This window comes from Colletotrichum aenigma (genome assembly GCF_013390185.1).
Source record: "Colletotrichum aenigma strain Cg56 chromosome Unknown KSG_Cg56_contig01, whole genome shotgun sequence".
In the NCBI taxonomy this organism is placed as follows: domain Eukaryota; kingdom Fungi; phylum Ascomycota; class Sordariomycetes; order Glomerellales; family Glomerellaceae; genus Colletotrichum; species Colletotrichum aenigma.
In genome coordinates this window covers 3806415-4028259 of record NW_023500907.1, presented here as the reverse complement: position 1 = coordinate 4028259, position 221845 = coordinate 3806415, and the positions used below count along the sequence as shown (strand labels likewise).

The 221845-nt window shown below is 54.1% G+C and overlaps 53 protein-coding genes across 53 annotated transcripts; 31 read left to right on the top strand and 22 right to left on the bottom strand.

Annotated features, from left to right (window-relative positions):
• Window positions 1-4723: 4723 nt before the first annotated feature.
• On the bottom strand, window positions 4724-5581 carry CGCA056_v001060 (Cell surface Cu-only superoxide dismutase; the record flags this gene model as incomplete). The annotated part of the gene is made up of 3 exons (XM_037316321.1): window positions 4724-5214; window positions 5262-5457; window positions 5510-5581. 3 exons carry the CDS (start codon window positions 5579-5581, stop codon window positions 4724-4726), a joined length of 759 nt encoding a protein of 252 aa, XP_037186005.1.
• Window positions 5582-10328: 4747 nt separating this feature from the next.
• Window positions 10329-10738, top strand: CGCA056_v001059 (Uncharacterized protein; the record flags this gene model as incomplete). Its single annotated transcript, XM_037316320.1, has 3 exons — window positions 10329-10366; window positions 10436-10586; window positions 10664-10738. 3 exons carry the CDS (start codon window positions 10329-10331, stop codon window positions 10736-10738), a joined length of 264 nt encoding a protein of 87 aa, XP_037184872.1.
• Window positions 10739-11642: 904 nt separating this feature from the next.
• On the bottom strand, window positions 11643-12744 carry CGCA056_v001058 (uncharacterized protein; the record flags this gene model as incomplete). The annotated part of the gene is made up of 2 exons (XM_037316319.1): window positions 11643-12161; window positions 12217-12744. 2 exons carry the CDS (start codon window positions 12742-12744, stop codon window positions 11643-11645), a joined length of 1047 nt encoding a protein of 348 aa, XP_037184873.1.
• A 1754-nt stretch (window positions 12745-14498) lies between these two features.
• Window positions 14499-16309, top strand: atnN-13 (Aspercryptin biosynthesis cluster-specific transcription regulator atnN; the record flags this gene model as incomplete). Its single annotated transcript, XM_037316318.1, has 6 exons — window positions 14499-14572; window positions 14626-14648; window positions 14692-14733; window positions 14795-15258; window positions 15323-15478; window positions 15533-16309. The coding sequence occupies 6 exons, from the start codon at window positions 14499-14501 to the stop codon at window positions 16307-16309; spliced, it is 1536 nt and encodes a 511-aa protein (XP_037185542.1).
• Window positions 16310-16937: 628 nt separating this feature from the next.
• Window positions 16938-18914, top strand: CGCA056_v001056 (putative serine esterase; the record flags this gene model as incomplete). Its single annotated transcript, XM_037316317.1, has 1 exon — window positions 16938-18914. The coding sequence occupies one exon, from the start codon at window positions 16938-16940 to the stop codon at window positions 18912-18914; it is 1977 nt and encodes a 658-aa protein (XP_037184863.1).
• A 5323-nt stretch (window positions 18915-24237) lies between these two features.
• ACOT8-1 (Acyl-coenzyme A thioesterase 8) lies at window positions 24238-25333 on the bottom strand (the record flags this gene model as incomplete). The annotated part of the gene is made up of 4 exons (XM_037316316.1): window positions 24238-24288; window positions 24334-25078; window positions 25147-25208; window positions 25280-25333. 4 exons carry the CDS (start codon window positions 25331-25333, stop codon window positions 24238-24240), a joined length of 912 nt encoding a protein of 303 aa, XP_037185546.1.
• A 1042-nt stretch (window positions 25334-26375) lies between these two features.
• On the top strand, window positions 26376-28355 carry CGCA056_v001054 (uncharacterized protein; the record flags this gene model as incomplete). Its single annotated transcript, XM_037316315.1, has 1 exon — window positions 26376-28355. One exon carries the CDS (start codon window positions 26376-26378, stop codon window positions 28353-28355), a length of 1980 nt encoding a protein of 659 aa, XP_037184865.1.
• A 424-nt stretch (window positions 28356-28779) lies between these two features.
• Window positions 28780-29640, top strand: CGCA056_v001053 (uncharacterized protein; the record flags this gene model as incomplete). Its single annotated transcript, XM_037316314.1, has 1 exon — window positions 28780-29640. One exon carries the CDS (start codon window positions 28780-28782, stop codon window positions 29638-29640), a length of 861 nt encoding a protein of 286 aa, XP_037185550.1.
• A 243-nt stretch (window positions 29641-29883) lies between these two features.
• On the top strand, window positions 29884-31737 carry CGCA056_v001052 (uncharacterized protein; the record flags this gene model as incomplete). Its single annotated transcript, XM_037316313.1, has 3 exons — window positions 29884-30216; window positions 30317-31522; window positions 31732-31737. The coding sequence occupies 3 exons, from the start codon at window positions 29884-29886 to the stop codon at window positions 31735-31737; spliced, it is 1545 nt and encodes a 514-aa protein (XP_037184867.1).
• A 7492-nt stretch (window positions 31738-39229) lies between these two features.
• Window positions 39230-41254, top strand: CGCA056_v001051 (Vegetative incompatibility protein HET-E-1; the record flags this gene model as incomplete). Its single annotated transcript, XM_037316312.1, has 3 exons — window positions 39230-39377; window positions 39463-39656; window positions 39728-41254. The coding sequence occupies 3 exons, from the start codon at window positions 39230-39232 to the stop codon at window positions 41252-41254; spliced, it is 1869 nt and encodes a 622-aa protein (XP_037184868.1).
• A 1262-nt stretch (window positions 41255-42516) lies between these two features.
• On the top strand, window positions 42517-44154 carry CGCA056_v001050 (uncharacterized protein; the record flags this gene model as incomplete). Its single annotated transcript, XM_037316311.1, has 1 exon — window positions 42517-44154. One exon carries the CDS (start codon window positions 42517-42519, stop codon window positions 44152-44154), a length of 1638 nt encoding a protein of 545 aa, XP_037184869.1.
• Window positions 44155-44962: 808 nt separating this feature from the next.
• BOA1-3 (Oxidoreductase BOA1) lies at window positions 44963-46104 on the bottom strand (the record flags this gene model as incomplete). Its single annotated transcript, XM_037316310.1, has 4 exons — window positions 44963-45213; window positions 45281-45630; window positions 45698-45942; window positions 46000-46104. 4 exons carry the CDS (start codon window positions 46102-46104, stop codon window positions 44963-44965), a joined length of 951 nt encoding a protein of 316 aa, XP_037185937.1.
• Window positions 46105-47480: 1376 nt separating this feature from the next.
• Window positions 47481-49138, bottom strand: CGCA056_v001048 (Uncharacterized protein; the record flags this gene model as incomplete). Its single annotated transcript, XM_037316309.1, has 2 exons — window positions 47481-48812; window positions 48947-49138. 2 exons carry the CDS (start codon window positions 49136-49138, stop codon window positions 47481-47483), a joined length of 1524 nt encoding a protein of 507 aa, XP_037185936.1.
• Window positions 49139-52422: 3284 nt separating this feature from the next.
• CGCA056_v001047 (putative THOC5 family protein) lies at window positions 52423-53170 on the top strand (the record flags this gene model as incomplete). Its single annotated transcript, XM_037316308.1, has 3 exons — window positions 52423-52775; window positions 52832-53075; window positions 53129-53170. The coding sequence occupies 3 exons, from the start codon at window positions 52423-52425 to the stop codon at window positions 53168-53170; spliced, it is 639 nt and encodes a 212-aa protein (XP_037185929.1).
• A 9079-nt stretch (window positions 53171-62249) lies between these two features.
• On the top strand, window positions 62250-64419 carry CGCA056_v001046 (uncharacterized protein; the record flags this gene model as incomplete). The annotated part of the gene is made up of 3 exons (XM_037316307.1): window positions 62250-62813; window positions 62946-63171; window positions 63272-64419. 3 exons carry the CDS (start codon window positions 62250-62252, stop codon window positions 64417-64419), a joined length of 1938 nt encoding a protein of 645 aa, XP_037185928.1.
• A 1314-nt stretch (window positions 64420-65733) lies between these two features.
• Window positions 65734-66569, top strand: CGCA056_v001045 (uncharacterized protein; the record flags this gene model as incomplete). Its single annotated transcript, XM_037316306.1, has 2 exons — window positions 65734-66139; window positions 66355-66569. 2 exons carry the CDS (start codon window positions 65734-65736, stop codon window positions 66567-66569), a joined length of 621 nt encoding a protein of 206 aa, XP_037185927.1.
• Window positions 66570-67586: 1017 nt separating this feature from the next.
• Window positions 67587-69235, top strand: FPR4 (FK506-binding protein 4; the record flags this gene model as incomplete). The annotated part of the gene is made up of 4 exons (XM_037316305.1): window positions 67587-67670; window positions 67793-68266; window positions 68323-68977; window positions 69030-69235. The coding sequence occupies 4 exons, from the start codon at window positions 67587-67589 to the stop codon at window positions 69233-69235; spliced, it is 1419 nt and encodes a 472-aa protein (XP_037185926.1).
• A 755-nt stretch (window positions 69236-69990) lies between these two features.
• Window positions 69991-70461, top strand: CGCA056_v001043 (uncharacterized protein; the record flags this gene model as incomplete). The annotated part of the gene is made up of 2 exons (XM_037316304.1): window positions 69991-70165; window positions 70220-70461. The coding sequence occupies 2 exons, from the start codon at window positions 69991-69993 to the stop codon at window positions 70459-70461; spliced, it is 417 nt and encodes a 138-aa protein (XP_037185933.1).
• Window positions 70462-70743: 282 nt separating this feature from the next.
• On the top strand, window positions 70744-72599 carry cbk1 (Serine/threonine-protein kinase cbk1; the record flags this gene model as incomplete). The annotated part of the gene is made up of 4 exons (XM_037316303.1): window positions 70744-70940; window positions 71000-71638; window positions 71666-71753; window positions 71802-72599. 4 exons carry the CDS (start codon window positions 70744-70746, stop codon window positions 72597-72599), a joined length of 1722 nt encoding a protein of 573 aa, XP_037185932.1.
• Window positions 72600-72736: 137 nt separating this feature from the next.
• On the bottom strand, window positions 72737-74284 carry css1 (Inositol phosphosphingolipids phospholipase C; the record flags this gene model as incomplete). Its single annotated transcript, XM_037316302.1, has 1 exon — window positions 72737-74284. The coding sequence occupies one exon, from the start codon at window positions 74282-74284 to the stop codon at window positions 72737-72739; it is 1548 nt and encodes a 515-aa protein (XP_037185786.1).
• Window positions 74285-75040: 756 nt separating this feature from the next.
• Wdr5 (WD repeat-containing protein 5) lies at window positions 75041-76698 on the top strand (the record flags this gene model as incomplete). The annotated part of the gene is made up of 2 exons (XM_037316301.1): window positions 75041-76077; window positions 76131-76698. The coding sequence occupies 2 exons, from the start codon at window positions 75041-75043 to the stop codon at window positions 76696-76698; spliced, it is 1605 nt and encodes a 534-aa protein (XP_037185930.1).
• Window positions 76699-77175: 477 nt separating this feature from the next.
• ubr1 (E3 ubiquitin-protein ligase ubr1) lies at window positions 77176-83635 on the bottom strand (the record flags this gene model as incomplete). The annotated part of the gene is made up of 2 exons (XM_037316300.1): window positions 77176-77443; window positions 77502-83635. The coding sequence occupies 2 exons, from the start codon at window positions 83633-83635 to the stop codon at window positions 77176-77178; spliced, it is 6402 nt and encodes a 2133-aa protein (XP_037185093.1).
• A 1773-nt stretch (window positions 83636-85408) lies between these two features.
• Window positions 85409-86614, bottom strand: arc1 (Actin-related protein 2/3 complex subunit 1; the record flags this gene model as incomplete). The annotated part of the gene is made up of 3 exons (XM_037316299.1): window positions 85409-85449; window positions 85506-86333; window positions 86392-86614. 3 exons carry the CDS (start codon window positions 86612-86614, stop codon window positions 85409-85411), a joined length of 1092 nt encoding a protein of 363 aa, XP_037185094.1.
• Window positions 86615-87115: 501 nt separating this feature from the next.
• snrpb2 (U2 small nuclear ribonucleoprotein B'') lies at window positions 87116-87808 on the top strand (the record flags this gene model as incomplete). The annotated part of the gene is made up of 3 exons (XM_037316298.1): window positions 87116-87198; window positions 87247-87463; window positions 87518-87808. The coding sequence occupies 3 exons, from the start codon at window positions 87116-87118 to the stop codon at window positions 87806-87808; spliced, it is 591 nt and encodes a 196-aa protein (XP_037185087.1).
• Window positions 87809-87870: 62 nt separating this feature from the next.
• On the bottom strand, window positions 87871-88717 carry ATG10 (Ubiquitin-like-conjugating enzyme ATG10; the record flags this gene model as incomplete). The annotated part of the gene is made up of 3 exons (XM_037316297.1): window positions 87871-88044; window positions 88130-88348; window positions 88406-88717. The coding sequence occupies 3 exons, from the start codon at window positions 88715-88717 to the stop codon at window positions 87871-87873; spliced, it is 705 nt and encodes a 234-aa protein (XP_037185088.1).
• Window positions 88718-89886: 1169 nt separating this feature from the next.
• On the top strand, window positions 89887-92284 carry MNS1-3 (Mannosyl-oligosaccharide 1,2-alpha-mannosidase; the record flags this gene model as incomplete). Its single annotated transcript, XM_037316296.1, has 3 exons — window positions 89887-90481; window positions 90709-92048; window positions 92102-92284. The coding sequence occupies 3 exons, from the start codon at window positions 89887-89889 to the stop codon at window positions 92282-92284; spliced, it is 2118 nt and encodes a 705-aa protein (XP_037185085.1).
• Window positions 92285-94209: 1925 nt separating this feature from the next.
• On the top strand, window positions 94210-96151 carry GAP2 (General amino-acid permease GAP2; the record flags this gene model as incomplete). The annotated part of the gene is made up of 3 exons (XM_037316295.1): window positions 94210-94766; window positions 94820-95029; window positions 95089-96151. 3 exons carry the CDS (start codon window positions 94210-94212, stop codon window positions 96149-96151), a joined length of 1830 nt encoding a protein of 609 aa, XP_037185086.1.
• Window positions 96152-96821: 670 nt separating this feature from the next.
• Window positions 96822-98626, bottom strand: CGCA056_v001033 (uncharacterized protein; the record flags this gene model as incomplete). Its single annotated transcript, XM_037316294.1, has 2 exons — window positions 96822-98252; window positions 98324-98626. 2 exons carry the CDS (start codon window positions 98624-98626, stop codon window positions 96822-96824), a joined length of 1734 nt encoding a protein of 577 aa, XP_037185091.1.
• A 1823-nt stretch (window positions 98627-100449) lies between these two features.
• Window positions 100450-101446, bottom strand: CGCA056_v001032 (putative oxidoreductase; the record flags this gene model as incomplete). The annotated part of the gene is made up of 3 exons (XM_037316293.1): window positions 100450-100879; window positions 100933-101368; window positions 101419-101446. The coding sequence occupies 3 exons, from the start codon at window positions 101444-101446 to the stop codon at window positions 100450-100452; spliced, it is 894 nt and encodes a 297-aa protein (XP_037185092.1).
• A 343-nt stretch (window positions 101447-101789) lies between these two features.
• Window positions 101790-102094, bottom strand: CGCA056_v001031 (uncharacterized protein; the record flags this gene model as incomplete). The annotated part of the gene is made up of 2 exons (XM_037316292.1): window positions 101790-101873; window positions 101939-102094. 2 exons carry the CDS (start codon window positions 102092-102094, stop codon window positions 101790-101792), a joined length of 240 nt encoding a protein of 79 aa, XP_037185089.1.
• A 1685-nt stretch (window positions 102095-103779) lies between these two features.
• On the top strand, window positions 103780-104291 carry CGCA056_v001030 (uncharacterized protein; the record flags this gene model as incomplete). The annotated part of the gene is made up of 5 exons (XM_037316291.1): window positions 103780-103831; window positions 103884-103904; window positions 103966-103988; window positions 104074-104203; window positions 104257-104291. The coding sequence occupies 5 exons, from the start codon at window positions 103780-103782 to the stop codon at window positions 104289-104291; spliced, it is 261 nt and encodes an 86-aa protein (XP_037185090.1).
• Window positions 104292-105283: 992 nt separating this feature from the next.
• CGCA056_v001029 (uncharacterized protein) lies at window positions 105284-106764 on the top strand (the record flags this gene model as incomplete). Its single annotated transcript, XM_037316290.1, has 4 exons — window positions 105284-105472; window positions 105526-106022; window positions 106075-106152; window positions 106206-106764. The coding sequence occupies 4 exons, from the start codon at window positions 105284-105286 to the stop codon at window positions 106762-106764; spliced, it is 1323 nt and encodes a 440-aa protein (XP_037186127.1).
• Window positions 106765-110195: 3431 nt separating this feature from the next.
• On the bottom strand, window positions 110196-111746 carry BUB2 (Mitotic check point protein BUB2; the record flags this gene model as incomplete). Its single annotated transcript, XM_037316289.1, has 3 exons — window positions 110196-110319; window positions 110370-111184; window positions 111240-111746. The coding sequence occupies 3 exons, from the start codon at window positions 111744-111746 to the stop codon at window positions 110196-110198; spliced, it is 1446 nt and encodes a 481-aa protein (XP_037186126.1).
• Window positions 111747-114847: 3101 nt separating this feature from the next.
• On the top strand, window positions 114848-117396 carry CGCA056_v001027 (Sulfate permease 2; the record flags this gene model as incomplete). Its single annotated transcript, XM_037316288.1, has 2 exons — window positions 114848-115270; window positions 115321-117396. The coding sequence occupies 2 exons, from the start codon at window positions 114848-114850 to the stop codon at window positions 117394-117396; spliced, it is 2499 nt and encodes an 832-aa protein (XP_037186123.1).
• Window positions 117397-119472: 2076 nt separating this feature from the next.
• On the top strand, window positions 119473-119835 carry CGCA056_v001026 (uncharacterized protein; the record flags this gene model as incomplete). Its single annotated transcript, XM_037316287.1, has 3 exons — window positions 119473-119580; window positions 119644-119703; window positions 119767-119835. The coding sequence occupies 3 exons, from the start codon at window positions 119473-119475 to the stop codon at window positions 119833-119835; spliced, it is 237 nt and encodes a 78-aa protein (XP_037186122.1).
• A 4781-nt stretch (window positions 119836-124616) lies between these two features.
• Window positions 124617-126152, top strand: CGCA056_v001025 (uncharacterized protein; the record flags this gene model as incomplete). The annotated part of the gene is made up of 1 exon (XM_037316286.1): window positions 124617-126152. The coding sequence occupies one exon, from the start codon at window positions 124617-124619 to the stop codon at window positions 126150-126152; it is 1536 nt and encodes a 511-aa protein (XP_037186125.1).
• Window positions 126153-126585: 433 nt separating this feature from the next.
• On the bottom strand, window positions 126586-128304 carry CGCA056_v001024 (uncharacterized protein; the record flags this gene model as incomplete). The annotated part of the gene is made up of 1 exon (XM_037316285.1): window positions 126586-128304. One exon carries the CDS (start codon window positions 128302-128304, stop codon window positions 126586-126588), a length of 1719 nt encoding a protein of 572 aa, XP_037186124.1.
• A 3877-nt stretch (window positions 128305-132181) lies between these two features.
• Window positions 132182-132528, top strand: CGCA056_v001023 (uncharacterized protein; the record flags this gene model as incomplete). The annotated part of the gene is made up of 2 exons (XM_037316284.1): window positions 132182-132335; window positions 132389-132528. 2 exons carry the CDS (start codon window positions 132182-132184, stop codon window positions 132526-132528), a joined length of 294 nt encoding a protein of 97 aa, XP_037186119.1.
• A 4183-nt stretch (window positions 132529-136711) lies between these two features.
• SAT20 (Satratoxin biosynthesis SC3 cluster transcription factor SAT20) lies at window positions 136712-139317 on the top strand (the record flags this gene model as incomplete). Its single annotated transcript, XM_037316283.1, has 6 exons — window positions 136712-136934; window positions 136994-137655; window positions 137731-138633; window positions 138729-138771; window positions 138863-139018; window positions 139172-139317. The coding sequence occupies 6 exons, from the start codon at window positions 136712-136714 to the stop codon at window positions 139315-139317; spliced, it is 2133 nt and encodes a 710-aa protein (XP_037186118.1).
• Window positions 139318-145891: 6574 nt separating this feature from the next.
• CGCA056_v001021 (Taurine hydroxylase-like protein SAT17) lies at window positions 145892-147288 on the top strand (the record flags this gene model as incomplete). The annotated part of the gene is made up of 5 exons (XM_037316282.1): window positions 145892-146135; window positions 146196-146426; window positions 146483-146550; window positions 146612-146781; window positions 146844-147288. The coding sequence occupies 5 exons, from the start codon at window positions 145892-145894 to the stop codon at window positions 147286-147288; spliced, it is 1158 nt and encodes a 385-aa protein (XP_037186121.1).
• Window positions 147289-151533: 4245 nt separating this feature from the next.
• Window positions 151534-153648, top strand: phyA (3-phytase A; the record flags this gene model as incomplete). Its single annotated transcript, XM_037316281.1, has 5 exons — window positions 151534-152123; window positions 152172-152256; window positions 152304-152558; window positions 152612-153025; window positions 153082-153648. 5 exons carry the CDS (start codon window positions 151534-151536, stop codon window positions 153646-153648), a joined length of 1911 nt encoding a protein of 636 aa, XP_037186120.1.
• Window positions 153649-154356: 708 nt separating this feature from the next.
• On the top strand, window positions 154357-156181 carry tap-2 (Tripeptidyl aminopeptidase; the record flags this gene model as incomplete). Its single annotated transcript, XM_037316280.1, has 4 exons — window positions 154357-154500; window positions 154560-155824; window positions 155878-155938; window positions 155996-156181. 4 exons carry the CDS (start codon window positions 154357-154359, stop codon window positions 156179-156181), a joined length of 1656 nt encoding a protein of 551 aa, XP_037185011.1.
• A 1128-nt stretch (window positions 156182-157309) lies between these two features.
• Window positions 157310-158361, top strand: CGCA056_v001018 (Diacetyl reductase; the record flags this gene model as incomplete). Its single annotated transcript, XM_037316279.1, has 3 exons — window positions 157310-157364; window positions 157424-157670; window positions 157728-158361. The coding sequence occupies 3 exons, from the start codon at window positions 157310-157312 to the stop codon at window positions 158359-158361; spliced, it is 936 nt and encodes a 311-aa protein (XP_037185012.1).
• A 303-nt stretch (window positions 158362-158664) lies between these two features.
• On the bottom strand, window positions 158665-160938 carry CGCA056_v001017 (uncharacterized protein; the record flags this gene model as incomplete). The annotated part of the gene is made up of 2 exons (XM_037316278.1): window positions 158665-160511; window positions 160605-160938. 2 exons carry the CDS (start codon window positions 160936-160938, stop codon window positions 158665-158667), a joined length of 2181 nt encoding a protein of 726 aa, XP_037185017.1.
• Window positions 160939-168996: 8058 nt separating this feature from the next.
• On the bottom strand, window positions 168997-170657 carry MEP3 (Ammonium transporter MEP3; the record flags this gene model as incomplete). The annotated part of the gene is made up of 3 exons (XM_037316277.1): window positions 168997-169532; window positions 169592-170515; window positions 170588-170657. 3 exons carry the CDS (start codon window positions 170655-170657, stop codon window positions 168997-168999), a joined length of 1530 nt encoding a protein of 509 aa, XP_037185018.1.
• Window positions 170658-180329: 9672 nt separating this feature from the next.
• On the top strand, window positions 180330-180710 carry CGCA056_v001015 (uncharacterized protein; the record flags this gene model as incomplete). The annotated part of the gene is made up of 2 exons (XM_037316276.1): window positions 180330-180380; window positions 180444-180710. The coding sequence occupies 2 exons, from the start codon at window positions 180330-180332 to the stop codon at window positions 180708-180710; spliced, it is 318 nt and encodes a 105-aa protein (XP_037185019.1).
• A 1952-nt stretch (window positions 180711-182662) lies between these two features.
• On the bottom strand, window positions 182663-185199 carry CGCA056_v001014 (uncharacterized protein; the record flags this gene model as incomplete). The annotated part of the gene is made up of 4 exons (XM_037316275.1): window positions 182663-184016; window positions 184069-184769; window positions 184835-185056; window positions 185110-185199. The coding sequence occupies 4 exons, from the start codon at window positions 185197-185199 to the stop codon at window positions 182663-182665; spliced, it is 2367 nt and encodes a 788-aa protein (XP_037185020.1).
• Window positions 185200-186079: 880 nt separating this feature from the next.
• GUN-1 (Endoglucanase) lies at window positions 186080-187630 on the bottom strand (the record flags this gene model as incomplete). The annotated part of the gene is made up of 1 exon (XM_037316274.1): window positions 186080-187630. The coding sequence occupies one exon, from the start codon at window positions 187628-187630 to the stop codon at window positions 186080-186082; it is 1551 nt and encodes a 516-aa protein (XP_037185013.1).
• A 2257-nt stretch (window positions 187631-189887) lies between these two features.
• Window positions 189888-191557, bottom strand: CGCA056_v001012 (uncharacterized protein; the record flags this gene model as incomplete). Its single annotated transcript, XM_037316273.1, has 4 exons — window positions 189888-190304; window positions 190361-191131; window positions 191184-191425; window positions 191476-191557. The coding sequence occupies 4 exons, from the start codon at window positions 191555-191557 to the stop codon at window positions 189888-189890; spliced, it is 1512 nt and encodes a 503-aa protein (XP_037185014.1).
• Window positions 191558-206777: 15220 nt separating this feature from the next.
• CGCA056_v001011 (uncharacterized protein) lies at window positions 206778-208424 on the bottom strand (the record flags this gene model as incomplete). Its single annotated transcript, XM_037316272.1, has 1 exon — window positions 206778-208424. The coding sequence occupies one exon, from the start codon at window positions 208422-208424 to the stop codon at window positions 206778-206780; it is 1647 nt and encodes a 548-aa protein (XP_037185015.1).
• A 6708-nt stretch (window positions 208425-215132) lies between these two features.
• cdcA (Tyrosine-protein phosphatase cdcA) lies at window positions 215133-217271 on the bottom strand (the record flags this gene model as incomplete). Its single annotated transcript, XM_037316271.1, has 3 exons — window positions 215133-216661; window positions 216714-217034; window positions 217244-217271. 3 exons carry the CDS (start codon window positions 217269-217271, stop codon window positions 215133-215135), a joined length of 1878 nt encoding a protein of 625 aa, XP_037185016.1.
• A 1371-nt stretch (window positions 217272-218642) lies between these two features.
• Window positions 218643-219080, top strand: PCC1 (EKC/KEOPS complex subunit PCC1; the record flags this gene model as incomplete). Its single annotated transcript, XM_037316270.1, has 2 exons — window positions 218643-218680; window positions 218807-219080. The coding sequence occupies 2 exons, from the start codon at window positions 218643-218645 to the stop codon at window positions 219078-219080; spliced, it is 312 nt and encodes a 103-aa protein (XP_037186063.1).
• Window positions 219081-219529: 449 nt separating this feature from the next.
• nuc-1 (Phosphorus acquisition-controlling protein) lies at window positions 219530-221631 on the bottom strand (the record flags this gene model as incomplete). Its single annotated transcript, XM_037316269.1, has 2 exons — window positions 219530-221029; window positions 221080-221631. 2 exons carry the CDS (start codon window positions 221629-221631, stop codon window positions 219530-219532), a joined length of 2052 nt encoding a protein of 683 aa, XP_037186062.1.
• Between the last annotated feature and the right edge of the window lie 214 nt (window positions 221632-221845).

Genomic DNA, 221845 nt, shown 5'->3' with positions numbered 1-221845 from the left:
GGCCGTTCCCATCACAGGCTCGCTACTCCAGCCGTTCTCCCTCAGCACCCGCATCGTCCTTGCCTGGGTCAGATATCAAATGCACTTGGCTGCAGTTTATCGTGCAGCAGGGAAGGACGAAGACATCGGCTCGCATTTCCCTTTACCACTCGTGACAGGGTTCAGACGGCACGGCAGGAGCGGGAAGAGCAGGCATGAACAGAGACTACGGTAAGGTGCTCCGATCTCCACGAGGGAAAGAAGGCGCATAATGACAGGCAGGATCCAAGTCAACACCTGCCTTGGGTTCGCAATCCTCGGGTGGCTCTCGGAAGCGCCCGAGAACGAACGCCGTCCCTCGTTCGCGGTGTCAGATATAGTGAATGTCAGATGCCACCCACGGTTGTGCCAGCAGGACCATCGCGACTTGGGATCACGAATGAGACTTGGCACCAAGAGCAAGAATGAACTCTTTGACTTTCTGTTTGCAGTCAGGCAACCCACGAGAGGGCATCTTTGAACGTCTCCCGTGCGTCCGTGGGTTCTAGCTGCATAACAACGGCGGAAGCAGCAGTCTTCGCCGTTGCTCTAGAACCATGGTAGCATCGTCTTCCATGTTTCTCCGCCAATAGTCGCGAGAATAGCGGTACTTGGACGCCAGCAGATGCTTCAGGGCCGGCGAAAGCCTTCCCTTCTGGCTTACTGGCTCAACTGCCCGGTGCCAATTTCCCCTGAACCCGAGATTTACTGTTGCGTGATCTCAACCCACGCGAGCAACGCCTGCAGACCATAAGAGCAATGAAGGCAGCAGGATTCAAGGGCCAGCGGGAGAGGAACGCCGCTGCCGAACTTGATGAGACTTTTGTCATGCTCAGCAGCTACCTAGTACCCGACCCTTGCAATGTGTCTGATCAAGACACGATCCAACTCAGGAAGTCGACTACGTAGAGCACGTGAAGTTGGCAGTGAAATTAATCGTGTCATGCTCTTCCCAGAGACCTTGAAGCCTCTGACTTGAGCTCCTGCTGGAGAGACAGTACAGGGTCTTCCGCCGACTGAAGAACCAACGACAGCCAACAAGACGAGCCAACCGCCAGTATCATATCTGATCGTCATACGACTCGCCGAAATCTAGATTGGAAAAGATACGGCTAGACCAAAACACGGCATGAGCGATGTGGGGTTTGCTGTGAACCGCAAAGTCAGAACCATGGTTCAGTGAGGACATCACATTGATCTTCGGCGTAGCATTATAGCGAGTGCTCACGTCAATCTTAAGAGGGACGGGAAGCATTTTCCGTGATGTTGGGAGCACAGAGAGTGTTCTCCTCTCTATATTCCGCGTCTGGCTCAGCAATAGAGGAGTATGATGGAAACAAGGCGAGGAGGGAGTGCACGAAATCATACCAGAGCTCGTCTTCAACTCCGCACTGACAGCATTTGGCCACGCTCGAATTACGAGCCATGATGTCGTGGATATACATAGAGTATGAAACGGATACGCTCAACCTGCTGTGGTACATCAAGAAAGACACCACGGATGTTGCTTCTCTCAAGAAACTCCCATCCAAGAAGAGCTGGACCGATGTGGGCGCTTGAGAACGACGCCTCACACTCCACTGTGGGGACTTACTCCGCTGGCACCGCATGGCAAAAAACACGCGTGCCGCTCTTGGCAAGGGAAGGGAGGTCAACCGCCATCAAGTTACCTAGTGGAATAACAGTCTCGGTCGGGCGGCTGGCAAGCGTGCAACAGCCCATCTCCGCCTGTACGGCGTGCGTGACCAGAGGCCTCCTTTACAAAAGCCCCTGCTTCAAGGATCTGTTTTGGTACAGCAAAAGGCTCGCTTGTTCGGGGATTGTTCGTCTCACAGCGTATGTAAAGATCTCAAGCGATGTCCGAAGCTGAGCAACTGGCATCCCATGAACCCTGACGAAGGCTACCCTTGAGAGCTGGATTAGCACGTCAACGGTCTTGATTGCGGTAATGGGAAGGTGTATGTGCATAGAAGAGTGGTCTTCAAGCCGCCGTCTCCTTCTAGTCACTGCACCGTAGAACTCCCGAGATGGCAATGGTATGGGCTCTAATCAAGACGTCTTGAGCGCCAACTGCGAGTCAGCAGCGCCGATGAAATGTGACGCGGCGTGACAACTTTGGCACCAACTCAGTCCATAGAAGCCATCTGCTGTCTAACGGCGAGGCATTCTACCAAATGCCGGGCTGAATGGCTTTGTCTGTGCAGAGTAAGCATCATTCCCCATCATACATAGGCCGCATTTCCGGAAAGCCCCGAGATGTGATGCGAGACGTCAGTTGAAAAGCCCTTCACACCTCAGCTGGGTGACTGCAATCATTGATGTTAGCCCCGACCTGCCTACGGCGTTGACTTTGTCAGATCGTCAGTGATTTGACACAGTTACCTTGTAGACTTCCGTTCAGGGGCTTCGAGACGTTGGAGCTGCCCACGACAGAGGACGCTCCAGAAGAAGCAGTAGTTGTTGAACATTCGTGGGGCGACTAAGGCAAGTTAAAGGATAGAATTGGGATGGTCAAACGCCCTGAAAGCCAAGGGACGAGTTTGTGATAGCTTGGTTGATAGTTATGGAGAGAAAGTCCCAGTGAAGATCTGCCTCGCCCATCTAGACGGTCTACAGTCTCAGCCTGGAGGCCTAATCATAATGTGAGTGATGAGATGAACCGTGAGAAGAGAAAGGGGTCGGGCTGGGTTAGTATACATTGATGCTTAAGTCATACGCGAGACACTCAACGCCTGGCGAGAGGCTAAGGGGTAACCAAAATCCCATGGCTATGGAAACTCACCGCTCAGGGACACAGCGATTCAAAAAGCAGGGAGCTAGCTGTTCAAGTAAGTAGCGCTTCGGTGCCTAACCAGCCGGAGGTCAAAAAGCAGCGCATGCGGTGAAGATCAACCAAAACTCTCCTGTTCGCCCCCTGGCCCAGGCCCGGAAACCTATTCAGAAGACTACCTCGGTCTCCGAGGAGGAGTCGAATACACACGGAGAAGCGGCTCATACACTTCGGCCCAAGATTGACGGGCTGGCAGGGAAAGGGCCGGGTGTGTATTCGTTCGACGGGTACCCGGCGGGCGCGACCTGACCTAAGCAACCGGCGCCCAGCGGAGAAGTTCTCCTCGTGCGTGTCAGTTCGCCGGCATTTGAACTCTGAAAGGCTAATCTGGGCTGGTGGGCAGAGCGTCCGAACGGTGATTTTTGGATTTTTCCGTCGGAGGGGGTGGGGCACACGGAGCGAGCGGTGGTCTGGCCGGTGTGCAGGTCAGAGAGATCATGTGTAGGCGGAAATTACAGGAAATCTGCTTCTGCTATTGGAACTCGTAATCCGAGGGCTCGGTGACCGTTCCAATCGCATTCGTTACATTCAACTGCGCATATCCAACATGCGGATGACGATCACGTTCCGCACCACCGCCGACCGGCCGCGCCGCACACGGCCCCACATCTCCGGCCCTCATCCCGCAGCACGACCGGAAATATCATCCAATATCGGCATTCACATGAAACCAAGCCAGCGGTCCAAGCATCGAACGGAAACATTTGACGCAAGACACACAACCCGCGAGTAAGCATACAGACGAACCGTCTGCCCCCTCCCCAGTGAACTGCTGGCCCCCCGGCCTAGGCTGGTTCCGGCGCAGCGGCGCTGGCATCTGTCGATGGAAATGTCGTCCCACACTTGCTTTCTCCTGCATAGGGGACGCAGAGGGCAGACAAGACTGCATGTCCAACAGAGAAACCATCCCCCCACATTCCTCCCGCGGCCATATGCCAAAAGCTCGCAACCGTAGGAAAATCACTTCCATAACCGCGCCTGTGCAGCCCAAAGCAGACGTCTTACCTCGGGGCCCCTCCCCGCCCGACGACGTCACCACCACATAGAACGCAAGCAAACTTCCTCCGAACGCCTTCATCGTCCCCTCTCGCCGTTTCATCAACCACTTGTCATCTCTGGCCCCCAAGACGAAAAAAAAAGCGCGCACAAACCAGGCACTGTCCCTGTTGACGTGGTGCATCCCGTCCAGTCGGCCAACCGGGGCCGTCAGTAATCGAGCGGATGATGTGCCCAGATGGCTGGGATAGCAGCCGCATCTTACTTTGACCCGTCCGAGTCGTCCTTCATGCTCACCAGCGCGCCCTATGCGTGAGTCGCCGCTGCTCGCCCGCCCGGGAGTGTGCGCGCAATCGACGACGAGGGCAGCACACCATCATGGACTGGGAGATACCGACGCCTTGGCTTGACACATTGCGATCGAACGGCAGCCACTGACAAGAGATCCGTGTCCGTGCTGCGCCGTGCTTATCGCGGGGACCTTATCCGAGCGACGTGCACGCATACAGACCGCATACGTAGTACGTAACTCGCTTTCGCGAGTAAGCGGGTTGAGACGGTAGAGTTCACACTAGTCGCTGTGGTTGGACACTCAAAACTATGTTAATGACTGGAAAATCGGCTTTTCAATGGACTACCTATCTAGCCCTGGTATCATCTAAACTCCGACCAAAGGGATGTATGTACAGAAGTGTGAAAGTGCTGTGCCATACTCCGCGCTGGATCAGGCTTTGCTCATTAATGGTGAAGAAGAAAAGTGTAGAACCGAAAGACATCCGCTCTGGTGTCTGTGATACCCGAAAAGCATGTACGCCGTCTAGCCGTGAACAACGATGAATTTCAAAGTCGGCGATAGAATTCAAACGCTCATCCACCTCTTTAAAGCGCAAACATGACGGCAGCAAAGGCCGCGACAATCAGCGAGACGGAGACTCCGCTGGTCGAGGCAGCGCCGGGGAACGGGACCGTGGTGGCCGTGTTGCTGGGCTGCGCGGTGGGAGTGGGCATCACACCGGTTCCGGCGGCGGAGGAGGTGCAGTTGCTGGGGGTGCTGCCGCTGTCCGGCTTGGAGATGAGCTTGAAGTTGGCACAGCTGATGCGGGTCTTGTTGGCGAAGTGGAAGACGAAGCTGCGGTTGCCGAAGAAGGAGCCAGGACCCTCGACGACGGACAGGTACGGGTCGACGTAGGTCTTTTCGTAGCCGTCGACGCCAACGGCGCCGTGCTTGCCGCTCAAGTCGCCCGTCTGGCACGTCTCGGGCTTGCTGGAGTCGCAGGGCGTGGCCTCGCCGCGGATGAAGGGGTCCTGGTGCGCGAGGGTCTTGGTGCAGTTGCCGTCCGCGGGGACGGGGTCGACGTGGATATGGTAGGCTGTATACGTTAGATATGATATGACGAGATGGAGAATGTGAACTCACGGAAGGGACCGCCCTCCTTGGGAAGGTTGGAGAAGTTGACCTTGAACTGGACGCCCTTTCCGTCGGGGGCCGACATGGCGACGATCGAGCCCTTCACGTTGCCCTCCAATGAGCCCTTGAAGAACGGCTGCTCAGGGAGCACAGCCTCGTAAACGTAGCCAGCGGGGTTGCTGACGACAGTGGCATCACCAAGTTCCTGTGAGCAATGTCAGTATCGATGAGCAAGGAAAGGGCAATGCAGAGCATACGCCTGTGGTTTGAGCGGCAACGTGGCCAACAGCCGCGGCTGCAATGACGGAGACGATAGACTGAGCGCGCATTTTGACCTCGTGATGTCTTTGAGTGGTGATAAACAGACTGATGCGGTTGGAATGCAAAATCGGTGTTGATCAAGGGCGGGCTTGTGAGGTGAGCACCGAGAGCAAAGAGCAGAACGGGAGGGGCTGAGTGGTTCTTAAGAAGCAGGGACCGCTGGCACGTCTTGACGAAAACGGAAGTGAGTAGTCGAAAGTGTGGAAAGAGCGGAGGTTGAAGACAGAACTCTAATAGAGGGATCTGCACGAGATGTTGAGCGGCGACTCTTATATGGCCCACACGGCGAGATGTGATGAGGATGGGATTGGCAAAAGGCGTAATATCCCCAGGCTCCCTTGGCACATATGTATGTCAAAGGCAGGGTCGAGAGACACCCTAGCCTGTCCTGCACCACCTCAGGTCTAATCAAAGAAGGGAACGGGAGCCAGAGAAGCAGCCAGAACAACATCGGATGCCATGATCCATCGTGTGTACGACTGGGGCCTAGGGCGAAATGGACGGCACCTAGCCGTCGGCGCGTCCAGGCGAGGAAGCACCGTCTCTCGCAAGGGTACGTATCTTGGCCAGTCTCCAGGGGTTGCCCTTGTGCGCATCCTGTGCGACGGGAGAAGAGATGATGGAGGGGAGGGAAGGCAGAAAGGGTCGACAGGGGAGGGGACGCAAAGAAAAGGTTCGAAGGGGGCGGGGAGTCTGCCGTTGGCGTTGGCGTAGGTGTAAGTGCAAGGTTACTGCGGCACGGCTCACTCACGGCCTCGACGCCCAATGAAGGGAACGGATAAATCGGTTCTGTGTCGACCTGCATGCTGCTGCTGCGGTAAGGCCAAGAGACCAACCTCGGGGGCCATGGGCTGTCCAGATGCAACGGCGAGAGGAGGAAACGCACAGAAGACGCCGAAATCTGCCAGACACGCAACTAAATCTGGCAGACGGAGCGGAAGCACACACACACTTGTGTTGGAGATCTTTTACCAAAGGGAACGGGCGAAGTAACTGGGACAGGGTTATTCGTTGGTCCTCAGTCACTAGACCAGACCCCAGTATTCGCAGAATGTCGGTTGGAGCCTTTGACAAAAAAAACAAACAGACGGCTGGTAGTGTCTGACTTTGTTTCTCGTACCTGGCTTAGCACCGCGCTACGCAGAAACCTGTCCCTGTCCCTGCCAATCGAAATAAGCTAGTGGGCATCATAGAAACATGCCAGCATGGGGCAGGTCTCGGAGTTTAGAGTCAGCACGCAGCAGCAGGCACTGCAGACGAGATGCGATGCGCGCCCCCAGAGCCACAGAGCCACAGAGCCCCAGAACATGCAGATAGTCGCCAAAGAGAACAAGGCTGGCGAGTCAATCGCCCAAGAGGGGACACAGGAAAGACGCCAGGATGCCGCGGCATGCAGCGCTGCTGTGTCAAAAAAGAAGGTAGACCAAACAAACAGCCCAGACTGGCTGCAGTGGTGACTGCCAACCTCTCCAGATGATGACTGCATGCGGAGTGAGTGATTCTCCAGCCTCTCCTCTTCTTTGCCAGAGGTTTCCTCGATTCGCAGGTCCCGTTCGTCGACGTCAGCTTCGGAAGAAAAGGCAATGGCAGGAATGTCGGCTTGGTCGCTTAGGCGCCGTGGCCGCATTGGCGTGTGATGGATAGAGGGCCCTGGTTGGTTGGTGGTGATTGTGAGTTGGACGCCCAACGAGGAACCCGTGGAATGGGAGTCGAGATTAGAGTACGAGTGGAGCCGCCGTGGGATCCCGGGGCCTCGCTACCCTCGCTGCCCTACCTTACGTAGGTAGGTAGGTCACCTTAGGGGCCGCCGTCCGCTTGCGCCCTGAGGTGACCCCCCTGAATTACTTTACCTTGGGTAGTGTTGACAGCGCCCCTCTGCGTGCGCCTGGCCTGCTGGGTTACCCTAGTGCCAGCTGGTTCACGGCCGGGCCAACCGCCCCCAGACCCCAGGGCCACGAGCAAAAGGGCCCCCAAGAACACCCACGAGTGTCCTGACGAAAACATGGTGAACAAACTCACGGAAGAGGACCAACGGCCCAACGCATCCGAGCACATTGCCTCGCTCGCTCGGATCCGTCTTGTCATCTTCCTCCCAGCACACCAATCCCCCCTATGGCGCGTTTTGAATGACAACGTCTTTCTGCAAGGTCCCGTATTCATCTGGCTCCTTGCAGCTTACAGGGGCACTCGGGACCCATGAACCCGGCCACCCACGGCAGCAGCGAAGAAACGGTGGTACGGACGATGGGTTGCGGTAAATCTGGTCCATGGTTGACGCTGGGACACAGACGTTCGCCGCTTTTCCGATCTCCTCGCCAGAGAGAGGCTTCTTTTTCTTTTTCACTGTTTCAGGGCGTTCCCTTGTAGTCGGGGTCTGCGCTTGAGTCGGTCAACGGAACTCTCGCCGGTGATATCCGGACTGTCGTCGGGTCTATTCTTCATGCTGGGTGCCGTTGTTCCCAAGTTTGTTGACATCTCATCTAAGACGGCAAGGAGCACCAGGACACACACGAGATTGAGGTTCGTCGGTAGGCGGCGTGGAACTGCTGTCATGTCCTGTCCTTGTCGTCATGGACTCTCATGACCTGTTCGTCAGTTCGCCTACAGCAAACCCAAAACATCCATCATGGCTGAACCCCAACAACAAACACGCCTTTAATATCCAGCCATTTTTAGCTGACGTTGTGCCAGTGTCACCCACAAAGACGGCACTGCCCTCGTTTTGTTTCTCCGGATTCGCAGGCACGTGTGGCACCTTGCCAATGTTTCCCAATATCGCATGTCGCATCCTAATTGTCGATGGCTCACCCAACCTGTGGCCCCCTGCCGCGCCCCATTGGCTAGCTGGTCGGCAACCAAAGACTGCCATTCCGAACCGATTGGCAGCGTTGCTAGCGCTGACCAGCTGGACACCTTTTCCAGATCGCCTCCAACTGTTCCCTTCGGTTGATAGGGCTCCCACCCCTGACGCCTGGGCTTCTGTCATCACTTGTAACATGCATTTACACTTTCGCCCCCAACATGGCTTTCTTCATAGGCAGCTGCGGTCAGAAAAGTGAATGGTGCCAACCAACGGAGGATCGGCAGAGTGGTTGCAGATGGGCAACTCCTGGCAATGTTTCAGTTTCAGAGCATTCTCCCCCGCTGGCAAACACTCTGGCAAACACACACACAAGTTCCAACCAAGTCCTGTTGGACCTCTCGGTTGCGCGAATAGGAGAAGTCAAATCTCGACTAGATGTGTTCTCGAAATGTCCAATCTCCACGGGGCGAATCCTTCATCCCAAGTCTGAACGTGAGCATGGCGTCTTTCATTATGCGCGAGTGATGGCCATCATCTGGTGAGTGCTCGGGGACAGTATGCCATCACCGCCGTCAGAACGTCGTCCTACCGTCGCAACGAACGAGTTGTGCGGCTCATCCTGGGGTCGCAATGGTCTCTTTCCCGTTTGGGCAGCTCGTGTGCAGAGTTCGAGATGCAAGCTCTGTGGGCAGAGGACTTTGCAGAGTGCCAGTCGTTTCAAGAGAAAAACGTATGACTGATGCCCTAAGTCTGTTTTCGTGCACCGTTAGACATGTCAGCGACCCTTTTGGGTCAGATCGCAGTTTCGATATGCCCGAGCGACGAACACTTGGACGACGCTGCCGACTGGCAGGCTTATCCCAGAAGAGCAACGCGCTCGCCCTACGAAGCGCTGCTGTCAATGCTGTCGAGCCTGCCAGCACTGGACGGTCGCGCCTTGGCATTCGATCTTCTTTCCTTTCGACGAACCGTCTTTCGAACATGTCATTCGTGCAGCAGTTGGGGCCGCTGACAAGATGCGCCAGCACCCAGATCGGCACCGTTCGCTGGCGTCAGGTGAGGGACGGCCGTTCCAGCTCGGATAGCCCTGCGGGCCCGAGTTTGGTGCGCGGGACATGTCGTGTAGTTGCCCACCGTAGACTTCTGATCCGTGGACATGAGCCTCCAAAGACTGGCAGCGATCCGCTACTCCGGCTCGATTTGACTTCGGCTCCGTGAAGAGGAGCGTTTCAGGCCTTGGTGCCGACGTAGTCGAAACCATTGGTCAATGGGAGATGCGTGAGCCGGAGGGTCTCTTCTGTGATGCAGCCATCAGACGTGTCCGGGCTTCGCCTGAGATGGCGCCATTGTTAGAGAGCCTCGCAACCTTCGGCCGACCCGCGGACCCGGGCAGCACGGCGGGCTCGCGGACAGAACCGACGCCGTCGAAAGCCTGGGAAGCTCCGCATCAACTGAGACCACTTGCCGGAGGTATTTGATGAGCAGAATCGCGCCAGAACAGAGAGATCAGCGGTGACAAGACTCTTGTGAACCTGCTGGTTTGATCGAATCCTGCAATGAAGATCTATTCGGCGCCGAGCCCTGCAACATGCAAAGCAGTATGGATTTCGGATTGAAATGCAGGACAGAGGTCCGGGCGAGCTCACGATGATTGATACGGGAAGAGTGGATCCATCCAGCGGAGGAAACCAGCCCCGTCCCGACATGTGGCTGGAGCTCGATGTGTGGCTGATGCTGGTCCGCGACGCCTGGGAAGTCAGGCAAGATCATTGGACGTCACCGCGGCCAAGGTGGAGCCTCGCGAGCCAGGAGCAACAGCACCGACGACCGCATCGGCTTCATCATCGACAACGTAACGCATCACGCCCGGCATATCAAGGTTCTCGACAAATCCGCACCGTGCCCATCGACCCCGAACCGAGGAGGACATTTCCCAGCAACACACTGCAATCATGAAGCCCGTCGTTGGTGCTGGCGCCGCATGGCAATGGTACGTGTGTCCCTTTGGACAACCTGCGCCCTGGAGATATCGCGACGGCTAACTGTTTGACCACTCCAGCACCGTCATTTCCGTCTTCGGTATCGTCATCCTCGGTATCCTGAGCATTCTGTTCGCCAAGAACCACCCCGAACTCGTCGGAGGAAAGGAGGACCCTGAGAACGGCGGCGCCGTCGCTGGCACCCTCTTCGTTGCTGTCCTTGTCTACATTGTACGTCGCGTCCCGGCATCCACTGCATTAAACAAGACGCATCATCGATCGTTTACTGACTCTGGGACTTCACGCAGGGCTTCTTCATCTTCTGCGGCATCCAGGGCATGCTCCACATCCGGGAGAATCGACGAGGAGCGATCGCGTTGTAGTGATATGATACAGGAAGGAGAGCAGCGTACGGCATCAAAAGACATCACGGTTTTCAGGCGTTCGGCATCATTTTGGAATTATCTTTGCGCCGCGGGCCTGAGGCTCGCGTTCGATCACGAGGGGGAGCATCTTTGGTGAGGTCCGGTCATACGGTCCGCCCGGCGGATATGGAGGGCATCGCTTCGTCGAGAGGAGGGACAGGCCCCGATGTACGAAAGGATTGGTAGAGGCTCTGTTTGAGTCATGCACATAATAAGCAAGCACGAATTGTCCACAACTGCTGCGGATAGTGAGTCCTGACGCGACTGTGATATTGAGGGCTGATATAGTGGTTTCACGGTACAAAACAACAACAGGCAGGTCAAGGGCAACTTGATGCTTCAGCAGCACCGAGATAAGCGGTGAGGGACGTTCCTGCTCTGCTGGCCCGGACCTTGTGCTGACTGGGTCGTTGCCACCGTACAAAGTCTTGGCATCCTGTTATCTCGCGACATGATCGAACAACAGTCTGCCGGTCCACGACTTACCACCATAACCACTGAAGAACTCGGGATACCATCTTCGTTCGGTCAACCACAAAGACTTGGCCAGCAGTAGGGCCTGGACCATCAGCAAGGCCTGGGGCAACATGGCCTCGGTCAACAACATGGCCTCGGTCAACAACAAGGTCTGAGACGACAATAAGATCTGGGTCAGCAGCAGTGGCTTGGTCAGCAGTAGCAGCAGCACCAGCAACACCAATATCAGCATCATCAACAGCACCAGCAGCAAAACCTGGGCTAGCAGAGCCTTGGCCAGCAGACCCTTGACCAGCAAGGGTTGAGGCAACAGTCCATGGTCACAAATCCACAATGCTAGCAATCAGACAAAGTACAGGATGTGTTCATGCTTTGGTATTCCTACTTAAGCGTCCTCGACTACAAATCTCATATTCAAGTTGGCCGCCTCGCCCTCTGGGTCTTCTTCGAAAGCGAAGCCATTTCCAAGGCCCCAGATGGCGACTTCTTTAATCTTCTTCAAGCCAAGCTCCTTCTTATGCTGGATAAGCATCCAAGACGTCGCACTACCCCATACGGTTCCGAGGATGGCTTGACCCTCTGGAGTATCCATGCCAAATACTGCTTTGTCGGCGTAGCTGGGCACCTTGTTGTACTTGGTTGCCTTCAAAGCCTCTACAACGATGTCGTACGTTTTCTGGTTGGTGCAGTGGGATACAAAGATGAGTTTGAGGGTGTTGGGTTGAATGTTCTTCGCCTTGCAGGCGTCGATCCACTGGAAGAAGGCGACATCCGACATTGTGTCCAAGTCGGGGACGTCACCCAGTCCCCAATCGCTCTTCCTAAAACTAGGGCTGTAGTCTTCATCGAAGATGAAGGCACCAGAGGCCGGAACAAGCACGTTGGAATAGGAAGCCATCGTGGGCTGAGCAAACGGGGTCAGCAGCGGATTCTCAGATAAGCATGTAAGCGTCCCTCACCTTCTTGCCCTGACCGAACTCTCTGTCGTGTCTGTAGTAGTACTCGCCCGCTTCTGTCTCATCTACCGGATGGTCCTTGTCCGCAAACGCGTTGTCGAGGTTGTTGTCATAGCCGGGCGTCTTGTCGATCGAAAGACCCATGTTGGCGAAGGCTGGATCCGTCACCGCGCCGAACGGTGCCTCGACATCGCCGCTATCCTGCTCAAAGGGATACCAAAAGATATATCTAGTCCAACCGTTCGCTTTCAGCACGCTCGGGTCCTGATATGGACTCGCCACGGAAGCCCCGCCATTGTACTCGGCCGCCTTCGCATCGTCGAGGGGGAACAAATCATTCAAGTACTGTCCCTTCTGCACACGGCCATCGTAGTCCTGGGCGAACGTGGGGAACTGGGTTCTGGCTCGCTTGGTGACGACGACCTTGTCGCGGGGTGTGGGCGAAGCGTTGATTAGGAGTATGTGAAGCAGAAACCACAAAAACAATGAGCGGACGCTCCCCGAACCAAAAGAGTGAATAGCGTTAGCCATGATGTCGCAGGAGACACTGCTAACAACTGGTGAAATGAGCGATGGGAGCTAGAAAGAGCGTGTGTGGTTGTCACGAAAACATGCATGCGCCATCGCGGCACCGGCAGATCTAGTCTTAAGTAAAAAACGTCAAAAGCGAACCCGAAAGAGAACTGAGTTAATCTATTTAATCAGAAGAGACGTCATTCTGGTTCATGGACAATGGTCCTCCTGTTGCAGGGGTTTATTTCATAGAGAGTCAAGAGCGCATGAGTAGGAATATGAATGTGCAACTCTAAATTGATTATCTGGGGTTGGCGACTCATGTCTGCTTATTTTTGGACTCCCGACAACGCTGCGGTGACGCCGAGCTTGGCAATCTTTTCAGGGCGCTTGAGTTAACACGGCCAGCTGGAAGACTGGTCGATCATATTAATTGTCAAGTGCAAATGTGTATCAGACTTTTATTTTCAAAAGGGGGGCAACAACCTCCATCAGGGCGGCAGAGGTGGCTTGACATGAGCGGGATGCTTAATGCGAAACACCACCAAACTGCGATCGGACGAACCGATTCTGTCTTGCCAGTTACTGGCACGGGGGCGCCGCCGATGCTTCCCTGCTCAAGAACCCCATAATCTGGTCGATTCTGCTGTGTGTTTCTTTCTGAGTTGAGGGATCACTTGCCTTATCGTCAACAGAACATTCGCTTCCAGCACGATGTCGGCCCAAGTCTTTTTCACTTTCCCATATTCAATTCAGCATGCCAAGGAACTCCATTTGTGTGTGGTAACCGTTGCATTCCATCCCGATCTCTCGCATTATCTGCTGGATTCTCTGGGGAAATTGGACTGATGAGGAGTCGACAACATTGCCTCTTCGTTCTGTTGCATCATACCACAATGCCTTAGATGTCACTCTGGCTGTCAACTGGATTGGCCATCTACAGGTAGGCTGAACTGACACGCCAGGTTGTCCAAGCAGGCCACGGTTGATCTATTAGGGTATAGTCGCGACCCTAACTTCGAGTAAACCTGTTTCCCAGTGTTGTTCGTGGTTCATGATGACACCGAAAACCCAAACAGTTGGCGTTTGTTACAATTACTGTGAGCTGGAAGCAGTTGATTCACGGCAACTTATGGTCTGATCGCTACTGTTGAGAAAACTAGAAGAGATAGAGGTAGTGTAAGTCTGATGTAAAGGAAGACATTCGCGATTACACCTAACCGCTGTAGACGGCGTCTCTCTTCGCCCTGTGAAATAAAGCTGCTGTGGCTTGATCCATGGGTGGACTCGGAGCACAGCGGATTCAATTCTGCCACTCTTTAATCCAGGGATTTTCCACTTGAACTAATAGTAAGACAATTCTGGAACTTTGAAGACCAAGTAAGCGTACCGTTACTTCTAAAATACTTTATTTTAACCTGCGTGTTCCGTTCAGAGGAGGGGGTTGTGCTGTGTGGCTCATGGCTACGTGGCTAAGCGTCGGCATTGATACCGTAGGCTTACGAAGGTGGGACAGTGCTACAGTGTACACAGGTAGGTCCCTCCTCCCCACATACCCCGACCCCCACTGACAATGGATGATTTACATGCTGCCATGTACACACGTACGTCTGCACACACTTCCATACAACCTGATACCCGCATACGGCGACACGCGCGGCAGACTCAGGCTTTGCAACTTGGCCGAGACGCGATTGTTAGCTGACACTTGAGGATTTCATCCATGAATCTATTGCAGCAGGACTGCGTGTCCTCGCAGCAAAGACACTGCGATGACGAAAGTCAAGCGCGGCCAACGCAAAAGAGCCTGGGCCCCTAAATCCCGAAATGGGTGTGCTGTGTGTAAGTTCGTTCATGACTCTGACCCTTCCGTCACACCGAGTTCTCACAAGCTTACAGAAGTCAGTCAATGAGCATCTCCCGTGATTTCGGGGTACTGAGTATCTAACCTCTGTCTCCAAAAAGAACGAAGGATCAAATGCGACGAGAAGCTGCCTTGTGCAAATTGTAAGCGAAGCGGGCCAAAGCCGTCTTCCAACTACAAAGTGTGCCAGCCTAAGTATTTCAGGTCTCAATGCTGGATTCGACTGCCACCGTTCCTCTCCCAGCGACACGCAGGACGCTGTGGTCCCAAAGCACCATGAAGTGCCAATTCGGCGAAATCCCAGCCCGCTCAACCCCCTAGCTCTCAACGAACGAGAAGGTAGAGCATACAGATTCTTCCAGATCATCGGCGCCCCGGCACTTTCGAGCGGCTTCGAGTGCGAGTTTTGGGGGCGGCTCGTTCTGCAACTTGCCAACGCCTACGACGCCATCTTTCACGCGACCGTTGCTCTGGGGCTTCTGCTCGAGGACATGCACAACTGGCCGATCTCATGGCCAGTGCCTCGCCAAGCCCCGCCAACCGAACGGACGGCCAACGCGCTACGGCACTACCAGACAGCACTGCAGCAGCTGTTCGTCCCTGTTGTCGGAAAGGAGTCGGCAAATGCCATTTCACTTGCGTCTGCTGTGGTCTTCGCATGTATTGAGGTAAGCAGTTTATTACAATGGCTTGCTCAGTATGTGCAATTGAGTTGTGCTGATCTCCTTGTAGACACTTTGCGGCGACGCTCGTAATGCTATGAAATTGATCTCCTCTGGGATCAGCATCTTGACGCAGCTTGAAGCCTCCATCTCATCCCTTGCAAATCTTGAGAGTTTTGCACCATTTGTATCTGTGTTTGTACGGCTAGACTCTTACATGAGAGAGGTTTACAATCCAAGAATCCCCGTCTCGGCAGGAAAGTCTCTGACAACTACGTAGCTTCTTCAAACCGAGCATCACGTTCGACCCAAGCCGCCTGTTTTCAGACATTTAAGACCATGTCCGCCGGTATTCGGCAGTCTCAGAGAAGCAAACAGACAACTCGAAATTTTGGAAAACCTCTGCCTATTCGTGGTAGAGCAACAAGACACGCCACGGGAGGTCCAAAGCATGCCGACTCGGACTTCCTGTCAGAGCATGTATCAGGATTGGCTAGAAGCCTTCAATGCCAGCTCCATCTCCACAAACGACGAGAATTCGCATGCACTCCTTCATATCCGGCGATTGGACCTCTATTTAACCCTTCATGGCCCGGAAGACACCTGCCCTCAGTCTGGTTGGGATTACTTCCTCCCAGAGTTCATCGAGATGCTCACATATGGCGCCTCAGCATCCCGTTGGCAGCACACGTCTTTTGTCCTAGGTGGCGGCTTCATCATGCCCCTATGTAGACTTGCTCTGCGATGTCGACATCCGAGCACAAGAAGAGCCGCAATACACATCCTACGCGGTGCCCGTCGTCGAGATGGCCAACTGGAAGGGATGCTTGCCGCGCGGGTCCTGGAACGCATCGTGGATGCTGAGGAAGATGGGTTAGGTGAGAATACCGAGTCCCGTGACGTTCCCGAGGCAGCTCGGGTTGCCGGCGTGCTGGTCAAGTTTCTGAGCGGAAAGAGGAGGGCGAAACTGACGTATTCTCGCGCTGCTGGCCCGAACGGCGTGCGGGCATTGGTTGAAGAGGAGCTTTCGGGAGGGTCACATTTCTGGGGGGATTGACACTTGCCATTTTCCTTGGAGGAAAACACATTCGATCTCTTGAATGGCTTCTCGAAGAACTTGAAGAGCCAATGACTGGTTGACCAACGGACCGAGTCCAAATACGTGCTTTGCAAGCCTGACTAGCAACAAGCTAAATGTCGACAGGGACCGTACGACACAACCAATCACACATATGCAATGCATCTCGAGGTGGACCCAACTGACGTTCCTCGTCTTAGTGCTTCGGCTTCGAACGTCTTCAGGAATCAAGCTGGGCCTGGGCAACAATTTGAATTCCTACAACATCATAGCTTCTTCATCAAAAGCACCCCGCTAACTGGCGGATACACCGAGGCTCCCAGGATCACACGGTGGACCGAAATTTGAGGCAATGGACGCGACTAGTTTGAATTGACGATGCGACGGAGGCTTGAGTCTTGCCGCGGACGTCCCATTGGGCCTCTCTTACAGTCACCGTGGCGAAGTCTTGGATGTGGATGGGTTCGGTACTGGATCTCGTTAAGCCTTTCAGAAGACAAGTTATAAAACGAAGCCATATCCAACCTTACGCTTCTTCTTCAACACACAGTTACCACAGCTTCCACTCTTTCGCTCTTGGGACCATCTGCGCATTGTCTTGCCCACCATGAGGTTTTCAAACGATCATTCTTCATTTTGCTCATGGCTCGCAGCCATCTCGCTCCTAGTCACACTGTCTCCAGCATCCTCCCTCTCTCAAAACACCACCACCGGCGCCGAAATTGTCCAAGGAGCCCTCCGAATCTACGGCAACGACTCCTACCACATCACCCAGCGACGACCTCTCCCTCTGGATGCAGCCCGCTCGCGCTACCCTGGCTTCAAGCAGGAGAATCTGACCCTCAAAGCCGGCACCATCCGTCGCGATGGCGCACTCACTCTGCCCTGCGACATGCTCTTCGAGCGCGACGTCCCCGTCACCCTCCGCGATGGTGTCACGGTGTACACCGATATCTTCCGTCCTACCACCACGAATGCTACCGTGCCCAGCATCATCGCGTGGAGCCCCTATGGCAAAGAAATTGGCGGCCAGTGGCTCGACGATGTCCAGAATCGATCCGGCGTGAACTTGTCGTCCGTCTCCGAGTTGCAGAAGTTCGAGGGCCCCGACCCAGCTTACTGGGTCTGCAAGGGCTATGCGATTCTCAACCCAGACAACCGCGGCGCCTACTCTTCCGAGGGCAACATCACATACTGGGGTCGCCAGCTGGGCGAGGATGGGTATGATTTCGTCGAGTGGGCTGCAGAGCAGGCATGGAGCTCGGGCAAGATCGCATTCTCGGGCAACTCGTGGCTAGCGGTGTCGCAGTGGTTCATCGCTGCCGAGAACCCGCCTCACTTGACGGCGATCGCTCCATGGGAGGGTCTCACGGACTTGTACCGCGACACTGCCGTCAGAGGCGGAATTCCGGCACCCGGTTTCCAGGAGTCAATTCTTACCACTTTTGCTGGCAAAGAGTTTGTGGAAGACGTCCCTCGCATGCTTCTTTCTGAGGGGCTCATCACCCCTTACTGGCAAGACAAGATTGCAATGCTTGAGAAGATCAAGATCCCAGCGTACATCGTGGCCAGCTATACCAATCTTCTTCACACCCATGGTTCATTCGAAGGATTCCGACGCATTTCGTCAGAGGAGAAGTGGCTCAGAGTGCATAATACGCAAGAATGGACAGACTATTATACCTCGGAACATGTAGCCGACCTTCAAAAGTTCTTTGACCACTACCTCAAAGGCGAAGATAATGGATGGCAGTCTACTCCGCGCATCCGCCTCGCTGTTCTGGATCCCGGTGCTGAGGACACTCTCGATCGCGTCGTCGCAGACTGGCCAGTTCCGGGCCTCGAGTCGAAGACTCTCTACCTGCAACCGAACAACTCACTTTCCCCCTCCCCTCTATCCAACGAAACTATCCTCAGCTACAATAGCAGCTCGGCATCCGGCATTACACTCAACTTCCAGGTCCCTGAGATGATGGAGTTGGTCGGTTATTCAAAGCTCCGCCTCTGGCTGTCCTCCCCTGACGCCACCGATATGGAAATTTCCGTCTCCGTACAGAAGCTCTCCTCCAACGGCACTGAATTTCTCAGCTCCGACAGCGAGAGTTCCCACACGATCGGCCCTACCGGACTCCTCCGCGTATCACAGCGTGAGCTAGACACCGACCTCTCCACGGACCTCGAGCCCCTCTTGGCACACACTTCGGAGAAGCTTCTGTCACCAGGCGAGATAGTGCCCGTGGATATCCCTCTCTGGCCCTGCGCTCTCAGATTCCACGCGGGGGAGCTGCTCAGCTTAAACATCGCCCCAGCCTCAATCACTCCCGCCCAGTCTGATATCGGCTTTGGCACGGCAATCGTACCTGTGCCTGCGACGGGAGGCACATTCGAGCCCGGCCAGAACGTTTCGTTGTTGGAGTTGGGAGGTGACACGGATTCCAATCCGGCCTTTGTCAATGAGCAGAGGGTTGAGACGCCAGTTAGTCGTAATAAGGGAATGCACTTCATCCACGTGGGTGGAAAGTATGACAGCCTATTGTTGTTTCCCGTCAACAGCACTACTAGAGCAACGGAAATCTGCAAGTAGAGGGGGGCTGATAGACGCCTTTGACTTGTGTCTCAAGTCGCCTCAATTTGGCCTCTATGGAAGAGTTAGACCTGAACCAAGTCAGTTTATGTATCCACAATAGTTCTGTCTGTACCAAACCGATGTAAATAAGCTCGCAACCAGCGGAACAAAGAAAACGGCATTTCCGAGGCGTATTCAATATCTAAGACAGGAATAATTCGAGAATATTGTAATATTTCCAATGGGTTGACAATATGCTAACCAAAAGCATCGTAAAGCCTGGGACAGATGCAGTATTTGATGTATACTCGGTATTAGATTCAAGACACAAGTAAACCATGACCAGTGATGGGTGTTGAGGAACACAAGGAACGACGTCAACAGACGCCCCCATTGAGGGACATAAAATTCGACAAACGTCAACTAATTAGGCCCATCGCAAACCAAAATTGACCGTCACATACTCCTTGAAAGCTGCATCCCAGTTGGAGTCCTCTCCACTGGTCTCAAACTTAACCGTCTTATATTCCATGATGAGAGCGAACGCCTTGCCGCCATGGATATCCATAGCAAGCTCCTGTGTTTTTGTCACCACCAATGTACACATTCAAAAAAAAATAAAAATAAAAAAATCGGACGACATACTTTTATTTTCACCTTGGTCTTCTGCAGAAGTGTCTCTCCCAGAGTACCATAATGGCCTCGGAGATTCATAACCATTATTGTGTCTTGCATCTCCATGACGTATGAAACCTCGAACCCCCACCATATTCTACTGGCAAAACCTGCCTGGAAATCAATTTCCGTATTACGGTGACACTTGAATGCAGATTTCTTCCTCGTAGCAATGAAGTAGGATCCCTCTGGACCAAGGGAAAGAGACTTTGGGCACTCAGTTCCCCTCTTGGAGTTGAGAAATTCATAAAGCCCTGGGTAGCCTTGTTGGACTCGACCATGATCTAGATAATGATCAGAAAGAGCTTCAGAGGTTTGTGCGTCCACTAACAGTTGCATCTGGTGAGAATATATCCAGTGTGATAATGGGTGAAGTAGGAGTCGGTCCCGTCACCTAAAACCAGCTTCTTGATTCTGAACCCGTCGCCTTTAGAGATCGATGTGATATCTTTGGAAATCTCCTCTGCTGCTGACCTAGATGAAATTGAGCACCTGTAAGTTCTTGGTCTGAAGATGACTTACCACTTCGATAGGTATGGACCTATAAAAGCCCAGTCTTGGCCACGTATAGAGAGACTGGTGGTTCTATCCCATGCTGGAATCTGGGCAGCTTCAACCTCGCATTGCCTGTGGGTCTTGGACTTCTTCATGCGAGTTGAGAGGGATGTAATTTTCCCATTCAACTCCTCTTTCTCCTGAACCCACTAAGCCTCCTTCTTGTTGTTCTTGGCTTCCATTTTCTTCCAGTCGGCCTCGAGCTTTTCATACTTCTCTCTGTGCAACTTCTCCATCGTGGTTTCAATTTCTTCCTGCTGAAGCCGGAGACGCTCCAGGTTCCTTTCAGCCAGAGCTTGTTGTCTCATGAGCTCCTCCTGAGACTCCTTATCACGAGCGGCAATGGCTTCCTGCATCTCCTGGCGAGCTAGATCAAGGTCTCGTTTGAACCTCTCTCTTTCTTTGGCAAGAACGCCCTCTAGTCCCTTGCCTGCTTCCGGTTCATCGAGGTTTTTGTTTTTGTTGACCATTTCGTCCTGAATAGCGAGCAAAACTGGCGTGGTTGGGCGGGAATGTGACATGAATCTAGAAATGATGTGATGAGCTGACTGTGGATTGTTCATGTGCTTCTCAATTCTGGATCCCTTAGACAGCATATAGCCCCAGAAATCTTCAGTGGTCTCAAGTTCAGTCTGTCGTTCAAGACCCGTCTTCTCATCCACAAGCTCCCACATTGTCGTGACCAAAACGACATGCTTTAGGGCTTCGGGGCCACAGAGCTTCTTTCGCCGACCCTCCCATGCGAGGGTCCGTGATGCGATGAAGGTACAGTATTCCTGTAAGCTTGACTTCGTTGTTGTAGGAACCGGTAAGCCATGTGGCGATCTCTTTCAGAACATCCGAGTCAGAAAGATTGGTATCATCAAAGCCGGGGGTGTCCACTAGATACACGTTGGTGGAGGCGTTGTATTGGTACTGCTAGACCGTGACCTCCCTGGTGCCTATCCACAATCAGTTTAAAGAACATGTAGATAGCGATTAACTCACAGGATTGGAGTTTGCTCCCAATCGGAACCGAAGCCTTCGTGAGGTGTGAGACAAACGTGCTCTTCCCGGAACCTGTCAGGCCCATGACAGCGATGAAGATATCGGTGTCGCGTGCTTTCTGACCCCCTCGGAACAGAGACGTGTCGACATGAATGGGTGAAAGGGCAGGCCTGATAAAATCCATCTTGACCGGCTGCTTTTTTTTGACTGACGGTGGAAACTTTGAGGAAGAAAATGAAGATGAAGACCGCAAGCACATATATAAACATGCGTTAGTGCGAATGATACGGATATTGTAACTGGATAAGCTTTCGCAGACCTCGGGTGGTTGAAAGCAAATCTACCCATATGCTCAGGGTGACCAAGGTGCTTATGAGGACGAAGCCATCGCACCTAGACCTCGCCGGTGGGCGCTCAAAGTCAGTATTCGAGGCAGGCGCGAACTTGCGGCTGAACGAACTGAGACGTCCGTCTACCGCACATAAGATGAAAACTGCTAGCAGTAGGCTGAAAACGCCATTAGTCGACGATTTCGAAGTCTGGGCGGCTCCAAAGTCTGAATCGTTTTCTCAATATAATACTGGTGACCAGTGCCGAGATCGGTCGGTAATGTTTGGCGATGTGATAGGCTGAGACTTGCATGAACGCCGTTACGCCCGAGGACCTTAATCGAACATCTTTCTAACCATTTTTAGCATGCGCTTTGGGTGCAATACTTATTATTAACAGTTTTATGCCACTTCTGTGGCAAGTTTCTCAATACCAAGAAGCTGTTAGGGCTTACCGGCTAACAGATGAAGTTTCTCGATCCGGAACAAGCCCGCCGTTTGCCTTAGTGACATAGGTCCCCCGTTGTAAGCCACGCAAAGAGCCATGAACCGCCACGCTGATACAAGGTTGCCATCTCATACCAAAGAAACGAAATCAACCAATGGAATCTGTGGCATTTAACGTAGCTGAAAAGCCTTGTTTCAAGTGAACTTTCAGCCGCAACTCCAAGCAGATCAGCTTTGACCGTGACATGTTAGTCAAGTGAACAGTCGCGCATCAGGCCCAAGCCCATGGCTTCGTAGCGAGCAGGCACGGCGGCTTTGGAAACTGTTTTCAGTTGATTGACCGTCCGACTCTGAAGTCAACCATGTTTAATGATTCTGGAAGGGCCAGTTCTCCTGACAATGGGACTACTTCGATATATATTCGGTCGCCCAGCTACGTTTCTCGTTTCTTTCACCTTTTCTTCTTCATTGCTTCCCGTTCTTCTCAATTACCAGTACAATCTAAACAAACCAGACCCCTGGGAACATGGATTCGGAGTTTGTGCATTTGAACGCCTTTCTATGGAGATTACACTAATTCGAGGCACAGGTCCTCGGATATCGTCATTGCGGTGATGGGAGTTACCGGAAGTGGCAAGAGCACATTCGTCTCTCAGCTTGTATAGCAACAAGTTCCAATCGGTCATGGTCTGAGATCTCGTGAGTAGAGATTAACGGAAACTTAGCATGAATCTGCATGTTCGTATGCTAACCCCACGTGAAAGTAACGGCTGCTACTGGAGTTTACACCTATCATCACCCAGTCTATGGCAACATACATCTCATCGACACGCCGGGATTTGACGACACAGTTACCTCCGATACCGATGTCCTCAAAAACATTGCTGCCTTCATGAGCGGGAGCTACAAAAAAGGCACACGACTTACGGGGGTAATCTACATGCACAGGATAACCGACAACCGCGTCAGCGGCTCTTCGGGAAGGAGCATCAACATGTTCAAGAAGCTCTGCGGCGACGACGCGTACAAGCATGTCGTACTCACGACGAGCATGTGGGGTGACGAAGAGAACGATGCGGCTAAAGTCCGCCGGGAAACCGAGCTCAAGGCAGACGAAGGGTTCTGGGGTCTTATGAGATCTGGTGGAAGTAAGGTGATGCGGTGGAAGAATGACAGATCGTCCGCTTCCGCTGTCGTGGAACACCTTCTTGAATGCCGACAGATCTACGGTCTGCCTACGCTGCAGATACAACGGGAGTTGGTGGAGGAGAACAGGGACCTGGAAGACACGTCCGCGGGCCAAGAGGTTGGGAGGGAGTTGCTGGAAGCGAGGAAGAAAATGTTGCAGGATGTTCAAGACCCGAAGAAAGAGCACCAGGATGCTTTACGGACGAGGGACTACGAGCTAGCTGAGAAGCTCCAAGATCAGAAACAAGAGATGGAAAACAAATTGCGGAAGGCTGAGGAAGCCCAGAAAGCGCTGAGAGTCGACTTGGAGCAGCTGTTACGAGAAAATACCGAGGAATTTGAGAAGAAGCAGAAGGAACTCCGAAATCAGGTGGCCGAGGCCGATGAGCTTGCAGCCAAACGCGGTAAGGAGCTTAAGAAACTGAACGAAACCCTGGCACAATCCGAGGTCTCTTACCAGGAGCTAAGAGATGAGTTTGCCGCGGACCGTAAGAAGATGAACGAGAGGGACGTCGAAAGAGCCCGTGAACTTGCCGAGTATGAGAAGAGCCTGAAGGATCAGTACGAGCAGGATAAGCAGGACAGTCTCCGTCGGCAAGAAGAGCTGGCGCATGAGATTGAAAAGGCAAAGAGTCGAAAGAACTTGCTGATGGCCTTGGTACCATCTGTGCTCGGCGTTGGAGTCATAGGTTTGGGTATAGTCACCGCAAACCCGGCTCTGGTGGTTTCGGGTGGAGGACTGATTTCAGGTGCAGCTGCTGGAGGTGCTGTGGGCGTGTCTTGAAATTGAGTAGGAGCGCAAATGGCTCTGGAGGGCTTGCAAAGACTTTGGCATTGACTTACTGTCCACTTTGTTGTTCGAAAGTTCATGGAGAGCAATTTACTCACTACTCAATAAAATGATCGCAATCGTTGAGAAGGAAACGGCCTATCTTGGACAGCAGTATCCAAAACTCAATCAGTTGAGTATCATTTACTCGGTCTTTCTGGTTTCTTTGGCCGGAACAGACGAACTAGCACGGGAAATCGCAAGTGGTATGCTCCATGGAAAGGAGGAAAGGGGCATTCAGTACTGCTACAACCACAGAATCTCCCAGGACTGCCCTAAAAAGGAGGCTCTTCTAGTTACAAATTGAATTTGCGGTATAATTGAAAATTGCCTACAGCTTCACACCCGGGCCATTGAGCTCGCCGTTCAATCTGATAACTCCCTGCCGATCATTAGTTGGTTTTCGTAATATATTTTTGGCACATACCTCTTGAACGTAGGTCGCTAGTAAGGTACCATCTTTCGCGAACATCCTTGCGGAAGCTAGACATCTCTCGTCTCCCGACCATGGGCTATGGCCAACAAGCAAAATCCATTCATCAGCTCTGATGCGGGCGGGCGCATGGAAGTAGATGGTATGACCAAGAGAGGAGAGCATCCCGACAGAACTCCCTTCCAAAGATGACGTTTCGACACCTTTCGAGAAACCCCCGGGAAAGTCGAATAACCCAAGCACGTAGGGCGTGATCGAAATTGAGACCCAATCTGATAGATAGGCCAAGATTACCTGCTGAACCTCAACGTCATCTCCCTGGGCAATTTCCCTCGGCGCCCGGATCCACGTCTGAAGCTTTGTGTCTTCCGGCTGACCATTGCTCTTTTCTATCGATATGGGAAACAGCTGCGGTGCTACAGCTGTGGCAGTGCTGATTATGGACTCGTCAGGCGGCGATCCCCTCGATGATGGCAGGGTGGGAACATGTTGAACACGCTGCTTCTCAGAAGGGATCGCCCGCATGAATGACAAGGTGCTCGTGAATATACACTTCCCTTCTTGGGTGCCTTGGACCGTACGGGTGACGAAGGAGCCTCCATCTCGGGTCCTCTGAATGGCGAAGGTGGCTGGAATTGTCTCGTTCCCCACAATCAAGAACTGACAATGCATCGAATGGCATAGAAACCCATCGCGTACGGTCTTCTGAGCCGCGACTAGACTTTGTGCGACAATGGACCTAGGTGATGCGTTAGCAATTGGTAGGTGATTGTGGGCGGTGAGAAATGTTGTCGTCGCTGGCCTTACCCACCATATATCCCTCTTCCTCCTGGTGGACGCCAATGATCTGCAGTGGTAGTGAAGACGTCCTGAGACAGTTGATGTTAAAGCGACGTCCCAAGGGCCGTCAATGCGAACGATGAACTAGACAGGCACTCACCGGTTCAGTTTCCGCCAGCTTCAGCATATCCTCCAACGGCGACAGCCGAGACATAGCGATCGAATCTTTGGGCCGCATCATCTGCACCACTGATATTATGAAAGAGGTAGATGTGGTCTTGGGTGACAATGATGGGTTTGGGGATATGAGATACGGATATTGGTCGACACCGAGGCTCGGGGTTGCATCGGCCCCACATCTCCGGCTACTTGGAAGGTCATACTCGGCTAAAGTGGGCCGCCATCGGCATATTGATGACGAGGGGAATTCACTCACGATATACTTAAGAACATAGTAGAGAATGGAAATTCTTCGTCCTTGTAACTCTGCCTATGGTGGAAGCACTTCTGTTATGTCGGGTGCAAGAGGCTTAACCCCCAAGGCGAAGGAATCAACGCAACTTATACTCGTCCCGAACAACCGGTCTTTCGCGTTTGAAGTGTTTGTTCCAAATTACGACTTAAGAACAACGCAAGACATTCTAGGCATCGCTTCAGTCGTTTTAGATTGTTGTAATTGTAGTACTATTCCCTTTGAGTAAGCAATGAAAGATGGTTGTGGGTTGTTGAATTGCGGTGGTCGCCGCTCAAAGGCTGCTGGCGACAAGGAGTACACTCCGACTAGTTTGGAGAACAGAAAGACGTAAAAGACTTGCCATTCCAACAGGTCCAAGACCCAAAGTTCAGGGGGGAAATGGAAAAGACACCCAGATAGTCTTACCATTTGGCCGTCCTGAAGTGAGCCGATTAGCACCCCCGCAGTTAGGCAGCAATGCGTTTCCTTTATGAATCATCTTCTTATGTTGACTGTCTGAAATTGTGACATATAACAGGAACCTACCCACTCAGTCATTCAGTCTCTTGCGTGCTCTCCCGTTTAAACAACAACATCCTTCAAATGTCACTACCACTAACGCGTTTCCTAGGATTCGCTATCTCTTCTCCGAGCGTTTGCCGGGTCACAGCTCTGCAAGCCTCTTGTCGGCTCTGAAGAATTGTTGGCCATGAACAATATTTCATCAAATAATCAACAGATCTGCGAGAGATGTCTCCGGATCGACTTTGTGAATGCGCTGCGGGCGCTGGAGCAGGGAAAGATGGACTCCCAGGGAATCATTCTCGATGACGACGCCGGGAGGTTCGTCTCCGGGGATGAGACAACTTGTGACCTCTGCAATCTTCTCTCAAAAGCCGCTCTTTCGAGTTCCATATCCGAGTCTGAGGCCCAAGACTTCGAGCTTCGTGCGTTCTCGTACCTGCAGAACGGCATCGGTGTCAGGCACACTCTGCCGGGCGCACAAGACAGCCTGATGGTTGTAGTTACTGTCAAGAACATGGTCATTTTTGATGAAACCTTTTTCGACAACTACGGCTATGATGGAAAGTCTTACGTGGTTCTTACAGACGGCCAGCCCGGTCCTTTGAAACCTCAGGAAATCCCAGCGCTTTTCGACCATGGCAGGGCCCGTCTGTGGATCGACAATTGTAAAGAGGATCATGGACCGTCGTGCAATACGCCTGTGGCTTCAGCTGCTATTCCAGGGATGAAACTCATCAACTGCAATACACTCCAAATCGAACCTGCACAGCATGGTATGCAATGGATAGCATTGAGCTATGTATGGAGTCCCCAACCCTCGAGCTCTTCTGCCCAAGTCAAATGTCGATTGCCATCAGAACTGTCGGCTTCAGTCAAGGATGCCATGGCTCTCACAAGGCTTCTTGGGTACCAATATCTATGGGTTGATAAATATTGCATAGATCAGGGCAACGCGGCAGAGCTGAGCGACCAGATCAACAAAATGGACCTAATTTACAGCAACGCCGAGGCCACCATTGTGGCAGCTGCCGGCCCAGATGAAACGTATGGCCTACCAGGCGTGGGTTCCACCAAACGTCTCAAACAAGACATCGTTCATGTAGTCGGTGCCGCAGTTATCAACATGGGGCCTCACCCGGCTGTGTACGTCGAGGAGGAATCCCGTTGGTGGAAGCGAGGATGGACGTTCCAAGAAGGATTACTCTCCCGACGGAGAATCATCTTCACCGAAACACAGGCATTCTTCGAATGCAACACCGCGAGCTGGATAGAGAGCTTGGGAGGGATCGAGTTAGTCAAAGATCGGCAATCGCTCAATTGGACAAAGTGGAAGAACGGGACTTTCCTCTTGAGTCACTTCATGGGCCAGCCGGAAACCCAGGCCCCGACAGAGACAACGAGGCACAGAGGAAACGAGCTCTTGGAGAACCCCGCCGGGGACTCTAGGATTGCACGCCGTCTCGTCGACTTCTTCCGACTGATTCAGCAGTACACGACGCGGAGCTTGACCTACGACTCTGACTCGCTGAATGCTGCTGCCGGGATGTTGAAGATCTTGGCCAAGAGAAAGCCATCGGTTCTTGCCATCTCGGGGTTGCCCTACGTTTCAATCCCAGCACGAGACGTGCTGATCGACACACAAATATTCATTGCACTAAGTTGGTACCACAAGAGCGGCACAGTTATACGTCGAAGGCGGGGGTTCCCATCGTGGACCTGGGCAGGCTGGGCAGGCGCCATTCGGTGGATGTGCTATCCATTTCTCAGCTCGCTGAAACCATTGAACCCGATACTGCGCGCGGTCGAGCTCGAATTTGTGTCGGGATTATCTACCTTGTTCAGAACGAACTTTGAACATGGACTAAGTGATGCAATAGGGTCGCCCATCGCACTTCGATTCGAAGCGCAGTCCGTTCCTCCCTCACTATTCTGCAATGGTCGGACTCCTAGTCATTGGTCTGAAATTACAATCGGAAACCAACGCCTTTTGAAGGACATGAAGACGCCTACGAAAACGCCTGTGGAGTTTCTCGAGCGTCTCAAAAGTGGCGTTTGGGGGTGCCTTCTTGTTGGGACGTATAGTCCTCGGCCAATGCTCGCGCCGCAAGCATATTTGATCGTGGTTGAGTGGGTTTGCGGCGCGACGGCAACACGTGTGGGCGCTCTCATGTTCGAGGGAAAAGAGGTCGTAGATGAGTATATTGGAAGGTTCTATCACGAACTTGATCTGTCATGGATTCGGCTCCGTCTCATTTGAACCCAGAGATGCTCATACCTTCGACACGACGAGGTTCTTTACCTACGGTATTTGTAAGCTGATCAATAACGCTTCAAGACTGACGACGCTCGATTCATTATAGCCTTAAAGATGAAAATTGTGGCTCAATCATCAGAATGATCACTTGGCAACGCAACGTCCGCTGGTCCGTCATCGCCGTCTCGTCGTAAAAGAGGACGAAGTGCGGGGAAGGGCGATATCATTTTGGGACAACAGCAGCCTTTAGCGATGACAAACTGTACATTGAGAAGTTGATCACTGCGCGGAACAGTGTGTAGGATTGTTCGTGGTCTATAGATATCAATTACATTAACATTGGTGGCCCCCGAGACGATGTCAGGAACGCGATACTTCAGCCCAGGCTACACATCTCTCTCGCACATGCCGCTTCAACGTTGAAACAATGAGTCTCCTTGTCTGTATTCAAATGCTTTTTCTTCTCCTGGTCTCGAGCGCCGCCCAAATCATCAACCTCGAACCCGTTCCCAACTCCATCCTCTTGGCCACCACCTTACACGCTCCGGTGATCCTTCTCTCCTCCAACGAGACCGCAGCCGTCAAACGTGCTGCAACGTCACTCTCCATCGACTTCGGCCGTGTCCTCGGAAAGAATAGCACCATCGTCTACAACACATTAAACACATCCACAACATTTCCCGTCCTGGTCATCGGAACACTAGGCTACTCGCCTCTCCTCAGGCCCCAAAACTCCTCCATTCAGGGGAAATGGGAATCTTACACCCACGAAGTGACTATGAACCCCTTTCCGGGTATTTCTTCAGCCTTATCAGTAGTTGGCAGCGACAAGCGTGGCACTGTCTACGGCATCTACGCCCTCTCCGAACAGATAGGCGTCTCTCCATGGTACTTTTGGGCCGACGTTCCCGTCACACCCTTGCCATCCCTTCATCTAGCCCCCAACGGGACAAGCTACACACACGGACCCCCCTCCGTGAAGTACAGAGGCATCTTTATCAACGACGAAGAAACCTGCCTCACCTCCTGGGCCCGTACCCGCTTTCCTCTCGCCTCATCCGACCGCAACCGTCCCTTTACCTCTTCTTTCTATGCTCACGTCTTCGAGCTCAACCTCAGACTCAAGGGAAACTACCTCTGGCCCGCTATGAAGAACAGCATGTTCTATGTCGACGACGTTGCAAACGGGGCGCTCGCAGACGACTTTGGCGTGGTGATGGGGACAAGCCATCACGAACTCATGGCGAGGGCGTACCGCGAGCAGGAACGGGACCTCGATGGGAAGTAGGATTGGAGCCTGAACAAAGAGAATTTAACGGCTTTCATGAAGGCGGGTGCGGAAAGAAGTAAGGGCTGGAAGACCGTTTACACGATGGGCATGAGGGGAGAGGGTGACACAGAGTCGCCTACGCTTACTGCGCCACAGCTCTAGGAGATCATTGCGGTGCAGCAGGAGATTCTGAACGCTACTCACGGGAGTCGTGCAAGTAGTTTACCCAAAGTTTGGGCATTATACAAGGTGAGTCTCACGATGAAATTTCATGGATACGAGAGCGGTTTCGCTAAGCACGAGAAACAGGAAGTCGGGAAATACTACCAGCAGGGTCTCCAGGTTCCTGAGGACGTGACGCTGCTCTGGACTGACGATAACTTTGGCAATCTCCTGCGCACGCCGTACCCCAACGAGACATCGCGCACGGGAGGTGCTGGAGTATATTACCACGTAAACTATGTTGGCCGCCCCAAGATTTATGAGTGGATCGACACCATCCAGTTGGTCAAGACGTGGGAGCAGATGCACCTCGCCTATGAGAAAGGGGCTAGGGAGGTTTGGATTGTGAATGTGGGAGACATCAAGCCTCTGGTAAGCTGAATTCCTCCCAGCTTCCTCTCCTTAAATTGTTCGGTTTTCATCATTTCCCCCTGTCCACTCACATGGCAACTATGCTGAACGTTTGCATCAGGAGATACCCATGACCCATTTCCTCGACATGGCCTACGACATGTCTCTACACCTCACGCCGACGAGCACGACAGCCTGGCTCGAAACGTGGACATCAAGGACGTTCTCCCCAGACATCGCGTCAGCCGTTGCGGACATCTTGAACCGATACGGCCGGCTGGTCAGCCGACGAAAGTACGAGACGCTCAACATGCCGCCGTTCGTGTACAGCACGCTCTTTTACGACGAGGCTGCCACGGCTCTTGAGGAGTGGGAGACTCTATTAGAAGATACCTTGAGGGTCTACGAGGGACTCGGTGAAACATGGAGAGACGCGTTTTACCGAATGGTTTTACACCCCGTAGAGGCTGGGAGGACGGTCAACGAGTTGTATACCAAGGCCGAGATGGGAAAGCTGTATAAAACGCAGCGGCGGACGGCAACGAATCGCCTTGCTACGGAGGCGAGGGCGGCCTTTGCCCGGGATAAAGAAATCTCGGCAGAGTACAACGGGATCAATGGGGGCAAGTGGAAGGGGATCATGTGTCAGGTGCATATCGGGTATACACTGTGGTATGAACCGAGCAGCGACGTGATGCCGAACCTGGAGTATGTCAGTGATGCGGATGTGCCAGCGTCCGGGATCATGGGAGTTGCTGGGCAGGGTGCGGTGGGTGATGTGGATGAGAGGGAGATAATCTTGTTAGAGATGGATCCGTACTTGCCGCCCGGGCAGAGTCGGTGGATTGACGTATTTTGCCGTGCGAATGGGACATTTGAGTGGCGGATTGAGTCGAACGTGTCGTGGGTCGGGATGGACAAGGATGAGGGGACGCTTGAGGCTTCTGGGGATATGGATGAGGCGCGGGTGAACATCGAGGTGGATTGGTCTTCTGCCCCCAAAGGGCGTAGCACCGCTGCACTAACCGTTCAGAGGAATGACACAGAGGATGCGGTCACGGCTTTACTTCCCATCTTCAATCCTCCAGTTGTCAAGGAGGACCTGGTCGGACGCTCGACTGAGTCTGGCGGCGTGGTATCCATCGAAGCAGCGCATTTCTCTGCCCTCGAAACGAATAACGGGGTTTCGTACGTCGAAGTCCCATTCTACGGCAAGACACACTCGGGAGTCAAACTTTGGCCCGTAGGTGTCGAGTCGTTGACTCAATCCACAGCGCCGAAGCTGCGATACGACTTCTTTACATTTACCGAATATCAAGACGTCAAGGTACGAGTGTATCTTGGCGGCTCGAGGAGCCACGACATGACGCGGCCGCTGTGGTATGCTTTTGCTGTCGATGACAGGGAGGCTATAGTTGTACAATCGGTTGGTGACGCGGGACTCGGAGAGGATCCAGAAGAATGGGCTGATTCGGTCATTACTGGAGGATGGAATGTGACGACTGATGTGACCAGAGGAAGTCTGAAGGCCGGAAGACATGAGTTAGGAGTTTGGCTGCTTGAGCCTGGGGTTGTGATACAAAAGGTTGTGGTTGATTTTGGGGGTGTTAGAGCGAATCGGTTAGGGCCACCTGAGAGTCTGATACCAGTCTGTTGCACTGACAGCGTCCGCCCCCCCCTTTTTTTCCCCGCTTATATAAAAACATGAAAAAAGCTAATTTTACGCTATAACGCGCATTTTTCTATATTATATATAAAACGCACTAAATCTATCGCTAATACTTTAATTACTATCAATTACTATAGTCATAATAATATTTAAATATATAACTACCTATATAATAGAGATATAAAATATATATTTAATGTTACCTCTACAATAACTAATTTGTCTATAGAGATATTACTAATTTAATTAGTTACTTTATTTTTATATTAATTAACTAATTAAAAATCTATTTTATTTTTATAAGAGATCAAAATAGTATTTATTAAAAAAATAAGGATAAAACCTATTATATAATTTTAAATATCTATTTAATAAATAGTTTATAAAGCTTTAAATAATATAAAGATATATTACAATTTAATATAAATTCTTTAGAATAAATAGCTCTAGTAATTAATAAGAATAATAACTTTTTTAATAGCTTAATTTATTTATGATTCAAAATTTATTACGATACAGATTATATTTAATTATTAATTATTTATTACTAATTAATATATAACATGGTTCATCAGTCAGCCGGACGTTTTTTTCTAAACACTCTTACGTCCAAATCACTTAAACCTTTGACGCGTAAAATCTCAACAACCATAATGCCAATCTACACCTAAGAAGACAAAGTCATTCTCGCGATTGAAGCGATCTGATCGACACGCGCTGCAGGTAATAACTTAAGCATTTCGCATGCTGCAAAGACCTACGGTATCCTAAAGAGCACCTTAGCCGATAGAATGAACAACCGACCGCGACGCGAACAAGCTTAACCCTAACGACATAAACTCAATCCGATCGAAGAGAAAATACTTCTCCAATACGTTATTAAACAGGATTCCAGAGGATTTCCTTTCCGCCTCAGCAGTGTGGAAGATATGGCTAATCTCCTGCTGCGAGCCTGTAATAGCAAGCCTGTTGGTAAGCGATAGGCTAGGCGGTTTGTGGACTTACAGCCTGCTCTGAAAACTAAGTTTAATCGTCTATATGATTATTAAAGGGCTCTTTAAGAAGATCCTGAGGTTATATTAAAGTGGTTTGCGCTATTACGCAACATGATAGCTAAGTATGGCATCTAAGAGGGGGACCTATATAATTTTGATGAAACTGGCTTTATGATAGGCATGATCACTGCGTTAATAGTGGTTACACATACTGATTGACGCAGCAAAGCAAAGTCTGTCCAGCCTAGCAATTATAAATAGGCTACAGTTATTAAATATATTAATTCGGGCGGGTGGTGCATCCCTCTGTTTATGATCGTTAAGGGCGTATATCACCTTGCCAGTTAGACTATAGAATCAGGTTTTCTAGGCAACTAGGTGATCAAACCTACTGCTAATAGATAGACGGATAATCATATAGGTCTTAACTAGATTAAACACTTTAATAAACACACTAAGAACCAAACAAAAGGTGTCTACCAGATGCTTATTATCAACAGCTATAAGAGCTATTTATCAGCTGAGTTTAACGATTACTATAAGCAGAACAATATTATAACTGTTAGTATGCCTGCATATTTATTATATCTACTACAGCTATTAGATATTACCCTTTATTCGCCTTTGAAATACATATATAGTGATGAAATCAACTAATTCATCAGAGCCTCTATAAATCATATCACTAAGTCTGAGTTCTTTGTTGCCTTCCACTAGGCCCATGACAAGGTTTTTAATAAGGAAAATATCAGGTCTGCTTTCTAAGGCGCTGGAATTTCACCATAAGACCCAGACAAAATAATAAAAAGCTTGATATATATTTACAGACGCCTACACCTCCTATAGCTAACCCTTCAACACCTCCACCTTAGCAGTTACAAACGCCCTCTAACTCATAACAAACCGTCTCGCAGTCTAACTTTATTAAAAGTTATATCTCTGCTTATCAAGGAAGCTCACTAACACTAATTATTGCTACAGTTGAGCAATTATCAAAGGGTGCGCAGGCAATAGCGCACTTAATCACTATTTTGACTGATCGGCTTTATACCCTTGAGGATGCAAATATAGCACTTGCTAAGCGCTGGAGGGCTAAAAGAACGTGGGTCCAGCTTAGAGGGGCACTTAGTATAGAGGAATCTCAGGTTTTGCTTGAAGGGAAACAAAAAGGGAAACGTCCAGCACCTCAAGAGGACGACGAGGGGGGTCTATCAAAGAGAGCCCAGCCAGCTTGGAGACGCTGTGGTATGTGTGGTGAGACTGGGCATAACGTGCGAACCTGTTCCAAAGATGTCGAACCCTCAGGAGATTCTGATAGCGACAACTAATAGTTGATTTAATGCGTTGTGGTTGAGAAATACTAGATGTTGTTGTGTACGTGGGAAAAAACGTCCGGCTGACTGGTCCGGCCGGCTGACTGATGAACCACGTTATCTCTTTCTAATTCTTAATAATATAACTAAAGTTTAAAATAAGAAATTATATTAGAGAGAGTATTAAACTATTTTCTATAATAAATATTATTATTTATAAAAGATTTAATTAAGTTTTTAATATTTTTAGTAAGATCTTAAATAAAACTTTATTTAGTAATTTATAAATTACTTATAAGCTATTATCTATTAATTATAATTTTTATAGTTTCTATTTAAACTTTAATTAATATCATATTATCTATTATAAGTAAATATAAACTATTTAATAAACTTAGTTATTTAATCTATAACTTTTTAAAATAAATTTAATATTATTAACAAGAATAAATAAATTAAAAATATAATATTTAATGAATAAATATTTAAAAAGTTTAATAATAAAAAAGTGCGTAATAAATATTATAAAACGTTTATGTATAGCTAATATACTAATAATAGTAATATTAATAATAATAGCTATATATATAAATAAAAATACTAAAAATACTAAAAATAATAATTTTTATTTTTTTTTATTTTTTTATTACTATATATATTAATAATAATATTACTATTAATATTAATTAAACTAAATCTTAATTTTAATAATAAAAATATAATATTTTTAATTTTTTTTATTATTATTATCATCTTCTAATTACTATTAATCTTAATAATATTTCTGTTTTTTCTATTTTAATATTTCTAATCCTTAATAAATTAGTTATAAAATATCTTATTAAATAGTTTTATAAATAGTTCTATATTATTAATATTAATTTACTTATTTAGAATAGCTTTTATTTATTTCTCTACATAATAAAATTTAATTTTATAATATTTCTAATTTAGTATATAATATTAATTAAACTTCTTATTACTTAAACTATTTTCATATTTATAATACTTTAAATAGATACATATATATATAGAAATTATTTATATATATCTTTTTTTAATACTTAATATTTGTAAGATTATTAAGTTTATAATTGATTACTTTATACATTAGCTAAAATATCTATTTAATTACTTTTTAAAGTATTTATATACTAATTACTATTTAACTAGAAGTTAATATAATATTATATTACTATTTAATAGTAAAATAGATTTTATTTTTATTTTTAGTTTATTTAAAAAAGAAAATAATATTAATTTATAACATATTTAGCTAAATAACTTTTTTAATAAATAGATATCCCTAAATAAAAATTAATGTTAATTTAGATATATTAATTACCTTTTTTCTAAATAATAATAATAATATTAATTTTCTTTAAAATATATAAATAAACTACTTCTATTTAAAATTAAGTATTACTATTTATTTTTTAATTTCTCTTATTTATATCTAATATATTAATAAAGCTGAATTTATTATATATAATGTTTTTAATAATTAGATTAAAACAAATAAACTATTATTTTTTAAATACTAAGTTATAAATAACTTAGATTTATAATAAAATTAATTTATTATTATTTATATTTTCTTCTTTTTCAAATATTTTAAAGAATAATATAAATATATTATTAATGTTATAGTGAGAAGCTATAAATATATTATTTATAAATTAAATAGTTTAATAAAAGTTAAATTAATTAAATTTAAATTTAATTAAAATAATAATATTAATAAAAATAAAACATTTGAAAACTGAATCTTTTACATTAGATTTTTTTCTATTTTTTCTATATCATTATTACTTTTTAGTAAAAAAATATTTCCAAAGCTTTTTATAATAATAAAAAAGCTATATATATTATAATATAAATTTAAAAGCTATTAAATTATTAGTTTTAAAATTAAGTTTAATAATAATAACTTCTTAATAACTTTTTTAATAACTTTTTAATAACTTTTTTAATAACTTCTTTAGTAGTAATAATTAAATAAGTTCTCTTAATAAACATAATAATCTTAGTTAATAATAAAATAAAATATTAAAGAGGATCTCTAATAATATCTTATACTAATTATTATATATATTATTATTTCTATATACTATATATAATAAATAATAAATAATACCTAAATAAGTCATTATTTACTTATCTAAATATATAATAATATTTAAGAAGTATTATAATACATTTAGATTATAAGATTTAATAAAAATAGATTAATTAAAACTATTAAAATAAGTTAATTATTATACTATAAATATCTATATAATATTAAATTAATTTTTAAATACATATAGGGATTATACGTACGTAATTTCAGTAAAAAGGGGGGGTGGACGTTATTAGTGTAACAGACTGTAGTATAATTATTAGACTTAAGGGAATAGTGATGCTTAAAATTGCTTGGAGTTTGCAAGGGGCTACCAGCAAACACAGCAACCGAATGCTTAGGCTCCTTGTTTTGACAATGTCTTTTAGGAGCTCATACGTCTCTCTGAGTTGAGGAACACTAGACTCTTGTAAAATCTGAGGTCTTTTTAAAAACTGTTCAATGCACGCCTCTCGTCGACCGAATCCATCTGTTCTAATACCATACCTTGCGCCACTGTATTAGCAACGCCCTATTCGTTAATGATATTCAGTGATACTATTAACTGGAAACTGGAGATGAATTCAATGAACTCCGACCATCAGAACTAGCAGGCGCTACAAAAACACTCTTCTTTCGCATCGACGGCTTATGTGTCCAGTTTTTGGCTCAATGCATCCCACCAAGTCTAATCGCTACACTCCTCAGAGTGTCTGCTTTGTTTTCTTCTCATGCTAAAGTTCAATCTGGAAGCCCCCGTCGCTATGAGTGTTGCGCCCGCAGCAGTCAGAGGCGGCATCATCGACACAACACCCCCAGCCACGCACCCGGCCCCTCCGAGAATTTGCAACATGGGAATAATGTTTTGAATCATCATCCTTTTCGCCTTCTTAACCTTCAAACTCCGCTTGATTTCAGTTGTTTCTTCTTGGATTTTGTCCTGGTCCTGGCGGTAAGAACTTTCGAAAGATTCATCATAAGCTGGTGGCAGTGATGGCACGTGTGGTCGTGAGAGCGTTCCTTCTCGTTCCGACTCGTAGATGGCTATGCTTTCCTGCTGCTCTTCCTCAAGACTTTGAAGCCTGGATTCCTGACGTCGGAGCTCTTTTGTCAAGGTTTCATATTCTTGACTGATGTGGCGGAGGATATCTGCAAAACGTGCTTCCTTTTGTGTGCAGATATCCTTGAAACAAGTCTGGAGCTGGTGATTCGCTGCAGTAACATCTTTTAGCCCTTTTTCTAGTGCATACGTTTCTTGCGAAATTTTCGAGGCTTTGTCATGATCTCTCTCCTTCTCAGCTTGTTTGTGTTGCTCCAGAAGCTGGCCGATCTCATTCTGTGACTGCTCTCGGATGCGGATAAGCTCCCCTACCAGCTCGCGAGCAGCTGAGCTGACCCTTATGTCCTTCCCTTCATCTACGACTTCGCGCTGTATTTGGAACACAGTAGGTCCATTCCTGATGTGCCTGTTTGAGAGGGCGTCAACAGCTTGCGAGGCGGACCTTTTGCTGCCGTCAAACTGCATGACACGACTGCCTCGGCGACACATTTCGCCCCAAAATCTCGAGTCCCAGATTAGTTCCTGTTGCCTCTGGCAAGCAATGTCGTGCTGGATAGTCCCTGGGTCGACTTGGTCCCACATGGTTGTGAGCAAAACCACGCGATCAACAGCTTCAAAGCCGCACATCTGCTGCAACATTCTGAAGTTCCTCGCCGCTGACCCGCTGACCCTGTTCTTGTTGATTGGGTGCAAATATAATATACCGGCCAACGCTGCTTTCATCCTGTAAAGTTGAGTGAAGAGAAAGGCCTGTTCTAGGAGCACATCAACATCAGTGCGGGAAGCATCGTCGAACCCAGGCGTGTCGACGAGATAGACACGCCGGCCACTTTCTCGCTCGTAGACGTAGATGCTGATTTCAGTTGTTTCTACCGTATTGGTCAGTCTTTTAGTAGCTATTGTTGCGTCAAACTGAACCTAAGCCTCGGGCCATGTTTGACGGTGAGGCTTGCATCTGGAAGACACATCAAAGATGTCGCAACATACGGGAGGCTAGACTGCTCCCGAGGCTCACGTCAAGGCCTGTAAGAGTCGAGATGAGGGTGCTTTTCCCTGACCCAGTGATGCCTAGAATGGCGATAACAGTGTCGGAGTTTGTAAGTCTACTTGACTGTCAGGAAAGTCTTCATTGCTGTCATAAGAAAAGTAAAGACTGGGTCGTGATTACCCATCAAGATCTTGAGCACGGATGGTTTCCATCGTTAGATAGAGCTATCGTTCCTTGGACGGCGATTTTATCGATGAGTGGGCTGGAGGTTTAAGACAACTCCAGAAGCCTGTAACCGGCCCTCGCCGTACTAAATCTTCACGAGATGATTATACAGCCTGTTTGGCACGTGGTACATTTTTGCACTTTCACTAAACAGCCTGATGGAAAGAAAGAAGCCTCGAGGCACTTAATCAACTTTTAGGGTGTGTCAGACGCTGATGCGGATCATAATCCTTTGGGGGTTATGTGCCAATGAAGCTTGCAGGCGCAAGTTGATGGGGCAGCCTGCTCGAACTGCCTCACGCACTGCCTACCAACAACTGGTTTCGCCTCGCCTCGTGGTATCTTGATTACCAATCGTTCTGCTATAGAGCGAAGGCTGCCTACCAAGAACATAGTGACTCTTCGATGAATGCAGGGCGCATGCAAAAGACAACCCCGTGAGGTGATCCTCCTCCATGCACGGAGTCAGAAACAGGCTTCGTCAACTGCCGTTTGAGCCGGATGCCTCAGACCAGCTCGTTGCCTCCCCTCCTTCGATATCCATCTATCTATCTATTAAAGCTCATCTTTCTTGATGTTTTCTATTGCGTTGACATGATTTCCTCCGTCGTGAGTCGACTTATGGACCTCGTTGCTCACTGGCCTCTGATTCCATCCAACGCGCAGCACTCAGCATCGGCAAAATGGCAGGGCAACCAGATTCACTCGCCTTCCAGCCGCAACCCAGCGACATCTTGATTGCCGTCATGGGAATCACTGGGTCTGGTAAAAGCACATTTATCTCCCTCTGCACCGACCAGAGTGTCTCCATTGGACAGGGCCTTCACAGTGGTAAGTGACCATATGTGAAATTTCACTTGCCAAATCTGATTGGAATCAACTGGGAAAAACCTCTACTTACAAATTGATCCTTCAGAAACACAAGACATTGTCGCCTATCCCTGCAGGTCCGATGTTGGCTCCAACGTCTACCTCATCGATACCCCAGGCTTTGACGACACAGAACGCGACGATGCCGAGATTCTCAGGCAGATTGCAGCTTGGGTCGGCGAATCATATAAGCAGAAGGTGCATATCCGCGGCATCTTGTACCTTCACCGCATTACCGACGTTCGGATGCAGGGGCAGCTATCAGAAACCTCTTCATGTTCAAGAAGCTCTGCGGGAAAGACGCCTTGCAGAACGTTATTCTCGTTACGACGATGTGGGAGGAGGTTCGACCCAATATCGGGAAGCAGAGAGAGGAGGAACTCCGAACAAAACCCGGCTACTGGGGTGAGATGATAGATAGAGGCTCGAGGATAGCGCGACATCACAACCACTATGAATCAGCGCGCAACATCATCCACTCCCTTGTCAACACAACCACGCAGACCACGCTCGCGATTCAAAAGGAGATGGTTGACGAGAAGAGGGATCTTCACGACACGAGCGCGGGAAAGGAGCTGGACGGTATCTTGACACTCGAGCGAGAACGCTTTGCCCACGACATTGAACAGCTGAAGCAAGATATGGCAGAGGCTCGAGAGCTGCAGGACAAAGAGTCGCAGGAACAGATTCAGCTGCTGCAGAAGCAGAGGGAAGCCGAAATTGGGAAACTCCTCCAGCAACAAGAGACCATGAAGGTCAGCCTGGAACAGCTACATGAAGAGAAGTTCACGAAATTGGAGCAGCTCATTACTACGCAAAAGAGCCAAATGGAAAAAGACAAGCTGGAGATCACGGATCTGAAGGAAAAGCTAGCAAAGTCCTCGCTGACGACAGAACCGGATCCGGCAGATAACACGAGAGGCTTGGAGGCAACAAATTACAGTTGCCTACACAGACTCGAAGGCCATACCGATCGAATCCATTATGCGCTCTTCTCGCCAGACAGCCGACGCATAGCCTCAATGTCTTTGAATGGAAATATCAAGATCTGGGATAGCAGCACAGGTCGCCTCCTCCGAACGATTAGGCGCTGCGGTAAAAATGTCCGTTGTATGGCCTTTTCGCCGGACGGCTGGCGCATAGCCGCAGTTTCGGGCAACCCGAATAGCGGGATTATCAAGATTTGGGATAGCAACACTGGAAGCTGCCTCCAGAAACTCAAGGGTCATCGTGGTTCACTATCACTTGTGGCCTACTCGCCGGACGGCCACCGCATAGCCTCAGCGTCTGATCAGACCATCAGAGTTTGGAACAGTAGCACCGGACGTTACGTCCAGACACTTGAAGACAATTGTGGTCCAATCACACGCATGGCCTACTCGCCGAACGGCTGCCGCATAGCCGCAGGGTCAGAAGACCATAATTTCGTCAAGGTCTGGGACAGTAACGCTTGTAGCACCGTCCAGACATTCGAAGGTCATCGTTATTCGGTATTGTCTGTGGCCTACTCACCAAACGGCCGCTTTATAGCCTCAGGATCTGCCGACAAGACCGTTAAGATCTGGGACAGTAGCACCGGGAGCTGCGTCCGCACACTCCGGGGTCATGGTAACAAAATTGTGTCCGTTGCCTACTCACCAGACGGCCGCTACATAGCCTCGGGTTCCTATGACAGAACCGTCACGATATGGAATAGTAGTACTGGGAGCTGTCTCCAGACACTCAGTGGTAATGGTGATTCAGTCCTCTCTGTGGACTACTCGCCGGACGGCCGCTATATGGTTTCGGGGTCGGCCGATAGCACCGTCAAGATCTGGCAAACGAACACTTCCATGTGACACTCGACATCCGCCGTAATCCTCAAATTGGTCGTAGTCTAATTTCTAAGAGTTCTCTTAATATTTCCGGCACTAGTGATGGCTTCATTCTGCATGCGTCCGTACGGGCATAGAGTAGCGAGAGCATAGATAGTACGAGCCCTGATAGTTGGGGATAATTCATCTATTTGACGAGCATTTAACAACCTTGCTAACTCAAATCGACTAGAAGGACGTGGACAGAAGCAGAAGTATTTTGAGTGCTATTCCTGATGTTCTCCTTGGTGTTGTCCCTGATTGTTCCTAGGAGCTGTTCCTCACATCTCTTAGACAACTCTTCTGAACCTATCCCAGTTTGAAAGACCGACGAAGCCGAATGTTGCTCTCCGAAGAATTTCGGGCAACTTGAGAGTACTTCTAAGTGCCATTGCAGAGTCAACTCCTACAGAGCCTCAAGAAACCACAAACCCCCAATCTTCGACAAACACCCGATGAGAGTCCACTTTACATGCAAACCGATCGTGCCATGCCCGCAACTGGGTCTCTGTATGGCGTATCCCCTCCGCATGGAGCTACCAAGGTCATCAACAGGCGTGCATACCGTCCCCCGACTTCATTGGCCCGACAGCCTCACTTGTGCAACCCAATAAGGACGCACCAGGTCTCGACTGCAGCGACTCATGCAATCAGCTACACTAACGCACCGCCTCGCAAAGCAGGCCAAACGGCTCGCGATGTTGGGTTCGGTTTGGGTGGAGCGCGCAGGTCGCATATCTAGGCCGCAGGTCGCAGCAAAAGTACGCTCTCTCCCTTAAGCAAGAAGACATCACCAGGCTGCTGATTGCAGAAAGGTCCGGTTGCCTTACAGCCTGCTTGGACACGATTGAGGGCAGGGCGGGCGGCCGTTGATTGAACGGAGCTGCATGAACGGCTCATGCCTCCGCACTTTACCAATTGGAGGGGAAGCGGGATGTGTGTGACCATTGCCAGCTCATAGAACACGCCCATCACTCCTCACTTGGGACCGTCGGGCGTTCACGACCTTTTTTTTACCTTTACGCACCCCACAACGTGCGGTCTCGACATCATGACATTTGGTTTCCTAGCCTCAGCCCGTCGGCGTCGATAGCGGTTCCTTCAGTAATCATCGAAAATACCATTGGGATTATTTTCCGCTGAATTAGTCCCGCGCTCTTCAGATTCGGCTTGTGCCTGAGCCGGGATCGGCCATCCGGTACCCTTGATACCCAACTCAACACCGCCGCTACAAACCAGCCGATAAGATGACGTCCGACGAGTCTGATTTGTACGACAGCGACTCGGAGCCGGGAGTGGCCACGCGCACGCATCACGGACCGAAGAGTGTGCAATTTGACTTATCGTCGTCGCCGTCGCAATTCCCCGAAGGGATCCCCCGGAGGCGGCCGAGTAGCCGGTCCCATCACCGGCACAGAAGCACCGAGCGCCCCCCGAACCCTTTCGCTCCCGCATCCGCACCGTTCCCGGTCCCAGGATCGAGAGCCCGCCCGATGCCGCCGCATGTCCAGACCCAGAACCTACCCCAGTTCTCCCGAAGCATGGGCGGGAACCCCTTCAGCCCGAATCCCGTCGACCCATCGCCCCCGTATTATTCATACCCGTCAGCGGCCGGGTACAACTACCCCCCAGGCCAGTATCCCAACAGCGCACCCCCGAGGCCCCCGTCGTCCGGCCATCACCGGTCTAACCCGTTCGACCCTTCGCCCAGGTCGTACACAGACCGTGAAAGTCCGTACTATGGAATCCCGGTGCCGTCACAGCCTCAGCCGATACCTCGCTATGAGGGCAGAACCCCCTCTCGGCCAAAACCGCGCCCGATCCAGCCGCAGTCAGTCGACATGGAGCACGTCCAGCGGACCATGAGCAGTCTCCTCGAGCGCGAGAAGGCGCGAGAGAGGCAGGCTATGGAAGCTGCGCAGCGTGAGAGGGACATTGCCGTCCTCAGCAGGGAGATGGACAGGAAGATGAAGCTTGGGTTCGGGGAGATCCGGAACGAGCTGTTTCAGAACGACTTGAATTCTGAACCTGGGCCGCCGCGGTCAGAGTATGCGATGCGGATGTACTCGACACCTGCGCGATCTGTCGATGACCGGACGTACTGGGCCGGCAGGGCCGGCGCGCCGCCGCCCGATCTCAACCAGCAAGAGATGGACCAGCTGTGGGAGGGCAGGAGACAGCTCGATCCTAAGTACGCGAACCGGATCCAAGGCCGGCAAGATCCCAGGCTGGAATTCGACAGACGATCCTCCTTCAGCTCCCGGCTCGACCCGGAGCAGATGCAGAGAGCCATCCAGGCCGGCGTGGAGGTTGCCCTGAGCGAGCTGGATAACAGCTATGGCGCTCCCAGTCCCCTCTCACAACGACCTGCCTCGACTGTCTACGGAACGAGCCCGACCGCCCGACGGCATTCGCAGCAGATGTGGCCTAACGGAATGTACAGAGCCGAGACGATGGAGCCGCGGAGCAGCCCCTTTGCGCCCCCGTCGCCCGTCGAACAGCGCAGAGCCTTCGACCGGCACACGGCGGACAACCCGCAGACGGAAGCGGAATGGGTCGGCCGCCCGCGTCCGCGGCGGAGAACCGAAGGGATGAACATCACCGTCCAGCGGAGCGGCGCGCCGGGGCGGTCCGCCTCGCACAGAGACAAGCCGCGGTCCAGGCCGGAAATACAGATGAGCGGGGGACGGGGTCCGACGTACCAAGATGTGGGCGCATCCACCGCCATTGTTCGAAGAATACCAGCTGATCAAGTTGGGCCTAGAAGATTGTACCCTAACGGGTACCGAGAACCGTATTTTGAGGAGGACACGGACTCGGACGAGTCGAATGCGCAGACGCTGGCAAGGTATCCGCCGCCGCCAGTGCCGGACCCCCCGAGGTGATTGACGAACACGACATGGGTCAAGTGGGAGACTGAGTGCATGTGATGGAATGAGATGAGCCATATGTTTACATGATTATAGGGGTGCGGATGATTGTCAGCTACAATATTGGCTAGATTGCAAGGGCGTTGACATCACATTAGCGAGACTACTTTTCAGCTTCCTCTTGAATTTGACTACATCGAAGTTACCCTGTGTAATTGTTTGAAATTTACATCAAGCCACGGAAGAGGAGCGAAAGAGGTGTGCAAAAAAGAAGCATTTTCGCACGACCCGGTTTCGATCCAGGGGCCTTGGCTTTAATGGAGCCACGCTCTGCCTCTGAGCCATCGCGCCGTTGTGTATTGTTGAGGAAGACGAGTATTCGTCGGGAATTGAAGAATGGAGGCAGATTCAAGGTTGAGATTCCAGAAAGGTTGGTCGAAGGGGTGGTTGACTCATATCAAAGTACTGGTGAGAGATGGTTCCAAATTTGTGTGAGGTAGGACTGACAGTGTCTCTACCCACCACTATCTGAATCGATGTCGAGCGCTTCTCGAACCAGGTTGTGTTTTATTATCAACCAATATAGATAATCTAGTATATGCAGAGGCTTACCCTTCTGTCCAAGCCATGATCGGCACGCTGTCATGCAATACCAGAAACCCTTTGAAGTCGTGTTGAGTTTGGACGTGGCGTAACAAATTGACATGTTTCAGTCTGTAAAAGTCCTCGCAGCTAGGCTTGTGCAAGCTTGCGTGGGTACTGATTTCCGGCGTTCCTCGAGACATATGCTCGAATATCGACTGACATGCTCCTCTCGTCATGTTCAACGCCTCGCCCAAGCCTTTTCCAACGCCTCCCTAACCTTCATCGGCTTGATCTCGGGGAACTGGGCATTCGACGACCTCGTGCTGAGATCGAACCTGCCTTGATCAAACAAAAGCATGTACGACGACAGCATCGTCTGCAAGGTGTCCTCGGAGAACCAGTGCAGCCCAACCTTCTGCGACGGCAGGATCGTCGCCTTCCCGCTGCGGTACACCTCGTCCCCCTCGTACATTACAGAGAACTTTGTACCTATGAGATGACCCTTCGTGAGTAAAGCAGTTCGCTCTGTGAGAGGACGGCGGCAAACGTCACATACCCTTGACGTCCTCTGCAATGGCAAGGAACTGATTCCACGTCACCGTCTCGCCGACGAGAAAGGTGCGCGGCTCCCACTCTCGCACGTCGAGCCAGGTGGCAACGTACCGCCCGACGTCGGACGTGTGGGTGAAGGTGACGTTCACGTTTCCGGAGCCGGGCAGGACCGCGACGTTGCTCGCCATGTCGACCACGACCGTCCAGGGGGTCATGTGGGACTTCACCGCGGGCATGCACCAGTAGTCGAGGAAGAAGCCGTTGTGGAAGGACGTGTGCTCGAGGTCCGTCGTCTCCTCGAGCGCCTTCCTGCTGTCGAGCTTGAAGCCTGCGTAGAACAGGACGTCCCGGTCCCTGGACGTGCTTTGGTTAGCTCTGAGTTTTCTCCGGGAGGGGGGGAGTAAGATGGGATGTGTGTTACCCCTCGTCCAAGGGGATGCCCCAGTCACTCGGGACGAATCGTCGCGTGGCTTTGGCGGCGTCCGCGGCTTGGATGAGCTGGATCTCGGGGATCTGGTCTCGTACTTTCAGAGACTGGGTGGTGGTCAAGGCCGAAATCAGCGTGTGGACGTTGTGTTTCTCCAACGTCCCTGTCGCGGCCTCCACGTCCGCATAGTCAACCTCGATGATGGGCACGTTGAGATCGTTGGAAAGGGTCGGGTTGGCCTGCGAATGTTAGATGAAACGGAAATGTCCCCAGGGGGAGAACTTTGGGGGTCGAACCTTTCGGCTGAATATGATCACATCGTGAGTGCCGGCTTGTTGTATGGCTTCCACAATAGCACGGCCGATGCCGCCAGTGGCACCGGCGACTGCGACGACGACCATTCCGGATGTGGTCAGGGGAATCTATGTTGAGGAAGTTTCTAGTCCACACAGACTTTCACAGTAGATGTGCTCAGAGTAATACGAGCCTGTGAGTCTCTTCGACGAGACCTGCGTCGGCAGGTGCCTTTTATGATGTACGTTTCTACTCTGCGAGTGACGCATCTCACACGCCCTCAATTCACCAAGGAAACGGCTAGCAGACATGGCCAGCGGACTCTTCGGGGGAGAACAACATGATGTGCGGACTTGTGCAGACCATCAGCCGGCGGAGAGTATCCTCCGACCTACGAAAGTTGGCGGAGTTTGTATCCCAAATTCTCGGCCAAAGCCTTGCCGTCTCGTTATCGGACACATCGTCTATCCCGACACCCTCCCCTTGCGCAGTTTGCCGTCAAGAGGCCCTCCTGGGACTTTCATGTCCGGGTGCTGTTCCGGCGGGTTGCTACTAGATTCTGAAGCAGCATCCTCGAATGCCCAACTTGGGCGACACGACAGCAACGCTTTCTGATGTATCCTTGTGCCATAGTCGACTGCCTCCGCGTATATCTGGTCTCCTAGAGTTGCGGCCAACAGACGGCGTTGAAATGCGAGGCCCAGCCTCGGGCTCTAAGGGGGGTTTCGCATATGGACAACACTGGAAAAGGCTGGCATCATGTCGGAGACCAGAATTCGGTGACTAAAGCCAGCGAGGCCAATCTTCCAGGCCAGGCATGTCGTGAAGGCTGGGACGGGTGGCTTGATCGAATCCATCTGGATGGCAGACATTCGAAGACGGAAAGAGTAGATTGACAATTCGATTGCAGACTCACAAATGCATCTAACGTGAACTCGTCTCTACTCATCTATACACAACGCAACAGAAGTCTCGGGATCATAGACATAGGGTATCCATTTATATTACTATTCACATGTAACGTGGCTCCTACGCCTCTGTATGCTGACGGAACGCACTCTACTCTATCGGGTCCGCTTCTACAATCGCTAGTCGCAAAGAGGTCGAAGCAATACAGGCGTCCTGAAGCGTGCCGCCTGGGTTGGAACATTATGCCTCGTCATAGCCTTTTCTTATCATCACCCAGAGTTTCAATAGTCCCTGGACTTGGATATTTGGTCGTCAACCGGCATATAGCATGTCTTGGAGGAGTTTAATAATGGGGGGCTCGACCTAATCGAGACTTTTGTGAGTTCGGGTGGCTTTCCCCACGGCGATCGAGGCGTACCCGGAGAGATTCTATGCCCTCCTTTGGACGGGTGCTGGCATGCCGTGGAGTGCCTTGGCTCGAAGCCGGACTTAATATGGCCATTGACAGCTCACTGCAGGAACCATCAACGACAACTGCATGAAATCGCCGTTGCCAAAGACGCAGGTGCCTCACTCAGTAGATGGAGCACTCTGCCTCGGCGCGGCGGAAAGCATCCGCAAAGAAGGACTGCATGGCCGTGTAGTGGAACAGGATACCGCCGAGAACGGCCAGATGCCACAGGTTGTGGCTGCCGCCGATGTAATCGAACATGCCGGGACACCACCTCTCGGGGATCTTGCTGGCGTACACGAAGGCGCCCAGGAGGTAGACGAAGATGGACTTTGCGATGGGCGTGTAAAAGGTCCACACAAAGTCTGGGCCGTGGGAGAAGTACAGCTGCAGGATGGGCAGGAAACCGGTGGCGCCAAGGCCGACGAAGAACGCAACGCGGGCCCACGCCATGTCTGCTCCGTTGAAGGTGGGGTGCCAGGGGAGGATGACGCCGCCGATGCCGAGGAAGGCGGTGGTCGACATGTACGTCCAGCGGCTGACGGGGTCGCAGTAGAAGGCGGTGTATTCGGTGGTCACGATGGATGCGGCGATCAGCAGGGAGATGCCGGTGTAGTCGACACACGCAAAGATGGAGATTGCGTCGACGTCCGCGACGGCGTTCATGGTGTGCCAGATGGTCGAGCAGACCAGCGTCAGGCACGCGGTGAAGAAGAAGACGGCGGCGATGAAGATGTCGGTCTTGGTGCTGAGGGAGAAGTTGACGTTGCGGGGGTAGAAGTAGAGAGCGACGGCCAGGACGATGAACAGGCCGATGGCGTGAGACCAGATGTTGACGAGCTCGTTTGAGACGCCAAAGGCGGACCAGATGCACTCCAGCTTGGACTCGGTAAAGCGGTAGCCGTTGCGGATGTGCGGGTTGATGCGCCACGGCATGGGCAGGTCGTCGTAGGTGATCAGCTTTGTCGTCCTCGCGCGTTCAATGGCACGCTCAATCGTCTCCTCGAGGCTCTCCGCCGCACGCTTGGCCCGCCCGATACTCTCATCCACGACCTCGCGGGCGAGCTCGATACCGCCGTCGACGACCCTGCGTCCCTCGGACATGAAGGCTCCGGCGGCGCTCGTAGCGCTGGCCAGGCTCTGCTCGCGAAGCTTGTAAGCGCGGCTCTCGTACTCGGTGAGCATGTCGTCGAGCAGCTCGATGCCGACGCGGGCCTTTTCGTTCAGGGACTCGGCGGAGGCGAGGGCGTCCTGGTAGCGGGCTTCCAAGGTCTCGACCATGATGTGCAGGCGCCTGCGGCCTGCGCCGAGGACTTCCTCCGAGGCGTGGGAGCATCGTGCGCGGACGGTCTGGAGGGTGGAGAAGGCGCGGGATATGCTAGAGTCGAAGGTGAGCTCGCCGTATTCTTCAATGAATTCGAGGCGACGCTCGAGCTCTGTGAGGAAGAGGTCAACCTGAATTTGGTGTAACGAAGCACATGTCAGTCATTTCTCTCTTGGTCCGATGCTCGGGTGTAGTGGGGGAGGTGTAACCAAACAAAACAAAACACCCTTGCAACCGCAACTACAACCACCGCCTCAGAACTCACCTTCAACAGCAGATGCTCCTCTCCGTCCATGATGTGGCTGACGATTGACTTGCGTCTAGGGATGAAGAAAGAGTGTCGTCGTCTGCGGGCGAGTTCGGTGCCTTCGGGCTGGGCTCCGGAGGTGGTGGCCACGGCGATGTCTTCGTCGTCGTGGACGGCGGCGCCGGAGCAGGGGGACTTGAGCGAGGTCATGTTGACGAGGGGGTCCATTACTCTACTGTGTTTTAAACGATACAGAAGTCGTTTCCCAAGCTCGAGGGGTTCGGCCTCGGCAGGAAGGGATACAAACAAACGCCTGCAGCCGATTAAGTCTCCGCCGGTCTGTAACGAGTAAAAGCTACCGTAGTGTTGGAGTTCTGGGGCTGGCAAGCAACAGGTTGCACCCGGTATATTGCAGCAGAAACGATGGCGGCTCTGCTTTGGAGGTTGTGTTTAGTTGTGGTGGGTTGCAGTTGCGGCGAGCCGTCGGTGTTGACTTGCGAAGCCACGGGTGGGAGGCGAGGGAATCAATTGGCTTATACTCAAAGTCCGAAGGGGGGGCCCAGCGAGAATGGGGGGGGGTTTGTGTGTGAGTGGGACACGGCGGAAGAGCGGATTTTGGGCGCTATGCTATCGGTTTTTTCCTTTCCTTCCTTGGCTTCTCCACGAAATGAAATGCTTCTAGTCTGTTGAGGGAGGAGGGGGGCCGATTTGCGGGCGGGATCTCAACAATGCGGTAGTGATTGGTCCGGGGGCCAAGAGAGTGCGCAGCTAGAGGTAAAAAGACGTGCAGATCCGTAAGATGCCTGGACCCTGAAGAGTGGTGTGTGGCAGCAGCCCGGGGGCGGCGAGACGAGGAACAGGAGGAGGCGAACTGTGACTTTCTTGGGGCGACTGGCTTGTGAATGCTGCTTTGCTCCCTGTGTGTGAGACTGCAGGAGGTTGTTTGCACGTGTGTGGGTGTGAAGTAGTCTTCGTTCGTCCAGCCTTTTGGTATGTATGTGCCTCAGATCGGGAAGATAGGGATGGAGCTTTGGGAGGACGGGAGCAGGGGCGAGAGACAGAGAGCGGTTGAGCGGATTCGAGCGCAATTATGAGACGGATTACTGTTGCTATCGTTGCTGCTGCTGCTGCTGCTGCTGTTGCTATTGCCGCTGCTACAGTGCTTTGTTGTTTGTGGCGGTCTCCAACGTTAGGAGCCGAGTCGTGCGGCGAATACGCAAAAAGGACGGCACGGATGATTTGTCGGTCACCGAAGGCCGGCCGGACAGAACCATAGACACAAGAGAGGATGGAAGAAGGATGAGAAGTCGAGATTGAGAGAGAAAAGAATTTACAACGAAGGAGATGAATAGGACCAACAAGCCCGCCAAAAAGGCTGGGCGAGGAGCTGGAGGAGGAGAATAGATTACTTTACGAATACACGAGCACACGACCGGGGTCTCTCTTCGGTCTCGGAGCAGGTGGACGAAATGGTCATGGGGGGGGATGGGGAAGAGGAGGAGAAGAGAGATCCGCACCGGAGGGAAGTGGGAGAAAACAAACGGCAAAAGGAACGTCTTTGGACTCGTCTGCCGCTTCGCCTTTCGCTTTGCATTGCTTAAAAACTTACTGCATGGCTACTACTACTTCTTGCTGCTAGGTTCTCGACGCTTGCTAAGGTGGGTTTTAAGATTGCATACGAAGCCTGTATGGACATGTCCAGCAGCGCAAAAACAACAACGACAAAAGGTCTGTAGCAGGCTAACAGCACATGGACTGCCCAGAAAAGGGATCCTCCCGCGCGCAATGCGGAAATGGGAAGAATGCACTCATGGGCCACGGATGAGGAGGGACGGCCCTCTGGCCCTCTCTGAATGGACGTCCGGTAAAGTTCGGCCCAGCGCGCATCGTGGCGGATCAGGCGCGCCACCAATAGCGTCATTCGACATCCATGCCGCCATGCATTCATTGGATTTGGGATTTGGGGGAGACAGTCCCGTCCCAATCCCTAGGTTGTGCAACCCAAGACAGACAGCCCTGAAAGACACCGCATTGCTGCAGGTTCGGACCTGGGCCGCCGGTGTCAATGCCTGTGACCGCCCAATTGGAGCAAGTCGTACCTTGCGGATGGGTGGAGGACGTCCTGCGTATGTGCCTGTTGAGGCATGAGTGAACTGCGTCCCCCCCCCCCCACGCACTTCTCTGAATAAAGCAGCTGATAGCGCTTGAAGAGGAGCCCGGCGGAGGGCAGAGGATGTTGAGAATCAGTAATACACATGTAGCTCGACGATCCCTGGTGAGGAGCATACTGCATAAGGTAGCTCGAGACTCTTGGCCAGATGCAGTATGCGGTGAGAAACTTGTTTGCGCAATGCCGTGCGTTTCGGAGTCTTGGTCTTGTCATCTTCAGTCTCGCTCTCTTTCCCTCTTCCCAATGCTCATCCGCGCTCTCTCACAAGACTCCGATACTCGTCCGCCCCCTAGCGTGCCTGGTGATGGCAATTCCTCAAGGCCGCCATGTCTAGCCCCAAGCGCCATGGCGATAAACGCCTGCTAGCGAAATTCGGGACAACGCCCAATCTCATGCCCAACACATGTCTGGCTTTAGTGTATCCGTAGTGCCTGCCGTTCGAGGACTGCCCTGGTAGAGACTCAAAGACTGAAATCCCATTCCGTACCCCACGGCCCGTGTCTTGCCTTTCCAGACATCATCGCCTCGGTACGTAGTGCTAGCTTACTGCTCAGTGCTCAGCCATCTGAAGACTGACGAGTCCCAAGGAAACGATGACCGAGGCCAAGCAAGCGTGGGAGTCCAGCGAAGCATCCGCCCTCCAACTAAGACCTAAGACCAGTGGGACGCGCGTGGATGACTGAGATGACTGACTGGCCCAGCGGCCCCAAAACATTGGGACCCTACCTCCGACCTACCACACCTTAGGTACCTACCCTCCGAGAGCCCATGGGTGGGACGGCACGCCGTCCGTCTGCAGGACCAGCGGGCATGGCGGCAGCACCGTCCTGCTACCCGCGTCCACTGACCAGTAAACCCGACCTCGCTGGGGCACGGTCCCCGCGGCTGCACCAATTTTCTGCAACGTCCGCCTTCTCCCACTCCGCCTTGCTGCTGTTGCGTTGTTCTACCTAGCTGAGCTCCCCATTCTTTGAGACTTCTGTGATCCGAGGCGAGACGAAGCAAGGCGAGCGAGGCCCGACGACCGGAAGAAGCACACGCACCGTCGTACGTACCTCTGACCCTTGCACCAAAGAAAGGGCCCCCCGTCCGTCCCGCCAAAACGACGCCCGAGCCGTTCTTTGTCCCGCCCTCCGAAGCAACACCACCACCCCCTGTCCGATTCCGATCCCATCCTTCAGCCTTGCGAACGCGGTCGCGCAAACCGGGGCCAGACCGACGACACGATCCCCAAACGACTCAGCCGCGTTGTACGCTTCCGCTATCGACGGCATCATCTCCCACCCGTCCGATTCCACCTCCGCAGCATCATCCCCCACAAACGATGGCGGTCAACGACCTGGTATCCGACCCGAAGCTGTCCGTGGTCCTGCAGACCTCCGGCTACGCCCAGGACCAAGCCGCGAAGCTCCTGCAGCTCCTCACCGAGGTGTCCGCGGCCGGCGAAGCCCTCACCCCCGAGCTGCAGGCGGGCCTCTCCAAGGAGCAGAAGCTGCTGCTCACCAACATCTCGCACCTCCGCGGCCTGCATCGCGCCGCCAACTTCACCGCCAGGGAGACCAAGGCGCAGACCGCCGAGGCGCGCCACGAGGTCGACCGCCTGCACCTGCAGCTGCAGAACCTCTACTACGAACAGCGACACCTCGAGGGCGAGATCGAGGCGTGCGAGTCCTACGAGTACGTTGCAGCCACGAAACCATTGAACCAGAGTTTGCTGACCGCGAATCGCGCAGCCATACTTACCAGAAGCTTCCCCTCATCCCCGTCGAGGAGTTCCTCGCGCAGTTCCCCGAGCACGCCGACGCCGACGAGAACGCCCTCATGATTGCGCGCATCGGCCACGAGCGCGCGGAGCGCGAGACCCTCGAGCAGCAGCGGCTGGAGCTCGTGGGGAGGAAGCAGAAGCTCATCGCCGAGAACAAGAAGAGGAAGGACGACCTGGCGAATCTGGACAAGGACCTGGAAAAGTTTATCGATGTCAGTCCACCACCCGCTGTCCGTGTGAAGGCTTAAGCTGACGTTCGATACAGGCTGCGAAACCAATCCAGGAGCTCTTCGAGAAGGTCGTCTGAGTGCCTGCCGTGTCAGATACAATCCTCGGCAAGCACGTGTGTCACGACCGCAATCTTCTGGCTGGCACTCTGCGAACAGAAAGAATGGCCGGCGTCTTGTGCCACAAGCTACCGCAGAGCGGCCATTTTTGTTTTTCTTGTATCGTGGGGGGCTGGGTTTTACTTTGACCGTGATCACTCAGATGAAGCATGGTTGCTATTACCACGAACTGTTCCGCCATATCTCCGACCACGAATGGAATAACCCGAACTGACGACTTGACGGGGACGGGGATTCTGGGCGGGAAGGACGCCGTAGGTCCTGGTGTATCGAATCTCACCTCGGCACAGGTCCTCCATCAGGGAAATAAAAGGTCAGTCGGGGCGAGATGAAAGCGAGGGGGCGACCGAACATGTCCGCTCCCCGCCCTCGCTTGGGAGATGGAGCTCTCGCGGCAAGGTGCCCGAAGATATCTCGGCATCCTCATCACTAGGTGGACACTGTATGCACCCCGGCGGAGGAAAACAAAAGTTGAGGGATTTTGGGTTGCAATCCCTCGAGCCGCGTTTCCGAGAACCGGCAGATACGGACAGCAGCGGGTTTACGGATATGGAAAGCGAGAGCGTGGCTGTTGGAGTCTCCAATGGACGGAGGCTGCTGGTTCTACCTACTACAATATGCCACATTCGGGAGCGCGGCCAGCGTCATCTTTCGTCACGCTGTCGTTGCTTGCGAGCTTGAATGTTAATGCAATCCGACACATACGCCGTTCAGCCCTGTGAATGCCATTGTGACACTGTGACTGCCGCGGGGCCCGCTAAGAATTGCCGAGGCCGTTGGGACATGGCATGCGGGACGTCCAATTTGTTCCCCGTCACCGGCCCGCCGCCACTTGGGGACTCCGAACGAGACGGCATATGGCCGGTCGTCGATCAAGCGGTCCGGCGACATGGCAAACGAAGCACGCGTGCGTGGGCTTGATTGAGGATTCCTCCGTAAGGCACAGAGAGCGCACGCACAGGGCAGCCCAAGGTCTCACCTCGGATCCGGCATAATACGACAAATGTCAGCCCCGTACGCTGACTGGTTGGTCGATCCGTCCGGCTGTCGGGGATGATGTACGTTGGCTTTTGTGAGACTTTATAAACCCGGGGGATTCTTTTTTGGCTTTTTCCTGGTCGGAGGGCGTCTGGGGCAAGGCCGTTTCATCGGTGCCTTCGACGAAGTACATGTCCCAGAACAACCTTTCCCCCTCGACTCAGTCAGGGAGCATGCGGCATGCGGGTGCCAAAAGGGCCCCGTCAGCTTGCTGTCACTGAACTTGATCAGATGTAGATTGTCTCACAGTCGCTTGGGCCAGACTGTTCGAGAAACAGGTCTGAAGGAAGGAATGGTGGGGGAGGGCGGCGACGAGATGGTGGTTGTCTCCAGTTCATGAACCTGTCACAACCCGTCGGACATTAGAAAAAGTCCCTTGGGCCCAAACGAATTACATATCCCTCCTCACCACCCTCCCCGGGGCCTGAAATCTGCACGCGCGGAAGTTGCGTAGAGTTCGCTTTGCGTGCGGCGTGGAGAAAAAAGTGTGCCCATCCTTTGAGTGTTCTTGCAGGAGCCTGTTTCAAGATCGTTTCCTGCATTTCGACGCAGGAGCTGGCTCCCCGTCGGCCGACTAGACGGGTCCGCCGATACACTCATTGGGAGTTGGGTGTGCAGAATGGCAGCCCGACGGCTTTGGGGCGAACCCTCTGAGTCGCAAGAGGTTGAGACATGCCACTTTTCATCAACCGGACGAGTCCGAGAGCTCCCATCGTCAACGGGGTGAATGTCTCAAGGGCGAACCCTCAACCATGCCGTGGGTTAGGTGGTTTGCGAGCGAGACAGCAAGAGGGTGCGCAAGGTTTCTTTAGAGAGCAGCCTCGCTGCTGATACTTGCGAAATTGCTCGCATACTGCCCGTGGCTCAACCCCGTCCACCCCGTTAAAGTGCCCCTCGACATCGGATGTATTGTACCGATTTCGTCGTTGTTGATGATGAATCAGCGTGCCTTGCAACCGAGGTCGCAACCAACTCGAGTCAAGTGCTTCCAACTTTAACTGCAAGTCCACATTGGCAGTGATCGAGCAAAGGAGCCAATAAGAGTCGCAAAGCGTGACTGGCTACTTGTGAGTCTCTTGGACCACCAAGACAGCCAAGACAAATGCGCTATCAGTAAATTATAATCACTCACTGTCGATGGCAGTTGGATCGAGCCAAGGAGCCAAGACACACATAGGTGGATGGGGGTCCAGTGGTGCAGTACCAGACGCGGCCTTTCACCGTTGGTGGTGTGATGGATGTGAAGTGCAGGGCACGCCTTTGCAGCCTTCCTGGCCCCTTGGCCTGCTTTCCTTTTCCAATCACCCGCCGACGCGTCTGCATGTGGTGTAGTTAATGGCGATCCGCGGGTGCGGGTCAACGTGGGTGCCGCGATACCAAGCTTGGAGGGTGGCCGGTCTTGGGGAGGTTGAGTGTCAACTGACAACCGACACAAAGACTCCGATCCCAGCCCAGCAGGCCTCAAGACGCCGACGGCGACCTCCTTGAAGAGCCCGATGGAATTGACGAGAAAACATGTTGGCAGCCGGGCAATTCTTCTGGCAGGACTGGTTGGTTGGTCAGGTATCGCGTACGTGGAAACCTGGAACTCCAGGTCCGGCCTTGTTGGCCCACAGCGGCCAGTCAGATTCGGAGCTTCAGAAACGTTCAATCTCAAACGCCGGCCCGCCAAGGGTTTGTCCACCCCACCATCCGGCACGTCCCCCTTTCACTTTGTTCTGTTGCTTGCGCTGGGTGCCAACCGTCATTATGTCACCGACCGGGCCCATTGACCATGGAAGTCCGCGGCACCGGTATCTCCTTGTTGATGCCGCCGCTGATTAAGTCTTGGGAGCTCGCGGGGGATGCCATGGCCTCTGCTCTATCAGCGTTTCTCAGCTGAAGCAGCGGATGATGTGCACATCGCCTCAGCGTGTCTCCAGCCTGATACACCCAGCTCGCGAAAACCAGGAAGCGCTCGATGCGCTCGCCCGTCGTGCTGACGAACAAAAGCCCGTATCCGTTTCTTCTCAAGGCTGCATCGTCCAGTACGGCGAAAAGCAAGCACTCGCTTGTGATTTTGAAATTGCGGAGGGCTGCGGAGACGTTTCTATAAGCCGAGCGATACTTGGCCAGAGGGCGGCGGCGTGGCGAGACATCAAGTACCCAAACCATTAAGATACCTCTCGAGTTGGGACTGCACTGGAAGGACAAGCACAATCTGCTGCAGGGATGGTCGCCGCCGTCTTTTCCCTGCCTGCCTTAGTCCTTGGGCCCTGGAAGCGCCACTCCGTCTCCGTGCACCGTGGTGAGATGTTCGCTGGTTTGCTCGTGTCGCATACGAATCTCAAAAGTCTCATGCACCGATACTTTCACTCTTCTCGCCCTACCTACTATTAGCATAGCACGCGTCTGACCTCGCCGTTGCTGTTCCTCATTAGGCGCGAAGGAGAGGCGCTAGGTCATGCCATCAACTGCGATGGCACGGATATCAGAGATGGCTGGGATCGCGGTGAGCGCGGGACCTCGAAAGAGCTAGCTGGCGGCGCTGGTGATTCGGACGACATGTTGCGGCTCCTCGTGGTGCCATGGCTGTTGTTCAACCCCACGACCAGCCATCATTATGATGATGATATGCGCTTGTCGAGCACATGATTATATCGGGCGGTGTGACTAGGACCACCACGTACGCGACTTGCAGGTCGAAATCTCCCGTCCCGATTGCCGTCGCGGCTGGATCCTTACAGGCCTGGCCAGAGCGCCATGCTTTTTTCGCTCTTCTGAATGATTTGCGCTTCAAAATTTTCTCATTTGGTGGTTGCGACTCTGAATAGGAGAGAACGAGGGGAACAAAAATTGGAGAATGGGTCTCAGTCTCCCATCATTTCGCAGCAGCGGTATCCCGGCTCGCCACGAGATCCCAGGCCGGCTCGCCAGCCGGTGACGAGTAGTGTTGGAGGAGGGGAACGCACTGTGACTGGGCTGGCTGGTTGGCTTGGGCAAATGTCAGACTCGGCGAGGGATTGGCACCAAATGAAGGTTTGCGATGGTGGGACGACCAAGAAAAAACATCGTAGGGCCTCGGCCACGAGCTAGTTTAGCAGAGCGCAATCAATCGTCGTGACCCCTGGCAATGCGTGCGACGGTCTCGTCAAAGATCGAATGCCATGGGATGACATTTGTTGTAGGCGGACAAGGAAGCAATCAAGCAAACAGACAGACAGCAGCAGAGGCCTTGTCCCGCCTGGCATTGCCTGCCCTGTCTGCCTGATGTCGATGGCCATGTCGCGAATTGCTTGCGTGGGCGCGTTCGCATTTCGCTTGTCGTCTCTCTATCCGCGACCCTCTTCAACCGGCATCCCTCGCCCAGCTCCTATGACGACGTTGCCGCAGTATGGCTACAGCGATGACGACGGCAGCCACATGTAGCCAGGCCATGCTGGGCTCCAAGCCCCAGCCGCTGGCTTCTTGACAGCAGACAACTGTAACCTCGCTGGGAGAACCGCCAGCGATCACCAATACGCTGCGGCGGCGAGGATGTGGCCAATAGCAACGAGCGCCTCTAGCCCTGGCTGAGCCACAATTTGCTCCGCTTGGCGTACGTACCACTTGCAGACGGGACGGAGAGAAGCGACAGCAGTGCAGTGCATAGCACGCTAGCCGTGCCACTGTCGCAGTGGTCGACGAACTGACCTGAAGCTCTCTCGACTGTAGTCCCTAGGTAGCGTGGTACAAGCAGCAGCATCTGCCCGCCATGTATCTCGATCCGGGTTCGCACGCATGGCAAAGAAGTGCAGCCACGGCGGGTGGCCTGGGGAACCGTCTTTGTTCCGTGACCCTGAGGCACGTATGGCGGGATCCATGGCGCGTGGCTGCGAAGTGCTGGCTCGTCTGCGCCGGGCACACACACGGGTTCGCGCAGTATGCGCGCCACGGGCAAATCGCTTATATTCCGAGACCGAGGATCACCAACGCAGCCCGTCCAGCTCACGGAGACAACAAGACCGTCCCTTCGTGGCCGGGCGCAAGTGCGATGAAGAGCATGTAAGACGACAGGACAGCAGCCAGGGCAGACCCGGCGACGGAGCGAGTTGAAAGACGGCCGAGTATGGCAGTGGACGGGCTGTCGCAAGGGAGAGGAGCGGCTCCCGCAAACCTCATGTAGCCCGCAAACAGCTGGATCGTTGTCGGTGACATGCGCACAAGCACGCTAGGTGGCTCGCAGGAATTGAGTGTTTGGCTTGCTGTTTCCAGGGGCCTTGGGGGCGGGGAATGGAGGGAGACAATGGCACTGGCCTCTTGGCCTGCAAGATAAGGTGCGGATATGGGATGAAAGGATTCAGAGATCCGAGGTGGATGATGTGCTTGAGGTGAAGTTGACAGGAGCTACCTTACGCTGTTGGTGTGTTGGTGAATACGTACCAACAACCAGCAAGGCAGATGTGGTAAGGCAGCAGGAGGAAGGCATTGATCGTCACTTGGACTTGCACGAGGCAGGTACCGTCCTCACCGACTTACATCCCAAGCCAAACCCGACTGCTGCTCTCCACGAGCCGAGCTGCTGCGTCGGCGCCGCCGTTGACGAGCCAGTCCCTCGGACGAAGCTCTGTTTCCCAGCAGGGCAAGATGGCAGAAGACGGGTGAAGCTTCTCCCAGACGCCCGTGACGACAGATGGCTTGCTGTTCGGCGTGTGAGGTGGTCAACCTAAGCTTCGAGACGGCTTACTACGCCGCCCCCGAGCAGCTTTAAAAAGTAGCTTACTAAATCCGATGCCTGCGGCGGAGAAGGATCCAACGTGAACGCTACCGCGCTGCTGGCATGCTGGCACGCTGGAAACTGAGGCCTTGCATGCCGAATCCTCCTCCGATCCATCTCCGCAAAGCCAATTCCTCCTATTCCCGTCGGCTTTTGGCCGCCAAGCTGCCATCAGTTGGACACAATAATGGGCACTCGAGCAACGAGGTCCCATTCTCCTTTGTTCTCCGGGCCCTGACGAGACAACCGAGAAGACGGACCTCGACAGAGCTGGGCCGGTCAGCATTTGGTGTAGTGGGGAGCAGTAGGGGAGGCCTGGTTGCCGTGGGGCATGCCCAGGTGCCTTGCACAAAAGTCTTGAGCGGTGGACACAACACTGTGGCGTCCCCAGGTGATGCATCGCAAATTTGTTAGTGGGGAAGGCACTATTTTCTTTCCAATTCCCCCAAAGGGGATGCCGTTTGGGCGACCCAGAGCCAGCCCAGTCCGTCAGAGCGGGAGGAGCGACCCTACAGCAGCTTAGCGTTCTTAGCGTAGGTGCTTGGTAAAAGTAGGTACCCAGGTAGAAACCTAGCACAGGCAGAAAGCGGTCCTTGGCCCAAAGGTCCTGTCTTTTTTCTTTTTCTTTTCTTGTTGTTTTGACGCCGCTTGGAGGATGCGGAAATGACCGCACTGTGCGAGCACTTTCCAAATTCTTGCCAGTCTGCCCAGGCAAGGCACGGTTTGTTGGCATCTGAATGCGGACGGCCAGAACAGCAGAGAACAAGACAGCGCCGATGGAACAGACCACAGAACAGCGTCTGGGACAGTCGGGCGCGGAAAGAAGACAGCAGTAGCTGCCAGGTGCGGCTGAGCCATTGCCCGACGGGTAGCGACTCGCAAGCGATTCGCAAGCAACGAGGACGGGCGACGACGAGAGAGCGCAGCAGACGAATCTACGGCAGCGGTCAGCAACATACCTGAAGGGGAACCCGCGCGATGCGTGTTACGATGCGTCTCGATTTGGGGAGCTGTCTAGCTTGGCTTTGCTGCTGTGCTTGTCCGTAACTTAAAGCCATGGAGCAAGTGAAGGTACTTGTTGATTGCCCCGCGTGGCTGGGCAAAGGGCCAAGAGCAAGAAGAGTGCAGAGTTGAGAGTGTAGGAGTGTGTAGGAGTGAGCTAGAAAGGTTTGAAGCTTCTCTGGGCGTCAGCATTGCGAACGCCATGGCAGGCGAAAGGAGACATTCCGCAGCGGTCGAGAGGGAATTGTGGGCGCAGAGCGGAGAGTGAGGCGGTGTCGAGAGTCTGTCTACAGCAGGCAACCACGCAGAGCTGGAGGTGATCCCACAGCAGAGCAGACTGATGAGGTGCTGGACAGGAAGTACACAGTGCGGCGGTGCAAGCGTGGCCGCTTAGCCGGTAATTTCTCATTGCTCATTTCCCGCGGGGCGATTCAGTGCAGGCGCAGAAAATTCCCAAGGCAACCCAACCCTGTCGCGGCCGTGCCACCCCTGCCATCTGCGAACCAATGTCCCACTTCGCGCTAACGCAATTGTCGAGGCGGGAGACTGTGGTGAGCAGCATCAAATCTGCAGAAGCACCCGCACGACAGACAGCAGCAGTAGTGTAGCAGCGGCAGCACCAGCACCACCAGCACCAGCAGCGGTGGCAGAGGCAGCCCGCCCACCAGAGATGTGAGCGAAGGCGGGCAAGAGATGCGCTAGCCAGAGCACGCACGGCGGCAACACCCATCCCCATTTTGTCTGGGGCCTCTCTCAGGCTCGGCGGTGACAGGCCAATGGGATGCCCTCCCAGCAGCAAGTCCCAATCGACAGTCCAATCAATCCCCCATTCAGGACCAGACCAGCCCAGCCAATGCCACACTGGCCCATCGCCCATCTCGTTGCCCATCGCTTTTATCGAGGTTTTTCTCCTCTGAGCTCATAGGCACATCCTGGTAGCTCGACCGGCCCCATTGCTCCAGTTTGGACCCCAGTCTGTTACGGCTGCCATCACCGCTGCTGGGTTGGCCCCTTGTTTGTCGTCTCGCCAATCCAGACGCTCCTTGCCCCCCTTCCTCGCCCACTCCAGAGCAGTCCTGCGTCCGCCGTCTTTGCTGTGCTGCTGCTGCTTGTCTTGTGTCGTCTTGGTTGAGTGCTTTGGCTCATGTTTTGGCTGGCGCAGGTGCTGTTCACTGCTTCGATCTGCTTCCTACAGCTGCATAACCTCTATGGGTAGTGTTTCCATCGAGGTAGGTACCTCCCGGTGTGGACGAGGTGAGGTAAGTGTATGTGTTGATGTATCTTTTCAGAGTTCAAAGCTGTCGAGGGTACTTGTACTTCCACCTCGAGCTGGCCCCCCAAAACAAGTGCGGCTGCTTCAGGCCTGCTTCTGGCTCTGACGCTGGCGCGCACTTGCATAAAACAAGTACCTTTTCTGAGCCTTACCCGCTTCCCGGTACATGCCTGGCATCCAGGTCTCGTCTGGTCCAATACAACAAGCACGAAGCTCCCAGCTCCCATCTCCCAGGTCCATCAGTACCTTCAACTCCCCTCAAGAATCAACAAGTGCTGCCCCCCCCCCTCCCCCTTTCCCCTGTCCCGCCGACGGCCTCGATTCACTTGTACCGTGTGCGCGCGAGTGTCCACACCACACTCCATGTCACAGTCCCGTCCTCTGGCCTGCTCTCTGCTCTGGCTCTGTCCTGTCCTAACCAAGAAAACCATCCACTCTCTCAACCTAACCTTGCACCTCTCTCCCTCCTTCTCCTTCTCTGTCCCGTCCCGTATCCATTAGCTTGCACTTCTCTCCTCGTGAATATCATCCGACAAGACGCACTCTAATTTTTCTCCAGTCCCTCCCTTTTTCCCTCTTTCTCTCTCTTCCTCCCCTCCCCTCCCCTCTGCCAACCCTCCCACCTGCACTACTCCAACCACTCCTCCTACGTGACGAGAGAGAGAGAGCGCATGCGAGAGACCGCTGTCCGACCTGCTGGGTAAGAGGGCTCCATTCGACTGCTTCTTGGTCTTGACTCCCTCCTTCCCCCCTCCGTACCTCTCTCCCTCATCCGTCTGTTGCTTGTGCAGCTGTTGGTCTCGCCCTCCCTCGAGCAACCTAAACCGGGCTTCGCACATTCCCTATCCAAGCCTCGACAGATTAGACACCTCGCAGTCGCCTTTCTGCCGTCGACGACTCACCTCTGTGTCGCTCTTCCGTCGACGACGCCCCTATCGCTGGTATCGCGCCGCCTCCATCTACAACACACAGCTTCAGTCGGCCATCGACAATGTCCCTCTTCGCCTGGGCCTCGCGCCGTGCAGGCGGCTTGGCCATGCTGGCCCTGCTGTCTCTCAGTTACTGGGTTATCTCGAAAGAATCAGCTGCTTCGGCACAAGGTTACAATTATATGCATCAGGACAGCCTTAGCGCCATCACGCCGACGTTCAAGGGCGCCGGCTACTGGACCGTCATCTTCGCATACTACTGCCTGTTTATTCACATCCTCGTCTTCGCCTTCCCTATCCGATGCTGCTACGCTGTCTTCGACATGACCCGCAGCCTCAAGAAGATCGCCCGCAACAAGACCCTGAGGGATTACAAGTTCTCTCATCGCCGTCGCGGCTCTTCCACCTCCCTGTCCAGCTCCGAGACCTTGACCTCATCCCACGGCTGCTCCGCCTCCAGTAGCGAAGCTGGCGACACCGAGCCCGAGCTCTACACCGACGCCGATGGCGAACCTGACCGCGTCATCCACGCCATCATCATTCCCAACTACAAGGAGGAGATGGACACGCTGAAGGAGACCCTTGAGGTCCTTGCCTCGCACCCTCAGGCTCGCAGCTGCTACGACGTAAGTCCATTTCCCACATGTTGTCTTCTTTCCACCGGTCGAGCACTTGCGCAACCACGGTAAACTTTCCGCCGGCTTTGGATGACGCGCGCCCCGAATCATGCGTCCAACCGCTAACTCGGACCCCTCTAGGTCTACCTGGGCATGGAGCAGCGTGAGCCCAACGTCGAGCTCAAGGCCATGTCTCTCATCCAAGAATTCGTCAAGAAGTTCCGCGGCATCGACTACACTGTTCACCCTTCCGACATCCCAGGGGAGTCCGCCGGAAAGGGAAGCAACGTGGCATGGGCTGCCCGCAAGTTGAGCCAAAAATACTCAATGACCGCCCGCAAGGATGTGATCATTACAGGAATTGACGGTACGTGCGCATGTCAGAATCAGAGATTCTGCCGCAGTCAATGTTTCCAATTTTTGCGCGTGTAGAATGATTCGCTGACCAAAACGTGGGGTATCTACAGCCGACAGCCACCTCTCGGCCAACTACTTCGCCCTGCTTACCACCATGCACCTATCATACCCCGAAACAGCAAAGACCACCCTGTACTCGGCCCCAATCATCTTCGACCGCAATGCCCACGCCGTTCCCGCCATTGTCCGTGTTGCCGACATCCTCTGGGGTGCCGGCGGCATGTCTGGATTGTACGGCGGCTCGACCATTGCGCCTCCCACGTCCGTCTACTCTGTTCCCCTGGATCTTGTTGACCGCGTCGGTGGCTGGGACTGCGACAACGAGGCTATCGGAGAGGATTTGCACATGTACCTGAAGTGTTTTTTCGCGCTCAACGGAAACTTGACGGTCCGAACCGTGCTCAGCCCCGTCAGCCAGAGCAACGTTTGCGGCAACGGCTCCAAGGGTCTGCGCGGACTCTACTCGGATATGCAGGCCCGGTACAAGCAGGCTATGAGACACATGTGGGGTGCTCTGGATTCCGGATACGCTCTCCGCAAGGTCGTCGAGCTCTGGCAAGAGCGCAAGCACACCTCTCGCGCTTTCCGCCCTCTGCACACCTCTCTCGGCGACGCCTCTGATGTTTACGTCCCCGAGGCCCCTCTTGACCAGGAGAACCCCGAGCAGCCCCGTGAGAGCGGCATCTTCTCCGATGTCACGCACGACACTCTTCAGGCTCCTAACTGGGAACGCATCGTCTACCTCTTCCACCGTCTGTTCGAGGCCCACTTCCTGCCGCTGCAGATGACCATCCTCGTCGTCGCTTCCACTTTGTACGTCTGGGTCACCGAGGGCAGCGAGGAGGTCGCTCACCTCCGCTGGATCTTTGACATTTGCAACGTTCTGCGCACTCTCGGCTTCATGGAGATTGCACTCTACCTGTTCCTGTACGAGAGCTTCCACCGCATTTGCGTCAAGTCCCGCCAGCGCGAGATGTCCGAGGCCGGTCTTTCCGACGGCATGAACTTCTCTTACCGCAGCGTCAAGAAGAACTTTATCGACTACGCCATGGTTCCCTTGGTGGCTCCCATCTACGGAGCCATCCCCTGCGCCCAGGCCCAGCTGTGCCATTTCTGGACGCTGGACCTGGTGTACTCGGTCAGCAAAAAGGTCACCCGACAAAGGGCGAAATCACTTTCAGCAGACGAAATGGCGTAACGACAATTATATTCCCTTCACTGTTATCATTTACCTAACTTTCGACTGGACCGCGCTCCTTGGCATAGGCGGCGTTGGCTCCTTTTATTTTTTCCCTTCGATTCGACGCACAGCCCAATTCTAGCAAGACCCACCAAACGGCGGTTTTTAACTCGATTTAACGTGTTTGAAGACGTTGGGGCTCTGAGAAGCCTCATGTGTAAATAGATGAGGGCATTCTTGATATGCATGGCATGGCATGGTATCGGCATTCTAGAGATATTGGGAATTCATGGGGCCTCAAACCGGAGTTCTCGGAGCAACACGCAGGAACTTGACGAGCGAGAGAGCCGTCCAAGTGCATTCGCTTATACGGAAGACGGAGTGGAACGAACGGAGTAGGACATATCCACGCCAGCATGACGATGTTCAAACCACCAGAGGCAGAAAGATGCCAAGAGGGTGACAAAGACGACGCATCCGCTGGGGACAGGACGAGCCCGGCAGGAACAGCTGAGAGTGGGTTCCACACAACCAACAGATGGGAGGCCGACACACAGAATCCCGGGAACCCATTAATGGACGAGTCCTATAATATTTAATTGTGTGTACATAGAACGATTCATGATCATGGCAACGCTAGAACGTGGATCGGGGAGTGGTCAATAGGAAGACAGTTGCCACCAATACGAATGATGTGAATTTGTAGACATTCCTCCCTTCGCTGTTCAGTGTGTATGTGGCTTTCGTGTGTATCGTCGTGCTTGATAATTGCAGATTCGTCAGCTGCTGCGGCTGGGTCGTTTCTGTGGATATGAGGCTGAACACGTAACCAGCATCAGCCCGTCCGGACGATAGACGTCGACTTGGAGGCCGCGTGTCGTCGGCTTTGGTGTGCTTAAGCCCAGCGGATGTCAGCACGACAGCCCAGTATTGTATGACCGCCAGTACCCGACGCCTCTCGGAAGTTGGTCATGCCATGGCCAATCAGCTTCCCCGCCTGCAGCCAACGGCGGCCGGCCCATTCTCACAACGGTGTTGGGAGGCCGTAAGAGCCGGCCGAGGATGGGCCGGAGACGGGGCTACTCCGTCGTCGTCCGGAGCCACAAGGGCCGTCGGGTTGGCGTGAGGTGGTCGAGCGAGGCTGTCGCGGCATTGAATACGATACAAGAGACGACGGTGGTCCTTTGCATGTGGTTTCTAGAGCTGACCGGCAGAGGCTTTTCAACTCGAGTTTCCAGCTTACGGGCAGATTAGGTGAGACATCTGAATACTTTGGTTATTCGTCGCTAACCTCCACAGACAACTAGACATTGAATATCAGAGCGTCCCAGCATGGCGAACACGAACGTCGTCAGGATCGGCGTCTTTGTGCCGGGAGAGGTCCAACTCCTCGACCTGTCCTGCATCGACATCTTCCACATGATGTCCAGGGAGTACCTCGGCCTGGAGTCGATGGACCTCCTGCCGAAGCACCTGCGGGACCTGGCGCCCAGCGTGGAGATTTCGTACATCACCTCCGCGGCCTATTCTCCGTCCGCCTCTGAGACAAAGTTGCTCCCCATTACGTCGAATCTGCGGATCGCGCCGACGCACGACATTGCCCATCCGGACGTGCAGCCCGGCCGACTCGACATCTTGCTCGTTCCCGGGCCGGATCCGGGGGGCAAGTGGGAGGAGGACGTGCTGGGGTTCCTGAGGGCTCACGCGGAGAGGGAGGAGACGGATGTACTGAGCGTGTGTACGGGTGTCTTCCTGTGCGGCGCGGCGGGCTTGTTGGAGGGGAGGACGGTGTGCGGGCCGAGGGGGGTGCAGGACCAGCTGAGGAAGAAGTATCCCGGGACGAAGTTTGTGGGGGAAAGGTATCGGTGGGTTCAGGATGGGAATCTATGGAGTGGTGGTGAGGTTTTTGCTTTTTCTCTTGGTTGATGTCGACTTGCTGACGATGAGAGACAGGTGGGATCACGAATGGGAACGACCTCGTCGCGGCATATGCGAGGAGGAACAGCAAGCACTTCCCGGGGCCGGTGGCTGAGATTGCGTGTTCGATGGCGGATGTTGGTGATCGCGGGCAGTTCTATGGGGAGGGGCAGACGGTGTACTTTTTGGGTGTTGTGTGGCAGGTTGTCAAGGCTTGGTTCGTGAGGCCAGGCAAGGCGAAGGGCGTCTGATCGAGAAGGGGATGAGATGCGAGCTGTGTGACGGAGTTGTTAAGACAGCTTGTCTACTTTTCCTAGTATCTTTCCTTTCGTAAATTGTCACTGGAGAGTATCCCCATCCGTCAAATAATTTCGAGACAGAGCATCTATAACAGGCCTTGCGAGACGTGGTCAAGATGGTGTGCATTCAAGTCCTACTTCTGTAACGGCGGGTTCTTGTTGGTTTTGAAGACCTAGTTTCTTTTCAGAGCCTTTATGAAAAATCGGTTTTGGCAGATTTTTAGAGGGAAGAATTCTTCTTAAAAAAGGTCAAGTTATCATCAGATATCCTGCCATTTATCCTCATCTCTCGAAATGTATGACAGTCTTTGCGAGAAGTGAAGATGATGTGCATTCCAGTCCGGATGTCCTGCCTCTGCAACGTGCAACGGCGGGCCAGACTCCCAATAAATCGCATCAGAGCGGGTCTCAGACGTTATCCAAGACCCATGTCAACTGCGCTGGATCGCGCCGAGGCAGCGGGAGGAAGAACAGAGCGGTGTGCGCGGATGCTTCTCGGTGGCTCCATCACCATCCTCACCGTCCGCGATTGTGCAACTGGAGTCCATCTTTTTTTTTTTCTTCTTGAGCAAGGGTCCTATGCAGTTCTTTCCCCGGACGCAGCTTCCCTGTCAAGGTCGTCGTTGTGCAGCTGTTGCTATGGCAGGATAAGACCGATAAGGCGGCGCTAGTGCCTTGGGCGGTGGGGTCGACGCCAGAAAAAAAAAAAAAAAGTTCCCGGGCAGGCGTCGATGAGGAAAAAAATTTCAGGCAAAAGCTCTTCTACCTGGACCTCACCTTCTCTGTACAATCTCTCTCTCCCTCCACTGCAACTCTCATCTCTTCCCCCCCAATTCCCTCGATACCCAAACAAGACATTCCCAAGTCAACGGTTCTTTGACTCCTTTGACGTTTTAATTATTCCCAGTACAAGTCCGAACGCGGCATCCTTTTCACTTCTTTTAACGCAACACTTCACACACTAGCAAAATGGCCCAGCCTGTCGCTCTCTACGGTCTGGAGATCCCTCCCGGCGATGTCCTCATTCCCGCCTCTCCCGACTTCCCTGCCACTGTAAGTATCTTCCTCGCCTCTGGGCTCCTAGACTGGGGTGCGCCAGCGCGCGAATCGCTGCTGGACTGCTACTTGCGCCCGGCGCATTCGCCTCACGACAGTGACTGATTGTGCAATTGCAGTTCCGCATCACCATGGCCGCCATTGACCCTACCGAGGCGCCCGAGGCTGACAACGACGGAAACATCCCTGCTGTCCCCCGCTCTACCCTCCGCCTGGTCAAGCAGCGCTTCGGCGACGACCTCGAGGAGGACGGTGATGATGAGATTGACGAGGAGTACATGAAGGCTCTGATCGCCGCCAACGACGATGACGAGGACTCTGATGATGACGACGAGCCCAACGGCGGCCCCAGCGACCCCGCCAAGTCCAAGAAGCAGAAGCAGGCCGACGCCCTCAAGAAGCTGATCGAGGCCGCCCAAGAAGAGGAGGACTCTGACGAGGAGATGGACGATGCCAAGCCCAACGGTAAGAGCAAGAAGGGCAAGGCCAAGGCTTCCGACGATGATGAGGACGAGGAGAGCGAGGAGGACAGCGACGACGAGGACGGTCTCGACCTTGAGAACTTTGTCATCTGCACTCTCGACACCGAGCGCGTAAGTTGCGCCACAACCCACAGACGCCTTCAGGGACCCCGCTAACAATGTTACAGAACTACCAGCAGCCCCTTGACATCACCGTCACCGAGGGCGAGAAGGTCTTCTTCGTCGTCTCTGGTACCCACACTGTCCACCTGACCGGCAACTACGTTATCGATGCCGAGGAGGGCTCCGACAGCGAGGACGAGGACGACGAGGACGGCGAGTACGACCTCTCCCCCGATGAGCTCGAGTACGCCATGGGCGAGGTCTCTGACGAGGACAGCGATGACCTCGACGACACTGCCGACCCCCGCGTCATGGAGGTCGACTCCGACGACGAGGAGGCCCCCAAGCTGGTCGAGACCAAGAAGGGCAAGAACAAGCGCGCCGCCGAGAGCCTCGACGACCTGATTGCCGAGAGCAAGGACGAGTCCAAGCTGTCCAAGAAGGACAAGAAGAAGCTCAAGAACAACAAGGGCGAGGCCGTCGCCGCCGAGGAGAAGTCCACCCCCAAGTCCGACAAGAAGGTCCAGTTCGCCAAGAACCTCGAGCAGGGCCCTACCGGCTCCGCTGAGAAGGCGAAACAGGCTGGCAAGGTCGGCGTCAAGGTCGTCCAGGGCGTCACCATTGACGACCGCAAGGTCGGCTCTGGCCGCGCTGTCAAGAACGGCGATACCGTCGGTGTTCGCTACATTGGCAAGCTCGACGACGGCAAGGTGTTCGATGGTAAGCACAGATGGCAACGCTCCAATTTTCGCTATGCTAACTCTGCCTGCAGCCAACAAGAAGGGCAAGCCTTTCTCCTTCAAGGCCGGCAAGGGCCAGGTCATCAAGGGCTGGGATGTCGGTATCCTCGGCATGACTATTGGCGGCGAGCGTCGTCTGACCATCCCCGCTCACCTTGCCTACGGCTCCAAGGGCCTGCCTGGCATCCCCGCCAACAGCACCCTGACCTTCGACGTCAAGCTCCTTGAGATCAAGTAAATGTCTTGACGACATGCCCGCCTTCGGCGAAGAGACGCCGACTGAGGGTGCCCTACTGTACACATACTTGCCTGGCATGTCTACCACGAAGATGGCTTGGACTAGCTGGGCACCGGCGTCCAGACGATGACTTTCCCTTATAATGATGTGTGCTCGCGGGATTGCGAGCATATGCTTGCGCCGTGCCGCAATGGAGAGTCTCCGACCTGTGGCTATCTGTGAAGATCTGCAATCATCACTTTGCGGGAAGCAGATTTTGTTGGATGGGATGACGAGGCGAGGACTTACACTGCATTGGTTGGCGTACCACAAAAGAGTTTCCGTTGTAGGAATTTTCGCACCGGTTATGGTTTCTTCCGGTCGGTCTGTACTTAGTTTCGGTTTCCTAACGAAAAGATTTCCTTACTGTTTCCATTTTAGTCCCGGAGCTGCTGCTCCATCCGTCTCGTGATGCTTTGGCAGGTGGCCAGTTGCCGTGGAAACATGTCTCTTGCCACCAGAAGGAGTGACGACATTGCCCCTGCCGGAGGCCAATCTCTTGCTGAGTGTCATTTGCTGAACGTGGCTGGAATACTTATCTTGTCGTCTTCCTTTGGCTCTGAAATCCGGGAAACATCAACGTCCACAGACACATCGCCAGATCAAGCACCTCATCGCTGGTCGGCTTTCCGTCTCTCTTTTTGGACTCTACGTCATTCATACAGATCGTTTATCAGCAAACTTATATACATCACGCCAGTTACCCAATCGTCGCCATGGAAGCCTCCCCTCGCCGTTCCAGCAGCACTCCGCTGTACACCGCACCGCTTCCATCTGTCCATCTGAGTCCCGTCCACGCCAAGGCAAACCACCCGATGAAACTTCGCCATGAGAACGGGACAATGATCCGCAAGATCCAGGGCTGGGCCAAGCTCAGTATCTCCTCTGCAGGTACAGCCGTGCCAGATGGGTAACACGTCGAGGTGGACGCTGACGTTAAGGCAGGACCCAGATCAAGCGGCAGCAGCAGTTTCTCTCGCTTAATCCAGAGTATGAAAGTCCCGATCCCCCGGGTGAACGGTGACCGCGAGCAGAGCCCTCGCAGGCTCGCGGCCGCCGAAGAGACCTCGCAGCGATCGCAGCGATCGCAAGAAGATGAGGCTCCTCCGCTCCAGCCAGTTGACGTTGAGAGGGTTCGAACCATTGAGAAGGTCGCCACAGCCAAGATCTACTTGGAGAGCTACTAGGAAGAGATTCTTTCTCCTCGCGGTGCGCACAGGGGGCCACTCGAGCAGCGTCGACAGCGTGTCTCCGCCCTCCGGCACCACTTGAACCACTCACATCTATCCAACACGGAGGTTCAGCAGCAGATGGACTTGTGCTTCTAGGAAGAGTCTAGCAATCTCCGCAAGCAAAGAGTCGACAAAGCTCAGAGCTGCAGGTCGATCTTGTCAACATGGTCAACGAAGGCATCGGGAAACAGCAAGCATGGGCATCCCCTTGGATTATGCGTTGATGACTTCAAGACCATGAGTATCCTCGGCAAGGGTAGCTTTGGTGTCGTGAAGCTCGTCCGAAAGGTCGTTCGAGATAAGTACGCCCGAAGAAAGTACAATGAGGTGTACGCCATGAAGATCATTCGAAAGTCGGACATGATTCGAAGCTGCCAAGAAGGTCACTTGCGGGCGGAAAGAGACTTTTTGGTCGCCGCCTCAGATTCCGAATGGTGAGCTTGCCTCTTGCCATTAATGTTTTTTTTATTTCTAACCAAGAACTATCCGCAAGGATTGTCCCCTTGCTGTTCAGCTTCCAGGACATGGCGAATCTCTATCTTGTCATGGACTACATGCCTGGGGGCGACTTCCTAGGCTTGCTGATTCGAGAAAAAGTGCTCAGCGAGTCGCGGACACGGTTTTATATTGCCGAGATGATACTCTGTGTCGAGGAAGCGCACAGGCTAGGTTGCATTCATCGGGATGTGAAGCCCGACAACTTTCTCATTGGCGCTGACGGTCATCTCAAGATCTCAGATTTCGGCCTTGCGTTCGACGACCATTGGTCTCACGACACTTCGTACTACAGATGGCAACGGCAAGGGCTGCTCTCGAAACAGACATTCGCCCTCAATGGAGACTATGAAGATCGAAAATCAAATTCGGATCCAGCACAAAAGCAGAGCTCATGCCAGCTGAACTTTACACGACACGAGCCTCCTTTCCAAGTTGTCCAAGGCAGCAAACTACTCCTCAGGGAGCGATTGGGGCAGGAGAACAGGAACGGAAATAATCGTCCACGTGGTTCCTCAGACTGTCTTCTGGTCGATGATCTTCTCAACTGGAGAGCCACTGCCACGCGCCGGTCGCATGCTCGCTCCGTTGTGGGCACCAGCCAGTACATGGCTCCAGAAGTCGTCATGGGTGAGAGGTACGACGGCAGATGCGACTAGTGGAGCATCGGAATCATTCTTTACGAATGCCTTTACGGGTATACGCCATTCATCTCTGATAAGGGTCGCCAGTACACCAAGAAGAACATCACCGTGAGTAATACGGACTGCTGAAAACCTGCTATTACTAACTGTGGACAGAAATTCAAGGGACCCTTGGCTTTTCCCGAAGAACCTCCAGTATCAGACGCATGTAAAGATCTGATTAACCGCTTGCTTCTGGAGAAGCATCACCGCCTTTCGTCTCCGCAGTATCGCGACCAAGAAGGTCTCATCCGGCGCCAGTACGTGTTTCCGAACGATGGTTCTGATATCAAGAGACATCCGTGGTTTCGAGGGATCAAATGGTCTGAATTGCGTGAACGAACGCCACAGTGGCTGCCCCTCATCCGCGGCGACCTCGACACCCGTTATTTCGAAGAAGACGAGCCCATCAGTGACTGGTCCGAGTCATCAAGCTCTGGTGGTCAAGATGTAGTAGACGGGAATGAGGCCATCCCCGACCGAATCTGGCTTAAACTAAGGAGATCCCTTGCGGCCTGTGATTACAGAGAAGAACACGTCGCTTTTGTAATGAATGCCATCAAGCAGCCTTACGACTCAACGCGGCTCAAGCAAATCGATCGCGACATTGACGAATGTTTCTCAAGGCTAAGTTACGATGGGAAGAATGGCTTGAAAGAGTACGTCAGGAAGTATGGTCAAAAGGAACGCAAGCGGCCCAGAGACATGCTGCTCAGGGACCCGGACACGAAAGATGAAGTGATGCAGCTGAGGAAGCAAACGGCATTTCTGGGGTACTCGTGGCGAAAGCCTCGAAGCAGGCTCCGGCCGGCTTCTGCACGGTACGACGCTGAACCATACCATGCCGTATTACAGGGCGAAACGTTCGCGTACCCTTCGCAGATTGAAAGTCTACGACCGGCTCAGACATTTTGATCGGAGGTGGCTATTGGTGAAATGGCGTTGATGAGGTAAACGAACAAGAGGTATTGGATAGAAATAAGACATAAACATTATCGTGTATACACAGGCTCTCCTATCGTCGCCATCGATACCATTCTGGGGGTTGCCGCTCACATAGGCTTTTCCATCCCTGAGGCCCTCCCAGATTTCCAAAGAGCTTGACCCTTGGCATTTTTCATTTCCCATTCGAACTCCTTGAGAGCCCTCAACTCTGTGTTGAAGAATAGCAATGACAACAGGCCATCGATAACACCCGCGACCAAACCGAAGCTGCTAAAGAGCATCAGAATGAAGGCCACAGCGTTGTGCTTACTCCACCACACGCCTATAAGACAGACCCAAAGAACAGTGAACCAGAAAGCGAAGTGCATGCCCCTGTTAAAACGCTGCTTCTCCTCACGCGTGACGTACTCACGCACCGTGGACAGAATACTGTCGTACTCGGCATCGGAAAGGGACAGGCTCTGCAGGAGGTAGGGTTCAAGCTGAATGGACAGCCTGGCGGACAGCCTGGGATCTCTGCGGATCCTGGTAGGGTGATATGACAGCGTCGCCTCGACGGAGAAGTGGTCGCTGAGAGAACAGCCCAGGGTGGGATGAGGCTCTACCATGCCGACTTCCGCCTCCTTGATGACCCACTCCCCGCCGTTTGGATCCGTGGGCGCGCCGAAGAAGATGTAATCCAGTCGCTTGCCTTTGAGATCAATCGTGTCTGGGGGCATGACGACGGGCTGCTTTCCCTCGCCGAGCTTCTTTTGGAGTTGCTTGGGCCAGCGCCAGGTGTTGAAGGGCCCGTCCGAGGTTGCGCCGTTCTCGTGGAGGTTGAAGTCTGCGGTTGGCGCCGGGCGGCCACGGGCTTTCTCGAGTGGGTCCTCCACGGCGCCGAGGGACGAGTCCGGGTGCAGCTCGCGCCAGACGTCGCGGACGGGGGCGTGGGCGGTGATGATGCGGTGGGGAAGGCTGAGAGGCCGCATGTTGAAGTCGCCCATGGCGAGGACGAGGTGGCCCTTCTCCGCGGCGCCGCGGCAGAGTTTGGACATCTCCCAGGCCTGGGCGAGGCGGTGGGCGAGGTAGCTGTCGCCCGGCTGGTTCTCGGTGTAGGGGGAGTGGGTGTGCGTGTTGAAGATGCTCAGCGTCTGCTCTCTGGTGGTGGCGATGTCGTCTTCGCCGGCGGCGACGGGGATGCGGATCTGGGCGCACGCGATGCCCTTGCCGACGTACCAGTCGCCGCGCCAGAAGGCGGTGGGACGCCCGTTGAGAGGGTACCGGTGCATAGAGGACTCGACGATGGGCCATCGCGAGAGAATGGCCAGGCCGCCGCCAAAGGGGCCCGAGTAGTAGAACTTTGCATGCGGGAGGATGGGGGCGAGGGTGTGGCGGATGGATTCGAAGTCGGCTGTGACCCAGCACTCTTGCAGACAGACGATGTTTGGCGGTTTTGGGAGGGAGAGGATGCGCCGGCCGATCGCCTCGAGGCGGGCGGCGCGGAGGGTGGAGATGTACTTCAGACCCCAGCAGTTCAAGGTCAGAAGGCGAAGGTCATTTGGATTGTCCATCTTGACGCTGTTAAGGCTGCTGAGGGATTGCATCTGGATGTGTTGGGATGGGGGTGAGCTGTGTTGCCTGAGAAGCTGGGCGGATTCGTATGGGCTCTCCATCTTGGCGGTGATAGCGGGGTGAGTGTGGGTGTGGTGGGATGGATGAATGGGGCTAGCTGGTGTTTCTTTAAGAAGCTGGGCTGATGAGCGTGGTGATGATGAGGGCGGTTAGATCTGGTTGCATTGAGGCATGGACGGATGCGGTGCGGTCAAAGGTGCGCCGAATGTTCCGCAGCAATGCAGATTGAGTGAAAACTCTTCAAAACGGCCAAGCTTCATGATCATAGCCTCAGGTTTGAACTTGAATAAGATGAGACGAAGCCATCGCCCATCGCTCAGACTGACTCTCCAAAAATGACGTTGCGCCGTGAACTCTCTCCTCCGTCGGCAGCCGGCCGGGGGTTCGGGAGGGCCCCGTTTTTACGTGCACCTCAACGGCGCCGCTCCACCAGCAAAACGCCCATTGACCAATCGGTAGCCGCAGTGTCACTGCAGCATTCCAGACCCGCTGAATTGTTTCTAGCGTCCCCCAGCGACCCTCTGGCGATCCGTGCGGTGGGACGAGGCTGACAGTGAGTGCAGTGCGCTTTACCGCCAAACGTCAGGCCCCCTGCTCCCTGCTGCTGCTCCTTGTTGCTGCTCCCAAAAGTTCATGTCCATCGTCACTCTCAGCCTTGTCCTGGCCTCTTTCCCTCGCCGCCCGACAGTTCCTCCTACTTCCCCCTTCTTGCCTTCGATACCGACATCCCCTTCCACAACCTGCGGCTTCCCCGACCCATCAAGATCGACGCGACGACCGCGGACGGTCCCAGAAAAATGCCAGACCTCAACTCCCCAGCGGTCTCGACACCCCTCCCCGAACCGCCCCCGAAACGTCGCAAAGTCCTCGACCAGACAGCAACCCCCCGGTACAGCTCCCCCGACGAGCTGACGGTCACCGGCGACGAGCTGGCTGTCTCCGTCGCCGCAAAGCGCACAAAGACAACCCACCGCCGCCGCCTGTCCACCCAGCGAGCCCGTCCTAGCATGACGCCTAGCAGGTCCCCAAGCGACGACGAGCTCAACGGGGCGTACTACTCCCGCTCCTCGCGCTCTCGCTCCCGCTCACCCCGCTCCCCGACCGCATCACCCTCGCGCTCCCCGACGCCCGCCTCCACGTCCCGCGGCTCGTCATCCCCGCGGAGCCTCGCCGACAATGTCGACCGCAGACTACGACTCTCACCCGGCGCAGAGGAGGACGCTGAAGTCACAACGGGAGGCGCAGTCCCCCCCGCGACACCGGCACGCAAGGGCCCCGTGCGGCCGACGTACCGCGAGACGCGCGTGCTGAGCGGCCACAACGGCAAGCCCGTGTCGCAGGTGCGGATATCGCCCGACGGCAGGTGGATCGCGTCGGCCTCGGCGGACGGCACGCTCAAGATCTGGGACGCGGACACGGGCAAGCATATGGACACGCTGGTGGGCCACATGGCGGGTGTGAGCTGCGTGGCGTGGAGCCCCGACAGCGGCACCCTCGCGTCCGGCAGCGACGACAAGGCGATCCGGCTGTGGGACAGGGTCACGGGCCGGCCCAAGGTCACGGCCAAGGGCATGGGCGGCGTCCTGGCCAAGGAGGGCAGCAGCCACAGGCCGATGCCGCCGCTGCTGGGGCACCACAACTACGTGCACTGCCTGGCCTTCTCGCCCAAGGGCAACATCCTCGCGAGCGGGAGCTACGACGAGGCTGTCTTCCTGTGGGACGTGAGGGCGGGGAGGCTGATGAGGAGTCTACCCGCGCACAGCGACCCCGTGAGCGGAATCGACTTTTGCTGCGACGGGACCTTGGTCGTCAGTTGTTCAACCGACGGACTGATGTGAGCTACTCTCCCTCCACGAGGACTGTGAAGATGCTAACGAAGAGTGACAGCCGTATCTGGGATACGTACACAGGCCAATGCCTGCGCACCCTCGTCCACGAAGACAACCCCGCCGTCACCTCCGTCTGCTTCTCGCCCAACGGCCGCTTCGTCCTCGCCTTCAACCTCGACAACAGCATCCGCCTGTGGGACTACGTCTCGGGCGCCGTCCTGAAGACGTACCAGGGTCATGCGAACAACAAGTTCGCCATCGGGGGGTGCTTCGGCATCGTGCCTGACGAGGGAGCCTTCATCGCGTCGGCGAGCGAGGACGGCGAGATTCTCCTTTGGGACGTAGTCACCAAGGAAGTCGTCCAGAGGATGCTCGCACACCGACAGGACCGGGACGGCAAGGGAAGCGTCTGCTTCTGGGTCGATGTCCACGGGGACAACATGGTCAGCGCGGGCCAGGACGGGTCTATTCGGATTTTCAGGAGGGTGGTCGCCAACGGCGGTGATGCTGCCGCCGCTGATGCTGTTTTGACGAATGGGCACGCGGAGGCGGACAAGGTCGACGGAGCGAGCAGCACGGAACCGCCGATAAAGCAGGAAGAAGACATGGAGATGGGCGGGACGTGAAGAGTTAATGATGCTGCTATGTGAAGAGCGCGACAACATATTTCGGAGGAGTTATGAAACGAAAAAAGTCCCGGCATTTACTACTATTACTACCTACATTTGATACCACGGGAAAAGGAGATGTCTGCTCGGGTCAGGACCTAGAATTTGAGGGGAAAAGCTTTCTTCCTCGCATCAAGATGCAATGTGCTATGTGATCTAAGGTACCATGATGTGATGATCAAAACAATTTGGCCGACCGCCGTGTAAACTCCTTGCGTGTCCCGCCTCCAATAACGCACAACCGAATCGCAGCAGAAGGAGATGCGCAAAAGTCTATCCACTAAATGTGCTATCACTAGAGGGGAAATAACTCTAGCCGCCAATGTACTCCGTCCCTCTCTCTCTCCGTTCATTGCCCAACCTCACGAAAGTCGGGCCCCTTGCTTCCTTTCAGAACTCAATCGTTTGTACATACGAACAGTTGACCTCCACCCCTCAAATCGTCTCCCACCCTCCGTTGTTGATCTCCGCTTCCAGCTTCCGGCTGATGAAGCTGGGGATGCCGTGGCTGAGGAACGTGTTTCTCAGCATCGAGTCGTAGCGCTTCTGGTTAAGGTACAGCTGGCGGCCATGGCGCAGTCCGAGATCCGTCTCGCCGTACTTGTCAATGTACGGGGCGCTGCTGAAGGAGCCCGAGAGGCGGAAGAGGTAAAAGATGCAGCATTTGCGAATGTTGAGGAACAAGCCAATGTTCTTTTGACACCTGGACGCGATTTCAGTCAGTAAGGGATTTGCGAGGGGGTTGAAATGTGGTCACTCACTTTCGCATATGTTGCTGCGAGCCGCCAATCCTCTGGGGCTCGCGGTCTCCGGATGACGTCTCCTCCTTGAGGCAGCAGACTGCCTGGCCGCAGAAGACTTCACCACAGAGCAGGCAGATCATGGGGTCGGAAACGTCCTTGCCGGTCGTGGGGCACTTGCGCTTGGTGGCCTCTTCTATGAGGGCATCGTAGTTCTTGGGCAGTCCCACCAGCTCGAATATGCCGGGGTGGCTGACCAGAGCGGTACTCGGAAGGTTGCTGTCAAAATCTCCAGGCCACATGATCTGGTGCCGGATCCAGCCGCTGACCAGACCCATGGTCGAAGCTGGCCAGCCGCAGGATGGGCCGTGGTCAGTAACCGCGGCACACATTTCATCGAACGACGGGACGCGGAGGGCTTCAGTCAGACGTTCCAGCTCGTCCGCATCGGGTTGGGGAGAGACGTGGCTGTTGAAGTCGATGCCGTACTTGACGTAAAGAAGAACGATGCTCTTCCTCAAGAAAGTCAAGGCGTACTTCTTGACAAAGGTGTAGTAGCCTTCCAAGTTGTCCAACTCGGGCTGGCTGAACCCGCGGTTATCGCCCAGGTCTTTGGGCATCTCGTGGGAAGACACGTTGATCTCCATGCGGACCTTGGTGATTGCAAGGCAGAATTCGGCAAAGTTCTTCAGCGCCGGATCTTGCGTGGACTTATTCAGAAGATGACCGACCCAGGTGGATACTTGAATGTTGCGACCCATGTGGTAGACAACCTTGACAATTTCTGCGAGGTAGCATAGTCGTAGAATGTGAGTGACGTCAAAGTTTTGGGCAGGAATCAGACCAAACACACACTCCGAGAAGAAGATGAAGGGATCTTGTTCCAGCAACGGCGCGTAGATGTCGATCGGTCGGCTCACAGTCTCCGTCTCTTGTCCAAAGTATTGAGAGACGAAAAGCTGCACGTGCTGGCGCTCGCTGTTTTTGCGGAACTCCTGCTCTATCAAGTTATCACCGCCTGCCTTGAGGCTGCCAGTTGCGATGTATGAGGTTGCCGTCTCAGCCAAGATGCGCAGGTGCGTGAGGCTTTGCTCAGGAATCTTCTCGAGCAACGTCAAGCCATACTGTGCCTCTGTGCCTCGCTGTTGTATCTCTGCAGCAGAAACTGAGAAGCCAACCAGCTTGGCCAGGATGTCACTGTAAACCAGCTCGTTCTTCTCTCTAAGATCACGAGCGGAGTAGGTGTGGCGAGACTCGAAACCGTTGGACGACATGGTATCGCGAAGACGGCGGTAGACCCGAACCAATTCGCCGACAATGGTTGAGCTGTTGCTCGGCAGCGATCGGCGGTTCGAGGCTGGCGTGGTGGCTGTCGGGAACACATTCGTCAATGGCGTGTTGACAACAACAGAGTCGAGACCCGAATCATCGGCCGACCAAGCTTCGTCAACTAGTTGCGACGCCTTCTCCGCCAAGGCGCTGGTGACATGTCCATCAGTGTACTTGGCAAAAGATGCTTGGACTTCGTCCGGAGGACGGCTGGCGCCGAGAATGTAGTATCCTGACTTCATCTGAGTGTCGAGGAAGTCTCTGAAGATATGCTGGGACTGCAAGGGACCAGGAAATGACTCTTCCTGGCCCTTCCAGATGATGGGCAGGAACGCGTTGCCGAGAGCTTTGCACAGAGGGCAGACGAACTCCTGTCTCCTAAGATTCTCTGGATGGTGACGTGCGATCTGGTGGTGATGCCGGCGGTTGGTTGCGTCAAAGTACATCTCGAAGCAGCTGAAGTGCATCATATGCCCACAGCCGGTAGAGACGGGTCCAGGACGGGACAAGTTTGAGGGGAACCCCTTGCCAATCGTCTGGCGTTCCGCAGCAAACTTCTCGCCCTTGGCATTGACCTTGACGACTTCCTCGCGGTTCTCGTGGGCGACTCCAAAGGGACGGATATCCTCCGCAGATCGGTCCAGGTTAGAGGGGGTATGGAACGCCTCCCGCACAAAATCAGGATCTTGCAAGTCGGTCTGCCTGAGAACCATGCTTTCGTTGAAGAGGGCAAAAGTTCCATAGAGTCGCCTGTCGTCCGTGTCCTCCTGGCAAAGGATGCAGGTCCCTGTAGGGTACTTCCAGTTGTTCTTTCGATCGACGTGTTGCTCGACCTCATCCTCATCCTCGAGGTCGGAACCCCAGTCGATGTTGCCCTGGTTCTCCAGGAAGCTCTTCTGTTGCTGCTGAAACTGTGCCATGACCTTGGCCTGGCGAGAAAGTGCCGCCTTCTTCTTCCGCTCTCGCTCCTCCTCGGCCGAGTTAGTAGCTGGCGAGGCAGTATCGATGCGGTCGACTGAGACGCCCAATCGCATGTAAGCGTTCTCGAAATTGCGAGGGCGCTTCTGACGCATTCGCTTGAGAATTAGACCAATCTTGGGGCGGCATGCCTTGAACTCCTCCTTGGTCGACATCATGTCAAGCAGAGAGACAATTGTCTTTGCAGTGGGTGCTTCTTGCATGAAGTTGCTTCGGGCCGTACGCGTCAAGGCGATGGAGATGAAGGAGTTGTGCGATTCGTCTGGCATGATACTTTCATCCTCTTTGTCTTCAGAGATGGCAATGAGGATGAGGTGGAGAACAACCTGGAGGAAGGTCTCGATGCGCGTGTTGGGGACGCCTGGTGTGAGGCGGCCAGCAACTAATGGGTACAGCAAAGAGTAGTAAACGATCTGCGCGAACATGCCCGTACCGGTGAACGCGGCCAGGTCCTTGAACAGACCTGAGGGGATGGGTCGAAGCTTGGGCTCGTAGACGATCTCTTCCACAGGCTTGCCGGTCTTGATGGCCATCTTCTTGCGGTACGCCAGCTCAGACTCCTCTCGCTGGTTCTTGTTGTAGTGAGCAATGTACGGGTCGATGTGCTCTACGAATTCAGGCTTCAGCTCGAAAGTGCCAACGTCAGACACGCCTTCAGGGGGCTTGAATGAAGCCATCTCGTCCAGGACAGCATGGAAGTCTTCTTGTTCTTGCCACTTTTCTGGCAACTTGTTGCTAATCTCATTGAACGAGAGGGGCTTGAAGCACAGAATGTGGGTGAGGTCGCGGCGAATGGCAAGGATGTTGGAATTGGGCTCATCCCCAGGGGCGATCAAAGAGGTGCGATCGCTCAGAAGCACAATCAGCAGGTGGACCATGTCTTCGACCACGTCGAGATGCTGCACGTCATCCTGAGCCGCCGACTTTTGCTCAAAGAAGCCCTTGACCCATTTCTCCATACCAAACCGGTCAATGATGGACGCAAGAACACGACTCGGATCGGCAACAACCATGGCAGTTTGAAGCAGGAAAATGTCACGATGGTGTGAAACATCTCTCTGGCTGACTCCACGATACGTCGCGGCTTGGTGGCGAAGGCTGATGCCATTGCGCACCCACATGTTGGCCTTGATTTGGGCGAGCCAAGCACAAACACGGAGGGGGTAGTCAAAGGTGGCCATGAGGTTGTCTTCAGGGGAGTTGTCTCGTTTGGGCATCATCTTGCGACCCATGGTGCGCGGTGGCAGCCTCAAATCTTGGGTGGTGAAGCTCAGGAGGGCCTTCATGCTCGAAGCAGGCAGAGACTTTCCGCATTCAATAAGCCAGGAGAGCGTGTAGTGCAGGGCGTGGTGAAAGCTGATTGGATCCTCCTCCACGGTGAACTTGACAACCTCGTACCGAGATGACTCGTTGTCGAATTCGAAGTCACCCAGCGCCTTGAACTTGACCTCATCTTTGATTTCTGCCTGCTTGAAACGGTGGCGTTCCGCGCCAACGGAGTGCAGGATCACGGCCTTGGCTGTCATTCTGATTGCTTGAGCCACGAGGTGCGCTTCGTTCTCGGGGACGTTTCTGAACGCATCCGCCAACTGTCGAGCTAGTCGGTTGATCTCTCTTGTCACCAGTGACGCCGTAATCCAGCTGTCTGTTTCGTACTCGACGTGTTCCCCAACCGCCCTAACGTTCGGACCAATGCCTTGGTGCAGCTTGACGAGGTCTAGGAACTGCAACAGGTAACGCTCCTCACTACGCAGCTTCTCCTGAACATGGGGCGAACCAAACAGGTATTTCAGGTCCAGGTAGAAGTGATACATCCGCCGGTTGGTCACTGATCCCGAGTCAAATGCGAGAACGGCGTTCGATGAGACGTCCCAGGGGTACCCCACCTGCCTAGTTGTGAGAAATGTGTAAAAGATGGCGAGCAAACTTGTCATGAAGTTGCCTCGTTCCACGATCTCAGCGGTGATCGACGGCGTGGTAAGCATTTGCAGCGACAAGTTGATGATGGAGTGATCTGGCTCTCGGTCACCGATCAAGTATAATTGCGCCAAGGTGGTGTATAGTCCGGAAAAGCGAAGACCGAGAATACGCTTGAATTCGGGTATCGAGACGACTGTCGAAATGTAGAGGGATCTCAGGTCATTTCTGACCTTCTTCCACATGCGGAGATCAAACAGGATGAGCCAGTCAAGACGAACGCGTTGGAAGACGTCCTCGGCGGGAGGGACATTCTCCCGGTTCATGTATCCGGGCGGCGTTTCGAGCCAGTACCTTCCCGGCTTAGGAGAGGGGACCTTGTCTCCTTGACCCGGCGTCTTGGGAATCTCAAGGTTGGCCTTGGCGTAGATGGCAGGGGCTATCAGAGGCTCGGCCGTATCCGAATCTGAGGGCGTCAGGTCGCGGTCCCGCGCGGCCCGCCGTGCTGGTGGAGGCGGAGGCGGCGGGTACCCGGCCATGGTGGCTTCGTCTTCCTCCAACGCCTGGTCGTTTCCGCGCCATTCCAGGCCAATGTCCCCGGGAGCTTCAGCCCGAACATCCACCATCATGATGTCGTCGTCGTCCATCTCATCATCGTCGTCGTCGTCACCCGCGTCGCTGTCCGGAGTGCCGTTCCCTCTGCCCATGTCGATATCTTCGTCATCACTAGCATCGAAGGCGCGCGCTGCCTGCTGAGCGGCTATGCGCTGCATTTGTAAAAGTACGTGCTGCGTGAAAGTCTGGGATTGCTCAAGGTTTCTGAGGAATCGCTCTTCATCATAGATGCCGTCTTTGCCCACGACAGCGTGCGTGCCGGGGCTGCCCTTCCTCCAAGGCTTCATCATCTCCTGACAAACGGTCTGCCTCAAGATGGCATGGTCCGATCCGACACTGCATCCCGAAATGTCACTGAGCCACTCTATCATTGCGCCGCACATCTGCTCCCGGAATGTGTCGCGTGATGACCGGATAGTGACGGTGACCTTGATGTGCTCCAGTTTCGTGGCCATCTCGAGCAAGGTATCAAGGTCATCGAGCCGCTTGAGAATGCTTCTGCCAATGAGATCCGTCTCGGTGGCGCGCTCCAGGGCCTGAGCTTCTGTGGTCCTGCAGGCTCGTGCAATCTGATTCTGCACATCCTCCACGGTGTGCTTCTCGTCGTTCCAGAGGACCAGCGCATACTCGGTGTGATCGGAAGGGCCCTCGCCGTATGTTTCTGGGGACAGGCGCGACAGCTCCTCATCGGCGTGAATGGAGTCCAAGGTCTTGGCCTGTCGGAGCTGCTCCGGCGAGCACGATATGACGTCGCAAATGTAGTCGAAGACACGGCCGATTGTCATCTGCATGCTCTGCACCAGATCCTCCGGCAGGCCGGCCGCTTGCTTGCCCTTGCCCTCTGCCTTATCCGGGTCGGTCTCGGAGTGGATCGTGCAGAACATGGGGACCTTCCAAGCCTCGTCGTCACCGCAGTCGCAGCAGCCGCTGTTTCCAACCGAGATGCTGATGCGCACCATGTGACCGGCGTGGTCTGTCGAGTCGAAGCATCGGCTGCACAAAACGCAGGTGTCGTCTGTACTACAGGTTCGGCACGAGTAGGAGGCCTCTCCAGGCTTGAATATGTGGCCGCATCGCTTGCCGCGGGCGGCTTCGGTGTACTCGGCGCCTTCGACTGCGCCCTGGGCGTCGTGGAGCTTGTGGTTGTGGGAGGGCCGACCGGACGGAAAGAAGAGAGGCATGTAGCGGTCGCCGCCTGCTAATGACCAGAAGAGGATGTCGAGGAGGTCATGGTGGGCGTTGTCGTCGTACTGGAAGTTCCATCTCCTGGGCAGGTCTCTGAGGCGATCGCAGAGCTGGCGCTCTGGGGATGACATGGAGGATTCCATCATGCCGCCTGGATCATGTCGGTGGGTGTGTGTGATTGCCCAAGAATTTTCAGAGCAAGGGAGCAAAGTTGTGGTATCGAGAGGTGTGTGGAAGTCTTCGCAAGTCGTTCGTTCGGCAGAGCAATGAGCTTTGGCGGGGTCCTTCAGGCGATGCGGCGTAGCGGGTCGTTTGTCTGCGTATGCGGTGAGTAATCTTGGCGGGCAGTGCGACAGACAACTTGGATGCTTCTGAAGATCTGTCGAGATCCAGGGAAGGAACAACTAGCACTGACGAAGGAAAGGACTTACTGCAAGGAAGGTCGCGATATTTATCGCCGACCGTTTACGACGTGTTTCCCCTCAAAATTGTGAAAGGATAATGCAGCGGTTCAAAGGTGGTTGACAAAAGGCACGGCGGGAAGCTGGGAGGCCCACGCTAGGGACCGGGCCTGGGTTCGGTCGGTCTTGGTGTTGGTGGGGTGGATTAGATCAGTGAGAGGTCAACGACGCTGGACACCGGGACGATTGAGTGGTGGCAGGGGCAAGGGTACCTGTGGTTTGCTGGCACATGCCGCTATCAATGTAGGTAGCTGCACGTACCCCGCTGATTGCCTGGAGCTCTTTAGAGACTGTCACAGATAGCCTGAGCAGCTGCATCTGTCGGTCAGTCGTGATTCTATCTGGCTTTTCAACTTCTATGAACGCTTGCAAAAGATCGCAGACTTTGAAGACATTTTCAGTATAAGTGGAGATATTGATTGTCATGATTAGACATACTGCATAGTGACGCTGAAAGACGCCACCCCACGTGTCCCTCTCTAACTTTAAGAAAAGAGGCTGCGAGCTTCAATGTCTGCTGGGTTTCTGTCAAATGCTCAACTCAGCCAAGGAGAGGCTTCCTTTTCAAGCAACACCAGCTCCTCAATCTCATCACAGCTCTCCAAGTCTCCTAGGAATGCACATAGCTTCCTTGCAGCATCTATCTTACACCTCTCTGCTTCCGACCGACTCTTTGTATCGTCGTCTTCGACATGCGAAATCGTGTAGGACCAGTCAAGGAGATTCGCCATGTCCCCAACTGCTTGTCGGTCCCGGTAGATGTCGCGTCTGTCTTGCCATGACCGTGCCCATAGCCCATCGCAAATGCGCCTGATGTTGGACGAGAACAAGTATCCTTCAATCTGAAAGAAGCCATTGAGTGTCCCGTGATTGGTTGTTGCATATTGACGGTGAGGTTCGTTGTTGGCCGGATAATCGTTATGCGCATGCCTGTTGACTTGGCCGTCTACGTACCTCTGAGCGGCTTCGAAGCATATTCGGTCAATTTGGCGCATGCAGGAGCTGTTATCTGGACTGGGTTGGCGGAACTCAACGTGCCATCGCTGAGCGTCGAGTCGATGCGGTTGCGGCCCGTATGACAGCCCATGTTGAATGTCCGATTCTGCGGGTCTTAGTTGCGCTGGCACGGGGCTACCGATTGACAGAGTCGCGCTCTGTACCGACCGCTGCCGTCCACGGGGGTTGTAGATGAACTCGCTCGGGGAGATTGGAGAGTCCATGTTGTGGGCTGAGAAGAGGAGTTGGATAGTCCGCCGACTTACAGCCAAGGGCTCCTGGGTTGACGATATCTTAAATACGTGCGTGCAACGACCTGAACTTGTTCACCGGTCTTCTCGAAGGTCTGCTGGCCGGGACGACAGCCTGGCAGAAAGTACGGTAGAGGCCTAGAAGAGTAGGTTGAGACACTGTGGTATTTCATTCAAAGTTGCTATGTAGGGTAGTCTAAGTGCTCCAGATGACAATTCTTCCGTCAACGCCGGTAGCTGTGTCAAGTCAGTTTCATGGTAATCAAAGAGACAAAGACGGTCGTGCAACTTACAAGTAAACTTCGTGACGTTGCCGCCTGACTCCTCATACGAACGGATTCTGGTGACGGTGTTCTGGTGGACCGTCTTGAGTTGGGTATCATCCTTGACCTTGCCCTTGAGATCCATCTGCCTGAACATGTTCAGCGCGGACTCCTCGCGGGCATCCTCGAGGCCGGGCCGGCCCTTGGACTCAAGAGTTCCGGCCAGGCCCCAGCCGCCCTCACCGCCCTTGAAGCGGAAAGCCTCGCAGTCGTAGCCGGCAGCAATGATCTCGTCCTCGCTGCTCCAGATAAGGCTCATGAAGGGCAAGAGCTGGGTAGAGATAGTGACGACGGCGCGAGGGGGCTGCTCGGGCGCGCTGGGGTAGACGACGGTGATGCTGCTGTCGTGAGCGGCGAAAGCCAGAGCGTTTCCGCTGGGCGAGAAGGAAACAGAGTGCACCCAACCGGCAGAGTTGTTCAGGTACTCTCCGCAGACGGTGTTGAAGGGCAACCTCTCACCCCAGGCGGTGGGTTCCGGACGCTGGTCGACGCCCTTGATGAAGCTGGAGAGGACTCTGGCGTGGGCATCGGTAGATCCGGCGGCGAGTAGGACGGAGTTGGGGTGCCACGCGACAGACGTGATGGTGCTGCGAATGGGCTTCTTCAAGTGCTTGGAAACCCACCAGTCGTTTTCCTCCTCGAAGTAGCAGATGGCGATAACGCGGTCACCTGAACCGACGGCGAACTTGGTTTCGGACGGCGACCAGCGCACAAAGGTAGCGGCGCGGCTGATGCGGAGCAGGACGAGAGTGGGCTTGTATCCGTTCGGCGAGGGCTCCCACACAAGGGCATTACGGTCTGGCGAGCAAGTTAGCTTCAGGTACCGACTGAGGGGCTGGTGCAGGCATCGACATACCCTGGGAGCAGGAGACAATGCGGCCGCTGTTGGGAGCAATATCGACACTGGTAACGGTCTTGTCATGTCCCTTCAGCTCGTCCTTGAGCTTGAAGGAGTTACCCGCGTGTCCATAAAGCTCAATGGTGGAATCGCGAGCGATGGCCAGCGTCTCGCGATCGGCCGAGAACGAGTGGTCCGCGATGGGGGCGTGGAAGAGGTGGTGGACTTGAGGGGGCGCCATGGTGAGGGATTCGTCTGCGATAGGAGTATAGCTCTCTACTACCGCTACTTTGTCGAATGGCGGGAGATGTCGAGGAAGGGAACGAGTGTTGGTGGAGAGGAGCAGAGGATGTTGAGTGTCGAGTGGCAGTGCGAGACGATGCGCTGCTTACCTGCCACCTAGGTACATGCCCAAGGCGCTGCTTTGCGTACAATGCGGTGTACCACGGGCGGCTGCTCATGGTGGGGCAGAGGTTACGTAGCTGCTTCAGCAAAGCATGTCGCTCAGTCTGCACCGACTTCAGGCCATAAGGCCACCCTGGGGTGTCCCCTCAATTGAAGCATGGCGCTAGTAAGGAAGCTCCCGAAGGCCAAACTGCGGTGGCCGGACGAAGATCAAAAATTCAGATCGCGACAGTTACACAACGACAGACCCGCGACGCGCTCACGACCACTCTTGCGAACTCTTGAAACGAACCCCTCAAGACTCATTCAATTCATTGTCGCGTCAACCGAACTCGCAATGGCAGCCGTCGCCCCTCCTCGCGGCCTTGCGCCCAACTCATCACTGCCCGCCAAAGTTTCCCAGATCTCTCCCAATCAGACGTACGTTCACAGCTCCTGATTGCATGACGGTGTGCTAATGGTTTGTAGGCTCTACGTCACAAATCTCCCATCCGCAAAGATCCAGAAAAACGACCTTCGAACGGAGCTCTATTTGCTCTTCTCTACGTACGGTCCGGTGCTCGACATTGTCGCCATGAAGACCATGAAGATGCGAGGACAAGCGCACATCACCTTCCGCGACATCCAAGCAGCCACACAAGCCATGCGCTCTCTTGAGGGCTTTGAATTCCTCGGCCGCCCTTTGGTGTGTTTTTTCAAACCACTCCGCGGGAAAATGCGTTTACTGACCAGATACCAGTCGATCCAGTACGCCAAGTCCAAGTCAGACTTCGTCGCGAAGCTTGACGGCACGTACAAGATGCCGAACTCGACCGCCGGAGCCTCCAATATCGAAGTCACGGAGTTGCAGCAAAGCATTTTCAACGCACCGGCACCAGGCGAGGCTGCGGCCGCATCGAAACCCGCTCCTAGCGGTGACCAACCCATGAGCGATGCGCAAGCAGCCGACCGGGGCCAGAAGCGGCAGCGCGACGAGGAGGAGGATGACGACAGTGACGTCGCCATGGAAGAGGACAGCGACGACGATTGAGCACCCGCGGGGTCTCGTAGTCTAGTTCAGCAAGGGGAGATGCAGGAATAATGCAGAGTGCTTCAACCGGAGGAATCCATGGCCATCTCCTTGGGCACCCAGAGCCCAACGCAACCGCCGACCAGGCCCAGCCAGAGCATCATGTACTGCTCCTTGGAACAGTCGAAGCCCGACATGGCGTCTCCCAGGAGGCATGGATGGATGAAGAAAGAGGGAAGTCCCGTCAGGGGGTGATGCTACGACATGATGTGTTAGTACAGACCTACAAATGGTCTCTTTCAGAACTTATAATTGACTGGTTCACAGCTGGTTCGCACTTACATCGGCGGAAATGCCTCCGATGCCGCCCGTCTTGCGGAGGGCGTCCTTGTATTCGTCGGGTACTAGCCTCCGAAAGACTGTATCGAGATTGAAGGCTGGCTCGTCTGCTGGCAGCCCGTGCAACGTGAACCACAGGCATGGCATCCGATACGTCGGGTGCAAGTGAACCTCATAGACAACATGTCCGACGTCTGGGACGCGCGGCTTGGAAAGGGCGGCCTGTCATCTCGTAGTGTCAGGCGAAGAGCCGCACGAGGATAGATCGGGCGACATTACCTCATCAGTCTCTTCAGCATCTATCATAGCCTCGTCATTTAATCCAGGCGCCTCTCCGTCTCCAAACGAGAACTTGTCTAGAACCGAGGAGAGATCACCGCAGTCCAGTGTAGCTTCCAGCGGCCGGATAATTTGCAGGTAGGTTGTGTACTCAACACCCATCGCAAAAGAGGTGTCCAACGCCGTGCAGACCCTCATTTTCCATCGCTGTCGAAGGGGTCCCAAGGTCGCGCGGCAGTATTGGCTGTCAAAGTGGTGGCACGCTTCCGCAAACTCTTCTGGGGTCAGCGATGGATAGTCCTTGAACGACATGTCTGGTCTCTGTTAGGCGCTGTCGGTATGAAAAAGTCCCTTCGCTTCAGACGGGGTCTGGATATCGATGAATTTGCTATATTTGGTGAATATGAACCCTGGCCGCGATTTGATATGTCACCAAAGATTTGTCTTCCACTTCAGTTCGATCTGCCGTGCTTGTTTCCAGTCCCTTCTGAAATTTAGGTGTGCTTTATGATGCTTTGCTCATCTCGTTCTGCGACAGGCCGATATCAAAGTCGTCGGTGTTGGGCGCGCTAGGTCTAAGTACCTCAGGAACGTTGATGATGCTTGCTGCCGATTGTGTGCCCTTCCAGACCCCACCGGCCCGAGCAACGGGAAGCGGAGGTCTGGGCGGGTAGGTACTTTGGCAGGGGAGTGACGGGGCCCAGTACAGGCCACTCACAGAAGTGTCCAATGTCCACCCGACAGTGGCTCACTCAGCGCAGTAGCGTCAGCCATTGGGTCACGAAGAGCCGTGCCGGAAATGTCGGGCTTCTTTTCTCCTGGCATCCACATTTCAGCCATATCTCCCGGAGTGCCCGCCCGCCATTGGCGACTGGTCTCTGGCTTTTACAGGTGGCCTTTTCCAAGTCCAGGGGTCCCAAAGGGTGGTTGGATGAGAGGCCAAGCCTGCTAAACCGTGCCGAAGGCTCTGGGCGCGACGGACTACTCGCTCAAAGGTGAGTCCCAAAGCTCAGGAAGCACACGAGAGCACGGGTGGGCTACGGACAGCGAGAGAGACAGAAACGACAAGAAGAAAAAGGACGGAGGCTTTATGGATGAAGGTCGCAGCACAGAAAAGATGGACATGCTCATTTGCGCCTGGTGGGCAACAGTCGTCACTGTCCGTGGTGTATTCGTACCTTGCCTGGGTCTAGGTAGTAGGCAAGGTAGTTAGCTAGGTGGCCCGCCTACTGCCTGGGTGATACCGCCTCTCCGGTCCAGTCAATAAAAGTCCACATCATCGAGATTCGCGTGCGCATGTCTCAGTCGCTCTTTCGCATTCATTGATGTAGACTGCATTTGCATTTTCTCTGCTTCGTTGCCGGGGGTGATCTCGTTTTTGCCCTTTCTTCTTCGCTCGCGCTGCCGAATCGCACCTTCCCAGCCCGTTGCGTCTCTTCGAAACCGCCAGGTCTCCACTGCGACAATGCTGAGAGTGTAATATGAACGTCCGCGACCCCTTCAACCTACACAAAAGTCCAGCTCTCAACGTCTTCAAAATCACCGCCGCCCGCGCTGCCCAAAACATCAAGGAGAAGGCAGTTGAGGCCGGAGCCAACGCGGCCAACGCCCTGAACGACATCGACATGGCTTTCAATGTCCCCAAGAATGTCCCTTCTTTCAGCAACCCGCAGCGACAACTGGAGGATCGGTATTGGGGCTCGGGCGCTGCGAACAGCAGAGCCCGCAACCAGGGCCTCTTCCAAGGAGTCCAGGGACGAGTCGAGGACCTCTTGGGCACAAAGGGCCAGCTTCCCATGTACAAGGACAAACCCTACTATGCCTCGCGGAGGTGGCGACCCCTCTGGCGCAGGAAGCGCTCCATAATCGGCACCCTGCTGCTGCTGTTCACCGGCCTCTGGTGGTTTGGCTTCTTCTCTGAGGGCTCTAAGACCCGGCAATCGGCGTCGCAGCTGACCAACGGATGGCTGGGCTCGGCTGAGCCAGCAGGCAAGAAGGCGGACTGGACGAAACGACGAGAACGAGTGGTCGAGGCCTTCCAGCTCAGCTGGGATTCCTACGAGCGCTACGCATGGGGTAAGTCGAGACTGCGATTTGACAATCACGGGCGGCCGCTCGCCGACGTCGATTTGCGACAGCTCCAGAGCTTGACAGCATTGGCGACGGGTTCGTTGCAGCTGGGGAGCTTGCCTCTCGCCGGTTTTGGCACCAAACAGTCGACCGAGGTGGCAGCTGGCTTAAGAAGAGCTGGGATTTGCGACGCACTTTCTTTGGATGTCTAGGCTGACATGTTTGGATTGCAGGTTACGACGAGTACCACCCGATTGCGAAGACGGGTCGACAGATGGCGCCCAAGGGCCTCGGATGGATAATCGTCGATTCGTTGGACACCATGATCTTGATGAACCAGACATCGCGCCTGGCTCATGCCAGGGAATGGCTCGCCACAGGCTTAACCTACGACCAGGACCAGGACGTCAATACTTTCGAAACGACAATCAGAATGCTCGGTGGCCTTCTCTCAGCCCACTACCTCTCGAACGAATACCCCGACTTGGCCGCCACAAAGGACGACGACCCCGGCCAGGCCGGCGAAGACCTATACTTGGAGAAGGCGAGAGACTTGGCCGATCGCTTGATGGCCGCCTTCGACTCACCGTCAGGAGTCCCGTGGGCCAGCGTCAACCTGGCTCAGTACAAGGGCATCCAGTCGCACGCGGATGGTGGTGCTTCCTCGACTGCCGAGGCGACGACTCTGCAACTCGAATTCAAGTACTTGGCCAAGCTCACCGGCGAGAAGGACTTCTGGGACAAGGTTGAAAAGGCCATGCAGGTTGTCGATGACAACGGTGCCCAAGACGGCCTGGTCCCCATCTTCGTTTACGCCACGGACGGAAAATTCAGGGGCGACAACATTCGCCTGGGCTCCCGCGGCGACTCGTACTATGAGTACCTGATCAAGCAGTACCTGCAGACGAACAAGCAGGAGCCAATTTACCTGGAAATGTGGAACGAGGCCCTGGAGGGAGTTCGAAAGCATCTCATCACGTACAGCAAGCCTTCCGGTTTCACCGTCCTCGGAGAGCGACCCAACGGTCTCTCGAACGATTTATCTCCCAAGATGGACCACTTGGTGTGCTTCATGCCCGGAACGATTGCTTTGGGAGCTACCGGGGGTATTCCTGAAGCCGAAGCCAGAAGACTGCCGACATGGAACAAGAAGAAGGACGCAGACATGAAGCTGGCTCGCGAGCTCATGCAAACCTGCTGGGGCATGTACAAGTGGATGGCAACTGGACTCGCCGCTGAAATCACCTACTTCAACGTCGACAGCCCGCCGGCCCCCGCCTCTGCCTCCCACAATCCGCCTTCGACCTTCGACCCCGACCCGCACGCCAAGTGGCGCGAGGACTACGACGTCCACGCCATGGATGTCCACAACTTGCAGCGCCCAGAGACTGTTGAGAGCTTGTTCTACATGTGGAGGATAACTGGAGATCAGAAGTACCGTGACTGGGGCTGGGAGATGTTCAAGTCTTTCGTCAACTACACCTCGGTTGAGGATGGCGGTGGCTTCACCAGTTTGAGCAACGCCAACACAATTCCCCCAGTCGTACGTGACAACCTGGAAAGTTTCTGGATGGTAAGTTACATGCTCCTAGCTTTGAGAAAGCAGTCGCTGACATGCTGCATCAGGCCGAGACCCTCAAGTACTTCTACCTCCTCTTCTCTCCCAACGACCTGCTCCCCCTGGACAAGATTGTCCTCAACACGGAGGCGCATCCCCTCCCTCGCTTCGACATGGGCAAGCTCTTCAGCACGGGATGGTCGCGCAAGCCCAGGGAAAACGGCAAGCTCAAGGTGCAGCCATGGGCTTGATTTGATATGCTTGCCTAATGAGGATCCATGTCTTGGTTGTCTCTCGTCATCTACTGTCTTCCCCGTCTTGTAACGACCAAGCAGGTGTGGGATATTATGTTTATATTACAGCATGACTGTGTCTTTGGAGGCATCCATACCGACTAGCACAGATGGCGTTGTACAAGGAGTGATTTGGGCTTTTACAAAACGCGTTGTAAGAAATGTTTCCAGTGGATGTCATTGGAAGATTGTAAGCGTGCGTTTGGGTTGACGAAGCATTGTGATGTACCTTGATTCACATGATGGAAGTCATAATGCAGCCGTTGATTTAAAGAATGATTGATGGTACAAACCTCAAGACGAGCCTCTACATTCGAAGTAAGAATACTGAGAGTGAGAGCATCTACGAAATACAGGAACGGAATTACAAAAACATGTCACAGACGGCGGTAGAGATTGATTCTCTAATGTCCGCTACAAGTAACACGCTCGATGAAACTCAAGACACCTCGTATGCTGAGAGGCGCAGATAAGGATTATCAACAGAGCAAAACAGTAAGATATGTCCCAGAATTGATCACATCAAACCGCCACCGCGCTGCTTGCCAACGCAAGACGGCCTGGGCGCCGAGGAAATGGGATGAGTTTGGCTGACAGCCTGTCGATGGGGCCTCATCCGTGCGTGCGCGGGGGTGTCAGTTGTCAACGCAAAGGCAAGTACGAACAAACGTTGCGGGACGAGCCGATCTTGCGCAGTATGTCGAGAAGGCAAAGCGAAGCTTAAAAGAGACGACGCAAGGCGTGACGCTAGGCTGATTTGCGAATCGTCAAAACCTGAGGAATTCCCAAACAGGTGGTAAGAGGTCACGGATACAATCACTGAAGGATCGAGAGGCAGGGGATGGCGAGCGAGGGGGTCTCCCACTACAGCTGGCCAGTGCGGTGTACGAATCTCTCCCGCATGTCAGTCAGTGGATCGAAAGGTGGGAGGCGGGCAATGCTGGACAGTGGGCGCTGGAGCACCCCCATAAGGCGCCCCCGGACAAGCATGTGCTTCCCCTTGCCGATTGCGACGATGCGGGAAGCGAGGATACCAAGAACGAGATGGAGATAACGGGAGACAATGGTGTGGGTTTTTTTTAACATGTGTACCACACACACATTTTTACACACCACATCAATCATCAGCAGCGCGGGATGTGACACTTCAAGGGAGAGAACCAGAGATAGACAAGCCCTGGAAGGAAGCTAAAAGGATTCATTCGGGGGCCTGGGCCGCGGCGACTCGTCCCCCTCATTCGCCGACCGAACCTTGACCACCCCAGCCCGGCCTTTAACCCGTTTCGAGGATATCATTCGTCTTGTCGCCGACAGGTTGGATGGATTGGCGTTGCGGGCAACATCCTTGTCGCCAGATAGCAGCGAAAGGCACCCTTTCCCGCCGCCAGCCCATCCTCTCTCGACGCCAATGCGGCAACTGGACTGCGCTGCTTCGGTGTGCCACAGCCGCAGCAGCATGATAAGCATCTCCCTACGCGGGCGAGTCACCCAACCCCCTTAGGTAGCCAGGCTCCTTTCCGTCGCGCCGTTGTTTTTCAAATCTTTGAATTACAATCTTGCGAAACCAGGCGATCTGCTGCGACGACGAAGCACGATACCCGACATACGACTCGAACCACCCGACGACCTTTTCCCAAACGACCAAAAACCATCACCCCGTTCCCTTCTGCGACAGGCATGAGGTCCTCCACGGAGCTGACAGACGCCTAAAGTCCGTTAGCCACGCCGATCGATCGAAATATCGAATATCGCAAGCGAGTCGATATCACGGTACCAGTCCCGTGCCGACGACGATCGACGAACCCCGCGACGAAGCGGTGTAAACCCACAGAGAACCCTATACCCTCCCCGCGAAGCCTTGCCCACCACAAGCAGCAACGGGAATGGCGCCGTACAACGAAGACGTGGAACTCAGCACGCTCAAGATCAAGGAAGACTCCCTCACGCTGGGGAGCAGCTACAGCATGCGGCGCGAGCCAATCTACGACCCGTCCCCGGCGCCGGGCGTCTTCGCCCGCGTGCTCGAGTCCTTCCGCCGCGACCCGGGCCAGCACCCGCGGCCGAAGCACTCGTCCATCGACATGGAGGAGGCCGGCGGCGGCGAGGAGCGCGTCCTCAACGGCGTGCACTACTTTGACATCCACCACGCGAACCTGCAGACCTCCAACTCGCTGCTGTCGAGGAAGCTCAAGGGCCGCCACCTGCAGATGATTGCCATCGGCGGGTCCATCGGCACGGGCCTGTTCGTGGCATCGGGGACGGCGCTCGAGGTCGGCGGGCCGGCGTCATTGCTGATTGCGTTTTCGCTGGTCGGCGGCATGCTGTATTGCACCTGCCAGGCGCTGGGAGAGCTGGCCGTTGCGTTCCCCGTTGCGGGTTCCTTTTCAGCGTATTCGACGCGGTTCCTGGATCCCTCTTGGGGGTTTGCGATGGGTTGGAAGTGAGTTGGCTCTTACAGGTCCGCATCGTCGACTTCAGACTAACGCCTTACAGCTACGCCTTACAATGGCTGATAGTGCTTCCCCTTGAGATCATAGCCGCCTCCATAACGATAACGTACTGGGACGGACGCATCACCAAAGCGATATTCGTCACAATCTTCTTGGTCGGCATCATAGCTATCAACTTATTCGGCGTAAAAGGATACGGCGAGGCCGAGTTCATCTTTTCAATCATCAAAGTCATAGCCGTGATTGGCTTCATGTAAGTCCCGTACGCCTCCCCTCGACAGCATTGCCACTCCCTAACACGCGCCCTCAAAGCCTGCTCGGCATCGTCCTCAACTGCGGCGGCACCCCAGATTCGGGCTATATAGGCGGCCGCTACTGGCACGACCCGGGCGCGTTCCACAACGGCTTCAAAGGCCTCTGCAGCGTCTTCGTCACGGCGGCCTTCGCCTTCGCCGGCACCGAGCTCGTCGGCCTCGCGGCAGCCGAGACAGCCAACCCGCGCAAGTCCCTGCCGACGGCCATCAAGCAGGTCTTCTGGCGCATCACGCTCTTCTACGTCGTCGCCCTGACCCTCATCGGCCTCCTGGTCCCGTACAACGAGAAGCGCCTGCTGGGCGCCACCTCCCCCGCGGACATCACCACCTCGCCCTTCGTCATCGCCATCGAGAACGCAAAGATCGACGTCCTCCCGTCCGTCATGAACGCCGTCATCCTCATCGCCGTCCTCTCCGTCGGCAACTCCGCCGTCTTCGGCTCCTCGCGCACCCTCGCCGCCCTCGCGGACCAGCAGCAGGCGCCCCGCTTCCTCTCCTACGTCGACCGCAAGGGCCGCCCCCTGACCGCCATCGGCGTCGCCTCCGCCGTCGGCCTCATCGCCTACCTCGCCGACCTCGACGCCCAGGACGAGGTCCTCGACTGGCTGCTCGCCATCTCCGGCCTCTCCTCCGTCTTCACCTGGGCCTCCATCTGCCTGTGCCACATCCGCTTCCGCCACGCCTGGCGCGCAAAGGGCCACGGCCTGCACGAGCTCGCCTTCCGCTCCCAGGTCGGCGTCACCGGCTCCTACTGCGGCCTCGCCATGAACATCCTCGTCCTCATCGCCCAGTTCTGGGTCGGCGCCTTCCCCGTCGGCTGGGAGAACGAGGAGGCCTCGTGGGTCGCGCGCAACTTCTTTTTGAGGTACGCCGCCTTCCCCATCGTCGCCATCTTCTACATCGCCCACAAGCTCTACTTCCGCACGACCTTCATCCAGACCGACGCCATGGACCTCACGACGGGGCGGCGCGACTTTAACCTCGGCATCCTCGTCGCGCAGGAGGAGGAGGAGAAGAGGACTTGGCCGAGGTGGAAGAGGGTCTACAAGTTTTTGTGCTAAGATTCTGTGTTTCTTTGATTGGGAATTGTCAGCGATGGGATATTAGCGCGGCGTTTTGGATGTCATGGGAAACCTTTGGTGGATACCAGTTTTTAGGAGGGACGTTTCCTGGTCTCAAACATTTGGCAGTAATGAAATGAAATCTTCTCAAGTCCGTTCGTCTGCGTTCTGCGCTTGCTCCGCCGGTTTGCAAGTGTGTTACATCGTCCATTGGTACGGAAACGGCCCGGGCCTAGTCTGGGCGCGCAAGTGGGCATCTCACGTGGAACAAGAAGGCGTTGAATGAACAGGAATAAGTTGTCTGCTGGATATCATGGGCTTTGCAACTTTACAATAACAGAGGACCCTATTTTTCTCTCCTCACTCTTCAACACCCCTGATCCAACAAAACCTTCTTTCTCTCCCCTTCCCACACCGTGGTAGGGATGGGGCTAATACACATTCTTACTTACATCCAGGCATTTCTCGGCCAGGCATCCCCCGGAGGAGTTGGGCGGGCGCTGGACCGCTCTGGAGTAAACAAGACAAGGTCTGGTAATATCGCAACAATAAACGCTCCCGTGAATCGTGGGCAGCATGCAAGACATCTGAGTCGTAACAAAACAAAGAAGGGTGGCCCCGGAGGTCTTGCGCGTATGGTGTATGCGGCGGGCCGGTCTAGAGGCGTCGATTAAAAGTCCCAGAAGCTCTTCTGAGCCGCGGTCAGACCAGCGGGCTTGGAACCTCCCTTGGGCGGAACGGCCTTCGGGGTGTCCTCGTCGTCGTCATCTCCACCGTACAGCCAGTTGCGGTTGGTGCCCTTCCTGCCGCCCATACCATCGCCGGCAATGTTGATACCACGCTTGTCGCCGTCCTGGTCTTCGACCGCCTTTCTGGAGCCCATGCCGTCGCCGGCAATGTGAATGCCACCCTTGGCCTTGCCCGTGGGCGCCGGCTCGATGTTTTCCTTTTGGGATGCCGGGGACCGGTCGTAGGATTCCCAGTTGGCGTTCATCATGTTCACCGCCTTCTTGCGAGCGTCGCTAACACCAGGCCGTTGCTGAAGGCCGGCCTGCTGGCTGGGAGAGTCGTCGGACATGGCGAAGTGAGGGTCAAAGTCCTTGTGGCGGTTGTTCAGATTGGTGATGTTACCAAGGGCCTGATCAGAATCGGTTCCAGGCAGGGGCTTGCCGTCCTCGCTGTACAGGTTGTTCTCGTAGAGGTGCAGACCGGTGTTGTGCGCGGCACCCTTGGGGCGTCCGGCGGCCCGAGGCTGGCCATCCGGACCGTCATCCTGGAACTCAAAGTGCGGCTCGGCATCGCGGCGGGGCTTCTGCTGCACGGGACGGGCTGCGGGGGTGTCCTTCAAGTCGGTGTGGCCCACGTCAGTATCCCAGTGGCGCACATCCTGAGAGCGCAGAGTCTTGGTAGGCTTGACCTTTTGAGGGGTGACAAAGTCTTCGAAGCCCCAGCTGCTGTCGTGCTTGCCGGCCTTGGGTCGGCCCTCGGCGGGCTTAGGGGTGTCTTGCGGGTCCGAGCCGTCGGCGAAGTCAAAGTGCTGGAACTTCTTGGGGTTGGGACGGATGAACTTCTCGGGTGACGTCTTCTCCTCGGGGCTGTCGGGGACGTGGGCGTGCTCGTCCGCGTCGAACAGGCGGCTGGGCTGGAAGTTCTTTCCGGCACCAATCTTGGGAGCAACGCGATCGCGTCCTGCGCTGGGAGAGGCGGGCTCGTCGGCAGGCTCGTCGCTCATGATATCGTTGAAAGACCGCTGCTGAGGTCGGGTACCCGCATAAGGTGACACGACGGACCTGGCCGGACCCTCTTCAGCCTGCTGCTCTCTCGGCGCAAACAGAGAGAGGGAGGCATGGGGGTCGCGGAGGGCATTGGTCGAGCTGCCGCGGGACCGGTTGATGAGCTCGTTGGTGTCGGGGGCGTCGGTGACCTTGCCGGTGGCCTTCAGGCCCCTGGTGATCATTTTGATCTGCTCCTGGCTGTCACGGATGGGCCAGTTCCGGCCGGACCTTCCGATAATGTCTAGCTGCTTAAGGAGTGATCCTTGGTCCCAGCTTTGGCGGATCTGGGCAATCTTGCCCTCGCTGTCAAAGTTGACGACGTGCATCTGTGAAGGGCCTCGTATTAGCTGGGTCGCGCACTCAAGGGTAGACTCCTAGAGCGCGGGGCGGGACAAACAATTGGCAGGTGGACGGTGCGGTCAGCCAGGAAGTTGTCGTCAAGGCCAGGCAGGTAGGCACCTCCGCTGGTGACAAACTCCAGCGAGGTCTCAATCTCGGCGGCGATGGCATCGCGACCCTCAACGACGTCGAGGATGTCCTCCTTCTTCTTCTTCAGCTGGTTGCGCTGGGTGTTGAGGTGCTTGATGATGTCGGTAGGTCCATTAATGATGGTGGTGGTGGTGATGTAGAGGAGGGTGGCGTTCGGCGCGAGCAGCGACGAGTTGGGAGCAGCCAGAAACTGCTTGTACGTGGCAGACATGTTGCCGGCGTTGTGGGTGTATTCGGGTGAAGAATGCGACTGCGATGCGATGCGACAGAGGGCAGGGTATTCGTTTGTTTACCTGATCCTTGTGGGGTTTCGCAGCTGCTAGAGTGCACGGCTCGAGGGGCCCAAGCAGATACGGCAGAAGAAAGCAGAGCAGCAAGCCAGAGGGACAAGAGGCATGAAGGAGTCGACGGCGACACTCGTTGTAGAAGTGAAAAAGAAAGGAAATAAACAACGGATGGAGAACGTGTGGGTGGCTCAGCCCAAAACAAGCAGTGGCAGACCAGATGAGTTGTTCTGGAAGGGGGAGAGGGAAAATGAAGGGATGGGCCTGCGACAAGGGAGCGACGAGGAAGGGGAAAGCGCGACACGTCCCACGCTCATGCCCACGCTTGCCTTCCATTTTGTAGGAGGCACCATGGGAGGCACCATGGGAGGGGCCCATTTCTGGCAGGTCCCCAGAGTCAGCGCCGTCCTGCCATTGGATCACGACTGACTACCTTAGCACCGTAGCTACACTACACTACCTAAGGTAGGCTGCTGGGAAGACAAAGGGGGACGGAGGGGGAGGAGCATTATTTGCCGGCCTAAAAGAGTACAAAGAATGTTGCCCAGTCGCGCGGTGCTGCCCCGTGTCAGAATGTCATTCCTTAGCAACGGCCCGCAGCAATACCACCAAGCTTCAATAGAGTTTCCCATCGATCTCTGTTTGCATTGCCCTCCGCCGCCCAAGAACACGGCGACATGACTCCGTCCTGCTCCTTGCCTGCGGGAACGACGTCAAGCTCCCCAAACATGTTCGGGACCCGAAGAAAGCCTCGACTTGTCATGTCGCAGAAACCCGTGGAGTGGTTTGCGCCCAGCATCGATACCCCGTCGTCCGCAAGGCACTTTGACAATTTGCGAATCTGGGGGGCTAAAAGATCCGCGACCCGTGATGCGGTGAAACAATCAGATACGCGAACATATCCACTGCCCTTCCGTCATTGACTCTTATCTAAGCCGCCATCAAACCCGCCCAACGTAAGCTTGCATCGGCGCTGCTGTATTGTTGTTGCCGCAGAGTTTACGTGGCAAAACTATCTCACAACGAGCCTCAGCAAATACACGTTTTTGACACGGAAACTCAACAGCACATGGTTGCCCGGGAAAGCCACCGTGGCTCCCCGACTGGCACGTCTATCTAAACACACGGAAGCTCGGCTCTGTCGCGTCAATCCAAGTCAACAACGAAAACAAGATAAAGGGGCGCGACCGTTACTGCGGTCTCGCTCTAAACAGCAGACGTCCATCTCGTCCAATGAAAAGAAGTCGCCGATCCGGTGGTAATACGCCTCAATATGGACGGATATGCACAAAATGCATCAGAACCACTCTCGAAATGCAGGTCATGCAAAGCGCGTCGTCCCCGCTGCCTTTTAGCAGCTGGCTAGCAGCCTGTCAGGCCCGTGGTTGGACATGTTTCATCCTGGTCCCCTGTTTCATCCATGCTGTCCTCCCGAATGGGTTAGCTCTGCCGTCTGCAGTGTCCAGTGCCTCCAACGATGCTCCAAGCAATTATTGGGGATGATCAACGAGGCAGGCTTCTAGACAACTCGAGCTCACGTTTGTCTCTTTTGCGATCTATTTGAATTGGCGAGGCATTATTGCAGACCGAGACTAAGGCTTGGCTGATTAAGTTACCCCGCAGAAAGGCTTGCATCGTCGGATGTAAAGCCGAAGATTAAATGGGTCATACGTCATTCATCTGGTTGCAGCAGCTAATTACTAGATTAGTGTACATGCCGTCCTGGCCCAATGTGCCCAATTCTCACGACTCAACCGTTGACGATAGTGCCACCGTTGCAGTGAATTGTCTGGCCGCTGATGCATGAGCTGTCAGTCGACGCGAGGAACACCACACAGGTCGCAATCTCAGAGGGCTGCGCTGGACGGCCCATGGGGGCGGTGAATTGCTTCTGTGCCTCCTCGTTCATTGTAGCAGGGATGAGCGGCGTCCAGACAGGTCCTGGGGCGATGGCATTGACACGAATGCCCTTGTCGACAAACTGGTTGCTCAGGCCTCGTGTGAATGAGATGATGGCACCTTTCGTCGAAGTGTAGTCAAGCAGGTCTGGACGGCCGATGTAGGCGTTGATGCTCGCGTTGTTGATGATGGTTGAACCCTTCTTCATGTGTGGCAGGGCGTACTTGGAGAGGTAGAAGAAGGAATGGATGTTGACGTTGAACGTATGCACCCATTGGTCCCTGAAAGCACCGTCAGTGATCAAGTCTCGAACATACAGAGGTCATTGACGTACTCGGAGAGGTCCTTGATGTTCTCCTTCATCATCTGGTATGCGGCATTGTTGAACAGAATGTCGATGCTGCCCATCTTTTCGATTGCCTCGTCGACGACCTTTTGGCAGTTTGCACGGTCGGTAAGGTCAGTGGGCACAAGGTAGCACTTTCGGCCGTAGGCCTCGACGCGCTTCTTGGTCTCCTGTGCATCCTCCTCCTCCTCCTTCAGGTAGGCGATGAGTGAGTCGGCACCCTCCATTGCGAACAGAATGGCAGAGGCTCGACCAATGCCAGAGTCACCGCCTGTGATGATGGCCTTTTTGTCCTTGAGCTTTCCAGCAGCTTGGTAAAGCTTGGAGCCGCCATCGCCGTCTGGAATGCGATCAAACTGAGGGGTGATGGGCAGCTTTCCCTCCTTTCCTGGGAAGCTCTGATCCGTCACCGGGACACTGTGGCCTGGTGTTCAATTAGCGCTGGTGCTGTGACAGAGGCATTGTGTATCATACCCTCTTGAAATTGAGACTTGTCCGTCATCTTGGAGCAAGTGCGTTTGTGTAGTCTTGATTTGCAGTATGGGCTGGAGAAACTCTGAAGTGTGGTGTTTGGGTAAGGTGCAAATCGTAAATGAAGCACCGTCGGACGATTGAGATGAGCTCAAAAGCAGTTCCGTTCTGTATATGCCTTCGACCGAGGAAGGCATGGTGCAGGCGGGTTATCCACATACCTCATCATCGACGTCATCGTGACTGCAATTGCAGGAACATTACACGGTCGATGCCCAGGCGCTACCCCCTTGCCCGTCATGGTGCATGCACCAAATTCGGTGTCTTTGCGGCAAAAGATTGTGCAGTCTTGCTGATGGCCTTGACCGGAGCGTTTACTCCAGGATGCCATATTCACCGCTCAACGGTATCTTCTTTTTGATGAACCGATTGACGTATTCACTCGTTTCTACACTGGCCTAAGTGGTTTTACCACGTGCGTACGAAACAACATTTACGGGACACAGCATCGTGCAGGACTCCCATCAACTGATTCAAAAGGTCTCGCTACGGTAATGTCGACGTAATGACTTCGATCGATCGTCCGGAGACTTCGGTCGGAAGGTCTGTGCATCTCGGCCCCGCCTCCGCAATCCAGACCCGCGATTTCAACGGCGATCGGTGTCAATGTGGGGCACATCTCTGAATATCTCTCGGAGGTCGAAGCCGTAAGGCCTCTTGAACGTCCGAAGTACGCTTACCAAGCTCCGTTTGTTTGTTATTTTACTTTTCGTGGCTCTACCCCTCAATCCTCCGCTGTTCAGCCACTTGTGTCCTGAAGCGAGAGGGGACCCACGTTCGCAACGTCATAATCTGACCATCAAACTAGAACGCTTTCTTTTTCCTCGACGGCTCGACCTCGGGCCAAAAAGTTTCATTTTCCAGAGGCCAGCGCCGGCGTTCGCAGCGAGGGCAATACGGCATATCAGAGCTGTTATTAGCAGTCTAGCCTTTAGTTTTCAGCGATGAGTGGACGGTATCTAATTCCAAGCAAAATTGGAGGGTTTCGAGGACAACGGTGACTCCTAAATTTAATATCCACGGGCAACTCTTAGTGTCCTCGACACTACACCACGAGACAACTTCGCTGCGCCATTTCTCAAGGCTAGACAATGCCCGACATAGTCCGAACGTGGCTGGCAAGCCGTTCCCGACTCCCGAGAGACATTTTGCAAAAGACCCGAGGTGATGAAGAAAAGAAACCGAGCGAGTCAGTAGCGGCGCATAATTGCCAAAGTAGCGGATAATGGAGAGGGTCTCTGGACCACTCAAAGATACTTTGAACTGACGAGTCATTTTTTTGGCTGGTCAGTTCTCGTGTATCGGGTCCAACAACAGCGACGACGAAAATACTCTTCGAATCGATCGCACGAGAAACCACAAAAGAAAGGAACAGGCTGCAGGATTTCGACAGAGTTTTCTTTGTACGCGGCCGAGGCCAGGGCAACAAAAACTTGATGGCCCAGCCCAGTCCAGTTCATCCCACATCAATGCATTGTGCAGCCGGGGAACCAGGGACGGACGAGAGGCGCCGGGTCCGCTTCGTGAGCTGTCACCTTGACACGATCAGATCTCGACGTCGCCCTGGCGTCTCGCAACCTGAAGCACAGCATGATGCCGCGCAGGCCGGGTCACATCAAAGGCCTTCCTCGAAGTGCGCTTCGGCCGGTAGGCTGCCCCAAGCTCTTGTCAGATGCAACCTTTGAGACGTTGGCAGGCAAACATGTCCCGCTCCGAATGCCACCGCGGCACCTGCCTAGCATCAAGAGATCTGCCCCAGTAGGAACCCTCGGTATCGTGACTGGCACAGTTGCCCTCTTCCAATCGATTGGCGAGATGAGCTCTCGGCCCCTGCCTCCGGAGGTCCCCCGGGCCTGTGCCACCCTGGCCTCCGCAGCGTTGCTGCTCGACCTCCATCACGACTCCCCCTCCACATAGCGCCAACACCTTTCTTTTTTCTCTTGCCCATCCTACGAAGCAACCGTCAGCCGTTACGAATATACGGCCAGAATCCGATCCTTTCTGCTCACAGTCCGGGTCCTCTGCTCATTGCCCACTCTGTTGCATTTGACAGGTCACTTGAAGTCTTGGGCTCTTGCGCCGGCTTGGCCTGGGCCGTCTTCCCCGTTGCGCGCCCACATTTTCGACAACCTCGCAGGCCAAGCGCTCACGACCGTTGGCCGATCAATCCGACGTGCCCCAGTGGCTCGCTCGTAAAGGACCCCTGGACCTGGGGCGGGAAAGGCTGAGCTTTGGGCCTACGGCCGGTACTCCTGGGATGTAGCTCTCGGCTGCTACCCACTCATCGCACCTGTCCATCTTGCAATGTGGGTGATATGCATGTCACTTTACCTTACGTACCTTATTTTCTACAATCGTACGACACCCTTTGCCAGCCCTGCCCCGAGGAGAGTCTAAGGAGATGGCAGGATTCGGACGGATCATCCAGGGTAGTTCTGTGTCTCCCATCAGAATCAACAGCAATCTACCTCGTGCTCATTTCACGGTCAGGCGGAACTCTCAAATCGCCACCGGTACTTTGCTGGATTGCAATGCGAATAATGAAAAGTTTATCGAAATTGATGGTGGCGGTAATATTTTAAACTTAATGCGGACCAGGTCGATGGAGAGCAACGAGCCAGACGGCTAAAATCGAGCTTGCTCCGCACCTTACATCATCAACGAGAAGTGAGCGATCGAGCGAAGGCCTCTTTATTCCCAAATTTGACGCCCGAAGCTGGTTCTGATGGTTTCTTCTTCTCGTGGGATTCGAATGGCCATAGCGTACTGATGAATCTCCAGATCGTTCGACGGCCACGGACCCTCCGCCACTGTGATATCTGCAAGACGTGATAGCTAAGACATCTTCGGCATCACGCAACATTCTGCGTTTGCAGAAGGTGACACATCATGCCTTCGGTAATCGAGGCTTAGAAGCACGGTTGAGATCAGGCGGTGCCAAGATCCCACAATGTGTGCTTCAGATCCAACCCTCAAAGCCTAGGATTGATATGCGAGATATATCATATTTCAATCTTGCTTCAGGAACCGAGTCTCATATGATACCCGGAATCAAGGATGAAGAGACCCGGTCAGAGGAGCTTCGGTCACGAGCAGTTTCTCTGCCTGGCGACGGCACTTCTCACGCCGCCAGTCGACCGTTTCTCATGGAAGTCGTAGCATTCAGGAGTAGTATCTGCCCGACTCCTCTTTCCAGATCACTCGTCCAGCCACGATTCCTGTTACACCAGCAGTCTCTGTTAGTCTGATCTCTCGATTATGTTGGTAGCCGAATTCTGACAGTGGGGTTTTCTTTTCTCCAGCTGTGGATTCTCGCCTCTTTCAAGATGCATACTACTTGCAGAGGAGCCACTCGGGGCCGCAGACATACCAGGGCTTCGAAGGTGGGCACCTGTCAGCTGGCAATATCGTTCCTACATGTATGCGTACAAGGCAGTCCGTACATAGACGGCCCTGATCTTACTCTCCCAATGGACCACTCAAAACTTGGGACGCGGAAGTATCTGACCCCTGCCCGACCCTGCACGGGAGATGCGAGTGCGTTCCCCTATCCATCGGCTCGCAGACGTACCTGATCAAGAAACTCGCTCGCCGTCATACCGCCAGAGAACCCTCCATGAACGCCGTATTTCTTTTTCAATTTCTTTTCCCAGGCCCCCAACCAGAGGAGTTTTTTTTTGACAGATGGGGCCGGCATGACTTTGCCTGGAGGCTGGACTTATAAGTCCCCTCCCCATCCCATGATCATGGCACGGTTGATGGCGGTTTCCCCTTGTTCCCCAAACAAAGCTATTGTCATTCTGTCAACATGGATAACACGAGTCTGATCTTTGCGCGAGACGCTCAGGGCGATGTCCACAACCGTGGCATGACGCTGTTCGCAGTGCAGCTGTCATTCCTCATCGCGGCCGGCCTCTTCACACTCGCCAGAGCGTACGTAAAGGTACGGATCGTGAAGAGTGTTGGAGCAGATGACTACCTCATCTTCCTCGCAATGGTAAGTCTGGAGATGTCTCAATTCCCCGTCAGCCATACTCACACAAATGATAGATCATGTACACAGTCTACGGCGCTGTCGCGCTTCACGGAGTCATCCAAGGCGCCACCGGGAAGCACCTCACAGAGCTCACAGTTGAACAAGCTGCCATTTCCCTAAGGGCGTGGTACATCTGCGAAGTCATCTACTCGCCCATCACCCTCGCGATCCGAACGTCCATCTGCCTGCTGCTCCTCAGACTTGCCCTCAACAAGGTCCACAGATGGGTCATCTACGTCAACATGGCCATCGTCTTGCTCATTTCCATCGCCTACTTCTTCATCATGACGTTCCAGTGCAGTCCGCCCTCATACTTTTGGAGACAGCTATACGGCGAGAAGGGAAAATGCATCAACTACAACATCGTCCCCGATGCCACCATCGCGCACAGCATTATCTCGGCAGTTTCGGACTGGTGTATCGGGTTGTTACCGATAGCACTGTTGTGGAATGTCAATCTCAACCGCCGGACCAAGGCGTTGGTCGCCGTGCTTCTCAGCATGGGCATGGTGTAAGTGAATGGATCTCATAACTGACGTGCGCCCCTGCTAAAGCCATTACAGTGCCGGTGTAGCCCTCATCATTCGGATTCCCTTCATCAGACGTCTCGCTATCTCCACGGACTTCCTGTATGAGACGATGTAATTGCGCCCACCGCCTCATCACAGATACAATGCTGACACCCTGCCAACAGTGACATCGCGATCTGGACCGTCCTGGAGCCCGCCCTCGGCATCATCGCCGCTTCAGTGACAAGCATGCGCCCCCTCTTCCAAAGCTGGGGCTTCGGATGGAGCACAAACAGCAAACACTCCCGTCCTTCAGGACCCAGCTCTGGCCACCCCATCAACAAAGAGGCCGCCACTCCCCGGACGAAGGGGATCACCGACCACAGCGACTCCACCGCTCGCACGTACGACGACATCGAGAGGGCGCTGTCGCCTGAGGGCTCTGACATCGAGCTCAACAAGACAGCCCGGGAGGACAGGGGCAGCGACGAGCACGAATACCCCGAGTCCAGGCCGTCGTCGGACCTCGGGCAGAGGTATCAGCACCGGGAGCCTCAGCCCTGGCCCAGGCCGGTAATCAACGTCCGCACGACCATCGACATCACCTCGCACTCCATCGATCACGTCTTGCCGTCTACGACGTGCGTGTCTGATCACAGTAGTAGCGATGACGACGAGAGGCCGAGGAGAGAGGAGAAGATGACGCGTGATCAGCCGGCGCAGCGTTCAAAATTGGAGCATTAGAGGAGTTTGGTATACCCATTTGTCAAGATGCTAGCGATTATAACTATAGATGGAGGGTTTGGAGTTTTGGGTGCTGGAAGACGGGAAATGGTAAATGTGCCTCGTCGGGATGTCACTCAGCCGGGTATCTTGACCAAGGCTTGTTTTCATATGTTTGATGATTCATGACAAAGGTATGATAAGAAAAGAGCCATGGGACGTTGTATGTATGTAGTACAAAGCTGAGAGGGAATGGCATTCTGATCAGCATGACGAACCAACATCGCCAGGGTTATGAAGTTTGAATAGTCCCTATTCAATCGCGAATAGCTGTACAGAAATGCCGAGAATTGACGATGCAATAGTATGTCATGTTGCTAAGACTAGTTGATCAGGATGAAATTGGAGGAGTATGTTGCGTATTGCGTAAACACTTTCCCCAACACCCCCCGCACATCTACTCGAAGTAAGATCCAAGTTCACTTTTTGCGTTAAAACGACAAAAAGACCCTCGTAGAGACCAAACTCTCACTTACAGAGGGAGAATTCAGTGTTGGGATAAAATGCAGCTAACGGCCACGAAAGCAGCTAACACATCACTTGTCAGCCTGTAAAAATATAGATGCACTGGGAACTTCCTTCAGCACAATTCTAATCAATCCCGGTTATCAGTTGCTTTTCTGTTTCTTTGCGAGAGTAGAAGTCAGCAAGACGTTCCCGGTATGCTTGACGCTGGCTCGCCTAGTGAGGCTCTGAAGAGTCGGGCATCTTCTGTATGCCCCGACCTTTGGTTTCGTCGTTGGACGTCACCATCGCTTTCATGTTATCCGCATGTAAACGCCCGAGAGACACTAGACCAGCAGAGACATTGTAGAGTTGACTTATAGCAACGATTGCATTTCACCATCGAGTCGTCATGAATCCGGAAAGAGTTCCCTGAGGCTCAGCCTGAAGGCTTAAAGAACAGATACTATCTTGTCCGGAGAAATTAAAAGATCCTTGACCTGTTGTTATATAATGTGCTGAAAAAGCCCCATTCGTCCAAGCCGCGTTCGCCTCTGTTTATCTGTGTCACAGCACCCCTGATAGTTCTCATATGATTTTAGTATGCTGTGATGGCTGAAAACAACAAAGCAATGGATGTCATTTTGCGTCTTTCTTCTATTGGATTATCCTTTGCAATGCGGGATGCAAACATCACAGGTGAGGCTATAACTCACACAAGGCAATACTACCTAAGCTGAAGCTGCAAGTGTCACCAGTATCTGTCGCCTTGGATGGAGTATTGCCCTTCGAAGGAGTGAAGGATACTTACAACGGTGCTATCATCATCGGCTGCCACTTTCCAGCTCATTCATTTGTCAACGTATAATGACCTTCTAGCGGGGAGGTCTTGAAGAGCGACGGATATCCGACTTATGATCAATTTGAAGAATCAATCTACCAGGATCTGTGCTGTATCATTTATAAGCTAGATAGTCGTAGCGCAAACTGCTTTTCCTCAAGGCAAACCTTTGCGGAGATGAGCATCCCCTGGTCATTACCCAAAAGTATATCTGATGGCGATGGGAAACTCTTTCACAAAACAACTTTCTCCTTCGGCTTTCCTCTATGATCACTCGGCCGGGTTGGTGAACCTGAGACTGTTGCCGGAAGTGAAAACTATTCAGAAGTTGGGCTGGTGCTAGGTTCTGTGGAATAGAGTATACATATGGTTGCTTCTTCGTCACTATCCGCCCTTGTCCTCAGACGTTTCGTGTTCATTTCAACAGGTACGTTCATGATCAGAACTGTCTAATTATAGCGCCTTATTCGGTATAGATATGCCGTACGGCACTACCAGAAGTGCCAACCACAGGAGTCGCACGAATCAAGCCTGGGATTACATTGTGGAGAGAGTTCAACTCGTGATTACTTCATGATCCATGTCTATTTTAAAGGAAAGTCATAGTAGCAGTGCTCTTATTGCGTCGCCCCAGACACGAGTGAGCACGATGTCTAGAGACTTCAGCGCACTGTTATTCCGTTTGAATATATTTCCTACTTATCATGGCTTGTCATCCAAAACGTGAGAACGGCAATGTTGGTGTGGGTGAAGGATCATACCATAAAATCTTGAATCGCCCCAGTTAAGCCCTTGACTGCGTTCTTCGCTGCTGTCAGTACAAGGAGTTCGGCAGGTCTATGTTGTTTGTCAATCCACCTCCCCTTCTGGTGATTATCCTCAAGAATACGCCTGAAAGGTGGTGTTGATCTTTCGTTGTCAGTTTGCGGTAGATGAATCTCCAGATAGCTGAGTTCCTGACGAGTAAAAGTTCTTCCAACGGTCTTTTGGGGGCAGACAGCCACGAAGATTTTGGCCAGGATCATTTTAGATATATATAGCAAGCTCAAGTTATTCTGTATTCTAGGCCAATCATCATTGGACGCTAGCGGCTTCACATGTTTGGGTCTTCATTGATCGTTGCCACGAGAAAGCAGTTTGCAAAGCCTAAAGGAGTCCCAGCAGACATGATATAAATATGTTTGGCTCATCGCAAATGCTGACAATCCCACAGAGACGACCCAATATGTCGAGGAACTTTTTGATGAAGACAGAATGACGATGTCCCCCATCATTATCTTTTATACATAGAGGCCCAAGCTTATGACCCTTTTCAAGGAGGCACTCTTTCCCTGCTGGCTCTGGTGTATTCTGTCGTCATGATAGCGGACGTGAAGCGCAGCAGGTGACGACGGACGACGGAATGCTTAGGGATGTGGTACTCATAGAGTAGTCGTGGCATTGGTTCAACGGTGGAAGCAGAAACAGTGGTCGCGACATTTGTGATAACAAGGGCAGATGAAGGAAACCGGAACGGGAGGATAGAAGAAAACGCAAACAGATATTTCGATCCACGCGGACCGAAGCTATCAGACTTATATTTGCATGTGCGGACTTCACTTTCAGTAAACGCTAGGCAACGGCTGCTAACGGTCAGCCCACCATATCAGCCCTGCATGTCGATCAGCTTGCAGGCGTTGCTGGCTGGATCATCAAGGTAGGTACGAGGCGTAACCTCTCCGGCAGCGCAGCCGAGATCTTCATGTCTTGAGTGAGCCTTAAATTTGGCCAAATTCTGGCCATGATAACGGCCAGCAGACTTCACTTTACCCAGTCAGACAACCAGCCATCCTTCGTCGGCATAAAATCATATTAATCAAGTTCAACATATACACCTCAGGGGGCGCAACGTGCTTCGTTTGTTATCCCCCCTTCATCGTGCTTCTCGTGTTCCTGGACCCGTGGCTGCATTGTATCATTAAGCCTCGTCTCGGTACCCCCATCCATATTTTTTGAGTTTCCATCATCAAGTCGTAAAGGTATTTGGTATAGTACAATGGGCGTTGCGACATTCATCACAAAAGGAATCGTGGTTACGTGTTCCGAACCCCTGACCGCAGTTGATCAATTACTGGGCGTGGGTGACAATGGCAGCGTATGTATCGTCTGGTATTCTCTCAATGATCCAGAGCGTGCGTTCAATAATCTTATCCGCCTGGAGCGAAGGGAACGAGCGCAAGAGCTTGTTAGGGCTGATCTTGTGTTAGTGATCTGGTGTTCAAAATGGCGTGGAGAAGCTCACCTCGGCGAGCTCATCAGCTGATCCCGCATGCCCATGAGCTGGGCCACGATGCAAAGAATGTTCAGGTGAGGCCCGTAGGCGAAGAGAAAGTCCCACAGGCGCAAGACCTCGGGCAGTGGAGGTGTGCAGGCGCACAATGTCAGGACGGAAGGGAATGCGTAGATCTCAGCTGTCAAGCCCTTGGAGTGAAGGTATCCGCTCAGCTTGGAGTCGACAGTCGCCAAGACCTTGTCCACCAGAGCCAAGCCTTTGTGGACGCCATCCATCGCACCTCGAATGTATCCGGGGCACTCCCGCGTAAGTAGGGTGTAGAACGCAGTGAACGCCTCAGCCTCACTGCGCGCAGCATATAAGAAGGGAGCTGCCAACACATTCATTCCTTGGACATATGTCCCCGGCTCGGCAGCGTGACAAGACTCGGAGCCCTCCGTCGTCAACGTTAAAGCTCGCGCGCGGTTGCGAGCGGAAGGTGAGGCGGGGTTTGTGGAGTGCGCGGTGGCTGTCGAGTTCGAGCTGTCGTGGGATATGGAGCTTCGTCCGGTGCTGGGTCGGCTGAGCGAGCGATCGCGATCGCGACTTCGCTGCTGCTCGCGAGCGTCGTGCAGGCGCCAGGCGACGGCATTGAGGAGGCGGATGAGACTTGCCTCGCTGACGCGTCGGCGGAACAACGGGTCGGTGGTCAGGGTGCGGAAGGTATCGTTGCGGATCTTGGAGTACGCCGGGGACGCGCCGCGGTGGATGAGAGCAAGATAGTCGTCGGTGGGGAGGACAGGAGTGTCAAGGAGGATGATCCAGACGTAGATACGCAGCGTGGACTGTTCAATGGCGCATTAGGTTAAGAGGCACGTGAGGTAGATGAGAAGCACATACCATGCCGTCACTGTCGCTTTTGATACCCTCGCTCAAGACCTTGCGACGGGCCATTCCCAACGCCTCGACGGTATCTCCTTCGATTGGGCCGTCTTTGATGAGCTGGTGCAGAGACATGTTGAGGTACCGCGGGTTGATGCCCATCATGCTGCGCTTCGTGGCAGCCATGGCGTTCAGGTGGTGGTGGTTCGTCGCATCGCTGTTGGACCGTCCTCGCTGCGGTGATCTGTTCACGTTCATGGCGGAAGGGGTGCTCGCATCGCGTCGCGTGGGCGAGATGTTGCGTTGGGTCAGTCGCTGCTGCGCGATCAAGGAAGGCTGCAGGGGCGGGATCTGTTGGAGGGCGGCCTTGGAGCCAAGGTTGTGCGCCGACTGCAGTTTGCGCAAGGCGCGATGCGTCCGCGGCGAGGGGGGCGGGAGCAGCTCGGTGGTTTTCGCGTGTGACTGCACAAAGGCATGCGGCGCCGGGGGGCCGTTGAATGGATCTCTGGTCGGACTGGACGGCATATTTGCGAATGGAAGGGGAATATGCGGAATAAGGTAAGGTTGATAACGTAGGCAGGGGTGGTTTTTGGCTACATTCACTCTAAGAATTGGGAATTACAACGAATTATACGGGAATATCCAGACGAAAAGTAGAGCCCTGGGGATAGAGAAAGATAATGCCCAGCAAAAAAAGGGGGCAATTGCAGTGTAGCGAGGTGAGGAACACCTCGTGGACTGCTATTTTTGGCCCAAGGGCGGGGTGAGGAGGTTGGTGATTGCAGTTTTTGGTGTTGCCGATGGAACAGGCACAGGCACAGGCGCGCAGCGATGGTTGTGGTGTTGCTGATGTTTCCTTTCTGACTAAGGCGGCTCAGTTGCCCGGTGAGAGGCGGGGGCCGGAGGGGGGTAGAGGGGGTTTGCGGTCGCTGTAGGCGCCGTGTTTTTACGCGTTGCCGTCCGGGGGTTTGGGGGCTTCGAGGCTTCAGCTCCCCGCCTTCTGCGGCTCCTGAGTGGCTGATGCACTCAGCTCTCGCCCAAGAAGGCAATTGGAGCAGTGAGCTTCAGGGCATCCAGCCTCCAAAGTTGAACCTAGCCTCCAGGTCGTTCAAGGCGATCGCTTCCTGACGGCGCGAAGACTCTGCTGCTCTTTTTTCTTTTTCTTTCGGCAGTGCATGCAGACGACTAGTCGCCTAGTCAACAGTCCCGAACGGTGGTGCGCCGGTGGCTGGTAATGCACGGTAAAGGGGTTCGACTGACCTGGATATCCCAAGCATTTGGCCCTCGGGAATGCTTGGGAATTTTAAGAGATGATGCGCCACACCGAAGCCACGGTCCAGCTGCATCGCCACATTGATCGCTTACATAATTGAGAAGACACCCGGTCCGGAAGAACAATCTCACGAAATCTTAGTCATCAGCACGTGTCGCATGACTTTCGTCATGCGGCGTCGTGGGCGTCTTGGCAGTGTGGTACATGCGGACACCCATGACGTCTGGTCATTCGCAACCACATCCGCCCGACGGAGCCCCGAGTCCAGCGTCGATTTGTAACGGATCCGAATTCCAGCCAAAGCTGACAGAGTCGTCCTTCAAGCTCCCTTCCACAAACCCCATCACCTGAACCTGGGGGCCAGCCCGTCCCCTGTCTCTCCAGACTCTCATCCATCTGTCACTACGATGGCATAGCCCCTCCAGTCGAGTCCAGCCAATACCTGGCCGGCTTGATTCGCACGTCTGAAAGCCATTGGAACCATTGAGGCCTGGTTCTGTGCGAAGGCGTTCCGACCGTATCGGCGGCTTTGGAGTTTAATTCCGACAAGGTCAGGGAACAGGCCGGTTTGCCATTCACGGCAGGGAAAGCTTCGTACCGCACTTTGCCTCAACAGCTACAGTCCATCTCAAAAATGGCCCAATCACGTTGAGCATCTCCGCACCCATCTGCTCCACTAGCCATCACCTCAAACAAGGGTGCTATTGCACCATCGCCGAGTTGCAGAAGCTGAACCTCATTGGCCAGATCGTCCAATCCCGCACCCAAAGCGGTAGTTCGCTGGAGACTCGACCCCTCTGTTGGAACACTTGTTGCACAGCAGAAAGCACATACCTCATCCGACCGTCAGCTCTGATTTTTCAACTTCTCCATATTATCACCTCTGTCATCAAGGCACATGTCGCCCCGGCTCCATGACTGACGACACTTCAGGCATTGGCATTCTGCAAAATGTCCACCCGGCTATAAGGGACCCGGATTTTCTCCTATGCGAGTTGTACGTACAAACAACTCTTTCGAGAAGTCTGCATCCGCACTCTTTGTCACACAACTTGGGTGCTCCCGTGGCTCGACCTTGCAGTCTCTTTGGCTGACCGCGCGACGCATATCTCCGAGAGTGAGACCGCCTCTAGCATCGCCCGTTCCCCCACGCGGGCATTCTTCCGTCTTTGGCGCCTAAAGAAAAATAAGCACTCGCATTTCTACTGCTTGCCTGTGTCATTCCAATATCAAATAACCAACAACGTGCGGGTACCTCCTCGCGTTGTGGATATAACATAATTGGACTCGCAACATATCCCGTCCCCATCGGAGGCCCCGCTAAGCTTGGTCTGGCAAAGACTCGATGGCGACATCGCCCCGGTTTGGACATCGCGGGAGGAGTGCCCGTACGACCACCATAACAAAAGACTCTTCCGCTCCCTCCAGCTTCTACTTGGGACAGTGTCGCCTGTCAAAGCTGCGCCATCATTCCCTGACAGTCGCATCCTGAGTGATTCGCCCACCCCCCCGTCAGGTTTTTATCGTTTCTCCGTCGTCTTCTCCTCGGCCTCTCTGCTCTGCAGCATTTCACTTCTTGGCTGCCGCCGTCATCCCGGGGCCACATCTCTTGGCCCACGAGATCCATCGTCTTATCCAGCGGGAGAACCGTAGAGCCTCTGCTTGGCACTTGGCACCCCACTGCCGAAGTCTCTGAACTTAATTAATAACCTCGAGTCCCGTCCTCGAACGACTGTTGAAGAGCTTCGAAGAGCTTTGAAGAGCTTCCGTTCCAGTCGCACAACTATACCGCCCTGCGCGCGCGCAACACCCTCCGGTCCTTCGACATTGGCACCTGATCGTCACTGTTGTTTCAACGGACATACCCTTTTTTCCAGCTGTGTGAATGCGAGCGCACCAGTTGGCCTTATCACACGCCGTCAGATCACTACTGTCTGCCAGAGTCGGGGGGCGTTCACGAACTCGTCATTGAGTTGGGTCTCGACCAATTAATATCCCCTTGCTTCGATTGCGCAACTTTGCAAGGGCTTTGCGGGAGGTGTCAATTTCGCACCTACTACCCCAAACCGCCACCTCCGTCGAGGTTCGAGGCCTGAAATCGTTCTAGTCACCTATTGCGACATTCAGCTCTCATATATCGCACCCTGGTTCAAATTCCTTTCGCCCACCGCTCAGTCGGTTTATTCCGGGGCAGCTTGCAAGGGCCCAACTCGTGTGTGTGGCACGGTAGCCCCGGCGAGTCCTATATATCCTTGGGGCCTTCTTCCCTTGAGAGAGAGTCAGCAAGTACCTTTGGCTACTCGCTTCCGTAGCCGCCTGTCCGACCACTTCAACCCTCGCCAATTCTACCAACATGCCGGGCGCAGGCTCTAAGATCGGCCACGGCCTGGCCAAGGTCTTGGGCATCAAGCTCGACAGGCCCGAGAACGAGGAGATGCTTCGTGGAGAGTCTGTCTTCTCCGTTCAATCGTCAGACACCTTCGTCGAGGAGGAGCCGACAACCGCAGAATGGTTCCTCGAGCTCGTCCCTACAGGCGAGGAGGTTCTCGAGTACATCCGTTCCCTCTTCCCCTTTCTCAACTGGATTGGTCACTACAACCTGCAGTGGTTTATGGGTGACTTGGTTGCCGGTGTCACTGTTGGTGCTGTTGTCGTTCCTCAGGGTATGGCGTACGCCATGCTCGCGAAGCTCGATCCCGAATTCGGTCTCTACTCATCCTTCATGGGTGTCATTCTCTACTGGTTCTTTGCTACGTCCAAGGATATCACCATTGGCGTATGTTGCCCCTCAAACAAAATATATTGTACCCTGCTAACAGATCCCAGCCTGTCGCTGTCATGTCAACTGTTGTTGGTAACCTCATCACCGATGTTCAAGCCGACTTCCCCCAGTACGAAGGCTATCAGATTGCATCGGCACTGGCCATCATCGCGGGCGCCATCATCCTGTTCATTGGTTTGATTCGCATGGGATGGATCGTCAACCTTATTTCTCTGACTTCGCTGTCCGCCTTCATGACTGGTTCGGCCATTAGCATCGCGGTCGGTCAGCTCACGACATTGCTGGGTATCAAGGGTGTCAACACCCGCGAGGCCACTTATCTCGTCTTCATCAACACCCTGAAGAACCTTCCCAAGACCAAGATGGATGCGGCTATGGGGCTGACTGCCCTGACTATGCTTTACCTCTTCCGATACATTTTCACCACGGCCGCGAAGAAATACCCTCAGAAGTCGAAGCTGTTCTTCTTCCTGTCAACCTTGCGAACTGTCTTCGTCATCCTGCTCTACACCATGATCAGTTGGCTTGTCAACATGCACAGGCGCGACAACCCCATGTTCAAGATTCTTGGCGATGTTCCCCGAGGATTCCAGGACGTCGGTACCCCCAAGATCGACACCGACCTCATCAGTGCCTTCCTGCCCTTCCTTCCCGCCAGTATCATCGTTCTTGTTATCGAGCACGTCGCCATCTCCAAGTCCTTCGGTCGTGTCAACAACTACACCATTAACCCCTCCCAGGAGTTTGTCGCCATCGGTGTTACGAACGTCATCGCTCCGTTCCTCGGCGGTTATCCTTCTACCGGATCCTTCAGCCGTACCGCCATCAAGTCCAAGGCTGGTGTCAGGACCCCCTTTGCCGGTGTCATCACAGGTCTCATCGTCTTGCTTGCTATCTACGCACTGACGGCCGTCTTCTTCTACATCTCTAGCGCCTCCCTGGCCGCCGTCATCATCCACGCTGTTGGAGACTTGATCACGCCTCCTAACACTGTCTACCAGTTTTGGCGTGTTTCTCCCTTCGAGGTTATCATCTTCTTCGTCGGTGTCTTCGTGACCGTCTTCTCTTCTATCGAAAACGGCATCTACGCTACCGTCGTCATCTCCGCCGCCCTCCTCTTTTGGCGGATCCTCAGAGGCCAGGGCCGATTCCTTGGCAAGGTCAAGATCCACTCCGTCATCGGCGACCATGTCATCGGAGAGGACCACAGGCAAGTCGTTGGCGAGTACGGCACCTTCGATGCCGGCGATAACGCGGCCCGCAACGTCTTCCTCCCCATCGACCACGGCGATGGTACTAACCCCGAGGTCGAGCTCGACCAGCCCTACCCCGGTATTTTCATCTACCGCTTCTCCGAGGGCTTCAACTACCCGAACGCCAGTCACTCCCTTGAGTACTTCACCGAGTACGTCTTCGAGCGCACTCGCCGCACCAACCTCCAGAGCTACGGTCGCCTCGGAGACCGGCCCTGGAACGACCCCGGCCCGTCTCGCAAGGCTTCGAAGGCTGCCGCCCAGATCGCCGCTTCCGAGAGCAAGCCCACGCTCAAGGCTGTCATCCTTGACTTCAGCTGCGTCAACAACGTCGATCTCACCTCCATCCAGCAGCTCATCGACGTCCGCAACCAGCTTGACCGCTACGCCGCGCCCGACAAGGTCAACTGGCACATCGCTTGCATCAACAACCGCTGGACCAAGCGCGCCCTCGTCGCCGCAGGCTTTGGATACCCGGCCGACCGCGGCGACGGCCTGCAGCACCGCTGGAAGTCCATCTTCAGCGTCGCCGAGATTGGCGGTGCCGAGTCAGCTGCGGCAGTCGCGGAGAAGGAGGCCAACGAGAAGGAGATTTCGTCTCACGCCAGGAACTCCCGACACGCGGATGAGGAGTCTGGTAAGAGCGGGGCCTACGACGCGATTGACCCCGTCGCATCGTCGGGCATGCATCACGAGCGCGGCACCAAGGACTTCGGTCCCAGGAGGAGAGGTGTCGTGGTTCACGGTCTGAACAGGCCGCTGTTCCACGTCGACTTGACGAGTGCGCTGCAGAGTGCCATCGCCAACAGCGAAGGACGCGGAGAGGTCGAGCCGGGCCCGAAGAGCCCGGACACTTCTAGCGAGTAAAAAGGGATGGTTTTTTCTGGAATACTGGATTAGCGATTGATACCCATGTTGGGAAACATTTGTTAGATTGGTGTGGATGAATCATGAAAAAGAGGTGGTGCTTAGGTCTATGAGGGGGCACACACTCAGCCGTTGTTCTTGTCATTTACGCTTTGTTTGTTTGTATATTGAGCTTTGTGCTCGAGATATTCAGCATAGTATCAAACGGTCTTGCTGAATCGTTTGGCGAATTGCTTGTGTGACCATGTCTCCGGCTGGCGATACGGCATTGCGGCCTCGGTCGTTACTTGAGGGGACTCAAACACGACCGTCCAAAAGGACCTCTCAACGGACCGTCCTAACCACATTTGTCACGGCGGACCGACAGTCACTATATTTTGAGTCTTCTATTGAGGCGCTGTAAATAGGACAGCCTATCGCGGGGCGTGTTGAAAATTTTGGTTCTGATGACATTGATCAGTGATATCTGGAGATCCATTGGTTGCGCGGTGGCTTGGATAGATCCCTTCGAAGGAGATGGGCCAACCTTTCCGCTTCTTTCCGTCTGCTCAGGCGCCAGAGTATTCAGGCGTGGACTCAAGAGTCTTGCGTCTTGTTCTCTTCGGTCGCTGCTTGGCAGTGGCTTTTCAGTGACGGTGGTAGGCGCAAGATGGAGCAGACGTTTCCCGGCCGTTCTCTGCATCCTGAACCACGAGGAATTTAGAGAACCTCGTATTCTCTTCTGAAGGGCCATGTTGTTCTGCCCCATAAGATATTTATCTTGCAATAACTGCTTAAGTAGTATGTTTCACAAAATCACAACTATTCTACTTCAGGAACCAAGCCAACCGATGCGTCGGTCTCGCTTTCTTTCTGGGTCGAGGCGAACTCCGACCCTGTTGCCCGTACAGAATCGGACGACTGTCCTGTAAGCTCGCATGCTGCGTCAAGAGATACAGCGTGCGTCCTGAGTTTTCATCATTGCTATCTGCCGATTATTGCGGTGCATGTGACAATTGACAATGAGGTTCAGATATTGCGGCTGTGGATGGTCAGTGGCGATGAGCGCAGCAAGTAGCCCGGGATAGTGAGGATGAACACGCCCAGGCTTTGGCAGTGGCAAAATGGACGCAAAAGTTCAAATCTGTCTTGGAAAGTGCTTGTGAAATCATCACGTGGCCCCGGATAACTCTGTCGACGAATAGATATAGCTGATATGTTTTTTTTCGGGAGGTTTCTGATTTCTAAGAGCGTTGCGATTTCCGAGAGTGCCGGAATTTCGTGGAGAACATTGAAACCGTAGGAGGCGAGGAAGTAGCTGAGTCGGGGCATGCGTCAACTACGCTTAATACGAATTAACCCCTTAGACGAGGTGCTTGGCGTCTCTGCGGACGTCAATGACTCAGGCTCATTCAACTCTTGCGATTGGGAGTGAACTGCAGGTGACCTTTCAGGTTGCAGGCGATATACCAGTTTGACTTGGGCGAGTTGATGGTGTCGGTTTCCCGGAGTTCCTTCTCACTGCGACTGGAGAGGCCGCAGACCTTGACTTCGCCATCCCAATTGACTGCAACAGCACTGAGGCCCTGAGAATGGACGTCAGAATGCGGGGTTAGTTAGACTCCAGGAGAGTTGTAAACCCAAGGTACTCTTCTCCCCGGGCATGTCGTCTGATTTTGGAACGACGATTTGTTGACAATCTGAATAAGGTTTGTGTCATGTAAATGATTGAGCGGTTCATGTACGAACTGCCACTAGACGCTACAGAGATCGATTAGATTTACTACTTTTAAGGTGTGATTTGATTGATTGTATGAGTCAGTTTTGCTATTCTGCGACTGTAAGAGTACTTGACAATTTGATTCTGATACCGTTCAATCTAAAAGAAAGTCAAAATAGAAGCCAAGACTCGTTCCAACACATTCCATATCTGAAGCCAACTGCCGATGCAAGGATTCAATCGGGGTACTTAAAGATATCAGTAGAGCCGCTTAATACTGATATCCAAGGCCGTGTTACTGTCCCCCATTTCACGATCATTGTGTTGGTCTTAGAAGCAATCGACGATCCCAACCACATCAAATTTACACCTCAGCTATGCGCTTCTCACTCCTCGCTATCGCAGCCGCGGTCTGTGTCTCTTCAACTGCGGCAGAAGTTTATCTGCAAATTGGACAGGCGTGCGCCTCAATCGGAGATCCTTCTGTTCGTACCATCGTCCCGGGCTGTCTACATGATGTAATTTTACTGACCATGCTCCTCTTCCAGTGGGAGTCTAATTGCAATGCTGCCGACTCAGACAGGTGCGCAAGCTTATGCGAAGGCAGAGTGAGTATTCCACCACTTGTTGTTGAATCAAGGCTTGAAGTTCCTTCGCTTACAAGATTGTAGTGCCAAAGTGGTGACAATGGACGATGGATGGCTACTCCGAAGGGCGACTGCGATTGTTACTGCAACTAGCGAGTGCATGCATGGCAAAAGATTCCCGTTGAGCCACAGCTCATTGTTCCTGTTGTAGACTTAGTATATGTTTAAGCCTTGAGAAAAGACCCCAACTTGTTACATCAAGCTGCCCACGACGTGTGCTGTTCAACACAGTAACAAGATTCGCCGGCGTGGTGCATCCAATTCCAGCCTTAGTTTCTTTGGGCTACCATATCCCCTCAGCCCTGGGCCGGCCCAAAGAGGCCGAGGCCACATATGAACAGGCTAGAAGGCAATAAATGCGTGCAAGCTGCAATTTGGTCCTACTTCGAGACACTCAAAGACGTCGTAGAGGTTCGCTAAGCCAGCTGTGTCAAGATTCTCCTGAATCGATCCCTCTAACTAGACGCTGAGAATCGTAATACTGTCCTATAAGCTCAGATCCTATGACAGATGAAGACAGACGCAGAGGGTGAACTTCATTGTAGACAATGCGTGTGCAGCCATCACCTAGCCCAGGCTGATCCTGTCGACGAAGCCTCTATGGGCCTCTTCGCTTTCAATGTCTCTCACATACGACCATACCCACTGGAAAACTCGGGATCCCGTCCGCTCTTCCATAGATAAGCCAGTGAGGGACGGAGTAGTAGTCGGGTCGGTGACGACCGGCGAATGCCTGTTGTTGTATGTTTTTGCCCTTTCTGTGTCTTTTTTTGAAAGCTGGGGCGGAGGGGCGATTGGTGGGGATGTCATCGTGATGTATGGTTGGGGACGATGTGTCGGTCACCAAACACCTCAGAACCGTCACGCGTCTAGATGAAACGCAATTTCGAGCTGTGCAAGAGGAAATGTTTGCAGTAAACATGTGCAAAGTCTTAGCTAACTGACCGTCGCTGGACAGGTGGAAATTTAGCATCCAGGTTGAGGTCGTGAGTAGAAGCAGTAACCTAGCAACGGATAGTCAGGCATAAAACTCGCAGATTCGTGCATATTAATCGCAAATGTTGCTCTTTAGCTCGGGGGATCTGTAAGGAGAAGAAAAACACAATATTCTCGGACGTTCTCGGCTAATGCCCTTACGTGGTCGATTAAAGGCAGGCGCCTGGTCATGTTAAGAGATTCCCTGCCTGGCTTTGTCAACGTCTGACTTTCAGCACATCCATCACATTGTAGAGAGCTCTCACTATAGTGCAATTTCGACATTTGGTAATGGTCCGAATTTCACAAGATGATCTGGCATACCTGCCTTGTTACCTTGCGTTACCACCAGTTTTGGACCGAACCCCGATGCTATTCTGCGGTGTGGGGACAGATCAGTGTACATGACGAGCTCACAAGCTCTCTAATTGGGAAGCAATCCAATCGGATTTGTGGAAGGCAGTCCCGATCTGCGCGGCAGAGCGTAAGTGTCCGGAATAAAGCACGGTAACGAATACGCCCGAGCTTGAGCAGAGAGGAGATGGACGAAGAGCGTGTAAGCCCATTCAGAAATTCCGTGTTCAATGATGAAATGTCATCTCATATTGGCTCACCCGCCTCCCCAATTTGTGTCTTCGTTATTCCAGGGACAAACAGTGCATGGGCTAAGTAATATCCCTACTCCGAAGAACATATGTACATACAGCGCATTCGGTATAGGAAGTGATCTACATTTAGTCAACTGTGTATTTTGAACATTGAAATTCCTTCCTAGACAACCCAAGCCGGAGTGGGCACCAACGCTGCTGAGGTCTAAGAGGATCTATACTCCCATAAAGTATGCGGCTACAACGTATGAGTTGAGACAGCGTCCCAGCGATGCGATTTTCCGCTGGCCTGGTTTAGCACGCGGCACAGAGTGAAGCTCCTGTGCTACACGTTGTCCTCAAAGTGGCATGTTCAAGTGCCCTACTGATACTTACACCCACGTGTGGTTTAATACACTTCAGAGACCATCCGTAGTCGCCACCACAGGAGGCACGGCACAGCCCTGACGCCGCCCACAACCATCAGACTTGCCCTTAACACGTAGATTGGTAGCCCATCGGGTATTGTCAGTCAATACAGAAAGTCTCATCAAAAAGATCACATGCAACACCGAGCATTCGCTGGTCGTCTCCGACCCAACTACTACTTCGGCCCTCGCTGGTTCATCGATGGGAGAGCGGACGGGATCCCGAGTTCTCCAGTGGGTATGGCCGCATGTGGTGGTTTCTCGAAAATACTGACTGATGTAGCCGTGGAGTTACTCCTGTCGGCAAGTTGGCTCGCTCAAACCCGGTCCCTTGCAGTTGCGCCTGGCGAGATATGCTCCCAACAGGATGCCACGTGCAGCATGTGAATCTTCACCGCTTGACTCACGCTCGACGAATAATAGCGAGCTCGATCCTGTGCCATCATGTCAGTTCAGGCTATCGCAGGGCAGTTGGTCTCAGGGGAAGGAGTCACCTCCAATTAGGAGAAGACGTCGACAAGGCAGGCCGTGGTGACTCTAACGGTCTCAACCAGTCAGAAGCCCGCGTATAACTGCCATCATGTGAGATGAACTCATGCTCCAGACAAACTGCAGCGGCCTCACCCGAAGCAGCATGCCTCGTTGCCCAACACGGAAGCGAACCCTCCTGGACATCTCCGGTTCATGGAGAAGACAGCCACTTAGCGCCACAGACGCTGCCCCCGCCTGCCAGCACTCACTATACCTCGAACCACAGAACCCCATCACCATCGCATGCGCTTCATAGCCCTGTCGTCATGATCACAGACAGACAGCCAATGGACGAGAGCAGCCCCCTTGGCCCCTGTCGTCTACATCGCACAACGTCAAAGCTTGGCTGCGTCCTTCGCGACAAACGGCATCACCAACTCACGGGATGTCAGCCGCACCGCAACGTCGAGCCAACGGCCTCGGTGCTGCCTGATCTATTCTTTGATGAGAATCCGGCAGTTCGGGACCAATGACGAGATGAGGGGGCGATGAGAGGCCGCTCGCCATCATCCTGGGGTCGTAGCCATGGTGAGTTGACCGGACTGGCCGTTCCCACAACCCTCTGAGCCCTCCCGAGTCTGACAGCGAGGCATTCTGGAAGACGGAGGCATCCTGGAAGAAATGTTACCAGCAATCCGGTATCCGCAAAGCAGCACTGCAAAAAACAGGAAGCCTTGTGAGGTCAAAGTGACGGCTGCCGTGGGTCAAGAGTGTGGTTGGTGGCCGCGTCGAAGGCGGCCGTGGAAGGCTGTGGACGGCTGTTAGTCTAAAAATGGACCCCACCCGAGACGGTCTGAGTGGAAGAAGAATAGGATGCCGGAGGGGACAGCCGGCCCGTTCGGCGGCCGTGGGGGCTGTGTGTGGTCCGTTTGCAGCGTAGTTCGGTGGGTTCCAGCGGCCCGTTTGGGCGGCCCAGAGGGAGGCCAGTCCCGCCCTACACCAGCGGCCGACGGCGACACTGGGCCAATGGGAGCGCTCGGCAGGAGAGGGAAGCCGTGGCTGAATGGAGAGGGAAGGACGGCGCTGCTTCCCCTCGAACTCTCGGATGGTGAACAGCGCTGTGGAAGCCAAAAGCCAGTGGATTAGGTAATGGAAGCCGCCTAACCTAAACCTTGAACGGCGTGGTGAGCGAAACATTACGGGGGACATCCATCCCCCTCTCGGTCCAGTGTTCCTCGGTGTCGGCCATGCGGTGCGGCGTCTCCACTTTTAACCTCTTCACTCCAGGTTTGTCGACCAGGGTGTCGCCGACTCCCAACTTCGACTTCGACTCTTCCATCGACACTTGGTCAGGGTCGCCATCGCACTCTGACGAACCACAGCGCACGAAACAGGCAAACTCGTCGTGTTTCTGCTCGTCGTCGCATCGTCAAGTCCCCCTCGTGCTCCTCCCTCTACCCCACAGCGCGTATGCTGTCCTATCTCGACGGCTGACGGGGGGCGAGAGAAACAAAAAAGGTCTTTGCGCGCAAGAGAACGGATCATTATCTCATATTGTTCATGCATCGAAGCAGTCCAGGCGCCAGGGGGGCTCCCATGCCCGCCGCCTCCGCGCGTCTGAAGTCTGCGGTGTCTGCTTCGCTTGCTCAAGCTTCTACAAACCACCTGATCTGGTTTCACAACCCCAAACTCTGTCGCGCGCCGCCCAACTACATGCGCTCAGTCACCACTCGCAAAGCTGCGGGCGGACGACCTCTCCTCTCCCACAATCCCGGGACTACGGCTCCCATGAAGGGGGGTTGACGGAGAGAGGGCGGCGCCAGGGGTCGGGCTGCGGTAAGGCCAGCGAAGACACGCAGGACCACACTGACACTGAGACTGGGACCGGAGAAGGACAGAAATGCGGGCTACGGAAAATGGAATTGTGTCTTTCTAGAAGGTCAATCTGACCAGCTCCTCGACGCAGGGGCATGCCAGCCAGTAGCTGCCCTCACTTTGCCATTGACTCCCTTCTACCGCGCATCCCACCCCCTCCTCCTGCTTCCCATATCATTTCCATGGGACTTGACGCCCACCACTCGCGTGAGCACTTGGCCCTGCCCAGGTCTCGTCGGGCCTCCTCCTCCCACTGCCCCCTGGTTCCAACAATAATCCAGCATCGCCAACGGCATCTTTCCTCTCTCTGGCTGGGGGTCTCTTCATCGTTGGCCTCACTCAGCCCCTCCCCGCCCCTCCTCCGGCATATGTGCCTCGTCGTGCCTGGTCTATAAGAAGTCGATGGACGTATCACCATGGAGACCCCAACCAGCGCAGTATCCAGGAAGCATATAGGACTCTGCCGCACCTTCTCAGCCTAATGTCTTCTCCCACTGCCGTCCCAGTCTCCAAGTTCAGAGAGCTTTCTCTCACCAGGATGCCTCCCACAACCAGATCGCAGGCTCAACGGCAAGTGCCCCAACAACAAGACGACGAGGACTCATCCGAATATCATGACTCCAGCTCCGAGTCCGAGTCCGAGAGCGGCTCAAGCAGCGACGACGCCATGAGCGAAGACGACGACGATGACAACGGGGAGGGAGACGAGCCCGACGTTGTCACGTCTCCCTCCAAACTATCTTACAGACTCGACAGGCTGTCTCCCGAGGACCGCAAACGCGTCCGCAAGACCTTCAAGAAGCCGCCGCAGCTCTCCCTGAAGCTCTGCCTCCTCCACGACAACCACTACGGGTTCGAGATGACGGAGCTGGTGCACCGCTCCATCCGCATCGGAGGCCCCGGCAGCCGTTGGAACGGTCTTCACTGCTCCTGCAGGGCGACAGACAGCCGGGACGGGCTGCCTTGCAAGCACCTGATCTGGCTCCTGGACCAGGTCGTCAAGCAGACGCTGTACGACCACGACCCGTCGTCTCCGCTGACCATGACGCCCGGCGGCTTCCCAGAGGAAATCGGAGACCCGTACAACGACATATCAGCTTTCCACTCAGACGTGCTCGCCGACGGCCTGCACGTCTTCAACCCCGACTTCGGAACCGGAGACGACTCCGACGACTCGGATGCCTCCGACGAATCCGACGAATCCGATTCCTCGGAAGAAGGCGACACATCGCGCCCTCTCGACCGGCCCATTCCTCATCGCATCCAGGAAGTGCGCGAGATGCTCTCCGCCATCTCCTCCAGCGCCCCAGAGGACTTCCGCCCCGACCTCCTCTCCTCGCCAACCTCCTCCTCCCGGCGCAGCAAAAAGAGCCCCATCAAACGGCGCGACCTCGAGGCCACAGTCTTCCGCATGCTCCTCGCCAACGACGAGTTCTTCCACTACTTCCTCTCCCAGATGCGCTCCACCGACCCCGTCAACGACCCCTTCCGCAAGCTCTCCCAGCGCGTCGACCGCGTCCTGCACGAGCTCGACGCCTTCGCCGCAGGAGACCCCTCCCGCCCCGCCTCCGCAGAAGGGCCCCGCGACGTTGCCTGGGCCGCCCGCCACATCACCGGCGTCGTCGCCCTCATCCGCACCAACATCTTCAACTGCGAGCGGCCCCTCGAGCCGTGGGAGCGATCCAGCGCCGCCCGCGCCCTCGTCCGCATCCTCGCCGGCGTCGTCGAGCGCAACCGCGACTTCGTGCCCCCCGGTCTGAGGACGGCGGCGTCATCCGTCCCGCGGCAGGACCGGAATCTCTTCCTCCGCCTCGTCGGCGACCGCGACGAGGGCTTCGTGCTGAACGTGCTCGACCTGCTCCCCCCAGACGCCGCCGCGCCGTTCCTGCACACTCTCGAGGCCATCCAGGACCAGCTGGGCGTCCACGGCGCCCCCGCGAGCTACGTCGAAAAGTTCCGCTCGCTCATGTCGCGGCTGAGGAGGCGGGCGAGCGTCGGGTCCTCCTCGACGCCTGCCACGGGATCCAAACGGCAGAGTCAGGGCCCGGATCGAGGCAGCAAGAGGGTGAAGTGAGTCGCTGTCTTTTGTACAGGGAGACCTCCTCGTTGTCACCTTATGGAGGGGACCGGCTTTCCTACCATGCTTCACTTCTTCTGGCTGACTGTCTGCGACATTTGCCTCCGTCTTTTTCCACCCTCCCCTTTGATCACAAATCCTCTGTTCGTCATAGTCGACATTTCCTTGATTTTCTGTAGTTGAATATCCCCCCAGGCAGGTTTCTTTGCACACACACCATCTTTCCGTCTAGACTGCCCAGCTGTTGTACATAGAACATTGAGCTCAAGGCCCTATTTGGGTGCTTGTGCGAGAACTGGTGTACATTTATCTTAATCGGAGTTTTGTTCTGTAATTTAACATACCATGACCCATCACTCAAACTCATCTAGCCCCCTCCTCCTATGCATTACATGATTAAGTGTGCGTCCTTCTCATAACAAACCTCTCGTCATAACTCTGCCTGCAGTTTTTCCAGCTGTTCGAGTACGTCGCGCAACGAGGGTCTGTCAAAGTAGTTGTCCTTCCAACCGCCTTCTGCCTTCATCCGCTCCCTCATGGCCAAGAAGTCTTCTGCCCAGGAAATCTCCTTCTTCCACCAGGCTGATGCGGCCTTCTTGATGTCCTTCTGGTCATCGCCGTTCTCCGCATTCGTAAACGCCATTTTGCTCCCCTTTCTGACGATTCTGCTGTTAAGAGTGGCTCGACGTCCGCGGGTGCAATGATCAATGAGAGCCCTCAGTTTAGGCGGTGTCCTGAGGTAATCCGGAAACTCGATATGCGCTTCTCGACGGTAGGATTGCCAAATAGAGGCTTGCTGCGGAGCGCCAGCGCCTTCAAACAAACACCACAGCACTCTTCCAAGCATATACACCTCTGAAGATTCCTGCTCTTGGGGACTCAGTCCCCACCAACAAATATTGTAGCCCCTTTCGGGATTCGTGTACTCTTCTCGATCCTGAAGCGACTCGAAGTCCGGGCACAACCTCTTCAAAAGTTCAACATAGTGGTCTTTGGCATCGTCAGGCATATTCTCGTCGGTGGCCAGGATACGAATGTACTCGATGGCGTTGACTTCTGGTGAGGCGAACTCGCACCATACCCCGCGCTGTTCAAAATCGCACATGATGGCGTCTCTATTTTCAGACAGCACGACGTTGTCCAAGCGAAGGTCTGGGTAGAAGGTGCCAGAGGTTTCCCGATAGTGTACAACACCGGAGGTGATCTGTATGGCCCACTTGAACTGCTCCGCCGGTGTCAATGTGTTGCTTGCCTGCAAAAATGGCACGATGTCCCTCATCGTCCCATGTCGGTGGAACTCTAGCGTAAATCCAAGGACCGCCACCTTACTTCCGAAGGTGCACTGCTTCGTAACAAGATGAACTGGCCGTGACATGATGCTCGGGTGTGGCTTTGCTGACAAGAGTAGTTTCATCTCATGATACAGGTATTTGGTGTAACTGGTTAAGGTCTTGAAGATCCACTCGGTGCCCCGGATTCGAACGAGACATACGCTGTCGTGAATCTGCTCGACCACGTGTACTTCGGATATGTCAACGCACTCGGGCATCTCGACTGAAGGACCCCACATTTCAGAAAGAGCGGCTGATGAAAGTAGCTGGCGTTCTAGATAGTAGGTACGTGCGACTTCGATCTGAATGGCCCTGATATCGAGCGATAGATCCTTGAACACGATCCGAGACCCAAAGGGTACCGAGGTAAAGAGTGACTCGGGTTCGACGAGGCTCTTGGTCCAATACTGCAAAGCGCGGAGGATGTGCTTGGCAACGTTGAGCTGTTGTACCCGCGTCCGGTCTCTTGTATGGAAAGCCACGTCAAGGTCCAGCAGTTGGCGAACCTCTTGTGACTGGGTCGACTGTTCCGGGATGAAGGCATCGATGCGCATCGGTGTGATGGACTTCAGGAACAACGGCAGGACGTAAAACTGAGTCCCGAGGCCCGTACAACCGTCAATCCGCCAGAGAGGGTCGGGGAGGGGATCGAGACTGTCAATTCGGTTCTTCGGATTGAGCTGGGACGCATCCCAGTCCGCCGATAGCGGTTGCCTTGAATCGGCATTGTCATTATGGCTAATTTCGCGTCTCGAGGCGTCAGTGAAGGCGGCCGTGGGATGAATAATGTCGTGTATTATGTCCGACGCCAACTCCATCTTGTGGCGACGACGACGTCAAGTTTCAGAGGCCCAGTGAGACCAGGTCGTCCAATAGCGCAAAGGTTGTATAGTGAAGATGTTTCACGGCATCGAACCACGTTGCTTGTGGCAGTCAACGTCAGAGTTAGCGACAGACAGGTGGCGCGTGGGGGAAGGACGGGTGATCAAGTGACGGATCGCCGAAGGCTGGGTTGTTGGTCGCGTCGAGCGATGCTGTGAGACGTTGGAGGACGAAAGAGAGCGGGGGGACGCTGAAGGTCTCCTCCTGGCTGGCCTTATCCGCGATGGGCGACCAACGGGAACTATGGAAGACGATGGCGGGGCGACCGGGGAGAGGCGCGGAGGTTACGGGTTCGGCTGGGCGTGATCGTGGACGTGGGTATTTTGCATGATTATGCTGGGATCCGATTTGTGTGTTTGTGTGCTGGCCCTGCAGGTAGCTGCAGACAGACGTCGACCGGCCTCTGGGAGGGCGTGAGCTGATTGGTTGGGGCCGAGAGGGCTGACTGCGGGAGCAAGGAAAATGATGTTGGTTCGACCGGAGAGGGAAGTGGACTTGGCTGCCCATGTGCTGGTGCCAGGGTCCAGTTCAGTCGCGAGTCGCGAGATGTTGGATCCAAAGTGGCTGGGGAGGGGGGGAGGTTTCGAAGCCCGAATTTTTGCAGACGTTACCTTAAGGTATTTTAACTTACACACCGAGGCAGTCGGACAAGCGCGGATCAAAAACGGGGTGGTCCTGCAACGGCAGTGCCGTCCACTCAGAGAACCAAGTGGCGACTTCCATTGCCTGTACTGCGTAAGCCGCATCGTCTTGGCAAGAGCCACGGCTTCCCCAGGTAAGGTGACCGACGTCAGATAAGGTGATATGTGAGGTGAGGCAGCTGCTGGCTGGCTGGCCAGGCAAGTCCTGCCGATGAGATGGCTGCTTGCTGTGTCGTGCGTGCCTTCTAAGTTGTGGAAGGCAGGCACATCACATGTTGGAAGAAGGTGCGATTCTGAGAGTAAGCAGCATGTACCTTGAGGAAGGTAGGTAAATGGGCAGGAGATTGCATACGTTCCTTCCCTACCTACCTTCCCTTCTTACCAAAGGAAGGTAGGCAAGTAGGTAGTAGGAAGGAGGCAGTGGAGGCTAGAAAGCCAAGAATGCAGAAGCAAAACAAACCTGGAAGCTCACGGTCGAGGCCAGCTCAACTGAAACTGCTTTCCTTGCCGATGGCAGTCGGAAGCTGCATGGCTCCTGCCTTGTTAGGTTCGTTATCGGCCTCGTCGTTTCTTTTTCCTCTTCACGGACGCCTCACTCCAACAATCTCCAACGGCCACTTCGCTGCCCCTCAATTCAAAAGGGTCCCGCCATCTCCCAGACCCCGTGTCTCAGACAAAGACCTCGTAGGGCAGTGAGAGCGACCAGCCGTTATGCAGTGTAAAGAACCTCGCCTTAGGCGGATGGTTGCTAGCCCGGCTTGTTTCATTCGGGAAGACGGCTGATTGCAAGCTTGGGTCCAGATCGCGCCTGAGCAGAGGGCACAGCAGGCGGTATGCGGGCAATAGCCGCCATAAGCTCAAGTGGGAATCCCGTTGGCCAGAGACCGAATATATTACTTGAATGTGATAGATGATATAAATGCCATCCTCAGTCGCCGACGGCTGACGGCCGCGTAATCGGACCGCTTGGGACTGGCACAGTGGTACCCCCGGCGACAGATGCAAGCCATGCAAGCAGCACATCAGGCCAGTCGACACGGGAACTTGCCACTAAATAAAGTGCAAGCCGTTGACGTGAGTAACCGGACTTCGGACATGTCGTACCGGTCGTTTCGGTGTCGCGAGAGCTGGATGCCTTACTCGCAGTGACAATCCATCTGGCGGACTGTCCAGAAGCGCATCTCAACAGTCCATGTGTCAGCCAAGGCATCGCAGAAGGAACAAATCGCGGGAGTGCCCGCCTCGAGAAGGAATAAACAAGACCTGGAGAGTGCGGCATGTCTTTTCAAGGATCGTCACAAGAGCTGCCCTGTGCTTCGAGACCGCACCAGGTCCGCATGAGCACGGATACAGAGTACATCCCCCTACATTACATACGTGCCTGGGTACGTTCCATGCTGTAAGGTAAGGTCGGGTACGTTCCATTGCCCTGTGTGGTAAGGTACGGGCGGGCAGACAGACACAGCTTCGTACCTAGGTATGATGGCATCGTCAACTAACAAGATAGGTAGTTAAGGTGCTTGGGCAAGGTATGTCGGTAGGTAGGCAAGAAAAAGGCCAAGTTGCTGGAATATCTGACGATGAGGGGAGGAAACAAATACGCAGCAACAGACGGGACGGACCTTACCTTCCATGCCTCTCCACTCCTCCTTCCCTCAACCACCACCTGCACCTGCCTCACCTGAAGTCAGAAGTACCGTGCTTGCCCGTGGTCTGTCTGCCTCGCCTTGCCTTGCTTTAGGTAATGCGCCTGCTTTGTGCCGTCCCGTCCGTTCTGGGTGCCGGGCAGCATCCAATGGAAGGAGGCTCCTGCCGGCACGGAGGAAGGGGCACATGAATGCCATTGGCAGTTGGATAGGACGGGAAGGAAGGCGGTAGGAGACGTCAGAGACATACTGGCCCAGGCCCTGCCATCACCAAGCTTGTCTCGACCAGGCAAGGTGCCAGGAACGTCCAGCTCGAAGTTGCCATGAAAATGACGCTAGAGACGCCCTTCCGTCTGTCCAAGGGCTGGGAAAGTTCGACTCTGCATCCGGAAGCAGCTGCACTTGAGATGCACCCCACGTGATGCTCGAACGCCAGCTGCACCTTCATCGTGCTTTCCGCCCATTCATCCATCCACCCGTCCATCCGTCCATCCCTCGCCAATCCTCCCAAAAAGAAATTCGACTGCTGGGGTTTGCTTTTGTGCCAACCCAGAGTAGTCCGATCGCAGCCGGATCTACTGCTCCTCGATTGGCCGGTCCAGTCAGTTCCGTCATCTTTCACTTCAGCGTTGCTGCACCATGTCCTTCGCTACCCTACCTCACGGCCGCTTTACCCCAACTTTCGGAGATCCTTGAGATCATGTTCATCCCATCTGGTCCTGGCACTCTCCGGCGCCACCCTTCTCCCGACGTTCTGGCCATACGGCACCTCTCGGTCTCTCGCTTTCCTCTCTCGGTTCTGCGCCATGCTTGCTCATCGTGCCTTGCCGCAACTGTGCAGCACGTCCAGCTGTTGGAGCAAGCGTCGTCCTCAACAAATTCTGGCCGTCCATCCCTTTGATGAGATGCTGTTTCCTCTCTGCAAGTCACCAAACCATCACATCATTCGCTGCTTGTCCTCCATCACCATGCAGGTTCTGTGGGGGGCTTGCGAGACTTTGACCACTGCCGGCAGCACCATCTTTGGGGGTCAAGAAGGGCCGGACGGGGCCGTCCTCTCAGTTCCAAGTATAGAGACGCCCCTGGGATAACTCAAGCAATACTGCGGCCATAATATGGACGTGCCTATGAGTTCATGAAAGGCCGCACAGCCTCTGTCCGCCTACAGATGGAACAAGACGACGACCCTTGCACTTCGTTCCCCTCAACAACTTCCCCGAGGATTGTTTGAGCGGCTGGCCGCCCAGGCCGAGTCCAGACGCCGTGTTCGCCGAGCTGCATTTCGGTAACCAGCCGCCTCCCCTCGCCGGTGTCAATGCCACCGTGCCGCGACCCTGGAGAGAACCGCTTACCCATTATAGCCGCCTTTTCGATGGGTCAAATGGTTGCTTGCCACGACAAGCGCAAATCTTGAGAAATCATCACCGTCTCTCTGCCCACTTTCGAGGAAGTTTCCCGATGAAAACCTGGCCGTCCCTGAGGTTCATTCTCACCGGGTGGATATATCCACTCCTTGCCATGGGCCGATGCTGGTGCCCGAGTCTCCCGCCCGCCCGCTCGGCCACTTTGCCTTCACCGAGTGCAAGGTTGGCCTTGCTCCGGCGGAGGCTAGAGTGACGGAACGTCTTCCGCAGGTGGACCATGCAAGTGCGGCTGCACCTACATTACATATGGAACACTGTAGGTTATTTCGACCTGACCGAATGCCCACAAGTTGTTGACAAACGACACAGATCCGACCTTCATCCAAGGATACCGCCTGTTCAAACAATCCCCACGGGCTTGTAACCCTCAGCTTGCCGACTTCCAGCTGGGGAGGTCTACAAGCCTAACTCGGAAGAGCAGTGCCTCTGCAAGTCCGGTAATGGATTGACGGTGCCGGGCTTTGAACTCTCAGGGTTGAAAACTCTCGTTATCTCTTCGTTGATGGTCTTGGCATACACAGAAGTTGCCAGAAAAAAAAAGTTGATCACTAGCGACACCTCGATCGGATTTGGACCTCCGCGTCCGTCATTCGTCAATTCACATGTTGCCGGCCACTGGGCCAGGGTGTGTGGCAGTGGGCCACCCCCAATCCTACCGTCCCGCTCCTATCAACTCCCGCCAGCCCAGAAAAAAAAAATATGCTGCATTCCAAGGTTGCCGTCACACAGAAACGCAAGTTTCTGCACGGATACAGCAGCGAGGAGGACGGAAGAAGCGCAGAGCATTGGCGAGAAGTCCAACACTGGTGGGAGATTGACGTGTTTTCCGCACGAGTGGGCCGCAAAATAATTCGCGCTACACTAGGAGACATGCGAGCTACCTAGACTCACGCACACCCTCATTTGAACGTCCCGGGGTCTGTTCATACGATTACGGATCGATTCTCTCGGCTCGTTGGGTAACCATCCACATATAACACTCCCAGCTCACCGGTTGCCCATTTGAGCTTAAACCAGCCACGGTATCCTGCGTCCCTCTACGCCGGTGCCCCTCACTCCCCGATGCTTGCTTTCCTTCTCGTTACCGTCACTGTTGGAAAGACAAGACAAAACGAACTTTGTGCACCCGACGGGCGACCATGCTTGGTTCAGGGATCGAACTCATGTACTTTGTGCGGTAGGTGCGAAATACTGACTTCACCTCGCCTCACACAACTGGCACGGCTTCATGCAGAGAAACGTCGGATGTTGATTTGATACGAGGCCATTAATGGGTGGTTCCCTGACCTCATCAGCTGCATCGATTAAGGCGTCCGTTATTGGTGGTGGCCGCGCATGCAGGGCCTGCTCGGCAGGCGCCCCTGCCATTGAAAAGGCCAAAACCGTTGACCGACATATTTTCCAAGAAGAGATGGGGAGTGTTTGCTCTCTGCCGGGACACCATTTTGCGTGATCCGCATGATGCACCTCGTCGACCGTCCAACAATTTGACAGATGCGAATTCCAGAAGAGGACAACCTTTCGTGGCCGAGAACCTAGAAACCGCAGCCTGGTACTCTTCCGGAATCGACGGGCGAGCTGCAGATAGCGCGGTCAATTGCTGGGTCGTCGCCAGCTGTGTCAAATCATCAGTCGCCTGGCGGACAGCCATCCATGGATGACGGCTAAAGCAGGGGGGCGGCGTCAAGGGCGGTCAAGGCTGTCTGGTTTGACATGGGGCTGGCGAGACGCAAAAGTGCGTATCCTGCAAGCTTCACTTTTTTTTTCGACAATCGGCAGGGCTCTTCACACAGCGTCTCGCTTGACGGCCCAGCGCGGCGGCGCGGCCTGGCCATGTGGACTTGGGCAGCGGTGGTGTTGGTGTTGGTGGCAGTGGCCTTGTTGGTAGGTGTGGTGGGTGGTGTACGCACGCCCAGTTACTGGAACAGACACGGCTACATCATCCTCTAGAGCGGAGGATGCTGATGCTCCTCAATCATATGTAAGCCACTGGCAGAGTCAACTGACAGCCTGGCCGATCGGCCAATAGACTGGGAAATCAGCCAATTGAGAGTCGGTATTCGACCAACGGAGCGCCTTCGATCCGACAAGATGGAGAAGAAGCTTCTCCCCCCAAATCCCCAAGATTCTTTGTCGACCGTTTTTCTGGGACTGATGTCGTGTCTATCTCGGCTATAGTGGAGGCGACAGGGGGGCATCATCGCATTGTGCCTCAAAGAGACATTTCCATCTACCACACCTTTGCGCCGTCTCATGGACAAGCGGTGACGGCCGCTGGGTTGCGACGGATGCACTTCCCTAAAGAAAACCAACAACGAGGCTCTTCCCAGCACCCACACATACGATATAGGTGCCAGACCGCGGACGTACACACCTCTTTGACTTAGCTCCTCCAGAGACTTACCAACCCGGTCAAAGAGGTGAACGGTGTCAGACCCTCGGGACCGTGGCGCTTTCCGATGGAACGTTGAGAAGCGTGGAGGTCAGATTGGCAAACAGATGATTAATGAGCCAAATCCGGGGGGGTTTGCGGCCGCAGGGGAATTGGTTGGCTGCCTCGGCCTGCTGGTAACATGGCACGGTACAGGGTGTTAGCCGGGCGATGAAGTATGATGACTCCTCGTCTGGTCAGATCACGTCGTCGCCCGCATGGGGTCATTAATGACAACTTCACGTAAGCACTCGCACCCGAAAGCCCACATGTTAGGCAATGCCTAGCCTTGAGCAACCACTCGTCTCCCGAAACCAACCGAGGACCCCGGAGGCCACGATGCGCTTTCTCGTTGGCGGCGTTCGCTGGGGTAAATGATCATGCGAATCAGCAGATCCCACGGCTGAGATTAGCCTCGGGGTCTTGCTGGCGCTTAGTCTTGGGCTCTCCAGCTAGGCAGACGGAGCAAACAGACAGCTGCTGGTAACACAAGAAGAGACGCAACGGAAAGGTAGAATCAGGATCAGCACTGCTCACGACATTCGGTACCATGGCGCCCTCTTCCCCACCCCTGCTGCTCTGTTCCCATCAGACGGGCAGCCTGAAATCCATCCACTCGGCAGGGGCGGGAAGATGCTCGGCTCCTCCTCTCGCGTGGCGTGGTCTCAAGAACCCCTGTCCTTTTCATGAGTACCCCTCAGACCGGTGAAATACAATTCAGCACGGGTGCAGCCCACTTCCTCAACTTCTCTCACCGAGTCTTCTCACTTCAGCCTCGACTCCTTCGACAGAGACTGACCGACCAGCACAGGCACGCCAATCGCCAGCAACAGAGTCTCTATCGGCACGCTCTCTGATCTTAGCCAGCCCGCGCGCGCAACGTTCTGCTCCACCGCAGGAGACATTGCTAAAGCGAGCATCGAGAACCCCAACGGCTCCGAAATCTGGTCGCGAGCAGGCGAGACAGCGCGAGACGCCTGGGCTCAGACCACGACCAAAAAGCACGTTGTGACGGCAGCGAAAAGCCAGCAAGAAGGAATCCGGGACGCAGAAACAGCGACAGAAGCAGACGCACCTAGACAACAGAGCGTTATACCATACCAATCGAGCACGCACGTACACTCGCAGCCAGATACCGTTGAGAGTCGGCAGCACAGCGCACACTTGCCTTGCCGCCTTTTCCTTTCGTTGTTTCCCCCCGTTTCGGCCGAGTGTCTGCTGTCAAACAGGGCCTGTCTCTCTCTGTCTGTCTCTGTTGCTCTTCACAATTGCCCGTTCTAGCCCGACTCCCTATTGTTCGCTTCCACTCCTCTTTTCTTTCCCCTACACTGACTTGTTCTTCCTCCGCCTCCTGTTTCTCGCCGAGTCATCAACCCTCCTCTCCTTTCCCCTACCTTACCCTCTTTCCAGTACTCCACTCGCGCACAAGGGGTGCCATTATGTGGCAATGGCTCTCGTGAGACCGTAGCTCCCCCACCCCCTCCCGGTGAGGCGCAATTTTCTACGCTGCCCTTGTGCTTCGCTGTGCCTGCTCACTCCTGCCTGCCTGCCTGCTGCGGCTGCTTCTGCTGCTGCTACTGTTGCTGCTGCTGCTGCTGCTGCTGCTGCTGCTTGTCTCTGCTGTATACATTATACACGCCACCGGTTGTGGTACTTCGTCTCGCTACTAGGCTCTGTCCAACACACCCTCTCTCGTCGCATCAATCATGGTAAGAGATGTCCCTGCTTCCCGGCTTGCGGCAGCGTGCATGGGATATATCACCGATCTTCCCCATTGTCCTTCCAGCCCAGCTGCCGTCTTAGCACCCGCATCATTGCACACACGCTGTCCCCTCATATCTTTTGTTAGCCCAGGCTTTTCTATCTTTGCTGGTCACGCCCCCTCCTCCGTTTGCCCTATCACCCAAATGTGCGGTGAATTGATTTCGTCTTAGAATCATCATAATCTCAAGAGGCGCCGGCCTCACGGCCTCGAGGACGAATCTCCTTTAGTGCCAGCGCAACAGAGCTCGCAGCCTCTCCTAGCTCCTCTTCCATTTGACTTCCACTGTCTACACCCAGACCTCAAACATCAGATTAATCAAATCGCATCCTTCTACAACCTCCAAGGGTACCAACTTCACCAAGCAGCCCTGGAAACTTACTTTGGCACATATTACGACCAGCCGCCCAAAAGACATAGGCCATTACCAGAGAACTCGATGTCTTCGCACATGCCCGGCGGTTCCATTGCTCAGGGCCCTTCGGAGAAGTCTCAGCAGGCCATACACTACGGTCAACATCATTTTGCTGATGGCGAACCGGGACCTTCCGCCGGTCTTCATGGTTCTGGTCTTGCAACTGGGCTAGTTGAAGGCATAGCCGGCCTTCTAGGAGGTTGTTGCCAAACGTGCTTCTCTCCTTGTACATTTACTGTTCCTGAGGGTATGTACGCATCATGTTTCCCGGTGTCCTAGTTTGGTCGTTTATTCACAGGCTATCAGGGTACCAGCTCGTCCCAGCACCAAGTGCCTTTGACTATGGAGCTACCACGGGTTATGAGGTCGAGAAACGGCCTTCAGTGAACGTCGCTCAACAGGATGTCTATGTACCGACAACCATACCGCCCAACGAGTCCACCGCATTTTCGAGCGCAGACTCTGGGCTGATGGGCACCTACGTGACGAGCTATCAGTCTGCACGAGAAAGCCCGAACCAGGCTCTGACGGCACCGCCTGCTGTATCCGACAACCTGGTATACACCGACATACCGGTGCCTACCTACTACACCAATGCTCCAAATGCCTCCGCTCCTGACGCCTCTCAAAACTCGTCGGGCATCACCAGCCATCCTGCGTCCACGAATGATTTGCTCTCAACTCCATACAATGCTGCACTCGTAGGTCCATCTCTACCTCCAACCATGCAACATCAACGGGACCTGGCCGCAGTGGCCTCGGAATATCCGTATGCCATGCCGGAAATGTGCGTCAAGGATGAGGACATCGGGCAATCGGGCTCGGCTTCTCGGCTTGATATCGTCTACTCTCATCAGCGAGCCCCGGCCTCGAAGCGTGGACCGTTCAAGGATATCAGGCAGCGCCAGGAGACGGCCAACACCAGGAAGATTGGATCGTGTGTGCGCTGCAAGATGCAAAGAATTCGCGTGAGTAAAGACCAGGATGCGTCTAGACAGACGTCGGGTGAGGCATCCCAGAAAGACGACTGACGATTTGACCAGTGCGTACCGGATCCCGACGATGAAACCGCGTGCTGCCTTACGTGCAAGCCCAAAGCGAACAGTATCCACCACAAGCACCTCTCTCGTCTCCCTTGTATCCGTGCGAAGCTCACTGACGTCAAATGCATGAAGCCGGGCCAGGTGCATGGGTTTGAGTGGACGCTGCGCTGGGGAGACAACGGCCCTGTAGACAATATTGCCAACTGGGCGTCTTCGGATGTGAAGATCATCAGAGTGACGGAGGGCTACGCGCGGGGAATGTCGGTGCAGCTTCACGTGCGTGAATTCATTCCTCAGCCAGGCGACAAGCTGGAGCGTTCTTGGGTGGGACCGGATGGTTCGAAGAAGTCGGTACCGATTCCTCCCTACGCCATAACCGACCTCGACGAAGCCCAGGCAGCGTACCAGGACTACATCAAAAGGGGCGTCGTCGACTGCTTCTCGTCGTTAGTTGAGGGCGTAATGGGCGCCCGGGATCATCTACTCTTCACAACTTATAGCAAGGCTTGGCAGCTTTCTCAAGATCCGAGAATTTCCCCAGAAGAGCGGGAGCTTTTGACGCAAACTTTGGAGCTGTGGGTGGCGGTTCGCTTAACCACAAAGTCGGTGGAGATTGTCGGAAACGAGACGCTCGGCATGGACCGCAACATCCTGGACAACAGCAGCCCACAGCATGGAAAGATCCCTCTTCCGCCAGTCATGGGCGCCCAGCTGGACTTAGTCCTCATCCAGCATATCCAGACGAGGCTCAGACGCGACATGCTGGAGAAACTCCAGAAGATGACCCAGCAAAACAAGCAGAAGACGTGGCTGACAACGTACCTGGTGACATTCATACTACTACACAACATTGCGCTTCTGGCAAACCACGATGCATCTTACGCCAGAAAACACGGGATGAAGGTGAGAGGACAGGAGCCAGAACGGGAGAATCGATTAGACTTGGGACGCGACGCTTTTTATTTGGATGGATTGCTGACAGATGACTGTCATTACAGACAAAGTTCGCTCGAGAGGCGGATGTTCAAGAGTATCACTGGGGTACGTACGACTGCTGGGATCGAGTGATCTTTTATCGTCCCAGCGAGTGATTTTGTTGAGTAAGACATGCTGACAGACCACTGGTGGATAGGAGGCACGATTCTTCTGGCATACTTCCACTACTGCAACAAGAACGTGGCCCCGTTTAGCGAAGACTGCAGAGATCAGGATTTGAGACAGCTGGCTCAATTGGACGAACAAGCGATCCAATTTGTTCACTGGACTCGATCACAAGTCATGGCACACAGTAAGCGGGGTTTCTTCATTTTTTCGCGATGCGGCGGAGCCATTCAACCACTCCACTGATCTTGGAGACGATGATCTCGTGCTCTTAATGTGCCAGATGAGGGGCAAAGGACTCAGCTGCGTTGAGACTAGTGGCTAACGTGATGGAAACCAGGAAACGAGTGGGACGAGCTTTACGAGGACAACGCATACGAGAAGCCATACTTTTTCGTCAGTCAACTCTTCCAGCGAGACTGGCGACCCCAAGACTGGTCAGCCCATGACCTGGAACCCCGAAACGTGGAAAACTGCGCATGTTAGGCGAACCGAGGGTGGAATTGCCGCAGCGCGTGGCCCGAGCGGGGAGGATCTCCTTTTTCTTTTTTTTCACTTTCATCATGTCTGGGACTAGGGAGCGATGCACTGCAGGGGCTTGCGGAGGCGCAATGCGAGCAGGCCAAAAGAGAAGTCGTTGGCTTTCAACGTCTGGCATGGAATCGGAGTTTTTTAGGCCAAGCCCTCGCCGGTTCTACCGCCTCTACTGTGCTGGGACTCTCGATCGGAGATCTGTCCATGTCTGTCGAGTTTGCCGAGCGACGAGGATGAATGTATTTTGGCAGTTCCTTTTGTCGGGATACCAGGGTTTTTTCGTTGCGAAAGAATGGGGATGTCGGCGGAAGCCATAACGATGATGACAAGCGGAGAAAATGTTCAGCGAAACACTTGGCGTGTGTATGTGCGCGCGTGGCCGTTGTAATGTATTGCGTTATCAAGCTCAAGGTTCAATTTGCCGTGAATCCCAAGCGTCCAGTCATGTTTGTGTTTCGCCGGGTGCAAATAGGCGACAACAGTCCCGATCCGGAGAGGCGATGGAGCTGCAGACGACGTTGGGGGATGGAATGGGATTCGTACGATAATTCAGATACTGGTTCAGTAACGAACGTCGTTTGTCATTCCTTTTGGCTGGTGGCATCGCATCAGTGGCCATCACATGAACTCTGGATTCTGTTGGAATCTTTGACGAACCATGTCTCGGGGTGAGTTTGTAGATCAGCGATAGGTGTGCCTTTGGACAGGGTCCTGCATGTGTCCTGCAGTCGAGTGTGCCGTAGAAGGTGTGGAGTCGAACGCCATTCGTAGGAGTCCTTCACCGGCCGTCGCAGGCCCCCGCCATTTCATCACATTTCATCTGCATCTCTGGTTCGCGGGCCGGGCCAGTGCTGTCAAAAAAACTTAAATCCCAGACAAGACAGAGCTCAGACAGGCTGATGGGCACAGATAAACACACGCAAATGAACAGCAAGAGAAAGTCGGAATGTAGCCCTCGAGTGGCAATCTGGGGATCAAGGGGGTGGGAGGAGAGGGGATCGGAATGGAGGCTGGGGGTGTTATGGAGGGGGGGTTCGAGATTGGGATGTTGGGACGGGGATGGGGATGGGGATGGGGATGCCGATGGAGGGGGAACGGGAAATTGGAATGGAGAAATGCGGTGTGGTGTTCGTTTGTAAGTAGATCAGTTCGCCAGCATGAAGACGGGAATGAGGGAGCATGTGCCGGTCTAGACTTTTTTTGTTGGTTCGACAGTCACGATTTCCTATCTCAAGAGAGTGCTCGTGGCGATTTATTACACGGAGGGGTAGAAAAAGAAAATGGTGGAAAATCGACAAGAAAGAACCACGAGGGTCCCCTGACGTGCCGTGCCATGCCATCCATCTGGCTTCGCAACACCTCACGCATCCGAACTGGCTATCCGTGTCGCTTGCCAGGAAAGCTCCCACATTCTCTCGCTGGATGGGATCGAATCCCCTCGGCAACTATTCGTACGGTCCGGATCCGGTAAGGAAACCCAGCCGGCCAGCGGGTGCGCAAACTGCCATTGGCCTGCAGGTCGCAATGCGGCCACGGATTTGCAAGGTTCCCGGGGACGGAGAGGTCGGAGAGGAGGGGCGCGAGGAGCGTTCAAGGGTGGATGACGGTCACCGGTCGAGGTCGTGGTGGTGGGTTGGGCGATGAAGTTCAATGAGGTGTAGTCAAGAGTGGAGAAGGTGAGGTCGGAATCTGGGCGATACGTACCCGGGGCCCCACTCCCCCATCCCTTCCACTGGAAGTCCACACTCACTGTCATCGGACGGCGGGCGCCAGCCATCTGTGGGAAGTGGCAGGGATGTGACTCGTCAATGGAAGGCGCGTCCGGAACGGCTTGCAGTGGTCCCAACCATCGGTGTCAGGGGTCGCGGCTTCTGCATCCCGTTCGCCTATTCTTCGGTTGCCTGCCTCTGTGCATGGGCCCCAGGCGCAGACAGAGCAGAAACCAGTAAATGCTTTCCCGGGACATGTCCAATTCAACATCGTCAACTCCCGATGGGACAGCCGTCGACGTCCCTCTCCGGTCGTCGTCTCCGGCTTCCCCTACGAATACGGACTGGACGTGGACGGGACGCACAGAGTCTGCTGCGACGTCGTCTTCAACCGCCGCCACACCAAAATTCCCTTTGTGCTCTGCCTTCTCTTTATGGAGTATGTCTGCCCAGACAGACCCCTCGGGCCTTCTCCATTAGCCCCCCCCCCCCCCCCTCTCCACCATTGCAGGTTCCCTTCTTTGCTTTTTCCTCATTCTATCCTCGGTTTATGTATGTCTCCAGTTGCTCGCGTCTTTGGGACAAAACGCCTCTACCCACAGCACAGCAGCGCAGATACAGACACAAGGTATCGTTTCGTTTACGGTACGTATCTCGTACTCGAGGTCCCAGTGCGTGCCTCTAGCGGATACACGTCGTCCTGAGATTCTTCATTGCTTTTCCCGTTGGGACACAGTTACGTTACCCATGCTGTCGACTCCACGTTCCGACATGGATAGCTTAGACACACTCACAATAGCGCAACGGACTCTGCCAAATCTGCAAGAAAAACCCTCCAGTCAGCTGCGAAAAAGCCATCGCTGCAGTTCCCAACTTCGGGGCATGCAACCAAACAAGATTCGGCTTCAATTTTCAACCACATGGCTCGACTTTTTTCCCACTTGTTTTAGCTACCACCCTGGACCTGGAACACATCGCGGCGTGCAGGGGGCCCTGAAGCCGCCTGCGATTCGTCCTCGCTCCATCTGATTTACGGCTTCTCGTCCAGGCTGCCGAGATCGAACAAGGTTGCGTTGGACAAACGACGAGCGCCGCAACCAACAGCAGGCCCGAATGACGAGATGCGCCAAAGCAAAGGGAACCTCAGCTTCGGGTAGCCGTACTTTGAGGCACGGTAGACGCTGATCTTCTCGCCTACAACCGTCCCAAAACCAGCCTAGGGCCACGACAGAAATGAATCGGTGGAAAGCAGCCCAGCACGCCCATCGTCGTCGCGCTGCACTGCTATTACCACATTGGCTTGAGGTGAAGGCAGTTAGTTGACTGGCCAGTCCAGTCTGCCCGAACTCCATCCAACCATCAGCGCCATGACACACATTCACTGGATGGCACAACATGGATCGGATCGGCCATGGTTTGCCAACATTGACCTCCCGGAGCGCACAAAGCCATTTTACTGCCCGGCCTACGGGGCCTGGAAACGCCAACCACACCGCTCGACCGTGCCTGGTGCTCCCGAATACCCGTCGACCCGTCATCGCCCCGACGGCTTCACCTCCTAGTGCACGTTACACAGCGGACATAAAACGTCCATGCTGATCATCTCCCGCCGCGTCGCGACTTCCGTCGAAGTTTTTTTTTTTTTGTTCTTTCAATCCCTTTTCCTCACCCCTTCTCGATGCCCGTCTCGTCTCGCGAGTTCTGGGTCGATCATACGGATACACTGGCCAAAGAGGCGCTCGCCACAAAACGTGGCTTTTGCTCTACTACCAAGGAAAGTCGTCAAAAACATTGTCTCTCAGTGCACGCCCTGGCTCCACAGCACCCTGCCCTGCTGGGCAGCGCCATGGCTGAGAAGAGAGTTGGTGATCCATGTTCATCCAATGTCGAGCTCCCTCGTCCGTCTCTCTCGCTCGCGCCGCGGTCCCCGTTGCATCCCTCCTCTTATCCACCACCGCCTGGCTTGCTTCAATCTGCATGGAAGCGTCCGTTTGTCAATCCACATTGGAAAGACTTGGTCACCACATGTCTTCGATTCCCGTCACGATCCCGTCATGGAATAGAAAGGCGACATCCGTGCCACCACGAGGATGGAGCTCCATCGGAGTAAGTCTATCTTCCTTTCACTTGTCTCTAGCGCGCATTGGATCAACCCCTGTGGCTAGCTGCCGTTCTTGTTGCAGGCCAGCAGCTAGCAATCCGTTTGTTCGTTCGTACGTGCGTACGCATGTAGGTACATACAATCGACGAATGCCTAGGCGCTCAGCATGCCCAAGCCAAGATACCTACACTACACACATCATCAACAACACGGATGGGCGAACGCGCATCCATTTTTACCCTATCTTGGTCTGCAATTGGCTCTCTCGACTGGTCTGGTGTCTACGTTTCAATCTCGGTTTTCGTCCATCGGATTCCTGCGTCTGTTTGCTCAATTTCTTTCTATCCCTCGCGACTCGCCACGCAGCTGTCGTCCCCATCCCGGAGGAAGAAAAAAAAAAAAACAAAAAAACAAAAAAAAAAAAAGAAGAGATTTTCTGGACCCAACGACGAATGGACGTTTACGGATGCGTGCCCCTCCCGCAGCCATTGTTTCTAGCCCACCCAGCTCCCAGCTCCCCTCATGCATCGCGTCGTCGTCCACGTCCCTCCACCCTGTCCAGGTGTTTTTTTTTTTTTTTTGCGAACCCCGCCGTCTCACATGAACCAACGTCCATTGCTTAATCAACTCTTATTCTCACACTCGTTCTGCTGTCCACACCCATGCCCGCAAAGCCAAGAGCATGCCTGCTGTCAGGATACGCAGAACAATGACAGGATGAAGCAGCTGGGGGTGAGCTGAAGCACGGCACTTCGCTGGATACCGACCCTAGGTGCGCGCGTGCGCATCGTACCTTTTTTTTTTTATTTTTTTTTTTATGCTATTACCATGCTGGATTCAGGTCGGTTCATCATAATCACGGCTCAGCCTAGCCCGGCCAGCCCCAAATCATCCTCTACTCCCCTATCGTTTCTTCTTTTCCGCCGGGTACCTGCGAGGTTGCTATGCGCTTTCATCTCATGTCGTCGCACTGGGCCGTCTGGCTAGCTACCTCTTTCACTCCTGTCGAGGACAACACACAACACACGGTAGGGGATCGAGGGGAGAAAAAAAGGTAGCCAGGTGCAGGTACTTGGGTCCCTCCTCACCGGTTCGGGACAGTGCTTTCTGTGCCTTTCCTTCCCTACCTTTCCACGTCCCATCCCGCGGCGCCTACCTCAGATTGTGGATTGTGGATGAAGCAGGTGCAAATACCCATCTTTCTTTCCCTCCAGTTTGGAAACACCCATGACAGTGCTTGCAGCAACAAATGTAAGGCAAGGCAAGGTTGACTTGCTAGGAAGGCGTGTGTGTTACTTCCTTGCCGCATCTATTCCACTCCATGTCTGCCTTTCTCTCTCTTGCCTCTCTCTACCGGTATCCGTACCTCTTTCCAAAGTCGTTTGTGTATCGATCGCATCTAGCGCACCTGCGACTTGTCATTCTGCTGCTCCTGCTCCTGCTGCGGCTGCTGCTTCTCATGCTCGTCTCGACTTGCACCTACCTTACCTTACCTTGGTGCTTGCTTCCCGTCCCTGCCTCATCTGCCTACCTTGCCATATTTTTATTTTATTCTGCACACCTTACCTGAGGTAGCTGCGACTCCATCTCCCTTCCGTTCTTTGGTCCTCTGACCTCATTACTGTTTCTTCTCCGGCCTTGACTTAAAATGTCTTGACGGGACCACTGGGAAACTAGCATCGCATCGCATCACACATCGTCTCATTTACCTCCCCCAGTCCTCCCAACGGCCCGGCTCACCAATCCTGCCCTTGCCTCGCCTTACCTTGCCGCTCTCCCGCACTTCCTGCTTCCGCGCGCGCACACGCATGATAGGTACGCATTAAGCAAGCAGCGGGCATCTACGGTGTCTTGACGGGATCGTTGTTTTGTTCACGGTACCCTCCCCGTACATCATCGTCGCCGCCTGTCTCTTTTCTTCCATCACCTTTAGTTCGCCAAAAAAAAAAAAAAAAAAAACCTTACGCGGCGGGCAGGCGCGCGCATTCGGGTACTTGCCTTCCCAGGGTCCCAGCAGACCATACGGTCACCGCGGCTTCCTGCCTTGCTATCTCGTCGTTGCCCGTCCCGTGTGTCCTTCCTCGCGAGGAAGAGGGAAACGAAGAAAAGAAAAAGAAGGAAACTTGGGCCATATCACACCCACCGCTCAAACAAGCAGTCGGTCCCTTCCTTCACCGACTGCAACTGCCTCTCCTACCTGGGAAGGAAAGGGGTCCCTCGAAGGTATATTAGTTTCTTCGTCTGCCAGATCTCATGACAGCTCCTCACAACCTCTTCCCCAACAGTTTCTTCTCCCGCCCACGTTGACGACCCGACCCGCGTCTCTCTCTTCCATCTCAATTTCCCGTCCTTCCTTTGGAGTTCTGCACCAGCCCAGACTGTCTCTGCCGCGTATATACAGTCGCTCCCACACGGGAAATCTTGTCATCTCTCACTCTCCCACACGCATACACAAGGCATCGCTGCTCTTTGTGTAGCTTCCTTCGAGTAATACTCCAAGCCTTTCCTTGATTCGGGTCCTTCTCCCTCCCTCTATCTATCTATCTCTCTATCTCTCTACTTCTTCACGGCCGTCGTCGTCTACTACGTGCTTCACAACGCACAACAGAGTAACATCAGACACCCATCTCCAGGTTTGTCGTCCCTCGACCCGGCTTACTCATCGCGGAGCCCCGTCGTTTCTAACATGTCGGTTTTCAGTTCTCACATCAGCAAGATGGCGTCCACCGCAGTTGGTCCGGTCATGGGTGCCGCCGCGGCATCTGCTGTCCACCATATCCATCACATCGACTGTAATGCTCCAGTCGCGGATGTTCCTGGTCTCCCCACCGACTTTCCCGAGACACTGGACCTCGAATCAGCCTGGGCCGGCCCGCAATTCACCCAAGAGTCGCAGTACACGTACAACCTCACCAACACAGACCTCCATGAGCTGACGGCTGCGCTGAAGCACTTCAAAGGTATGTCGACCCCGTTCCCTCTTCAAACGGTCTGACCGTTGACATTTCTCTCCGAAACAGCCTTGGGCCTTGACGGCGATCTTGTCAACCCAGACAACTTCCCCCTCCCTACCCTGGGAGCCGCCCTTGACCGCATCGCCCACGACATCCATCAAGGCAAGGGTTTTGCCGTGGTCCGCGGCATTGACCCGCAAAAGCACTCGGTTGAGGATCTTACGGTACTCTATCTTGGCATCCAGGGGTACATTGCCAACCAACGTGGCCGCCAGGACAAGAAGGGAAACATGCTTGGTACGTGACGTTGGCTTAACCGTCCGTGCTCAGCAAGACGCTAATTTCGTCCCCAGTTCACATTGTTGCAGACAACACCACAAAAGCCAAGGCGGATCATCACCGTCATTCCACTTCATCAATTGTAAGTACACCTTTGCCGCGTCGTCGTCGTCGACGGCCTGCTAATTCGGCCCTCTCTTCAGACGTTTCACAACGAGGAGTCTGGAGACATCATCAGTTGGTTGACCAGAGCCACCGCTGCTGCTGGTGGCAAGTGCATCATCGCCTCTGCTCACACTGTCTACAATGTTCTCGCCGCCACTCGACCTGACATCGTCCGCACACTGTCTCGTTCCGACTGGCCCTTTGCCCTGTACGTCCAACTGTCTCAGTGTGACCCGACATATCCGAGCTGCTTTCCTGACTTGCTTATAGTCCCAAGTTCCAATGTCGTCCCATCCTCTTCCACCAAGATGGCAAGATCATCATCAACTTCGGCCGCACGCCCCTGATGGGCACTGCTGCGCATCCCCGACCGGCACATTTCCCCAGCCTCACCCCTCGTCAGATTGAGGCTCTCGATGCCGTGGAGACCATCGCCAAGGCGACACAGATGGAAATCCAAACCCGCCCTGGTGACATTCACTTCATCAACAACCTCGCAATCCTTCACCGTCGCGAAGGCTTCGTCAACGGCCAAGCACCCAGCGAGAAGCGCCATCTCGTTCGCATGCGCGTACGCAATGACAAACTGGGCTGGTCTCTCCCCGAGGAGCTGAAGCGCGAGTGGTACGACGCCTTCGAGAAGCCCGCCGACCGTGTCTGGCACCTGGAACCCATGCCGGATGCCTTTTTTCCTCTCCGCAAGTACCCCAACTAATTTTGCTGTCTTCCGTTACACGTTCATGCCGGGGAACTTTGAAGGAGCATCGTCAAAGACTGGAGAAGGGGCGTCACGGTTGCATTTCTTCTGCTTGCATTGTTTATCCCTGGGAACACGGGCTCCCTATGGCGTGGAGCGACTACTGCATCATCTATTATTTGCTTTTCCCCTCACCGTTCCCTATTACCCTGGTCGCCTCAAAAGTTTATTCCCTTACCTTGTCATTCACGGTCAGATGAGCACGGAGTCAATGGGAGTTCGCGAAGTAGAGCGCGGGCAAGAAAAAAGCATGTATACATGGATGGGATGTAAGACCAGGAGTTCGTTGTAATAGAAATTAATTACCCATTCACCGTCTTTCCCAACTAGTGAGGATCGCAAGCGCTGATCATTGACCGGATGTCCCAAACGTGGAACATCGGACTTTTTTTTTTTCTGGCAGAGATATGGGCAAGACAAACCGGTGTGGTTTCGCCTCAGTCAAACGTCAACCGCGTGGCTGCAGGTGCGGCGGCCACTGATCACACGACCGAGGTGCTGGAACTCTACAACCATGCAGCACCGGTCAGAGAGCCGCGAGCAATCATTGGATGCTCCAAGACATCGGTGAGCGGGTGCCAATTCCGGGCATGTGGACATCAAGGCAAATTTTCAACTGGCCATGGCCCCTTCGGACGGCCGGCTGGCCGACTGGTTGACGACCTCTGTCTCGAGCAACGGGATGCTACAGAGGGAAAACACTCGGAGCAAAGCCGGCTTGCGTGTCTGGTTTGTGCAACTGCGAGATGGTTGATTTTTCTGGAAAAGATTCCCATGGTCAAGCGCAAGAAGCCGGTCAGTGTTCTCCATACCGGCCTGCAGATGGAGATGCAACGGGACACGACAGCATGACACGAACGAACGGCCGCTTGACTCTTTGCGGATTTGAGTTATCGGGATTTCTTCTTTTTCTTTTTCCTTCAACGTACGAATACGTGCATGTGACGCTCCCGTGTCAAGCTCGCGATGGAGACAGAGGGGACCAGCAGCAGCAAAAACGAGAAAAAGCAAATACTCGAGGACGACAGGCATCACTGCCCGATATTCCCATGAAAGGGGCAAACGGCCATCAGACAACATGTGGATTCCGGTCAAAGATGCCTTGACCGGTCAACGGCTGACCGACACTTGGGCATGGAAGGCCGCAGGCGTTGGGGCCAGGGAGTGGCTTCAGCAGTTCTCGCCAGTGCTCACCGGTAGTGGGCGGCGACAGTCGTTTCAACGTGTGGCCAAAAAAATAAAGAAAGAAAAGCATGCGCAAAGGCATGGCCCCAAGCGATGTCGAGTCTGCAAGGTCTGCCGACGACAGGACAGTAGACGAGTGGCTGCAGGCTTGACGGGACGACGACGACACGCGGTGGTTTGACGTCTGCACAGCGGCCGGCCAGGCAGGTGGTGTCGCTGCCGAAGAGGATGCATGTTCACATCGGGTGCATGCGATTGCCGGATCGTTGGCTGCTATGGTCTAAGTTCCCGGGGCCTTTCCAGGGTTTGGTTGCTGGTGACAGGATCGAATGTCGGCTGGGAACGACGACGCATCGCTTCCGTACAAGGGATGGGACGATATGGGGATGAGGAAGGACGGTGGACGCATTGGAAGGAGTGGACATTGAAGGGGAGTCGTGTGGGAACCTTTCTGCTTTCTTCGGAAGCGCGTCGGCTCTGTATCGAGACCCCTGTGCCGGGATATTTTTCTTTTCGACTGTCTTCAATGTTGAAGGGTCTGGGGTTTTGGTGATGACGATGATTGCTCTTGACGAACACCTCCCCATCGTGGGCAGGCAGGTCAAGGATGGGATTCGCAGCCTCTGCACGTATGCATACACAACGAAGCCGGCAGCAAAGAGGAGAAGCAGCAAAGAGGAGAAGCAGGAGGAGGAAGAAGAGGAGCGTCAGGGTTCAACGTGTTGCGCAATTGCTTTTTGAACATGCACATGGGGCGAGTTTTCTTGGGGATCGAAAAGCGACGCTGGTCCGACGTCGGCAGTGTGGATTTCTCTGCGTCGGTCTCAGTTGCACCGTGGCCCTTGACCTCTTACTTTTCGTTTGGCGGCTGTTTTGCTTATCCGCCATCTTGCATTTTTTTCTGACTCCCAGTTGTTGCTTTTTCTTTTTCGCTACCAGGAACATATTGTACATGACCGGGGAGTTGTCATCGTTTCCTAGCGCGGGCGATCGATCGAGGGAGATGAATGGGGTCGGGGGTGAGAGAGGGGCGTCTTTGTAAGTGAGACTTTTCAAAGTTGCCTGGGGGTGGTCGTGTTGTCGGCGGGCAGTATGGGGAGACAGACATTTTTTGGGTGCATCATTCGCAAAGGGCGCTAAGAGGTTTTATTTGGTTCTGCTTTTTTGCTTGTATTCTGCCTTATCTTTGCTTATTCGACCTGCCTGTGCGCCAAGCCGCGTCTTTTTGTAAAGGATGAGAAGGAAAAGGAAAAAGAAACGATGATGGGTCGCTAGCAGAAACGATGAGGCAGGGAGGAGGGGTATTCTTGAGAACGGGTAACTAATCAAAAAGCGTCCACGGCATGCGGCCAAGAACCTGAAATGGGACCATGCGCGGTCACTTTGGATTATTGAAGTGTTAGTTCGGGGTGGGCACGATGTCAGTTTTGCGTATTTACGTGGTATCGTGCGCTTGTGTCAATGTGTGTTGGAGCAGGGGTGTGTGTGTGTGTGTTGTGTGATAGATGACAGTCTCAACGGCGGTGGGGTTTTTTCTCTCTGCTCGCTTGCAATCCGGTGCCGTCTCGCGAGAGAGGGGGAGGGGCTGGAATCAGAGCTGACGGACAGCTGAGCTCTGGTGGTGACTGGTGGCTTGAATACGGAACAGCAGCTGGGACGAGCCAGCAATGTCGCCGTTGAAGCGTGGTTAGGCGGTGTCGAGGATGAGGATGCGTCTGGGGGAAAAAGAAAGGGCGTGATGCAAGTGTGGTTTGGCTGGATGACAGCGGACGTCGGCTGGAGCTAGTAGTCGAGGGTTATGCCTGTATCTGTCTTTTTTGAGGTTTGCCTTTGCCTTCCCCCTCCAAGATGCAGTCACGTGAATCTGGAGACGGTTCGCGAGACGTAAGGTTTGGATACTGTGACGGGAACGTAGCTCAACGACGGTGGCCAGTGCTTGGACGACCCGGGGGCAGCTGTCGGCGATCCAATTGGCCAATGGTCCGTTTCCTCAGGACCGGATCCATCTTCCCGTTGGAAAGCCAAGACAGGCCAGATGGTCCAGGCCGTACGTCGAATGAGATTGCCGCATTCAACGACACCTAGGTGCCGCCCCCCTAAAGCCAGACCAGAGCCTCCCTGAACTTGGAATCCCGACAACAACGACGCCTCTATCGCGAATCCCATCACACGCACCAGCGCCGTCCATCCGCCATCCAGCACATCCCAGGGCTACTCCCGCGGCGCGTATCATTCGCAAGCATCCGAGAGATTGTCCTTGCTCTGTTTGCTTCGTTTTTCCTGGGCCCCCTCTCTTCACCTCAGCGCGTCTCTTTCCGCCCGTTCATTCTGCTTTCGTCCGGGGTCTTGGGCCCCCTTTACCCAACTTACCCGTCAAGGTGGCCAATTGGGTGTGACGGAACACCCAACCCGATAGCTGGGGGCAACGTGCCTTAGTCCGACAGCTCGAAGAATCTCTCGCCCCCTTTTCTGCATCGACGGGCATCCCGAACGCGACCTCGCTATCTGCCGTGGGTTGCGCCTGCATCATCAGTCCAGCAATCCAATCCATCCACCTAGCTACCTCTGAAGGATATTCATGGGACCGCCGCGGTACACTCGGATGTGAAACGTACCCCGTCTGACCGCCAACCTGCACCTCGGTCTTGCACCTCCCACACGCCCCTCCCACGTCACGTACTTCAAGGGCACACCTTTTCTCCTTCTGCCGCTGTCATCGGGCTCGTCTGGCTGGCTGAAGCAGGCCCAGCGTATCGTTGCTTTCTTTGTGTGCGTTGGTGGTGGAGCAGCCCGCCATCCCGAGTCATCGACGCAGTACGTCCGACAGGCGCGCCGTCCGACGTAGCGTGCAGAGTGCGCGCGCGCATCTCGCGGTGGTGCTTGCTGCATCAGGTTTATCCGTTTGACTCGACGACGTCAAGTTGCAGCGAAAAGGGGAGGTTCTCGTTCGTTTTTGTTGTTGCAAGCCGTTGATCCGTCTTGGCTTTTGACTTTGAGACTGCCGCGTAACGTGTGACAATGGCACCCCGTCAGGCCGGCTACCTCCGGGTTCCCGGCGAGGAGGAGTCCCCGTACGGAGGACAGCAGGTGCCCCGCCGAAGCCGCTCCGGGTCCTCGGGGCGGAGGGAGAAGCGTCTGCCCAGCGAGAAGCCGCTGCCTGCGCTGCCGCCGGGTACGCCAGCCGACGCCACGTTCCCCATCAGCCTCGACGATGACGATGACCACAACGTCTCGCCGAGTGAGCGGAGCTACCGCCGTGCAACGGTCGCCATTGGCCTAGCCATCCTCGTTACCATTCTCGGTTTTCTGATTGCGTTCGCGGTGCTGGGGTTCGGGCTGGGCGTGGACGGTATGAGGCACGGGCCGGATGGGATGGCCAAGAACTTTGGGGGCGATGATTGTCCGTGTCGGCAGGACCCCGATGTGCCGCAGTATTTCAGGACGAGCCCGGAACTGTGGGCCGGGCCGACGGCGACGGGAGCGGCCGCCTTTATGGCGCAGACGAGGGTTCTTCCCACGGGCAGCTTTGTCCCCAACGCGCCTCTGCAGACGGATGTGCCGATTGAGGGAATGAAGGGAGGAAATGAGAGCATCTTCAACATGATGGGGTGAGTCTTGCCGCCTGGGAAGGTGGAAATGAGTGCTGACCGCGGCAGATATCTCACGCCGTATCAACCGAGTCCTGGTTTCGGTGTGGACGAGTATGCGTTGCCTGAGGGTGCGGACATTGTCCAGGTTCAGGTATGTAGCCGCCAGTGTGAGTCGAGGGCTTGACTGACATGTACCAGATGCTCTCTCGCCATGGGTCCAGATATCCCACAATGGGCTCCAACGTCTTTGACTTTGGACAAAAGGTTGCCAAGGCCAGTGACACGCTCAAGACGAAGGGCGCGCTGGGCTTCCTGAACAACTGGAGGTATCAGCTGGGCCATGAGATCCTTGTCCCCAAGGGTCGTCAGGAGTTGTTTGACTCTGGCATCTTGCACTCGTACATGTACTCTTCGCTGTACAACCCTAACAGCAAGATCATTGTGCGGACGACGGTATGTCCAGCACCATTTTACACGACCGTTTCGCGTGACTAACGCACCTATAGACCCAAGACAGGATGCTCAAGTCCGCCGAGTACTGGCTCGCGGGCTTCTTCGGTCTCGAGTGGACCAGGAACGCCACCATCGAAGTCATCATCGAGCAGGACAGGGCCAACAACTCCCTCGCCGGCTACCTCAACTGCCCCAACGCCCGCAAGCAGAACGGCGGTGACGAGGCGGCCAAGATTTGGGTCTCGAATTACCTCGCCAACGCCACGGCCCGTCTCAAGGACATGGTTGATGGCTTCGACTGGACGATTGAGGACACCTACGCCGCGCAGACCATGTGTCCGTATGAGACGGTCGCCTACGGGTTCAGCCGCTTCTGCGACCTCTTTACGTATGAGGAATGGGTTGGCTTTTCGTACTCTGTCGATCTTGCTTTTGCTGGCAACAATGCCTTCCAGAACCCTACAGGAGTAAGTCCTTGTCGCGCTTGGTTGCCCTTAGGGATGTATGTATTGACAAAACGCAGCGCGCCGTCGGTATCGGCTGGCAGCAAGAGGTCATCGCCCGCCTCCAGAACCACACCCTAGGCTACTCGGGCTCTCAGATCAACGTCACGCTCGACAACAACACGGAGACCTTCCCTCTGAACCAGAGCCTCTACTTCGACTTCTCCCACGACACAAACATTGCCTCCATCCTGACCGCGTTCGGTTTCAAGCAGTTTGCCCAGCTGCTCCAGCCCACGGAGTACCCCGGCAAGCACAACTTCACCGTCTCGCACATCACGCCCTTTGGCGCGCGGCTCGACATCGAGATCATCAAGACGCCGAAGCCGTTCAAGGCCGACCGCTCCGGGTACGAGGAGTCCGGCGGCGAGACGAAGTATATCCACTTCGTGCTCAACCAGAGGACGCTCCCGCTGGGGTGGAGTTTCCCCGAGTGCGACGTGGAGCGGAAGGACGGCTGGTGCGAGCTGGACACGTTCTTGGAGGTGCAGGAGGAGATGCCCAAGCTTGCGGACTACGAGCGGGCTTGTCACGGGGACATTGAGACTGTGCCTTATGGCGTTGTGTACGACGGTCGACCCATGTGAGCAAAGGAAAGTGTGACGATTAGTGTGTTTGCGTGGTTGTTTTTGTGTGTACATATTTCATTCGTTTCCCCGTCTGCTCGACGGACGGGCTGTGTCGTGTTTGGGTTCCTCGGGCATAATCAAGGTCTTTAGATTTTCTTGGTGTAGATGGGCTGTGCGACGCCCACGATTTCACCTTCTTTAGCTGTCTAATTTCATGCAAGCCCCTCGCGGGGGAAATCATCGAGATACTGACGCTTTGAGAATACGAGACTGGTGCCTGGATTGGCCGGGACCCCGTGAAATGCATTCCGGGGATGCTACCACCACTGAGGCTATGCACAGGTTTTAGCGTGTTTCCTACTTCACAGCCTCCTTTTGAGATACCTTTACGATGTTCTGTATCAACAGCTGGCTTGCTTTCGCGTGTTTTGATGGCTTTCCTTTCTGTTTCTCCCAGGTTCACGATCCTGCGAGACTGCGAAAAGAGAGTCGGACTCAGGAGAGTGAATGGAAATTTGACGTCACTGACGTTGACATGCACGGGATGTCATTTTGAAGCGACGGGCTTTGAGCTGAGGGTGAGATTGTCTAAGGCTGCACGGCGGAATTGTCTTGAAGATGATCTATAATACGATGGGATCTCTCACGTCGATGGATAGATCTCGGTCAACAGCAGACCGTACTGCTTACATTCGTTTCAACAAGAATACCACAATCGTTTGAATAATGAGATCCGGGGCCCTCACCGCGGTGCTCGCGTCACTCGGCACCGTGACGAGAGCGCAGAATTGCACCTTCGACTCAATCACGCCCTCACAGGACCTCGTCTGGTGCCAATGCGAAGGCGACTACCTCTGCGCCAAACTCGATGTCCGCAACCCAACACCCACCCCCTCACATCCTCACTTACTAACCTCTCTTCTCACCAGGTACCCTTGAACTATCTCAACCCGGGACTCGCCCGCGCCACCGTCCCGCTCATCAAGCTCCCCGCGGCGCCCTCCTCCTCGGACGGGCCCTACCGCGGCATGATCCTCGCCAACCCGGGCGGCCCCGGCGGCTCAGGCATCGAGCTCATCAGCCAGAACGGCGCCCTGATCGCCCAGGCCATCGGGACCAACTACGACATCGTCGGCTTCGACCCCCGCGGCATCGGGCTGAGCGAGCCGCGGCCGAACTGCTCCGCGGGGATCCTCGCTCAAACACAGCAGTCCAGGGAGGCGCCGAGGCTGCAGGACGCGTACTTGCAGTCCTTCATCGACTTCGGCAGGGCGCTCGGGGAGCAGTGCGCGGAGCAGGCCGGCGGGCCGACGGGGGCGGGGCGGCACATGACGACGGCCGTAACGGCGCGGGACATGCTCAGCATCGTGGACGCTTTCGCGCGGACGCCTGACGGAGCGCGTGCGGCGGCTAATGCTAGCCTGCTGAATTACTACGGCATCAGCTACGGCACGTTTCTCGGGCAGACGTTCGCGAGTATGTTCCCGGACCGCGTGGGACATGTTGCGCTGGACGGGGTGGTGGATCCGGCGGCGTTCCAGGCGAATGGGACGTGGCGGAGTGTGAATCACCTCGATGGTGTCGTGGGCGCGTTCTTTGTGTATTGTCACGCCGCGGGGCCGGAGGCGTGTGCGTATTACACGGGGACGACGGCGATGGACATCTTTGAGCGGTGGAAGGCGTCGTTTGAGAGGCTGGACGCGGGGAGGGCGGCAGCGGAGGGATGGGGGAATAGCAGCGAGATTGCCGCGGCGCTGTTGACGTTCAAGGTCGGCATGCTGGCGATGGCGGTGCAGCCGCTGGAGATGTTCGGGCCCGTGGCGGAGGCGCTGGTCGGGCTGGAGCAGGCGTTGGAGGGCGGTGTCTTGGGACAGTGGACGGAGCAGGTCAACGGGCTGATTGGGGATCCCGGGGTCGCGTCGTATGCGGAGACGAGCCCCGAGCAGGGGCTCGGCGTGATCTGTTCTGACCAGGAGAACAAGCAGTACGGCAAGGGGTTGGAGGAGATACGGGGGCTGATTGACCAGCTCGAAGGGCAGAGCGTTATCGGGGAGACGTGGATTAGGTCCACGCTGGGCTGTACGGGTTGGAAGATCAAGAGCGATGATGTGTTTACGGGCCCGTATGGAGGTGAGACGAAGGCGAGGGTGTTGTTTGTGAGCAACACGTTTGATCCGACGACGCCAATTGAGAAGTAAGTCTGGTGGTCCCTCGAGGAGTGGTTATTTATCTTGCTTACGCTTTCAGTGCTATCTTCAACGCCCCGAGCTTCAAAAACGCAAGGAGACTTACGATTGAGGGCATGGGTGTAAGTCTAATCTAGTATTCTGTCGTTGATTATCCGCCTAGGCTAACGTGAACACAGCACACCAGCACGGCAACGAACAATTTGTGTGCTTACGGGGTTGTCAAATCTTACTTCCAAGACACGATTTGTGGAAAAGACATATACTGTCCGCTTGAAACAGGACCGTTTGGAGTTGAGTTGGAGGGGTCGATCCAGGAGAATCTCGAGGCGGCAGGCTTGGAGAACCTCAATGAACTCTTTTAATTTCCCCAAACAGGGTCAATTTCAGCTTACATCGATGAATAATCTTTCAACAAAGTATGCCAGAGTTTTCTCACTAAGCTTAGCCTTTTGATACACTCGCAACTGTGTGGTTGGCACAGCAGGTCTTGCGCACTCTTCTGGGGCGATGTCTAATTGCACTTCGGTTGTCCCCAGTAGACCAGTACTCTCTGTGTATTGAGTGGTATTCTATGTAGTTTAAACTTATACTTGATTAAAGCATGTTGATGTTCACGAGGCTTTTGTGAAGGAAAAGTCGTCGCCAACCACACGTATCGTGATGGCCTCCACATCCACCGCTTAGGGTCACAAAAACAGCAAAAAACATACAACAACAGGCATTCGCCGGTCGTCACCGACCCGACTACTACTCTGTCCCTCACTGGCTTATCTATGGGAGAGCGGACGGGATCCCGAGTTTTCCAGTGGGTATGGTCGTATGTGATGGCTGAATAAGGTTGCGAGGGCGATGAAGGCATCGTCGTCAAGGTGGTGCACATGGGCACAGAATCAGGCTGCAACTCAGCGCCTCACAGCCTGTCTGTCAGAAACAACGTATCACCTGCATATAGAGCGGTATTGGAATGCCCGCCAGTCGGGAGTTGTCTCGGAGTCTATACTGAGGCTTTTTTGTTTCGAAACGCGGTTCCATCAGAAGCTCCCGCAACGCCTGGTGCAAGGTCTTTTGCATCAGGAACCCAACATACATGCTGACCCCAGGTCATCATCACATTGAAAGAGGGTCTGCTTTTTCGAGTCATCGTCTTGCTCGGCACCAAGACATATGATGCTTCTGACCCTTGGCTTATGACCATTTGGATAATCTGGATCCACACAACCCCTGCTTCGACGTTGGCTCTTGCATATGAAGAATCTCTGAACCAACCGTTGGTCCATCAAAGGTTGCAATATGAGCTGTTTCTTCATGTTGCCAGGGTCTCGAGTTCCACAATGCCTCGGACTTTGTCCCATGGGAAAAGGGACTCTGCAGCGGCGCTATCCACTTTCTGCTGAAGATATTTTCATAAATGCGCCCAAGATTCCCCTCAATTCTTGGCTCAAACTGACCCGAATATCATCGAAACTTATATCTTGTATTCAAAAGGCATAATGGCTTCCTGGGACGCCAAGGGCAAGTTCGCCGTCGTCACCGGCGCTGGCAGCGGTTTGTGCTAAACCCCTGATATACCCGGAACATCGTGGTCTGATCGAAATCCACTCTAGGTATCAACCTTGCATTTGCCGAGCAGCTTCTCACAGCAGGCTGCTCCGTTATCTTTGCTGACATTGCTCTGCGTCCGGAGGCGGAGGAACTCATCGCCAAATATCCCCATCCATCCAAAGATGAGTCGCCATCTGCCGTCTATCACAAGATGGATCAGTCCAACTGGGCTCAGGTATCAGAGACGTGGGACTTTGCCCTAAAGACGTTTGGCAGAGTCGACCTTCTCTGCCCCGGAGCTGGCATCTGGTATCAATCACGGGCTTGACTTAGTCGCATGGAGTACGTATTGACGCAAATCTATAGGGAGCCTCCAACCAGCGCTTTCTGGGATCTTCCGGGTGTCTCGCCGCTGGCCCAGGATGACCCGAATGCTACCCCCGGAGTATACAACATCTTCGCCGTCAACGCCATGGGACCCATCCGTTTCGCCCAGATCGCCATCGATTACTGGCTGCAGAAGAAGATTGCAGGCAACTTAATCTTCGTGTCGTCCCTGAGCGCATACCTCCCAACCATCGGCACGCCGCTCTACAACGCCACTAAGGGCGCTGTCAACTCCTTCACTCTGAGCCTGGCCCAGATGAAGGCCCGCCTCGGCATCCGAGTCGCGTCCATGTGCCCCGCGACCACGTTCACGCCAGCAGTGCTCCAACCGTACTGCGTAGGAAAAGTTCGCGAGCAAGACATGAACATGTCGGCCAAGGAGTGTGCCGAGGTAATGCTGCGCATCGTGACGGACGCCGCGTATGGCGACGGGCAAGTTGTCGAGGCTATGCAGTTTGGGAGCAAGGAGACGTCCGATGTGAGGGTGCGTGTGGTGCCGTACCAGAGCCTGTTGCCCGACATCGACTTTGAGGGTGACTTCAGCGGGAAAAACATCCTGGTGGAGGAAGAGAAGCTGTGGCAAAAGTTGAAGACGGAGGGTGTGAGGTCATGAGAATTGGAGGTAGACTTGTTTGCACTTCGACGATGATAAGAGCTATTTTAAAGGAAAGAAATTGAAGATCTAAAACTGATAACTAGCTTTAATTTTCTGATTGTCTCCTGCTGTCGGAACCCTTAAGAGGTGCTTGCTCTATCTGAATTTAAGCCAGTCTCGTAGTCGTCTTCCAGAATTGGCACCGGCTGAGGTTTAAGCCCGAGTCTTACACAACATGTTGCTCAAAAGGCCGAAAAGGGTTGGTTTCTGTCTCGTGTTTGATATAGCGATACGCACGTAAAGTTGAAGGGCGACCAGAAATTATGGTCTCAAAGGCAGCGTGCTGCTGATCGTCATCCATAAGCCCAACTTCGGCGCCACGAAGATCAAAAAGCGAATGGGTGGCGGTGAAGGAATTTTTGGCGCGTCGTAGGCACTTAGATCGTACTTCTCGCGCATCACATCCAGCGCCTCTGTCCAGGTTCCTCGAGCCATACAGATACTTTTGAATTCACGAAAGTGCATCGGCCCATCCCCTATGAAGCTATTAAGCCTTGTCGAATCAATGCACACGGCGTGGAATAAAAGCAGAAGTGGCCGCGCCCATTGCCTGGGCTTCATGATAGACGGCAGATACCAGTCGCCGACTGAGAAATTCAAGTACGTCTCGTGCATGAGTGAGGTGAAGTCCAGGGTGAGTTGGTTTAGACTCTTTGTGTCGAGGAGAGCGCCCAGGAAACCGTCTAGGTGTTTCAACTCCTCTTCTGAGCGTGGCTCCCAGATGCGATTCACATCGTCTCTTGCAAGCAACTCTGGATCATGATTCCTCCAGTCGGCTGGTGGCCCGATCTTGAAGCGCAGGAACCACACGTTCTGGAAAAGTTTGACAATTTCTTGTCGAGCTTCAACATTCGTAGGACGGACAGCCTCAAAACTTGGCGGGGGCGTGATGTTGATGTCGACTTTGGTGAGCTGGACTCCGCGTTTGCCAAGAAGCGAAAGAATTTGACCAAGGACGTCGACTGGTGGTGAAGTCTCAAAAGAAGAATCACTCCCCGTGGGCGAGAATCGCGAAAGGCGATCCCATTGCATCGGCTTCGTGAAGAGTCCTACGTAGCGGTCTCCCCTCATGAAGTTCTCATCGCGGACCAACGCCATTTCCAAATCCTGGCACACGGTACTGATCGATTGCGACCTCCATAGATAATCTGATACTTCCAAACGAGTGAATCGGGGCATCTGAGACAGTGCATTGACAACTTCGTGGACGAAGTTTTGTCGAACCGCTTCATACTCATTCAAACTGTGCCTGTAGGCTTCATACATCTCCACGAGTGCATGTTGTTGACGGAAAACAGCCAGCCATCTCTGTTCTCCATCAGCGCCATCCTTCGGGGTATCACGGAGGTCTTTCCAAGACGTCAAGAGATCCTGAAGCTGCTGGTGTCGCGGTTTCGCATCCTCGTTGTAGGCCATAATGCTGTGTAGGATGGTCTGCCCCCTCTCGTCTTTCCGATAAAGCGCAAACTCAAGCATCCACACCGCGTAAGCCGTGAAATTCCATGCAGAGGCTGCTACATTGGCGCAGAAATAGCCAAGCGAAATGCGGACTCGTTCAATGCCGTTGCGCAAGTGTGGGCGCTCAGCGATGTATTTGAATCGATCAAAAGAACTCTTCGTCATCTGAACTGTCACGCAGTGCAGGAGCGCAGGCGAAGATACGATGTTGAGGGTCTGACAGGTGAGGCGAAGGCTTTGGATGTCGCGATAGCCGCGTGCCATGTATGGTTTCTCGACCTGTTTGGGGTCTTCGTTGTCATTGCCGTCGAGGTCCTCCGCCACGAAGCCGAGAACTTCTGGCGGAACATCGAGCAGGGTAAGCGGTCTAATAGATGGCCGCGAACGCTCAAGAGTGATTTTGCGCAACATGTTGTGTTCGAGAAGAAGCCTTTTGGCAAGGTCCACATGATGGCTGGGAGGGGCATCTTTGAGGACGACTCTCGCAGAGGCTGGCTGATCGTCGAGATCGAACATCTTGACGGGCCAGATGTCTTTGATGTGAAGCAATAGTTCGTCGATGTCGGTCATTCGCTGGTAAATGGCACCGAGGCTCCATCTCGCAAAGTCTTCCGGCTGAGGTTCTCCGGTGCATAGCTCTTTGCCGCGATCTCAGATCTGTATGTCTGTCCATCTCCGATCATGAAGAACAGGGCGAGGGTCAATGTTGCATTCAGGAGGTATGTTGCTCATCATATCCCCACAATCCCAGTCATCAACCGGGTCATAATAACCGCGATCTTTTGACCAGTCAATGTCGAACCAGGTCCATGTCTGGCGCCTGAGATCGATACGCCTTTCCATTTCCCGAGCGAACTCCTCTCTAGGATCGTATTGACCGTCATCGCTGCCACTTCCGAAATGTCCGGCCGATGCGCCGGCCATAGCGAGGAGAGCGCTCAACATTGCTTGGGGATCATGAGCCCCGAGGTGATCGTCATCATCCCAGGGGTCGTCATTGTCCCAGGGGTCATTATCTTCCCAGGGTCCATCACCGGGATAACCGTAGTCGTTATGCTCTTCATCGTCGCTATCCATGGTTTCTGGCGCAAGGTAAGCACTTGTATGGTATGCGGTCGAAACATGTAGTCTGCTGAGGAGTCCACGGCGATGATGAAGTTGGGAGATTGACAAACAAGTGTCCAACACGAAGGGATGCCCCGCCCCAACCTTTCAAATGGCCGGCTCCGCGAAAGACATGGGTTAGTGCACTACCTTTGATAATGTGACTGCCTGTCGGAATTGAAAGTAGTTCACTAACAGGAGTTGACAGCGTTTAAACTGGGGACTTGTCAACAACCCAACAACACTCCCTTGATCCAAAACATTTTCGATAAGTACATATTGACGATTCCGGCTCGATCGGCCGCATGCGTTCAAGCCATCAACTAGGGTCTCTCTTATTAAGATCTGATGGATGCCTGGCGACCCGGAAAGTGGCAAGTGCAAGAAAACTGTGGCATTCGTTGGTTTGTGCAGCGATCTACCTCTCGTCAAAAAAAAAAAAAAAAAAAAACCCCCCGGCGTATTTCGTATGAGAATGCCATGGCCGTCTTTTGGTTTTGAAGACGAACTCGTGATTCGTATATTTGACTCAGTGTGAATTACTCATTGCCCCTTCCATGTCCAGCCACAACTGCCACCATCACAGCCCATTAATTAGCCAATCACTCTATATCAGAACTCACTACTGCAACTTCACCTGCACCTGCACCTGCAGGCACAGGCAGAATCAGGCTCGCTTTACACGTGACGTGACTGCCAACCCCGCAGATCAATCAGCATGAAAGGGCGAACTGGTAACAGGCACTGGTTGATGACGGCAGGTGTGCAGCTGCCTAGCTTCTAGCAGAGCAACAGCAGCGATGGACTGGAGTTTCCTTTCCAGATCCAAGAGTCAGTCGGGCAAATCGACGACATCTACTGAAAAGCCGGACTATGGCCTCCATACAATTGTCCCTCGGCATTCGGCCGCGCTCGAGGGAACCGATATCGTTGCCATCCACGGGCCGAACGGCCATTATCTCAAGACCTGGACCGACGAGAAAACCGGCACCAATTGGCTTAAGAGTTTCATCCCCCAAATTGTGCCAGTGGCAATGGTCATGTTATTTTGGTATATTTCTACGGTCCAATTTAGCAAGTCCACGTCAGACATCGATGTCTTCAGTGACCAACTTCTGGAGGGTTTGCTGGCCGAGAGAGAATCCATCGAGGAGCAGGACCGCCCACTCATATTTATATGCTATTCTCTAGGCGGTCTTGTGTTTAAGCAGGTGAATCTTCGTCAGCCGTCTCGAGAACTTCTGAAGCTGATAGTTCATACATAGGCGTATCTGAAGGCGCTTGACAGCGACGAGCACATGTTCCTTGCCAAGAGGATCAGTGGAGTCTTCTTCTTTGGTACACCACAGAAGGGCTCGTCCCTTGCAAGTTGGAGCACGATGACGGCACGTCTTCTCAAGACGGCATCGCTCGGGGCAAACACCAATACCCAGCTTTCCAAGGACCTTGAGCCAAACTCTAAGCGCATGGCCAACATCTCAGAGGCATTCCTCAAGCGTTGTTCTAGTCTCAAGATCATCTCCTGCTATGAAACACTGAAGATGGATTATTTAAATACCTTGGTGGGTGGATTGACTCCCAACTTGTCAGTTGCATTTGCAACAAAGGTGCTGACGTTTCACAAGAAAAAAGGTTCTCCGCTATCAAGTTCAGGCTTGGTCGTCTGGCAGATGACGCTCAAAAGGCCATCTTTCTGGAATCAGACAATCTCATAATAGCACTCAATAGCTCCAACTACGCTTCACATAGGGCCAGAAACCCGGCGCCAGTCGAGGGAACTTGCACTTGGTACTTTGAACACAAAAGATTTAGAGCATGGTCCGAATCAACTGGGTCTCCTCTTCTATGGATATCGGCCGACCCGGGTTGCGGTAAATCAGTGTTCTCTTCTTACCTCGTCGACCATTTCAAGGAACTCTCGCAAGCGAATGCAGTCAACGTTTGCTACTTCTTTTTCAAATCAGACAACGAGGAACAATCTGATGTTGCGAGGGGGATTCAGGTTATCCTGCACCAGCTTTACACCCAGCAGAAAGACCTTTCACGCCGCCAGAAACTTCGTGGAGGGGACTTGGAAAGCATTGAAAAACTATTGGATGCATTTTCCCGATCAACCGGTCATGGCGATGCTAAGTCTACCATCTGCATCCTGGACGGAATAGACGAATGCGAACCGAAGCCTCGAGGGGTTCTACTACGCTGCATAGCCGAACACTTCGTGAGCGACGGTGTGCAGCAGCAATCCAAACTCAGGGTACTGATGACGAGCCGCCCTGAAAATCAGATCAAAGTCGCACTGGGCAAACACAGGAGGTCCACGAGTGGCTCAGGAGCCCGTCGACAATCCTACGAGATGATGCGACTCAGGGCTGAAGATGAGACGGAATTGATCAGCGACGATGTATCTCGGGTGGTTGCTGCGAAAATCGAAGACCTCGTTGACCGGGGTCTACCCGTCGGCCTCCTCAAGAGCTTGCAAGCCGAACTCGTGAAGCGAGCTGATCGCACCTTTCTCTGGGTCTCGCTCGTGTTGAGTCTCTTGGAAGAGAAAGTCTAGAGCGGTGCTTCCAGACGAGATCTAGATGGAATTCTCAACACGAGAGACATCTTCAGCGTCTACTCGGAACTCCTCGCATCGAGACCGGAATCTATGAAAGCTAGAAAGATGCTTAATATCATCCTCGCGGCCGCACGACCACTCACGGTTGAAGAAGTCAGTATCGCACTTGCTGTAGCTCCCTATGGTGATGATTCCGGCGATGGAAGTCCGGAAAGACACCTGGGACGCCGTGCAAAGCTGACATTCGACGACGTAGAGTATGGACTCGTGTACCCCCTCGAGAACCACCTGAAACATGTTTGTGGCCATTTCATTCGTATAATCAAGAAGAAATTGTATCTAGTACACGAAACAGCAAGAGAGTTCTTATTGGCGCCGAAGACCTCGGCTGCACAGAGAAAACGCAGCACAAATCCGCTTCTAGATCTGCCTCATGAGAGCCAGCTTCACCATTTTCAGCACACCTTTTCCCTCGTCAATGCCAACACACTCCTTCTGGACATCTGCGTTGCCTTCCTCTACTGCTTAGCCAAACCATCGAAGACTTCACCGCCAGGCGAAGTCAGCCCCGAAACCGAACCCTTTCTTTCATATGCAGCGCTTTCCTGGACGATACACTATCACCGCACCAAGCGGTTGCTTGACCAGCGCGAGAACCGACACTACCAAAACCTGTGTCACCCTCTATTTCCGGGCTTTGACTGCTGGATGCAAGAGTTTTGGGACCCGAACCACACCATGGCAAAGAACCAAGTCTCACATCCGCCGGGAGCGCCAGACGACATCCAGGACTACTACATCGAGTACTTCAACCTCGAGACGCATAGCTCGTCCTCGCATGGATCAGGCCTGGATGACAAGCACGACAGCGCCATCTCTGATTTCGAGTCGTGCGAAGGTGAAGAATCAGACGCCTCCGAAACCTCGTTGAGTTACGGTGGTGTAGCTTTTGGTCACGACAAAGTTGACGTTCAGCGTGATCGCCTCAATTAACCGTTATAGCGGGGCGCTGGTACAGCTCTGTCGAATAACCCGGGTTCTTTGAGCAATCACTATTTTCCACTCAAGGTTGACGGAGAAGGGCTGGTGTCTTTGGATTTCAAGGACAGGTCATCCCATAAGCCTCTTGAATCTTAGGTATAGGGAGGTCGCAGTGAGTCGAGGAAGGTCTCGGGTATGCTGCGCAGTTTAGGAGGGCAATGAATTTGCTGCAACAAGAGCTGTACCAGGGTTACAGCTTTGATCCCGAATGACCTAGTTTTGAACTGTGAAGAATGTTCAGACCAGCGACCTCTCTCTCGCTAGACTGAATCTCGGTTCAATGGCGAGTTCGCTGGAGCGCAATCAGGCTTTAGGCATAGCTGGCGAGGACATGAGTTCAATATGCAGAGAGCTCATAAGATGCCCTTGAACAGGACAATCAGATGCTTCTTTTGCCAATGAATTTTGCCAGCCGGGCAGTGTTAGTTAGCTATCGGGGCAGTGTCCACCACATAAGCATTATATAATCCGTATATCCTATACCTATGCCGAAACGACTATACTCGCTATCATCGTCACTATTGTCGTCGCTAATACGGTCACTATTGTCGTCGCCGTTGTCATCGTCCATCGTCATCCCTATCTATCTCTACTGTCGTCCTCGTTAATGTATGAGGTACACTACGATATAGTTCTAGGGGACAATGCCCGGATGGCCAACTGACACTGCCCGGCCAGCAAAACTCTTGTCAATACTGAACTCTCGGTCTTGACAAAGGGCATCATGTCGGAATGGAAGATGAGGGTCACGCGGGCTGACATTTGCAGCCCCCTCAGCCATTCCAATCTGATCAACTCGTGCTATTGAAGTGGCGAGTGTCATTCCTGTATACCCTGCCTAGTCTGCGTGAGTCGATCCAGTGCTGGTGCTGCAGCAAAGTCTCGATTCCGATCGGCATGGCCTTGCCATATCATCAGATACACAGAAACGCGAGTGGCTTTCACACAAGAAGAAGTGAGAACCTACGACTGAGTGAACTCGGGAAGGGAACCACGTCAAGGCAGCTAACCTAGTGCAAGACAATCAAAGTACAGTGTATGCTTATGCTCACCTTCCGAATGGTATCTTAATCATCCATCATCGGTAGTAGACACCGAGGCCGTAGTCGCCGACTGACCACGCGGCGACGCAAACACCTCGCGTTAAATCATCGATGCAACTTCAAGACTGTGAGGTTTCCTCTACCCCGTTTTGAATTCAAATGCCATGTATTTCGATCTCACAGCATCAAGCCATCTCTCATTGACTCGACCATGTGGTCTCAGGGCTGCGGGGTGCCAGGAGCATATGAGTGGCGTGTGAATTCTGAAGGACCAGGCTGGATGTCGCACTCGTGCAGCTCAAACACTTCCCTGTGTCGATGCAAGTCATCAGCAATCTCCATCAATGTTCTTAAGCCCGTCACAGACACGATCAAGGCTCAATCAGCTTAGCTTACCGCCGTGTTGAGCCGAGGTCCATATCCAATCTGGAGATGTTGGGGTAAACGCCCACCCCAGCCCGCTTACCCCAACTTCCGTCAGTCACCCGCCAAACCAACAACAACCAGTACCTAATCACCAAGAACCCATCAAAAAGATCGTGCAAAAGACCCAAAAACCAATCCCTTCATCGCAATATCCTTCCCCTCGGTAATCTAAGTCACGCTCACCCAAAGGATCGATCTCCAACGGCACCAGCCCCGATTTGTCCGCCCTACGCCCAGCCAAGACCTCGCTCGAGCGCCCCTCCCCCCGGGGGGTCTGGTGTCGGGGTCAAACGGTTACGCGATATTTACATGATGAAAACCCTCACGCAAAGCCATCCACGTTTTCTTCAGTGCGTTCGTCCCGCCGCGTCGGGAACGGCCAAGACCGCCGCCGTTCCGTGTGTTCCACAATTGAGGCTCTTTCGTTCTTTCTTCAACGACATCCGTCGATTTCGTGATGTTCAAGTGAGATGTTGATGTGTGGTAGGCCTTTAAACCAACGACCACCAAATGCATATCGCTATCTTATCTCCCTGCGTTATTTTCAGCCTTAGCCTTTCTACCTACCTACCTACTCGGGTAGGCAGGCAGAGTGACATGCGCCACACACACACACACACACACACACACACACCAGCGCCGGCGAAAACACCACGCCTCTGCGCCCGCAACGCCCGCAGACACCTCCCCCAAACCCACCCTTTGCGCCCGCAAGATCCAAACACCCGGGTCTCCAGGAGGCTCTTGGACGGGAAGGATTCCTTTTCATTCGGCGGCACGACATCCAAGGAGAATTAAAGAGGAAGAAAACCGTAGATAAACAAGGGGCGAACCGTCCCGAGAATCTGGGGAAATCGAGAAAAGAGCCAGATCTCGCGGGCGCATCGCGTCTCTTAGCTCTGCAGCCGCATCGCGAGGCAGGTTGACGCACATCTCGCGATGCTGCACACTATTTCAACCTCACTTCTTACCGGAACGAGTGTATGACTGCTGCTTGCTGCACTTCTCTCTTTCTCCCGTACTGAGTTTGTGCCAAGACGTTGAACCCCATGGGCGGCTGCTCCCAATTCTCCCACTTGGCGGCCGGTGCTCCTCTTTCTCCCACGCTGAGCTGCCTCAGAGCCCCCGCCTCTCACTCCTCACTCACCTCTGTCCCTTTCTCTTCTTCCTTCGGCAAAATGGCCTCCCACATCTTCCCAGTGTGACCCCCATATCGTCCCACACCGATAATCTCTCCCCATCTCGCCCCCGGTCCCCAGTTCGGACGCCCTTCCTGTCATTGACGCCCAAGAAACCCATTTCAGACGCCTCCCTCCGCTCCGTAGTTCGCCGACGGCTAGACGGCGTAACTACAAAGTGGGCACATTTAATTGTCGAAATCTCCAGCCAGGGGGTGGTTAACAGCCAGTCACGGTTCGAGTCCTTATCTCTGCGACTTCGGTGCGGGTGGGGTGGGGGGAGACTTTTTTTTTTTTTTTTTTTAAGAGAGCTGACAGGGTTACCGGGGATCGCAAGAAACGGCGCCAGTTCGATGTGGATTGTGGCCTCCCCCCTCAGGGGTCCTCGTCGATGGAACGGGGCGCGGCTTTTCTGCTAGCGGCATCCTTGGATGCCCAAAGGCAAAAACCCGGAAGAGAGAGCCGGGGGTGCGTTGAAGCAGGAAAGCGGTGCAGTTGCTGCGGTGTCCGTATGGCACGGTGTTGTGTACGTCCGCGACGGAGATACTTTCGCCTGGGGCTTGACGGGGTGCTCGAGGGATTCGTGGTCGTGGCATGGTGCTGCTCATAGGATTCATGTATGCCGACCGAGGTGATTGACCGAGATACAGCGGCACAATGCCGCGGTGCTGGCTTGGATTCGCCCAAGTACGCAGGAGAGTAATTGAGTGACCACATAGGGGAAAAGCAGGTCTCGCCAAGTGTACAATAACACAGACGCACTCGTCGGCATCCCTCCTCAAATTGGCCGTCAACCCCCCTCAATCGTCCCATGGTTTGTAAGGTAGCAGAGCAAGGGAGGGAGGGAACATGTTGCCCGGGAGAGAACACGAATCCGCTGACAGCTTCTCTCTCACCCGCGGTCTCCGAGACCGACCTGGCCGAAGAGAGCAAATTGCGGCCGAACTCTGCCATGCCTGACCAGCCAGCCCAACTGGAAATCCACGGATGGAAAAGCAACGCTGGCGACGCAAAGAATGCCAAGACAATTTTCATCAGGGGAACATTGGCACAACCATCCGCAGGGAAAGAAACTCTCCTCGCTTGAATCGCATGCGAAAAGTCTAAAGCAGAGGGGAAAGTCAATGACTTTTGCAGGAACATACATACATACGACAGCAGCAGCACTGTCCAACAGATGGAGAGGGGAAATTGGGCACAGCCCACACCACACGCCGTTTGCCGAATTGCAAAGCAAGGTCGGGCGACGGGCCCTGGTGTTCGAATCGGGTTTGCGAACGAATGAGATTTCTGGAGGACAGAAATAAAGCCTGTGCCAAGCTGACGGCGGTGTTTCGCACCCTCCCGCTGACTTGTGACACCGCAAGAATCCGCCAAGAACTCTGGTGCGCTGTTTTTGTGCTCTCATGTTCCCCAGGGCGTCGTGAAGGATGAGACATTGAGTGACGCTCGCTCGTAATGGGCGCACAGAGGAAACTCTGTGCATGTCTGTTCGTCTGGATTTTGGTGTCCACACGTAGGTCACTTGGGCAAAAATTGGGCTTCAGAGATGTTGTAATGGTAAAGTTTTGAATAAGTCCGCTTTTGGGCGTACCAATGTATCATGGGTATTAATACAAACGAATATGTATGCTCGCTTCGCGTTTCGCGGGATATCCTTCCATCATCAAATCAAATCCGTAGACAAAACCCCATCCTGTAGGAACGCCTCGCCGTCTGACGCTAAATGGCGTCGAAATCAACGGTATCTAAAACTCAAAATAGCACAACTCGACTCAGCCCTTCACAATGAAGGGGCCTTTTCGCTCCTAAGCTCTCTGTCGGGAGTGACAGGCTTGGGCTCGTCGGAACCGCTGCTTCCACCGTTGTTGGCCATGTGCTGGTGCTCCTCGATACCGTGTTGAGGGCTGAACTTGCCCTCGGCGGCGGGCTCGGCCTGGTGGGGGGTCCAGGCAAGGAAGTCACGGCGGACCTCGACGTAGTCGTAGGAGAATTCTCCGTGCTGGTCGTCGTCCATACCCAGGAGCTCGGCCTCCTCGGAAGCACGCAGGCGAAGGCCGGGGACCATGTCGATGGCCTTGGCAATGAGGGCGGACATGACGAAGGTGTAGGCGCAGCAGGCGACAATGTAGGCGATTTGGATGTACATGAGCTTCCAGTTGCCGTCAACCCAGCCGCCGGTCAGGCCAACGTTGACACCGTCGAGACCGATAATCGAGCCAGAGGCGAAGAAGGCGTTGAAGATGAGGCCGACAATACCGCCGATACCGTGCTCGGCGAAGACATCGAGGGAGTCGTCGATCTTGAGGAGGAACTTGACTGTAGAGCGGAATGATTAGCATTGTTAATAGGATGCTGCGGGTACTGTTGTAACTTACTCTTAGTGCCAAAGTTGCAGGCGACACCGGCAACAACGCCGAGGATGATAGAGGCCCAAGGGGTGATGACACCGGAAGCAGGGGTGGCAGCGACAAGGCCAGAGATGGTACCGGAGCACCAGCCGACGAGGGACCACTTCTTAGCCAGACGGAAATCGAGCAAGCACCAGGTCATGGCAGCGAACATGGCGGTCAAGCAGGAGTTCCAGCAGGCCATCGCAGCGCGGAGGTTAGCACCGAAAGCAGAGCCACCGTTGAAGCCCAACCAGCCGAACCAGAGGAGGATAGTGCCGAGGGTGATGAGAGAGATGTTGTGGGGACGGAAGTTGAGCATCATCTTCTCGTTGCGGCGACCGAGAACCCAAGAGTAGGCCAGAGCCGACATACCAGAGCCGATCTCGACGGGACCGCCACCGGCGTAGTCGAGAACACCGTACTTGAAGGCCCATCCGTTGGCGTTCCAGGCCCAGCAGGCGACGGGGCTGTAGACGAGAGTGGCCCAGAAGAAGATGAAGACCATGCAGGGAATGACGCGGCCACGCTCAGCAGTGGCACCGGCGACGAGGGCGGCAGTGACGGCGCAGAACATCATCTGGTAGAAGGAGTAGAGGAGGGCGGGGACGAGAGGCGAGCCCTGAGAAGGAGTAGCGAGGACCTTCATCAGGCCGAAGTGTCGAAGATCGCCGATGAAGCCGTTGGTGGCAGTCTCGGAGAAGGCGAGCGAGTATCCCCAGAAGTACCATTGGAAAACGATGACGGAAAAGCTCATCATGACGACCCATAATTGGGACAGAGCCGACTTTCTGCGGGCGAGACCGGAGTAGAGGAAGGCGATACCGGGAATCATGAGCAGGACCATGGCGGCGGAGACGAGAATGTACGATTGGTCGCCGGACTGGTACCATTGGTTGAGGTTGGTGGTGGCTGTCGACGATAGTTAGCATCAAAAATGGTGGAATTGAACATCCATATTCTCTGGCTGGCAAGAGAACATACTGGAGTCACCACCAAAGTCGGCGTTGGTGCCATTGAACTCCGTAGGAGCTCCTGTATGGCTGTAAGACATCGTGGCGGTTGTGGGCGTGAGTGCCGTATGTGGGTGGGAGAGATTCACGCAAGGTTGGGATGATGAGAAAGAGGAGGGATGTCAAGGAGTATTATTATTTGAAAAGCAAGCTGTCCGTCGGACAGAGCTGTCGAGGAAGGTTAGTGGCCAGGGTAGGTCGAGTATGGGATGAGACGAATTGCCTGGGTGGAAAGATCGAACGAGAGGACGCTTGCGGGATGAGAGGGACGGGCAGGATCATATATAAAAGTGCAGAGGATCAAGCAGTGGTTGCGGCAGCATCAGGACGGAGCACTGCTGCGGTGATCCCTGGCTTCACGGCGGGGGGGGGGGGGGGGGGGGGGGGCTTAATTGCTTGCCTGGGACGGCGGAGCTAGCGTGGGCAATCCGCATACGGAGGAGGCGTTGTGGGAGTGTAAATTGTAATCATTGTGACTGACAGGTTGCTGTGAGTGAGCGGGCAGATAAGAGAAACACAGACCAGTAGGCAAAGATAGACATGTGAGTGGACGATTCGGCGCGGGTGGAATAAGTGGAGGCAAGAGAAAGAGTGTAAGAGCAAAAAGCGTCTTCGATTCCGACCTGGATCACACCCGGACACCACGTCCCAGCCGTTCGGGGTATCCTGGTCGAGAAGGCAGCACCCCTGCTCCTCTCCTGCTGGTCTACCGCAGTAGAAAGATACGTACCTCCGATGCCCTTGCACCTATCGCGCCCCACGCTTTCTCAGGCCGGCGCTCATGTCACTGTCATTGTCATTCGCATTAGTCTGAGAAAGATACGTACCGCCACCACTTACACCTCACCTTTGGCTCTTGCCTGTGGGTTGAGAGCACTGTCCCTCAAAATTCGACGATGCTGGTGGCAGCAGCAGGCGCAACGGGGAGGAGATGGATGGCTTCATCGTTCCCCCAAGGTCCCTCCCCCGGCTATCGCTAAGGCAAGGCTTGACGGAGCACGTCGACGTCCGTCGGTCCTCGACGACGAGGAGCGAACCTAGCACCGCCGCCCCTTTAGTCGGTACCTGCCTTTCCAGAGGACCAGGACGGGGCTGCCACGATGCCACCGGGTCGCGGCGCAGAATACGTATCCCGGAGCGGTAATTAAGCTCGTGCTTTGCTTCCTCCTCGCCGCGTGAGAGTCTAGGGACGAGCTTGCTGACGATTATTAACATTACTGTGTATTTCATCAATCAATTTCTGATGTCTCTTTTCCATATCAGTCCCTTCGCCCCGGCCTGACCTGATCCTGTCCCTGCACCCGGCCGCGACACCTCTCTCCGACTATCCCTCCGACACGCGTGGGCAAATCTCCTCGACTCCCTATCTCTGCCTCGCCTCACCCCGACTATCAATGCCGACGTGGATCGACCGTTGCCGGCGGCTTCACTCCGGCTGAACGTCTTATGCACGTCTTCCCCGCGAAGGGCCCCCGGATTGTGCATCACGTTGGACAAATACCGCATAGCTACCGAGTTGCGACACTGCCACCTCGACACTCCATCATACCTAGTAGGTATTCATCACCGGCCAGAGTACAACCTGCCAAGAAAAACCAGCGAAACTATCGACGGCTTCAACGTCGACAGACCAAATACAGTTTCTTGACCCAATGCCTGCTCTTGGGCTGCCTCTCTCGCTTCAACGACCCAAAGCTTGGCATCCACCGATGATGAATTAAATCGTTAATCGACCAAGAGGTTGCAGATAAGAGATCCGATAGGCGCAAGCGTAGCGGGACCTGTCAGTGGTGAACAGTAATTGGGCTGAATCAACGAAATGCCTCTGGTCCACTCAGAGGCGGTCGCTTGGATTGTGGCTGCCCGTCCGCTTGTCAGGTCGTTCCGTGCTAAATGCTCTTCCAGGCACAGCCTCGGCCGAACACTGAGCGAGTCTACCTAAGGGAAGGTACCTAGTCTCCAGCGACGAGCACCCCTAAAAACCAGCGACAGACTGCTGCAGCCCAGCCCCTTGCACGGGCGGCCCAGCAGTCCGGCAATCGCAGTGGAATGCCCCACTCGGCCTCCCTCCACTGATGCGGACGGGACAAGACTCGTCGACGTGGGACTCGCCTGGGGACCCCCCAATCCATTTGCTTCTTCTTAATCGATTCGCCCCAATACGGCAATCCTCTTCACGACAATTCCCGTCCCCTCCACCCTCCAAAACACCCCCATTTCGTCTGTCAGCCATCATGTCTCGACCTTATCGCAAGTCTTCGCCTTTGCTTTTTAGCCGTGGCATGCGCTGACAGGTTTTCAAACTAGGGAGTCATTCAGTAGGAGGGATACCAACAGGGCGATTGTGGTTTCTTATTCACTCGGCTTGGCCAAGAAGTTGAAGGAGATGCAGGCTTGACGTTGATCTTGGGACGTAGGTCACCCTCCATCACGGACAGAGACCCCCGATGCCCAGCATGTGCCTCGAGACCAATGAGAGAACGCCAGGCTGTTCGTTCCTGACAAGACATTCTCCAAGTTGGCCCAGACTGTCAAGCAAGGCTTGACCAGTCATGCATGCCGTGGCTCATGTCATCACCAGAGCCAACCAACTGAGCCTACTTTATCTTTCACCCGCATTGTGGCATGATCTACGCCGTCCGCCAGATCAAACCACCAGAACGACAACCTGCAGATGTTCTTCCTCGCGAACACCGAAAATCTCGGACCATAACTTCCTCCAACAAGAAATAGGCACAGAGGCAAGCACACATCAATTTCAGTGTCCGGGGTCGATTCTCGAAAATCACTCTTATGCTGACTCCGTTGCCGGCAGTCCTGTCTAGCTCCGTTTTCGGCACATGTCAAGGGAGATTTCGGGACTCAGTCTGCCAGCCCCATCGCGCTCATCCGCAGACGCGCCTCTTGTGGGGGGATAGGAAATCCATTAGTCGTGCTCCTAAAAATCGTTTGCTAACACAGCACTGTCAAAATGCCGAGGACCACTCTCGATGGCAAAGAAAGCCCCCAAGGCCCCAAACTTGGCTTCCTCCACCGTCGGCGATCTCCAGCTGGGGCGCTCCCGCAGCCCCAATCAACGGTTCGCGTTTACTAGAAACCTGGGTTCACACGTTGGATTCCAATGCCATGGGGTACGTCGTTGTCTAGACTCTCGAGGACTGTCAAGGTGCGAGCAGACCTAAAGAGCCTGCGAAGGGACTGAAGGACTTGTAAAAGAAGCATCGCCTCTCTAAACCTCACGAGAATTGCCGACGAAAGGCCGGTTTGGCTTTCACGACACAACATCAACAATGAAAGTGCAGCACGACCAACTCGTGGAAAGGCGGCAGAAGTCGATTAAACATTTGCCGGACGATGACAACAACGCCACATTCCACGCGCTATCCGTCGACCAGGTGGAAGTGTTCGACAACTTGCCAAGATCGGCGAGAGGCTTGCCTCGTTTTCAAACTTCCGCAGCGACTATCTTACAATCGTTGATGATGGCCGATCAGCGCACAATTGAGGCATTAGATCAGACACTACATGACGTTGGCGACGCGGCGACACCTCCAGATACGTTAAAGGTGACCTCAGCCGCAGGCATCTGCATGAGATATCGTCGCACCATTACGCCGCATCATCTGGACGCAAGATAAAGACCTTTCGTGTCATCCAACGAGAACTCGCCGATACTCGTTCCCCGTACGCTGTCATGCCCCTTCGTCCCAACGCTGCACCCCAGCTTTCATCCTGTCGTCTGCCGACACGAGACTGGGCTGAACCCATTGAAATCCAATATGGCTCGCGTTCGAGAATCTGACCATCACCCAGTCCGGACGACGTCCGCCCATTTTGAAACCTCGCTGGTGGGAATCGCGACCCGGAGTTGGGGGGCAACCCAAAATGACGTCCCTGGGCATGGGGAGGCTGTTCTTTTGCGACAGGCGTCTGCAGGGAAGCATTCCCTGTTCCGGGCCCCTACGAGTACGCTAAACCTTAGCCTTATCAGCGCTCAGATGGCCCAATCACGACCCCGGTCACTTTGTCAGAGCAAAATGTCATTTTCCTTCTAGCGGCGGTTCCCACAAAGGAGGCGGGACCCACATCGGGGCTTCCGGAAGGCGGCGTCTCCACTCCGCGGCGCCGCTCGGGCCGGCATGTCCGTGGACTCGACTTTCTGCTTTCGAACAATGCCATTGATCTTGAGGGAAGTGCAAGCTGCATGAATACGACGTGTGGTCAAAACCCAGTGAGTTTTTACTCTCAGTCTCTCCATTTGTGAAACACATTGTCATGTTGAGTCGAGACAAAGGCCGCCGACATGACAATTGGTTGGGCGTAGAAAAACTTGTAGCTCGTCCAGCATGAAAGGGGCTATCCAGTATTCTTCTCAAAGCCTGGACCTTAAAATGCGCTGATTGACCGTCTATCATTTTGTGTGCTGTGGCAGTCTATCTCCATCGCCGAGTTTCCGCTTTCTGATTATGGCAACATAGACCTTGAATGGAGCACTTGTGGTCTTTTGGTCAGAGCAACAATGATCCCCGTCATTGCTGTTGCCTAGCAAACAGTATTCCTCCGTCTCCGAAGATTCACGTTAGAATATGAATAGTCCCGAATACACTAAGAAAGATGATGAGAAACATTCAAGCACAGCTACTAACTGAGGTTGGGAAGCCATTACAACCGTGTCAACGCCGACTTCAACGTGGACGAATCAACCCTTCCATCCGGCTGCTATGATGAACAATGGCCAACGTTGTACATCGTCAGGCACGATTGGGTTGAAGACTCATGTACTGCCATTAGAAAGCCTGCTATTTATCCAATTGTCTTGCTGTGGCCAACAAAGTGTTCATCCGCTCCGGCTGCTTTCACGACAGCATCCTTCGCAAGCAATGTACGTATCCCGCGGAGTATTATAAATCCGCCCGCTTTTGGTCTTGATTATGCGCATTCCCATCCACCGAGCCAATGATGTAGCTTGTTGTAAACTGGAGTTCAATGCTTCACCGCAATACTTGAATGATAATAACCCCATGGTCGACGACTAAACATACGCGTTGAGAAAAGACGACAAAGACGTGTTTCACTTCTGTTATCCTATGAAAGTAACCTGCGGTATACGGTGCGGACGAGGCGTGGATGCCTCTGATTGAGAACCGCAGGCAATTCTTCGTTGCTAGCAGAAGAATTCTCAAGTCATATATATCCGAGCCCGGCTGGCTGTAAAGATCATAGTAACAGTTTTGATATTGCGTTGTAATGTCCCAGATAGCCTTTTAGAGATATTAAATACCGCCTCTGTGTCGTTCCCAGCAGCGTCGCCCGCCCACATCAGAAAACCCGGCCAAAATTTCACTCAAACCCTTCTCGACTTGGTTTCCATTGGTCCTTAGCGAGGGATCCCCGTTGTCATTGTTGGCCAGGGTGGACAACCTCGGTACCCCGCGCTCGAATCCACTGCCCAAAGTCCTCCGGCGTCAACGGCCTGGATCTGTTGTAGTTCTGGACATTATAACAGTCCATCTTGAAGTCGATGTCCTTCTCAAACTCAGGGTAGTTGGTGTTGTAGAGCCCCCTTGGACGAGAAGTTCTGTGCCGCAGGGTGCCAGCGTGACCAAGAAGTTCCTTCCAAAGTCCTTTCTCAAGCGCAGGGTGAGCGTCTTGATCTTAGCATTGTCAACTGTGGTATTACCGACATGCGACGGCGTCAAGATAAACCCCATCGGATCCCTACTTGACGATGACTGTATGAAGAAGGCCGCAAAGATACTCGTTGAAGCCTTCGTCTGAGTCGAAGCCTTCTTTGGTCCAGAAGAAGGTTAGCTGTATGAAGACTTCAAGTCCCTTGGCCTATACTTTTCTCCCGAGGGCTGGTTCCAGACCGTTTCGCCCCAAACACCGTCATCGAGGAAGAGTCTGTTAGGTTCTCAGTCCGGGCCGAACCACCAATGACCTAGCCTGATGTATGAGACGCTCTATTCCCGCTCTATGAAGCGGGGCACGGAGATCTAGTGGTTCATTGTAGCTTCAAGGGGTGCTTTTATCTGTATGTGGTCTGCAGAGTATTCATCCCAGACGTGTGACTGGACGTGAGTGACCATACGAGACACATCCGGAGAGTTGTAAAAGTCATGTTGATGATAGGTTTGAGAGACGCATGGCAATTGACTTGTTGACTTGAGCTGTCCGATTATAAGATTGAATTCGTCAAGCCTGAGGTGCGTAGCCTGGCTTTAATATACATGTCAAAACCATTGAACTGGGCTTCCAAGGGACGAGAGCCTGTTGATGGCGTCGTTTCCCGTACGGCTGAGTTCTCACCGTACTTGGTTCATTTCCAGTCAGCCACGGTTGTCTTAGAGCTGAACTGGGACATCGTAGACTTTTTCAGGGCGATTTTCAAGGTGCCATGAGCTGAAACGGGCCCCCAACCGAGTATCAGCACTTGCCGGGAAGTACGCGAGCCAGAATGCAAGTCTACATCAGCCCTACCAAGACTTTCGGCCACACATGTGTGGTCGTTAGGGCAGCCCTGACTGCCGTGAATCGAGACTACATAAAGCTGTCGGCTACAGTTGTTCGTGATATCTGTTCTTTCAAGTGAAACAAAATGAGATGGCCTTCGACCGATTGTGTTCAAGCACATAATGGCATTGGTAGTGATCCATTGCACCAAGGGAGCCTCTCCCGCAGCGCAAGACGGGGCCACGTTAAAGATGTCGTCGGCGCCATCATACCACGTCGTGGGCAAAATGTATCCGAATACACATGTAAGGACAAAGGGTTCGAACTAATCGATAGACTATGCTGCTATTCCGCATGTTGAAGCCAAGCTCGTCGTTGTGGTGAAGGGAGAAACTTAGGGGCCTTGAAGAACAACAACTACGGCAGAAGTTATTGTTGTCTCAAACCCTCTTCGGTGTCTCCGCGATACTAAATATAAACTTGAGGTTCTAAACATCAGTTCGAAAGCCTTTTGGACAGGCTATGGGCATGCGTCGTGGCTCCAGACTTCAAGGAGGTATAAAGTCGACGCTTGCTGGTTCGAGCCTCCCAGTTCGGCCAGAAAATCGAATGCCCATGCAAGATTTGTTCTTGTTGATTTCAACATTGAAAGATGCCTTCTCTAATAGTCGCCATGCTCGGCCTGATAGTGGGTTTGCCTTCAGTCGATACTTGGCATCTAGCAATAAGAGAATGCTTTGGAATAAACCATCACCAATGATCATGGGCAACAACTCTTGCGAACTCCGGGTCTTCTATCCCAGCGCCTTCGTCCTTGATCGTGAAAAGCTCCCACTTGACAATCAAGCCACAAGGAGGGAATCTGGATAAGAAATGGTTGGATTGTCTTCTGCGATTGTGTTTGCAGTTCGGCGTTTGCCCCTTTAAAGATCAATGGTCTTCGAATCCTCGAATCCCTTTTCCAAAGTCTCTGAAGTCTTTCCCACAGCTCTCAGCGTGAGGTGAGTGTAGTCTTCGCAACAGCCGGAGAAACTTGGCGGCATATCAGAGATATGCATGAGATCGCATCACAAAGAGTGTATAAACTCATGAGAATCGACACTCAAGACCGAGTTCGCCAAATGTGGTTCGATCGATTGACATTCGTCATCCAACACAGATCATAGTTTCAGCTCCCCTTTCCTAGAGATGCTACCGGTCATGAGGTAGCATACCACAGCGATATGCACCAATATCGTAAACGTTTTCTTCGACTAGTGTGTGAGGATTATTCTGAGTATCATAGCTGTGGAGTAACTGAAGATTCCCAAAGCGACTGGCAAATCTTACTTAGTCACAAGCATGTACGGGCAATGATTCGGGTATCTTTGAAGACGAGCGCAGACGCACATTGTACCCGATTGTGCCTGTCGGTAGCTTTGTGGCAAACAATGCGCTTCATATATAATTCGTAGGACGACGTGCAACAAGTCGAAGATCTCGCGGGTTCTGTAACCAAGTTGAGACGCAACTTGATGAGGATTCGCTTGGTCTTCATCTCGTGCTCCATGGTGATATATGAAGATGCTCAGCAACGGCATTTCGCATGTGAAGACAACCGGAAATTGATCCCCAAGAAGGTTCTAGGTGTCTGAAATCAAGCGATCTTGCCTTTTGTCTGTATCATGCCGAGCCGAATCGAACATCAGCCGACAAGCCTCTCCTCCCGTCACCGAGCCTTCATCGCCTCCTGTCAAATCTGTCGACCGTGAGAATACCCGGTCATGTAGGCATGGCAATGCTGGCGTTGGTAGGTGCTGCGCAGTACGACGGACCTCTTTAGCAGATTTCACTGATAACAGCATAGTACTCTGCAGAAGTTTAGGATCGAAATATCAAGATCACTTCTTAGCCTCACATTTAACAACTAACTAATTTGGCGTGGCTGCTTATGAGGACTTCAGAGATGAGAGTGATTTGGCATCTGAGGAACGGCGGAAGGTGACTTTCCATGTTTTGCGACTGTGTTTGCTAATCCTCCCTGTCTTCCTACTCACCATGATAAGTCATAGTTCTGTATTGGAGAATCATACAAGTCTATGCACTTCTTTATTCATAAAAGTCCCAAGGGAGATTGATAGGTTTGTCTCTGGGTTCTGAGCACATCCTGCGGCCTGCGGTACCTGCTTCAGCACATGAACCCGTCATTTCATGGCCTTCTTGGGCTCAACCAGTGACATTGCACGTTTCTGGGTCTATCCAGGATGAACCTAGCCATGTGAGCAACCTCAACGATAATTGGGGGGGGTTCCCGTCCTGAACTCGGTCTTTCATGTACGGGAGAAGGAAATTTGTCCCGACGAAGGACGGTGGCCTTGGCATAGAGTACAGGGCGCTCTAACAGTGCCTAGGCCCTGCCCGGCACAGTGCATGTCTAATAACTTCGGTTCGTTTGTTGCCTACAACGTATGAATACACGAAAGGCGTGGTGCAAGTGTCTCATTCAATTGAAAGTCGAAATCTACACCATCGGAGTCCGTTGGTTGTTAATTGACAGCCTGCGGCTTGTGACGGCAGGTCGTTGGTGGGCGCCAGAGAACTGCGACATCTTGCGGGAGACGCGTGCATCGAGTTTGTGAGGATACACGACAACTGTCAACTGCTGCCGGGAGGGAAGTAAAAAGAAAAACAACGATGCTGAGCGGTCTGTCCTGAACCTAAAAGCCCCTTGAAAACCTTGGAGCCGGAGATACCGTCACTTAGCCTAGGGCAATCTTTCATTCAGTCTCTGACATACAGTGATGCTGGAGGTCAGGACAGGAAGCCGGAGAGGAATTCCTTTTGCGGTGCGCAAGAGCAAAAGTGGTATGAGGAGCAGCCGCATGAAAGCTTGCCATATGAGCCAGACGAGTGGAAAGAAAGTTACCAATGCTGGCGGTTAGCTCCATATGGAGAAACGAGAACTCTGAGTATATGAATTAATCAATCAACCTCTAGTTAGTGCCCGGGCTTGCCGCATCCCACAGGCTCCGTTGCCGATGGGCGTTGTGAACAGAATGTCAGTCAGATATAAAATACCGCTCTATTCCTATGAACTTGGAAGGAATGGAATGTCACAATCGCAATAACCATCAAGTAGCTCCGCTCGCAACCTCAGTAAGTACGATGGTGACCTCGAGATGATGACCTCGAGATGATGACCTCGAGATGAATACTTCAAGAGACTAACGTAACCTCAGCATATACCATAAGTCTGCATCTCAACGCTCAGCCTTGCCATCATGAAGTTCTTCTCGTCATTGAGTCTTCTCCTCCTTGCAGGCGTTGCAAACGTGCGTACAATTTCTTCTCCAAGCCCTTATAGGTCATTGGCTAATAGAAATTCTTCTGGATAGGCCCAGTACAAGTGCTACTGCACTGGCTCCGGCGGCCCAAACCCTGACCAGGTCTCCAACACCTGCTGCGTCACTGGGGACGGAGTCACGTTCCCTGACGGAGTGGATCGCAAGGGGACTTGGTTGAATAATGGCGGCCTCTGCCAGTTCAGCGGGCTGGGACAGTTCAGCCAGAACCAGTTCATCTCCGCGTACGCATCTTGCTGTGCCGGCACAGGCCCTCAGCAGGGGGATAAGTATGGGGGCAACTGCTTCTTAGTGCAGTAAAGTGTATGAAGGTTGTCCAATAGGCTGTAGGGGAGGCGTCAAAACTCTGTAAATCAAAGCATCTAGGTCTCAACTTCAAGTACTAAATAAGCTAACATTAAGTGGAACAAATAAACGCAGTATTGCTTGTGTTGACTATTGCTAAAGGCTATATAAGTATACAACGCGCACATTTTCCTGAAGATCCAAAGACCGCAACGAATTCTTTTTTGGCTCTCTGCTTGGACTTAGTCTGGGAACAGCGCTTCTGAAGCAGGTCCTTTGAAGAATAGGTGACGTAAGGGGAGTTCGATGGATAACTCTAGGATGCGTATTGAGCGCGAATATTCACGTAGTGACACTGAAAGACGGCGATGTGAAAAGCGTTGTCTCCTGGAAGACTGATGACAAGTGACAATCACAACGTAATGAGCATGATATATTGAGACACCGTGACAAAGACATCTTGACACTCTTCTTCTTGTCGTCGATCACAGACAACCGCGATGAGAATGCAATGCTGGAGAATAAGCTCACTCAGCATGCTAAGCAGCCTTTTATACACCCCTTGATTAAGAGTGTTCCAGACTATCCAAGCATGGCACTCTGGAGCTAGGCTTGCATACCAGGCTGACAGTGGTCTGCAGAGCACTCAGTCCTACCTCCGCAGACCTCCTGACAATGAGGTCGTGATATAAGCCCCTTCTCCCACTACCTTTTCAGCTGCAACCAGAATCATATGTCGTTGTCTGGTGTATTATTCGAAAGAGACCTGGCTTTACTTCCGTGGTACCTCCTATCAATCTAAGACGCCCAGCAGCACTTCAAGCCACGTCAGCAGTAAGACTGGCGTCAGTCTTCATCGTCATCCACGCTCTCATTTGCTGGGATACCTACTGAGAGAAACCATCATCCTCGCACATGGACTACGTCTTTGTCAACGACTTTTCACACTAGCCGAATCGAACCCATAGACGCAAAGTCTTATGAGGAGTTGTTAGTTTCTAACACACACCCCCGACATTCACATCATTTTTCCGTGGCTAGTATCATCAAAGGAGACGTACTACTGTTTATATGCTATCATCACCAAGCATCATCTCATCACCAGAGATCAGCATCTGTCACTGGAACTGGCTCGGTTAGAGATGGTACACTCACTTAACGTGCTGTAGCATACCAGCTTGAATGAAGTATATAAATCATTAAACGTAACGACACGTCCAGAAATGTTTGCAACAATCGGAGATTGCGTCGAGCATCTGGATCCGATTCCGTACAGACAGCAGTATCACCTCCAAGGCCACGCCCAAGCCTAGAGGACCAACGCACCGTTTACCCCCTGCATCCAGCCTTTCACTGCCTCGCCGTTTCGCACCGTCATCGAAGTATCATTGAGAGTAGTATGTTAGAGACGAAATAATATCAAGCATCTCCAAGATTCTCCCTCGGATGGTAGGGCGGTCGATTGCAGACTTCAAGCAGACAGACGCCACCAGTCATACGACGGTCGAATACCATCCTTGAGAAGCACCTCGAACTTGCTTTGCGCAGACTTCGGATTCCCATGCGAGTCCAGCCTTCTTTTATAAGTCACGAGAGCTCATCAGCAGACATCGTAAGCACCAGAGCACTCAACCCATGACCTGAATTCAACCTACCTCAACTTAGACCATCTGCAAACCGCCTCCTGTCAATCAGTTGATACACACTAATCATCACCATACAAAACACCAATGATGCAAACTTTTAATGCATACTTCCAAGGCCTAGCTATATCGCTCCAGCAGCCCCTGAGCGGGGCACCATAGGCCGGGTATCAGGAAAGAACCCCCTCCTCAACGCCAATAATGTCCATGAAACCCAAGAAACCCCATGTTCACCGACCGAAGCCTCCGTGTGCTACCGAGACTTCATAACCATATCCGCTCTCTTTTTTACCTTCGTCACCTCCCAAGACCACACCCACACGCTCAAAAGACAAGAAGATGCTCCCCCTTCTCATCCCTTCCAATATCATAACTCAAAATCCTATGATCGCGGTAATGCAGCATGAGCCGGTACCGCCTCGTCGCAGGCGACGGCGCCGCCGCACCGTCCGCTCTCAAAAGACACCCAGGCGCGCCGGCCTCCTGCACGGGGCCCACCGCGATGCCGTACAGGCTCCTGTTGGGCCTCTTGCCCGCCTCTTCGTCCGCATGCGTCGGCAGGACCCAGTCGATCCGGAACCCGTTCTTGACCTTGAACCCCTCCCCGCGCAGCCCGTGCGGATACGCTGTCCGGGTGGGCGTCAGCAGGACCACGCGCCCGATCGCGGAGCCGACCACCACGAGCGACAGCTCCGGCACGTGGATGATCATGTTGAGGCGCTCGGCGTGCTGCATGAACATGTTCTGCGCGGGGTCGAAGTTGATGGGGTCCCGGCAGACTACCGCCGCGCCGTCGTCCATGTTGATGCTCCTAAGCTCGATGTCGTACTCGTAGGTCCGCATGATGCAGCTCCGGCTCGCGAGCTCGTCCAGCACGTCCGGGTCCTGGTCGACCGTGTTGCGGTTCCGCACTCTCTCCCTCTTGTGGAAACGCACCCTTCCGGCCAACGAGTCCGGCCAGCTGAAGGCCTTGCCTTCGTGGGGGAGGTACACCATGTCGCGAAACGGTTCAATTTCCGATCCGATGCGTGTGTGCCATCCTGGTCGGCCTTTGTTCTTTTCCAATGCCCCAAGCGCGGCATCGATTGGGTGCACATGCGCCAGGGGAGTGTCTTGTTCTGGGAGGTAGTTGACGGGCAGTTGCGTGAACCAGTCTTGGGTTTCCAAGAAGTTCGGCAGCGCAGCACTACCATCGCTGTCGCTATCGTCCTCAATCTCGTCTTCATGCAGCGGTGCACTCCCATCGGTGTCGCTAGAGTCAGACGACAATGTTTCGGCCGGCGGTTGCATATCCAGCGGAGCACTACCATCGCTGTCGCTGTCCTCCTCCTCCTCATCGTCGCTGTCGTCAACGTCTATCGTGAGCGCCGGCCCGTTGCCCCCCGGCGGATTTCCCGCCAGTTCGTCGTCTATCCATGCCCCGCCATCCAAAGGCGGCACCTCAAACCCCATGGGAGCGAGAGCAAATATCTCGTTGGGCTCGGGCTCTGGGACCGCTTGTGCAGAAAGGGGTGACGGGTGGTTGCGCACATTGGCGAGGCTCTTCTGTGTCTCCACCCAGCGCCCAGCCAGCGGAGGCTTCGAATTCATAATGTCGCTCTCTTCCAGCCCGAGCAACTCTGCCGCCGAGTACGCAGGCAGAAAGCTTTCATAAGGTAAAACCGCAACACCCCAACCCCTGCTGCGTGTAAGTAAAGCTCACAACTTCACAGCGTATCAAAAGGACTTACATCTGGTGGCGAAAGTTCCAATGGTGCGTCACATGCGTCCTGTGCTGGATCTGGATCGCCTTCGTCTTGGGCTTCCAGATATCCAGGATCCACAGCGTGCCGTTGATGTCGATGGCGACGACCTTCTCCGCGAACCCGTCTTCGTCGTCCCAGATGGAGATGTTGGGTATGTTGTGCCCGCCGTCGCCGAGCGGAATCACGATGCGCCAGTTCCTCTTCCTCTTAAAAACACACGCCTCGCAGTGGCTGTACGGCCTGTCCCGCCGCCACAGCGCCTCGGGCAGCCGCGAGAGCGCGAACGCGAACACCGTCACCTCGAACCGGTTGGAGCTGACGGCGATGAGGCGCGACTGCTGGTGCACCACGATGCCCCACGCCGAGCGCCCCACGTTGTCGCGGAAGAAGGGCGTCGGCACGGCGGCCGTCCGGCGGTCGACGTAGTCTGCGATGGAGCCGACGTACCACGCGATGACGGACCCGTCGTCGTACGCCGCCACCAGGACCTCCTCCCGCCCGAGGAAGCCGGTGGTGATGTGGTTCGTCTGGTGGTGGAAGCGGGGGTCGAGCGTGCCGCCGACGTGCATCGCGACCTTGTCCGGCTTCGTCGCTAGTATCAGGTTCGGCTCGCGGGGGAGCGCATGCCGGAGCGCGCTCTTGGGCCGGTGGACGAATATCCTGTTCTCGTACGCCGCGAAGTAGAGCTGCGAAAGAAGAGGGTGTGTCAACAAAACATCGCCATCACCTCGTCCGCGATGGTTACACCAACATTGTATCGCTGCGACAGCGCCGTCAGGTTATTCCGATAGTACGGCATCCGCGGGACGTGCTTCTCCAGCGGCTGCTGCTCCGACGCCGCCGCGGGGTCGTCCTGCTCCGACCCGGTGAAGATCTGGTCCGTCGGGACCCCTTGGACGATCGTCTCGGTCGCTACCTGGTGGATGTGGTCGCGCTCGTGCTGTCGGATGATCTCGGGGGCGCCGTCGCCAAACTGAGGGGTCGGAGGTTCAGCAACCCAGCAGCTTTCCTGGAAATGGAACTTACCCGTTCCGCGGCGTCCTGGACGAAGCATCTCCCCAGCACAGCCTCGCGGAAGCCGCGATCGGGCTGCTGCTGTCCCGTTTGGCCCGCCATGGACTTACTCCTCAGAGTCCTGTCCTCTCTTTCTCTTCGAGCGCGACATAAGCGCTTTCCGGGGAGACGGTGTGCCGGTGAAATCAACCTTGCTCTTGTTCAGTACGAGAAGGTTGAGAAGAAGCCTCGGGCCTGTGGTGAAGAAGAGCTGTTTGGTTGTCAGACGTGGCCAGCGGGGTCAGGCCGCCCGTTAATCATATTTCGGGTTTGTTTGTCGACAATCCGTCCGCCTGCCCACCTTTGCGGCCGGCACGTAAGGAGGGGTGGCCCCACTGTAATTTGCTTATCGATAGGAAAGGACCATGCTTTATCGATAAGAAGCTTAGGTGAGCTCCACGTTCCGTCCCCTCGCCCCGCTGCTGGTCCCTGCTTCTCGCTAGCGGTCTGGAGAGGAGGGGTCGAACCGTTTCATCGAGCCCACGCGCGCGGTTTGCCGTTTGTGGGGGGCCATGAGAGAGCTCCCAGGAATGTGGATGCAAGCTTTCTCGATGGTTGATGGCATCAATTGACACGAACTAGCTCCCAATGCACAATGCACTGGGTGAGTTTGGTAGGATTCGGTCCAGATTTTGTCTCGCAGTCTGACCACACACACACAAGTCGATCAAGTCAATGCTCGTAGATACAGGTCATAATTCATGAGTCCAATTGCCGTGTAACAAGAACTTCGCAAACACACTATCGTCAAGTTTCTAGCTCGTGCCTGACCAGAAAGGTAGCCGGGTATCCGAAGCTGGCACCTCGTCCAAGCACCGATTCACCCTCCCAACGCCAGTAATTCTTAAAATCAATCGCGACATCAAATGCATACCGTCTCCAAAAGCTCCATAATCCGTGACTCGAGCAAACACTCCTCCCGGTCATCCAACTGCGGCGCGCTCTAAGCCCGCATGATCTCGACCATGTCCTTCATCCTGTAGTCCAGCACGGGCGTGACCCAGTCATCCTCCACCAGCGAGTACGTCTCCTTGGTGTTCTCGTGGGGCTTGCGCGGGTTGACGGCCCAGTAGCCAAAGTCGGCGTCGATAACCTTGAGGTACCGCAGCAGGTTGTTCCAGTAGTTTGCATCACCAATACTCGGCCGGTGTGGCGCACCGAACTCACCCACCCACACGGGCGCCTGGTCGCCCTCGACGAGGTACGCCCAGTTCTTGCGCATCGCCTTCACGAAGGACGCGTAGCCGCGCTTCGAGTAGCGGCCCTCGACGCTGCCCCAGCCGGACCAGGCGTAGACGTGCGCCGAGTAGACGACGCGGTCGGGCACGCTGAGCACGACGGGGCGGTCGGCCACGCCGGTGAGGTCGTTGCCGGACTCGGTGCCGCCCACAATCACAAGCCAGTCCTTGTTCATCTCCAGCAAGCGGTTGCCGGCCTTCTCGGCGGCGGTGGCCCACTTGTCCCACGACATGGTGCCCCAGAGGCCGCGGACCTCGTTGCGCAGGTCGACGCCGATGACGCGCGGGTTGTCGACGAGGCGCAGCATGATCTTCTCCCAGTGCTGGATCCAGTCCTCCTCGGTCTGCTTGATGCGGCACAGCGGGCCGAGGTGGTCGTTGGCCCAGTGGGCGTCGCACGGGTCGGCGCCGCAGCACCAGGTCGAGTGCGTGATGTGGTTGTTGACGATGACGGCGATGCCGGCGTCGGTGAGGGCGGTCACGCAGGCCTCGAAGACGTCGAGGGCGTGCATGCCGACGAGGTCCGGGTTGGCGGAGAGCAGCTCGGCGGGGACGGGCGGGTCGGTGATGACCATCTCGTCGCTGTAGGGCAGGCGGACGCTGTTAAATCCCAAACCTCTAATGGTCTGGGCGATGGTGTCGCGGTGCTGGACGTCGAGGCCGCTGGGGATGTTGAGCTCGTCGCTGGCGCCGTACCAATTGACGGACAGCAGCTTGAAGCGACGGCCGTGCTCGTCGACGACGTCGCGGCCCTTTGTGTGCAGCGGCAGGGTGTAGGTCTCGATGCTCGTCTCCTTGATGGGGGGCAGCAGCGGGCGCTGCTCGAAGAGCCTGGTCTCCGGGTCGGGGGTCCACGCGACGCCGAGGGCGGCCTCGGCCTTCCAGAGGTAGTGGACGTAGCCGCCGAGGAAGACGAAGGCCAGGAGGAGGAACATCCTGAACTGCGATAGCCTGATGAAGCCGAGGTGGCAGAGGGGCCTTAGACGTGATTGTTTTGAGGGCGGGTTTGCAAATGGCGATGATGGTGATGACGACGACGGGGTTCTCTTTCGGAAGCAGAGGCCGGGGGAGGAGGCTCCATGGTCGGCTGTCGCAGAATCGTCTATGCTGGGGAAGTAGACACCGCCTCTGGCTGGCGGAGTGCTCGGTTGTTCGATGTCATCAACCAGTGTGCCAGCTTGGGGACGTCCCGAGCTCCAGCGCCATACCCTGGCCGGCAAGCCGGGGGGCAGCTTGAAGATCTCGGCGAACGGCATTACTGATGTTCCTTGCGTCTGGACTGCGATAAAGATGGAGATTGGCCAATCAGTCGTGGTGGTGTAGCTGATGCTGGTGCTGCACAGCTCGATCCGCTAGGCTGTTTCCAGCGGGAACAGCCCTCCACTGCTGCAAGGACAAAGCCTCAATGACACGGGAGATGGCCGGGGCAAAGCTTGTCCCGATGAAGCCGACAGGTAAGGTAAGGTAATTAGTGGAATGACTTCACACACACACACACACACACTCTTTTCCTCTCGCAACCTCACAAGCTGTTTCTCTTCGTGTTTGCTGGCGGCAAGGTAGATGCTGTCAGCCACGTGCCGGGACGGATGCACGTCACAGACGATGTTTATCGTAACGTGTGCAACGGGCGGGGCCGTCTTGTTTCGATTTTCTTATTTCTCTCGTCCTTGGGTTCGTTTCGTTCCCGGGGAACCGGCGCAACGGTGCACAATCCGACCAGATGTCAATGCTGCAGCGCTGTGTCTTCTACAGTATCGACACCTGAGGGAGGGCTTTTCGTATCTGAATTAGTTGAACGGTAATGCCCGCCTCTGATCCGTCGTTTGCTGCTTCGCCTCTTTGTTGTTCAGCCGGGCAAATATCAGCTCAGATGCAACCGCCGTGATGGAACCTCTCGATGGGGCCGGAGTGAGGACGTTGCTGAGGTTCTGCCGTTGGACTCTGCTCAGGCTGGGCCAGCAAAAGGCACTCGTCAAGTGAGCTTCCCCGAGTGTAGGGCTGCCAGGATGAACAGTTCGTTCTTCGTCGGCAGTGGCGGCGGCGGGATGATTGATATACACCTTGTGTTTGTGGTTCGACAGTCGGGTTCTACGCAGGGTGCTCTTCCTCCTCCATGCGTTGACGATGCGATCCGTTTCAAAGCGAAGATGCGATGGAAAGAGGAAAACAGTAAAGAAAACAGCCTTTCTTGGTATAACTCACTTTGCGCACCCAAAACTACTTATAATTATGAAAACGCCAAGGCCAATCGAACGAGAGTCGGGCAGCCGAGCGGCGCCTGCTGCAATGCACTTCCCGCTTACATGACTGAACGGTCAGATTTGTGATGTCGTGGGTGTGGTGTGCGCTCCCCCTTTCCCCCCTCCGAAGAAGCCGGACGGAGCGGAAGCCCTGGGATTGGGGGTTGGGAATACAATCAATCGAATCAAAACCAAGAACCACCACTTCCCGTGGCCCCCGGCCAGGCTGGCGCCGCTGGGATTCGGGACCTTGGGAACAACACTTTCACAATACGCGCGATCCGGCGCACTCTGCAGAGATTTGCGGTATATGGGATGGGATGGGGTGGTGACTCCCGCTAGCCTCTCCGCCGCTCCTCGCATTATTCGTTAATCCCAACCAGCCGTCCATTCCGCAGATTCCGGCTGGGCTTACTTTTGCCAGACCATCGCTGTCCTGCCTTATCCCGCCGACGCCAGCTCACTCTCACACGCGCAATGCTCACCCTCACACACCCAGCTTGATGATCCTTGCTCGGTACTTTGGATCTGCTCTCATTCCTCACCACTCAATCGCCTCGTTGCGTCCTGCATGGTCCGGTACTTGATAGGCAAACTTGCATTATAGTGTCGCGTGACTCTTGTTTTTTTTTTTTTTTTTTTTTTTTTTTTTTTTGTATTTTCGTCGGACTTTGGACAGCACCTACATGTCCGTCCCCGTCAAATCATGATTCGTTCCGCCCATCCCGTCAAGGGCCTTCTTCCGCCCCGAAGCCTGGGTCCCCTCTCCCACCTCTCGGTAAGGCTCCGGACATTCCCTTTGTCGCCTCCCGCCGTCCCTCTCTCTCTAAAGGTACAGAGTCTCTAAATTGTGGGTATTGTACCCGTCCCTTCGCTGCCTAAACAAATCCGAGACGCCGACGCTGGTATTACATGGTTCGGGGTTTTTTTGTTCATGAAAAAAAAAAATTATGTGACAAGGCCAGTAAATAAGGCCGACCATTCCTCCACATTACATCATCTCTGTTAGTTGACTGATATGTCAATGACCAGCACGTGGTGGTGTCCAGATGCTTCGGCCGATAATAATGCGAACCATGTTTTGGTAACCGGGTCCGTGGGGTGGTGGTAATAGGTGTTTTAAGCTGAGGGGACATGGAACACTCTAGTTCCTCGCCCAAACCTCCTCGTTCTTCTTTTCTTTTCCTTTTTTGAGTTTTACTGTTTTCCTTCCTTTTTTTTTTTTTTTTTTTTTTTTTTTTTTCGTTCCATTCGTCGTCGTTCCGTCTCATTATATCCTGTTCATCCCAAGTGGGTTCATGTCTTCGAACCCGTCTGGCCGGGCTCGCGACTCGGGCCGGGCGTACGTCGCTCGCGCATCCCAAGTGGGTGGTGTTTGCGGCGGGCGGGGGCTTGAGAAGGACCGCATCGGCGGTTGGTAGCGGGCTGTTTGCCCAAAGTAGTCGGGCGTTCTTCGTCCGCTGTTGGGACTCACAACGGGGGATTTGACTGGGGAAACTGGTGTTACAACAGCGCTCGAGTCTCTCGACAGCATCTCGTACGCACGGGTATCTTTCTTGACGTCGTATCGGGCATCCACCGACACGAATTCTTTCTTGTTCCTGCCTCCCAAGGAGGTGACAAGATCAATCCAACCGAGGACCATGGCCCATCGGCCCAGGAGGAAGAGCAGCCAGATGCCGTTCATCTATGGTCAAATTAGTATTTGGAGCCTGTCGACTAGTCAGGGGATGCTCTTCTTACCGCGAGTAGAATCAAGACCGCAGTGATGGTCGCCTCGTTGACAACCATGTTCTTGGCCTTGTCGTAACACTGGCTTCTGTCACCCTCGGTGAGGGTGATACACGTGATCCAGTCTGCGGCGATGGTCTTGTCGTCGTGCACTGCTTGGACTGTGTTGTCCTGAAACACGAAGACGACAGAGAAGAAGATAACGTCGGCAATGATGATGAGAACAATGGCAATACCTCTCCACTGGAGTGAGATCACGCGTCGTACTCGTCGGTAGGCTTGGCGAGGGGTCATGGTCCGGATGCTCTGAGAGTACTGGGGCAGGCTCGAGCCTTCGGTAGATGCGCTGTTGTCTGCCAGCGAGGCAAGGTAGACCTTGATACAGTAGCCGAACGTGGCGAACTGGATGATGACCGTGAGGCCGGCGAACACAAGGAGCGGGATCCAGAAGTCGGCAAGACTGTTCTTGTGGTTGATGTGGCAGGTAGCCCCGAAACGAAACGACACGCCGCTGAAGACGAGGGCGACGACAATGCCAATGATTGGAATTCCCCAGCCGGCGGCTTGGGCAAAGATCATGAAGTTGCGGCCGACGACGACTTGCCAGCAGATCTGGAGATGCAGAGACAACGATCGCAGGAAGACCCACATGACTCCGGCCCAACCTCCGAGCAGGAGGAAGGCACCAGACGCGCCGCAAACCTTGCTCGACTTCATGCTGTGAGGCGTGATGTCGTTATAACATTGCTCCGGCTCAGCGGCGAGGGGTACCACAAAGCCAAGCTGATATGGTCAGACATCAAGGGTGGTCACCGTCTCGAGGGAGGCAACTCACATTCATAATGAAGACGGCAATCGTCAGACATATGCTCAGGTAGTGTCTGTACGTCTTGTCGACGGGCAAAACGGCCCAGGAAAGGAGGAGGAACAGGCAGCATGCCGCACTGGCGACGCAAACCCAGTTGGCTGCTGTGGTCATAGTGTTGAAGTAGTCTGGGTACACCCAGTCTGTGAGCGGGCATGGCAAACAACATGACAGCGTTTCTGTCAAGTTTTGGCAGAGACGACCATTGATGACTGTGAGAGGTTAACGGCTTGTTCCATCTTTCCACTCTGATGGCACTTACAGCCTTCGTCGGCTGGAAACAGGGACCCAGAGATGAAAGGCGCAGGGCAGCCCCCTCGGGACGCGATGTCGGGGTACGCCATGGTTGAGGGTGAGACGAGCAACCGCCGAATGTAGAGGCGATCTGAGGAGCGGCCAAGGTGATGTACGACGACGATGTGGTAATATTCGATGTGTTGTCCGCCCTTTCCCCGATTTGGTTGACACACCCTTGAACGATATCTCGCACTGACAGTTGCGGCAGGCTAGCGAATCGAACTAAAGAAAATTCGTAGCGTGGAGAGTCGGAGCTGATGCCGTGCTCTGTCGGGAGATTCCGATGAGAAAGGAAAAAGAGGTACGTCTTTCCAAGTCCTCCAAATGACGTCCTCAGTCCTGCTGAAGCCCAAGCTGTGGTATGTACTCGGGATCGGTTGAGTGTGATGTCGAGATGTCGAGATGTCGAGAAGTCGAGGTGAGGTGGCCGTGGAAGGTCGTATAAGTCGGGTCGGGTCGGGGCGTTGGAGCGGTGCGTCACTGGCGACCTATTGTGTTGATACCGTCATTGTCCGCAGTTGACGAGGCAGGGCGGAAGATGCTGGGCGCGGAAGACTCGTGGTATCAAGGAAAGACTCGAGCGGGAGCAACGACGAAGAGGCCGGAAGCATCACAGAGGGCACGAAGGCAGGACGGAGGAGGGTGGGACTCTATTATGTACATGGAGGCGTGGACTACCTCACGTTGGACTGACTACCTACGTTAGCTGCGCTGCATAGGTTGGCCCTTGTGAAGGTTCCTGCAGAGCGGGTGGGTGTTTCTCAGTCCCTCTCATTCTCGGGCAGGCTAGTAGTGCCCAGGTTTGTTCAACCAGTCGCGGTGGTGGTGCTGGGGGTCTAGGAAGTCGATGCTGGGGTACGACGACGACGACTCCTCCATGGTCCAGGCAGGCAGGACTCGGGAACGGGTATTTTGTGTGTGTGATGGGTTGGATGGGTTGTCCATTCTGGGACTAAGATGGGCTGTTGGGGGCGAGCAACTTTGCCAGGGCCAATGGAGGGAGGGGATTTGGACGGGCAATGATGGGTGTCTTTTTAGGAAAATCCCGATGACCCTCTCTGGCGGCGACCTCAAGGACCCAGGGATCGAAGGATCCAAGCAGCCAAAGACGGGACCCTCTCTGTTGTTGTGCAGGCCGAGTGCATCGGGTTGGCGTATGAGGCGATGCATCACAGCGGCGCACCTTATTGGGGAGGCGATAATCTTCACGGGCAGGGGTGTCTTTGGGATGCTGTGCAATGTTAGTGGGTGGACGGAAGGATGAATTTGATGGACCAGGCCCAGGATTGCACAGAAAAGAGAGGAGAGGCACCGCAGAGGCGGCCCAAGATGGGTTGGAGAGGAGGAATTGAAGGCCGGGAGGTGAGGTGGAGGAGGAGGATGAGAGGAGACACTGGAGGAGGGCCGCTGGTGGGGTGGAGCAAGAAGGGTGGGTGGTGGACGCTGAATGCTGGATGCTGCACCGATGCGGACCAGGGACCGGGAAGGGGAAGGGGAAGGGGGGGAAGGGGGGCGGCACAGGCACGACGCCAGCCAGAAGGAGGGGGAGGGGGGCGTGGGACAACCAAAAGGACTCCGCTTCGGCGGCCGGGGGTCCTCGATGCTGGGCAGGGCCCGTCCAGCGACTCGACTCCAGTGAGGTGCCACTGGGCGGCCGGGCTGTCGTGTGGCCGGGAATTTGGTGGTGGACACTGAGGGGATCCATGGATACTCAGGTACCTAGCTGCCAGGGACACCAGGTGCCTTGAGCCAGTAAAGGGCGCTGGCAGGCCTCTGCGAGGATATTCAGTGGACCTCCGCCCGGCGCTGCTCAGCAGTTGAGCACCGCGTCCCGCTGCAGCTTCACCACTCACAGCGCCCAGAGGCCGTGTCGAGCGGCCTGCTGAAAACCGACGCCATGATGCCCCCCGTCAGGCAACCCGTTCCAACAACCGCAATACCGCAGCTTCTCCCATCGGTTGGCTGGCTTGGCCTCTCGTCCACTTTGTGCCAATGTGCCAATGCTGCTTCATCAATGACTGATATCACGCGAGGGGCACAGGACATGGTTCCAACATGTCCTCAGTCATGATCCCCGAGGTTTGGTGTGTCTAGACTCAGGCCCGCCCCAGTAAGAACCACAGTTGCACACAGCTGGTTCGAGCCCGCCAACCTGTCACAACCCAGAACGAGGCATTGACCACATTGAGTCTTTAAACACAACACCTACCTGGGTATCTGTAGATGGGCCATGGGTGGTCGAGAAAGGCAGGTGAGCTGCTGATAGGCAGATGGCCAATGTGATGTCAGGTCAATCCGTCGTGTCTTGTGGTTGGGGCCTTTCCATTGTCTTGCCGCCCTGGCCGCCGCATGTCGACCACGTCCTTCAACGACGTCTCTTTCATCACCTTGGTCCGGCCTCGATCTCGACCTAGACTTAACCTCAAAATCAACCTCCCCGCTAGCCAACGTCCGGCAGATCTCCTTCGACACTGTCGAATGACGAAGGGCTCCCTCGACTGTCGACGGCCTCCCGCCAACTTGACCTAGTCGACTGTCGTCACTGGAGGTTTCCCAACACTGCCGCGTCCCACCAACCCCGCTCAGCCTCTACCAACCGTTCATGCTTGGAGGCTTAACACAACCAGCTATTCATCTATCCTGTCTGCCCTCCGTCCTGTCTGTGTCCTGTGGCGCAAATCGGACGCACCGCCGACCACCTGTTGACTCAGATCCCTCACCTCCATCGCCGTCGTTGACCACATCCTCGGCACGGCACCATTTGCTGCATGTCTTAGACACCACCAGCTCAATGTCTCGCCCTTTGACGTCTCTCTCGTTACAATGCATCTCCATGTCTCACTCTCTTGCCCCTCCTGGAGCTCACAGAGCCGAGGCACAACTATCGCAACGTGAACCACCGCTTCTGCCGGCTGCTGTCCTTCCGGGACACGTTTAGGTCAGGCTCGACGGTTCTCCTCTGCCTGCCACATCATGGATCAACGGCTCTTGGCCATCTTTTAGTCCCATCCCGTTGTTTGGTACGCGGTCGAGCGTTTCAAAGGCGGCTAAACAGTCCCGCTGAGGTGCGTGGCTTGCTGGCGCGAGTCAGCCGGACGCCAGCGAGGCACGAATGGCAAGAGCCCCAGCCTTCGAGAATGGAGATGCTACTGAGAAGTGCCGAAGGCGTGCGTCTCGTGGGGCACAGACTAGCAGTAGAGACCGACGACGCGGGAAAGGAAGACACGAACGACGCCTGTCGCACTCGCACTTTGCGCAACCCGTTTTTGGTTCTGTTCTGTCCCGACCAAAATAAACGCAACAGATTGACGACTCTTTGTCACGTCGGTCCACCATGAAGAAGACTCCATGTTGCGGTTTCGCCGTATCCGTACTGCACTGCGCAAAAGGCCTCCTCTCAATCAATGTACTGCATAGTGCTGCTCCGAATGTACACCACCATATGGACATGGGGCATGGCCACCTGGACGGGCCGACATGGTACCCCTAGGCTGGCCCAGCTGTGGCACCTGAAGGCAAAAACAGCACTCAACCGACCTTAGGGCTGAGCAGTGCCCTGTCAATTACGTCGTGTGTACGGATACAGCTGAAAAAGAAGAGGCAAACTCGAGATGCCCCCGGTTTACTTACTGCAAGGCCCTGACTCTAAGGGTCCATTAAAACGACAAGAAAAGAAGCAAACATATTGGCGGTCGGTCTCCGACGTCGAAAAGAAAGAATGGGGCAACGTCGTCTCAAGACGTTTCTCGCTCTCACGTCCAAGGCGCCGCCGAAACCGTTGAGCTAGTCTCAGCAACTACCTTAGCAGCACCGGCGGTGAGGTATGCTAGTTGGCAACCGCCTAGGTACCGTAGGTTACCTTAGGTGCGATCAAGAAACGCCACGGCAAAGACGCCCTCAGGCGCCAGCCATGGCGCGGACATCTGCAGACCGCAGCCACAGGGTCTTTTTCGCACATTGAAGCCAGCATGCTGTTAATTGAAGGTTTCCCAGCCAGCGCCGGCGTTCCTGCCCGGGCAGGCATGGCGGAAACAGGCTTGCCAACCCAAAATGCTCACCAAGATTGAGTGGACTCCGCCTTTTCATTTCCAAGCCGCCTTCAATCTCACTTTCCAAGCCCAACCATGCCAAATTGAACAGCACCAACGGCCTTGTTTGCCTGTCAACACGCATCATAGTCTGGGGCACAAGTCCCGGATGACCATCACTCCGCAGTCCGCATGGCCATCTCGGCCGACCATGTATTCATCTCACGCCGGCGGTTGTGGACGGCGGCTTCAAAGTCCCATCTGCAACATCGAGTCTCGGCACTCTACTCGTCCCCAACGCGCCAGCCCCCGAGTGAAGCAGCCAACTAGAATGATGTATGACACGCATCTCAATTACATAGCAGTCACAGCACGCATGGCGCCGAGCTAAAGCACACATGGTCACAAAGACACGGCAGCCTCCGGCAGCCCATTTGTAGAGTCACGCACCAATGCAACTGGTCTCTGGTTGGCCCTGTGGCGCTTCGTCACCGAGCCTCTCAGAGCTCACAAAACAATTGCTGCAACCTGAGTGGTGCTTTCGACCTGTCTGGCTGACCACTCACGCACCCTTGTTCCAGAGATCGGTTGGCCGTCACCGAGGCCGTTGCGAGCACACAGCATAAGACCAAAGTCGATGCCAATCCTCTTCGCTTGTCCTGGCCATCCATCGCCTCCCATGGCGCCCAAAGAGCTCTCACGTTACCAGCGCAAGATGCGGCCTGTCTCTTTCTGGATGCTCAGAGGTGGCACGCAACTGAGGCCTGGAGAGAGTCGGCTGGACTGTTTCCCGAAGTGTTGGGAACCCCTGGGTGCTTCAGAAAGCATAAGGTCCATCCGAACAAACTCCCCCAGAGTCGAAATTTTCAACTAGCTTCTCGGCGGTCCTGACAGAACTCAATGCCCGTGTCTGCAGGTCTTGAACCCGCGTTCTCTGCATACACATGTACATGCGGCGCGTCGGTACGAATGTGCCTGGCATCATTAGGGGTGCGCACCACGCAGCAGGAAAGACTTCCCGCCCCTCCGCGACCCCTGTACGCGCTCTCATCGAGCCCTTGTCCGTGCACAGACATGCCCAATTCGACCCAATCACAGACAACAAGACAGAAGCGATCCCACCCACACCTTTTACCCCCGCAACCCACACCACCAACACCACCACCACCAACAGCTCGACCCTGGACGTTAGGAAGGCCTTCACATCTGCGCGTGCAAAATGAGGACCAGATTGGACATCATGCGATATTGCGTCCGCCGATGATCTTGATGACGGAGCCAGGCTCTTTGTAAGAAGGCTGGCTGTATCGCAGCATCAAGGCGTCTAGAGCATCTAGATCATCTTGCGGCGGAAATCCGACTACTGCCCAGCCAACTATCGACGTGTTTGTGTGATGAGGTTACGCCGCTCAATAGTCCTTGGAACCGCGGCGCTTATCGATATCTGCAGCCTTACCATTCCATGCAATCGTCCGTCCTTCATCCCTTTGCAGTCACAGTTCGGCCCTTCTGCCTGCGATGGATCGACTGGATTCGGGCGTCTATCACGAGGTTCTGTGAGGCACCACAGACGGCCAGCCTACCGGCGTTTCACAACGTCACAACAACACTTCCCTGCACCTCGAAATAGCCTTTTTAGGGCGGTCAACAAGTTGACGTCCGGGGCGGCAGTTGAGTTGCTGAAATCTCAAGCAGAGATGGACGTGCCGTTTCTCCTGCCCACAATGCATAACGTGGACTGCTGTCGACTTCCTGCCGTCACCCTGTTCATGGGCTGTCTTCGCTATGGCAGACTCGAAACGAAATGCCTCAAGGAGCATGTAGTAACGTTGAACTTCGAACACGAACGGGCGGACAGTGGCCGTTTGATCGGCAACAAACCACGGGATGGCTAGAATACGACATCTGCGCTATGCTGTTCCATGTCGCCCGTTTAGGAACACGAGAGGCTCGCCAACCACCGGAACCAAAATGAGACATCATTTGGGTCTTTAAGCTCAGGCAAAAGAAATTCGAGCTTGCCGGCAACCGAAGCTCTCCGAATGCGGTGAGCCGCACATGGTTTCACGGGAGTCCGTTGGATTTGATCATTGGGTGTCTCTACCGCATAATCGCATTACGGCCGCAGGAACGGCACGCATCACCATCTCCAGATGACACGATACGGGAGGCTCGCCGGTGTTCTGCGAGAACCACGTAGAGCTGTGCTGGATCTGCCGATTCCACATTGCTCAAATCCCTCCCATTATGTAGGCTCCTTGGCAGGGCGCAGTGGTAACAAGCAGGTTGGTGAAGAAGGCGCTACACGGCTTCGAAGCAGGCCGCACAAAGGTGCACTGAGCCGTCTTGGTTGCAGCTATCGCCTGCTTCTCTCACTCTTCGGCGTGGAATCCTTCGCAAAGCAACGTTGTGTGGCTCAATCCTCAGCCTTGGCGCCGGCATCGACAGGGTGTGGCATCCGCCGGTGGGCTTCTAGAAGATGCAGAAATACCGCGCAGAAAGCTGCTCGGACGCGTCACTGCAGGACGGTACACACTTGCTCGAATGGGTATGGACTTGCCGCGACTGACAAGAGTAGCGCGTGGTACCGGTCCATTCCGCACCATGTCTCACTTCCAGGCCGTTGCTTCGAAGCTCCATGGAAGCATCTGAGCCGTCAGTCGTGGCTTGGAACGATGCCTGCGTTCCTGACTCGAAGTTTGCTTCTTGTCAAACTTCTTCAAGCTAGGTATTATCCGGGTCAGCACTATGGACAAAAAGGAGCCGTCCGAGAAATTGGCCGGCGGGAAGCAAATAGGCAATACTTTGGGAGAAATTGATCGTCGCGCGGGTGGGAGAAGGCCACCCCAGCATCGAAATGCACCCAATCCCATCGAGGCCCTCGCTCGGATAGGCATGCGGACGATGTGCAGCGCAAGAATGCATCCGCACCTACATGCGCAGCCGCGGGGCACCCAACCTCATTTCCGCGTGGGCATCAAGAGGCTGCTGAGGTTGCTGAATGTCTGGTGCGTTTCGCGACTGTTGCGGTAGGATCGTCAGTCCAGGGGACTCTAGGTCGGCGATTGAAATTGCCTCGCAACGAACCCGGTCACTGTCAATGAACCTGACATCGGCCCGGAAACTGAGCGCAACCAACAGCGGACACCGACCGCAATGACCTCTCGGTCGTTGCGAACCGCCATGGGGAGCAACTCCCATCATTTCCACACTTTGTGAAGGAAAGGTACCAAAGGGTCTCAATGTTTACAAGTTCAAACATTACAGAGGGTCTGAGCTTTCAATGATTGCGACGGGCAGTGAACCGGGGTGCCTCTTTGGGACGGGTTGAGGATTGGGACCGTTCGGGGAACAGGCTCGACCGTATTGCCGGAACGCAAAGCCGAATCACAGCCATTGGAGACGTTCCGCCGTATGCAAGTCAAGTGCGATGCTGCGGATGTAACGATTCTGGTCGTGAAGGGGTAAAAGTTTTCGACGTTGACCCGTTTCCATTGTCAGCCCAGGCTGCCGTCCATTGGCATCGTTGCAGCGTCAGAGGGGTCTTTTTTGGCTCGCCTGTGACGTCGGTACCAGAATGACTAGGAACTGCGTAACACGGCCAGTCGGTTTCATGATCTGACCACAGGATTACAGATACGGCGATGCGGAGCCCACGTTTACAGCGCCGGGCCCAAGCAAGTTACGACAACGGTGACTGGTCAGCTACCTAGGCTCTGATCGGGCTCTCGGTGTGAGCATTCCGGGGCCGGCCTAGATCGCCAAGACAGCCTGAGAGGCTTGGGACACTTGGCCAGCCGGGATGCACTGGATGGGGAAGTTGAAGACGACGGCGATGAAGATGTTGTTGGTATGCGCCGCGACGGATGACGGTCTGGACCGGCGGTTTCCGGGGGGCGCATATCGGGACAGTAAGCCTCGCGCGGTTCAGACTGCAAGTTGCTGCTTCGGGGCATAAGAAACCCTGACTGAGGCCGACAATCGAAAGGCGAGAAGGCCGGCTGTCGTCATCAAGGCCAGTCCACACGGATAGCTGGTGGACGCAGTGTACGCCAAGTGCCGCCAGGGTTTGACCAGATTTTCCCCCCTGAAGGGTTTCTCTGCGGCAAGATCCACATCTTCCCCGGTCAAAGTAAACAAGAGGGTGGACGGCGTTGGAAAAGAACAAAAAAACCTCTCAAATTCGTGGGAACACCAACAACAGGACCGACCGAGCGGGTCCGGCGCCGGGCGACGAAGCAGTTTTCGGGAGGTCGCGTAGGAGCAGGCGGAGCGGGAAACTAACTGGTTCCAGAAGCCCACCCCGAAGTGGTAAGCCAGGGGAACCAGTGCTGACAAGGCCACCAGGGCGCCCTTCTTCTAGGAACATCCCACGCAACCAAGTTGCGTGTGCGTGTGCTGCCATGGCCCTCTACCAGGTGCTGTGAAAGGTAGGTACGCAGAAGAGTACCTGCTCAGTCGCTAATGCATTGGGCGACTGGCTTGAACCCAGCGTCACAGCGAACTGCCTCGCACGCCGCCGTGGTGGATCTGTTCACACCTTCTCGGACCACCCCGGCCACGCAGACTGGATGGATGGATGGACCCAAGGTGTCTCCCGCCGTCATCAATGCGTGACGCCGAACTCGACTGTGCGCGTCCGTCATTGCTCGTCTACGCTACCATACTGCGATATTCGTACTGCGGCACACACACCACCACCAGATGCCCACTTCACGCTCACCCGCGTCCGTCGATCCACTGGCGAAGACGAGGCACCTCTTCTCATTCGACAAAGGCGTGCCGGTCAGTCGGGCAATCGGAGAAGGGGAGTGTCTTCCGCCAGCCGCTCTGGAGACCACCCACATGGCTTCCCTGCCGAGCACGTAAATCGCAGCTTGTCGTTGGACGCGACACACGCGAGACGTGCCATTGAGACTGGAACCCATCGTGCCATGTTCTCTCGTCAGCCGCACCACAGCTGCAATGGAGGCGAAGACGACTGGTCGGCTCGGAGAAGACAGCCTGGGCAGCTTCGCCTCTTACAGACGGGACTTACAGTTGAAGATGTCTGAGTGAGGCATTACGCAACAACCGAAGCCGCTCCCGGAGTTGCTGTCGATTCTAATTCGACACCAAACGGACTGGATGCGGCCCGCACGCCGGCCGATGGAAAAAAGCGTCATCAAAAAAGCAACGACCAGCTGCGGCCCCTCCTTGGGCCGCAAAAAGCCTCTTCAGGCCACATCCCGTTCTCGCGTTCGGAGCAGCGCAAACCTTATCAACTGTGGGCAGCGGAGGCATTAATGATTGCGTACCTTTCCCGGGACCAAAATCAAAAGAAAAAAAAGGCGCTTCCACTTTTCAAGGACCTGACAGGCCTTTACACATCCAAGCGCACTTCGTCGGAAACATTGTACCCCGGGCAATCTTGGGAATGCCCAGGACAAGGTGCCTTTGCACCACGTTCGTCTCATCCACTTCCCCACCGACCTTTTTATCGCCCCCGGTCTGTCCCAAGGACTTTTGGACATCTGCCTGTCAAAACTCTCGACGACAACAGGCAAACAGGCCCACCACCTTCCAAAAGCAATGTTGGCCAGCCTCATCCCCTTCATCTGGGTCCCTGGGCCCGTAGCGGTGCTGATCTTGGGCCTGTCAGGAATCCATTGAGGGACCGCCAGCAACCCCCGCAAAACGAACGGATTGCCTGTCCGCCTACACAACACGATGCCTTTCCTGGCCCAGCACGGCGGGTTTGCAATCGGCGCAGAGGCAATCGGTCCAACCCAGTGACTAACATTTGCCAATCCCCTGCTGGATGGTGCTGCCAGCAGGCCTCCTATCCCCTCGGATGTATGAGCTGAAGCTTCGAGCGAAGATGGCATGATGAGAATAGCAATTGCGCAGAGCGGATTTGATACCGACCTCGGGGTTTGCTTGAGACACGGGGTTTCCACGCCTCCGTTTCCTGTATCTAAACTCGAGCCGGGCAGCATGAGTGATGCCTTTACATGCTCTCTCTCCCCAGTCCTCAACGAAAATTGCATCCCTGATGGCAATTCCACTTCTTTGTTCTCGCCATTTTGTGGCGTGAAGCACCAGACCCTTCAGATTCTGTCACATTTCTGGAGCCCCTCAGCATGCGTATGCACACTTCGACGCAGGCACAAGTCGTCGTGGAGGACCGAAAAGGCTGCATACTGCAGCTGTGGTTGGCCGAGTGAGGGTGTAAGTGGGTAATATGCAGCTTGGCATCGCTGCTCCATCCTTCTCCTTCTCAGATGCTCACCCTCCGTCTTGGAAGCCGTGTTCCTGCTCGCCTCGCTCTTGGGGGCCAGAAGGATCGTCTCTGTTCTCGTCTCTTCATATCGTCTCCGTATGTCGTCATGGTCAACTTATTCAAGTTTCACCTATCGCCCGCCCTGGCTAGAGCCTTGCGGGATCTTTCGACGAGGATCAAACGACCCTACACATTGACAGTCGTGGATATCTCAGCCCTTTTTGGATGTCATAACACGAAATCTGGCCCATCGGGGCGGTGCTCGAAAGTTGGACGGACCGATGGTAGCCCAAGTGGGCCAAGACCTTGTCACAACCTTGGTGAGGAATGGTGTGATGGGGTCGTTCCTCACCGGGAGCCCGGTGGCCCGGGGAAGGTCGAGTGAGCTCCTGCAAAATACCGTATCCAGGAAGAACCACTGCAAGCCACGATGCGGAGTAAAGGGCAAAGAGGATTTTCTAGAGCCAACGGGACTCGGGAAACCTCATTTGCGTGCAATTACCCCAATTCTGCAGACTGCTCGAAGGGGGGAAAGCTGACCGGCCAAGGTGTGTCGCCTCTCGTTCCAACTCGCGCGCAATCGTCTCGTGTATATGCAGTTGGACGTTGGATGCAGGCCAAGCATAGTCTGCAGGAGGCACAGGCCGAGGGTGGCGTCCGACGACGACGGCACAATTCTGAAGACTGGAAGCAGAATGCAGGGCAAGACAACAGTCGACCACGGACATGTGAGCTGGTTGCCTTGTTTGTGAACGAACCCCCGGTCTTTGCAATTCTGACAGAGTTCGCCCAAGGGGATCCGACAATTTCATTTCGCCAAATTGAACCGTGGCTCGCTGATTCCAACGAGGATGCGGGCTAGCGTTTGGCACTATTGACAATTCGACATAAACTCGCCGCTGCTGCAGAGACAAGTCTTCCCAGCAGTATGGAAAGATGAAGAGAGTCGGTCGGGCTGGACAAGGGATCGCCATTTTGACACCCCCCGGAAGATTCCTCGATGTGACGCTGAGGTTTCGTCGGATGGAATTATCCATCTCGTTGATCGACGGGAGCCCGAAGCGACTCCGCTAGGCGGGCAGCAAAAGAGGGCAAAATAGCAACGCTTCAGTCTGGCGGACCCGACGATCCGACGATGAGGGTTGTGTCCCGTCTTTTGCGGCCATGCCCAACGGAGGTTTTTTCCTCTGTTCCCTTTTTCTCGCTTGTCGTGTTTGCCGTTGGGGGAGCTTCCTTTATCCACCCTCGATGGCACCTGTCAAAGGGTCTGGTCGTTCGAAAAGAATTTGAGACACGGCCAACTTTGGTTTAGGCCGGACTGGAGCGTTGCATCGCGTGGCTCTGGAAAGAAAGCTCGGGGGGCACGCGTCGAGTAATGATCTTCGCGACGTGGGCTCAGACTGTTCTCTTTTCGACACAATCGTTCGAAACTTCGGGATTGCGAGGATTTGACGTCTTGCTCTGTTGGTGCTCCGATGCGACGTCGGCCGCGACGCTTTTCTGGGGCCGTTGGGGATGTTTTTTCTTTTGCTGTTTGCGCGCGCCGCAGTACCGTTCTGCCGCCAAACGCGCGCGGCGGAGATGCGCTCCGGTATTTGATCTGCAAAGCGCGAAGCTTGCGAAGCTACGAGGCTGGGGTTTCACTTATTTTGCGCACTTTGGCGGTGAGGCTTGCTGCGGTGTCTCTCAGGTCGTGGAGTTCGTTGTTGTGCGACGGACTTGTCTCCGATGTCTCTACCGGAAGTCGCGGTTTGCTGCTCGTTCGGCGACCGATAATTGCAGACTGGGCGAAAGTGGCGCCTGAAGATCGCCATCTGATAATGACCCGAGTCATGCTCGGACAAGGCCCCCTTTGTTCGTTCCCGGGCTATGGGGACCTTGGATGGAATGGAATGTTCCTTATCGAGTGGGGGATCGATGATCGCGTGGCCGGTCTTGTCGTCCTTGGCCTTCGGGAAATGTCGATTCGTGATTTCGGGGCTGAACAGGGGCGACCCAAGTGGTTGGAGAGGGCGTCTTTGAGATTGACGCTTTTGGGATACATTGGTCTGGGCAGAAAGTTTCTCGGATTGCGAAGGCAGTTCTGTGTGGTGATCTCAATATCCGACGACACTGGGTCAGTGTCTTGGATTAGTGTCCATTCGTCTCCGTGGTTGTTTGGTACTTTCAGGTTGACAGCCTCTGATGCATGGAGGGCTCGGAGGATTCGAGGGGTGGCATCCAACCATCTCGACGAGGCAACGGGAGAGGGTGTGAGCGATACGTGTCTGGGTCTTTCGATCGCTCTTTTGGCGTCTGTTGGGTAAGTGTACCTCGGACGCCGGGGTTGTCGATCATAGTCCACGACGACACGTGAAGTTGGAGATGCCCTCGGGGTCAAGCTGACGGCTGCCTCTTTGCACCAAGACATCCTCACTGGCACCACATGTACTCAAGTCACGCTGCATGGTCATTTGCAAGTGCATGTCAGCTCCTCTGAGAGTAAGCTAAGGTCGTCAAGTGGCAACTTGCCAGGTATCTAACAAGACGTGCCCTCGGAGGTCGGCGACGAGCAAAAGAGGGGCCACCACAAACAACCAAAAAAAGACATGCAACACCAGGCATTCGCTGGTCGTCTCCGACCCAACTACTACTCTGGCCCTCACTGGTTTATCGATGGGAGAGCGGACGGGATCCCGAGTTCTCCAGTGGGTGTGGTCGCATGTGTTTGTGGACGGGGTGGAGGATGGTTATGAGGTCGGTGGTGATGGGTCTCAGCTTGGTTGGCTGAATTATCTGGTGTTGAGAGTCGGAATTTGGTGAGAAGCCAGGCAAGAGGGTCTGAGTTGAATTAATTTAAGGCACTTTTGATTGATGTCCAATTCGTTGCGTGAGTTGTCTCTGGTGAGAAGTACTTGAAAGGGGTTGAAGGGGTTGTGATAGAAAGCTCTGTAATTTAGATGTCGTCGACACTCTAGTGGCAATAAAATATATCCCCCGAGACTATATGTTGCAGCGGGTTTGACTACACAGATATTAGGTTACGGCTCGAGACACGTTATTGACGATATCTTCCGTTCAGCTGTCCTTTCTCACTTCCCTGAGTGTAATCATGTCTAGAGAGGACATGAGAAACGATGATGGGGTAAGCCTGGAATTGGTGAAGTGCAGGAAGACAGCGCTTGATTGTCGATTCAGGGCTGGCACTAAGATGGTTGAATCTCAAGGCAGGATACTCATAGTCTACCGGGCTGACAATTCTTAGCCCAGCACAACAGACGGCGTTGGCACCGAGGCTTTGTATCCCCCGTCATGTGCCTTGGTCTTGAGATGAATGTATCTAGCTCAGCCCGCCTACTTCTCGCTGTCTATGACGCATGGTTTGGTCGGTCCCGAGTGTGAATTTGCTCCTTTAAATACCTTGACCGGGTGAAGTTCCGTTTGAAGGCCAAGCAATTGATGTGGGGTAACGATCCGCACATAGTGCTCCGATAGTTGCTTGCAAAGAGGTCACATATTTACAAACTATGCAGCTGTTGGGATCCAGTCCTCTGTTTCCCCGCCCGTTTCTGTACGATCGCGGGCGTTGTGATCTTGATTGTTTCTCGTAGTTGTTTGTGAATGTGTATTGATTGAAGAATACGATATGGATGGAGAGTCTTATGCGATTGTATAGATAGGTTCATTGTGTGCACTCGAGTCCTGGGAGGCGTACCTACTGGTTAATGAGTTTCTAATTTAAAGACAGAGCAGTGGAATGACGGTGTATTTCTGGTTTGTGACCAGATTGTGTGATTACTCTTTGTTATTTATGTAGCTCTGACGGGTCTGCTCGTGCTATGGTCCGCGCAACTATCTTTGTGTTCTGACGTGGACTGTCTGCCGAGATATTGCGAGGCTGTACGAGCAAGTTGTGTGAGAATATAAAAGGAAGATGGTTGTAATAGTTTCTGGGGGTAACAAGACAATGTGTGCTGCTTTCATCGTTGTTTGGTCGCTGTGAGTATGTCAGAGCAGCATCGTCTTGATTTGATATAATATGAGTGCTGTCCGACTACGTCAACCAAGCACGTTAAGATGAGTGCTGATCAGCATGTATTCAGAAAGGTATAATATGACAAGAACAGAGATGATGACAGAGGAAGGAGACTGCAGGCCACGAGCAGTTATGACAGTACCGGTTTAGAAAGCCCTATCGTGTGTGCCAGCATAGACGTTTTCAGACATGAAGTTTCCAAAGCCTCGCCCGAAAGTGTTCAAACACGGACATCGCGACGAGTCAATTGCTTGTTCAGCAGACTGAGAAAAGATAATCAACAACATCAATATCCATTGCGAACTTGCGAACGGGCCCCTTTCTTCACCCCCGGGCTGTTTACGATGAAAGAGGTAAGTCCGTCTTCAAAGTCCGCCGACCAGGTTGAAGAGCCTCCAAATCAAGAAGCAAAATGAAGTCAGACCAAGTCCCACACGATCGAAAGTTAACTGGAACACAAGGGGCCTTGATCCCCTCTTCTCTAAGCCTGCTTTAATTAGACGGTATGACGCCAATCACGCCGACATCAGCTCCTTTCTCCCATTTGTTTCGTTCGCCTTCACCCGGACCTTCCTTCTTAGTAGCGTGCCTACCTCAGAACCTGTTGTAACCTTAGACACGATGGCCTCAAGCTCGTCGTCCTTAGTCTCAGTACCTTTTTGGATGATATCGGCGGTCTCTGGAGAGAAGACTTGACTCAGAGACATCCAGATATTACCAAGGTAACTTGATCTAGTGAGCCTCAGAAAGAGTGTCATTGTAGTGATTAGCAAACCGAAATGGATACCGATGATGCTCATCACAATACCGAAGCCGAGCCACCGGACAGGAATGAGTTTCTCCTCGGCTAGAACGAAGGTCGCAGTGGATCCCATGTTGTAGTACGGCAGCTCCTCGTAGTATTTCATCTGCTCGAGGATGGTGAATAATTCCTGCAATGCTTCCGGGAGGCTCCCAGTCTCTCAAATGACATTTTGGAACAGGGATGCATGAGCGTAGTGTACAGCGCGGGTGGAATAACCCCCTACTTGCAATGTTCCGCAGGGGTTTAATTCATCAGTGATGTTGAGCGGCCCGCGGACGACGAAGGGCAGGTCACTGGCAACAGCAAAGAACCCTGTGACTGCCAAAGTGTCGACCGAGCCATTGCTCGTAACTGGATTGAAATCCCATGTGTCCTTCCATTCGAGACGAAGAATGCCGCGCTCTTCATGAGACATGATTTTGTCATCGACGCTGTGATATTGAATCCTAACACCGTCGGTGTTGTATTGGCTGGCGCGGCGATCCCAAGCTACGCTGCGTGGTATTCCGTTGGTCGTGCTGAACATTTTAACTTCTTCGATGGAGGCTCCGAAATTGGAGAAACACGCGCTGGTAGTCATGCCAATGGTGTCGTCTGCTGAGTCAAAACGTGTCCATACTCCCTCTGAGGATGAGTCCAGCCCTAGTTGATCGACAGTAGAATCCCACAAATGTGTGTTTGGGTTCTCTACGCCATGCTCCTGTACGCTCTTCCGCCAGTCATCTCCGACCCCGGTGCTGTTGAACACCAAGAAAAGGTTCGTCAATTGTAAGATGACGCCAGGGATCAGTCTCGGAGTAGACATGATACCTCCTAGAGCTAGAGCTCCCCCATTTACGGAACAGATGGATGCCTGCCAGTTGAGAGCGGTGTTATTGTGTTTAGTGGGGGCGACACAGTTGAAACTCCATGGACCGCCATCAAAATATTCCAAGGGAGAGCTCTGATCGTTGCCATCGACATTGAAAGTCAGATTACCGCGGATGAAAACGTCGCTGAGGTAGTCGTTATCATCGAAAGACTTGCTGGAATAGGAAAAGGTGACGTTGCTGAGCAAAGGTCTGTGACAGACGACCCTAGAATCTACGACAGTGGCCGGACCGTCATAATTTCGCAATCTCATGCGACTCTCTTCATTCACGAAGGGAAGAAAAGCACGCAAGAGTCTCCCTGTATCTTCAAAGTCGTCTGCTTCCTGAGCTGGAGTAGATATTCTTGGGTGTTCAGCAAACCGGAAGTATGTTCCAGGAGCTGAGTGCCAGACCTTCGAGCCACCCCAACTACCTTTGACTCCCTCGCTGTCCTTGTTGAGGTAATTCATACTGACGGATTGCCGAGGAGAGGTAATATTAACGTTCCCGAGATCGGAAAGGAGGATAGTTGACGTAAATTGTGAAATAGCTGTCAAAAGTACTGAGACTCCAACAGCGGCAGAGTAAACCCCACTCGTTCGCCAAGGAAGATTGAAGCTGGTAAAGGTGACGAGGTTGTAAGGTGACGCAGATATTGCTCTTAGCAAAGAGACTGCAGGTGCAGATGTTAAAGGAACCCCAGTCCTTTCTAACATGAGTGAGGCTGTCATCGCTGTAAATACACCCATCTGAAGTGATAGCATCACTCGAATAATAGCAGAGGAGACAGTGATAGCTCTCGAAGTCCAGTCGGAGAACACGATCAAATTCCACAGCCGGCCACGGTTAGTCTCGCTGGTCTCTGCTGCCATCGCGCCTTGCCAAAGGCATACGAGAAAGGAAACAGACACTAGAATGGATATTGTACCCAAAGATAGTATCAGGATGCCCATTATCCCGATAATACTCCAGTAGTTGCGAGTGGTATGGGGTCTCGATGGCTGCGTCCTCTGGCGGTCCAGAGATTCTTTGCCTTCGGACTTTGGACGTGATTGAGCCATCGCTTTCGTCTTCCGGGCATCGTCATCCTTTGCGTGGATCTCTGGTTCACTTTTTTCGACCGCTTGATAATGATTTGTTGTGATCGGCGGCCGTGTTCTTTCGTGCGCTGGGCGTGGCTGATCTGACGCCTTCATCTTTGGGATATTGTGGAATCAGATGCTGATGGACATGGGTGAGATTACCACAACACGATTGCGTGAAACAGGCTTTAAAGAAGAAGTTCTTCTCTATATGTCTGAGTCGGCTATGGAAAGTAGCTGGCCAAGTTCATTTTATTGTCGTGTCTCTTAGACCATAAGGAAATGCACAAGAAGATCATGCGCATGTCAGATAACCCCGTCGGGGATGATAGGCTCTTGCCTCATGCCACCTGCAGATGATATGTCCGCCATAATAATTTTTAGAATACATTCTACTCTTTCGAATTCGTAGGCCCGGAGGGTGTGGTACGTAAGACGCCCCCAAGATTGACATGGTCTTGGCTCCTACAACCATTTGTATTGGAGGATAGCGTAGGCAGACGAGGCGCATCGCTGCGCCAAGTGCATGGAAAATATATTGACTGCCATCCAACATTCCATTGTGGACTCGTCTGCGCCGCAGAAGGAGGCAGCTTTTGAAATGCACATGTGCTATTCAACAATGTGGAATCGAACCCTCTACTCACACAATATGAAACTAGATCTAGATGAGTAAAAAGAACGAGACAGGAAGAAACAAAGGCTTGCTTGCTGAGTTGGTTTTTCCAAAGCTGTTACACTAAGTGGCCAGTCAGTACAAATCAGAGTAGTTAAGCACAGGCACGGACAGTTCTCCTGTTCATGAAGAACGCGCAATATATGGCAGGAAATAATAATGATGAGCACTTTTTATGACGCTAAATGGGGCCGATAGCTGAACCAAAACTTTCGCGACACCTGAGTGTACAATAGGCACGAAGATTCTACGTCTTAAGTCTCTATTGGATCGGTGTTTTGTTCGTAGCTCGCCCAATTTTCAATACTTCTCTATCCTTGTCACGCCAACTACCAGCATGTCAGAGTCTTTGAATCTAAAGCCGGTCCTCTTGGGTATGTTTAATGTGACGTTAATTTTCCCACTCTTAAGATCTGTTATTACTACCAATCTGGTGTCATGAGGCAACGTGTCTGAGGCTATGAAGAAAGTGACCAGAGCAAACACATGATTGCCCTCTGTTCAGTAACACACATAGGCCAGACGTCTGGGAAAAAGATGGAAGAAGTCTCGAGTGATTGAATAGCGAAAAGCAGGTAAGGTCTCAAACCCAGATGAGGTAGGTTTCCAGAGCAGATTAGATTACTAACTCCTATTTAATCTAAATCCGGAATTTGGTTCGTGAATCATGACACCAAGCAGAGCAGACACTATAAACCAAGATCAGGCTGAGCTGACTGGGGTGTTGTGCGCGTGGAGATATGTAACACAGCTGCAGCAAATCCCATAGCCCGCATTCACAACCAATACAAGCTGGCCACGATGCATATTGGCTGCAATATGCAGTTTAGCGCTGACCAAGGCCAAGAAGATAGACTTGCTGCAGCTGTTGCCTCGCGGGAGCCCGCCCCTTAAAGCTACCTTGAAGCAATAAATCTATTCTAGGATCGGTTCTCACACTCACCCCTCTTCGCAAATGCCATCTTCGCAACAAGTACAGAGGCCCGCCGAAAGACTCGTTCACATGGCGAGCGACATCAAACTATCGACTCAAGATGATCTTGACGTCATCTGGAACAAATTTGAAAGTTTATAAGATTGCAAAGTAATTTAAGGGACTGTCCGCAGATGTTTTCCAATGATTCAAGAGTCAGGCTAACACTAAGCTGTAGATCGAAAAAAACTCTGTGCTTTGCCGTTTCTCAGTGGTCAGCTCCAATATAAGATGCAACATTGGCCCTCCCAGGATGAGTTAAGGTGGATTCAGTCCATCATGAAGGAATATAGTTGCACCGAAGACTTCAAATCTCTCATCATGTGGCTTCGTCCTGTCTTACCCGGCGCTCAAGGTCGCGTTTCTCCCCATATATACCACATTTGGTTTTCTCGGCTCAAAACATCTGTTTTTGATCGTTCCAAGAAGTTCACCGACGGAACTTCTTCGTCGATTAATAACCAACGATGTTTTGTGTAGATCATGTTATTGCCGTATTTGTGAACCATGATGTGGCACTCGAAATGTGTTCAAACTTTCATAGATGTAGAGTAATACCTCCATCTTGAGTCAAATGTGAAAAGATTGGGACTGATTGGCGCTGGTTTAGCCTGTCGTCGCTCTCATTATTCATAAAAAAAACCTTTTATGTGTTGGTCTATCTGAGATAGAGATCTTATTGCGATGAGGCAACAAGTATAAAGTCTGTTTCTGTTGCGATAGCCGTGGGAATATTGAGGTAATCCTAGTCATGAATGGACGCAACGTCGACTAGACTATGAATACGAGATTTACGTGCGCTAAGTGTGTTGACAAAGGCTGACTCGATGGCTGCACTGCTCGAATCTGAATACCACGTACATAATCTAGATATCTAGGGCAGCAATAGAAGGCTTCATTATTGAAAGTCGGCGAGACATGATTTGTGTAACCGGATGAGAACATCATTCTTGCAGCTAGCCTGCTCTCGTCGACAGAGAGGACGTTCGCTCTGAAACGCAATTTCTGGGTTGTGATCTAACACTTCGGGTCAGCACCTACCCATAATACAGACCGGCACTCCAGACAGCCCAGAAAAGTCAGCATTGCAACTTGTCTTGTCAACCCGCCGGCGATTCCCGCTCTTGGAGCACCCGGTGTTACAAATAAGACCTGCAACACTGTATCACATCGACATAGAGATACACGTCAATATCACCCCGATCATGTTACAGATTTAGCCGTCCACTTTGTATGAGGCGAGGTCTCTGAAATCCAGCATTAATACAACAACGAAGGCGTGGTAATGTCGATCCAGGCCTGTGTCTCTGTCGCCTCAATCCAGTGTATGCATGGTAATATCCGGACCTCAGTAAAAAGCAGAAGCGGCGCAAAAAACAAGCCAATACGTACGGATTTTGACACAACGGTTGCAATGGCACACGTGACGGATATCGGGGGCTGTTGTTGCTTGTAGATGAAAAACGGAAGTATTATCGCAAAATTGCTGTGTTGGAAAGAGGAGCAGCTCTGGCTGAGCAAGGGATCTTTTATAGCCCCCATCAGTGCTGATAGCCAGCTGGCAGGCTTGTGGTACATAAAAACACGAGTCCTGCATAGGCTACTGCATCCAGGACGATGATCAAAGGCTCAAAGGGCCAAGGGGCGAGGGCGGGCGAGGTCTGCCTCATGCCACCAGTTGAGGTATACTTCCCTTAACTAGGTCGTCTTCCGTCACCAAGCAAAGGACGCAGAGGCAGCTCATTTTTGGTTTGTCTCTAGAACTTTGGAAGCAAAGAGTCTGCATCAGAGTACCTATTAGCACTCTACGTGGCCCTGGGAACACCTGAATCACATTGTTGCCCGCGCAAAGCGTTGGAGGTGGTTTACACCATGCCCAAGCTATCTGTGTGTTATCACAAGGCCATGCGGGATTAGTTTCTGATGAGACAGCAGCCGACGACAATTTCGTGTGAAGCTATTGCGCAGAAGTCTGTATCGCATTATAAGACACTGTGTCTGTGAAGTCCGGCATGTCTGAGTCAACGAAAGCAGTGAACGGCCAGTTCACCAACGCTCGGCACCTCTGTCGTCTCCTGCTTGTCTATCGTGGTATATGGCCGGACTCAGAAGCAGAAATAGTACATACACAGCGTATGCATATGGACGTATGGACGTTCACGTTACCAGTAGCCAGCCCACAACTATGCAGACGCATCGACTCCTCAACATTGTCTGTCTTCAAGGGGGGCTTTCCACATCAGTCACAGAAGCTGATTTTAACAGCTCGAGGAAGGAGCTGCTTGCCCGGTCAGAGGACACCTGCAAATGTTGCGTTAGACAGGTAGTCTCAGCCCAAATCAAAGCGACGCATGTGTGCCACATCATGGTTGACACAAGGCCGAAAAGGTTGGAGCAATGTATATAAATAACACGAAGCTATGGATATACTGTTTCTGGAACAAATGTAATGACCAGCCTCCTCTTCGTTTAAAATCTGGAATTTGGTTGGTGAATCCAGACACCAAAGCAGGGCAGAGAGCATCTGCTTGCTGCAGGATCGGCTCGGAGGAAGTAGACTACCGATGTTCTTGCCCAATGATTCTCTACGGATATACGCAAGATAGAGAGTGCGAAGCCTTCGCTGTATAAATCAGCCAAGACTGGATGCTCCTAGCGCAAGGCTGTGATTTCGGAATCTAGGATCGAGAACACAGTCATGTCGACCACCATTCTTGGTGCAATCATTTCCAGAACCCCGCCCGCGTTCCTCGTATGTACGCTTCTGGCCAAGAGAGTCCAACTGGATACGTAGATTCTTCATAAGTAGTATTCTCCGAGGAAGACTTTGGTTCCCAGCAAATGCCCTCTTCTGACTGGCGGTTTTGGAATCTGCAAATGAACCGAGAGAGTACAACAACACAAAGAAAACAAGAAAATGCGTTCTTGTAAGAAGTTCAGTAAAATTATGCTTCTGACTAGAATTCCCATGAAATACTCGAGGAAGGGACATCCAGGATGACGACGGAGGTATCCCGTGCCTTGAAAAAAGGGAAGCGGAGACAGCAAAGGGAGACGACCTGTGGAACTATCGCGCCTGCGAGGAGCTGGCTTCAGTCAGTATTCGCTCAGTCTTCCATTCTAAGGAATTCCAAGACCGAGTTTATTGCTCGGGAGTAACATTAGGAACTGCCGCTAGCCTGCAATATATGCTGACACCACAGATAATCAACGAGTCTCTGACGCAGGATGAGCGCACCCTGGATCCCTAAAAGCCGTAATTACAGGCAGGAAAGGATAAATACACGAGTTCAATCAAGAAGAAAGATTCAGCAAGCAATGAAACCAAGGATCCATATCATACTAGAGGACGCTTCTCTGGAGGTGATGTTTCTTCTGAGAAGACATCGCTTCCCATCATCGACAAAACAGCAAGACATGATCTCAAGCCCTCGCTACTTTCCATCCCTCATCTCGGTCACTCCTAGATTATTCGGCCTGTGAATCCACAGATCTATCACGCGATGTTAGAATCCAGTGCATAGCCTGAAGAACCAACCATGGCCTCACATTTTATGCGGAACGCCCGGGAACCCTTTTATCCAGAAACATGTTCTTCTACCTCCGAAATTTGCATGACCGGAGTTCTTACCAAAGCGACGGCAAATATATGCATCCTCAGAACTTGCTTCTCAACAGAAAAACCATCCACAGGCACCCGAATTCAAGGCTTGGTTTGCGTCTGGCGAGGGTACTAAAGCCACTAATGCCGCAGTCAATATTCAGCTCTCCAATGATAGCCGTCTATGGTTGACGTTTGCCCCGTGCAGAACCTCGCGGATAAGTTTCTCACATGCGTTCGGTGAGTGACCGGCCTCGCCTTCATCATTCTCCAGCCAACACTCTCCCGTCACATCTCTCTCCACCGACATCGTCCCTCCTCACTTCCTTCCACAGGGTATCCAGCCGAATGATTCCAAGTTACAATCAGACTCCCTGGAGCTGTGAACACTCTCAACAAGCATACATGCCATACTTCCACATCTCTGTGCAAGAGGGATGCCATATTCTGAACTGGCTCTCATTGAGAAGATTAAGATAGAGAATGCCATCTGGCCTGTTCGTTGAGGCGGAAGTGACTTCACCAAGATCATTCTTATATATAAACCCTTAAAGGCGACCGCACTTGACCTGGAACAGCTTTCACGATCATCACCTGCCTGATCGATGGTTTACAGAGGATCTGTCTCCAATGCAGGCTGAGCAAAGAGGCACTTACACGTCATGAAGGAGGTCAATCAAACATCACCATGCTCAAGACAGATCAAGTGTGCGTACTTTTTGTATTGCTGCGGAAAATCAAGCGGGCAAAGCGTATTCATCATATTCTGACGATGATGCTCACAACATCTCTCCGGGAGGAGGCATGCCCACTGCCACTGCCTACCATCCCGACCTCTCCTCTCTGCCTCTAGCCCATGCGCACGGAACGACCAAAAAATAATGTTGAAAACAGCAAACAAACAACAAATACAATTACAATACTCAACACCCTTATGCCCCATGAACGCCGTTTGTGAGAAACCCTCCAAGCAGTTTGAACCGGCTGGCTGCCGTGCCAGCCCTGGTATATATGCATTGAATGCCTGGGCAGGTAGAGAGAGAAGATGCAAAAGCCCTCGTCAGATACGCCGAAGTGACCATCATCGTCATCATCATTTCGCAATGTCGTAGACATCATACCAGCCAACGCTGTATTTCCTCCCATTGAACACCAGTTCCCCTTTGCCGCAATCTCCAAGGTTGCCAGAACCCAACGCCAATTCATGCAGATCGACATGGACCGGTCGTGATCATCATCATCATAAGTGGTTAGTAAGCTATCGGCAAGCACCTAGTGGTCCTCGGAAGTGACTCTTAGTCCTGGACGAACGAGACGTCTCTGGCGCTCCTACGCGCCAGAGACTTTGCGCGCGGTCGAGGCGGCCGTTGCGGACATGGCTGAGCTGCCCACGCTGCCGACCCGACCACTCGTCTTTCGTACTCCTTCCTTGGTCCTCAATGGTGAATCGCCCGAACGCTTGCTGCCACGAACTTTGGTGAGGACACCTGATGCGCTGCTAACGCGGTCTCCAAGGTTCTTGACGCGTTGTGTTCCGATGTTCTCCGCATCGTTGCTGGCATCGTTGTCGATGTATGTCTGGTACACAGTGGCGGCGGAGTGGCTAACTGATCGCTTTTCACTGCGAGTAGGCGACTGCGAGGTCTTCCTGTGTGTGCGCATCCTAATGTCCCATTCTTCGTCAGACTCGTTGGGGCCGCGAGACTGCTTGTGGACGGAAATCACCTCCGTCTCCTGGTGGATGGCGCCCTCCTCATCGACAGTTGCGTGGTATGAAGGTGCTCTTTGGTAGGGATGATGACGGTCTGCACCTGCGCGGTTGGTCTTTCTTGGTTGTCCTGGTGTTGGCGCCGGGAGGTAGTCTTCCTGAGCCCCAATGTTATTGCGGTCGTGGTCGACTTCGCTCAGAGGCGTCCTGTTTGATGTGCTGCGGTGGGGAGGTGTGGAGGCCTGGCCGTTGCGAAGGGAAGTCTTTTGCATGGCGCGGATGGGGGTGCTGGGGACAGCAGCGTTGGCGGCCATCTCCTTGCGCAGCTTGCGCTCGATGCGCTCCTCAATCCACCACTCGCGGAAGATACCCTGGTTGATGTGCAGCCAGTGCTGTTGGGGACCGACGACCATGCCGGGGCGCATGAAACGCATGAAGGCGATAATCTCGTTGGCGGTGAAGCCGTGGCGGTAAATGAGGTAGGCGCCAATGAGGCAACCTGTCCTGCCCAGACCGGCCTTGCAGTGGACGGCGATACCCTTCTTCTTGACGGTGATGGTCTCGTGCGCTAACCTGATGAACTTGCGGACGGTTGTGAGAGGCGGGCAGGTGCCGTCGTCGAAGATCATGTCCAGGTGGGAGATGCCCATGGACTCGAAGAATGAGGGAGAGTAAAGAGGGGAGTTGAGGCGGACAACAAGGCCAATGTTGCGCTCAGTGAAGTGCTTCAGGACGTTCTTGAAAGGCTGGGGCAGCGCCTTGTTGGCGTCCACCTGCCCGATGCTCTTGGGGAGCGAATCCCATTCCTCAGTGCCCTCAATGACCTTGGCGACGGGGGTGTGCTGGGGTGACGCAAAAGCCAGGAAGTGTGGTGTGATCCAGTTGAAGTCTCCGTGCTCAACTCTCTCGAACTTCTCGTACTCGTCAAGGTCGAAGTTGTCCAGGGCGCAGCAGCCCTCCTCCTTGGCCTTCCACACGCCGTAGACGACGTCCTGAACGGTGATGCCGTAGTCGGCCTGACTGTATCCAGCGTCACGGAAGGGCATCAGAGGGGGGTCGACCTGGGCGATGGGGGCGAGAGCCAAGTGAGGGGGCCAGTTTTGGATGAGAACCATGTAGCAGGCGAGCATGCAAGCGGCGTTTGCGCGACCTGGGCGGCTGTTAGTGACCGGTTTTCATCGCGTCCTGAGACTGGTACTCACTTCTGGGGTCAGCTCTGCTCCAGAAGACGATGGGGCGATCCTTGTTCTCCTTGGCACCGAGGACATCGTGGAACTGCAGGGCGAAGCGGTACAGGTGACCGATGTGCAGCGGGCCGAAGTCGTGGTGGAAAGCGTTGTAGAGGAGGGTGTCGTCGACGGAGAAGTAGTAAGGCGTAGGGCGGACGGCGGCGGACTGAACGGGAGTAGGGCCTTCGGCGGCTCTCTGCGATCGTTTCCTGGGGGAGGTCTGGACGGGCTCGCCGTAGGGGAAGACGGTCTCGGCCGTGGGAGGGTGGATGTACGCAGCCAGGTATAGACGGTCTGAGAGGACAGTCAGAAAGGAGATCGGGAAGTATGCGCAATAAAAGTAGGGATGGATCTGTTGCGATGCGGCGCTCATGCTGGAGGGTGTTGCGCTCAGGTCGCTGTGCGACGATCTCGAGTGCCGACTCCGCGCAGGGTAATGATGCGACATGATGGCGATGATGCGAATGGACGGTTGAGGTCCGAAGACGGGCAGGGAAGCTTACCTGGGATGTACTCGATGACCTGGCCCATGTTTGGGCTCTTAGAAGAAGGGGCCATTGGTCTCGTGACACTCTGTTTCCTCTGATGGTGTTTGGATGAGGCAATTGCTCTTGCGACGGGACCTTCTTCTGGATGCAGGTGCAAGCGGGCCTGGTTCGGAAAGGATAAGGCAGGTGCCGAAATTATCCAGAGGCGAGGCTACTCTTTGTATGCAAAGTAATGCGCGATCCAGGGAAGGCAGCGACGGAGGTGCGGATGGGAGCGAGGTGTGTTGGTCTGCGGGTGAGGAATGTAGGAATCGTCGGGTCTGAAACAATAACAACAACAACAAGATCTGTAGTCGGCGGCGAAGGCAGGGAGGTATTTCTGATGAAGCGAAGGCAGAGTGCAATCAATCCAACCCAGAGGCGATTAAAGCGGCGCTTTCCTGCGGCAGCGCAAGAATTGAAGAGATTTTGGCGAGAGTACGAGATGGTGAAAAGGAAGGTATTCCAATGGTTAGGAGCGACCGATGCAGGTGTTTTTGTATGGTTTGCTGTTATTTTGGCCGAAGCGGTCAATATGGGGCCGGCCCAAAACAGCAAGGGTCGACTGTTGTTACGGAGAAGCTTGGTTGCTGGCTGCCGGGCTGCCAGCCGTTGTCGAGACAACCAGCAAGGGGAAGCACAGACCACCCGCGCCTCCTGACGAATCGTTCGACGTGGTTCAGCGCCTCAGGCAACCGCACCCGCCTCCAGCTCGTGTCTCTAAACCCGAACCAGCTCTTTGAAGGCTGTTTGACCACTGACTGTCGCCCACGAAGGAGTCCGAACACCCATCAAAACAAATCCATCAATGTCCACTGCCCCTCAGTGCCCTTCGCAGTGATCCCTCCCGCCGCCTTGAGTCTAGCCTTGCTTATCGGGGGGGGCGGCATTGAGTCTTGCGCTGCCGCAGCCAGCCCAGCGCCTAGGCAACCCCACGTCGTCCAGGTCCGCATCAACCTGCCGCACCTTGCAAGCTGCCCCCAAGGTATCTTTGCACGGCCTCTTGTCTTGCGCAGTACTTGTCGACGCAGCGATCCTGTGCGCATGCGCTGTCTGGTGTCACCCTCGTGGAATGGCGGGGCACCTTGTCTTCTTCTGATCTGAGCTGTCCACTGCCATCTAGAAGGAGTTTGTCCGTCCTTGTGTATCCTGTCTTGTCCTGTCCCGTCCCGGTCAACCCATCCCATCCCGTCCCGCGGTGAGCTATGTATTGTCGGGTGGGCGGGACACCTTTTTTTGCGCTGCCGCCGCCAGCTCCAATGACGACTTTGTAAAGACCGACAGCCAAACACCAACTTTTTTTTCCCCATTCCTGAACCCCTCCAAACATTTGCACCCACACTTAACCCAATCCACTCCCGCAAAAACCGCAACCATGGACAACGCAATTGACACCGAATTCCCATGCTCATTGTAAGTTCCCGACTCTCACTTGTCGCATTGTAGCCCGTGCAATGTGTGTCGCGCATTGTGCCATTTGCGACAAAAAGAAAAGCCGACGAAAATCACAAAAAGAAAGCTGAGACAAGATTTCCGCAGAACTATCGACGTCCCGTTCCCTACCCCGCGCCTGGCCTCCGTCGCCCACAAGGCCCTCGCAGTCGACAAGGAGCTCTCGCCGCTCGTCAGACGCACCTTCTCCATCGAGGAGAACTCCTCCGAATCTGCCATCCTCCGCGTCAACTACAAAGCCACCACGAACCGCATGCTCCGCGTCTCCGTCAACGGTCTCATGGAGAGCCTGAACCTCGTCGTGGAGGTCATGGAGGAGCTCGACGTCGACGTTCTGGAACACAACCGGGACAGCCAATAATTACGTGTGTCACGCCGGCGTTTTACGGAAAGCTGGGTTGTCTTGGGGTTCGGACGTCAGTCTCGGAGGGGAGAGACAAAAATCAAACCGCATCCACGTGCGACGGGAAATAGGAACGATGCATCATTATTCTTTTTTACATTTGTGATACCCAATATACAGCCACACTTTGTGCGACGACTTTTGTGACGCCTGGAACATGGTCCATGATCACAAGGTGTCAATCCTACCGTGTGCTCTGGCCCAGATCGAGAAGGTCTGGAACATGAGCCGACCCTTTCGCACCTATTTTCGCCATGGTATATAACGTTTACATGGCCACATAAACCTAGCAATTATACAAATCCAAATAACCCGCCATCGATGCTCCTAGATTACCTCGTATATATCGTGCCTGTTGGGATATCCCGCTACCGAAGGCTCCATAAGCCACCCTTAATGCGCACCCATTACTCTGTCGAGCTTTCTTGTTGTTCAACAGCTTCCGTGCTTCCCGACGGCTCCATGCGCTCCAGCTTCTTCTCGAGCTCTTCAGCCCTCTTGTTGGCCTCGGCAACCTCCTGCTTGAGCTGTTTGATATACTCAATCGCCAATTCGACAGTGCTAGCCTTGCTGTTCGGTGCGCCTCCCGCCTTGTCCCTCTCCTTCTTGTCGGCGTTGTCGCTTTCGCCCGATTCCTTCAGCGGCTGGGGAAGAAGTGTTGCGATTTCTTGCAGTGCCGAGTTGATGCGATTTCTTCGGCCCTGTTCCGCAATCTTGTGGGACGTGCGCTTGGACGTGAGATTCGTCGATAGCTCGCTCGGGTAGGTGACACCAGGAACAGTGTTGCCTTCGAGAATGTTCTGGTAGTTTGACTTGGAAGCCAAAAGGCGGGAGGCTGTATCCTCGGCAGACATCCCGCCGGGCGTGCCAGGCAGAAGCGGCTTGATGCTCGGTGATATCCTGGGTCGCAGAGCAGGAGAGACGTGAACCGAGCTGACACTTCCCCTTTTCCCGCTACCCTTGCTTCCCCTTGCCAACAGTTGGGGCGTCCTGCGTGCCGAGGGACCCGTGGAGCCCGGTGTGAGGTTCGGGCTTGCGCTCGCTGAAGCAGCGGCAGTCGGTTTCGCAAAGATGGGAGATGGCAGCGGCTGGAACGACGAAGCCCTAGCCGAGCCTGGATCTGACGGCGACTGAGTCGGCGTTGCCGTATCAATTCGCGGAGGCTGGGGTCTTGAGTTGAAGTTGACGGACTCGGGAAGTTCGAAGGACTCGATGTGATCCGAAGGCCCAAGGTCTTGGGGATTTGATGCTGCTGAGTTGTTCGCGCTGGATGAGGGAAGCTTCATGAGGGAAGCTGGTGTGGCGGGCGAGGGCTTTCCTTGGATATGAGCCGGAATCGCGGGGTGCGGCTGGGGCTGGGGTTGGGGCTGGATGAATGGTGATTTGCTCGACGCCTTCTGCGGAAGTGGTGGTGGCGGCATGTCGGACAGGTTCTCAGGTGAGACTGATGCATTTTCGGACTCTTCGCTGCTCATAGGGGCAGGCAAGGCCGTCGAAGGCAGCATCTGATCAAGCCCATCTTCCTTCACTTCCTGCATCCCAGTGAGGGCTTGCGACACCATCTTTGGTGTCGGGCCAGCTTTCTTCCGCTGAGGCTTTGTAATGGGAGACTGGCGAACACTCGACTTGGCCTTTACTCTTGCGTTGCTCTTCCGAACTTTCTTGGCCAAATCCATCGCCGCAGGCTGCGCGTTTGCTGATGTCTCAACGTCCATCTCGGCGGGGGAGTTGTGCGCCGACAAAGACGAGCGGCGGTCGTACAAAAGTCCTTGGTCACTTTGCGCATGAAGGGCTGGAGAGGTAAGAGGGCTGAAATATGCGCCAGGAATTGTAAAGCCGCCGGCTTCCATCTGGAAATGGGGATCTAACGGCGTAACGGCAGGTGACACCAAAGGAGTAAAGGCCATCTGAAATAGTCAGCGATGCGCTTTCGGGATCGTTAACGAGAACACCTTACATCTTGCTGCTCCTTCATCCGTTGGTACCGGTTGTCGAACATTGGGGTTCGGCTTTGATCCGAATAAAACTGATTGCTAGCGGGAGGCATTTCAAGACTTTGGGGGGTTGGGGGAACTGCATGCTGGTTGGCGTAGTAGACATGCTGCTCATGAATCTGGCGATGTTGCTGCTGAACGCGCTGCTGCTGCAGATACTGGATCTGAGCATCGATTTCGGTGATGGCGTCTGTGGGAGTTGGCGGAGGGATCAGTTGCGTGGGAATGGCAGGGTGCGCAGCTGCAGTGGTCATGTTGATGAGCTGCGTCTGCATGGCGGCATTGGCGTTGCTCATGACCATATTGGCGTCGGTTCCTCCCATCTGTGTGTCGAGCTGTTCACGGCCGGACTGGTGCATCATGCCGGAGCCACTTCCGGACTGGAAGTCGTTGAAGTCGAAGGCCATCGAGTCGCCCAAGTTGCCCATGCCTCCCATGTTCAAAAACTGCTGGAACTCTTCATCGTGGGATGGCGCCAAGGCCGGATCTTGGTTCCAAGATGCGGCGTCCATCATGGCGACACTGATTTTCCGAGCCGCTAATTCGGGTTCCGAAGCACAAATTCCAAAAATACCAATGCGCCGAAATCTTTTCGTAGGCTTTTCTCCGCCCCGTTCCTTTCGGTAGTTCAGATCGTCGATATAGTTGATCGATAATAACAGTCGAAGCGGTAATTCGAAAACCCAGTTGGTCGGAGGTTGTCGGTAGATTGCGCATGAAGAAAGGGAA